General features: G+C 41.4%; 4 protein-coding genes and 2 long non-coding RNA genes across 8 annotated transcripts; 3 read left to right on the top strand and 3 right to left on the bottom strand.

The window, feature by feature from the left end:
- Window positions 1–17913: 17913 nt before the first annotated feature.
- Window positions 17914–39379, bottom strand: LOC123376706. The gene is made up of 3 exons (XR_006581904.1): window positions 39249–39379; window positions 36063–36151; window positions 17914–18072 (listed from the first exon to the last, which is right to left on the bottom strand). It is a non-coding gene; the product is annotated as an uncharacterized LOC123376706 (long non-coding RNA).
- Window positions 22314–34785, top strand: LOC123376705. Its single transcript, XR_006581903.1, has 3 exons — window positions 22314–22449; window positions 32083–32155; window positions 34403–34785. It is a non-coding gene; the product is annotated as an uncharacterized LOC123376705 (long non-coding RNA).
- Window positions 39380–39689: 310 nt separating the features above from the next.
- On the top strand, window positions 39690–71887 carry PDC (phosducin). Of its 2 annotated transcripts, XM_045028328.1 has the most exons (5): window positions 39690–39707; window positions 41166–41261; window positions 67639–67716; window positions 69292–69452; window positions 70737–71887. In XM_045028328.1, exons 3-5 carry the CDS (start codon window positions 67656–67658, stop codon window positions 71262–71264), a joined length of 750 nt encoding a protein of 249 aa, XP_044884263.1. In that variant the 5' UTR covers window positions 39690–39707; window positions 41166–41261; window positions 67639–67655; the 3' UTR covers window positions 71265–71887. The 2 variants fall into 2 exon arrangements, with proteins under 2 accessions (XP_044884263.1, XP_044884264.1); XM_045028329.1 differs by lacking the exon at window positions 39690–39707 and having other exon boundaries at window positions 41166–41240.
- Window positions 71888–78567: 6680 nt separating this feature from the next.
- On the bottom strand, window positions 78568–118767 carry ODR4 (odr-4 GPCR localization factor homolog). 2 transcript variants are annotated; one of them, XM_045028143.1, is made up of 14 exons: window positions 118341–118767; window positions 117163–117287; window positions 105453–105587; window positions 104903–104998; window positions 103037–103143; window positions 101579–101615; window positions 99882–100022; window positions 99035–99130; window positions 98031–98099; window positions 94095–94223; window positions 91536–91626; window positions 89513–89698; window positions 83154–83246; window positions 78568–80862 (listed from the first exon to the last, which is right to left on the bottom strand). In XM_045028143.1, the coding sequence occupies exons 2-14, from the start codon at window positions 117259–117261 to the stop codon at window positions 80795–80797; spliced, it is 1347 nt and encodes a 448-aa protein (XP_044884078.1). In that variant the 5' UTR covers window positions 117262–117287; window positions 118341–118767; the 3' UTR covers window positions 78568–80794. The 2 variants fall into 2 exon arrangements, with proteins under 2 accessions (XP_044884078.1, XP_044884079.1); XM_045028144.1 differs by lacking the exon at window positions 105453–105587.
- Window positions 118768–118978: 211 nt separating this feature from the next.
- TPR (translocated promoter region, nuclear basket protein) lies at window positions 118979–199772 on the top strand. Its single transcript, XM_045028014.1, has 51 exons — window positions 118979–119167; window positions 124087–124191; window positions 125104–125177; window positions 126690–126786; window positions 127157–127260; window positions 129472–129636; window positions 135211–135303; window positions 137251–137331; window positions 139123–139210; window positions 139718–139858; window positions 140579–140670; window positions 143149–143346; window positions 148869–148976; window positions 149609–149835; window positions 154655–154818; window positions 155075–155214; window positions 155309–155457; window positions 156243–156405; window positions 156883–157017; window positions 157933–158073; window positions 158245–158413; window positions 160240–160406; window positions 161511–161663; window positions 162356–162472; window positions 165141–165344; window positions 165458–165642; window positions 166096–166243; window positions 167048–167185; window positions 167930–168061; window positions 168530–168660; window positions 169057–169267; window positions 169667–169813; window positions 170081–170279; window positions 170940–171145; window positions 171980–172041; window positions 176413–176621; window positions 176917–177189; window positions 181138–181286; window positions 182236–182319; window positions 183550–183750; window positions 185336–185467; window positions 185975–186065; window positions 186756–186940; window positions 189223–189291; window positions 189762–189856; window positions 190615–190721; window positions 194600–194695; window positions 194905–195061; window positions 196737–196855; window positions 198499–198597; window positions 199567–199772. Exons 1-51 carry the CDS (start codon window positions 119017–119019, stop codon window positions 199620–199622), a joined length of 7107 nt encoding a protein of 2368 aa, XP_044883949.1. The 5' UTR covers window positions 118979–119016; the 3' UTR covers window positions 199623–199772.
- Window positions 199773–199808: 36 nt separating this feature from the next.
- PRG4 (proteoglycan 4) lies at window positions 199809–243320 on the bottom strand. The gene is made up of 15 exons (XM_045027148.1): window positions 243280–243320; window positions 242393–242490; window positions 238301–238423; window positions 234702–234821; window positions 225744–225872; window positions 220953–221117; window positions 217838–218271; window positions 216054–217372; window positions 214624–215792; window positions 212929–213012; window positions 210026–210165; window positions 202635–202791; window positions 201611–201805; window positions 201265–201390; window positions 199809–199918 (listed from the first exon to the last, which is right to left on the bottom strand). The coding sequence occupies exons 1-15, from the start codon at window positions 243318–243320 to the stop codon at window positions 199809–199811; spliced, it is 4410 nt and encodes a 1469-aa protein (XP_044883083.1).
- Window positions 243321–243793: the final 473 nt, after the last annotated feature.

The raw sequence follows: 243793 nt of genomic DNA on the forward strand, positions 1-243793 counted from the left end.
TTAATATCACTGCTTTGGGGATTGCTCAACTGGGCAGCAGATCACAGGAAGTCAAGAAGCAGCAAACCCAAATAGTCTCTGCACCCATTCTGAGACAATATAAAAATCCCAGTTTGACTCTGTTTTGCGACACCATGATGTTGCAAGAATGGCTGATTAGAAAACATCATTTCCATTTTGTGAAAGATTTTGAGGTTTCCAAATTTGTTTTCATTTCGACATGGCACAAAATCATAACCTTTCGAAATTTACCACAAACACACACAAAAATTTGACAGACACCTACTCCAGTATAGCCAGTCGCCTGGTGGTTCAGGCACTCACCTGAGATGTGGGAGAACCAAGTTAATTCCTGCTCTACCCAATTGGCTATTCTGGATTGGGTGTCTGTCTCTGTCTTGTGTTTTGACAAGAAATTCCATCCTGGACCTGAGCAACCTTCCAAATGAAAAAAAGTTTCAGCTAAACTGATACACTTATTCAAAAAGTTTTGGTTTCAATGAACATGTATTTTCCAATAAAACGTTTTGCTGAAATACTCTTGACCAGCTCTACTTGCAACTTTCCACCGATACATGAAGAAAAGAATAGTTACTTTATATATAGACAGCTTAATGGTACCATTATTTTGTTGCTTTCCATCTCAAAGTTTGAGACCCACTGTTCAAGAATAAAACACCTGAAGCCAACCATCTTCTCTGCAATTGCATTTTTCCCTCTTCATCCCTGAAATGATAATTTTTGAACTTTTTGCTGGAAAATTGTGTGAAGTTTTGGGGAGCCTGAGATTCATAGATTTTAAGGCAAAAAGATTCACTGTTTTGATCATCTAGTGTGGTCTCCTGCAGGCCAAAGAACCTCACACAGTAATTCTGCCTGAAGCTCATGACTGCTGTATGACCTGTAACAGGCCTTTTAGAAAGATATCCAACCTTGATTTAAAGACTTCAAGCAATGGAGGATCCACCACATCCCCAGGTAAACTGTTCCAGTGGATAATTAACCTCACTGACCAAAAATATTTCTAGTCTAAATTTGTCTAGCCTCAGCTTCCAGCCACTGAATCTCTTTGTTTTCTTCTGCTAAGAGTCATCTATCAGATAACTCTTTCCCTTACAGATGTGTAGAGCATGTTCAGCAAGGTCAGTCTCCTCTGACCTTCTCATGGATAAACTACAGAGACTGAGATTAAGTGTTTCATTGTAAAGGCATGTTTTTCCAGACCTTGAATAATTCCTGTACTTCTTTTCTGAATGCTTTCCAATTTGTTAACACCCTTTTAGAACAATGAACACCAGAACTGGACAGTATTACAGTAACTGCTTCACTAATGCTGTATACAGAGTTAATACCACTTCCCTAACTTCTGTTTGATATTCCGCTGCTAATACATCTAAGGATCACATTCACCCTCTTAGCTACAGCATCTCTCTAGGAGCTCATGTTCTTTTATTCTGTCAAAATGAACTACATTTTAGGAAACTGTTCTAACTTCACAATCAACTGGACTAAACCTGGCAGTTTAGCAAAGGTTTACTTCAAACTCAATGGCATTTGAAGAAACAGCCTTTTGGGATAAGTGAGTCAGCATGTCCATTGCTGCCTTTGCTTTGCAGCTTCAGCAATAAGAGAAAGACTTCCCATATAATTTACCTATTAAAGAAATGTATATGATGAATTGAAATGACTAGGGGAGAAAGACTGGGTGACTCAAGTTGTGGGCTACTGAAGCATGAATCTTTTATTTTAGAACTGTTCAAAAATTGATTTTCATTATTTAAGAAAAAGGGACAATATTTTCTCCAAAACCTCCATTTTTTTCCAACCTTTTCTCTTCTAAATACTTTTCCTCTGACTTAACTTTTGGTTACTTCCAACTTGGGCTATCTACCGTTCATTTGGTGACCTACATTGAATGAACTGGTGATCTCAGACTAGTATATGCACATTACCAAAAATGCCATCACAATCAGCATGCTTATTAACACTCTCAGTAGAAAGGTCAAGGATTGACTGGCCTTGGGAGATGAATCTACTCCAAATCAGGGGTAAAGCATATTGGCAAGCGCAAGTTGGGAAACTTACAGAGCTACTCTCCATGTTTCATCTGTTCTTCATATAAACGGAGGACTGAATTCCATGCTTGCCAGTCTTGTACTCCTCCAACTATATAATTTAAACAAACAGAAGGAGTAGGTCTCCCCTCTAACTCAAACACTATCAGAAAGTTCTAGTAGTTGAATTGATTGAAGTGAAACAACAGAAATAACTGTACAGTAGTCCCCCAGCAAAATTGTACTCATCTTCATACAGTACACATAGTTCTTGTAACGGAAATGCTCTTTTCCCCCACTTAGATAAAATTATTACCGTAACACTGAACACTAGACTATCTGAATTTGCATTCAGGACTCCAATTAAAATCGATGGGGCTTGTATATGCATGCATCCAAGGAGAGAATTTGGAAGGATTGGTTGATATGGTGAAAAATAGTTCTAAGCATTTTAGTGACCTATCTTTACTATAGTGTATATGGATGATCACTTTTGCACACAAGCTGATTGAGACAAAGCAACTATCAGAAAAGAAGCCAACATGCTGAAGCTTCACATAAAATGAAGTTCAGAATTTGGTTTTTAATGACTGCCCAATCCAAGATTAGAGATTGCTGCATGCCTGGTATGAATTATTACACACTTGCTTGTGGGGAATGAGTGAGAAGAGGCTGTACTGAAGTGGGAGCCCCGCTCAGGAATTTCGGCTGACTCAGCTAGAATCCTCTCTGGAGCTCTATGGGAGGGCATACTACCAGAGCAGTTGCACTCCCATCCTTACCTAGCCAACATTGCTGGCTGAAGCAGAATGAGAGGAAGGTACCATAGGCCCACCTACCTCCTTTCCTAGGGCATAGTGCCATCACTTAAAGGAGCCAGCAACATTGTGCAGAGGCTCCAAGTTGTGGAGAAAAGAGAAAATTCTTGCATCTTCTTCCACCCTGGCATAACTTATCCCTACTTGATAAGCCACATATGAATTTTTGTTTTTACTAGAACTGATACATGCCAAAGCACAAGTAATGTAACAAAGCAATTCAGATTGTACATAGTACAATAAAATGTTGCCTGAATCACAGTACTTTAAGCCACGACCTGGAAGAACAGCAGCATGCCTTCTCCATTCTTGGCTCCCAGATCTATTTACTCTGGATTCTAGACTAGACTCCACAGTAGGATCCAGATTCTCATATTTAATCACTACATAGAAAAAGGAATCAATATTATGAGACTGTCTTCTGTTTGTGGGATCCATTAGCACTGAATAAACTATCAATAATTTCTCCGGCATTTTGTCCTAGTTTCTACCATCGGTAATTATTTAATGGCCTCATGGAATAGAATATAAAGGATATTCCACATATTTTGCATAGAAGTCTGGGTAGATACATCCAGCATTTGACTGAGTAAAATGCAGTGGGCAGTCAGCACCATCTGTTGGTGTAAGAGAGGAATAATCATTACATTTAAGAACTCTGAGGGTATATCTACACTGCAATTAAACAGGGTCCCAGAGCGTGGGCTCCAGTTTGAGCCAAAACATCTATACCGCAATTTTATAGCCCCGTAGCCTGAGCCCAAGTCAGCTGACATGAACCAGATGTGGGTGTTTACTTGCATACAACATACTAATAGGTGTTATGAAAGAAGTCACTAAAGTGTGAGAGAATTCACATGAAAGGAAACAGTATGGTACCTCAGTAGTATTGGTATATATATTGCCGACTTATAAAGGTGTTATATGTATAAAAATAGAAAATGACATTCCCTGCCCTCAAGAAACTTACAAACACTGTACAAGGCAAGACAAGTGGGCTGGGGTGATGTGGGGTAACAAAAACATGTATAGTTCTTAGACAATCAGTGTTAATAAGATAACATTAATTAGAAGCTCCATTATCTGAAAATGTCTAAAGTTGGATCCTTAACTAAATTTTATCTTAAAAATACAGAAGCAAATTCTGCCTAAACTTACATTCCTTGAAATGTCATTAACTTCAAACGTATCTGCATAGGATACAAGTCAAGGCATAATTTGGTCATTAAAACACAATTAAGGATTTTTGTGTGTGGCGGGAGGAGAATGAAGTTTCACCCACAATAATTTGCTGTTCTTTTCATATTTTTGTAGTGTTTTGCATTGCCAGGAAATCTTTGCAAATATTTTATGATGTAATACCACACAAATAGCCTCACTTTTGCCTGAAATGTTCATGCAGACCCTTTTCTACTGAGGAGAGAAGATGGCAACACACTGTAAAGTGTGTCACATTGCTCTCTAGTGATTAACGGGGGAAGAGAAGGATATGGGCTGAGGAGAAGGCACAATATGGAGAAAGAGGTGAGGACTAGTTGAGAAGGGGGAGACTGAGGAGAAAGAATTAGCTGGGGGAAAGAAGGGGCTCATTTGAGAACCCATGGTTCCCATTCCCAAGAGGGCAAGTTGGGATCACATATAGCCAGAGTTCTGCCTCCTCTCCCTGGTCCATCTCCCTTTGGCCCCTACTCTCAGGGCTGCAGCATTGAGACCCCTGTTCTTCCCATGGAGAAGAATCTGCCAGGGAGCACGCTTCTTCCTGCTGGCCCCATCTAGGGAGCGTTCAGGATGATCCACCCAACAATGCTCAGCGCCCTTGCTGTTGCATCTCCCTTGCCTCTGTCTAACTGGCTGGTCCACTAGAGGTACCCGGTAATGGAGCCACTCCTTTAGCTCATGAATTAGATGTCTGGACTGCAGTACTGAAGATACCACATTTGAACCACATGAGGATGTTATTACAAAGACAGGATAGGAGCATGAGAAAAAAAACAAACATACATACGAGTCCTGATCCTGTAATTTACAATATGTGGGTGGACTCTAGCATCTGTGCAGAGTCCTAATCAAGTCAGTGGTACAAAATGCAAGATAGGGATCATCGTATACAGACAGAGAGTCACTCACAAATATCTATGTGTATGTCTATTTACAAAATATCTATATCTATCTATTAATTAGTATTTTGTCTGGTGAAAAAAATTCCCTGGAACCTAATCTCCTCCTCCCATTTACATTAATTAATTCTCCTGGGGAAATTGGATTCACTTAACATCATTTCGCTTAAAGTAGCATTTTTCCAAGAACATAACTACAATGTTAAGTGAGGAGTTACTGTACTGAAAATTAAGGCTGGGATCTTCAGAGAGGCAAAGGAGTTAGACACCCAACTCCTACTGACTTTCACATCAATTTGTCACCCCTTGTTAATCCCACCCCAAAGTTTTGTTTATCCTATGAGCTTCTACAAAGTGAGAATAGTTCAAACAACCCACACACTGACCTAAGCAGACCACTCCTTTTCAGCTCATTCTCCATGTCCATTCAATCCTTGGTCCTCCGTGACCAGCAAGCAGCATCTTTTGGTGGTAGATTTCGTACTGTGGACCTTTATCCTTCAGTAAATGGACTGTGAATTTATTTCACATAGGCCAGAAAAATGCCAACAGAGGGTAATGATTTTTCATCACTATACATGTGAGCTACATTTGAACTGGCTAATTAAAATAATTATACCATAATTCACTATCAACACTCTGAGCTACCTATTGTTTTTACATGCTGATTGATGTTGAGAATGAGATTGATTTATTCCTCTGCTGATCAGTTCTAAGTCTATGCCATGACCAGAACATTATAAAAAAATAGGCTATTTTGTGTTTTTAAAATACAAATTAATACTGATGAAACCTTTACTTCATCAGGAAAATCCAATGAGAATAACCTTTCATTTTGCAAAGTGATCTGCCCAAGATATTTTATGTCTATTTCAATTATTTGGATTTAATGAGAAAAAACACACATAATATTGCTATATTTGATGTTAGCCCAAACCACACATTGTTAAGTAGGAGATAAGAAGGGAACACTTTCTTTAAAGCAGTGTGAATCTTCTGCTATATCACTACTGAAATGTTCACCTGAGCTTGATTAAACCAACATCTAAAAACAGCAACATGAAACACTTGTGTGCTTTGGGGCAGGTATTGCATTTACACTATAAGCAGCTTAAGATATTTCTTCAGCACACAAGATTTCTTTTCTACCAAACCTCTTCTTTTGTGGTGTAGCAAAGCGATGACTCACCAGTGCAGCGCCTCCTGCTGCGTCCTGGGAATTAGCTCTCCACCTCCAGATCGCCCTCTGCTGACCGATGTCCTGCTTGCCGCTGGCCCCCATGTGCCTCCCTGAACCAATTGCCCCTTTACCTTGGGTGCTTCCCCCTGGCAGTACTCTCACTCTCTGGGTCTCCCCACCCTGGGGAACCTCCAACCCTCTATCCCCACCTCACCTCAGTGGCTACTGCCAGTCACCATCTAGCCCCCACTCACTGGGGCAGACTGCAGTCTGTAAAAGCCACTCATTATTGGTGTCATAAACAGATAGTTAAGGGTTAAAGTCTCTTTTACCTGTAAAGGGTTAACAAGCTCAGTGAACCTGAGGAACACCTGACCAGAGGACCAATCAAGGGACAGGATAATTTCAAATCTCTGTGGAGGGAAGGCTTTTTCTGTGTTCCTTGTTTGCTCTGTGTGCTCTCTTTGGATCTAAGAGAGGCCAGACATGTCTCCAAGTTCTCCTGGAGTATTTCCTACTATCCAGTATAGTGAGTATTAGTTAAAAAGGCGGATTAGTCTTTTGAGTTGCTTTCTATATTTGCAATTGTGTGTTTGCTGGAAGAATTCTTTATTTCTGTTGCTGTTACTGATTATTCTGAGGAGGAGGGAGGGGAAGTCCCTGTGATATCACAGACCCTGTGATATTTTCCATCCTGGTATTACGGAGATAGTGTACTTTCTTTCTTTCTTTAATAAAATCTTTTCTTTTTAGAACTTGATTGATTTCTTCCCTTGTTTGGATTTTCAGGGGAAGGGGAGGGGGAAAAGTGAATCCCTCTTTGTTTGATTCAAGGAGTTTGAATCAAGGTATCTCTCCCAAGGACAAGGGGAGGGGGAAGAAGGTGGGGGAAATGGATTATTTCCCTTTGTGCTGAGATTCAAGGTGTTTGGATCTGTGTTCCCAAGGGAAAGTTTTGGGGGAACAGGGAGTGTGTCAGACACTTAAAACTGACTGGTGGCAGCGAAAACCAGATCTAAACTAGGATTTTAGTTTAGAGGAGTCCATGCAGGTCCCCATCTTGTGAACGCTAAAGTTCAAAGTGGGGAATAAACCTATGACAATTGGCAAGGGGGGTTTGGACCTGCTGCCTTTGCCTAAGCCCAGGCTGCACCTCCGCAACCCCCTGTACCAGTTTTGGCCTTGCACAAGGCCTGCAGCCTGGGGAGTTGCCAGGCTGAAGCTCCCCAGCTCTGCTTCATTCCCTGTACCCTGAGCTCTCAGACAGCCTGGTCCTTCTCCCTCCAATGCTGGAGAGAGAGTCTAAGCTACTGCCTCACAGTGCTTTTATAGGGCCAGCTGTGGCCTGATTGGGGCGTGGCCCCAGGTGTGGCTGTTTCCCCAATCAGCCTACCTTTCTCAGCTGCAGCCCTCTCCAGGGCTGTTTTTAACCCTTCTTAGCCAGGGAGCTGGGCAACTGCTCTGCTACAGTGATCAAGGAACCAGAAGTCAGCAGATTCATAATTAAAGTCCTTGTAATTCATGTAGTTTAGTTATTCATCAACATTATCATTTCTTTAGTTCTGTGAACCCCAGGAAACCAACTTTAAAGCATTCTTACTCAGCATCTCTCATAATTACTGTTCTGGCACATAACTCTTCCTGCCATATTCCCATATTATCAGTCAGATGAGAATTGTGGCACCTTAGAGACTAACAAATTTATTAGAGCATAATCTTTCGTGGGCTACAGCCCACTTCATCGGATGCATGTAGTGAAAAATACAGTAGGAAGATATAGATATATATACACACATATATATATACACGTACACACACACACACACACACACACACACACAAAGAACATGAAACAATGTACAGCACTTTTTGAGTACCAAATGTATTTCCTGCAAATGTAAAGAAAATCCATGAATTACTTTGAGTTAAATTAATTTAAAATATTGGTTATTTAAGAAATCTAGCACTCTATGTTAGACTATTTTTTTGCTCATTACAAATTACAAAATAACACTTCAAATTTTCTTTTGAGTTAAAATTCATAGCTATCTTTGGCATTGGCTACACATGAAAACATTTTTTTTTTTTGCTTAATGATCCTTTTAACTATTATGCTTAATAACTGGAAGTGTAACATCTGCTGAAGAAGGAGGACTAATGTTATTTCACAGACAGTTCAATGAAGAGATTTTCCTTTGTCACAATAGTCATCATCTCCTATTGTTTCTAATGGGCATGAAGCCAAGTTGGCAAAACAACCTTAACTCTGCCCTGCAATAATACCACAAAGGGAAAAATGTGGAAAATATAATTGTCTTTATAAATTAATTTAATCTAATCTGGATCTAAAACACACACTTTTATGCTTCAATCATGATTGAATGGTTATTTTAGGGCAGAATTAAAGTTGTTTGGGTGCCTAAACTGTGTGTTTCTATACCTTAAAATGTTAGGATTCTTTTAAAGTTAATCTTAACTCTGAGTTTATAATGTTTGTTTTGGAGATAATATATCTGTAATGTATTTTATCCCATAATACTGCTACGTACTCTTAACCTTAACATATGGAATATAATTTTAATCTTCTTTACTCTCTGTACAGAGCTAGAGCTCCTGTTGTGAGTTCATATGTAGTTATCACTGTCAGAGAGAGTGATATTGCTTTGTGACTATTACATAGTTTTATTTTAAAATTTGAAATTTCTTTTGTAAAAATTCAGAAAAAATAAACAAAGATGTCTCTATAGGAGATTGGCATATTTTTAAAGTTTTCTCTACACAACTGTAAAAGATGCATTAAAATAAAATGAGACCAAATCATGTAATTTTTTTTTATGTGGAGTCCTTATTATGAAACCATTTAGACGCAAAATAATCTGAAAGAAATTATGAAATCTTCCCAAGAATTTTTTTTGTATGGGCTCCATTTTCATATGTGAATAAAAACAATTCTCATCTTTCAGAGTAGCAGCTGTGTTAGTCTGTATCCGCAGAAAGAACAGGAGTACTTGTGACACCTTAGAGACTAACAAATTTATTAGAGCATAAGCTTTCGTGGGCTACCAGCCCACTTTATCGGATGCATGTAGTGGAAAATACAGTAGGAAGATAGATATATAGATGCACACACACACACACACACACACACACACAACATGAAACAATGGGTGTTACCATACACACTATAAGGAGAGTGATCAGTTAAGGTGAGCTATTATCAACAGAAGAGAAAAAGAACTGTTTGTAGTGGTAAGGAACTGGGGGAGGGGGAAGGGAGAAATAAGCATGGGGAAATAGTTTTACTTTGTGTAATGGCCCATCCACTCCCAGTCTTTATTCAAGCCTAGTTTGATGGTGTAAAATTTGCAAATTAATTCCAATTCAGCAGTCTCTCGTTGGAGTCTGTTTTTGAAGTTTTTTTGTTATAATATTGTGACTTTTAGGTCTGTAATTGAAGTGTTCTCCCACTGGTTTGTGAATGTTATCATTCTTGATGTCTGATTTGTGTCCGGTTTGGCCAATATACATGGCAGAGGGGCATTGCTGGCACATGATGGCATATGTCACATTGGTAGATGTGCAGGTGAACGAGCCCCTGATGGCATGGCTGATGTGATTAGGTCCTATGAATAGATATGTGGACAGAGTTGGCAATGAGCTTTGTTGCAAGGATAGGTTCCTGGGTTAGTGTTTTTGTTGTGTGGTTGCTGGGGAGTATTTGCTTCAGGTTTGGGGATTGTCTGTAAGCAAGGACTAGCCTGTCTCCCAAGATCTGTGAAAGTGATGGATCGTCCTTTAGGATAGGTTGTAGATCATGATTAATCACACTGTTAAGCAATAATAGAAAACTATTTACAAATTTTGGATGTTTTCTACATTTTCAAATATTTTGGTTTCAGTTACAATTACTATTATAGCCGGTGTTGCAAGATATTTACATGCCAGATATGCTAAAGATTCATATGTCCCTTCATGCTTCAACTGCCATTCCAGAGAACATGCGTCCATGCTGATGATGGGTTCTGCTAGATAATGATCCAAAGTAGTGCAGATCAACGCAGGTTCATTTTCACCATCATAGTCAGATGCCACCAGCAAAGGGTGGTTCAGATGGTTCAGATTCTGTAGTTTCCGCATCAAAGTGTTGTGCTTTTAAGACTTCTGAAAGCATGCTCCGCACTTCATCCCTCTCAAATTTTGGAAGGCACTTCAGATTCTTAAACCTTGGGTTGAGTGCTATAGCTATCTTTAGAAATTTCACATTGGTACCTTCTTTGCATTTTGTCAAATCTGCAGTGAAAGTGTTCTTAAAATGAACAACATGTGCTGGGTCATCATCTGAGATGGCTATAACATGAAATATATGGCAGAATGTAAGGTGAGATTTTCCAAAGTGCTCAACTCTGCTTCCAAAGTCAATGGAAAACTTCCATTTACTACAAATCTGCAAGTGGAAAGGGTTTTAAAATAAACACATCTGATAACTTCACTTAGGGTGACCACATGTCCCGATTTTATAGGGACAGTCCCAATTTTGGGGTCTTTTTCTTATATAGGTTCCTATTAAACCCCCCACCCCATCCCAATTTTTCACATTTGCTGTCTGGTCACCCTAACTTCACTTAACCTGTCAGCAACAAAGCTATAAAATTTAGTTTTCCACTGATATATTATAGCTCTGACAGAAATGTTACAAAAAAATTGAGCTGGTCAAAAAAAAAAAAACAGTAAAAAAAATTTCACAGTTTGAAAAAAATTAACTGTTTTTAACATCTTTTCTAGATCAACAATTTTTTTTCTAGATCAAAGTATCTCCAGTGTGTTGTAATGAAACCGTTTTTTCATTTCAAAGTTTTTGTTTGCTTTGTTTATTATTTTTTCTGTGGGAATGTTCATCAAAATAGCTATATTTTCTAAAACATTTTGGTTTCACCAGAAGTGGCGTTTTTCATCAGAAAACACCACTTTTCTATAAACTGGGCTGTATTATATTCATATTCACTCAAAGAAGTGCATCCTTCATGTATTGGCAACTGTTCATTCATATGCAGAGTTACTTATATAGCTCATTTAGCAAAGAGGGGTCAAAAAACTGACGAGTGTGTAATTTCCCTGGGCCCGTGTCTATTCAATAACTACTTAAAACAAATAATCAGGGTGTGCGTTATTTTCAGGCCTGGGGATCTTTAGCAACTGTGGGGCAGGCAGGGCGAGAGACAGCAAGAATGGCTTTATGTTCATAGACACATGTGAAATCCCTGTACTTGCTTTTGGTGGTTCACCTTGCTGATAAACTATGACTTTAACAGCAATGTAGCCTTGTCCTGAAGATCTGGCATATGTTTCAGTAACAGGAAAGACATTTTAGCTGTTAACCTTGCTATTGCCCCTTTAAATTCCATACATTCTGTTCTAGTCGGAGAAATGGTATTCCTGTAATTTGTCTAATCCTTTTGTCAGCTACTTTCACTTCTGGCCAATTCTAGCTGATACAAGACCTTCTCTATGCCTTTGCTGGTTCTGGGGAACTGAAACAGGTCAGAATAAAAGGGTTTGAAAAAAATGTAGATTTTTGCAATAATTATTAAGAAATTGTCTGAATTCCCATTTAAAAAACAGATTGACCTGAAGGCATTTATGTCAAAACCCTTTGTGAAGTTATTGAGAATTTCTAGTTAACCTCCCTGTTCTTGAGAAGGGGTTTCTAAACTTGTTCCTATATAATATCTGCAGCTTTGCTTTTCATCAGAAATTCATACTGCACAAAGATGGATAAACATTATCCCTATTTTACAAATGGGGAAATGAGGTACAGGGATGGGAAGAGATTTGCCTGAGGTCACACAGAAAGTCTATAGCAGATTCAGGAACAGAAACTAGGTCTCCTAAATTCCAGTAGACTAGGTTTGTGTACTAGATACTCTGCATAATTAAAAAACTGCAGTCATCACTTTGTATGTCATAGAATTACAGCTTTTCCTTTGCCTTTTGGGGGGGGGGGGAGGGTAAATAAATATACATAACTTCCTACTTGATGTAAACAGTAGCCGTAGCAGAATTCATGAATATATTAGAAGAGAACTGTCACTGATAAGATTGCTATAATGTAACATTCTCATAAACCTAATGAGAGGAACAATTTTAAATCCAGAGTTCAACACTAGCACAAAATCAGAGATCCTGCAGTCCTTACTCAATGAAAAATGTCACTGTGTTAAGTAAGATGTCTACATGAATGGGGAAGTTCGTGCGAATACAGACTGCAGGAGTGGAATCAGAATGTATATGCTTATATTTTGTTCAGGTAACTTAGAAGTTACTGAATATTTTAATTCAGAAGATTTCCCCCCCCCCATTTTTAATTCAAGTACAAATAACTGTAATTGTGACACTTTCATCAAAAGAATCTAAGTGTTGTTTGACATGACACGTTCTATACTTTAAACAAACATTCAAAATGAGAAAAGTGTTATTCAGAGAGTCTGAGTTGACTCCACCCATGCAATTAAAGTTCATGTGATCTTGAATTTTTTTCTTTATTACTATTCAACTGAAGTTTTCTTGTTCTGACTAGTCCATTTCCTCCTTCACAGGTATTATTCATAACTGCTTTGCTGCAGTCTCCTGGAGAAACTCCCATATCCCTATTTGCCAAGGATTTTGAACCAAAACCCCAAACTAAAGCACTCTTGAATTTGGATCAAGAGCCAAGCTTTGCAGTTAGGTCTAAAAGGAGATTGTAGACTGAAGTTAAGGAAAACGGTAAGTTTGAGGAGGAATTATTTCAGACTGGGACAGAAAAAAGGGAAATGCCTCTGGCAGACACTCAAGGAAGGACAAATCAAAGGCCTCTGAGGGCATTTAAAACATGCACACTGAGAAACAAAGACTAATGGGAGCCAATTTCCTCCTTAGACAGACTGAGTAGCAGTTTACACATTTCATGCCAGTGGCCACTCAGAGTTTAACATGCTGCACAATCAACCCAGGCACTACAAGGCGTGCTAAGAAAAATTAAAAGGCATAAAATGATCTAAAAAGTTCACTTTCTGGATATAGGCCTTCTCTATCTGTAGTACCTATGACCAGTACCAGTGCAGTTTCCCCAATTTCAAACTGGAAGGAAAAGCAATGCACCAAGTCAGTTTAGACCAGTGTACAGCTACATCACGGGTAGCTACATGAGTGGCTAACAAAAACAAAAACAGTGTAGACAAGTTTTTAGATGGGCTAACAAAGCAATGGTAAATAGACTTGCTTCTCTTGAAAACTCTCATTCTAAAAATTAAAACTTGATCATTTATTGGGGTGCTTAGGCACACAGAAGATCCAAGAGCTGTTGGGAAAGACCTAACCCAATAGACCCCTATGACAAGCCATTTCCAGCAGCAGAATGCCTAGTAGGAAGATACTGTTTCCCCAAACCCTAGTATTGTTCATTGAGTGACAATGAGGAACAAAATTCTGAATTTAATGAAACACAGACTGGCGAGTTCCAGGAACAGCCCTGGTAATTTTGCCAGCCATGCTGGAAAACATTTTCAGCCCCAATGCCATCTGGAAGTTAGTGTCCTGCTCGCCTGCCCCCAGGACCAGCCTGAGTGTACCCAGGCTAGCACTCTCAGGCAGAGGATGAAATGTAAAAATTGCACTGAGTCAAAAACCAAGTTTCACAAATGTGGCATTGCCTTGATTGTCCTTTACTCTACACAAGTAAGGGTATGTCTGCACTTTGAGCTGGAGGCATAATTTCCAGCTCAGGTGGACATACCTACACTAATTTTGATCAAGCTAGTGCACTGGAATTAGAAGCGTAGGCTGTACCAGCACAAGCAGCAGGATGAGCTAGACCCCAGGTATAATCCTGCCTGGGACCCTAGGCATATTCTCAGAGCAGCTAGCCCATTTGACCAGAGCTACACTTCTATTTTTAGCGCACTAGCTCAATCAAAGCTAGCGCATGTGTCTAGTCAAGTTGGAAATTACACCTCCAGCTCAAAGCATAGACATACCTTTTGAGGACTGGACATGTCAACCCATACTAGTTGTGTGGCTCTCTCCCCTTCTAGTAGCTAAATCACACAGAGGTTTAGGAGTCTGATACAGTTTCTAAGCAACTAAAACTGATTCTCTAGCTCAAGTAGCAAAGACTCATGCCTTCACTGACAACCCTACCAAGGGCATCATCTACACTGTATAGAATGCTACGCAAGTCAGAAACTTACAAGCTGACAATGATGCTCAATTATCATTGAATTGTGTTTTGCAGGGGTTATCCTTAAGTAATCGGTGATAACGTGGAGATGGTGTGCAGTCTGACCAGTATTTTGTGTTTGGATACATCTGACAATCTTGATATGACTCATTTCAGGAAGCCATACCCCAAACTTGGAATGCATAAAATAAATTTACGCAAAGATTAAAAAATGCAAAGGAGTGTCTTGTCAGGGGGAGAGTGGTTGTCAGGGCAAGCGAAAACTCCTTGTTGTTACCTAGTTATGAGATAAACAGAAAAATGTTTGGTCAAAGGAAACAGGTGGTTGTATTTGATAAATGTGTGGGTGGGACGGGGGTTGAATGAGTTAATAAACTAAAAGTGCCTTCAATGCAATTATTGAAATGGAAGTACTGAATTGCTAATAAAAAAGTAGTTTAAGAACACGATGTTTAATTATGGATTTTGTAATAATGAAGTCTGAGGAAGATATGGGAATTTCCATCTTCCACCCCCTACATGCATTAATTGGCTGTTTTACTATCAATTAAGGCTTATAATTAATAGTCCTGTGCCAAGAGTCAAACACCCATTAGGCTGCATAAAAGGAATGACTAAAGAGACAGCTATTTTCTATATTGGTGGTTCCCAACCTTTCTGACTAACAGTTTAGCCAGCAAGGACTAGATATTGGATGACGATTTAAACTACTGAAGTCTTAATTAAGGCTGTTCAAAGAGTAGAAGTAAAAATCTAAGGGTGGCCATTGAGGTAAATTGAATCACTTCAAACAACTTGTTAAAACAACTTTTAAAATTGGGGTTTGTGCCCAGAAAGACCCTGCCACCTTATCAACTTTCCTCTTGCTTTAAAAGAGATCCTTTGAAAGGTGTCCTATAATCTTAAAGAGGAGTGAATGATTTACAGAAGCCAGGTCAGCATTTTATTGATTTTCTGAGGCAATCCCCCAACAAAAACCAAATGCTCTTTTGTACCACAAAGTGAGGAGAGGAGCAAAGGAATACAAATTAGAGAGAATGGTCTGCATGTAAACGTCCACCGTTGCATGAACTCTTAACTACAGCTGTGTGAAGAATGAATTTTTCAGTTCACTGTCAATCCCAGAAAATGGGAAGAAAATTGCTTTGGGACAAATCACAAACCAATTTTTTTTAATTTTGGCAAATCAAAGTACAAAAAATTCATTTTGGATTGAAGCAAAAGTTCCATTCAAGCCTCCTCTAAATGTTTTGTTTTCAAACATTTTTTTAACATTTTTGAAATTTTAAATAAAAACGGATGGAAATTTCTAAACAAAAAATTGTTTTGAACCAAAAATAAATAAATAAATCAGAACACTGTTTCAAAAATGTTGAAAGAAAACATTTCAATTTTTTTTCTGATTTTGTTGTGGGGGCAAGAGGTGGTTTTGGGGGTTAGCGGAAACAATTTTCCAAAAGCAATACAAATTCACAAAATATTTCAGTGTCACCAAATCTGCATTTTGTACTGAAAAATGTTTTGGTCAAACAGTTTCACTCAGCTCTAGTCTTATTTTATGTTATTAGTTACCACCAAGTGAAGATCCATTCACTTAGTATGGGGTCTCCAGACTCTGGCCACACTATTACCCTGAAGTAACAAAGTTCAAGGCTCTTCTGTTCCACACCTTTTCATAAGGATGTGACCACCCTCCGGTTTGCTTATATCAAACCATTGTCAATATTACTTTATCACATCAGACCACCAGTACAGTAATTTGAAATAAAACCTCCTTTACACAATCCATGGAAACAAGTCGTCTTAACATTAAACCCACTATAATTGTTTCCAGTCAAAATATTTTAGAAAGGAAATCACGTCAGCCAAGATAGTCAAACACGAAGTTCTCGGTATGGAAGTTTTTACACCTTGAATTTCAACAGGAAACGTATCCTGGAAGAATTAATCAGTTTTATGGAAAATGACCAATAAGTCTGAAAATATACTACAATAGGTTGTGATTCACAGCTTACGTTACTAAGTGGCACTGTTTATTTAAAGCCATTATAAAGTGCACACTATGATGAAGAGTATTGCCCAGTCAGAATAAGAGACTCATAAAATTCATCATTTGGTATGTTTTAGCTCACTAAAATGAGCTGTGAAGGTTTATGTTAGTTTTATGTCAAAAACATTTGTTACAATGGGAGACTGTGACACATCCATCGAGGCTCTGAGTTCCATTATTCCACAGAGGTGCTCAGACACCAGGGCAATGAGTGTGGTAGGAAAACTTGAAGAAGAAAAGGATAATGTAATAGAAATAGTTGCTGGAGAAGTCACCTCTTGGCCACAAATCTTTTTTCTAGAAATTCAGACACCTAGTCTTCTCCCTTCAGGATCACATTAACCATTAAACCCAGGTATTGGGCATAGAGATTTTGTGGGGTGCCATTTGGAACAGCCAAGTAAATGGACAGCTTAGCCTAAAAGGGGAGCTGCAGCTATGCACTGACTTGTCATGGGACATAAAGAGATGCGCCGGATGGAGGAATTGCATAGCCACCTGAGGAGACCCATCCCTGAAATGAAAGGGCTGCTCTTCCAGGCTACACTAGCACTCATGCCATGGCTACCTCTGGTGTGGAGCTGTCCCCGGGGTAGCGAATAGATAGGGAACATAAAGAAAAGTGCTGTACAAAAAATCATTTATACCAGCAGCAACAACAAATCCCTGCTAACATGCAATGGCTTCACCATTTCTGAGTTTACCAAGCACCCAAGTTTGCCATCATCAAGGTAAATTCAGTGTCTGCTTGTACATCTGTGGAATCTGGATGAATATTTTTATGATGAAAGGACAGTAATGGTGGACAAGGATTCCACCATTACCGTATTAGGAACAAAGTAGTCATGGTCTGCTGTGAATTCTTGCAAAAATGGCTGAGCTACCCACACTACTCATCATTCAATGTGTGTTCAGTAAATATCTTCAGGGTTGCTGGTGGGGGTATTTTTATGACCCGAAGGACCCATTTTAAGTATTGGGCTGTAGCAGGGAAAGCCTTCATTTGAGTGTCTGGGCCCAAGTCAGTTGTGATGTAAATAGGGACAACTCCACTGAACTCACCAAAATTACACTTGCTTACAGTAGGTCTGAATTTGACCTGTACCTCAGAACATAGTCTAGCATTATAACTATCTAGACAAGCTTTTCATGCTATAAGCCTAGGCTAGCTGTGAATTTTTTAGCTTTCCTCAACAGATGCACCCTTAAAAAGTGAATTGAGTCTATAATATTTGCTCCACAGATATTCCAGGGCTCTTGAAAGCAAGATGCAACATTACTGTATCTTAGCTAGGAAAAACATGTAATTGTAACTGTTAACCAAAACAAGAGGTCAGGAGTTTCAGTCTCTGGTTCGCCTCCCTTCCCATATCTATCACCGGGGGTTTGTGCTCCCAGATATGACTCAGAAAGGATAAAGGTACAACAACATTTATTAATGGGGTGGCAAGGACTCCCCAGGTAACAAGGTGAGACAGATACTAAAACAAGGCAGGCTATATCAATAGGGATCTATATATGGGGATCAAAACAACAATGATACTACCATCCCTGGCAGTTTGATTTGATGGTGTCTTCTCCTCTTCAAGATAGATGCAGTACGATAGGATGGCCGGATCCCTCAGATGGAGACAGGACCTCAAGACAGAACCAGATGAGCACCTTCATAGGTAACATGAGAGTATTCAGGTAATTAAGTCCCTCCCCCTCCCTTTACCTGCGTCATCGTGCGTGGGACAAGCGATCACTATAAGAGATGGATTAGGTGCATGTAGGTAAGTATATTCCCTCTTTAAGATGTCCCTTGTGGGGTGAATGGCCTACCCTATTAACCCTCAGCCACTTGCTCTGCCTCAGACAGCAACAAGACTCTGCCATTCTGGCGGGAGTGCTGATCTAAGCTGAGCACCACCCTTATATAGGCACAGGGTTACTGGGCAGATTAGCTGATGACTGTAACCATCTTTTCCCGCCTAAACATAAAAAGGCGCCAAATTCAGAATGAGGAGGGGACTTGTCCTTTAAAGGATCCAGGATGGCCTTAGGATTTTTACTTCTACATAACAACAACAAAATGTCATGCAGTCCAACGTACCTATATACTCTGGAGTTCTTCAGGTGTTAATTGAAAAGTGTAGGATGTTGCCTTTTTCAGTTGCTTATACCCTTAAATGAACTGTGTCTATCAGTAAACTCTAGTAGAACACATAGATCCAATCAACTTTAAGATTAAAAAAACCCTAAATCATATATTACAAGTAGCAGAAGCTAATCTTTGCATTCAGAAAACTGTAAATTTATGACGAACTTCCAAATTTATTTCAATTTTCATCACTAAAAGTGTACAAATGTAAGATATTTTATACCTTTTTTTTTAAGTAATCAAACTATCTATATAACCACAATATAACCATGACCACTGGGTATACAAAAGGTTGCATTTAAAATGAAAGTTAATTAAGCCTCACACAAAGTATGAGGGAAGTAAGTATTATCCCCATTTTACTGATAGTTAAAACAGAAGTGCAGCAAGGATGAGTGACACCATAAGGCAATGACAGAGCCAGAAACATAATCTGTGTACCTGGAAATCCATTCCCCTGTTCTAACCACTAGACAAACAATGATCCACATTCAGAGAGGTAGCTGTGTTAGTCTGGATCTGTAAAAAGCGACAAAGAGTCTTGTGGCACCTTATAGACTAACAGAAGTATTGGAGCATAAGCTTTCATGGGCGAATACCCATTTAGTCAGATGCATGGTCCACATTGAAATTTGAGCACTAGGACTGTTTTTTTCCATTAAAAAAAAAAGTCAGGATTTATAATTGTGCTAAAAAAAAATCAGCTTGGCTGTTAAAGTTATCAAAAACTAAACTAAATGCAAATTTAACATCTCCCCCACTGTTATAATCCCCCAAAATGGCTTTGTATGATAAAAGTAGATTTTTTAAAGATACATATTGCCAATAAGCCCATTAATATTTTACATAGGTGTCTGATGATACAATCTCTCAAACTCAAGGCCCGGGTATAATAATTGGGATAGGACAAGATGAAATGTCCATAGTGAAATGCACCCTAAAAGATCGAATCTGACCAGATGTCACTTCAATTAACCAGATTGTGCTGAACGGACTAAGATGAAATGACATTCATATCCTGACATGTTGTTCTGTTCTCTTTCAATTGCCAGATCATGAAGCACATATGAACAGCAGAACAGTTGATTCTTCTGTGTAACCAATGGATGGTTTCAATTGTTAACTTGCTGTGGAGATCTAGGGTCCAATCCAGCACTGCCTGGAGGGGGAAAGTAGCAGGTACACAGCTATGAAATCAGCACATGGGACATGCTGCCAGAAGGAGTTTTCCCTGCTTCTGCAGTTTCTGGCTACGTGTTGCATATGTTAACATGCACACTAACAGTTTAGAGGGCCAGATGCTCCATTTAAACCATACATCAGAACCTTTGAAGACTTAGGGTATGGCTACACTTGCAAATTTGCAGCGCTGCAGCAGGGTGTGAAAAAACACCCTCTCCAGCGCTGCAAATTGCGGCGCTACAAAGCGCCAGTGTAGTCAAAGCCCCAGCGCTGGGAGCGCGGCTCCCAGCGCTGTACGTTATTCCCCACAGGGAGGTGGAGTACGGACAGCGCTGGGAGAGCTCTCTCCCAGCGCTGGCGCTTTGACTACACTTAGCGCTTCAAAGCGCTGCCGCGGGAGCATTGCCGCGGCAGCGCTTTGAAGTGCTAATGTAGCCATAGCCATAGTGTACATGGCTGGCACACTATAATGAAATTCTACCCTGCAGGATCCCTAAGCCCTATGTCTACCCCTAAGCCTCTCTTTGCCTGCTCTTACCATTGCTTGTGTAACGGCACAACAAAGAAGGCGGAAGCCCTTAATCCCAAACAATCAAATGCTTCTTTGCCAAAAACAATTAAACAAGCCATAGGCAATAAACCAGACAATTAAAAAAAAAAGTCAACACAGAATGATGCTGCACAGTTCACATATCGAACAAGCAAGTCCTGGAGCAAATTAAAACAGGGGTCAAGGATCAGCACACATTTTTCCTCCAAAAACAATTGCAACTCTCTGATTTTAATATACAAGAACTCAAGATGTCCGATTATAAGAGGGAAAAGTTGTCTTCTTAAACTAAGTGCTCAAATGTTCATAGTATTTATTCAGGAAATCATTTAGCTATTCAGGGCTAGATTATCAGTTGGGATAAATTGTCATAGCTGTCTTGACTTCATTGAAGCTATGTTAATTTACAAATCTGAGAATCTGACTCCCAGTCTAAAAAGCTAACTAAAGAATAGAGCTAGAAGAGTACTCATGCTAGGCAAAAAGAAAAAGGTGTAACCGTTAGGTTTTCAAAGCATTTAAATGTTTCTCTTATTTCACAGACCAAAGTCATAGTAGGTTAGCAAGTACAGACAAACGTAGAAATAGACATTGTTATTTTCCATATATTGAATTTCAAAGCTAATATAATGACTCCACTTTTCTTAACTAGCAGAGAGAAGAGTGTCTTTATTGGAGGTGACCCCATTTACAACTAGAGAGCCACATCAAAGAATTTTACTCAATATATTACATGGTGCTTCTTTGTATTGTTCACAGGGGCGGCTCCAGGCCTCAGCACGCCAAGCGCGTGCTTGGGGCTGCATGCCGCGGAGGGCGCTCTGCCGGTCGCCGGGAGGGCAGCAGGCAGCCAGCCTTCGGCGGCATGCCTGCGGAGGGTCCGCTGGTCCCGTGGCTCCAGCGAAGCCACGGGACCAGAGGATCCTCCGCAGGCACGCCTGCGGGAGGTCCACCGGAGCCGCAGGACCGGCAAGCGGCAGAGCGTCCCCCGCGACATGACGCCATGCTTGGGGCAGTGAAATATCTAGAGCTGCCCCTGGTTGTTCAACATTCATACATAAGCATTATGGAAAAATTAGAAGGGGCTTCTCTCTAAAACTGGAAGTCTTACTGTCTGCACAGGGTTTGCAATAGTTCAAACAAGTTAAAATCCCTGCTAGACACAAAAGCTGCAAGGAGGAATATTGTGCCAACGTGGCCTGCTCTTTTGTTAGTCCACACATCTTCAATTAGTAACTGCAGAATGATACATCATTTGGAGACAGACAAGCCACGTAGACATGACTGTACAATGAGATGCTCTCTGCACTCACTCTTTAAAATAAAGGTCAGTGCATGCGGTACAAGAAAATCCCAAAGAAAAGTATGTCCAACATTTGACATTTTGGAGAGCAGGGAGGGGAGAGAGTGGTTTAGAAGATTTCTGCCGAGCCATGCAGCAATCTAACAAAGACAGAACAGCAGACATGGCACTAGTCCATTTGATTATTTTGCCTAGCAATTATCTTTTGATAGCATGCTGTACTCCAACGCTTCACAGCTGGGAGCTTTCATTACACAGAAGTTCCGCGAGTTGTGAAGTGGCTTCTTTGAAAATAGCCATACAATCAGTTTGGGAAGTTTTTCTTATCCTTTAAATATTTATATTGAAATAACCTGCTGAAATGTAAGTGTATATACTAAAAACCTTGCAACTGGAGATGATAACCAATTCCACTTCTTTAATCTCTCCCTACCACAGCAAGAAAACAAGTAGAAACCAAAACACACTGCTGGAGAGGGTTCACAATTAAAACATTGGAACACGGTAATGGTTCATTTATTCCAATACCAGATGGCGGTTTATCATAGTTTTTGTTTTGGAAGAAGTCCTGAAATATCTTCAGTGGGGTTAGATGACTCAGAGAATGCTTGCTAAGAACCGGACACCCTTATGCCATTTTATTATAAGCAAGGTTACGTTTATGTCACAGAGGTCATGGAACTCACGGAATCCGTGACTTCAAGAGACCTCAGTGACATTCTCTGCTTCAGCCTCAGGGGCCGAGGAACTGGGGCTGGCAGCCAGCAGGGTCCCATCATGGTTCCAGCGACAGGCAACAGCCTCCTCATGGAGCCCCCTGCAAGGTTCCAGCAACAGGTGACAGCCTCCTCAGGGGGCCTCCTCAGGGTTCAGGAAGGATGGGGACAGGGGCACCTTGGGCGATCATCTGTGGGTGTCCTGTTCTCTCTTTGGGAAATGCAGTGAGCCTGCAGTTCCCAGACATCATGGATGGAGAGCACCCCCCCCCCCCGCCGCCAGCTTCCAGCTGCCACGGGCAGAGTGGGAACCCCACAGCTCCCAGCCACCATGGTGGTGGGGGAAACCATGGAGCCACAGCAGCAAAAGTCACAGACAGGTCACGGATTCCATGAATTTTTGCTTATTGCCTGTGACCTGTCCATGACTTTACTACAAATAACCATGACAAAATCTTAGCCTTAGTTATAAGTAACGATACAGGACAAACTGAAAAGTGTAAAAATAAGATGTGATCCACATTAGAAAAGAGCACAAGCACTTTTGCTCTAAGAAAGAAATTGATTTATACTGCAATGACTAAAATGAAAGGTCTTTCTCAAGAGAGAAAATTCGTTTTATAGGCTGGAGATGCTGCTGCAGTAGCAGAGGGTTGTGCTAGGTTCACCACCCCATTTTCCTGGGCCTCAATTGCACAGCAGAGAATGTTTCCAGGGCCCCAAATCCAGATAGACAGGAACCACCGCAGCCCAGCCATCACCCTCAGCCTCAGCCTTAGAAGAATGCAAGAGGCCTCTGCTGGAGACACAGCAATACTAGAGAGGAAGTAGGTTAGCCTGAGGACTATCTTCCACCTCTCCTCCTCCCCACACACCCCCACATGCCAGTCCCTGGACTAATGACTAACTAGTACTGTGAGGAGTGCAGGGAGAGTTGTATGTAGCCCCACCATCCCAAGTCCCAGCCCAGGCACCATAACTCCAGAGGTAAAGCCTGAGCCATGGTTAAGCAGAGACACTCAGGTCTGCTGCCAGAGATGCGCTATCATGCCTTCATGCTTTCATGTCACTCTACCATGAGCTGCACAGATGTAGACTTGGGAAGGAAAATAAGAACCCTAGAATATTGTCTGGCTGCCACCATAGGTGGAGGGGAAAAGTGAGTTGGAGGGAAAACAGAAGAAGAAATTTAGGGCCTTTAACTACAAAGAAAATCATTTGCTGAAACAATGTTTTCAAAAAAATGAAATATTAAAATGTAACAAAATTGTATAAACATATAAAAATAGGAGGTGGTCAGTGGCTGGGGAAGGATGGGAATTTAGATACAAATGAGCTTGTGGGAGGAGAAAAAAGGAATATAAAGAAATGAGAGAATTATGTAAAGCTTGTGTTTATACTGTGAACGTCGAGATGACATTCACCTGACAAACCTAGAGTAACCGTACTATCTTTTATTGTTCACTGGTCCTTCCTTTCTCCTATTTCCACCCCTCCCTATTGTTTGCTAACATCACCTGTTGAGCCATGTCTAGTTTTTAGGTCCCCAGTCCTGCAGTAGAATCTAGTAGCACTGGCCCCCTGCATCTGCATAAAGACTCATTTGATACAATGGGCTTCATTCTAGGTTCAGGGGTGTCTATGCTAGTAGATTGACTGCAGAATCAAAGTCTAAATATAGAATGTTCTTCCTCTGGGAAAAAGTCTTATTTTAATACCACCCTATAATTATGACCAAGGGATTAGTATTGGCATTGATAATATTACTCAGTAATTTAACTAATTGCTAAGATTAAAATGATTGACTCATGTAATCCTAGTGATAATTTAGAACATTGTATGGCTGTTAGGATCCTATTATACAATACAACACTGCTATTTCATAAGCAATGTTCTTGATTCAAAGTCAGAAGACTTGAAATTCAGTTGTGAACTGAATTGATGAGAAATTCAATCTAATGCCGCAGCGAAAGCTTTTATCCCTTTCTCATGTGGCTTCAGGTTTAATCATTTATATAGAAAGATTCCTGTTCTGCTATGCTTAGTGTTTTCACAACAAAATTCTTTCTCCTCATATTAAAACCATCCTAAAAACAACACGGGAAAGAGTTTACACAGTCTTAGAGACTGAGTTCTCATACTGAAGGAGTCACAAGCAAAGTCACTTTTTAGATGGCTGCCACCAGAATAGGGCTCAGAAATAACTTTTCAGTGAAAAACATTAGGCCACTATACAAAACTCACCATCTTAGAGCACCCCCATCAGGGTATACTGTGGCATTGCAGCCATTCTACCTCAGCTTCCCCACCAAGCTCTTTGACCTACTCCAACCATACATATGACTCAGCTTTCTGGCCAACCCACTTTAAAGAGTTCAGCCTCTTCCATGGCAACAGAGTCCGTGGATAACCAAAAAATACAAAACAAATTAATCTTCATCCCAGCCTTAGTCCTCAGACAGCTCCTGGCCCTCAACCAGGTAGGAGCATTCTGTCCACTGTCCTCCTCAGTCAACCTTTAACTGCTGGGCTTATCTCTTCTCAAGTCCACTACCACTACTTAGCACGGGTGTAGCAGAACAGGGCTGATTGGCCCCCAAGCCACCTGGCCTTTAAAAGGGGCTGGCCATGTCATTACAGCCACATTCTCAGCTGGTCTAAGTTGGCGAGCTACACCAATTTACACTAGCTGGGAGTCTTGTCCTTTATTTTCATATTTATTTTGTCGATACCATAAAGTACTTCTTGCCCTATTTTTTTTAATCTGCTTTGCTGACAAAAATGGACTGTATCCTTTGCAAGACACATACAACATGAAGAAAGGAACCCACTTCTATGACAGGTTTATCTCAGCTATTGCACCTTTTTGGCTCAGACAAGCAGCATGCTTGTCTGTGGATCCTGACTGTCCCTCTTGAGTCTTGTACAGGACACAAACATTTTGCATTTATACAACAACTTCCATCCAAAGACCCCATGGCTCATCTTAAACAATGAATTTTAGCTTCAACACCAGTAAGATAGGTAAATACTATACTGTCATCCCCATTGTACAGATGGGGAAAGAGAGGGCTTCTGTACACAGTGCATTAGTGCGCACCAAGTAGGGTGTAAATTCTAGTGTACAAGCATGTCATGCACTAAGTGGTCACATGGCCCCCACTGGCACACACTAAATTTTGTTAGTGAACATTGACATCAAAGGACCCTAGGGAACTTTTAGTGTGTACAGCAGAGTCCCCACAGCCAGTTAGTGCGTGACATGCTGGTGTGCACTAGAATTTACACCCCACCTCGTGCATATTGATGCAAAGCATAGGCAAGCCCTGAACACAGATTGTGATGTGCCCAAGACTTTGTTGAAAAGAAACAGAAATCCCCAAACTGAAAAAGTTTGAGAAAAAACTAAAAGAAGTCCTTGAATTTTCTTTTAAAAAGCAGCTATATTTTAAAGTTAGGTATGAAGAAATTGTCCCAGCTCCAAAGAGTTTGCTGCTTCCCCTGTGTGCTACTTCTCCTGTGTTTTCAGGGTGGGAGAACCTCATGGTATTTTGTGTTTTGAAAAGCAGCGACTTAAGGATATGAAAACATTCCATGATACAAGGGGATAGACTTGTTGACCCATTAGGATTTCCTTCCTCTGGAAATGAGTCTGTGATTATATATTTAAAGATAGCTGTGTGTATTGCCAGTTTTTTCCCATTTGCGTTCAAAATCCTCCTAGCAGACTTGGATCTGAATCACATTATGACATACACCACTAAATCATTAGCTATGCATAACTATCCCTTTAATGTCTGTATCTAAACCTCAGTCATTTATACTTTTTTTCCTCAGCCACTTTTTTTCCACTGTCTATAATGCCCAATCATTAAAAATCAATCTGTAAAGAGCATCATTCATGCAAAATCCAAGAATCAGCATGAATGAGCTGATTAGAAAATACAGCAGATAAGAAAATCTCAAAGATGTCTGGTAACTGAAGACAATACTTAAAATTGGACAATTATTACAACAGACATGACTCTCTCTGAATCAATCTGTAAGATCCATTTCTGTTGTGACACCTTAGAGACATCAGCCAACCCAGTGATAGCTATGTGGTGCAGCAATCACAGGTAGTTAATTTTATTCATTATTTGCAAAAGAAAAAAAGTTCTCAAATGATCTGAAACCAAGCTGTGCACACAACCAACCTGTGCAACCACATAATCATATTATTCTCATCATCCCTTCCTACCTATTATTTGCTACACTCACTGCTGTCTTGTTTCCAGTTACTTGTCATAGAGTTTAAGGCCAAAAGGGACTCCCAGATCATCTAGTCTGATCTCCTGCATATCACAGGCTGCCAATATCATCCAACTCTCACACACTAAACCCAACAACTGAAACTAGACCAAAACATTACAGCTCACAGGAGACTAGATAGTATGGACCACAGAAGGACTGAAGTGCACTAGTGCCTGAGTCCCATCCCCCTTCTCCCCATCCCCCCTCACCCCAGTGGCAGGGAAATGATTAAGCAAGATATACCTAGATAATCCTGGCAAATGACCTGCTGCAGATGAAGGCAAAAATCCTCCAAAGCCGCTGCCAATCTGACCTGAGGCATAGTTCCTTCCCGACCCCACATAGTGCGGTCAGTTAAACCCTGAGCATGTGAGCAAGAACCAACACCTGAGAAAGAGAATGCTCGGAGTCACCTCAGAGCCCTGGCCCTTCCCATCCGATATCCCATCTCTAGCCAGGGCCATCCCTGATGCTTCAGAGGAAGGAGGGAAAAAAAACCAAAATGAACAAACAGAATATATTGGGGAGGAAACATCCTGTCCTGACCCCTGCAGGTGGTCGGCTGAAACCCTGAAGCACGAGCTTTTAGGAACATAAAACATAAACCAGAAGTGAGCCCAGGGCTGTTGAGCCCTGCCCTTTGCCATCACAAGCAGCCCCATCATACAACTGCACTCATACATTTTTCCAGATCTCTCTTAAAACTAATTAAGTTGTTTGCCTCAACGACTCTTATTGGGAAGCTGTTCCAGAACCTCAGCCCTCTGATGGATAGAAACCTTCTTTTAATTTCTAACCTGAATTTGTTCGTGTCCAGTGTACGTAATATTTGTTATTGTGCCAACATTATCCTTTAATTTAAATAGCTCATCTCCCTCCCTGGTGTTTATTCCCCCCAAAAATGTATTTAAAGCAACCATATCCCCTCTCCACCTTTTTGTTAGACTAAACAAGCCAAGTTCTTCCTATCTCCTCTCATAAGATGAGCCCACTATTCCCCTGATCATCCTAGTGGCTCTTCTCTGCACCTGTTCAAGTTAGAATTCATCTTTTTTAACATTGGTGACCAGAATTGTACATAATAATCCCAGTGCCATGTACAATGGTGTTAATATTTCTCTATATCTACTGGAAATGCCTCTCCTCATATATCCTCTGGTCACATTTGCCTTTTTAACCACCACATGGCTTTGGTGGCTCAGTCATCCTGTGACCAACCCACGCCCTCAGGTCTCTCCCCTCCTCTGTCACTTCCAACTGATGAGCCTCCAGATTGTAGCAGAAATGTGTATAACTAGACCCTAAGTGCAAGACCTTGCACTGTGTGCTATTGAATTTCATCTCATTTCTGTCACCCCAATCTTCAAGATGGTCCAGATCTTTCTGTATAATGTTCTGATCCTTCTCTGAATTGACGATGCCTCCCAACTTTGCATTATCAGCAAATTTCATTAGCACACATTCCTACTTTTTGGGCCCAGGTCATTAATAAAAACACTGAATAAGATTGGTCCCAAGACCGATCTTTGAGTAACTCCACTGGTAACCTCCCTTCAGACTGATAATTCACCTTTCAGCACAACCCTTTGCCTTCTCTCCTTTAGCTAGTTTCTTATCCACCTTACAATTCTTGTACTGATCCTCATCTTCCTTAACTGAACTATGGCATGGTGTCAAATGCTTTACTGAAGTCCAAGTATATTAGATCTAATGCACAGGTTAGACTGGCAGGAACTACCTTTGGTAAACCCACATTGCATTACATCCCCTTTACAAGTTACCACTTTTGATTTAATTGTTCTTTCCTTAATATAATTATTCTTTCTTTGTGAGATCTTTGGGCTGGGGACCATATCATCCTGTGCTCATTCATCCATTCAGCACCTACAATTATAACAATCAATGTAATAAATCTATGTGTACATCATGATTTTAAAGTCTACTGAAAACTCCCTGCATTGTTTGAGTTCTGCTGAGAAGGTTCAGAAAGAACTGGTTCGGATTTGCTTCTGAACTCTTCACCCAGCCCTGCTTGAAATCCCACCTAGTCTCTGTATACATGATGAAAAAAGGTGTAAATAGTTACCAGCAGGCTTCTGAATCATGATACAGTGAAGCTAGTTACTCAGCTAACTCAGTTTCAAAAAGAACCTTTTTCCCCTAAAAGGAAGTATTTTTTTCTCACTCACAATTGCGCAGCTGGCTTTGGTAATTCATGTTTAAATCTAGCTTATGGTGTATATACTGTAAATGCTAGGCTGATAGCACTTGGGAGATTAATGAAAATTGTATCAATCTAGCTGCATTGCCAGCATCTTTGGTCCAACAATAAAACTGTCCCCTGTACTTTATTCAAGGATCTCAAAGCATTTTACAGATATTAAGCCTCATAATACACCTATCTAACCTGTTTATGATGCATCCATCACCATAATATCTAAGTGCCTGCTATCTGAGGATGAATAAAGTTAGGGACAGAGATGATGACTGCTTTGGCCAAGTGGATACAGTAAATCACTAGCAGAGGTCAGAGTAGATTTAGGAATCTAATTCCTAGTTCTCTGATCTAACTGCTAGACAACACTTCCTCATTGTTCATGTGAAGGGCAGTGATTTTTAATTCTTGGAAACTGTAGAGACTATGATTGTGTCATAAAGGTTACTGGGCTTCACTCTTGCCCACTGTCAGGAAATAACCTGATGCCAGTTTATGTGAGGACCAAAGTGAACCATAGACTTGCTACCAGTTACAGAGGTCAGTAGAAGACTATGTAACAAATTAAGAAAAAAAAGCAATATATCTTAATAAGAGTGCCCCCTTACAACTAATAAAGCTGAGTGAAAAAAAAATTGAAATGAATGATGTGCCATATGTCCAGACATCAAAACTTATCTAAATCTCCCCTGTGCACATATTATTGCAAAAGATTTACAAGGGTCAACTATTCACAGGAAAAAATGTTTTTACTATTTTTTCTGTTTGTGAAAATGTTTAGTAGACTTTGTTTTTCATTGATTTATTTATTATTTTAAATCATTTGACTATTTTATGTGAACATATTTCATCCTATGGATGGTTTGCGATCTTTCATGTCCACTATTTCTTTGCCTATTAACTATTCATTTAGTGCTCTGTGACTGGTCACTTAAATCACATTTCATTCCTGTTATCTGATTGGAATGCTCAAACATCTATAAATAAAGGAGGGAAATAAAAGATATAGAGATGGCTGCACAAGCACTTCTGGTGTGAACTTTCCCACTAATACTTCTCCAAAAGCATTTAGTGCACTCTGCTTTCTGCAAACATTCTTATGGAACAATAGTCATTCATAGAATGACCAGAGGAAATTAATGAAAATATCATCAAAGCAAGTTCACAGCTTTTATTTTAAAATTTTCATGAATATTTTTGGGCGGGATTCAGCCAACTCCCAATGCCCATTCAGATATTACTGGAAAAGTTTTCATTTTATCAACAGACCTTGGGCCAATAACTTCAGAGTTGTCCCAGGGCAGAAGCCAACCGTTATGGAGTATGTCTACACTGCAATTAAACACCCGCAATTGGCCCATGTCAGCTGACTCAGGCTTTCAGAGCTTGGGCTACGGGGCCATAAAATTGCAATGTAGACATTCACGCTTGGGCTGGAGCCCAGGGTCCCAGAGCTTAGGCTCCAATCTGAGCCCAGGCTCCAATCTGAGCTCAATTGTCTACAGTGTAGATTCTACACCAAATTTTACAGCCCCACAGCCTGAGCCCTATGACACCATTTCAGTGGGCCTGGGCCAGCTTCGTATGTTTAATTGCAGTATGGACATACCCTATTTTCAGGGGTTTAACCCTTCAGCATGACATCTCACACTACACTGTAACCAGCTATGCTGCATAGAATGATGCCAAACACCATGTTTGAGTGAGCTATTGCCGTTGTGTTAACCAGATGGCTTCAGTTTCCAGAACTGATAATGTAGCCAGAGGTCAAAGTAAGCCAGTCCGGTCCATTCTGGCGTACCGGCAAGAGCCAGTACGCCGTGCTGAACTGCACCGGCTTCCGCAGTGGGGACTGAAAGGGCTCTGGGCTGCCCGCAGCTGCAGGCAGCCTAGAGCCCTTTGAATCTCAGTCGCGGCTCCGGCGGCCGAACTGGGGCTGGGATTTAAAGGGCTCAGAGCTCCCGCCACTGTGGGCAACCCAGAGCCCTTTAAATCCCGGCCGTGGCTCTGGTGGCTGGGCAGGGGCCGGGATTTAATGGGCTCAAAGCTCCCCGCGGCTGCGGGCAGCCCAGAGCCCTTTGAATCCCGGCGGCAGCTGGGATTTAAAGGGCTCAAAGCTCCCCGCGGCTGCCGGCAGCCCAGAGCCCTTTGAATCCCAGCCGTGGCTCTGGCGGCCGGGCTGGGGCCAGGATTTAAAGGGCTCAAGGCTCCCCTCAGCGGCAGGAGCTCTGGGCCCTTTAAATCTCTGCCCCAGCCCCGCAAAGCTCGGGGTTCCCCCCGGCGGCTGGAGCCCCAGGCCCTTTATTTGCCCCTGAGCCATGGGGGGCTCCCAGCCACCTCTTCAGCTGGAAGCCTCTGGTTGATTTAAAGGTCTTGGGTCTCCCAGCCACAGCTGGTGCCCCAGAGCCTTTAAAACTTGAGAGGCCACGCCTCTTCCAGATGAGACCATGCCCCCTCCGGATGAGGCCAGGCCCTCTCAGGACTCCAGCAGTACCGGTAAGTCCTGTAAGTTACTTTCACCCCTGAATGTAGCGCTTCATCCGAGTGCTACATGCACTTCAAATTTCAGTTTAAAATCATTTTAGACGATTAGCTGAACTGCTACAGACATCAGTGACTGATGATTTAAAAACCCATTTGGGTGAGGTTTGAAGGACGGGAATCCACAAGGTTCTGATGTCACTTACTGCAGAAGAATAACTGGAAATAACCTTAATAAAAAAAACATATTTCTTAGTACTAAAACTGTGTTCAGGTCAGGCCAGCCATCATTTATTTCATACATCATTTAAAACACACTTGAGAGGGACTCTTAGAATATATATAGTTTATATTCTCTTTTCTTGACAGCCTTGAGTGATTGCTCATACCACTTCTGGGACAATCAAATCAAGCACATTGTCAAAACAAATGCCAAGTGTATAAGAATTTTATTTTCTTAAAGCATCTTCAAAAATCACTGACAAGTATTTACGCTACTTATAGTAGTGAGCTCTTGTAGAGCACTTTCATCAGTAGATATCAAAGAACTTTACAACGGAAGCAAGTATCATTCCCTCCCAGTTTTACAAATGGAGAAACTGAGGCACAGTGATATGACCAGCAATCCAGGGGCAGAGCTGGGACTAGAATACAGGTTTCCCCCTGAGTCCCAATCCAATGCTGTATCCACTATAGTATTATAAGCACTTATGCTATAGGTATTTATACTACTTATACAACATAATACTTTGCATTCCTCTTTAGAAAAGTATGGTGATCAAGAAGAATTCCATGCACTGCATTCCAATTTTAGAGTCTTCTTTTCCAAAATTAAAAGGTAGGTTTGGTATTTTAAAGATCATAAAAATCAGAACCAAATCATTTGTCAACAACAAAGTCCCACATTTTTCGTGTAGTCACTTTTGTAGAACTTTGAAAATTTGATCAACATAATTTAAATAAGAAAATTGTGATTCAGAAGTCAGCAAAAGGGGATATGAAAACAAATAGAATATTCTGAAATGTACATTACACTCCTTGGGAGTCACATGACTACATAACTACGTCTGTTAGTCTATAAGGTGCCACAGGATTCTTTGCTGCTTTTACAGAACCAGACTAACACGGCTACCCCTCTGATACTTGACATGACTACAGTGTTTCTGAATTGTCCATTTTTAAGACAAACACTGACCTCTGTAGACAATAGGTTTATATGTGTAAAATTACAGCATATAATGGCTAATACACATCCTAGGAGACAAAAATATACTTTGTATAATCATCTGTTCAAATCTGAAGACAAGAGCCATCAAAATCAAACATGCTCAGCAGCATTTTGGAAACTTTAGCAGCAGCAGCAGCGTATCTCACTGCAATGGGTTTGATTACAATCAGTGGTATTTCAGTCTGAAAAGAACTGGCAGTACTCAGAGGCAGTGATGTTAAAAAAAAAAACTAGTGCATTTGATTTGCGTGTGCCAGTAAATTGCACCCCTCTTTACCACAGGAGCTACTGAACTCCTCAGAAGGACAGGTGATGTTTACAGTACCACCATCACCACTGTGGGAAGTCTATCAACTTGAGTGAAATTGCTTCAGAGGCCCACCAAAACTTCTAAAGCTAGTTGTCCATCTGAGGCAGCACTGTGCTGTGGTGGAATAAGACATGTAGGCAACTTTGTTCTGTTTGTTCCTCATTTTTATCCAAATGACAAAGACCAGAACAGACTGAACTTTCCTGGTTGGCTCAATGTCAGCTTCTCTGACAAGCTTCAATCCACCCTTATTGAAACAAAGGACTATCTGGGCTAAAGATAGACAGCTACAGTTTTCAAAGTGTTCTTACAAGTAGTGAGTATCTCATCATGAGAAGGAAAACATCCATTAAAAAGCACAGCCCGAGATCAGTTCTTGTAATAAGCATTTCTCTGTGAAATGTGAGTGTGCCAAGCATACTCCACATTGCTAGCCATACACATTAATAGACTGATTGATATTAAGACTGTCCTTTATCAGAAATATTGCAGTCTCCTTAGTAATAAGAAAGGTCAAACTAGATAAAACACTGCAGGAATTAAGAGTACTTACCAGCTAGCAAAGAGGTAGTGAGCTGTAGCCTACAAAATAGCCTCTTTAGGGCTACAGCTGCTTCATTATGCCAAATTTAAAGGACCAGCCACAGAAAAGCATGCAGGGGAAAAAAGTTCTTATAAGATGCCAATCCTTCCCTAAGGAGAGTTAGTATGAAGTAAGTAATTACTAAAGAAGGTGCTCCTGTTGTGTATGGCTTCTGTGTTAAAAGGGTCTTAGCCCAGTTTCTCATTTTGTGGCTGCAGTTTTCAGTCAATTACCAGCACTAATTATTACACCACAAAGTAAAAGTAACTAGCTTATTTCCCTTGCCCAAGATAAGTAAAAATCAAAAAATAAATTAACAGTATAAATGAAAACAAGTACATTTTATATTAAAAATGTGTCCAGCTTCAAGTGTTTTAGTAATACTAGTGAAGACAATTGCTTTTTAAAAAGTATGGTTTTAAATTGGGAAGTATCTGTTTAAAAGCTCCATGGACCACTGTTCTATAAAACTCAGAAGGGCTGCAACTACCTTCCCCCAAACTTCTGCTTGACAAAACCAGCCTGAAGTTTTATTTTGTTGTTTTCTGATGTTGTACACAAATCCCTTTTGGTTTTGACCAAAATAATTAACCACAGGTTGAGCTAATCTTGTTTTTATTGCCATTGAAAACCTAGTTAGGCCTTGATCCTCAAACTGGGTGGGCAGATCCCTACACCAGAGGTGCAACAAAGGGGCATGGGGGATGTTCTCAGAGGGTCCAGCCCCACCCCACTTAGCCATAGACTGATGTTACTACAAATTCACAGTCCAAGTCCCTCTAGTGGGAGTAGAGGGGAGTGGGGGCAGAGGTCCTAGTCATTCTTTGGGGAGAGGAAAGGTCCTGACCAGTCCTGATCCCTCTAATGGGAAAGAAGAGGGCAAGGTTCTGGACCAGCTTCTCGCTTCCCAAAATCCCAGGCTGCCCTCTCTTTACGCTGTCTTCTCCACCTCTTTCATTTCCAGGTCTGCTCTAGAAGGTGAGATGCAGCAGCATGAGCTGTACAAACAGGCCCAGAACGGAAGGTAATTGCTAGGACAGCTACACCATGCTGAAGCCTGTGTTGTCACAACATCACTCTGCTAGTACCTGAGCTAGCTCAGATATGTCTAGCTGCAATTGCACTCTGTGATTGCAGTGAAGATGTGCTTAGCCTTGAAAGTTAAAAACAACCCAGATAAATAAAAAATCAACTCATATCTACTGTGTGCCACCTTGAAACTACATTTCTACTCTGTTAAAGTTTTCCTTTCAATTTCCTTTTGTAGGCAGAAATGTATTTGGATAAGTGTAATGGTGCTTTGGGATTCAATTGGTAATGAATTCCTGGAGAGGATTAAAATTAATAGCAAACAACATATGGTTTTACCAACCTGATTTCATTTTTTGATGAGGTTACTGATTTGGTTGATAAAGGTAACAGTGTAGATGTCGTATAGTTAAGTTTGTGTAAGGCACTTGACTTAATGCCACACAACTTTTTGATTAGTGCTGGAAATTTTTGTTTGTCTGTTTGGCCAGCAAAACAGAAAATCAGGAAAAATATTTGGTTCAGTTCGGAAAATGTTTATAATTTGTCAACAAATGGGAAAAATCAATTTCAGGTCCGCTTCAGAAAACCACAGGGTGGCATCTCTGTGAGTCAGCAAAAGGATTGTAAGGGCCTTAATTGTCAGGCTATAGAGTCATTCTTGTGCTTGGATGCTTTCTTCGGCCTAGTGAATAACTAAGTACTGATACAAAGTGCAGCAACTTCAAGAGCAGACCATAAGAACAGAATAGCTTATAACCTCCTGGCCAAGAGGCTTGTCTGCATGTGGCAGGAGACCTGAGTTCAAGTTCATGCTCCAATGACTATTTAAGAATTTATACAATGTGAAACAGTTTCAACAGCCATGACTGAAAATAACTTGTAGCTTGAGGGTTAAGGCCGTCCCCTTGTAGTGGGGAAGTGCTGAGTTCCAGTTCCTCCTCCACAATGGGGATTCCACCCTCGGTCCCTCAAGCAAAGGCCCTATACTAAAGGGAGAGATGCACGCCATTTTCTAAATCTGGACCTGAAAATTTTCCCTGGCTGAAACTAATCAGATAAAATTTGCAAATCATTTCAGAATGACTGAAATTGCATTTTTTGGCAAATAAACTATTTATCTGAAAAAAATTGCCCAGCTCTAATTTTGATTGAAAAAATAGCATGCTGTCTCATATTAATAAAGCACATATTAAATGGATTAAGACCTGACTGCTTGACAGAGCTCAAAAAAAGTTGCAACATTAAGGTTATTAAGCAGCCCAGAAATTGCCTGGCTTTCTATTCAGTAATAATTTTGGAACAACAACAGAATGAATATATGGGTGATTTTTTTTATGTTATGGAATAAGGGAGAAGTCATATTCTTCAGTAATATTAAGTGTTTGTCCTCCAAATTAAGTGTCTATATGTATGTTGCATTGAACAGAGGCTGAAAGTAGTTCATCAGGTAGAAGAACTGCCTCTTTATTTACTGTGTTGTTTGTCTTGCTTTTGCCTTTGGAACTGGTCTAGTAATGTTTCTGTTCCTCTGCTTCCTAATATGATCTTCCATTTAAGTTCAATAACTGTCCCACAGAAGTAAAATCTCTCACCAAAAAAGTAGAATAAATGAAGCATCTGGAGTCTTTCTGGGCATCTGGGAGGGAACAACAGGACATGGTTGCAGGACTTCTGAATTTTCCTGAAAACAGATAGAATTACAAAGAAACCAGAGCAGGTGATATTTTCCACACTACAACCCATACAAACAAAATAATGCAATGCTACAGCCCACACAAAGAAAGTAATGCAATGCTAAAATAATTACAATGATATCTCTTTGGGGAATAAGTACATTAAGACTGAGCCTAACCACTACTAGCTAACAAAGCATGCAATTCCTTGTAACCCCAGACACATTAACATCCTCTAAGGGATTATTTTACCACCACGTGGGCAGAGGGCTTAAATTGTTTAAACCAGTTTGTCCCACTAACTCAACGTTGGTACTCTGGGGTTAGCCTGTGGAACAATTGTACAGGACTTCCCCAATTTTAACTGATTCCTGTCCATCATTATCACACAGGACCAACTTCAAGATATAGAGCACAGACTGTGGGATGATTCTTGGGGGGGGCCCTCAAACTTAGTGTGGAGTGGCATGTTGGGGTCACCAGAAGCCACTGCTGCAAGAGATGAGGAAACCAGTTGTTTGTGCTGGGGCCTACACATAGTTGTTAGTGCCACAGAGTGATGTTTTATGACTCTGTGCCTTTAAAGAAAAAGAGGACAGACTGGGAATAGAGAGAGAGGAAGGAGAAAGAAGAGCAGTGAGGGAAAGCACAGGAGTGACTGGGGCTGAAATTGCAAATGTCAGAGAAGGATTCTGACATTGCAAAGTAGTAGTTTGGGTGTGCTACGCCTAAAGATTTAACCTGGAACAATAGAATTAAACTGATCTTACTGTAAAACTAATTCAGTTTGCATTAATTATTTGGGTCACTTTAATCTGGGCAGACATTAGTAAAATTACATAGTGATTAACACCCCTCTATGTCAGGGTAAGAACATAAGAACAGCCATACTAGGTCAGAGCATGGTCCATCTTGCCCAGTATCCTGTCTTCTGACAGTGGCCCATATCAGAGTTTCAGGGGGAGTGTACAGAACAAAGCAATTATGAAGCAATCCAGATCTGTCTTCCACTCCTGGCTTCTGGTAATCAGAAGTTTGGGGTTGTCCTAAGCATAGGGTTGCATCCCTGAGCAGATTGGCTAGTAGTCATTGATGGACTAGTCCTCCATAAATTTATCCAGATCTTTTTTTGAACCCAGTTCTATTTTTGGCCATCACGACATCTCAGAGCAATGAATTCCATACATTAGTTGTGCGTTCCTATTTGTGGTAAATCCGCTGCCTATCGATTTCCTCAGGTGACCCCTAGTGTTTGTATCATGTGAAGTGGTAAATAACTCTTCTCCATTCACTTATTCCATGCCATTCATGATTTTATAGACCTCTAGCATATTCCCTCTGAGTTGTCTCTTTTCTAAGATGAACCAGAACTGGACACAGTATTCAAGGTTTGGGCACACCATGAATTTATATAGTGGCATTATGATGTTTTCTTTCTTATTTTCTATTCCTTTCCTAATAGTTCCTCACGTACTGTTAGCCTTTTTGACCTCTGCTGCACATTTCAGAGAACTATCCATGGTGACTCCAAGATCTCTATCTTGGGTGATAACAACTAATTTAGAACCCTTCGTTGTATATTATAGTTGGGATTATTTTTTCTGCATTACTTTGCACTTAGCAATGCTGAATTTCATCCACCATTTTGTTGCCCAGTTTTGTGAAGTACATGTAGAGAGAACAGAAGAGAAAAAAGGGAGCCACCAACATTTACAAAGCACTCCATAAGCATTCTCCAAATAAGACACCAACCAGATTTTCCAAAAAGCTCAGCACCGAACAGCTCCCACTGTTCTCAATGGATATGGACATCAGCAAACCATGGTAAACTGTGTTGGACCATCTTTATGCCCTGCACGTGACATTCAGAAGTACCATACAGCCAAACAGGCAGAGTTTTAGGTCCTGCCCTAGTCATATGCGCACCTTAGGCAATCCCATACAAACAAACAGCTGTTAAGCCTTTTACAGTAATGCTTCAAAATGCTGCATCTTACAATAGTGTTTCTAAAAGGCATGGTATTGCAGTCCTTACCCAGGTACCAGTCCCATTAAAATCTAGTCCCAGTGTTTTGGACTTTTAAAGCAGGATACCACAATATGTTTTGTAAAAGAGACAGCCCATGAATTAATTTCACACACGCAGGGCCAGCTCTAGGTTTTTTGCTGCCTCAAGCAAAATAAAATTTGGCTGCCCCCAGCCCAGCCCTGGGCTCTCCCTCCCCACACCTGCACCCCCAGCTCTGGGCCTCCCCCTTCCCACACACCCCTGCCGCCCCTGCCCTGGGCTATCCCCCCCCCAACCTGCACCCCCTGACACCCCAGGCCTGGGCTCACACACACCCCGTGCTGCACCAGCTCTGGACACCCCTGTTCCCCCCACCCCCTGCCGCCCCAGCCCTGGGCTCTTCCTCCCCCTCCCCCACCTGCACCCTCCTTCTGCTCCAGCCCTAGGTCACTGGTGACTTGCACCCAGGGCCGGTCATTCAGCAGGAATTTTGGATGTGCACAGAACACAGACAGGATTGGTTCCCATATGGTTAAAGAACTGAGTAAAGTGGAACAATTTTCAGCTTGTGTGATTGGAGGATATCTGTATGCATATTATAAGACTGTCCTCCATAAATGAGGAAAAGTCAAGGTGCCTTTATTATTCTTTTGTTCCACTCTTTGTTTCTATTGGGAAATTGCCAGTGCAATATCACTGTCTTCCTTTTAAACAACTAAAAAAAAAAGGCAATGGCTGTTGAAAATAGCAATTCCAGTCCTAATAACCACTGGAAAGCATTTCTTGCTCAATTTTATCTACTTTTTCTAAAGCAAGTTACAGTGGATCAGTATATTTGATTGGGGAGAAATGAAGTAACAGCTGCCCAAATTGAGCTTGAGCACTCCTGAATTCTGAGGTGTTCAAATCTGGAAGGCAGGTGCTAGATTCCCTTTCTGAATATTAACTAAATCTGGAAAGGAAAAGTCAATTTCTGCTTCCATGGCTCAGAAGTAGAAATCCTCCTAAGTGCCTGGTACTATATCTAAAGCTGCCCAGGTCCAATAGAGCCTCCCCTCCCTTACTTTTCATTTTAAATTCTAGTGGGATCCACGTACCTCCCTTACTAGGTGTCAGATAGAGAGGGGCTCTGTCCATTTAGTCCACCCTATTCCTTCTTTGGGGGCTGCAAGGTGAGGTCACACCAGTATCCCTAAGCCAGTCTGGGGATGTCTTCTGAAGGGGACATCTGGGGCAAAGCCTCTACTCCTTGGGCACACTTGTTCCCCATTCACAGTGCCACCCCGCTCTAGCAGTGAGCTCTCCATTCACAGCAAGCTGCAGCATGAGGCTTCAGCTACCATACTCCCTTCCCCCTCCCTTTCCTGTTGATAGTGGCCAAGGGAATGCTGGGAAATGTAGTTCTTTCCCTACTCCAGGGCTAGCTCTATAGGTAGGGAGCTAACCAAGGAACTACAGCTCCCAGGCTCAATCCCTGCTAACTGCCGCCCTTGCAAATGGGCTGCCCCAAGTAGCTGCTTGCTTTGCTGGTGCCTAGAGCCGCCCCTGCACACATGGTAGTGACTTGCCCTCAAGAAACCACTTTTTCTGGCTAAATAGAAACCTATCTAGATTTCTCCAGAGTGTTTTTAAATATGCCATCTCCTGAACTACACAATAAAAAATGAGATGAGGGAATGGGTTTTCACAACAGATTTTTGGTGGCCTTCACAACTCTTGCTGGTGGCAGCTCTGACAAATCTGTCTCTCTCCCTGCTCCCCATGGCCCTTCAGTGAGAGCCTGCCCCAGGGAAAGTGGGTTGGGAACTCACTAGATGCATGCAGAGTCCCAGGCTCTCCGTGCCCTGGCCAGGTGGGAGCATGGGAGCTGCTTAGTGGAGTGCCCCAGAGACCAAACGCTGCAACCACCTCCACTGATAAGAATCGCCTGCAGCGCCATGCACACCAGCCCCACGTATCTCCAGAGGTGCTGCTCAGAGCTCCCGAGGAGGCTGCACGGTGCAGGGTGCCAATCCCTGCTAGCGGCACCAGTGCAAACACGGAGGCAGCACATCTTGCTGCCTTTGGTAACATTTATTCAGGCGCAACAGCTGGGTGCTTTAGGGAGAAGCCACTGCTTTCTCCCCACCCCAATATCCGCCCATGCTTTGGAGGCTGTCATGGCCACAAAAAACCCCATTAGTGGCCTATGTTGTTAAGGCACAGCCCTGCATTGGGGTCAGAACCACAAGGGAGCTTGTGGGAGGACTGAGCTCCCAGTGGCCTGTATGAAGCGGAGAATAAGCTATGGCCCTGCCTCCTCCCTTTAGGTTACACAGAGACAGCCCCTAAGCACAAAGTCTGCAATTGTGGCTGACCCTTACGTGGGTCACATGTGGGAAGAGGGTCTTTTTGGGATACCTCCTATCCACCCCCATGCACCATGTAAGGTCCCTGCTCTTTAATAAGTACCACAGTCTAGATTTTCAGTGAAAGTTATTCTTACACTTCACTTTTCATTTATACCACATAAGAGATGATACTTCATTTTGCATAATGTAAAATTTCTCTTTCAGACTTGGAGTTCTCAGTTTTTTAAAAATTAACATCTAGGTCTGTATTACTATAGCATGACTTCTGCAGATGGTTTTATCTTATTTATGAACAGGGTTCAGATAATAATTCAAACTTATTTGAAACCTAATCATTGTTGTGATAGAAGCTGTTGGTATTGTACCCCATACAGTGTCTATCATCAATATGTCTGCATTAGACATTTATAATACACCTATCATGGCAGTATCAAACTGCCATCTGTAGCTCTTCTTTAGCCTGGGTTGTTTTTTCCTTCCCAATTATATCTATATACTAAAACCTTTAAATCCATCTCAAGCCTGCAATTTCATTGGCCCAGTCTAATGAGCAGAATTTGCTAATTCCCTTATGGTAATCCTATTACCTGTCAAGAGCTATTTCTACAAGGGTCATCATTATCCAGAAGCCTAAATCTGACTCCAGATCTATCTATCCTCAAGTGCAATCCCACCAGTGAGTCATATTCTTCTTCGCTACAAGCTATCAAGGACACTGGTCACATTGGAAAAGTGAAGGTGAGCAGCTGATCTTATCAGGTGAAGTCTTTTACATATTGATATTTTTTAGAGATAATGTTAACAGGGGAGCAAAATATGATTTTACAATACTTTGCAGTAGCTGTAGTGGTGTATTAACATTATGCTAAACATTTTGCAAAAGATAATTGCTATAGAACTTGGTCACTCAGAAATAGTTTATTAGGTATCAGAGGAAGGTAAAGCTACTGATATCAAAAGTAATACTAGACTTTTACTTATTCAATTACCAGGTTTTTTTCATTCACTGAATGTACAGTATACAAGCTTGTTGTATAGTATAGACTATCACAAGTTGTGCAGTGAACAAGCATTGGCCTTGCTTACAGCATGGACTGTGACAAATTGTTCAGGATAAGTTCTAGATGGAACAATTTTAGCAAGGAATACATCTATTAGATGCCTGACTCTGTGAGGTGCCAGCTATGTCCTGGGAATAGCTGTTCATCTATCAGTGGGAGAAGGATTGACTCCTATGTCTCCCTGTTTTTTAATACCTTTTATATTCCCGGAGTGAAATCCTGGCCCTATTAAAGTCAATGGGAGTTTTGACACTGACTTCTGTATGACTAGGATTCCACCCGTTGTATTTGACTGACCTTTACTCCACACTACTTTAAAATGAGCTACAGAAGAGTGAATACATGTCATTCTTTTACCCGCATGTATATATAACCCCATGATCCTTTAGGGGCTCTTCTGTTTAGGGGGGAGCTCTTTGTTTTTGCCCCCAGAATGTTTTCAGACCAAAATTTTCAAACCTGGGTCTGAAAGTTAGGCTCCTAAATCCTTGTCTTAGGTCTGAGCACCTGCAGCTCACATGACTGCAAATTAGGTCACTTCTATTTAGGTGCCTAAATACAAATTTAGGCATTTAACTTTAGGCATCCAGGTTTGAAAGTGTGGGTCCTGTGCTCGCAATTTAGTAACATTAATTATTCTTGTTTTATTTTGCTGTAAACTCATGACAGACAAAACACATTGGGCTAAATTTTGTTCTCAAGCACACCCCCTGCTACGCCATTAACATTAATGGGGCTATGAGAGAGTAACTAAAGCATATAAGCCATTGTACATAATGATAAAGAACATGTCTCGGATTAAGTACATGCTCCTGCACATGTAAATGGGAGTTTTGCCATTGACTCCTATGAGAACAGGATCTGGCCCATATTTTGTATGGCTCCATTGCTGTACAATTCATCATTTTCTAATGTCTCTCTAGATGTATGTAAAGTACAAATCTGCCTTTTCTAATTGACATGTAACTAATTATTAACATTGTGTACTGTTGTTTCACAAAGATGTAATCTGATATAGCATTGTTGTTTTTCTCCTTAATGTGCAACTTTTGACAATGCAGTATCCACATAAAATATACAAACTTCACAAGTTTTTTAATGTATGTAGACCACTGTGGGAATTTCTACCCACAATCAAAATAACTTGGATATCAAGCAGTATCTATTGAGTCTGCATACAAAGGACATACACAGCCCCTTTAAATCAGTACAGTCAAATCCATCCTTGAGTCAGGTGTGGGGTGTGAACAGAGAGAAAAGGAATCTTCTCGCACAGAACTGACATGTAAAACCCAAAGCTCTTGTTCTAAGCAGAAGCACAATTGCAGGTCAATGGAACTTCTTTCCACAAGAGCTTTGGATAACACAATCCTTGCATTCAGCACACATTATGGAACTTACTACTTTGCCGTAGCATTCCCAAAGTACAATTTAAAATGTAATTCCTCTGCCTGCTGAAGCTTGGTGGGAAAAGAGTAAGAGAATTTGAATAAAGTTACAAGATCAGTGATGCATTCAAAGTTTTGTCTTGCCAATGGAAAGAAAATCTATATTTCTCGATACACAACTCATTAGTATTGATAAACTTGGTAAGGAAAGTGATGGTGATGGACATAAAGTAAAAACATAAACAGAAAATGTGCATAAAAATGTTAACCCCAAGTAAAAATATTAGTTACTATGTTAGAAAGTAATCAAAGAAAATTAGACTATATAAAGATTCCCTTGCAATAGAGTTTTCTACATAGTATAATTCCATGATACAATTCTCTCTAGCTGGAGTCCCTAGACTATGAATTCCATTCCATGAAAGAATAATCAGATTATTCCAAACACTCCTATGAGCCAGGAAATTTGGAGGTAAATGTACCTGTTAGAATATTTGCTTCGTTATGCTCAGTTTATTCTCTTTCATGCATCAGCAACAGCAATAGTAATCTTTCTTATCAAGAACCTTGCAATCAAGTGCTTTGAAATGTTTACTGCTCCTAAAAGTATTTGTGCAGAGTTTTCTAGTTTGGACAGGTTGAACAAGATCAGAACTTAAAATCACGTCAGTTACCATCTTGAATTTTTTGCACCCACTTCAATTGTCAACTATTAGCAGCTAATTGCTCACACCCTGCTAGAGTTATAGATGAATCCTTACTTCCATTTCAAAACTGGGATGTTACGCTGATTTCATATGTTATAAAGTATTAATTTCCACTTCTATAAATCCACTGCTAATATTCTGAAATAGAGTGCTGAATGAAAGAATGGAGTGGTAAATGAATGATGTGGTTTAAAGGTAAATTGCTATGACTAAAGATGATTGCTGTATAGCAGCATATGTCATTCCCTGGTTTCCAGTCATATACAGCATTCATCTCTACCTTCAATGGATCTTGAAATCATCACTGTTTCCTCTGCCTGACAATATTGTTTTTATCACTGGTACAGGACTGAATACATTTATTTTATATATATATATTTACAGAGTGCTGGCAGTGCTTCACATCTTAGAAATCCTGGTTTATTTTTATCTTCATTTGTGCCAGAAGGGTTTTCCTGTCCTGAAGGCTGAACTGCACTATTAAAAAAAATTGACATCCTGTTAAGAAAAAAAGTTAGTCGTTACCTGCATGGTCCATCTCTGTAGTAGGATAGTTTTCAATACCAGTTGTGCCAACAACTACACAGACAGGTCCATTTGCTTGTCCAGATAACTAACGTTATAGAAGATTGTGATTCATTTGTCCGAAGGACACTGCTGGATTTACTGTCAGATCTCAAGATGGTGTCCACTCAAGACCTGGAAGACAGAGGAATACTGCATGAAAAAAAATGGTTTTTCACTTTCCTCCCTGTCTTTTAGGTAAATGGTCCGCTCAGACTATTTACAGATGGTCAGTGGTATTGAGAAGGCATAAAAAAAATCCTCAAACAACCCTCAGATTTTTATAATAATCAAGTTAGCTTCTATGAACAGACAACTGTAACTATGTTTTTAGTGCAATCTGAGTAGCAACGTGAATTACTTGTCTACATCCCTTTTTCTCCTGCCTCTTTTTATTTTGTCCCACTTGAAAATTGGGTAGGACTTGAAATCATGATATTCTGTGGGTCCAGATTGTTTTGATGTTGGATGACAGCTGGTTTGGCATGTAGTGTGCTGGGGAGATGAGAGCTCAGCAAAGTTAGAAAATGTATATTTTGTTCCAGGAATGGAGGACAAACAAAGATCCGTCTCTTCACTTCATGATGCTAAATGCAAGATCTGTTCCTAATAAGTCTTGCACTAGGTTGGGTGGAGTTGTTCGGTGTGGTCAATAGCATGTTTAATACAGGTTCCCTACACTTGGTCACAGAATAGATTTAGTCTCCTTGTGAAGAATTTTAATTACTTTTCTTTTTATCTAGTCAACTTCCTGCCTCCGATGAGACATAGTATTTGTCCTTTCAAGATAGTACCAAGTCCTCACTGCTTGACTTTCAGAAAGTGTCATTCATTGAGGTCCTGGAAGCATGAGTGCTTCTAACCACAAGTTTTCAGTTGGATCCCTGTCCTTCCTGTCTGGTGAAGGTCAGTAGAGAAGACTAGGCCTACCAATAGTTGAGATTAGCTAATGTGTCCTTCACGGGGAAGGTTGTAGCAGTTTACGGAGTTCTCATATTTTCTTGACTTCAAATAAATCAGTTGTAGGTCACACACTTGATGTGGTGTTTGCTCTTTTACAAGCTATGCACAATGATAAAATGCCTGTGATAATATTTTAAATCTTTGAACACATTTTGATATAATTGATCACAGGGTTTTGTTGATATGTTCATGATTTTCAGCTGTAGTTGGTAGTAGTGGAGCATAATTTTGCAACAGAAAGGCAAAGGGTCATTGGTGGTGGGCTGGAGAGTGAGTCCACCCTACACTTACCCAGCATTAAAAGCTGGTGCACAGGATCATAGTGCCATACAACCCTGTATATTTTTTTCCAGGGCCTCAGGTCATAATTTCGAAGAGCCAGTGACTACAAACAGTTGTGTAGTCAGAAATGTCCATGAACTTCAGCCTTTGGACATAATCTGTATTAGACAGTAATAGGCTTTTCCTTGAAACTCATATATAAAAATCAAAATATAGGTCATTCTAAAAATAAAAATTAGGATAATGATTTAAAATAAATTAACTGACCATTAGTCACTAATAACTTTATTTTGTATTTCCTTTTAATAACAATATTCCTCATTAAATCATCTGATGTGGTACGAAAGCAGATGTCTATCATTTAAGAACAATCCTGCAATACAATGCTTAAGTGTGTGGTCAATTTAAAGTTACTAATCTGTAGATTAACCACATCCTTACCAGTTCCAAGTCTCATTCCCAGTGATTTGTGTATTATTTAAACTGTTACATGACGTCACACTTGATACCTTTTAAGGGTCTTATTTAAGCAAACACACAATTAAACTGTTACATATTAGCTCCATGTTTGATTGTCCAGAATGTTAACCTTCCCAATAGAGTAGTTCATATGACCAAGTAAAATTGAATGATTGAAGTGATAATGATTAAAAATGTCTGCAAAATATGAAAATATTGTGAATCAGATACACTTTTATTCTACAATATATGAAAATATGAATAAGTGGAAAATATAAAGTCTTTGGAAATTTATTGTTTTTGTTTTTACATTTGGGTTGATGCAGTTTGGTTGTCTTTTATAAACTGAGTGTTGTTGTAGCCATGTTGGCCCCAGGGTATTAGAGAGAAAAGGTGGGTGAGATAATATCTTTTATTGGACCAACTTCTGTTGGTGAGAAAGACGAACTTTTGAGTTTACACAGAGCTTAGCTCAAAAGCTGGTCTTTCTCACCAACAGAAGTTGGTCCAGTAAAAGATATTACCTCACCCACCTTGTCTATTTAAAATACATACACAATATATATATTACACACATACACATGTATAAATTCTAACCTGTACAATAAATGTCTGAATAGATGCTATTAACAAGGACTGACCTCTAGTGCTGGACAATCCTTCCAAGTGGATTTATTAAAGGATTCTTCTTCATAGATTAACCTGCCAGGGCTCAAATTTGTTCTCCTCATTGTTCCACTTAAATGGTCCATACAGAGAATTAATGACCAAGTACATGCTTGGTTTCCCATGGAGACCTCTTATAGTAGAGTCTGTTCTCACTGAACTTTATTCTAAGCAAAGAGGTAGCACCATTTTCACATTACGTATGCATTGAAATAATTTGTGACTTTCAATCTACTTCACCAGAAAACAGTATCACTCTAAATAGGTTCCACTGGATGTGCACATATTATAAAATTAATCTGAGATCTGAGCACTGAAAGATGTTGATCCTTTCTTCACTACCCAGTACTCCTCAGCTTTTTAGTCAAGAAATCCTAGTGAGGACCATAAAAGATGGTATATAAATATCAAATATGGTTAGTCCTAACTTTCAGTTTTCTTCCTATTGAACAAGTAAGTCTGATGCTTTTTTGTTGCTGATGATTAACCATGTATTGAATTTAACAGAGATTTAAACATGCAGTTGGTTACTCTGGATGTATGCCTACTGTATGTATGTAACTGAAATCAGAATCTGAACATATTTCAGAGTGCAGGTACACTGAAATTATACTCAAAAAGAACAGGAGTACTTGTGGCACCTTAGAGACAGACTAACATGGCTGCTACTCTGAAACCTGTAATTATACTGTAGTTGCATGTTTGGTGTTTCCATTTGACTCTGTGACAAAATATATATCCAAAAAGCCCTGTGTCCAGAAGTTTAGCTTGTGACTGAATAATTACTTGTGACTATCTGTTGATCTTAGCATTGCTATATGTATTATCTTTATAATTCAGGCATACTGAATACTAGAGCTGGTAAAAAAAATTCAATAAATCAGACATATTAAATAGTAGCGTTAGTTGGAATTTTTTTCCTACTCCACAAAATCTTCAACTTTTCATTAAAAAAAACAAAAGTTTCAGGTTCAAGTTTTTGGTTTTTTTCCAATTACAAATAAAAACCTTTCAAGAAACACAGAAACCTTTAAAATTATGTTTAATCAAAAACCCAATTTTCCATCAAACAAAAGTTTCTACAAAATTTTTTCAACTAGTTCTATTCATTACATTAGTCATGTACTTCTGTCACACAATGATGGGTAAAAATCACTCCTGGGCAGAGGGCCAGCACACGACTGTACACCACTTAGGTCGCATTTAAGTGGCACATAGACCTCATGCTGGCCCTCAGCACTGGAGTGAACTTTACCCTGATGTGAAGACTACCTACACTATTCTAATCCTGAGAGAAAGTCAGCACCCACAGTTACCATTAACTTAAGTGGGAGCTTCAAGGTGCTTCTCATGCTGCAGGATTGGGCCCTTTATCCCTGTTTCTATCAATAATGTTTTTCTTGATAAATACAACACGCTGATACATTCTATAATCAGGTCCCATGACTGCCACAATTCTACAGTTGCAAAACTTACTGCAATATCAATGGCTCAAACTCAGCTGCTGAAATCTCCCCTGAACTCTCACATGGCCAGGTGTAACAATGGACTATGGTGAGTGCTGGACCAACACAGTGCACTACTCTCTGCTGCATGGCTCAGTGATATTATCTGCCAACCCCTCTTATCGACTAGTGGAGGGCAGAAAAGTCACTGAAACCAGCTCTGCTGCCTCTGAAAACATCTCTGTTGCCTCTGGAACACATGGTTTGGGAGAGAGCAAAGGAGAGAAGGGAGGAAACAGACATGCCCCTGTAACCAGCAGAAAGTAGTGCTCCGCACTCCCCCCAGATCAGCCAATAAGAGGAGGAGACAAAACTGCCTTTTTCCAATCCTAGCACCCAAGAGAAGGGAGCCAAATTCTGGAGCAAGATCCTGTGATGTCTCTATTGCAGCAATACTACATTCTGATGGGAATTTAATTTTCTGAGGTAGCATAAGATGCCTGGGTAAATGTTCCAAATCAGAAGTTCCCAGTGGATGACATTTTATCCGGAACGTTTCATTCATTTAGTATGTTCACTAGAAACATGAGTGTGCCTCACTAAATCTTATAATGCCATGAAATTTTTTAGTTGATCTCAGAGGTCAGTGCCTCAGGAATCAAGTGGCCTTGGGATGTTGCTCAGGGTTGTTCCTGCAATGTAGTTATATTGTTTATCCTTACATTGTACTGATTACAGTAATAATCTACTTGAGGTTTGTTCAAAAATCAGTGACTAAAAGGAAATTCACATCTAAGTACTAGTGTCTATTGTACTGGTGTGCCACATCGGAGAGAATGAAATGACCCATCCCCACAGACACTCACAGTAAGAATGTAGAGACCTTCTCTTTCCCCACCCCACCCCTTTCCTGTGTTCCTTTCTTTTCCTCCTCACTTAGCTTAAGAAAGAATAGGGTAAACAGTCTTCACGTGCTAGCATCCCATAACAAGGTGTCAAGCCCCTTCTCTTGACCTCCCTCCTGTTCACAGGGTGGGGGGAGGATACTGATGGATTCCTGCTAATTCACTGCAGCAGGAGTGGCCCATTAAGAGGTATCTTATTTATTGACTCCCACCAGGATATAAGGGTGTTAGAAATGGTTCACCAGCTTGAAAGGCTCTAGACTGAACAGTCCTCTAGGAGGAGACCTAAAAAGAGACAATCCTGGGGAAAAGACTTGCCTGGAATTGGTGTTCTCTTGTGAATGGTTTCTTTGTAAATAAAGTCCAGTTGCAGGAATGGGGTGAGTTTTGTAGCACGGTGGGAAGGCACCTATTCACGCCACTGCCTTTTTCTCCTACTTAAAGGGAAGCAAACTCAAAATTAGTATTTATAGTTTTTTCCTTCCTTAAGAGCAGAGTTCATGACAACTTTTAACACTCACTAGAAAACTAACATTTTAGCTGCTCCTCTGTACTAGGAACTACATAGAGTCATTGAAAGTTTCAAAAGTGGGGTTTGCTGGATAAAGAAGGGAGAGAAGCACTAGTGTTTCTTTTCTGCCTTCTTCTCTTGCACCTGTGCTCTAGCACAGCTGTTCTTCAGCTCTCCAAAATAATTGAGCCTCTGGAGGGGGAGTCATGGGGAAGACCGGTCACTGGAGAGTGGTAGTTGGAGGGGCAAAAGCAGACAGACTTTACTGGGGATATGAAGGGCTGTCAGGGATAGATGGAACCCATTTAGGATGAGGCACTCAAGAACAGCTCTGAAATACAGCAGGAGAAACCAGGGAAAGCCACTGCTTTCTCTGTGCAATGAACTGCCTGTGGCTCATCAAGGAGAAATCCCACTGCTGAAAACAGGAGGTCCACAGAAGGAGACAGATGAGAATCGGTGATAACTGCATCTGCAGAGAGGGAGATCAGGGGCTATTTCCAGTTGACAACGTTTTGCATTAATTTTAATCAACAAAATTGAACAGACAGAAGTGGAGCTGAGGTGCAACTTTAATATTGAGGGTTTCTGGGTTTTTTGGGGGTGGAGCTTTAAATGGAGCAACATGCTTATGATAGAAACTCAGTTGCAACCTTAACAATGGAGCAGCTTCACAAACTCTATAATACAGAAGAATTGATTCAGAAGCACCTGAGGTTTCCCTCATAGTGAGTTCAGCATCCTCCCTAGGATGTGACTGTGGGATTTCAAGAGACTGAATTCTTTGTCATGACTATTATCTTTTGTTCATTAAGGGCCAGATCTGATCCAAAGCCCATTGAAGTCAATAGAAGGACACCCATTTGCTGCAATGGGCTTTTGGATGAGCAGCTATACTTTTGAAAATCTGGCCACTTATTTAGATGTTTGACTATGGATTTAGGAGCTTAATGTTTAGGCACCTATTTTTGAAAATCTTGACCACCCAAAAGGGGTAGAAAGCCTAGAATTATTACCTGTGAGATAGGCCAATGGTTCCAAACTCATGTTTTGTTGGTAGTCCATGTATCATTTGTTGGTGGTCTGCAGCGAGCTGGCCAATCACATGGTACTGACTCTTTTCTATGTTTCCAGCTTCAAAGTCACATTATAAGAAGCTAGAAATATATTAAATACCTTCCCAATGTTACATTTCCTTGTAAGCAGTTGTTGTGGTGGCCACAGGGATGTCAAGTGATCATAAATGGAAAAGAAGGTGATTTCTCCTATTGCATGTGGGAGGTCTACTCAGTTGTGGCCCACACCCTGAGACCCCTGATGAAGGAATGTTGTGAAGGTACGGTAACCCCCACTTGAAGTCTGTCAGCTCCTGGAACTCTGAACTGAGCCTCTAGCAGATCCTACCCTATGACTATAACAAGAATAGCTACCAGATACCTCTGACACCATTTCCCAGTATGCTTGGAATCAAGGGTGGAAAAGAATGGACTTGAAACTCCTGTGGAGGCCAATAGGGAGGCTTTTGCATGGGATGATCTGGACAAGTAGTTTGCTGGGCCAACGATGAGTCAGAATGAAGCTCAGGCTCTGAAGCCTGCACTCCTTCCTAAGCTTCAGAGCCCAAGTCACAACTTCAAAGCAACAAAGAGTCCTGTGGCACCTTAAAGACTAACAGATGTATTGGAGCATAAGCTTTCGTGGGTGAATGCCCACTTCATCAGACACATGCGTCTGACGAAGTGGGCATTCACCCACAAAAGCTCATGCTCCAATACATCTGTTAGTCTTTAAGGTGCCACAGGACTCTTTGTTGCTTTTTACAGATCCAGACTAACACGGCTACCCCTCTGATACTTAACTTCAAAACACTGTCTCTATAGCTATTTTTAAAGTGCTAGTGCATGTCTTGCTAGCCTATGTCCGTCGACATGTACTGAGAGGCTTGCTCCAAGATACTGTTTAGACATACCTTCAGTGGGAGGGCACAGCCTCACCCAGAAACAAAAACACTAGGTTCAGTTTTAAGCATTGAGTTTGGGAGTTGAGAGAGAACTGGAACAGGTCAGGGAGTCTTTGATTAACTCACTCTCCCCACAAAGGGAGTCTTTGAATTGCTGTGGGATCTAGTGCATGGATCAGGTAGTTCCAACCCTGAGGAAAGCAGCAACCAAAATGGCAAAGACTCCAGACCAGGGAGCCAGGAGAGGAACCTCCCCCAGTCAGGGTCAAAGACTTAGTAAGAGGACCCCTTTCTTTTGTTTAAGCCAGCTAACATTCACAGTGCTGGAGCATTCATCTCTAAACTCTTCCTAACTCCCAGCTCTCTGCCAGGCAAATGGTCTGATGAGGATGAGTTGTGAGTGTTGGGAGGTGGGAAGTTTGTTGATTTGTTAATATTTAATGCCTATTAGTTAAACCTAACCCTTTAATTCCCCAGATCTTATTTTCTTGCTCCCAATAAACCCCACCTTTGTCAAATTGTTATTTTGGGATGTGTAATTTTGTTGCTGCAGTTTGTGTTGATGTACTTTATTATTTCTTGTGTACTGAGTTTTATAATCCTTTTCAGCCTGGGTAGCATTATTCATTTTCCAAAGGGACAGCACCCCATGTGTCCCAGGCACAGTGAGGAGTTACCTTGCGTGGCAGCAGCAGGCATCACACAAAGGAACCCAAGCCAGGACCCAACCAATGCAAAGAGAGGGAAGAAGCCACTCCATGTAGCAGACACCAGGGAGGAAGCTTGAGGGGCTATTGTAGCATAGAATGTACCTTACATGTCTGTAATTTGATCATTTATTTCTGTGACATGTTGCTCTAATGCAGCAAAAAGTTACTAGAAATGTTTTGTTATAAGGACATGCACATGGCAGCTGTTGGCAGCTTGAAAGGTCAACAAAGGAGATTCCCCTTTTCCCCCTTGTTCTTGTTGTATATGCTGATTGATTCCAGGACTGCTTAAGCCTAGTTAGCAATGGCTAGCTGTGTCTCTTGACTCAAACACAAAATATACAACTGTTACACAAACAGTCCATTGCAGAAATCAGTCGTCTTCTTTAAAAACTATATATATATAGTTTTTAAAGATGATTGTTTTCTGCTAGATTGATCATTCCCAGCAAGTGCAGGGGGATATTCCTTTCCTGATGCCCTCTCCAACACTCTGCTGGACAACCTGAACAGAGGAAAGCAGACAGTGCTCTGGAGAGGATGAGTTAAGAGTTCTGAACATATTTTTCCAACTTGACTGCTTAAAGTTAAGCAAATAAACTCATATTTAGTCATCTACAGAAAAGTTTGGCCTGATTTTCAGAGCACTTCCCTGAAGTGGCAAGTGCCTCAACACATCTGAAAATCAAGCCAGGTATTTAGGTTAAATATGGATTTTGGTTCCTGTCTTTAAACACCTAAATTTGAAACTTTTGGGAATTCTCCTTTTGCAACAAATAGACATTTTCTGACCTCCAACCATATGTTCTCCCAGTACAGCCACAGCTTTTAAAAAAAATGCAAATAAAATCAGTTCAGAGTAAGGAGCTGATAAATAAAAACTAGATTTCCTGAAAGAATAATGGATCAGAATAAATTAATATATCACCACCATGGTAACAAACATTATATTGGAGCCCTGGTCTCCAAAATGTAACTCCTTTAATTTCAACAGACACCGTTTAATGCACAGCATGTGGTTTTATTAAATCAAGATTAAAAACATCCCTATTAACCAAAATGTTTCTCGGAGATAAAACAAGTATTTTTAAACATCTACATTCTGTTCTAGGTGCACAACCCAAGCAACAGCATTGTTCCAGGAAATGATCTCCAGAAAGTGAAACTGACTGATAAAATCTCCAGCTAGTTTAACTTTTCAAACTGAGCGAAATGCAGAAAGTACACATACATAAATAGTGAAGACCGAATTAGACTTTATACTGCACAGGCAAATGATCAAATATGTATATGCACATGACAATGCACACACAACTTTGTGTGCATAATTATAGGCCAAGTTTTGAAAGTTTGGTCCTAAAGGTGTAAGAGTACCACAGATAAAGATTATTTTTTTAATTATCTGATTTTTTACCTAGTAGAATCCCTGGAAGTCTAACATTGTCACTCAACAAAGTGCTTAAATTGACTTGACAAAGCTTTAAGGATCAGTGAAACTTTGAACTGCATCTATTTAAAATGTTTCCATCTCACCATATGAGGAATTACATAACTCTTCTAAACCGGATAGACTGAATAATCCACTAACCCTCTCATCACCCCAGTGATCTGTAGTGAAGATGACAGCTTTCTACGTCAGCCCATCCAGGTTTATTTATTTTCTTCCTGCGACATGACCATTTCTTTAATCTGGCAAAAACTCCTGCGCCACTGCATTTTGCAACATTTTTTAGATGTGGTGGTCTGCAGACTACATTCTGTATGAACATGATTATAGTTTGGGCTATTTGTGTGTACAAAAAAAGCACATGCAATTTCATGCCTCACATGAATGCATTTCACTTCTAGTTAATACAGAAATGAGTATTTAGGGCAATGTTTCCAAACCTGAGTTCCTGAAGTTAGGCTACTAAATGCATATTTAGGCTCCTAAATATAAATGGTCTGATTGTCACTGAAGTCGATGGAAGCTGCAGGTGGTCTGTACCTTGGAATATCACACATGTAGGTAGGAGTATATCATTAGTCACCCAGGTCCGAAATTGTTAACCTTACCTCCCTAAATACTATTTGCATATGTAATTATGATAATAATACATGCATGCACAATAGGAAATGCATGTGCAATTCAGTACTGACTTGGAGCGTCCCTATTTGAAAATTTGGCTCATGTGGTTTTGAGTCATATAATATGTATTTATTTATTTTGTCATTGGTCTCTTGCTAAAAAGCTTGAAGTTTTACTAGCCACTACAGCAAGTAAAATAATGAGTTAACAGCCCCCTGTAAGTTGTCATGGTAGTAACTACAGGATGGATCCTGTATGGGCTGAGCACTCTCTCCATGAGCCAGCAAAGCATTCAAGCACATCTCAGCTTTAAGCACGTAAGCTGTGCTCAGCACCTTGTAGATGAGTCTAATCCAAGCCCATAGAATTCAATGGAAAAGCTCCCGTGACATCAATAGGTTTTGGAGCAGGCCCACTGGAAGTTATGATACTAGAGGCAGCACTAAGAAGTGTATCCTCCCTCCTATTTTGTCATTGGGTGCAAAAGGTCTCAGACACAGAGTAATCTAGTGGTTCTGCTGTATTGGGAGGGGAGGAGAAAATCAGATTTTAGTTGTCCACACACTGGGTGCATGATACCCTGTGGAATTTAGGTCTATGCTAGGTCTATTCATTGGGACCCCTTGGGGGGCAAGATAGGCAGAGCCATCCCTTGGGTATGGCGAATCAGGGTGACCGCTCCAGGCCCTGCGCTTTGGGGTGCCCTGCAGGCCAGTGTGCTTGGCCAGCACGATCAGTCCCGGAAGTGACAGGTCAGTCCCGGAAGTGATGGATTCGTCACTTCTGCCCCAGGCCCCACATCCCCCTAGGGATGGCCCTGAAGATAGGGGATGGTTGACCACTGGTGACAGAAGCAATAGGCACTGTTCCATGCAGAGGAGAGGTGTAAGGGCCATTGCAGTAGATCCAACCTCAGTGCTGAAGCAGTGATCATGTACTGTTTCTGCTGCTGCTCCATGGCCTGTGGGGAGGATTTCTCCTCCCTGTCCCCACAGCATCCACCCACGCAGTTGTTTTTGGGTCATTTAGTACCCTGGATGAGGTATACCATACGTTGTGATAGGCATGTGTAGGACCTCTAGACCTTGAAAGGTGGACTGTGGGAGAGCTGATCATCATAGCAGTGGAGATATATCTGCAGGTTTTGCATCTGTTGTTCTGGCAGGGTCCTGTGTCACTTTGAGTTGATGTGTCCTGGACTGTGGGAAGTTTGCTTCTGATGATGAGCTTGGAGAGGTTTGGGGGGGTTGTTTGAAGGCCAGAAGAGGGGGTTCAGGAAAGATTTATTTCAGGATGTGGTCCCCTTTGAGTATGGGTTGTAATTGTATAATGATACCCAGTATGGATTCCAGTATGGGGTGGTATGTGACAACAAGGGGTGTGTAGTCAGAGGGAGTTTTATTTCTGTATTGAAGCAGATTCTTTCAGGTATTTGGGTGGCCCATTCCGTGGTGTGATCTACTTCTCTGGTGAAGTGTCCTTGTTTGGTGAAGGCTGTTCTAAGTGTGTTAAGGTGTATAACCATGGGCTTTCTCCTTGGAGCATATTCTTTGGTATCTACCTGGCTGTAGATATCAGATTTCTTGGTGAGTTTGGGGTGGTTACTGGATCTGTGAAGGTAGGTGTGGTGATCCGTGGGTTTCTTGTACATTCTTGCCTGTAGGGTTCCATTGCTGAAGTTGATTGTGGTGTCCAGGAAGTTGATGCTAGTGTGGGAGTGTTCTAGACAGAGTTTAGTGGATGAGTGGTAAGTTGTTGAAGTTGCAGTGGAAATCTGAAAGGGAGTTTAGGTCATCTGTCCAGACTACAAAAACATCATCAATGTATATCATTGATTTTCTGGTGTGTTTGTCAAGAAATTCTTTCTCAAGGCGGCCCAGGAAGAGATTGGCATATTGGGGAATCATCCTAGTAGCCATGGCTGTTCCAATGGTTTGGACAAAGTATTTGTTGTTGGATGTAAAATTGTTATGTGTGAGGATGAAATGCATGAGTTGAGTGATGAGTTTTGGGTGGATATCTGAGTGTTGTCCGTTGTCTTGTAGATAATTAAGACAGGCAATGCCATCATTGGAAAGAATGTTAATGTGTAGGGAGGTGACATCCATGGTGGCAAGAAGGTGTTCTAAAGGAGATTGTTAATGTTGTTGAGTTTCTGGAGGAAGTTGGCACATTGTGTGGTGAGTGATTTGAGATGTTTTCTATGAGTCCAGATACTCATGTGTGGTGGTCACGATGTCATGTGCGGTGGCCAGATATGATGGGTCTGCTTGGGTTCCTTTGTTTGTGTATCCTGGGAAGCATGTGGAAGGTCCCTGGGGTGAGTTCATGAGGGGATGAGGTTGTAGAGTTTCTCTTGAAGTTCTTGGGGAAGGATTTGCTCCTATTGTTAAATTCCTGGGTAATTTGTGGTGTGGGGTCTTCTCTGAGTTCTTTATAGTAAGTGGTGTCAGAGAATTGTCAGTTGACCTTGTTAACATAATCATCATGGTTGAAGCCTATGATGGCACTCCATTTGTCTGCTTGTTTGATCACTATCTGGTAGTTGCATGTCAGGGACAGTATAGCTGTCCTCCCGGCAGTGGAGAGATCGTGGTAGATGTGATGTTTGTTAAGGATTTCACAGTCAATCTTTTTCTGAAGCAATCAATATAATGATGAAGAGTGTGGTTTCGTCTGCTCTAGGGTGTCCAGACAGATGATTCTTTTTTCTTATGATTGTCAGTGAGGATGTGGTAATTGTGGGTGGTGTCACCATTGTTGTGAAAGAATTCTTTGTGGTTTTAGGTTCGGGCAGAAGTTCAATCCCTTGAGGAGTATAAATAATTCACCTCTGGTTAGGGTGGTCTTGATAAATTGATGATGTTGGGGTGTCATGTAAAGTCCACGTGATGGGTCGTGGTGCCATGGTTTCTCTCAGAGGTGGTGTTCTGTGCATTGTGGAACTGTTGTAGTGGTTCCACTTTTTGTTTTTGTGTTGGAGGGCTATCATCAGATATTTTTTGATAGTTGTTTTGGGTATCTTGCATGATTTCCAGATAAGTTGCCTGATCTTTCTCTTCCAGTGTGTGGGAACATGTGATGATTTCTTGTTTGAGCTGGTCTCTTCTTGAGTATGTGAGGTGCAGTAAGTGGGTTCCTCAGTTTTTCTAAAGTCCTTCTGCAAATCTGTTCATCACATTTGTAGTGGTCAGAACGTTATAGATAGTGAGACCTGTGAGGATGATATTTTGTTTCTTGCATTTGCTCAGGAAGTAGATGCTGCCATTAAATTTTGCTTCTTTTCATCCTCCTGTGGAGTTCCATTTCAGCTGGCAAAATTCATTACCTTCATTGTTGTATTCAGTGTTGTTGTAACCGGGTTAGTTTGTTTTATTTTTTTAACAAAACACCCAAAGTTTACAAAACCCAGAAATTTTCCATTTAGTTGAAATGCTTTTTGATATTGAAAATTTTCCTTTAAAATGTTTTTTTTGCAATCAGCTCTAATGATGAATGGTGGTACTAATTGGCACTTATTTGGGAGGCATTAGTGGTACTTGTTTGGAATTAACTGTGTAACTAATGGTTTTGACATTTAAATGAAAGGATCACCCTCATACCAATACAACCTTCCCACCAGCACTCGTCACCTGACATTCTATTATTTTACATGACTGTACCATCTCAGGGTACCTCAGACACAGCTGAAATAACAGTCCTCACTGTGGAGTCAAATTTGCCGTCATATAGGCCAAGAGCATAGCAGGATTCCAAAAACGAGTGGATACTTATAGGGATAACAGAAACATCCAGTTTTGGTGTAGCAAGGATTTTAAAAACAGGGATTTTGAAAGGGATATGAATGTTTATGCTTCGGGGTATAAGCCAATGTATCTACTGGGATTAGGAAGAAACTTTTCCTGGGGGCAAGTTAGTTTATAACTGTCTACAGGAAGTTTTCTCACACCTTCTGAAGCCACTCACAGTGGCCACTGTCAGACAGGATACTAGACTCCCTCCATTACTGCCCAGTTACAGCTTCCTCAGCAGCAGAGCTTGGGCTGAAGAAAAAGCTGGGGGGTGGGATCTGGGACTAGAGGCAGAGCTGGGCTGGGTCCAAAAGGGAATGAGGGAAGAGCTGGGCTGGGGGCAGAGTGGGGTTGTGGGTAGAACGGGACTAGGGCCGGATCTGACCTGGAGGCAGAGCAGGGTTTGGAAGCAGAGCGGAAATGGGCCCTGAATGTGGTGGGGGTAGAGCTGGTCTGAGGATAGAGCAGGACTGGAAGCCTGGTGCTCCCTCACCACCTCCCATGGGGGCCCGCCCAGCCCTGGAGGCAGAGCAGGACCAGGGGCTGAATTGGGTTTGGGGAACAGTGAGGCTGGGATGGAGCTGGGCTAGGGGCGGAGTGGGGCTGGAAGCATAGCACTCCCTCTCTGCCCTCCATGGGGACTGGCCCAGGTCCCACCATGCACCCTGCCCCAGATGTTCTGCTGTGCCCCCCTATGGGGGCCCACCCTACAGTTTGAGGACCACTGCATTAGGATGTTCATCCTAGGACTTATATTGCCATTGAATAAACAGACAGTGCTACTGTAAAAGCTTCAGTGTGTATGTTAATATAGGTCCCTTTTCCATGCTGAGTAGTAAATAAGCAGTTCCAGTGAAACTACTTGCATTGTAAAGTTGTTTGCAGTGGTGTTTTAGCTGTGCTGGTCCCAGACTATTAGAGCGACTAAGTGGGTGAAGTAATATCTTATATTGGCCCAGTGAAGAGCTCTGTGTAACTCAAAAGCTTGTCTCTTTAACCAACAGACGTTGGTCCAATAAAAGATATTACCTCACATCCCTTGTCTCTGCATGGTAAAGTACAAATCAATGAGTAAGGGTGACAAAATCAGGCCCTTGACTAATAAAAATAGGCTTTTCAATATTTACATTGCATCTCTTCAGTTATGTGTGCATACTGGCCTTGCAGTGTCTGAAAGCGTCTGTCTTAATTCCTGTATAAACTTTATTTACAAAGATGACTTGAAACGATCATTTCACTTGCCTGGAATTTAGTTCCTGCTGTCTATTTTAGGTGCTCCATTACCATAGTATCTGAGTACCTCACAGTCTTTAATGTATTTATCCTCACAACACCCCTGTGAGGTAGGAATATATTGTTATCCCTATTTTACAGAGGGAGAAATGAGGCCCAGAAGGGCTCAGTGACTTGCCCAACGTCACAGAGGAAGGATGCGATGGCAAAAGGAATTGAACCCAGATCTTCCAGGCTAGTGCCCTAACCCTTAGACCATCTTGTGTAGCAGGACACCTACCTACAATGGGCCACTCACATTCCATTACCACCATGTTCTAATCCTATCAAAGAGGTTTCTAACGTTACTAAACATAATATTACATTACATAACTAAAGCAAATCTGCTACATATTAAACACCCAGTTACTCTGCAGCATTGATGGGCCATAAGAATAGGTGAATTGCTGTAGAAATATATTCTGATACACAGCTGAAATATGAAGTTAACATTTCTTCTAAGATATGGTCCCCTGTATTTTAAAGGCAGAGAGATTATTAGATTTGCTGATGTCAAAAAAGGGACAAAGGAATATATATTAATCTAACAAGTACTTACAATACATGTTTAAATTTCTATTAAGCATCTTTGAACTAATTTACAAATAAGCATTCTTTCAAAGAATATATGGCAGGAATTGAATCATGCTTTATGTACAAGATTTAATATTATTAAAATATAAATCTATAACTATTATGAAAGTCCACCAAAGAGACCACCAGAGAGACAGGCAGGTCAGAAAAGAAATATCTTAGTTAAAATTTATTTAAAGATAAAATCAGGTATATAAAGAAAATAAACATCATTAAGTACTATTGATATTCAGGAAGCTGTGATGTATCTGGAATATTTGAATCTAGTTATCTACTTTCAGAAGATAATAATAAATATTATATTATTATTATTATTGTAGTCCCTCTTTGGCTGAGCAGCAGCTTAAATTCAAGAACTCACAGATCAGTCTCCAATTTGGAGCAGAAATCAGTGCACAAAGTCAGGTATTTTCTTAGTGAAATTTGTTTATTTACAAGATGTACACAAGTCCTATTTCCCCAAACAGTGATAGGAATAAACTGTACGCAGACAACACATTTTTAAGGAATCTAAGGCAAAAAACCATTGCTTTGTGTCAAGAACTGCTATCCTCTCTCCAGCGCTCTCAGGCTCAAAGCCGAACAAAAACTGATTCCTTCCAGGAACTAAAACAAAAACTCTATCTTCTGAATGCTTAAGACACAACTATGTTCCAGTCCTGGAGTCTGAAACCTGGGAACCCCTGTAACTCCACATTGTCTCTCCAGACTCCATGGTCTTACTGTGTATGTTTAGACTGCAGCTAGGAACGTCTCCCAGCCTGGGTAGACACACATGCACTTGTCAAGCTAGCATGCTAAAAAATGTGGTATGGACATTGTAGCATGGGTAAAGAATTAAGTGGCTCAAGAGTGAGTAATGTAAAACCAGGGACCAGAACCTCACCTCAAGCAGCTTCCTAAAATCATGCTTGTTTTATGAAGAGTTTGGCCAGGTGCTGGGCACTGCACTCAGCATTGAGCCAACCATGGTGCATGATGACCTGGTCAGTCAGGATAGTGCCCTGCTGGGCTCAGAATCCAGCATGGGGACTGACGGGAGCCAGCAGCAGGCACTGAGTGGGGACAATGGAGTCACTCTATTGCTGAAACCGCTTCCAGAACAGACACTGGAGCAGTAGCAGCAGCAGCACATCCTGCGTCCATACTCCCAGGAATTGATAGTACCCTGCCAAGAAACAGCCTGCTGTGAACCCTGCAACAGACACAGACAGGACAGACGCCACCCCTGAGCCTGGTAAGTTTCTGACTCCATTTTAAATATTTATTAATACAGTAATGGAAGGGATTTCCACTCTATGACTCAATGCAAAAGTTATGAGAAGCCTCAGCTAGCAGCGTGTATCCACTAATGGCAGATTGCATGCCAGTGGTGTGACTCCCCTTCCACTACCACATGGAGTTCTAAAAGGTGACCGGGAAATGCAAACAGTAAAAAACAACACCTTTAAAGTGTATTTTTACTGGAAAGGCACAGATTTTTGCTAGGACCATTCCTGTTCCTGAAAAATAAATTACGATTCCTGTAAGTATGCTGCTCTGTAACGATTCTATGGTGTATTGAGCCACCTAGAAACAGTGGGTGGCAATAGCTCCAAGCAGGAACTCCAGATAGGAGTTTTTTGCAGATGGGCCTATTTTCCAGGGCCACCTCCATAGCTGACCAGCCCACACCATTCATCAATGTGCTGTTCAGTCACTATACATTTGAATACTTCTGTTGCATAAACTGCAGGTTTGCCACCAGCTGCTTGGATATCATCTCCCTTTGCCAATAGGGGACCATAAGAACTGCTATGTCTTCCAAAATGTGGAAAGCCTGATATGACAGAAAAAGTTTTGGTAGCATGGCCACTGATGGAAGCCTCACCCCATCCCCTCAAAAACCCTAAGTTTTGCAAAAGTCAAAAAAGTAGTTTTGCATTTTTAACGTACCATTGTGCCTGCAATGCTTTTGCTGCAATTAACTAAGCTGTGTCCAGGGATCTCCTGTTGTTTGAAGCCTCCTTCTCGCAATATAGTGAAGTTCCATTTGTAAAAGTATCATTTTCTGTCCTTGAAATTCCACAAGGATTTTTTTTGTGCTACTGCAGTGAGCTATTTGAGACAATAGGCCTCTGTATCTTGTCCTGGTTCCAGACCACTCAATCGCTAGTGGCTCCAGGACCTCCACAGCTTGCCCACACTGCAGCAAAAGGTTGGGTCAACATACGTTCACGGACTGTTCCAAAAGGAAGCATTTCCATGACGAACTTATGATTGACATTCTGGAGAAGGCCAACAAGCAGGTCCAGTACCAAAGACAGAAGGATTTGGGGCTAGAGGAAAGGCATGCAGCAAGGCAAGAGGAAAGGCTCGGGCTGGCTGCACAGCTCAAGGACAGGGTTTCAGCACAGGAGCAGGCACTTCCTTTGTAGTTCTTGGAACAGGAATGGTGGCTAAGGGAGGAGGACAGAGCTCAGCAGAAAGAGCTGTTCGAGAGGCTCATATCACTAATGACTGCAAGAATAGCAGCTCCTGCTGCATCACCCACATCACGGACTGATTCCCCTGCACACTACCCTGTGCTGCAGTACACAAGCAGCTTGGACATCTCCATGGCTGGGTAGCATATGTGAATGGGCCCCATGAGTGGCTGGACAGGGCAACCTTGCCTCTGCAGCCCTATTGATCCCCTCCCCTGTGGATGCCTCCACCTTCACCCCACAGCAGCACGTGCCTGGCAAATGGGGGAAAGAAGGGAAAGGAGAACTGGTGGCCAGGGGCCATGCTGCGGTAGGAGGTTCTGTCTTGTATCTGGTTTCACTTGCTGCACTTTATTTTGTTGTGGGTTTTTTTTTCCTGTAAGGTTGTGTTGTCACTGGTGTGTTAGTATGGTAATGGCAGCTGGCCTGCCTGGCAATGGGTGAATGTTGTACTTTTCTAATACATATTTATAAACAAAGGGGGTTTTATTTCCTCTAGAAAGCTTATTTCTATCATTGCATCACATCATATGGTGTGTGTTCAAAATACACATGATCAGGGACCACTGGGAATTAATATTCATAGACTACTGCTCAATACCGTTATCTATTACAATCCATACTTCATCACTTCCTTACATCAATCCATACTGTGTATAACCCCTTTCCCCCTATTTCATAAATGATCATATCATTCAAAAAGTACACAGCATGGCACTAAAATTCTGCACCCCATCCCATTCCCCCCCCACACACAATCAATGACTCCCATACCACCCTCACCCCCCAAGCACATTGATATAGATATTATTCCCCCTCTTCCATTGGACCATGCAAGTCCCTAATGTGGGAGAACAAAGCATGCCTGACTTCTGTTGCCCGGGCACATCAAGCCCCAGTTGTGGTTGCTGCACTTTCTGGTTGAGTGCACAGATTCAGCAGCCCCTCACTGTCATGGGCCCATTCAAAGAGAAATGGCTCAACTCTGGCTTCACAAAGATTGTGAAGAGCACAGCAAGCCATAGTAATACAGAAAGCATCAATGACACCAGCATGCAAACCGGTCTGTAAACATCTCAAATGGGACTTTGAGCTGCCAAACGCACATTCAACAACCATTCTGCACTGGCTGAAAGTGTAATTAAACTGTCTTTTGCCAGGGTCTCTGAAATCAGGATATGGTTTCATAAGCCAAGGCACAAGGAGGTATGCAGGGTCCCCCAGAATAACAGTTTGGACAGTCTTTTGGTGGGAATAGTGCCCCAGCCTGTCCATGAATGTAGACTCCTGTTCGGTAGAAAACCCCAGCATCATGAACTTTTCCAGTGCAACCCTTGCTGATGTTTATAAATTGCCCTCTGGGTCCACAAGGGCCTGCATAGTGGAGTAGTATCCTTTGCAGTTATGTGCTCCTGGAGGAGAGCAAATTATGGGCACATGAGTCTCATCATTGCCCTAGCATAGTTTGGAAACACCATTCTCTCAAAGCCAGTAATTACTTCAGGAATATCTTTTATGCCCACCACCTTGGGGTAAACCACATGCCTGATCACCTCAGAAACCTCTGCCACCACTTTACCCACAGTTGACTTTCCAACACTAAACTGGTTTGCAATGGACCTGTAGCAGTCTTAGGTAGCCAGCTTCCAAACAGCTATGCCAACCTGCTTCTAGATTGGCTGGGGTGGCCACATGCATGTTTCTTTATGCTGCTCACAAAGCTCCAGAAATGTAGCTTTCTTCACGCTAAAGTTCTGGACCCACTGCTGGTCATCCCAGGTCTGCATGACAATGTGATCCCACCAGCCTATGGCATTGCTTCAGAAACACTGGTCTGCACAGAGGGCATCAGAGGCTGTATCAAGTGTACTGAGAAGCATCAGCCAGTTCAAGTCTGCCATGCTTCGGGGTACTCTTATTCCTCTGCTTCCTCCTCCTCCAGCTATGTCAGGTGTCTTTGGTGGTTCAGAAAATGCCATTGAAATGTCCATCAGCACCTCATGGAAGCTCTGCCCATTTCCTGACACAAGAGTGCAAGTGCAAGCCAGAGAAGTTCTTCAAGAGGTGCCTCCTCCACATCGCTGGCTCTGGTAGTTGGGAGTGCACTGACCAAAATGACTCCAGGCAGGCCATTCAAATTCCTGTAATGTACAGGGTGAACAGTCAAGTTTTCCCACAGTGCATCATGGTCAAAGGACTAGAGCAGCCATGTTTCAGGTTGCCACGACGGAGTCTGGGATATGGTTGGTTTGACTTGGGTCTGAGTGCTGCAGTGTGGATAGCAGAGCTTGAGATTTGAGCCCGGGTTAGAAAATTCTTAATGTAAGGTTAACAAGTAGTGTAGATGTTCAAGCCCTGGGTTCTCTAACCCAGTGTCAGCTGACTCGAGTCCCACTAACCCTGGGGTTACATTGCAGTGTAGACATACTCTAAAGTGGCCAGATTTTCAAGAGTGTCCACACCCAGCATTTCCCACACCCTCCTGCAGAGTCGTTCCTTTGGAGCTGTAGAGTGCTCAGTACCTTAGAAAATCTAACCACCTCACTTAGGTGCCTAAATGTGAAATCTGCCCTTAACTAATTCATTCTCACAATACCTGGCTAAGATCGGCAAGTAAAGTTTTCCCACAATGCACCAAGGTCCCAAGCTCTCAGAGTGAGTCAGTAGCAGAGCCAGGATTACATCTCAGGAGTTCTTGGCCCCCCATCCCAGGCTCAGCTCACTAGACTTCTGTGTTATGTTGTTCATTGTTTTACAACCAAATGATGTGAAAATACTTTTTGCAGTACTACAGTGATTCAGCTAATTTTCTGGGATTCATTATGTACAACAGACCAGTAAAATATACTTTCTAAAAGAACCCAGCACACTTTGATGCTGTTATGCACTTTGATGCTGTAAAGCACTCAAGCTGCTTTACTCTTGTTGTGATCAACTTTCTCAGATTCAAACCTGCAGCAGCCAGGAAATCCACTTAACTGTACTATTTGCTTACCATGTATATTTTTAAATGCATTTAGGGCCAAAACCAATAGAAAAGCAAAATCTATATGAAAGGGATCCACATTAAAAACCCTCATGTTTTTCTAATGGAGCCAAGGATGAAACCTTGGCTCCAGTAGTGTAGCTGCTGACATAGTCATTTGCAGTCTCTAATGCCAGTCCTGGGAGGGAGTTATAGATGCGTTTCACTACTACCCCTTTATGGCCCAGTGGATCTACACAGTAGTCATCTCTCTGATACATTCACTATTCTCTGTTCTACTGGAGGGCATAGGAGCTATTTGGTGAATAATTCAGCAACAGGATGTGGAATTCACTTTCATAGGGTCCTGTGAACAGCTGACACAGTATTTATGCTACTTTTGGACCTACGTAGTTCACCAGAATTTGGCAAATAAAGTGAGCAACTACAGTAGAAATACAGAAAAGGAATCAATTTCACAGTAGTTTGTATCTGCATAGCTATATCACATACTACACGTAGTATTTTAGTAACATCATATACCGGTACTTCATTATCCGCTCCCCTTCAACACAGAATCAGAATGTTGCCCAGGGACCAGTTTGGATTAATTATTTGCACCAAGAATTTTTGCTCTGAAGAATTTATCACCCCATTTGCTAATTACCTCCACTTGAAACTCACACATACAAGCAGCAGAGTATCCACCTTAGGAGGCATTGCACTATGGTATTTTATCATGAAAAGCACAGATTTGTTACAGAAACATTGAAGTTGGCAAAAATTAAGGTGCATTTCTTTACAAACACTATCTAAAATGAAAATAATTCAGTTCTTACTTACCATCAGCTTTTTAACTCTGGCATTAATTACCTGGTCAACATTTAAAAACATATTTACTTGGCAGTGACTTTGCAGAGCAGGCTTTGTAGCAAAAGCAGGATAAAAATATTCTCATAGGACACAAGTAGAGGGCAAAGTATCAAGTTATATCTGCAGAGAAAAAGTGGGAAATAAGACTAAATAGAATGGCATCTTCATTTCTCTGAGTTTCTGACATTGGTCTTTTCTGTGGAAAATGCTTGTAGTTTAAACTCCATTTACAGTTTTTGAACAGAAGGGTGCAATGTATGACGTTTCTACTAGAGGGAAGATGAAAAGGTTCACCTCAAGCACGTAGTAGTGATTAGGTTGAATAATATGTATTGTCAGCATTGGGTACATAAAACAGATGAATCAGTAATTGGTACCTTTGTCACTATTCCTATGTAAAAGTGCTAGTAGATTCTCAGTGCTCACAAAAGTCACAATATTCTGTTAAAAAAATGTATTGCCTTTCAGGAAAAAAAAGAATACTGCCCAAATCAGTTCATTTTGCAACCCCAATGCCCCCGTCTGATCCAGTTGCCTTGTACCACTGTGGCAGTGAAAATTAGCTGTAAAATCAGCCTGTCTGAGAATTCTCCAAGGAACGGAGACTCCTTGCATGGTATAGAGCCACCACAGTGCTTCTACACATACACACACACACACACACACACACACACACACACACACACACACACACACACACACACACACACACACACCCTCCCAAAAGCACATTCAGGGGACATCGCTAGGTTACCTCACTGATTCCCAGCTGACAATAGGGCCCCTGATGCTGCTTTAATTTACAGCAGGAACCAGCCAGGTCCCCTGACAGCTCCATGATTGAGGGAGCATAAAAGTGGCTTAAAGCCACCATTGCCTCATCTTTCCCAGCATGCATCAAGTGCAGCCCAGCCAGGTCAGAGGATCTAGCCCTGGATATTTAAGAGATATCAGTTCAGACACAAGGTACTGAGGTTTGGCTCAGTCACCTTTAATAAACTCAAGAGTGCAGGATGGAAAATGTATTGCATAGGAGCTATTTGGTGAATAATTCAGAGTAATAAATATGATTGTTGGAATCAGGATCTGTTACTGAATGGTTTTCAAACAAAAATGGGAGAAATTTGCAATGAGTATAATTCCAGCAAATTTTACTAGCTCTGTTCTTCACTAGATTACTCATATTTCCTGCTGACCTATAGGACACAATAAGATTTAGGAAAAGGAACACCCTCATATTTTAAATTAGCCTTGGTTCAGACACCTTTAATAATGCAGACTGATATGTTGTCCTAATTGCTTTTTATGAGATTAAGAGAACTATAATTAAATTAAGATTGCATAAGCTTTAATTACAGACTTGGAGCTGCACTGATATCTAAAAGCAGCAGGAAATTATACATTGTATTATAACCAGCTATAAAACGTACTGCTCATCTGTCATGTTACAGTATTCATTATTTTCTGTGTTGACTTTGTCGTTTTAGCCAATTGAGTAACAGTTATGGAAGAGCAAAAAAGTGCCAGTTTGGAACAAGATTTTGAAGGGCAGGCTACTCATACAGGTAAAGAAACAAAGTTAAGGGACATTTTAGCTCATTGTTAAAAATTAATCAGTGTGGAAGCCTGTAATTTTAATTTGCTGATAGGAATTCAGAATGCCTTGCACAGGTATATTCAGGATCCAATGAAAACATTTTGATGACTAATTCACACCCCTCTTGACTGGACAGGTTACGCAGGGTTGAATTCAGAGCCAGCCTTATTGGTGCTTGAGGCAAATGGCTGCACGAGACACCAAAGCAGCAGTGACATTGTTCAGTGCAAATTTGATGTAGGCTACTTTGCCTCAGTCATTAACAATCTCCTTTATTCCTTTGTACTGAAAACAGTTGTAACCCACTAACACTGGGCTATAAGTTTTCAGTCACAAAGGCTGAAATCTGGGAATTTTGCCTCCTATATGTCTTTGCCAGAAACATTAATGCCTAGTCTGACAAGCAAAAAATTCATCCACAAATGGTTTGGTCATAGCATAATATAGCCATTAAAAACTTTAAACCATCTTTGGTTGGATCCATTCTTCTTTTCTTTTTCCAGTGTCTACTGGCTATTGTTTATGTGAGTGCTGTCACTGTATTCAGTGATGTACAGAACAGACAGGCAGCATGCTCCCTACCCAGGGAGCATGGAAGCATATGTTCTAAACATCTCATTTTTCTCTGTGCGCCCCAGATGTTCTTGTGCCCTTTCCTTCAGCCCTACCCCATGCAACACCACTTCCTACAATTACTTCCCAAATCAGCACTGTTGACCTGGGCCAAGATTTCAAAAAAGGACCCTAAAGTTAGAAGCCTAATAGGGACATAGTAGCCTAAATAAGTAACCTGAATTTCAAATGTGCTGAGCACTCAAGATCATCCATTGATATATTAGGAGTTTCTGGGTGCTCAGCACTTTTGAAAATCAGGGCATTTATTTAGACTCCTAATTTTTGGTTCCTGTTTTTGGAAATGTTTAGCCTAGATCTTTTCCCCATCTCATTGGGTGGCACATTATCTCTTTTTATGTGTGGCTCTTTAATATGATAATATTTAGAGCCTTTGCCCTCAAAGATTATGAAGCTAGTTGTTTAATTCACAATTATAAAGCAGCACACTCACCGAATGCAAAAAGACCCCACCAACTAGCAGTTTAGTAGCTCTGAAGGGAGAATGCTTGACATTTTTGAATTTTTGGTGCAAGTTCAAATTTCACTGACCAACCACCCCATATCACCACCCTGAAAATTTGACAAGTTTTCCTACAATATTTTTTTCAACTAGCTATAGATGCAGTTTTTGGAACCATTTGACATTTTGAACCAGTAACATTTTCAAAATATTTTTGCAAAATGTTTTACTGTTTAATCAACCAGCTCTAGAGAGTAGGATTTGATTTTAGTTCTGTAATCAGAAACATTTCAGCATTGACTAAGACATACATTTCAATGGCAAAGATATGGGCTATAAAATCTCAGTGTTCTGACCTCTTGTTTTGCAGTGCGTATAAGGTCTTTAAATATGCCCTGTGTTCAAAGACACTGTCTTTCTGAAACTAACAAACAAAACCAAATAATTATGGGTCTTTATCTCTCCTAGGGCCCAAAGGCGTGATCAATGACTGGAGAAAGTTTAAATTAGAAAGTGAAGACAGAGATTCCCTCCCTTTGAGCAAGAAAGAGATCCTCAGACAAATGTCTTCGCCACACAGATCTCTCAGTAAAGATGATAAAGACACCAGAGAGAGATTCAGTCGTAAGGTAACAAGAGAAAACACAAGTGAATAAATGATTCTATATAAAACATGAAAACAAGAAAAATGGGGTATAAGCACAGGAGGAGAAGCCAGAAAGTACTGAATTTAATTGCCACCAATCATAGAATCTCAGGGTTGGAAGGGACCTCAGGAGGTCATCTAGTCCAACCCCCTGCTCAAAACAGGACCAAACCCAACTAAATCATCCCAGCCAGGTCTTTGTCAAGCCTGACCTTAAAAACCTCTAAGGAAGGAGATTCCACTACCTCCCTAGGTAACCCATTCCAGTTCTTCACCACCCTACTAGTGAAAAAGTTTTTCCTAATGTCCAGCCTAAACCTCCCCCTCTGCAACTTGAGACCATTACTTGAGACAATTCCCACTTCCGTTCTGTCCTTATACAAATCATTAACATCTCCATCTCAGTTTTCCTCAGCTGCAAACTGGGACAATACTGAACTACCTCAAAGTGACAATGTGAAGTCAATGTTTATAAAGTAAGTTGAATGTGAGAAGGGCAGTGAGTGATACATGTTAGTATTAGTTGCTGAAACTTAGCTTGAGGCCTATTGAAAGCTACAAGGCCCTTGGATTATTATAAATAAAATACAGAGAGATCATGAAGGGGCAGATTGTGCTATTCTTGCTCACACTGAGTAGTATTTTGCTTTGCAAGAAGTCCTGCTGAAGAAAATGAGACTACTCACAGAATAAAGACCTACTTAGTAGAAAGATGGAAGCATCTGACCCAAAACGCACATGAAATAGAACACACCATTGATCATCACAATCTGGCCAACTGTTGACCAGTGCTGAATCTTCTACCCTCAATAAAAGTTAATGAGAAGACTGTGGTGAGATAATTATCACAGTATCTAGCTGCCTCAGATCTCCTTCAATCTTGTCAATCTGGATAAATTATTGCCTCCCGAAAACAGATGAAGACCAGGGGAGAAATTCTGACCCTATTGAAGTCACTGGCAAAACTCCAACTGACTTTAGTGGGGCCAGGATTTCACCCAATGTGTCCTTGCTGATATTGTTAGATATATCAGTTGCCTTCAATACCATTTACCTGTACCCAAGTATAGAGAGATGGGGTTTCCATTTAATGTCTTATTTCCTCTCTCTCCAAGATTCCCCACAGGGCAATTTTGCACAATTATTCTTCTGCCCAAGGGTTTTATGTGGGGTTCCACAGACATCATCTTGTTCCTCTCCTTGTTCAGTGAATATACACATACACACACACACATTCAGTAATATAATGCTCTCTTAATATTCACAGATGAGTATGCAGGAGTATGAGCTCATCCATGAGGAGCAAGAGGATGAAAGTTGCCTACGAAAATACCGCAAACGCTGCATGCAGGATATGCATCAGAGGCTGAGCTTTGGGCCCAGATATGGCTATCTGTATGAGCTGCAGAATGGAGAACAGTTCCTGGAAGTCATTGAGAAAGAGCGAAAAACCGTCATGGTCATTGTTCACATTTATGAAGATGGCATCAAGGGCTGCGAGGCACTAAACAATAGCTTAACTTGCCTTGCTGCAGAATACTCCACAATGAGATTTTGTAAGATAAAGGCATCTAACACAGGTGCTGGAGACCGCTTTTCAACTGATGTGCTCCCAACCCTGCTTGTCTACAAGGGTGGGGAGCTTTTGAGCAATTTTATTAGTGTTACTGAACACTTCAGTGAGGAATTTTTTGCTGTGGATGTGGAATCTTTCCTACATGAGTATGGGCTGCTACCCGAAAAAGAGATTCCAGCACTTGGAAATGGCAATACAGATGATCAAGATATTGAATAATTGGAGAGGGATATAGCCCTTCGTTATCTCCTATTTCTCCATATATTGCAATTGGATCTCAGCAGAACCCATGATCATTTAGAGAAGCCTGTGTGTGCTCATTACTTTATATGTAAGAGATACATATATAAATATTTCTTAACCATCAGTATGTGAATTTTATTTAAAGCACATCTAACAGCCCTATACATATGTTTCCATGGAATCTACAGTAATAACATTAGGAGAAAATACAGGTGATGATCTTTATAAAATTAGTAATAGGTTTTAAATTAGATACAGGTCTTAAAAAGTAAGTTAGGCGCTAATCCTGTACCCATTAAAGCCAAAAGGTTAGCATCTAATTTCAGTCAGAACAGAATAAGACCCTTCTAAACTCCTTCCTCAGTGCATTCTGCACCAATGCGCATGTGCAGAATTTATGTTGCTGCAGATTTTTTTTGCTTCCCTACAGAAAAATGATTTTCTAATGGGGAAGTGACAAGTGCGGTCACGTAACCCTCCCCCATAGTATGTTTCGGGTGCTGACAGAGGTAAATCACGGTGGGGCGAGACTGGGGAAGACCCAGTTGGTGGCTCCTACCCTGTGCTGGGCTCAGCTGCTAGTCTCGGCTGGCATCCGGGTCTGGGTCAGACCCACCCCCAGATTTGTCCCCAGGCTGTAGGAAGCTCTGCAAATTCCATCCCCCACCCCCGCCAGTGCTTCCTGCACCCATCACTCCTCAGCTGCAGGGGGAGGGATCCTGTACAGGGAGCTGCTCCCCCATCTCCCCAACCCCTGTGCACCCAGATCCCCTCATACCCAGACCCTCTCGCACAGCCTCACCCCGCTCCTCTGGACCCAGAACCCTTCCTGACAAGCCTCACTTCCCCTGTACCTGGACTATCTCAATGAGCCACCTGCACCAGGATTCACACCCCTCTGAGCCCCAAGCAGCTGCAATTGTATCCCCACCCCACTCCCCCAGCATCTAGATTCCTCCACTGAGCCTCCTAGACCCACCTGCCAAGCTCTATCCTCCCCCCGCCAACACCCCCCCGCTAAGCCCCAACCACCTTCACTTGGACCCCCCTGCAGCATCCCATTACCATTGCACCCAGAACCCAACAAGCCCCTGTGCAGCCAGATGCCTGCACACGCAGATCCCCCAGTGAGCTGCCCACACCCAGATTGCCCCACACAGAACCCTCTCAACCCACACTAAGCCCTTGGACCCTGCAGGGCTGAGCCTGCCTGCATCTAGCACAGAGGGGCAGGCCCTGGGGTGTTTCTAGGGCAGGCCTGGTCCTTATGCTGTATGAGAGTTGGATGCAGCCTCACCACTGAGTCCATGTTCAGGAGGAGCTGCAGAGTGAGCTGTGCTTCCCAATGCCATGCTGGAACTTCCACATTTGTTTAACAAATAACATTTGCAGAATTTTTAATTTTTTGGCACAGAATGCTCTCAGGAGTAGTATGTGTGTGCGTGGGCGGGGGTGGGGGGGAGGAGACACACCCTATACATCTACAGCAAAGAAGGGACTATATGCAAGATCACCACCTGACTGAAGTCACTTGCAAAACTCCCATTGATTTCAGTGGGGCCAGAATTTCTCCCAATGTTAAAGATAAATCAGTATTTGGGCTGTGAATGTTCACAGGTTACATACGTAAGAAATATAGGTCACACAGTTAAATATTTTGTTTTGTATTTAACTGTTGATAATTGTGAAAATATGGATTAGTTCATTGCTGAAACAAGAGCTCCTCTTGAGAAAATAATATCACAGCTACTGTAACCTCTTTGTTAATGCAAACTTTATCAGCTGCTTTCCAGTATGGTGTTGTACCATGGTCTGACCATTGAAGTTAATTATTTAAAACATTTGTGATTCCTGAGCAATTATATTTTGTGTTTATGTAATTAATATGAATAAAGCTTAACAAAGAACCAAAACTTCAATAGGAAATGTGAAAGTCATTCTTAAAATGTACCTTAATGACCCTTATGAGGAAGTACCAAAAGGTTTCCAACTCATTAGAAAAGAGTTCACCAAACTCAAATTTTGAAACACGTTATTAAAAGGGACATGTGGGGAACAAAGAGGCTGTTTGGAGTAAAGGAATGAAAGGGCAATGCACTGAAAGATTTGTTCTCTCTTTCGCTGAGAAAACATCCTCCAGTTTTATAGTTAAAACCACTTAAGAACATCAATTATGGCACAAAATACAACTAAACACAAGTTGCTCATTTCTCACATTTTGATCTCACTCATTGGCATGGTTTGAAGCCAAGTGATTTGATTGTTACTGACAACTCCTCAGGTTATTAAGACTTACACATTTACCAACCTAGTTTACGTTTCATCATTGCTACTGTTTGCTAGCTTTTTTAATTTTATTCACCATGGACAACAAAACTAGACTAGTAAGTTTCCCTTTATGTTCAAGGTCAGATCAAATGCTCCATGTGCAGAATTCCAATTGATTTTGATGGGAGCTGAGCATATAGAGGTCCATTAATCCTCCTAATCTTAGTGTCCCAGCCACATGCAGAACATTCATTGGCACAACTCCATCAACTCCTTGATTTTTTACTGTTCTAATATATTTTTTCTCACTTGCAGTCATCCAGAAAAATATTACATATGAATTCAAAGTCACTTGAATTCATTGCCCTATAGAGCTATACAATATGGAGGTTTGCAAAACATATCCTTTTTAATATATTTTGAACTTCAAACTTAAAATATGTTCCTTTTTTAAATAAAGTCATTCAAATGGAGCTTATGCCTGGTTTAGGTAATGTTGAAAACCTACCTTGCTTTTTACCTGCTGAACTAAAATGATTACCAGAAAGCATGTCTAATGGCAGATTTCATTTCAAAAGGAGGGAGGAAGCTAAATAGTGAAAGCAGCATGTAAGTGCATTACACATATTGATAGTGACAGATAAATCTCATCTGGTGTGCTAAGTGTTTTATGAACTATATAAATAAGTGATGGTTCCCCAACTTTCAAACACAAATCCATTTGCACTCCCATCTCAATCCAAACTACTATTTAGACTATTTCACACTGTAAAATGATTGACAATTTTCTTTTCAACCTAGAACTTAAATGACACAATGCTGAGACATAAATTCTCTAAGAATTGTCAAGTATAGATGGTATTTTACATTCATCAAATCCTCCACTATGATGCTTGGTGGAATAATGCAGGCAGCACTTTGCTCTTTCAGAGCAGCCCCTTTCTGTTCTCTGCCCCCTTACATTTCCATCCCCTAAAAGTAATTGCAGCTGATCTTATGTAACATTTCTATTCTGGTCAGTAGGGGCTTGGTGTGGTTTTTTGGAACAGTTGCCACCTGAATAGGCAAACAATTACCACCAGATATTTGGATCTTTCCTCTTTAGCCATAGCATGAGGTGAATCATTATTATCCCATGCAGAGTGGGGGTGAGAGGGAAATGAACAAAATACTGATCTGTGGCATGGAGGAGAGAGAACGTAAGAATGAAGGGAAAGAAATGATCATTTCTGATGAAGCAGCATGCTGCTTTCCCCTCCCATCCATCACAAATATAAAATAAATCAGAAGCTGTATCTATAGCTGGCTATAGGAAATAAACCACCACATTCCAACTTAATAGGCAGATCATGAGAGCTTCAGCAGGACTTCCCTGAGGATTCCTTTAACTCAAACCATCACAATGAAACATCCATGTGGAGCCAATGCAGCAACAACACTGCACAGAAGGTGATCACGATTTATCAAACTTAAAAGCAAAGCTTTGATCACAGCACTAATCAACATTTCTCCAGAAAAGACTCACTGAGAGGCAGGATTTGAGACACATATTGTAAATCATTACATACAAGATTCTTGAATGACAAAGAGTAAAAGATTTAATGAACCCATGGAAAAAAAAGTTCCTGCTGTCTATAGCCCCAATCTGAAATCCACTGAACTCAATGGGAATCCATCCATTTGCTTCAATAGGCTTTGGATCAGGGGAAATAAAACTAGCATCTTTGGCTGTGTGTGTACACTGACAAAAATGGGACCTTTAATTCACATCTGGTGTCACTGCACTGGAGTGAGCAATAGTAGAAGCTATAGTGTAGACAGGCATTATGACTGTTGTATCACCCAGCCCTGCCATAAGCAGTACATCTGTACTAGTGGAGAATTCTGGATTCCAGCATACACAAGTCCTCTGAGGCCTAAGTTCTTCTCTAGGTTTCACCAGTTTAACTTTGTTATTTCAGTTGTTACCCATGTAGTTTAGCACAAAATTCAGCCAACAGCTATAAAATATACAATAATTTGAAGCCCCTATATTTAAAGCAAAACTGCCAAACCAACGAAGATTAGTATGTAACAAGCAAGGAAAATAAATACAAGATTTATATAGGAGTGCGGACCAAGGTTTTCAAATCTGCAGTACAATAATTGGCCAAGTTTTTGTAAGTGTGAAACACCCAGCAGTTCCAACTGAGGTCTTAATACTTTCCAGATATGTCAGTGGAGACAAGCAAATGAATATATAGGTCTCATCTGAAAATCTTCCTTATAATTCAAGTGAGGGGGGGACATCAGATTTCAGCTGGATCCTTCAGAAATGCTATATGCTTCATTGTGAAAGGTTAGATCAGGGGTAGGCAACCTACGGCACGGGTGCCGAAGGCGGCACACGAGCTGATTTTCAGCAGCACTCACACTGCCCGGGTCCTGGCGGCTCTGCATTTTAATTTAATTTTAAATGAAGCTTCTTAAACATTTTAAAAACCTTATTTACTTTACATACAATAGTTTAGTTATTACAGATTTATAGAAAGAGACCTTCTAAAAACGTTCAAATGTATTACTGGCACGTGAAACTTTAAATCAGAGTGAATAAATGAAGACTCGGCCCACCACTGCTGAAAGGTTGCCGACCTCTGAGTTAGATCTTGCAAGGGTGTAGACTGAGAAAGAGATAAGGAACCACTGATAAATAGTCCCTATTGTTTTTGTTTTATTCTCAGTCCTGACTTCTTCCCCTTTTTAAAAATGCTCGTTTCCCTATTTTCTTAGGCTACTACAGTTAGTGAGGCAAGTGTAGTGTTAATGCTAAAAAGCTAAGCAATCTCCCTTCCCTTGTCCCCACAGTTCTCACATCACATTCCACCTTTCTATAGTGAGGGTTGCAGGTAGCCCACATACATAGGCAGGCAAGGTCCTGTTTCTTACTTCACCTACTGTTTCCTAACGGCAGGAGGTTTGCTGGCCTCAGTTCTTGTGGAGATGTTAACTGAATTTGCAATGTTCTTTGGACAAGTTTTTGTTAAATTTACTTCCATTCACTTGTCAAGGAGCAAAGTATTAGGTCTTCCCTGCCCATCGCTCATAAAGAAAAAAACCTTCAAGATTAGCCTTGCGTTATTCCTGGTGTTTCACCTTAGACTATTTCAATTCCTCCGTGTCCACTCCCAAATCTTAAACATATTAGTTAGGCTTTGCTAAATCCACTATGCACACTTTTATTAAAATAATTCACCTGACAACACCAAGCAAATTGTCAGCATTTTCTGCATGAAATAAAACAGATCTAGATGATTTATTAAATAAGAAATAAACATGGGGCTAAAACATGGTCCACTTCCAAGCATCCATGGAATAACAAATATGGCTAAACTCCGATTTACGTTACAAGTGGTGGCTGGCAGTCAGATTGCAGAGCCACTATCGGAATGTTGTATAATAAAGTGAGTTCTTGGCTCAATAAAATACTCTTCTGCTGAATGACATTGTGGTATCCTCAAATGTCATATTCTAAGGTTTTCTACTTCCCCACCTCACTTTTAATGGCTGGATTCTGAAAATAAATGAGCAGAGAATAATTATCTCTTAGACTTTTCCCCACTAAAGATAAACATTAGTATGTCTGGGTGCATGTATGAAGGCACATTAATAATTTTGAACTTAATAACAAATTCACTTTTGTAAAGAGAGAGGAGGTGCTTCATTTTTTTCAGAAACAATCCTTTGACCTCATACTTCACCAGTTTCAGATATGGATTTTTTTCTTCAAAATGGAGCACTCCTTTTATTATTTCTTATTTGAAATATTACTTTCAAAAGGCAATAACAATGCAGAATATGCTGCATTGGCCATGTTAATTTGAGGCAGACCTGGAGTACAAGGAATCCCAAAGAACAAAAAACTTAGATACAGAAATAGTCACCTATCCCTGCCACTGCATGATTATTCCCTAGAGTAGATCATCTATTGCTTCATTATTTTCAGAACTATCCTTCAATAAATGCATTTTCACTAGACAACTTCCATAAAATCCTAAATCACAATACTGATCTTTATCTCTCAACCTACGGTACCAAGGAGAAGGTTATTGATTCAGGAACCTCTTCATATGACTGAATTAATTGAATTCTTCACCATATTCTTTAATCCTTCACAATTCCATATAAATACTAAGAGAGGATTTACACACAAATCTGTGTGGGATAAAGGTAACAATTTGAGGGGGAAGTGATAGAGAGTTGCAATTTAGTTTTTTTAGGCGCAGGAGAGGCGTGAACTTCAAAGTCTATAAAGAATTATTTAAATGCTCTGACTAGATTTTGCTAGGTCAGTCAGGGACATGAAGAGATGTGATCGCAGACTGGCTGGCACTGCTATGGCAGATGCAGTTATATCAGCAAAACTGCACTTTTACTGGTGTAGTTTGTTTTGCTCATGGGTGTGTGCGTGTGGGGGGGAGGAATGGGGGAGAGGGAGTGCCCCAGACTCAAAGAAACACTTTGCCTGTACACTATACTAGCTTTCTTATACTGGTAAAGTGCTCCTAGTGTAGACGTGCCCTAATAAAAAAGCATGGTGACATTAGATAGAGTTAAGGAGAGAGGGGTGATCTGAGTAGACAAACAGGAGCCATGAACTCACAAATTCTAATCCCAACTCCAATATTGACTCCTTATGGGGTGTCAGGCTCAATTTCTCCACATGTAAAAATGGGGGTAGAGTTACTTGTATACTTCAGACAGATGTTTGAGAGGAGCATTTATTAAGTCACTCACTAAAGCTTTGTTTGGCATTCTACATGAAATAACAGTTTACCAGTCTCAGAGTTCACTATCTATGTAGGCAAAATACTAACAAACATGGATGAGAACAACATACAAAGCATGCAAATGAGCAGTTATGACAGGTATGGAGCAGACTTGTTTATACATACACACAGTAAGAACAACAGTAATACAATATTAAAACTAGGCAATGTGAGAATAAGTATTCAGAAAAGTTCTGATCTCTCTGTATTTAAAATGCTTTATTTTGACCAAGTCATCACAATACCAGCCAGTCAACAATTAACATATTTCACAGATTACTATTTTAAAAGAATTAACCTTTGCAATATGACTTATCCCAAAAATACACACATCCAGCTCTTTATTAACAAACTTGGGCTCTGGCCAACCAAGAGATTTATTTTTGGTAAGTGAGAAATCAAATGCCAAAGTCAAGGAGCCCCTACAGGAGAATGCCCTGGCAGCCACTCTTTCCCTTTCTTGAGTGCCTCCACCATGTTCTCTTTTCTCCCCTGTGTCTCTCAATTGAGATGGACTTCGGTACCAAAGTCCAAGGTCCACCTTCTTTTAGCAGCCAGAAGTGGGGAAGGAATAAAGTGCCTACTCATAACTAGGACAACAGACTGACTTCTTCCTACCATTCTCTCAGGAGACAGAAGCAGACTCTGTCTGTGTGAGGAGCAGTTTTTAAAATTTAAAAAAGGCTTGAGATGGGTTGGGGAAATTCATCTCCACCTCTGATATTGCTGAACCATTCCTGCTATTATTGATTTGTCCCTGGCTCATTAAGAAAATACTTTGTCATCGTTCTATTTTGCCTGTGGAATCAATCAGATTTATGTCAAAGAGCACATATTTCCAAAATAAATTTGCTGCAGGAGGGCATCCCTGCACTCTGCTATAAGGGGCCTTCTTTCCTTCTTTGCCCTTCAAGTTGCTCCATGCAAACAATGCAGTGAGAAGGAAAGAGAGGACATCAGAGATGCCACCATTGCCTAATACAGGCCTCAACCATGCTCCAAGTCTGAAATTTAGCCTTTGGCCAACAATTAAAAAGAATTCCTATAATGTTCAAATTTGGTGTGTTACTAATGCTTAATGAAGACAATGCTTTTTATAGCTTCAATTTGCTCTAAGAGTCAATCTAAGCTTTTCTTGATCCTTAGCAAGTCAGCAGTAATTGTACAAATCTGTACATCAAATTTTTCTTTTACTGGGTTTACTGTTTCCAGAACATAAAAATCAGATGAAGAGGCTATGAATTTTAACATTATTTCATCTGCAAGTTACCTTTTATTCAAAGTTTTCTAATATTTTATGCTTGATTATGCTGTAGGCTCAAAGCTTTCTGATTTTTTCTGCAATTCCAGTACCTTTGCATCAAAACTCATTAAGCTGCAGTTTAAGGTTAAATACTGTTCAATCTGGTACATATCTGTTTTATATAGTAACTCGGAACTATATGAATGCCAACAACTTTGGTATAAAAGTGACATTTGTTAACCTTGTTTCAAACATTTTTCCTGGGGGAAAGCAAATTTAAGACTGGCATAGACTTACTTCTCTCATTCATATCCCAAAAATTTTAATTATCAGCCTCTAAAAATTTATAAAATTATTCATATCTGTCTGCATATTTGGGATTTGAATATCTGGGGAATTATCTGATATATCTTTCTTCAGGGAAAGATGGGAATTGAGTCAATCAGGATTGGATGGATAAGTCAGATGATGATGAAAAAGAAAGCATATATAAATTTGCCATACATCTTAGAGGTTTAATTATTTCATTAATTTCTGTTTATGATACTTGAGCTAAGATATTTATATAGTGTGTGTTGGCCTAAAATGGGATTTGGGGGCTGCTACAAACTATTTGCATATTTACTACATCCATTAACCAACCCGACACACATACTTTAACAAAAAGAATATATGGGGTGAAATTCTGGTGCCACTGAAATCAGGATTTCAATCCTCGTCTCTCTCTCTCTTTTAAATACTTAACAGCATTTTAGCCCATATCAGTGTTAAAGGATTCCCTAAGGCAAGACCTGTCATAGTGGGTAACTTAAAAAGGGCAAATGTTAAGATCCAACAACCTTGAAAATGTCTCTTGAAAAATATAGTTGTTAAGTTTTTAACAATAAAATTGTAATGAAGTAGCAGGGAAAAGGGATTTTTTTAAAACAATTCTTCCTGGAAAATAATGCTATTTTATTTTTCCATCAAAGATATATACCTTTAGTTTTCTGGAAATCTGATCCACCTACAGCATTTGCATGTTGAAACAAGAAGAATATATCACTACAATTTAGAACACACCTAACTGGTGTATTTTAAGCAACATGTTTAGTTGCTAATATATGAAATCTTCGAAGCGTCCACCTTTTATTAATGTGAATATTGGTCAATGTTCCCATGATGATTAGGCTGCTTCTTTTGCTTGGAGTCTAGTCACTGAAGTAATTAAAGGAGAAAGCTACTGCAAAGATTGCAACTGCAGCTGCTATTACCACACCTAAAACGACAAAGGAAATATAACTTCCATGAGTGAAGAGGAGAGTACAATCACTGCAAGTCAGGGTGTGAAGAAAAGGAAAAGTGGGAACAATGAGAGTCATTTTTAACATTGTTGAGTAGCACTACAATGCCTAAAGATCAGCTTATATTGTTAATCATATAAATTCATTTTACAAGATAATCTACATAAATTATTTTTCAAAGTGCAAAGTTCTTCAGAGATTCAATTAATTATAAACTCTACTCTTATAGGCCCGGTCACCAAAAGTCTAACGCATCAACTCTACCTTATGGCTTGATGATAGCAAACTGACTGTCAGATTAAAGGTTTCAGATAAAAGGGACACAAACAAGTTTAAACTTAAACAATTCCAATACATGAATTAAATGTTGTTTCAGATACTGCATTTGCCCCAAGTTCCATCGTCAGTTTTTGCAGTTTTACAATCACATTTTGCTATTGTTTTAAAATGTTTCTCCCCAGTGTTGTTATGCAGAAGATACACAAACACAAGCAGGGCAAACTAGCTGAATGTTGAGAGGAAAGGACTGGCATATGCACAAACAAGCAAACAAGCAAAAATTTTAACCTCCAAGGTACAGAAATGTAGATGTTACTTGTAAAAATATTAAATAAAACAAATGTAATGTATACATAGGCTTTAAGTTGGTGGTGTAGTTGTTCCACTGACTAATCAAATACCAAGTATAAATTCAAGATAGACACAGTCTATCTAGCCACATTTTAAAAAGGAAAGATTTTCATAAAGGTCTACTACAATTTCTTTGCTCACCAGCATGATGTCTGCACCAGGGACTATCATACAATGTTGATTGAGGAAAAACTTCTATGATGGCTGGAATTCATTACCAAGGTAGCACAGCTCATCCTTGCAAGCAGCATAGTGATAGCCACACGAGCACTGATACAAGTTAATTCATATTTTCATTCAATGCACCTTGGAAGAAGCCACTTGCCTGCTCTCTCTCTCTCTCAATTGTCAAAAGAGAGGATATTAAAATGGTGGCTTCCCAGAAAGCAATAGGGCTACCTTAGCCATTTGTTTTAAGGGCAGGTTTCTTTATTATCTGTTTTGTGGAACTTAGATCTGAATCTGATTCTGAGATATGCTGATCACCTACAACTCCCATCTGTGGAAATATTTTTAAAAGACTACTGATGTTATATTTAAAATCACCGCTACTATATTGTTTTTCTCATCAGGATTAAAGTTTCTTTTTAAATATCACAAACCCCCCATGCTGCCCCATCAATATTTCATTATTTGCTTTGGACTTTATCCTACAAAATGCTGAACACTTTGGTCCTGATGTAGCAAAGCACATAAGTATGTGTTTAACTTTAAGCATGAGAGTCAGATGCCAACGGGACTACTCACATCCTTAAAATATGATCTTAAGTGCATGGCAAGATCAGGGCCAGAGTGCCGTCAATCCAGTCACACAAGTTCATCTATGCAGATAACATCTGCTGCAAGCTACAGGCTCTGACCTTCTCTGCACTGGAAAAGATCCTGAGTAACAATGCTGCAAAGCTGGCCGACTACTGCAAGACATGGCGTGCCTTCAGTCTAGCATCAGCAAGACAGTCTCTAACATATTCTACCTTCACATGCCAACATTAAGAGGGAATTGAACATCATAATGAATGGCCAGAGGCTGAAGCATATCTAGTTTACTTAGGCGTGACCCTTGACTGAACATTGACATACAAAAGCCACCTGAGCAAGAAAGCAGTGAAGGTCAAGACACGCAACAACCTTCTCAGCAAACTGGCAGGTTCTTCATAGGGAGTAGATGCTCCAACCCTAAGGACTTCAGCCCTTGCCATCTCGTACTCAATAGCAGAGTACTGTGCACCAGTATGGAGACGGTTGACATGCACCAAACTTGTTGATGTGAAACTCCTCTCAATCATGTGCATCATCACAGGAAGTTTCTGACTGACTCATGCTTGGCTCGGCAAATATGCAAACACTAAATAAATAAATGTTCAGTAAATTGCAAAACTGAGCCTTTGAAGAGTGAACCAAATAATCTTTGAACTTTTAGCAAGCACATAACTATTTGGTTTAAGCCCATTGAAGAACAAGTCACTTTTTCCCCCCCCATTTACTAACCCTATGCTTTAAACTCTAAACTAAATTATGCCGTTTACTATGTCCTCACATCCTGAAATTACTATCAATATTGTGGGAGCAAATGACAGTGAAAGACTATACATATCAGTTCTACAGTGCCTTAATGGGCTTATTGGAGGTAACATACCCATGTTTTGTTGAAATTTCAACAGCAGTGTTGCTTTTGTCAATTGCATCTGTTGCGTGTCATCTGTGTTGTCAACAGGTGGATTTATATCAACTGCACGAAATTGAGAGATAAGTTTAGCAAAACCAAGTATTCATTCAAAGTTTATAAAAACACACCTATATTTTGCAATCACAATAATTAAAAAAGGACATTAAGTTTATAATTCCTGATCTGCTCTACCAGTGGATATATTTACCATTTTGTATTATCATCAGTAGTAATAAAGTATCTGTACTGGAACTTGACCTGTTCAACCTATTCATGATCTGGAAAAAGGGGTGAACAGTGAAGTGGCAAAGTTTGCAGACAATACAAAATTATTCAAGATAGTTAACTCCAAAGCAGACTGCAAGGAATTACAAAGGGATCTAACAAAACTGGCAACACAATGGTAGATGAAATTCAACCTAGATATGTGCAAGGTAATGCATATTGGAGAAAAACACACAAATATACAATGATGGGTTCTAAAATAGCTGTTATCACCCATGAAAGATCTTGGAGACACTGGATAGTTCTCTGAAAACTTCTGCTCGAAGTGCAGCAGTAGTCAAAACAGACATACTATTGTATGTCAAGAATTATTATGGGAGAGATAGAAAATAAGATAGAAAATATCATGCCACTATATAAATGCATGGTGCTCCTGCACCGTGAATACTGTGTCCAATTCTGGTCACCCAATCTCAAGGAGGATACACAGGAACAGGAAAAGGTCCAGAGAAGGGCAACAAAGATGATCAAGAGTATAGAATGGCTTCTATAGGAGGAGAGTCTAAAAGATGAGGGCTGTTCAGCTTTGAAAAGAGACAACTGGGGAAATATGGGGAGACAGAAGTCTTTAAAATCATGAATGGTGTGTGTGGGGGGGAGTGTTATTTACCCTGTCTCTCACACAAAAAACCAGGAGTCACCCAATGAAATAGGCACCAGGTTTAATACAAACAAGAGGAAGTACTTTTTCCACATAATGCACAACCAACCTGTGGAACTCATTGCTATGATGTTGTGATGGCCAAAAGTGTAACTGGGTTCAAAAAGGACCTTGATAAGTTCACCGAGGATAGGTCCATCAATGGCTATTAGTCAAGATCATTAAGCACTCAACTCCATGCTCAAGGCAATCCTATACCTCTGATGACCACGAGCTGGGAGTGAAAAACAAGTATGGGTAACTCCATAACTGCCATTCTGTACACTCTCCCTGAAGCTCTGGTACAGGCCACTGTTGGAGACAAGATACTGGGAAAAATGGACCAGGTCTAGTATGGCAGCTCTTATGTTCGTATTGGTAATAATAGTAGCAGCAGCATAGCACCATCAGAATGCTAAGTGCTTTACAAACCAGTTAAAGAGACAAAAAGGTAAAACTGTAAAAAAGCACTTAAGTGACTTACATTCCTAAGGCCCATTTTCAACAGTGACTTTGACACTTAGAGCTGAAGTCATTTTTCACAATTTCCCCCACAACCTCCACTCCAAGAAGTTTAAAAGTTCAGGGCTAGAAGCTTAGATTTAAGCACATAAATGGAACCTCTTAAGCGATTAATGTTAAGTCAATGGGAAAACTGACATGAGTAGTTATGCAGGTACATAATCGTCCATAGGATTGGGTTCTAAACTGGGGATTTACAAGAAGAAACTAAATTAATTTCTTCTTAGAATGAAAAACAAACTTTCAGGTTTGTTTGTTTTACTGCATTTTGTCTCCTTGTGCTGCAGTAGCTGAAATGCCAGGCTGCATAGAGTACTTTTTTCCCAAAATCATGACTAAAACTAGTTATAAAGGAGACCACAGAAACCACCATTTAGATGTGAAAATATTTCATCTATTATTGTTACAGGTAATACCTAAGATTACGTAATAAAGAGATTGGATGGGGAGGGGAGGGAATATGTTTATTTTGTGCGTTTGACAGAACCTCATGTGTAGTTAGTTTCACCCATCCCCAGCTGGATCTCTCTTATCCCTGTATAGAAAAACTCCAAACTATAGGAGAGAAAAATTTTAAATTGGGAAATCTGATTGTAAAACTTCAATTAAAGATGGGACTGGGAGGTGGTGCTCAGGGGCAATGTAATGACAAAGTACTTTTCACTTCTTTTTTAAATACTGGGTGGGTTTCAAATTGACAGTGCCACTCAATGCACTGCCCTCCTGTAAATACATTGAGACTATATATATTCAACAAGTAATATTAGTTAGACACACACATTGAATAAAGCATCCATTAACCAATGCAAAAATATGGCACATAGGGTTCCCAAACACTGAAGTCCTTTAATTTTTCCATAGAACAAGTACAGCCCAGACAGTATACTTCTTTGTCTGTGTACTTCAATTCTGGCCAATTTTTGAGACTGGAAGAATAAATTTAGAATCCAGTCCTGTGTCTGTACTAAAAGTGCCAATGGTTTGGCGGACACTCATCCAGTTATAACTAGATTGAGCTCACTAACTGATTTCATACACAGAGGAAAACACATTGGCCACTGTTGACTTAGACTAGAAATAAACCACTGATCTAAAGTTGAAGGGCTCTGTATCCCAGCCAATTAATGGCACTTTCAGAATATGTGAATTTTCCCCCTCAAGTATAAAACAGTTTTATGATTTACTTTAAGCATACACATAAAAATTCACCCAGACTGCTTCAGGTGTGCAATAAACAAGTGACTACATGGGATGAATCTATTAATACTAATCTGCCAATGGTGCAAGCAGGGTCTTCTATTGGTATTTTCTGTAAAAGTGAAGTTCCACTGGATTTAATCTGGGAAAAGTTAAGCCTAAGCGTTCCCCATCCCCCACTCCCAAGTATGTTTCAATGTGTTCTTGCACCAGAATCCTTAAAGGCTGGCCTTGTTCTAGTTAGAAAAAGATTTTCTACCTAGCAACTAATAATAATAATTTGAAAAATCACTTATATTAAGGAGGAGCTTTGAGCACCATGTGATTTCACATTTCTAAGTAATATACTCTTTAACTTAGACCCAGTAACTTCATCTTTTAGTGAAAGAAGAACAACAACAAAAAAGAAAGTACAGCCAATTATCAGCAAATGTAAGGAAATGGAGACTGGAATCTAAAAATCATAATACAACCTGTCAGCTGCTGGGTAAATATCTGAAATGTATTGACCATTAAAGTGGGTATAGCATTCAAGTTAGTAGCATGAGGAAGATGAAAATGTATTGTTGAGTTGCAGCAATAAAATAATACCAGCAGGATCCTAGCCTGTATCAAAATAATGTATTATGAACATGACAAGGGAAATTATACAGTGAAATCTGTCTTAAGCAACCACTCAAGGGACCAAAGTCAATACTCACTGGAGGTAGCAATTCAACACAGGTAGAGCAGAATTGGACTTTGTATGTTTGGAGATACTCTGGGGTTGTCTTTTAAGACATGCTTTGCCTAAAGGAGTGGTTTTTCATACAGGTTTCACTGCACCATCGTATCATAGCAGGGTATGGAGGCACCACTTGCAGTATTATGTTATATTGTATTATGTCTTGGCTGTTATAAGTTACTTTTTGGATTAAGTCCATACATTTTGCAGAAGTAGAATCTAGATAAGGGAAGTTTTACTTTGTCTAAATATAAATAGAACACCTCATAAGCGAGGCTGCCAGACCCATTCATTAATCTAGAGGAATCACCGTTGAGCAATACAAGGCAGTGCCCTCTGTCTCACGCACGCATTAGAGAAATTGCTACACTTCCAGAAGTACTTTCACCATTATATCACCAGCTATTGGAGTAAGTTTAAACTGGATCTTGGCTGATCAGATGGGTGGCCGGTGTATCATCTGAGATGACTGATGTATGGCTAGCTTATGAAATTCTAATGCCATATAAAACTTACACACAAATTATGTCATTTAAAAATCAACCAAGCTTCCTCCCTTTGTGAAAGCACGTTTCTACATGTTTTTACTCCAGAAACCAATAGCCTTGTACTGGACATATTTCAGCATAGCAACTAATGAATACAATTGCTTATCAACTTATTTAACAGGATGCAGAGGTTTCAAGTGCTAATCAAGAATAAAACTTCTATCATGTGTTCAATTACTACAGTTAACAGAAGATTTAAGTATCAAAAATACCATGTTTTTCCACAGAAAAAATACATATGCTCATCGGTTTACAGTGTGTGTGGAGATCTGCAGTTCAAATATTACAGTGCAAAAAATAATTTGATATTTAAGAACCTATTAGAAAGAAAAGCTAGAAACATTGTGCTCTTTCTAAATATATATTTTGATAATGGTCTCAATTTCATAATAAAGCTCAGAATTTTGCATTCGGAAAAAACAACCTTTTTCAGTCAGCATTTAAAAATCTTCATAACTCTGGTCAGGGTAATGTCGCTAGGGAGGGGGAAAACCCCATCAGGTTTATATGGCTCTGTGATGGCATTCCTACAAGCACAGTTATCACTTCGGGGGCTGTTACTCTTGAGAAGGACATTAATGCACATGGTTCACAGGATGGATTAGAAATAAATAAAATAAAATAAATACCTGTTCTTCGTAGTAACCCAAAGAAGATTAAAGCCTAGGACACACAATGCCCAAATCTAAAGCAGCACTGATATAATGCTGTGTACAATTACCTAGTGCAGATGCTTTCTAATGCCAATACTCTCTGTCCTTTAAGTTCCGGCGAAGGCAAACTAACTTACAAAGAACAAGTGATCAATAAGAGACTACAGCTACTAAAATTGTATTTGTGTTAACCTACTCAACGTATTTAATTTGTTGGTGCCAGGAGCTAGGATTTAGTGAAGCCAATTGCTAATGCAAAGCTTTCAGTTGCTCATGTCAAAGCCCTGAAGCACCTTGGAACTACAATCTGAGAGTTGCTTATACTTTTCAGATACTACTGGCTACTTCTTACTATTTTCCGTTTTAAAATGTTAAAGACTGAACCACTGCAGTGGGTCATTAGCAGGAGCCACATTAAAAATATATAGTAAAAACGCTTGTTACCAGAAGAACATGCGGATCTAGTATAAAAATAACTACGTCATTCTGAACAGAAATATGGAACTCATCACAATAAATGAGCAAAAGAAATCTCATTCCAACCTACAGTCAACTCTACAACAATATTTCACATTTTCCAAACGTTTTTGACTTAAGACATTACAGAACTATAGAATAAAACTCCTCTGGGGGGGAAGAGAATAGGGTAAGGAGAGAGAGAGAGAGAGAATGAACATGCCTCAGATATTAAGATATATTATGGGCTGTATTCTGCAACCACAACATTTGACTGTCTCACCTGGAAAGGGCTATTTTTTCCCTTATGAGTTAGTCAGCCAGAAACTGCGGTCAGGTGATATAGGAGTGAAACTCTATATAGTTAGCTATACCACAAAATACTTCTACTTTTAAAATAGAAAAGTATGAAAAAACCTCATCACTGGAATACAAAAGTTTATAGATAGAGTGTTAATTATGATGAAAAAAGGAGTTATTTAGCATGCAATCAAATTCCATGTTAATTATCTTAAATAGAGAGCACTCCCCCGCCCCCAAAAAAGTCTGGCACAATATATTTGACACAGGCAAATTCAAACTCGGACTAATCAGATACAAACCCCAAACAAAACTCCCAAGAAAAATGCTGGAAATACATTTTTACATTTACTGTGAAAATATTTGTTTTGATGAAAGCATTGTTCTGGTTAAAATACTGCGCTACTGAGCAAGTTTTTGACTAAAATATAAGAGGTCAGAACATTCATATGTGGAGCAATTTTTTGACTCTTAGGCTTTAAGAAAAATCTATTTATAAATGCCTCATGAAATAAGGTCACCTATAACTCATGGACACACTGAAATCATGGAGTTTTAAATTAAATTACATTACTTTCTTGATGAAAGCCATGTATATTTGTACATTGCTACAATAAAAGATTTAAGATTATTTTTGCATTTTTGTGGGTTGTGACTAATACCAACATTTTTGCCATCTTACCTTGAACAAAGCTCTAGATAGCTGAAGTGCTGATATATGACACAACCCATGAGAAAGCAAAAACATATCAAGTATATCTTTATCATATATAAAACATGGCAGTCTTAAGCATCTTATTCTGTAATATAAGTAAGTATATCTCAAAGGTGTAATTATACTAGTATACACAAGAGCTACAAGATATAAAGTTTGCATCAAAGCTTAATGCTGGCTTTCAGCGTAATGTAATGAACTTGAATAAAGCCTGTTTGTGCTGTTGGTTAATTTATCCATAATCCCTGTTGTAGTCTAATTTGGTTCTTTACTCAGATGCTATATTTACCTATGTTTATTTCCTCGGCTATATGTATAGCTTCCCCATGCACAACTTGATCCAACATCTCAAAAAAACGCTCTTGGATTTCGCCAGCCGTTTCATCTCCAAATTTATAATCACACAGCATCACATTTGATCCAGCAATAGAGGCAAACACTCTGTGAGGCAAGGCATGATATTCTCTCTCAGAATCTAGAAAGAAAGGGAAGGAAAATACTATACAAGAACTTGTGTAGCTATGGCAAAGACTTTTCAATAATCAGCACACATTATACAACTGTCCAAGGCATCATGTAAAAGTCTGTTTTCAAACATTTCCAACCTAATTATTACTGTTTCATGTACGTTCTAGACACTTATATTTGTAAATGGAAATTATATTCCTACTAAAACTTTTAATGTATTTTTCACATAACCCGTTCTTCAGTGGTCCTTAGAAATAGCCAAACGACCTTAAAAATGATTATGAATTGAGAATGTTGACCAGGCCCCTTATCACTTTAGAAATGATACAAAGAGCACTCACAGGAAGGTTGGAGATAAAGGAGTTGATGCATATGCCAAACAGTACGCAATTTCAGCATCATAAAGGATAGTAAACAATTAGTTATTGTTTTATGTAGTTAACAGCCATGGAGTACAAGTGCCACCTAAAGAGAGAATGGAAAACTGCATGCAAACGATAAAATCTACTACTGCCACATTCCCCATTTTGGATAATGTTAGCTAAAATAATACTTACAATGAGGTTATTTCTCAGTACACATAGCACCATAAATATAACTTAATGTCTTCCTAAAGTAGATGAAGACGACTATTTGGCAGCATTCAATTTTCCTTTTAGATAGTCAAACAGTTACTTTTTTATTTTTTTAAATACACCCCAAAACACCATAAGATATTTTCCTCCTCTCCAACTTAGCAGATCTTAGGTAGGAGAAATTAACATTTCACACAGGTGATGGCATAGCATTTGTCATTTTAAAACATTCCTTTAAAATTATTATACAGCATGTAGGATAATGAATGGAGTTTGAAGGATAATCTAAGCATGAACCAACTGGGATGGTATTGGTATACTAATTTGGTCTCACGGTTTGTAATTATATTAAGATAGCAAAAGTTTACTATTATGGAGAATAAATGTATGTAGTGAAAATAATTCTGGCCTTGGAATTAATACAAACCTAGACAGCCTTACAAGTCATTCAATATGCTGAGCTGACATGCAAGATATATAGCTTTTTATTTAAATGTAAAGTGAACTTTGTATTTTATATATATGAAACCTCAGAGGTGAAATACTGGAGACTTTAACACTACATGGGCGACATCTGTAAATCTGGATAGGAGCATAACAATTCCCATATTGGATCAGACCCGAGGTCAATCTAGTCCAGTATCCTGTCTCTAACAATGGTCAGCATAAGATGCTTTAGAGGAAGGTGTAAGACTCCTGCTGCAGGCAAATGTGGTATGGTCTGTCCCCCATGTTAGGTCTCCTCCAGATCCCTAATAGTTAGGATATGGATAATTCCTTTTTGAATCTTGCCAAGTTCGGTATATTGTTTATTTCACTGTTGGGTGGGGACATCACAAAAATAACTGGCTGATTCTGACTAAGTATCAAAGCCCTTCTGTATTAGAGATCTTGATGCTGTGTCCATGACTATGGGGTAAACTTTACTGTACTCAGGGTCAGCTATGCCAAGAAGGGAATAAAGTGGAAGTTTAATTTACACTCGGGGCAAGAAGGCATTTAATAAACATTATAGGGGGAAAATGCAGGTCTAAAGAACAATGCCTGAAGTTGAATGGAATCCTTCTGAACTGGACAGCTGAAAAAAAGAGGCAAAGGAGTGACAAGTAGAATTTGTGTTGCCTGCTACACTTTTGTTTCCCTCTAACTACACTCAGATTTCAGTACTTCAGATTAAATCCTGATGACTACAAAAGGCAGGAACTCCAGGAAAACAAAAAGCAAATTACATTAGAAAAAGATAATTTGCTTTCTTCTCTAGGCTCTTACTTTTTTTCTCGGGTGCCTCATTTATAAGCAGATCTTCAAACAATATTTCACAACGATCAGAGAGTGTGTTTATTATATCCCTCTTCAAAGCCTGCAAGGACAAAACAAAACACAATGAGCAACACGTCAGCCAGTTTGCAAGGTATTTGTGATTATCAAGGAACAACCATAGCGGTTTAAAAAAAAAAAAAAAGTCTCAGTTTGTCCGATGCATTTACGTATTTAGGCCAACTTAACAGTGATATGTATTAACAAAATCAAAATATAAAATATAAAAAGAAGCCTGACAAAGAGAACCTAGGATCAAAAAACCAAAACTTTCCCTTTCAGTTTTCCTACCATAATAATAACAAATCATCAAGAAGTGTGGTTTTGTTATTATCTGTTTGTTTTAAATAAGCTTAAATATTGAAATTAAAGCATCTGATCAAACTCAGGAGACTGGGTTATATTCTTGGTTCTACCATACATTTCCTGTGTCTGCTTGGCCAAGTTACAGGCACTCTTTAAAACTTGCCTTTTCCCACAAAGATTTTGAAAAACTTCAGACATTAATGTCTTGGCACTCCACACATAGTGATAGAATAATTAGGCTATCGAGACAAATACTACCTTCACATACGCTCCTCCTCCATTAAAACCACTCCCTCCGTTGAAACCAATCAGAGTACAATATAGCCCGTTACTATAACTGGTCTGTTAAATAAAACTGTTTTAGGTGGTTAGGGGGGTTCCTTTTGTTAAATGAAATAGCAGTTGTGTGTTTATGGTGCTTTTTAGTTATTCAGAATGCTAGTTTGATTTTAAGAAGGTGTTGCTAGTCAAAAGTTAGTAATGTTAAATTTATAAAAACTGCTTCAAGTCACAATATTCTCTGTGTTGTGTTACTGATTTTTATGTATTTTTATTATGAACATTGTGGGTGCAATCTTGTCCCCATTAAAGTCTGTAAGAGTTTTGCTATAGTGTCCAATGGGGCTTGAATTTTATCCTTTGCCTTTAGTTTGGCTAGGTCTACACTAGCACTTCTGTCGGTATAACTTATGTCACTCATGGGTATGAAAAAACATCCCTCTGAGTGACGTAAGTTACAGCAACAGAAGCGCCAATGTGGACAGCACTATGTCACTGGGAGACACCCTCCCACTGACATAGCTAATGCCGCTTATTGGTGGAGGTTTAATTATGTCAGTGGGACAGCTTTCTCCCATCGGCATACAGCAGCTACACAGGAGATCTTACAACAGTGCAGCTGAGCCACTGTAAGGTCTCTAGTGTAGACATAGCCTAAATCACGAACAGAAGTAGGAGATTATATGTACTGTGATAGACCCAGGCCAGTTGGGAACAGCAGAGTATTAGAAGGGAGATATACTGACCACTGAATAAGCAGTTTTCTGTTCCTTGAGTGACCAGAGCAGGGGCTGCTACAGGCTAATGAGAACACGTGACTCCAATTAACCTGCTAAGAGTCAGGTGAGGCAGTTAAGCACCTGACTCTAAATAAGGCCCCTCTGGTGCTATAAAAGGGCTCACTACAGTCAGGCTGGGGGAAGCCAGAGGAGAGTAAGTGTGCGCGAGGAACTGGGAGCAAGAGGCATGCAAGAAGCTGAGCGTGAGTAGGCATACTGCTGGAGAACTGAGAAGTACAAGCTTTATCAGACATCAGGAGGAAGGTCTGGTTGTGAGGACAAAGGTGGTGTTGGGAGGAGGCCATGGGGGAAGTAGCCCAAGGAGTTGTAGCTGTCGCGCAACTGTACCAGGAGGCACTCTAGACAGCTGCAATCCACAGGCCCCTGGGCTGGAACCCGGAGTAGAGGATGAGCCTGGGTCCCCCCCCAATCTTCCCAACTCCTGATCAAACACAAGAGGAATTGACCTGGACTGTGGCTTCTACCAGAAGGGAAGGTCTCGGCTGTTTCCCGATCCACAGGGTGAATCTGTGAGGTGAGCAAATCTGCCAATAAGCACAAGACCCACCAAGATAGAGGAGGAACTTTGTCACAGTACGATTTCAAAACATGTGGTCTGTTACCAGGCAGAAGGTTGCAACATGAAAAAATACTGACTGTCATGTTCAGTACTTTTTTGGACAATATTAGAAGTGCAGCAGGACAACAGAAAAGATCACTTTGATTTAGAAGTACTACTTCAAGTACATTTTAAGAGAGTAACTGGAGTATCTAATCTGCCTACATTTTTCCTCTAGCAACATACAAAAGTAATTCCTTTAATTTTAAGAAAACTTTACACCAAACATTACCACCACTAGACTAGGAGTAAGTTAGGATTTCTTAGGAGGACAAAACACATTAGAAGAGACCTAAAATGAACTGCTTCTAAATAAAATTCAACTTTTGAAAAAATTATTTTCTTGCACAATAAAAAGGACTTCCAAAAATTCCAAACTATCATTCTAGCTGTCTGGAGTTCTGAGCTCCAAAACTTCTGTTTAGACCTCTATTATCCTACTAAAGGCAAAGGTAGAATAATAATTTTATGGTTCCAGTAAAATATTCGGGAAAAGCAATGAAGGAGAGTGATCACTACATTCAATACCTGAATAGCATCTTTAACTTTTGGCTTGTTATTATGGATGTAAGCTTTGCATTTCACAGCACCTTTAAGATTTATGGAACCACTGCAGACTTGCACAGTTGCTGTAGATCTATGGCCTGAACTCTGGGACTGAAAGATAAACACATTTCAATTACAATGTTAGCTATGCATCTGCAATATAGTCAGTCATGAAGCCACTACATATTTCAATTAACTTAAAATGTTAAGTATTGGTAAAATGTGTTATTTCCCCCTCACAGTTTATACTTTTTAGTAAGTAACTTAAATATGAAGATCTGTCTTAACCGTTTGTCTTTTTCCAGTTGGTAAATTCTTTAAAATTTGCTTTTCCAGGAACTTATCCTTTCTTGCAATTAATGTATTTTATGTTTACTTCTCATCAGCATGCAAATAGACATCAATGGTGATGCTAGCAATGGTGAAAATAGCTCCCTCTGCTTGTTTTTGAAGTTTGGTCACTACTGTTTCAACTACAAAAAAAATGTAAGCATTTTGCACATACTAGGGCTAGAGAATTAATTTTATTTTCAAACCCAGTAACCTCCCTTGTACACTACTTTTTGAAGCCTTTAAGTTACAGAAAGTTTGTCTACTTACTGTATTAGTAAGTATAATCTAGAATATCTACGTTGTGTTGTTTGAGTTTTTTTCTTAAAGCAGAGTCATCCACCAGTCCTAGAATTAATTAGGAAGAGATATTTTTATCTGGTCATATTTGGAACTAGATCAAAGCTAATATCCATGGAGTCCCTAACCTATTTTAGGACAAACTATAATGTTTCTGTGGCAAGAAGACGACCATTATGGAAAATCTCTTCAGTCCGATGCTCTCCCTTGACTACCCCAAAGATGTTCACAGAACAATTAGTTATTCTAGTATAAACAATATTGTTGGAGACTGATAGTTTGACTGTAAACATCTGCCCTTTGCATAGAGCAGAAATGGGCATGTCTCACAAGAAAAATAACTTGCATTGTTACTATTTTGATTAGATTTAAAGATGTCATGAATTTTGTGTAACCTTCAACAGGCCACTTGGGCCCTGATCACACAAGCTATTTAAAATAAGGCATTTTTTTACTTCCTTTTTTTTTTGGGGGGGGGGGGGGAGTGAGAGTAAATTAACCACTGAAACAACTTAACTAGGAACGGAATGGATTCTTCATCACCTGAAATCTTTAAAATCAGAATTGGATGTCTGTCTTCAAAAACAGTGGTTCTCAACCAGAGGTACGTGTACCCCAAGGGTACTCAGAGGTCTTCCGGGAGTACATCAGCTTATCTAGATATTTGCCCAGTTTTACAACAGGCTACATAAAAAGCACCAGCAAAGTCAGTATAAACTTCATATAATTACTTGTTTATATTGTTCTATATACAATACACGGATATGTAAATATAAAATAAATCAATAGGAATGTAAATATTGTAATTATATGGTAAAAAGAAAGCACAGTAACTCACTTAACCTTGTAGTTATGTTCCTGAAAAATGCGACTTTAAGCGAAATGATGTTAAGCGAATCCAATTTCCCCATAAGAATTAATGTAAATAGGGGGGATTAGGTTCCAAGAAGATTTTTTTTCCACTAGACAAAAAAACTACATATTATATAGATATACACACAGTATAAGAAGGGCAGGAGGGATAGCTCAGTGGTTTGAGCACTGGCCTGCTAAACCCAGAGTTGTGAGGTCAATCCTTGAGGGGGCCACTTAGGGATCTGGGGCAAAGTCAGTACTTGGTCCTTTGTGAAAGCAGGGGGCTGGACTCAATGACCTTTCAAGGTCCCTTCCAGATCTATGAGATAGGTATATCTCCATTTTTTTTTTAAACAAACAATTTAATACTGTTCACAGCTATGATGATCGTGAAGCTTGTTTGAGGTGGTGAAGTTAGAGGGTGGAAGGGGGTGGGATATTTCCCAGGGAATGCCTTACTGCTAAATGATGAACTAGCACTCAGCTGAGCCCTCAAGGGTTAACGCATTGTTGTTAATGTAGCCTCTCACACAAGGCAGCACGAACATGAGGGAAGGGAGACAGCATAGCAGAGAGACACACACACACTGGGAGAGAGAATGAGATGCACACTGTCCCTTTTAATTAAGCTGACCCACTCTTAAGTGCATCGTCTTTTTAAGTGGAACAGGAAGTTGAGCCAGCAGCTGCTGCCCCAGGCTCTCTCTCTCAGTCCGTGTCCCCTCCCTGCTCTATATGGAGATGGGGTAAGCAGGGTGCAGGAGCAGGGGGACACCCTGACATTAGCTCCCTCCTTCCCCCCCTGCACAGCAAGCAGGAGTCTCTGGGAGCAGCTCCAAAGCAGAGGGCAGGTGCAGCACATGGCAGTGGGGGGAGTGACAGCTGAACTGCCAGCAATTGCAGGTGCCAAATGACATTAGAAGGGAACTGTCATAAACAGATAGTTAAGGGTTAATGTCTCTTTTACCTGTAAAGGGTTAAGAAGTTCACCTAGCCTAGCTGACACCTGACCAGAGGAACCAATGTGGGGGGAGGGGACAAGATGTTTCAAGAGGAAGGAGGGAAGTTTTCCTTTGTCTCAGTGTTAGTTTCAGTTTTGTGCCAGAGAAAAGACCCAGGAATCAAACAGGGTAGTGAGTATTAAAGAAAGAATAAATTAGTTTATTTCCTTTTGTGACATTGTCTTTTTGCATTAGAGGGATAATCAAATTGGGTTTTCTTTTGTGTAACTAAGGTTTTTGCCCAGGGGAACATCCTCTGTGTTTTGAATTTGTTGTCTGTGAGAGTAGCTTACATGCTAATCTCAGAGGTATTCCTTTCACCCCTTTTCCTTAATTAAAAGTCTTCTTTTTTTAAGAACCTGATTAATTTTTTCCTTGTTTTAAGATCCAAGGGGTTTGGATCGGTGTTCACCAGGAAACTGGTGGAGAAGTCTCTCAAGGTTACCCAGGGAAGGGTTACAGTACTTGGGAGGGAGAGATTTTGGGGGGGAAGACAGAGTTTCCCAAATGACTCAAACAGCTGTTTTAAACGATTTGGGTGGTGGCAGCATACTGATCTAAGCTGGTAATTAAGCTTAGGGGTTCTCATGCAGGTCTCCACATCTGTACCCTAAAGTTCAGAGTGGGGGTGAAACCTATGACAGGAGCATTGCACAACTTTAAACGAGCATGTTCCCCAATCGATCAGCAACGTAACAATGAAACAACGTTAACTGGGACAACTTTAAGTGAGGAGTTACTGTAAGCAATTTGTCAGTAATAGTGTGCTGTGACACTTTTCTATTTTTATGTCTGATTTTGTAAGCAAGTAGTTTTTAAGTGAGGTGAAAAAGACAAAATCAGACTCCTCAAAGGGGTACAGTAGACTGAAAAGGTTGAGAGCCACTGTTCTAAAAGATATATGCTCTAGCTCAACCAGAAGGTATGGGCTTGAATCAGAAAGCACTTGATAAAAATGCTATGGTCTGTGTTATATAGGTGGTCAGACTAGATGAGCACAATGGTCCCTTCTGGCCTTAAAATCGATAAGCCTTTTTGGTGCACGTGAACCCATACAGCCACACAAAGCCCCACTGAAGTAAATGGAGGCGTGTAGGTGCAGGATTCTGTCCAAGATGAGCAGTTTACAGAATTTAACATCTCTAGGCCTCAGTTTCCCTCCCCTCAAATTATTATATGATCCTTAGATGTTAGGTGCTCTATCACGACCTGATACTCCCACTGAAGTCAATAACTTGGATAAGTCCCTACGTACCAGGATTATATTAATTTGAACAAGAATTACTCCCTATAGTAGGAAGTAGTTATTTAAAAAAAAAAAAACATTTTCGATTTTTACTTCACGCCCCTTTTTTAGATTAGGTATCTGAGAATAAAGCTTAATGAAATACTGCACTTAACCTTACTGGCATTTTCCACACACAATGCTTACCAATTGCATCAGAACCTTCACATCAAAGGGTTGAATACTGTGTTGAATATTTCCTCTTGAAGTCTTTTTCTGAGATAAAAGAAAGGAAAAAATGATATGAAATATATAGAGCATTTCTGTATCTACCATATCTAGGTGCTCCACTGACCTGCAGCACTGTAGTACCAGTTTGTAGATTTTAGAAAGAAAATTGAGATAGGGAAACAACCTTAAGGACACAGTTAACAAAATGTTAGGAATCTTTGGAAAAAAAATTATTAGTAGTGGTTTCAGTACCAAAACAACTGCACAGTTTTAAATGATCTCATTAGAATCTTCTTGAGTGGCTCACACTTTACCTCCAAAAACTGCAACAGTAATAAAGCTGTTGAAGTCACCCATAAAAGTAAATCTAATCTTCAGCATATGGGCAGAGTTCTTATACACCAGTCCTTCCTAATTTATCCTTCTTTTCACTACTGCTACAATGATCTCTTTTTTGCTTCAAGGATGGGTGGGGAATAGGAATCAGGTTTAAAACAAACAAAAGAAAGTATCTCTTCACACAATAAACAGTCAACCTGTGGAACTCTTCGCCAGAGGATGTTGTGAAGGCCAAGACAATAACAGGGTTCAAAAAAGAACTAGATAAGTTGATGGAGGATAGGTCCATCAATGGCTATTAGCCAGGATAGGCAGGGATGGTGTCCCTAGCCTCTGTTTGCCATAAGCCAGGAATGGGCAACAGGGGATGGATCAGATGATGATTACCTGTTCTGTTCATTCCCTCTGAAGCACCTGGCATTGGCCACTGTTGGAAGACAGGATACTGGGCTAGATGGACCTTTCGTTTGACCCAGTATGGCCATTTTTATGTAAGAGAAAAGCAATCCTTTATACTAATTACATGGCACATGCCAGTTGGATGTAAAATATTCTACAGAAGACCTTTCAGCCATTAATATTACCATACCAGACATTTTGAGTGACACATCGATATTAATTCCATGCTATACAACACACACCTGCCCTTCCAATAGCTCTGCGTCATCGTCTTTAGCTTGCCCGTTGATCAGAAAAACACCTTCCTCTATCTGTTTTGCCCACCGGGTTAATCCGTTCTTTAAAAAACAAAAACACAGAAAGACTGTAAGTGTATATTTTGGGAAGAAAGCGTCTCTAAAAATAAACTACACTTTTGGTTGAATATTGCCACAAAACCCACCAACACTCCAGAACTACTGTAATGCATATTTAAATCATTAGCCAAAGAAAGACAATAACAAATCCTAACCAAATTTCAGACCTCTCATCCATCTGCATCATACTGAAGGACAACATACTACTCACAAGACACCTATTAATCTACATTTCCTAAAGTAAATAGAAATATTAATTTTAATCTTTACTGGCCTAAAAATAAAGCTAATTTGCATAACCACCTATACTAAGGACATGGACACCTGGATTTTATTTTTCCATAAGATAGGGGTGGGGCCTATTAATAGTGAATGGGCAATGAGAGCACTCCATTTTCAAATCCTATCAAAACCAGACCCTGCATCGAATGAAGAGAAAAAGGAAAGCTGCTATCTTCTTTACACGCTCCTAATAATGTTTCTGAATAATTTAAATTAAACAAACGTAGGAAAATAAAAATCTTGAAAGATTTCTCTCCTTATGCTTAATGCAGCAAGTGAGTTGTACATAAGGAACTTATTACCTTATAGATTTAACTGCCAGTAACAAATCATTAATTCTATTCCCCTATCTACTGCATATTTTCATAAAACATTATTCATTTCTAAGCAGTACAGTAGTATGTACAATATTAATGGAGTAAGAAATATTGTATTGTTATTGTTTAGTTACCCTTGTATTTTTCTCTAGTTCATAGTTGACTGACGTAGCAGAAAGTGGGATGTGGATATTAACATTAATTGTGCACTCCAAAGATAGCCAGAAGGCAGACAGGCCACTTTGGTACTTCCAGTCTGCTGGCTTAGCTGAACTCTGGGAGGAAAAGACAGGGTTTTATTTTTTAAATGTAGCAAATATAATGGCTTAATACTGTAGCCTATAGGACTAACCTGCTTGCATAAATATAGATAGGATAGATAGATAGGATATCTTTTTATTTGATGTATTGTATTAGGTTTATAGATTTATATTAAAGTAAGTTTGGCTGTAATGCAAGAGACCTACAGGCCATATCCTGTATGTTAAGCTAAAGCAAAAGTTAGCATATCTCTATTAAGACCTTTTATTCAGAAAGCAAAGTTGACCTATATCTTGTTATCTAAATAGATGAGTACCCACGCCTATGTCTATGACCTTTTATTTAGACTGATAGACAGTGACGAATGGCATAGGGGGGTTTTCCCACACACTTAATAAGTACACCACAAAAGACTAATGTGCATACATACCTGTCATCAATACGCACATACATACTAGCCTATGGCGTAAGTGTACCCTAACATTTCTGTGGGTGAGAAATGAAATTTGGGCATAAGAGGAAGGAGGTCCGGCATTTGCCCTATAAAAGAGTTGGCCACCTCAATAGAGTATCTCCATTCTCTCTTCATCTCCATTATCTGCATTTTCTTACTAGCTTTAGATCTCCATTTCTCACTTAGAGTGGAAGAAGTATCTATCTACGATGACTGCTACTATTTGTAGGCTATACTTGTTCTTCTTAAACTTTAAGTTTCAAGGGAACTAGGCTAAGCTTGGTTTCCCTAAGTTTTATTCTTAGTTTGTTTATTAGCTTTTGATCTAAGTTTAAGATAGTCAAGTAAAACCTAGAAGCAGCAAAGAATCCTGTGGCACCTTATAGACTAACAGACTAACAGATGCATCCGAAGAAGTGGGTATTCACCCACGAAAGCTCATGCTGCAAAACGTCTGTTAGTCTATAAGGTGCCACAGGATTCTTTGCTGCTTCTACAGAACCAGACTAACACGGCTACCCCTCTGATAAGTAAAACCTAGTCAGCTTTAACAGCTCTTAGCATTTTCTAAGCACCACATCCCTCACTCAAGAATTGAGACACCTGAACTTCAAGGCTGGTCCTGTGTCTCTTACCACCAGGTTATCAAGAAAGGGTGCGAGTATATTAACCAAAGCTTTGTTGCATCTAATACTATATTATCATATGTATCTTTTGAATAGCAGTAATGCAATTGTAACTTTGTACCTCTTGAGTATTTTTATCATTTACTTGCTATTATTGATTTTAATAAAAAGTCTTTAAGGCTGTATCTGTCTCAGTGTAAGCGTCCCGTCATACCCCCGAGGGTCCTTTATAAATTCTGTGGAGACTGATTCAGGACAAGAACTTTTATCTTCTGATCAAACAGATTGGCGAGCCTAACCCATACTAATTATTAATATTAATTATTAATATTATTAAGATCAAATAAAATTACATTAATAAACTAAATTCCCATATTATCCAAATTAATATCAGTACACCCTAAATAAGGCTACAAATACAATGTTACAAATCTGAAATAAAATCCATTTCTTCTGAACTTTAAGTCTTGAATACAGTAGTCAATCTTACCTTTGGATCTTGCATATCATAGGTTCGACAGAGTATTCTTTACTAATTAAGGAAAAAATTCAATGAAATATGCTTAAAAGGAACAAATAAAAACTAAGGAGCAAAATAAAAAAAATGAATATTTTAAATAAACTTGTAATTTATCATCTAAGTTTACTATCTTCCTATTTTTCAGAGCCAAGTTTTTAATATTGTAGAGAATGTTCTCACATTGATGGGAATTAAAAAAAAGTTTCACTTGTAAACTACAAGTACTACAGGAATGATGTAACTGCCTTTCAAATATGTATCAACATTGATAGCTATTCACATGGATAGCTACCAATAGTGATATGTATTTTCACCTGCAAGCCCTGATGTCTCCCATAATTCTCTACAATTGTGCTTTCTCTCCTGGCCTCCTCCAGAGCAACACTTCTCCCCCTATAAATCTCTCGAGCCTCAGTTCTTCCCCATGATCCTCATGTGCACAGCTATTTCACTGACCCACAGCATTCTTCCAACCATGACTGTTACTTCCCCACCATAATAAAAAATAGTTTAAAGGTTGATTATTACAATTGCAGGTTACAATGCCATACAGAAAGACATCAGATGTTATTTTGGGTGCCTTTGATATTTAAAACAAGATCACTTTTACAAATTGAATGTGGGAGTGAAGTAGTGGGGCATGGTGAGAAGTAGCAATATGCATAGAGAGTGCAAGGGAAAACCTTAAGATGTTGCTGGGAAGAGGCTCTCCTTTCTGATGAGCCATAAGTGGTTCATTAAAGGAGATTTCCACTCCCTTGTGCTTCCCCATCCAGGCTCCTTCCTACTGACCACCCTCTTTTTCCTCAACTTCCTTCCACCAACAGAAACCCCTATATCTTTATCCTCGTTCTGAACAACCAGTTTATAGCCTTCAACTCCGACAATAAATATAACACAGAATGGAAATCTGTGTGCACTAGTGTAACTTCTACATGAAAATTACTACCAAATAGAGATTACCCTTCATATAAAACTTAACAGAAAAACACCCTGCATTTACTATTTGCAATCGGACACCATACCCACCTATTTACATGCATCATACAAAAATTAATATAATGTAATTTACTGAGGCCACACCAACCCTAAAATCAATCAAAACGCATGACCATATAACCAGTAAACATGCTCAAAGTTATGGCTGCACATCGGTTGAGCAGAGTGAGGGTGGAGAATGTGGGCTGTGAATGGTGGAAGGCCAGGAGCAGGGGAACTGATAAGTTGAGTGCAGAGCAGATACCTTGCTTTTTATGATTTGTGTTAATGGAATATCCATCCTAGCAACCCTTGACACAAAGATGATAAAGTTTTTGGGTGGCAATAAGTATACAATTAGACCAGACAGATTAGATAGATCCTGCCCTATATTATATTTCAATACACTGTATCAAAAGACTATATTATATTTTTGCTATAGAAGGATACTTCTTTGTAGCAGAACAAAGGTGAAGAGCCACTCTGTCAGAGACCTCCTCCTCCGTAAAATTCCAGAGCCTCTTTTTACCAATAGACTTTTCTACTGAAAAAACTAGCTGAAGAAGAAGGAAAAAAATGTTACGGGATTTTTCTTCATAGCACAAACAAAAATTAAAGCAAGTAGTTATAATTACTGAAAACAGCCCTGTAATTCAGTTTTAAAGCAAAACAGCATGTCATTTTCACTATGGGTCAGTTTCTCAGTTGTATAAAACTTTGTAACAGAAACAAAACTTGAATATTTGCAAATGCACAGGCTGCAAATATACAAACTAAAACTGATGGAAAGATCTGTGCAAACCCTTGGGAATGGTCACTGCCACTCCGATGCCAGCATCCATTTTCCAAGGACTTTATGACTTTTAATTATAATCTAACATGAAATCTGACAGTCTGAAGACGAGCCAGTTTTCAGATGGTTCAGGAACTAAAAATACGTTGTTTTAGTTAGATTGGTGCAGCCGTTAAATGTCTGAAACATCACATATGAAAGACTCAAGCGCTGGAGATGATGTAATGAAAATATCTGATGTGCAGACTTTACACCGAACAGCAGCTTTCTGTACATACTACAGTACAAGGCAGCACAACCACTATCACACAAATCTTCAAAACAATCCACTGACTCAATTCATTTGCACTTTTAAAAAACCCTTCATGGACTTGCTCATGCCCCGCTCATAGACCTGGTTTCTTTCTTCACCTTCCTCTTCTCTCAGTTCAATATAATCTGACTGCCTTCCCTGCAGCTCCTGATATTTGCAACAGCTTTCACATCTCTCTCCATCTCATCAACGCTCTCTTCACAGGGGCAGCTCTAGCCATTTCGCCGCCCCAAGCATGGCGGCACGCCTCGGGGGGCGCTCTGCCGGTCACCGGTCCCGCGGCTCCAGTGGACCTCCCGCAGAGGTGCCTGCGGAGGGTCCGCTGGTCCTGCGGCGGGTCCGCTGGTCCTGCGGCTCCGGTGGACCTCCCGCAGGCATGCCTGCGGATGCTCCACCGAAGCCGCGGGACCAGTGGACCCGCTGCAGGGACACCTGCGGGAGGTCCACCGGAGCCGCCTGCTCCCCTCCCGGCGATCGGCAGAGCGCCCCCCCGCGGCATGCCGCCCCAAGCACGCGTGCTGGGGCCTGGAGCCGCCCCTGTCTCTTCAGACCACTCCTAAAAACTTAAAGTCTCATTTGCCTCCACATTTCCAGTTCCCACTTCAACCATTTAACTCTGTCAGACAATTTGGAAGACAGTTGGTATGAAAAAGACAATAAATCAAATAAAGTTATATAAACAAACAACAACAGAGATGAAAAAAAATCACTTAAATTTTGTCCTTTGCCACATCTTGGGTAAGTTATCTACAGAAGTATCTGTCCCGATATTGAGTAACATTCATAATGCTTCCACTGATATATAGGTTACTATAGGTGAGACTGGTAGCAGTGCCAAATATAAAAGCTGCCCCACGCCTCCCATTATAAGAACTTCTTTTCAGTTGCTTATAGCTTTGTCAAACTTTAATCACTGGGACTGAAATTTTATATGCCAGGTGTCAGCCTCAGGCTGATTTTTTTTTTTTTTTGAAAATTTTAGCCAAAATGGTTACAGCTGTTTCCAAGAATAATGTTGTAGAAATATATATTGTTTTGCCCAGGTTGAAAAATTCAGGCAACCTTTTACTGCACCATTTATCTGGGATATTTTTGGTTTCTGTTTCAGTGAATCCAATTAATAAATATAGCTAAGACCGCAGTGAAGTTACTCTGCTGCACAAATTAAAAAAATCCAGCTCCTTCCTGTGGACATTATCTACGCACTTACCTTGCGCAAAGCATTTTGGATGTCTTTAGCCAGCTCTGGAGCTGCAACAATAAATACACCAAGAACTAGCAGTCCTCCTGGAAGCATTCTAGACAACTTACAAAATAAACAGAAAAGCACATTATTAATTACTATTATGATTATAAAGTTCTATAAACTATATCACTTGGTTTACTATGGACTTTTTTTTTTTTTTTTAAAGGTATCAGAACCCTGAGGTAGAATAAACTGCAAGACTAAAATTAGCAAGGCTATTTCTGACCTTCACATTCCCTTAATTTAAAAATACTCTATTCTTCCATTTTATCATCATATATTTCATGCAAGTTTTGTGCCCAAAAACTACAGGGCCACCTGCTTTGCAGAAAAGACGTAAATATACTACTTTTAATATTGGCTGTAGTAGTGTAAGTTTTGATCAATTAACAAAATCAGTGCCATCAAAGGACTCTTGAGAAGACTCTTTTATGCATGAAATTAGGGTCTGATGTTAAGAAGAATTTCAAACTTAGTTCTTACATTAACTATACATCTTCTGAAAGTGGTTTACCTGACTAGCATGTCCTGTTACCCATTCTTCATCAATGTCAGCCAATTTTGGATGATAATTTTTGTTGCTTTCATTCTGCTCTTCTCTTGGAGGTGTTCGAATAGCCAGAATCACATAATCTCTTTGTGGGGAACACTTAGGGGGGAACAAACAAACAAAAAAAACCCACAAAAGACTATGAGGTTGGTATCGATTTTTAAAGATAAATCACAGTGTAATATATAGCACCTTTTGAGTTGCTGTGTAGTTCAGCTCTATAATATTCCAGATTTTGAGGGTTTTTTTAAAGTCACACATGGAAATATTTTTTCTCCCTTGTCCTTAACTCTTAAATGGACTCAAAGAGGTAAAATTTAGCCCCAAACAACATTATTTAGAAAAAGTAAGTCTAATAGATGTTTGGCTTTTTTAAAAAAAATATTCTTGTTGAAATAGATTTGGTTTTGGGGGTTTCTCTCTCCCCAAACAAAAACAGGCCCTTGCAGTACTTACAAGGCAAGCACTGCAGTACTGTGCTAGTGCAGGAGAACCTGTAAGTGAAATTTACTAGATTGAAAATAGACTAAGTTTCACTTTCATTATCATTTAAAAAAAAAAAAAGTCAATAGCGTAAGTAGTGCTATGTGTTTTTTTTAAACTCTTCATTTTTAATAACCTAACGAGTAACTGGTGATAGTAAAAAGTTGTAGAAATAAGTAATATTACTTGAGAAGCAACATGTCATGTAATTAAAGACTATTATGCTCAGTGCATCATTTTAAAAGTCTCAAAGCTCTCGTTTCCTCATCTTTCGACACCTCGACCAATTTACCTGCAAGGCTATTCACAAAAAAAATTGTATAATGGGAAGTGAATACCCTTGGCTCACCCAGATACTCTCCTTGTGCTCTGTGGGTACATCTACACTGCAATCATGGGGTGTGACTGCAACTCGTGTGGACATACCCGAGCTTTAATCTAGCTAGCTCGGGTACCTGAGCAGTGAAGCCAGAGTAGTATGGGTAATTACTAGGGTGGTTAGCCTGCACTAAAGCCTGTGTTGTCACAGTTTCACTGCTCTGGTACCTGAGTTAGCTAGATTAAAACTCGGGTATGTCCACACGAGTTGCAATCAAAGCCCATGATATGGATATAGACATATCCTAAAACTACTATACCATTTCCCCACAAACTTCAAGAGACAAAATAAGGTCATCTTTGGCCAGAAATCAAGCATTGTAAATTTCAGAGAGATCGGAGCAAGTGAGAATAGAGGCTTAGGCCTGGTCTTCACTATGAGGTTAGGTCGAATTTAGCCACGTTAGATCGATTTTATAAGCAATGCGGCTACACAACCAACCCTGTTCTGCCGACCTAAAGGGCTCTTAAAATGGACTGCTGTACTCCTCCCCAACGAGGGGAGTAGCGCTAAAAATCAACCTTCCTGGGTCAAATTTGGGATAGTGCAGACGCAGTGCTGTGCAATTCGATGGTATTGGCTTTCAAGAGCAATCCCAGAGAGCTCCAATGTGACCATTCTGGACAGCATTTTCAACTCCAATGCACTAGCCAGGTACACAGGAAAAGCCCCGGGGAACTTTTGAATTTCATTTCCTGTTTGGTCAGCGTGGTGAGCTCAGCAGCACAGGTGACCATGCAGTCCCAGAATCGCAAACGAGCTCCAGCATGGAGCAAATGGGAGACACTGGATCTGATTGCTGTATGGGGAGAAGACTCTGTGCAGGCAGAACTCTGAGCAAAAAGAAGAAATGCTAATATATATGCCAAAATCACATAGGGAATGGTGGAGAGAGGCTACACCAGGGACACACAGCAGTGCCGTGTGAAAGGTAAGCAGATCAGGCAAGCCTACTACAAGACAAAAGGAGGCAAACGGTTGCTCCGGGTCAGAGCCCCATACATACTGTTTCTATGACCAGCTGCATACCATTCGGGGGGGGAGGGGGGAGGGAGGAGGCTACCAGTACCCCACCACTGCCCGTGGACACCTGAAAGGGGGGGAGTCTCACGCAACATGGAGGAGGATTTTGTGGATGAGGAGGAGGAGAATGCCCAACAGGCAAGTGTAGAATTCATTCTCTCCAGCAGCCAGGACCTTTTCATCACTCTGGAGCCAATAACCTCCCAGGGCGAATTGTTCCCAGACCCTGAAGGCAGAGAAGGCACCTCTGGTGACTGCATATTTGTAACTACACTGCAGGGGTTAAAAGCAATTGTGTTTTAATGTCTGATTTGACCTGAAGAATTGGGATGCATTCGCGGCCAGTACAGCTACTGGAAAAGTCTGTTAACATGTCTGGGGATGGAGCTGGAATCCTCCAGGGACATTTCCATGAAGCTCTCCTGGAGGTACTCTGAAAGCCTTTGCAGAAGGTTTCTGGGGAGGGCTGCCTTATTTTGTCCTCCATGGTAGGACACTTTACCAAGCCAGTAGCAAGTAGTCTGGAAGCATTGCAGCACAAAGCATGGCAGTGAATGGTCCTTGGTTTTGGTCGCTTTCACACAACATTCAGTTGTTATCTTTCTGTATCACCTTCAGGAGAGTGATCTCATTCATGGTCACTTGGTTGAAATAGAGGAATTTTTGTAAGGGAACAGTAAAAGGACCCCGTTCATGCTGGGCTGTTTGCGCTTGGCTAAAAGGGATCATCCTGGAGAATAGCCACGCAGTGGGGGGAGGGGGGAGCTGCACATACACCCCAAAACTGCAGACCCTCCTTTAAAACAGCAAACCCAACCGGCATTGCTTGCTATGGGAAAGGAGGGTGCTGCAGTTTGAAACCATTCCCACGTGTTATGAAGGCAGAAGAAGCCAACCCTGCATACCCTTTGGCTTACCATGGCTGCCTGGAAACCGAATTCTGTTGCCCAGCCGTGTGTGATGTGTCACCATACAGGCAGGCACTCAATATAAAAGGCAAAATGCGACCTTGTACCTAAAACACATGTGCTGTCTGCTATGAATTGCTTGATTCACTGTGAAAGTGTCTCCCTTTTGTTCTCAAAAATTATCTTCTTAAATTTTACTCTCCCTTTTTATCCCCCCCGCAAGTGCAAATGTTTCTGTGCTCCCTGCATCAACTCTGTCCCTGAGGTTATCGCAGATTGGAAGGCGGAAAAAATTTACTCGTGGTGACATATTTTAGAGCTCATGCAGTCCTCCCACACTGATAGGGCACAGATGAATGCATGGAAGCATTCAGTGGCAGAGGCCAGGAAAGCACTCAGTGAGCTGATCAGAACACGCAGGAGGAGATGCTGAAGTTAATGGGGGAGCAAATGAACATGATCAGGTGTCTGGTGGAGCTGCAGGAAAGGCAACCAGAGCACAGATCCCTGCTGCATCCATTGTATAACCGCCTGCCCTCCTATCCAAGTTCCATATCCTCCTCACCCAGACAGCCAAGAATGGGGGTGGGAAAGGCGCTGGACACCCAGTCACTCTACTCCAGAGGATGGCCCAAGCAACAGAAGGCTGTCATTCAAACAGCTTTGATTTGTAGCATGGCTACAATAAGCAATGTGGCCTTGTCCTTCCCTGCTCCCCCACCCCATCCAGGCTACCTTGTCAGCGATACTCCCCCCTCCCCTCTTTTTTTTAAATAAATAAAGAATGCATGGATTCAAAACAATAGGGACTTTATTTCCTTTGCCAGTTGTGGTCGAAGGGGAGAGGGGGGCTGGCTTACAGGGAAGTACATTCAACAAAGGGGGGGGGGGTTGCATCAAGGACAAACACGCACAACTGTCACACAGTAGTCTGGTCAGTCATGAAACTGTTTTTCAAAGCCTCTCTGATGTGCAGCGCACCTAGCTGTGTATCTTCTAATCGCCTGGTGTCTGGCTGTTCAAAACTGGCCGCCAGGAGATTTGCCTCAACCTCCCACCCCACCATAAACATCTCCCCTTTACTCTTACAGATATTATGGAACACACAGCAAGCAGCAATAACAATAGGAATATTGGTTGCGCTGAGGTCTAACCTACTCAGCAAACTGCACCAGTGGGCTTTTAAACGTCCAAAGGCACATTTTACCACCATTCTGCACTTGCTCAGCCTGTAGTTGAACTGCTCCTTACTACTGTCCAGGATGCCTGTGTATGGCTTCATGAGCCCTGGGAGCAAGGGGTAGGCTGGGTCCCCAAGGATAACTACTGGCATTTCAACATCCCCGGTGGTAATTTTCTGGTCTGGGAAGAAAGTCCCTTCTTGCAGCTTTTCGAACAGCCTGGAGTTCCTAAAGATGCGAGCGTCATGCACCTTTCCCAGCCATCCCACGTTGATGTCGGTGAAACGTCCCTTCTGATCCACCAGTGCTTGCAGAACCATTGAGAAGTACCCCTTGTGGTTTATGTACTGTTTGGCAAGGCGGCCCAGTGCCAAGATAGACAGAACGCATATCCCTATCGCCCCACCACACTTAGGGAACCCCGTGGCAGCAAAGCCATCTACTATGACTTGCACATTTCACAGAGTCACTAACCTTGTTAGCAGGTTACTGATTGCCTTGGCTACTTGGATCACAGCAGCCCCCACAGTAGATTTGCCCACTCCAAATTGATTCCCAACTGACCGGTAGCAGTCGGGCGTTGCAAGCTTCCACAGGGCTATCGCCACTTGCTTTTCAACTGTCAGGGCAGGTCTCATCTTAGTATTCCTGCACTTCAGGGCGGGGGAAAGCAACTCACACCGTTCCATGAAAGTGGCCTTACGCATGCAAAAGTTTTGCAGCCACTGGGACTCATCCCTACCTGCAACGCTATGCGGTCCCACCAGTCTGCTGGTTTGCCAGGTACAGAATCGGTGTTCCACTGTATCAACCTGCCTCACTGCTGCCATGATATCCCAACTGCCACATCCTGTGCTTTCAGGAACATCTGTGTTCATGACCTCCTCACAATTGTCCCTGTGCTGGCAGCTCCTATCCCACGCTCTGCACATACTGCAGGATAATGCGTGATGTGTTTATAACGCTCACAACAGCAGAGCTGAGCAGGCTCCATGCTTGCTGTGCTATGGCATCTGCACGGGTAACCCAGGAAAAATGGCATGAAATGATTGTTTGCCATTGCTTTCAAAGAGGGAGAAAGGAAGAGAGGGGAGACTGACGACATGTACCCAAAACCACCCGCGACAATGTTTTTGCCCCATCCGGCACTGGGAGCTTAACCCAGAACGCCAATGGCCAGCGGAGACTGTGGGATAGCTACTCACAGTGCAAAACTCCGTGAACTGATGCTAGCAACGGTATTGAGGATGCACTCTGCCGACCTACTGCGCTTAGTGGGGATATACACGATCAACTGTATAAAATCGCTTTCTAAAGATCGACTTCTATAAAAATCGACCTAATTTTGCGGTGCAGACATACTCTCAGATTATACCTGATTATTCAAATTTAACAATGGCAGTTGCTGCCTCTCCCAGCATAATATACACAATGACCTGCAAGTTTGATGCAACCTATCCTTCACATAAGTCTGTAATGAAGATTTATGTATAATATCTTCGATAGTTATCAGTTTTATTGCTGAATCCTCTGCAGTATATGAACTTCAAGTGGAACAGAAATGGATACAGATTGGAACACTTTTCCAAAAGGTGAGCGGACATGCTGGGTCCTTAAAAGCATTAGTGTAAAAATTGTAAAGCATTAGGACATTAGAACAACCAGAAGCTAGCAAAGAATACAACTTTGAGGGCTGCAATTTTTTTCCCCAAGATGATTCTTATTTGTTCCATGAAGAAAATGACCACCACCACTGACCCGAGATCCAGAAAGAAGAAATAATCTACAGCATATAACTCAAACAGCAGCTAATAATTGCATTGCAATGGCAGCTAGAGCAGTGGTTTTCAAACTGCGGTTCATGACCCAGTAAAGGGTTGTGGAATGTAAGGCACTGGGTCACGGCGGCTCTGCTCAGCACCACCGACCTGGCAGTTAAAGGTCCCATTGGCGGTGCTGCCTGGATAAGGCAGGCTGGTCTCTACCTGTTCTGACCCAGAGCTCCTTCCTCACCCCAAACTCCTCATCCCTGGCCCCAGCCCAGAGCCCTCACCCCCGCCCACACGCCAACCCTCAGCACCCCCCCAAACCTGAAGCCCCCTCCATCCCCAAAGCACCCCCCAAACCCCTCATCCCCAGCCCAGAGCCCTGACACCCTCCCGTGCCCCAACCCTGAGTCCCCCCCAAACCTGGAGCCCCCTTCTACACCAAACCCCTCATCCCCAGCCCAGAGCCTGTCCCCCAGCACACAGCCCTGACCCCCTCCTGCACCCCAACCCTCTGCACAAGCCCAGAGTGTCCTCCTACACCCTGAACCCCTCATTCCCGGCCCCACCCCGCAGCCCCAGTCCTGAGCCCCTCCCAGAGCCCAAACCTCTCACCACAGTTCTGTTGGGTCATGGGCATCAACAGTTTTCTTCAACTGGGTCACCAGAAAAAAAGTTTGAAAACCACTGAGCTAGAGGATACAGTCACCCAGAGACAAACGCTCCATTGTGCTAGACCAGAGGTCAGCAACCTTTCAGACGTGGTGTGCTGAGTCTTCATTTATTCACTTTAATTTAAGGTTTCATGTGCCAGTAATACATTTTAACTTTTTTAGAAGGAATCTCTCTATAAGTCTTTATATTATGTAACTAAACTACTGTCGTATGTCAAGTAAAAAAGGTTTTTAAAATGTTTAAGAAGCATCATTTAAAATTAAATTAAAATGCTGATCTTATGCTGCCGGCCTGCTTGGCCGGCAGCAGGCTGAGAGGGGCCTGAGGCCGGGATCCTGGCTGGCAAGGGGCTGGCAGACAGAACCCCAGAACAGCAGCGGGCTGAGCGGGACTGGTGGCCAGGACCCAGACCGGCAGTGGGTTGAGTGGCTCAGCCTGCTGCCGCTCAGCCCATTGCCAGTCTGGGGTTCCATCCGCCGACTCCTGCCAGCCAGGGTCCCGGCTGCCAGCTTCGTTCGGCCCGCTGCCGGTCTGGGGTCCCAGCTCACACAGAGTGGGTACCTACCTTCTCTCTGGTTTTAGCCCATTCTCTTCCTCTCTCTCTGCACTAAGCTGAAGATGGGAGTGCACTGAGCAAAGGGCTGGGGGTGAAGGAGCAGGCTGGGGCTTGAGGTGTAGGGTCTGGCCAGGAGCTAGAATGGGGGAGAGGGCTCAGGGGTGCGGCAGTAGGTTTGAGTGTGGAGTGCTTACCCGGGCAGCTCCCATTTGGTGTGAGGAGTGCAGGTGGGAATGAGGGTGTGTGTGTGCAGGAGCCTCCGTTTGGTGCTGAGGGTGGGGGTGGGGATGTGGGGGGGTGCAAGAGTCAGGGCATGGGGTGTGGGGGGGCTGGGTATATGTGGGGGGTGCAGGAATCAGGGCAGATGGCTGGGGTGTGTGAGGGGGCTGCAGGAGTCAGGGCATGGAGTGTGGGGGAGCTGGGTATGTGTGAGGGTGCCAGAGTCAGGGCTGGGGTCATGGGGGTGCAGGGGTCAGGGCAGAGGCCTGGGAGGTGTGGGGGGTGCAGGGCTCAGGGCAGAGGGCTGTGTGTTTGGGAGGGATTCAGGAGTCATGCCCTGAGCGGCTCATGGCAGGGACTGGAGGGGATATGCCCTGATTCCACCCTCCTTCCCCAAGGCCCCGTCCCCACCTCTTCTCCAGAGCAGCGAGCACGCTGCGGCTTTGGTTCTGGCTCTGCTTCTTCCCCTCCTGGGCCATCAGCTGTTCGGCTGCAGGAACCCAGCATGCTGGAGGAAGAGGCAGGGGCAGAGAAGAGCAGGCTGGGCTGGGCAGAATTTTTAATGGCACGCTGCTGCCTGACGAGGTCCTGGCCGCCAGCCCCACCCAGCCTGGGTTCAGCAGTGGGCTGAGCAGGGCTGGCGGCCAGGACCTTGGCAGACAGCAGCATGCCATTAAAAATCGGCTCCCATGCCATCTTGGGCAAACATACCATAGGTTGCCGACCCCTGTGCTAGACTATACATACAATTATTATTACTTTTTTAAGAAGGGGCCGCCCCAACCCAAAGAATTTGCATTTGAAACATATGATGAGACAACGGGAAGAGAAAAGCAAAATAAATAGGAGGACAAGGTAACTGTCATAAACAGATAGTTAAGGGTTAATGCCTCTTTTACCTGTAAAGGGTTAAGAAGTTCACCTAGCCTAGCTGACACCTGACCGGAGGAACCAATGGAGGGATAAGATGTTTCAAAAGGAGGGAAGTTTCCTTTGTTTTAGAGTACGTCTACACTACGGGATTATTCCGATTTTACATAAACCGGTTTAGTAAAACAGTTTGTATAAAGTCGAGTGCACGCGGCCACACTAAGCACATTAATTCAGTGGTGTGCGTCCACGGTCCAAGGCTAGCATCGATTTCTGGAGCGTTGCACTGTGGGTAGCTATTCCGTAGCTATCCCGTAGTTCCCGCAGTCTCCCCCGCCCCTTGGAATTCTGGGTTGAGATCCCAGTGCCTGATGGGGCAAAAATAATTGTTGCGGGTGGTTCTGGGTAAATGTCATCAGTCACTCCTTCCACTGGGAAACCAACGGCAGACAATCATTTCGCGCCCTTTTTCCCTGGATTGCCCTGGCAGACGCCATAGCATAGCAACCATGGAGCCTGTTTTGCCTCTTGTCACTGTCACCGTATGTGTACTAGATGCCGCTGACAGAGGCGATTCAGCAGCGCTACACAGCAGCATTCCTTTGCTTTTGCATGATAGCAGAGATGGTTATCAGCCGTTCTGTACCTTCTGCTGCCATTGTAAATTGGCAATGAGATGACGGTTACCAGTCCTTCTGTACTGTACTGTCTGCTGCTGTCATGGGTGCCCCTGGCTGAGGTCGGCCGGGGGCGCAAAAGACAAAAATGGGAATGACTCCCCGAGTCAATCCCTCCTTTATGGTATCTAAAAATAGAATCAGTCCTGCCTAGAGTATGGGGCAAGTGTACTAGAGAACCAGTGTATCAGAGAACCAGAGAGCACAGCCGCTCCGCGTCAGATCCCGCAGAAATGATGAGCTGCATGCCATTCACAGGGGGTGCCCCTGCAACAACCTGTTGCTTCCCTCCTCCCCCAGCCTTCCAGGGCTACCGTTGCAGTGTCCCCCCATTTGTGTGATGAAGTAATAAAGAATGCAGGAATAAGAAACAGTGACTTGTTAGTGAGATAAAATGAAGGGAAGGCAGCCTCCAGCTGCTATGATAGTCCAGACAGAACAGAATCTTTTCTTTACACATGAAGGACGGGGGCTGATGGAGCTCAGCCCCCTGTTGCGATGATGAAGATGTTACCAGCCGTTCTGTACCCTCTACTGGGAAACAGTAGCACTCATGGGCTGATGATGAGGACGGATACCAGTCCTTCTGCACTGTACCACCTGCCACAAGGCTGATGATGACAATGGATATCAGTCATATTGTACCATCAGCCACCAAGGAGGGGGGGCGAGGATGCTGCAGTTCACTGGCGCAGCATCGCGTCTACCAGCAGCATTCAGTACACATAGGGTGACATTTAAAAGAGTCAAGAGACAATTTTTTTCCCTTTTCCTTCTGGGGGTGGAGGGTGGGGGTACATTGACGAGCTATGCCCTGAACCAGCCCGGACAATGTGTTTGACCCTACAGGCATTGGGAGCTCAGCCAAGAATGCAAATGCTTTTCGGAGACTGCAGGAACTGTGGGATAGCTTGAGTCCTCAGTCCCCGCTCCCTCCCTCCATGAGCATCCATTTGATTCTTTGGCTTTCCGTTACACTTGTCATGCAGCAGTGTGCTGAGTCCCTGCTGTGGCCTCTGTCTGGAGATTTTTAAAAAATGCTTTGGAATTTTGTCTTCTGTAACGGAGCTCTGATAGAACAGATTTGTCTGCCCATACAGCGATCACATCCGTACGGTCCATGCTGGAGCTCTTTTTGGATTTGGGACTGCATCGCCACCCGTGCTGATCGGAGCTTCACGCTGGGCAAACAGGAAATTATATTCAAAAGTTCGCGTGGCTTTTCCTGTCTACCTGGCCACTGCATCCGAGTTCAGATTGCTGTCCAGAGCGATCACAGTGGTGCACTGTGGGATACCGCCCGGAGGCCAATACCGTCAATTTGTGGCCACACTAACCCTAATCCGATATGGTAATACCGATATTAGCGCTACTCCTCTTGTTGGGGAGGAGTACAGAAACCGGTTTAAAGAGCCCTTTATATCGATATAAAGGGCCTCTTAGTGTGGACGGGTGCGGCGTTAAATCGGTTTAGCGCTCCTAAAATCGGTTTAAACGCGTAGTGTAGACCAGGCCTGAGTTTCAATTTTGACCAGAGTGGGAAAGCCTCCAGAAATCAGCCTCTTATCTAGTAGTGAGTATTAGTAAAGGGAATAAATAGGTTTATGTTTATTTTCTTTGTAACTTGTCTTGGGCATTAGAGAATAATCAAATTGGGTAATTTTTGTGTAACTATGTTTTTGCCCAGGGGAACATCCTCTGTGTTTTGAATCTGTTGTCTGTGAGATCATCTTGTATGTTATCTCCCAGAGGGTTTTCTTTTACCTTTCTTTTCTTTAATTAAAAGCCTTTTGTAACAACCTGATTGATTTTTCCTTGTTTTTAGATCCAAGGGGATTGGATCTGGACTCACCAGGAATTGGTGGAGGAGTCTCTCAAGGCTACCCAGGGAGGGAAAGGTTTTGGGGGAGAAGACAGAGTTTCCCAAATGACTCAAACTATTTGGGTGGTGGCAGACAGACCGGATCTAAGCTGGTAATTCAGTTTAAGGGTTCACATGCAGGTCCCCACATCTGTACTCTAAAGTCCAGAGTGGGGAGCGAAACCTATGACAGTAACAATGAAAAAATAACATATTAGTAGTTTTGGGCAGGGCAAATGTGGCAGAAATTAAAATGGTAACATGTATTGCTATGTTAATTATTCACAAATATGTATATAAGCAGACACTTTTTAAAACAATCACTTTAAAAAGTCATTGTCAAATAACTCCAGTGTGTTCTAGGTCCCTCACAATATTAATGACAGGACACATTTTCAGTGGCAGTTGGAAGACTGGTAATATTTGCTCTCTGTCATTCTATTACAACTGGTTTCACATTAACAGCAAAACATGAATGAAAATAAAGGAACAGAAATGTGAGATAAAAAGACAAAATGTTGCTGCTATCACCTTCAGTCTCATTTCCACTTTATGGTTTAATACTGAAGATATAGTCTCACTTCAACACAAGCATGCAACTCCTACCAATATCCCAGAGTACTTGGAAACACAAGTTCGAAACACAGCAGAGTTAGCTGAGCCCTTCATATTTTTGGAGGTGCATAAATGTAGTTCCATGCCATTTACTGTATCTTTCAGACAGGATTTCAAAAAACAAGTCTCTAAGTGTTCCGCGGGTACCATGGCAGCTTTTATAAGAGTACGGTTTTGTCCTGATGTCCTTTGTCAAAATATCCCCTTCCTGTCTCATACAAGTTCAACATTAAGGTTACGGGTTTGATTCTACACCATTAAAGTCAATGAGAGCAGGATCAAGTCCATAGCTTGATATTGATGTGGGATGAAAAATTGCTCAAGTCACTAACACAGGTTCTTTACCCTAGCGGCTACATAAAGAAGTGTTATTACAAACCCTATATGAACATAATGTTAATCTGAGTTACACATCCACAACATAGAAGCCTATTCACTTTCATATAGATTTAAACACTTACCTGCCCTATCAACAGGCCAGTGACACAAGCCTTTGGTTTGGTACTGAAGTCTGAAAGATACTGTCTAACAGCTTCTTCCACAAAATAGCTTCTGCCCATTACTGCGAGCTTAGTCTAATTTCCATCTATAAAAAAAGAATATATTATTCTACCGCTTCAGGTACTTAATCTGAGGACATAAGGCATAGTATGGTAAGTGTACAGAAATAAAAAGTGTCGGAAAAACACCCTGAATGTGTTAGTATGACAGTGACCGTTAACAAAGTTACAATGAGCTTTATACCTGTAATTGCTTCACTGAAGATCTAAAAGTCTCTCTATGGCACAGGAAAGTGTATTCTTTTATTCTTAACATACTTGTATGAAAAAGAGGTATTTTAAATATGGTAACATATATGAAATTGACATATCAAATCAAATATCTTAATTTAAAATCTAGGAAAAAATCATTTACAAGTGATCTATGAAACAACCTCCAACTCTTACTGTTTTAGGAGTAGTTCACTTCCACTTGCTCACTCACACATTCACAATTCTCACATAGTCAGACCACTATTGCTAACTTATAATCAAAATAGCAGCAAACACCTGCAGCCTAGAAAAATGAAAGAACAGTCCTGCTCAGTTACATTCTACAATATTATTTCCCTTCTTCAGACATGACTTATTTTTTAAGTCACTGTGAAGTCTGTCAAACGAGCCAGTTTTACACCTTCCATTTGCAGCTTAAAAAAAAAATCCTCAAAGGCAAAATGTAGGATTTGGACATAGGGGAAGAACTCAGGGGATTCCCTCGCTTTCCCCGTCCCGCCATGCTCACGTACCTCAATCAATTTGACTCGCTCCTTCCAAAAGGCACTAACTAAAAAGTTCAGATCTACACTACAGAGCTGAGGGGCGACGTTCCAGCTCCCAAGGACTTCGAGTACCAGGTGCAAGCAGATGGGGGGGGGGGGGGACAACAGGCTCCACCTCTCTTGACTGAGCCACAGCGAGAGCCGCCAGCTAGTGCCACAGAGGGGAGACATTTCCCGCAATTCGCCCTCCCCCTCCCTCAGCTGGGTCAGACACCCACCGCCCTTCAGACACATTTTCCTCTGCCCCAGCCAGGTCAGATTCCTATGTCCAGGGGCCGGGCCAGCCTCCCCCTCCTCTCCCCACCGCCACAGCCGCCTCACCTGCTTACTGGGCAGCGGCACCAGCTTCTCCCACAGCTCCCCCCACGCCCAGCACAGATGGGTCCCACGCGTCACATCACCAGGCTGCGCCTCTGCTCCCGTCTCAACGCGGGAACTCTCGAAGCGTAGGTTGATGACGTGGCCGAATCACTGGGCCCACCCGGAGACAAACCCAATCGCGGGAGAATGGGCGCCGGGTATTACTGCCAAGCGGGGTCCGCCATCTTGTGTGTGGCGGACGTAGCAGCGCCACTTCCTTGCTGATCCAGCTGAGACTCCTCTTTGTGACGTCTGGCGAAGTGGGTATTCGCCCAGGAAAGCTCATGCGCCAATACAGCTGTTGGTCTGTAAGGTGCCACAGGCCCCTTTGTCGCTTTTTACAGCTCCAGGCTAACAGGCTGCCCCTCTGATCCTCTTTGTGAGTTCACCCGGTGTAATGAGACAGGCTGGGACGCAGTGCCTCACTCAACATGGCGGACAGGACGCTACCGCCGGAAGCTTTCGCACAGGAGTTCCGCTTCCGGTGGAGCTTGAACACTACGTTTCCCATGGCGCCCGCAGGAGGGCGGCTAATGCGCATGCTCTGTGCGAGCCGGGAGGTGAGGGCGCCGCGCGGTTTCCCTTCCCCGCGGGGCCGGAGGGCGGCAGAGAGAGGTTGGAGAGGCTCCCTCCCAAGATGGCTGCGGTGCTGCAGCAGGTCCTGGAGCGGGCCGAGCTGGCCAAGCTGCCCAAGCCGGTGCAGGGGAAGCTGGAGCGCTTCCTGGCCGATCAGCAGAGCGAGATCGATGGGCTCCGCGCCAGGCACGAGCGCTTTAAGGTGGACAGCGGTGAGTGGCGGGCGGGGGAGCAGGGCATGGGAGTGAGGGGGGGGGGCGTGGGAGTGAGGGGTGATCGCTATACGGTGCTGTCCCTGCTGGGCTGCTCCTGCTGCAGGGTCCGGACCTGAGTCTGCTGCCAGGCGGGTGGGCCGGGGCCCTCGTCGGTGTCACGGGCCGGGGCTAGGGCAGGCGGCCTTCCCGCGGCGCTGGGCGCATGATGCTGCCCCGCACCGAGGTTCACCACCACTGAGTACCGGAGGGACCGAGTCTCCAGTTGTGCCTGTTTGGCGGGAGGTGGGCTACAGTGGACACTGGATAATCGTCGTCACTGAGCCCGAGCCAGGAAGCCAAGGGACAGTGCCGGAGGCAATGCTGTGTGGCGGTCTCATGTTGCTGATATGGGCTTATAAAATATCCCCCACGGCCTTTACATCTGTATAACTGCAATGGCAGACTATTATGCATTTGTTCTGTGAGGCGGATTCCTTGAATTTTTACATTCTTGTTTTCCACTTAAGCTCTGGGTCGCAGTGTTTGTAAACCACAATAGGAGTCTGTTCTTAGTGTGACATTACAAGTTATTACTTTACATTAAAACTCTTAAAAATAATTTAAAGCCAAGGGGGAGTGTATGTCATACTGAGTGAGATTCTTTACCCGCTCCCCGAGTTAGCCAGATGCTTGAGGAAGAGCATCAGAGGTTTGTTTGATCTACACAGCAAAAAAGCACCTGCTGCAGTGTAGATCAATGTGGGAAAAATAGCCATGCAGATATTCCCATTTGGAGTCTGAGCCCTAGGGGGGAGAGGGTTTCAGAGCCTGAGCTCTAGTGGGGACATATACATAGCTATTTTTAATGCTGTAGTACAAACCTGGGTCTGTAGACCCAGGCTCTGAGACGCACTGCTGTGTTTTGTTTTCCTAGTTGTTTTTTGCAGTCTAGACATACTCTGAGTGGGCCCAATCTAGCAACACTTCCAATAAACTCAATGTTTGAGGCTTGAACCTTTCCAGATAATCTGCCAATGCTTGAAGCAAGGCTTTTAAAGGATGGATTGGAGATGATTCTCGTAACACTTTCGTTTCCTGAGGGCTGTAATACTAATCCAGGTTTGGGGCTATCTGGTGGTCCCATCTGGCATTAAAACTCTTAATATTTTAAGATTATATCATCATAGTCTCTATGTTCCCCAAGGGTCAGTCCTAGGACCAATCCTATTCAATTTATTCATAAATGATCTGGAGAAAGGGGTAAACAGTGAGGTGGCAAAGTTTGCAGATGATACTAAACTACTCAAGATAGTTAAGACCAAAGCAGATTGTGAAGAACTTCAAAAAGATCTCACAAAACTAAGTGATTGGGCAACAAAATGGCAAATGAAATTTAATGTGGATAAATGTAAAGTAATGCACATTGGAAAAAATAACCCCAACTATACATACAACATGATGGGGGCTAATTTAGCTACAACGAGTCAGGAAAAAGATCTTGGAGTTATCGTGGATAGTTCTCTGAAGATGTCCACGCAGTGTGCAGAGGCGGTCAAAAAAGCAAACAGGATGTTAGGAATCATTAAAAAGGGGATCGAGAATAAGACTGAGAATATATTATTGCCATTATATAAATCCATGGTACACCCACATCTCGAATACTGTGTACAGATGTGGTCTCCTCACCTCAAAAAAGATATTCTAGCACTAGAAAAGGTTCAGAAAAGAGCAACTAAAATGATTAGGGGTTTAGAGAGGGTCCCATATGAAGAAAGATTAAAGAGGCTAGGACTCTTCAGTTTGGAAAAGAGAAGACTAAGGGGGGACATGATAGAGGTATATAAAATCATGAGTGATGTTGAGAAAGTGGATAAGGAAAAGTTATTTACTTATTCCCATAATACAAGAACTAGGGGTCACCAAATGAAATTAATAGGCAGCAGGTTTAAAACAAATAAAAGGAAGTTCTTCTTCACGCAGCGCACAATCAACTTGTGGAACTCCTTACCTGAGGAGGTTGTGAAGGCTAGGACTATAACAATGTTTAAAAGGGGACTGGATAAATTCATGGTGGCTAAGTCCATAAATGGCTATTAGCCAGGATGGGTAAGAATGGTGTCCCTAGCCTCTGATTGTCAGAGGATGGAGATGGATGGCAGGAGAGAGATCACTTGATCATTGCCTGTTAGGTTCACTCCCTCAGGGGCACCTGGCATTGGCCACTGTCGGTAGACAGATACTGGGCTAGATGGACCTTTGGTCTGACCCGGTACGGCCTTTCTTATGTTCTTATGTTCTATCTTATTGCCCTGGGCCCACTCAGGAAGGCATCATATCTTAGTGGCTAGAACAGAGGACTGGGACCTGGATTTAATATCTGGTTCTGTGACTGGGTAACTTTGGGCAAGATACTTCCCTTCCCTGTGACTCAGTTTCCTTGTTTGTAAAATGACATTAATGATTCCGATCTTTGTAGAACAATTAGAAATCTGACAATGAAAAGTGCTGTCTAAGAGCCAAGTATTATTAGGGTATTGAAGTGGGGGGCAGGAGCATTGTTTAATAATTGAGCATAGGTGAAACAGTGGGTAGAATCAGGAGTTCATTTCTCAGCTCGGCCACAGATTTCCTCTGTAAACTTGCCCGTAAGCTCTCTATCCCTCAGTTTTGCAATCTTATAATAGGGATAATATTCCTGCCCTATAGTGGTATTTTTGAATATAAATCATTACTGGTTGAAAATGTTTTGTGATACTTTATTGGAAGACTATAGAAGTATTTATTATCATTTTTATAAACCATTTTACTCAAGTAAAACTTTTAATCTTCCAAGTGTTTATAGTGGAATTTATCAGTTTAAGTAGGCTAGTGGTTGTCTATAAACTTTGAGATTCTCATATACATGCTTGTGCTACATCATTATTTGAAACTGATGTAGTTTAGACTGAGAGAGGTTTATAGTACATATTAAGAAAAGAGCACTTATCTAAAAGTCCGCTAATCTTTCTTGCTGTTATTCCAAGAAAATAGTAGATCACCAGAAATATTATCTCAGTTATTTACAAAGCGTTCTGGAACACTACAGGTCTGTCTCATCTTACGCGGGGGTTCCGTTCCGCGGTTAACGCGTAAAGCGAAAACCACGTATAGTCAATATTACATTGAGTTGAATGGCAGGCAGAATCACCCGCACTACAGAAACAGTATTTAAATTGTTATTTTTCTCTTTTTTTTTTTTTGCCAACCGTGTAAGGCTGAAATCGCGCATGTTAAATGCGCGTAAGATGCGACAGACCTGTATAGAAAATCTGAAGTGTGACTTTTATTTCAGTTATAAAGCAATAACCTTTACATATCAGTGTTACTTCTGGTTGTGATATTTTCAAAGTCCATAGTGATGTACCCATACAAAAAGGTTCTTGACCAGAAATCATTGTTGTTAACAGTTTCCCAAGTTAAGATTGTAAGGGTGAATTTACACCCAGTTTTACCCTGATTTAATTATATTGGTTTAGAAATAAGCTATATTGGCATAAGCACTTCTATACCAGTATAACTGACCACACTAGGGAATTTCACTAATTTAGCTATATGTTGCTAAACTAATATAGTGAAATCAATCCAAAAACTGGAGTAGACCAGATTTTAGGGCAGTGGTCACCAACCTGTCCATCGATTGCGATCTCCAGACCACTAACAGTCCGGTGGTGCAGCAGGGCTCAGGCAGGCTGCCTGCCTGCCTGCCTGCCCTGGCCCCATGTCGCTCTTGGAAGCAGCTGGCTGCTAGCACGTCTCTATGGCCCCTGAGGGGAAGGGGATGGGGTGAGAAGGTGGCTCCGCATGCTACCCCGGCACCGTCCCCGCTGCTCCCATTGGCCGGGAAGCAGGAGCAGCACTTGTGGGCGTGGGCAGCGCACAGGGACCCTTCCCTTCCCCCCCCGCACCAGGGGCCACAGAGACGTACCAGCAGCCAGCCACTTCCAGGATCAGTGTGGTGAGCCTGTAGTAAGTGCCTCCTGGCCGGAGCCTGCACCCCCTCCTGCACCCCACCAGACTCCCTCTGAGAGCCTGAACCCCTCACCCTCTCCTGCACCTCAACATGTTGGTCCAACCTGGAGCCACTTCCTGCATCCAAACTCCCTCCCAGAGTTTGCAGCCCTTTCCCCTTCCTGCACCCTAGTCCCCTGCACCAGCGCGGAGCCCCCTCTTGCACCAAACTCTTCCAGAGCTTGCACCCCTCACTCCTGCACCCAAACTCCCTGCCCCCGGCTCAGCCAATGCACACCCCACTGATTTGTGACAATCCCTGAAAGATTTTTGAGCTATAAACCACAAATGACACTAATAAAAAGTAAAACCCATTAAATGTCCAGTGGATTCTATGAGATTAGGTGCAGTGTGACCATATGACCCCTGCACCCAAACTCCCTCCCAGAGGTTTCACCCCTCACTCCTGCATCCCAGTACCTTGCCCCTGGCTCGGCCCGGAGCCCCCTCCCACACTCTGAACCCCTTGGCCCCAGCTCAGAGTCTGCACTGCCTCCCGCACCCCAGCCTCATGAAAGTGAGTGAGGGTGGGGTAGAGCAAGTAACGGAGGGGGTGGGGATTGGAGTGAGTAGGGCAGGGCCTTGGGGAGGGATCGGGGTAGATCCTGTGTTGATCTTAAATTCAAAAAGTAATCTTGTGCATAAGAAGGTTGGAGACCACTGCTTTAGGGCAATGCACTTGGAGAAATGTAAAACAGATCTGACCATAGTAACAAAATTATTTAAACAGTGCTTAACAGTAGGTAGCAATATAGCACTTGGCTTAAAAAAATATTTTTTCTTTAGGATCTACTGAAAGAGCATTGTTTATAGTTGCATTTTCTGCTAGACATGGTTCTCTAATAAAAGCTGATTATGAAGTAGTGTTAATATAATGTGGTGTTCTGCAGAACAACAGTATTTTGAAGTGGAAAAGCGTCTGGCTCAAAGTCAAGAGAGACTTGTAAACGAGACACAGGAATGTCAGACTCTCCGTCAGGAGCTAAACAAACTTAGTAAGTATAACTACACATTAATTAGTAGATTGGAAAGTTGTTTTTGCTTATAATAATTAAATCTTTTGAACTTATTTTGAAAAGCTTAAAAATCTAAATAAGAAAGAAAAATCTGTCAACCAAACTTCTTTCATTTCATAGAGCAGGGGTAGGCAACCTATGGCACGCATGCCAAAGGCGGCACGCGAACTGATTTTCAGTGGCACTCACACTGCCCGGGTCCTGGCCACCGGTCTAGGGGGGCTCTGTATTTTAACTTAATTTTAAATGAAGCTTCTTAAACTTTTTAAAAACCTTATTAACTAAACTATTGTCGTATGTAAAGTAATATATTATAGATTTATAGAAAGAGACCTCCTAAAAGTGTTAAAATGTATTATTGGCACGCGAAACCTTAAATTAGAGTGAATAAATGAAGACTCGGCACAACACTTCTGAAAGGTTGCCGACCCCTGTCAAAGAAAGTAATTGATATTTTTGGTTCAAGTCCCTGCTTTCTACAGGCTTTCAGTCTGTTTTACTGGAGGAAACATCTTATTTATATTCTATTCAAGGAACTAAAGGTTACATTCTACAAACCGATTTGTGCACTGCACACATATGCCCATAAGGATCAGGCCTGAGACACTGATTTGTCAGTGGCTTCTCGGATACTCCTTCCTCTGAGTATTGTTTTCAGAAAGCAGATGAGTAGGGATAAAACTACTTTTGTTTTTAATCACAAGAGTACCAATTTGGTCAATGATTTGTATATTGGATTTTTAATTTGGGGGAAATTTTTCTCTTCTCAGTTTTGTATTATTCTAAAGCAGGAACATGAATTTTACCAAAACTGGATATAACTAATGCATGTGTTCTGTTAATACCAAAACGTTTCCTTAATTTTCCCTTCTTGTCCCTCTCCTCCCACAGATGAGCAGTTGAAATCATTGAATGAGAAAAACAAAGAACTTGAAGCGGCTCATGATCGCAATGCAGCCATACAGGTATAGGAATCACTGAGTATGCAAATGTAGCAACAGATAATTGAAACCCTTTAGAATTTAGGGTGCATGTTTTGTTTGGAGTCTTGACAATCAAAAGCTAGATATGATCCATTCTTCAGGTGGATAGCTTGGTGCAGATAATGCGTTGTGTATTCAGGAAAGTTGTGCTCTTCAAGTCCCAGTGCAAGCTCCAGGGCGGACACTCTTATTTCTGATTAAGAGTTACTTATTTTAGCATAGCTTAAATGTGTTCCCAAACAAATTAAATTAAACCTCAGAAGTCTTACTTTAACTGAAACAAAAGTTTCTGCACAGGGGTTTACAGCAGTTTAACAAAATAGGTTTCAAATTGATATTCTTGGGGCTGGTCCACACTAAGAAGCGGGGTCGAACTAGGGTACGCAAATTCAGCTACGTGAATAGCGTAGCTGAATTCGAAGTACCCTAGTTCGAACTACTCACCCGTCCAGACGCCGCGGAATCGAAGTCCGCGGCGCCAAGGTCGACTCCGCCACCGCAGTTTGCAGTGGTGGAGTGCCGGAGTCGACCGCGGCGCTTCCGGAGTTCGAACTATCGCGTCCAGATTAGACGCGATAGTTCGAACTCCGAGAAGTCGAACTCACCGCGTTGACACGGCTGGTAAGTGTAGACTAGCCCTTGGTTCAATCAGTGCAACTGTCTTGTGTAGACCAGCCCATGGTATTGATGGCTTTCTTTGCAATTTCTTTTTCCCCCCTCTGGTCCTTTGATTAGTCTGTGGCTAATAGCATGTAGTCTAATTTGTTCACCAAATAAAACCAATTCAGAGAACTAATGTTGTGACTGGAGAACCTTTTGTTGATACCGCAGTTCTGTTTCTAGGCTTTATCCTTAGGCACATTCAGAACAAGTTTTATTTGAGAGTTTGGAAACCCATTAGGACTCCAGCTGTCTCTATGCTTACTGGAGTCCAGAGGAAATCTATCTATCCTCCATCTGTGAGGAAATCTCTATAGCAGTTGAGTAGCAAAAGTAGGAGTAAAAAAACATCACTGTTCAATAAACAGTTCTCCTAGAGTGGCTGATACCTCTGTTCTTTTTTTTTTTTCTTGAACATGTACCCTTTTAGCGTACTCTCAAATTACATTTAAAGGTAAAGAAGGTGATATCCTGTACCATCTCAGACTGAGATTACATTTCATAAACTAATCCAGGGCATAGGATGAAACCTCCAAGAAAATTTAAGGGTGTTGCAAGAAGTTATGTTGATTCTTCCCTCTGTGTCAGAACTGAACAGATGCCCAGCACAGTAGTGGAAATCAAAGGCGGATACAAGATTCCAGTTTGTTTGTTTCAGTAACTGACTTGCTTGAGCAGTTCCTGTGTACTAATAGTAGGATTGCTTTCACACATACATTAAAAATGGTTAGGATGATAACCTCTGCTTACTATCATACATGGAAAATGCCGTAGTAAGTTTAAGAATGACCATGACTCTTAACATAAAACTGATTTATTTTTTTTTAATTGAAGAGTCAGCTTACTAGAGCAAAAGAAGAATTGGAAGGTGAAAAGAGAGATTTGGTTCGAACGAGTGAGAGACGCTCTCAAGAAATTGAACACTTAAATGGTATGACCAGTAAATACGCTAAAACCGTAACTGAGTTTACACCTGCTTTGTGAGTCAGACTTAAACCTAAACTCAATAATGGTTAATTATCCAAATTTGTGTGAGTAACTCCCATTAATAGATCAGTAAGGAACAGGAGTCAGATTGGTAGACGAAAGTGGTGGGGAAAAAGTGCAAGTCAGGGGAAAAGCCCAGCAGCATGCTAGGTGATATTTAATTGTGCGGAGACACATACTGGCAATTGCTAACAGCCTTCTCATAAACTGGTAGCCTTCATTTCTAAGGTACTAAATGTGATTTATTTACATTAATAACTGATACTGTTTTGAATGTTTGGCATCTTTACATGTTTGGCATCTGATTTTCCTAGAGGATGTTAAACGTCTAAATGAGAAACTTACGGAAGCAAACTCAGCAAAAGTGGAGCTACAATTAAAACTGGATGATCTTCAAACATCAGATGTCTCTGTGAAGGTAAGCAGAGTTTTACATGGGTTACCCTTGTCACTAGTGAGCATTCCAGTTACTTACATTGTAAAGACATCAATTATGTAGGTATCAGTAAGAAGATAACTACATGTGGTATAAAAATGGGTCTTCTTTCAAAGGACGCAGGCAAATATCTTTGTCATAACAAGAAAATGTCATTTATAACCTTCCAATAAGATTAAACTGTTGAATTGTTTTCTGTAATTCATGCAGACTGGTCTTACTCTAGGCTGCCAATATCCATGAAATCAACTTTCTAGACTTCATTCCTGGTTGTAGTGATAACGCTGTAGTGCAGGGGTCTCAAACACGTGGCCCGTGGAGTTATTAGCCACGGCCTGCCAAGGCCCCCCCACCCCCACCCCCGAGTTGTGGCCACCAAGCTCGCGTCCCCCCTCCTCTGCCTACCTCCAGGCACTTGCCACTGCCAAACAGCTGTTTGGCGGCACTTAGCGCTTTACAGGAGGGAGGGGGGAGGAGTAGGGAGCTGCACACTCAGAGTAGGAGGTGGCTAAAAGGGGGGGCTGGGGCGGGGATTTGGGGAAGGGGTTCGAATAGGGGCAGGGAGGGGGCGGAGTTGGGGTGGGGACTTTGGGGGCGGGGCCTCATGGGGTGGAGTGAGGGCAGGGACAGCGGGGAGGGAGTGTCATTGATGCGGCCTTTGGACCAATGTACTAGTCCTCATGTGGCCCTCCTGGTTATTTGAGTTTGAAATCCCTGCTCTAGTAGCTGATCCAACCTGTATTCATTTTCTCAAGGAAACAACAGTCCTACAGAATTCTAAATTAACTTCCAAAGGCAGTGCTAGGGAGTTTGACCTTGGTCATTTATCTTGCTAATATATATTCCTTGCTCATCCCATCGATAACTTTCTGAGCTTACTGTTAGAAGGTCCCTTATCTTTTATTTGTACCAGACTAGAGTCCTCATAACATACATCCAGTTTTTTTATTTCATGTGAAACTGGAACACTCAGTTAAATAGTGAGCCATGTCAAAATATTATCTGTTGGCATTTCACATTGCTTCTCTTTAGTAGTTCAAAGTCATGTTAATTTACACTTGTGCAGCACTACATTGGCATCTGTATCAGTTCCTTTCCAGGAGATTTGTAGGGCAGCCATATGGAGTTTCCTAGATATTTCTGGAAATTGTTATTCTTTGTATATCCCTAGCTAACACACTATAGCTTTTTGTTCCATTCTAGTTGTTGGAACACTTACAGAGGTTTGAATATGCTACTACTTGCAAGTAAATGGGCTTGGTCTTTTAGCTCAGACAGTAGTGCTTCTAAGTCAAGAGGTCCCTGGTTCAGTCCCCAGGGACCTGTTACACATGGATTCAGCCAAATGGCATGCATCTGTATTTGGCTTACTGAAGTTATGAAACCTGAGTGTATTCCTCACTCTTCCTCAGGATCATTTTGTCCTTGAGTGTTTCTGTTTGAGGCAAGTAGCCTTCATATAGTCAAACAAGTAAGCAAACTATTGTTTTGTTACAATTATAGTATTGGCACACCGACCCTTTTGATACTTGGAGGCTTATATGTGGTGTTTAACCTAGTCTCGCCTTAGACATATTCATCAAGCTTTTAAGTCTACCGAAGTGGGGATCTGTGTTAGCACTCTATTTTAATTTTCTTTTTCCACGTCTGTAATTCCTGTTTTTTAAAGGCTGGGTCATATTTTTCTATGTTTGTGTCAAGCATAGCACAATGGGGCTTCAAAGCTAATTATGGCCTTTGGCTCCTATTGAAATTTAAATGGTAAATAATATCCTTACATGATGTTGGACACATTTTTTTGCTTTTAATGTGCTTTCTACCTTGTACCTGACACTAATACCTCAGCAGGGGAAGGTTTATGCTACCTATTGAAGAGACAGGTTAACAGTCTTAGAATTCCAATGCTAGAGTCGTTATTCTCATTTGTAAAATGATAGCAAGGATCCAGGAGTAGGCATATGTCACAGCTGAATTGTTTCCTGGAGCTTGAAGACAGGAAAAAGACATTCTAACTTGGTGAGGCTTATGGATGCATGGCTATGCATGGGTGGGTGCATCATTAACTCCAAACCTGAGCTAGCCACTAACACACACACATGCTATTTGTGAAGAAGTTTTGCATAGAAAGTAGTTTTGTTACAAGTGCTACTTTATTTAGTTTTATCATGCTGTCTTTCATAATTTTATTTTTAGTATCGTGAGAAAAGGTTGGAGCAAGAAAAGGAGTTATTACAGAATCAGAACACGTGGCTGCACACTGAGTTGAAAGCCAAAACAGATGAACTCTTGCTTATTTCCAGGGAAAAGGGAAATGAAATCCTTGAGCTTAAATGTAGTCTGGAGAACAAGAAAGAAGAGGTAAAGTAGTAAATAATACAAATATTTTTTCTAAGTAATTTTTAAAAAGAAAACAAAATTTAGTCAAGATACGGTAACAATTATCTAGAGTCTATACCCCTTGACTACTTGAGTGAGGAATTTTTATAGCACTGACACTCTTCACTATGGATTGAATTGCATGTAAAGGGGCAAATTTTAATGTATGTTCTTGAAGTTTTGGGTGATATGTTTTAAGGTAGGGAATTGTGCTTTTTCCATTATGCGCTTTGATCACTTATAGTTTGCAGGGAATGAATGTATTGATATGGACATCTAAAGTAAGGTAGAGCAATTGAAGATTATTTTTGTAAGATTAGTGATGATAAATTAGAAGTAGCTGAAAGTACAAGGTGTAATACAACAGTGCTAGTGAAAAAGTAACAGGGAGTTTTGCAAGGGAGTTCTCCAGGTGAAGGAGGATCAAATACAGCACGCTTGGGGTAAGTGGATGTCTGTAGTGTGTGTTTGTGTTTGGGGGTTACTTGCTGTGTGCTGAGCTTGTGTTTGTCTGTCTGTTTGGTTGGTTGTTTGAAGGACCGTGTGCTGTGGCTGGCAGTTGGAAGCTGTGAACTTCAAAGTAAGGTTTGAAAGCTAGAAGCCTCTGTTAATTGTCTGAGCCTTAGTCAGTGGGCAGGGCTATCAAGAAGGCCAGGGCTTTATAAAGCAGTGCGCAAGCGACCAGGGAGCTTTGCGACCAGGGGCTGCTAACGGAGTTTCGCAAGGGAGTTTGGAAGGGGAGTGGGAAGGGGGCAAGGTTCACTTGCTGTTCTTTAAAACCTATAAACTAAACTACATTCAAAACGTGATTTAAACAAAACCCTTTCATTAACTAGATAGCTGCAGGAGACAATGCAGGCAGAAGCCCAGTAGCACAGTGGGGGCTATCCAGTTTATTGCGCTGAGTGTTGCATGTATGATTACCTGCCCTGTGGGTGGGTGGCATATGTGTGCATTCCGTGCAAGGAGCTCCTGGCCCTCAGAGACCACATACGGGCTTTGGAGGCCAGGATGGCAGAACTGGAGGAGCTAAGGGAGACAGAGAGGTATGTTGATGAGACTTTCAGGGACACTAGAATTGTCCCTCCTCCAGTCAGACGGCCCCTGCGCTGTTGAGGAGGATGAAAGGCCCAGGGAAGAAGAGCAGTCAAAGGGAGCAGAGGGAAACCTTCCCATAGTTGGGACCCTCCTTCCAGATGGTGTTAGGGTATCCTCTCGCACTGAGGTTACCTCTCTGAGGGAGAGAACTCCAGTCACTAGGAAAAGGCAGGTGTTAGTAATGGGAGATTCGATCATCAGAAACATAGCTGGGTTTGTGATGACCAGGAGAACCGTATGGTGACTTGCCTGCCTGGTGCGAAGGTTGTGGATCTCTCGAGGAATCTGGATAGATTTATGTGTAGTGCTGGGGAGGAGCTGGTGGTCATGGTACATGTAGGTACCAGTGACATAGGGAAGGGTAGGAGAGATCTCCTGGAGGCCAAATTTAGGCTGCTAGGGAAGAGACTGAAATCCAGGACCTCTATGGTGGCATTCTCAGAAATGCTCCCAGTTCCACGTGCAGGGCCAGGTAGGCAGGCAGAGCTTCAGAGTTTCAGTGCATGGATGAGACGATGGTGTAGAGAGGAGGGGTTTAGATTCATTAGGGACTGGGGAAACTTTTGGGATGGGGGAAGCCTATACAGGAGAGATGGGCTCCACCTAAACCGAAGTGGAACCAGACTGCTGGCGCTTAACATTAAAAAGGTTGTAGAGCAGTTTTTAAACTAGGAGATGGGGGAAAGCTGACTGCTGCAGAGGAGCACGTGGATCGGACAGAGACTTCTCTTAGAGGAGAGTCTATTGATAGAGATTCTCTAGGTTATAGTCAGGAGCAGAGGATGGAAGAGGATAATGTAAGGGCCAGATCAGACGAGAAACATTCCCATAAAGAATCGGACACATCAGAAAAGGGCAGACAAATAAATAGTGACAAGTTTTTAAAGTGCTTGTACACAAATGCTAGAAGTCTAAATAATAGGTTGGGTGAACTACAGTGCCTCGTGATAAAGGAGGATATTGATATAATGGGCATCACAGAAACCTGGTGGACTGAGGACAATCAGTGGGACACAATCATTCTGGGGTACAAAATATATCGTAAGGACAGCACAGGTCGTGCCGGGGGGGAGGGGAGGGAGTGGCACTATATGTGAAAGAAAATGTAGACTCGAATGAAGTAAAAATCTTAAGTGAATCCACATGTTCCATAGAATCTCTGTGGATAATAATTTCATGCTCTAATAAGAATATGACATTAGGGATCTATTATCGACCACTTGACCAGGAGAGTGATAGTGACGATGAAATGCTAAGGGAAATTAGAGAGGCTACCAAAATGAAGAACTCAATAATAGTGGGGGATTGCAGTTATCCCCATATTGACTGGGAACGTGTCATCTCAGGACGAAATGCAGAGAAAAAAATTTCTATACTTTAAATGACTGCTTCTTGGAGCAGCTGGTAACGGAACCCACAAGGGGAGAGGCAACTCTCGATTCAGTCCTGAGTGGAGCGCAGGAGCTGGTCTAAGAGGTAACTATAACAGGACTGCTTGGAAATAGTGACCATAATATAACAACATTTAACATCCCTGTGGTGGGAAGAACATCTCAACAGCCCAATACTGTGGCATTTAATTTCAAAAAGGGGAACTATGCAAAAATGAGGGGGTTAGTTAAACAGAAATTAAAAGGTACAGTGACTACCGTGAAATCCCTGCAAGCTGCATGGACGCTTTTTAAAGACACCATAATAGAGGCCCAACTTAAATGTATACCCCAAATTAAGAAACACAGTAAAAACAAGAGTCACTGTGACTTAACAACCATGTAAAATAATAAATAGGTATATCTCCAATTATTATTTATCTATCTCCTAGAACTGGAAGGGACCTCGAAAGGTCATCGAGTCCAGCCCCCTGCCTTCACTAGCATGACCAAGTACTGATTTTTGCCCCGGATCCCTAAGTGGCCCCCTCAAGGATTGAACTCACAACCCTAGGTTTACAGGCCAGTGCTCAAACCACTGAGCTATCCGGCCTCTTTTAAAAAGTGGAAGTCAGATCCTAGTGAGGTAAATAGAAAGGAGCATAAACACTGCCAAATTAAGTGTAAAAATTAATAAGAAAAGCGAAAGAGTTTGAAGAATGGCTAGCCAAAAACTCAAAAGGTAATAACAAAATGGTTTTTAAGTACATCAGAAGCAGGAAATGTGCTAAACAACCAGTGAGGCCCCTGGATGATTGAGATACAAAAGGAGTGCTTAAAGACGATGAAGTCATTGCGGAGAAACTAAAAAGATTCTTTGCTTCAGTCTTCATGGCTCAGGATGTTAGGGAGATTCTCAAACCTGAGCTGGCTTTTGTAGGTGACAAATCTGAGGAACTGTCACAGATTGAAGTGTCACTAGAGGAGGTTTTGGACTTAATTGATAAACTCAACATTAACAAGTCACTGGGACCAGATGGCATTCACCCAAGAGTTCTGAACCCAATGACTGGAAAATAGCTAATGTAACGCCAATATTTAAAAAGGGCTCTAGAGGTGATTCTGGCAATTACAAACCGGTAAGTCTAACTTCAGTACTGGGCAAATTAGTTGAAACAATAGTAAAAAATAAAATTGTCAGACACATAGAAGAACATAAATTGTTGGTCAAAAGTCAACATGGTTTCTGTAAAGGGAAATCGTGTCCTTCTAATCTATTATGGTTCTTTGAAGGGGTCAACAAACGTGTGGACAAGGGGGATCTGGTGGACATAGTATACTTAGATTTCCAGAAATCCTTTGACAAGGTCCCTCACCAAAGGCTCTTACGTAAATTAAGTTGTCATGGGATAAAAGGGAAGGTCCTTTCATGGATTGAGAATTGGTTAAAAGACAGGGAACAAAGGGTAGGAATAAATGGTAAATTCTCAGAATGGGGAGGGGTAACTAGTGGTGTTCCCCAAGGGTCAGTCCTAGGACCAATCCTATTCAACTTATTCATAAATGATCTGGAGAAAGGGGTAAAAAGTGATGTGGCAAAGTTTGCAGATGATACTAAGCAGACTGTGAAGAACTTCAAAAAGATCTCACAAAGCTAAGTGATTGGGCAACAAAATGGCAAATGAAATTTAATGTTGATAAATATAAAGTAATGCATAATGGGAAAAAATAACCCCAACTATACATACAATATGATGGGGGCTAATTTAGCTACAACGAATCAGGAAAAAGATCTTGGAGTCATTGTGGATAGTTCTTTGAAGACGTCCACGCAGTGTGCAGAGACAGTCAAAAAAGCAAACAGGATGTTAGGAAACATTAAAAAGGGGATAGAGAATAAGACGGAAAATATATTATTGCCCTTATATAAGTCAATGGTACGCCCACTTCTTGAATACCGTGTACAGATATGGTCTCCTCATCTCAAAAAAGATATACTGGCACTAGAAAAGGTTCAGAGAAGGGCAACTAAAATGATTAGGAGTTTGGAACGGGTCCCATATGAGGAGAGATTAAAGAGGCTGGGACTTTTCAACTTGGAAAAGAGGAGACTAAGGAGGAATATGATAGAGTTATATAAAATCATGAGTGATGTGGAGAAAGTAGATAAAGAAAAGTTATTTACTTATTCCCATAATACAAGAACTAGGGGCCACCAAATGAAATTAATGGGCAGCAGGTTTAAAACAAATAAAAGGAAGTTCTTCTTCACACAGCGCACAGTCAACTTATGACACTCCTTGCCTGAGGAGATTGTGAAGGCTAGGACTATAACAGCGTTTAAAAGAGAACTGGATAAATTCATGGAGGTTAAGTCCATTAATGGCTATTAGCCAGGATGGGTAAGGAAGGGTGTCCCTAGCCTCTGTTTGTCAGGGTGGAGATGGATGGCAGGAGAGTGATCACTTGATCATTACCTGTTAAGTTCACTCCCTCTGGGGCACCTGGCATTGGCCGCTGTCGGTAGACAGGATACTGGGCTAGATGGACCTCTGGTCTGACCCAGTACAGCTGTTCTTATGTTAAAATATACAGAAATACAATTTCTTGCTAAAAAGAATTTTTGGGTTTTTTTAAATATGTACAAAAAATATTGTACTGGTAATACAGCATCATTTTAGCATGTGTTTTTTGGATTGGGGAAAAACTTTGGGCTTTATTTTCAAAATAGCTCATCACTAATCAGCTCCTGTTTAGACATGTACTTAAGTGATCAGCTCCTGTTAGGCAAGAAGTGAGGCAGCCAGATTTTCTGTGTTCTCAGTTGTCATAAGCGCCTGGATGCAAAGCACCTTTGAAAATCTGGCTGCTTTTAGATACCTGCACAGAGGCAAAATTCTTTAGAAAAACCAGCCTTTATTCTATCGCTTGTGAAATTTAAGGCTATACTGTAATTAGAAACTTTGAAATGTATATTATGGTCGATAATAATCAGATACTGCATTTCTGTTTAAGTACCATTTGAAAAATATATGTAGTTGTAAATGAAATATAAACATCTTATGTTTCATATCTGTTATTCACACAGGTTTCCAGAATGGAGGAGCAGGTAAACAGCTTAAAATTGTCAAATGAAAATTTACAGAAACACGTGGAAGATCTTTTGACTAAATTGAAGGAGGTAAGAAAACCTTTTCTAAACTGTAATCTAGTATGGCAACATTTAAGATAATTTTTCTAGTTAAAATACTGAAGTTATCTCCCGTATCTAATAGAATTAAGTACAATACTACCCTAATCTGCACCATTGTACCAAGGTATTGTTGGGATTGCCAATCTATAGAGGGGAGGGAGTTTACATTGCAGGCTGCAGTGTCCAGGCAAAGCAGGAAGGACTCCGATAGGGGGAGAGTATTAGTTTTAACTTACTACTCTCTTTCTTATTAAGCAACTTTGGGCAAAGGTGGGTGGGAGGAGGGTAGGAGTTAAAGAAAGCTTTTACTTAGGGCCAACAGCTTCCAACTTTTACAAAAGTTCCAGACCTTTTTTTTTTTTTGGGGTGGGGGGAGAGGACGACAAATATCCTCCTGTAATATTTGCCACGCAAATGTTGCAGCTTTTTGGAAGTGTATGAAAGCCTAAAAATAAAATTGACTGGCATATTTTCATTATCCATTCTGAGAAAAGTGCAAAGAGTAAAAATTGGAAAAGAAACGTAGAACAAACTAGATCTCTCGATTTTGTTGTAATAAGCCAATGGTACATATGATTGAAACATTGATAAATAAATGTAAAAGTGTTTTTAATGGTTTGTGCCACAACCTGATGTTTGCTTTTTCATATGTCTGTATCATTTATGCGATGAATCATATTTTCTCAAATGTAAATTAAAATGGCTGGGTTTGGAAAAAAGTCAAACTTCTGATGGGGGGGGGGGAATCTCATTCAATAACTTTCCCTTTTCCACGTTGTTCGGTCTGTAGTACTGTATATCTGAGGAAACATTTTTGTTTTTGAACTTCTATGTATTCTAACAGCCACAGTATAATTCTTAAACTTATAAAAACCTCACTTTGAACATAAGAACTGCCATGCTGAGTCAGACAAATGGTCCATCTATCCTGGTATCCTGTCTTCTGGCAGTGGCCAGTGCCAATTCTTCAGAGGAAATGAACAGAACCAAGCAATTGAGTGATCCATCTCCTGTTGTCCAGTCCTTGTTTCTGGCACTCAGAGGTTTAGGGAAACCCAGAATGTGGGGTTGCACTGCTGACCATCTTGGCCAAGAGTCATTGATCCTCCATCAACCTATCTAATTTTTTTTTTTAACCCAGTTATACTTTTAGCCTTCACAACATCCCCTGGCAACAAGTTCTACAGGGTGACTGTGCATTGTGTGAAGACCTACTTCCTTATGTTTGTTTTAAACTTGCTGCTTATTAATTTCATTGGGTAACCCTTTGTTCCTATGTTATGTCCTTATTTACTTTATCCACACCATTCATGATTTTATAGACTTCTATCATATCCCTCCTTCGTTGTTGCTTCTCTAAGATGTACAGTCTATCTTTTTAACCTCTCCTCATGTGGAAGTTGTTCCATCCCTTTAATCGTTTTTGTTGCCCTTCTCTGTACCTTTTCCTATTCTAATATACCTTTCTTGAAATGGGACGACCAGAACTGCGCACACAAAGTATTCAAGTTGTAGGCATACCGTGAATTTATATAGTGGCCTTATATTTTCTGCTTTTATTTTGTCCCTTTCCTAAATGTTCCTTTAGCTTTTTTGACTGCTGCTGCAGATTGAGAAGATGTTGTCAGAGAACTAGCCACGATGACTCTAAGATCTTTCTTGAGTGGCAATAACTAATTTAGAATCCATCATTTTGTATGTATAATTGGGATTATGTTTTCCAATGTGCATTACTTTGCACTTACCAACACTGAATTTTGTTTGCCATTTTGTTCTCCCATCACCTAGTTTTGTGAGATCCCTTTGTAACTCTTTGCCGTCAACTTTAGACTTAACTATCTTGAGTAATTTAATATTGTCTGCAAACTTTACCACCTCACTGGCTTGCAACTGAAACAGAACAAGTGCTATGAATTCATGTTTTTTATTCATCAGGCAAAAGAACAGCAAGCCGGTATGGAAGAAAGATTCCATAATGAACTAAATGCCCACATAAAGTTATCCAACTTGTACAAGGTAAGTTTGGGAATGTTGGATAGATTCATATTAGAATTATATGGAAGTAGGTCCAGGGTTTGGAGTGTGGTACAGGTCTGACTATTTTCCCAGAGCTATATTTCTGCCTATATAAAGTGTTAATGTGAGATGTGGGGATGGTTCTTTTCCTTAATCCTCCAAAGTCCTGTTTAGTTTCTTCTGGCCAATAAGACTTTTATCACATGCATTTTCATTAAAAGGAACAGATCTCTCAAAAACTTCATAGACAGCATAGGACACTATGCATAGATGTGCTCTGACATGTTGAAAGAAGGATATGGGAAAATAAGCTTGAGTTGGGCAGTTGATGTGGCCCAATGCTTGAAATGACCATAACTTTGTAGGCTGTGGTAATGATGGTGTTCTATTTCACACCGCATTTAAAATTTTACATTGCTCAACTCAGACCTGCTATTTTACTTCATTCTACAGACTAAGCAAAACTGCCTTTAAAATAATAGAGGAAGTATCTTACCTACTGTATGGAATTTCCTTGTATTGTAAATGTGTTAATCATGATAAAGTCCATGCTCACTAATCAGTGGTCTTAATCAATGCTCGTGCCACTTATTTTGTAGTCTTGCAATATTCTTGTGCATGGCTCCTAAATTGTTCTCCTTAACCTCTGAGGATAGGACAAGAAGCAATGGACTTAAACTGCCCTTGCAGCAATTTAGGTTGGACATTAGGAAAAGCTTCCTAACTGTCAGGATGGTTAAGCACTGGACTAAATTGCCCAGGGAGGTTGTGGAATCTCAGTCATTGGAGATTTTTAAGAGCAAGTTAGACCTGTCAGGAATGATCTAAATAATAAGTCCTGCCATGAGTGTAGGGGGACTGGACTAGATGACCTCAAGGTCCCTTCCAGGCCTATGATTCTCTGAAGTATATGTATGTGTATGTATACTTGTATTTAATAATATATAAATAGAAGTTTGCTGCTCTTTTAAGTATATAAAAATAAATATTTGCTTAACAAGGTTCATTCATAAAAACTTCATGTATAAACAAATTTTGTTTGTAAGAAAAATCTACAAAAAATGTAATTGGCCTCTAATTTTAGCGCCACAGTTTTTGAGTGTCCATCTTATATAGGGCCGATTTGCAGAGTTGCTGAGCATCCGCAGTGTCTGTAGACTTCAACAGGAATTGTGGTTTCTCGTCACTGAAAATCAGATCCTTGCTGTCTAAATCTGGGTACCCAAAATTAGAGGCAAGTTCTAGAGAGGTGTGGGCCTTGAGTTCTTTCTGCTTCAGTTTCTCTCCCTTTAAAATGGAGGATAATGTTTTTTCACAGTAGTGTTACAAAGCAGTAATTCTATTGTTTGTACAGCAAATCACATTGAGATTCTCAAAAGAAGGAGCTGTTCAAGTGAAAAGTATAGTGTAAGTGCTAGCTTGCCAAAAGCATTTATATCTAAGAACGAAAACCTCATACTTTAGAAAAAGTTTATAAATTTGATTTTTTTATAGAAAGCTGGGCGCCTAAAAATACTGCTGAAATACAGCCATGCAAACATGTTAAATAACTTTGGTAATGTCAACAACTGACCATTTTTCTCTAAAATGGGGAGTTAGCACCTGAATTTCAAGACCTTTAATTACAGTATTGCCGGGACTTAAACTAAGGGACAACTGTTTCCAATTACAGTAATACCGTGGTGTGTGTTACATATTTATGCCAACATCTTGTTGATTCCTGACCTCTGAGGAGCTACCTTATTTGTAACTGTTCAATAACAAAAGATTAAATAATACACTTGTATTTAGAGTGCTGCAGATGATTCAGAAGCAAAGAGCAATGAGCTGACACGAGCAGTAGAGGAGCTGCACAAGCTTTTGCAAGAAGCAGGTGAAGGTGAGAAGCTACTTACAAGAATTGCATAATTTTTAATAGTTTTGTTTTTGGTTCCTGTTTAGTTAAACAGTTTGAGTAAATCCACCCCTAAAACAGTGGCAGTTGTGAAGGGAATTTTTTCTCTATTCATCTGTGGGAAATGTTATTTAAATGTTTTGTTGGATTGTCTTGTTATAGTTATAAAAAAATCTTCGTACATTCCCATGATGTCGGAGTGTACTTGTAGAATTTTCTTAACATTATTGTGATTTTGAGAAGATATAATTTCTGCAGAACGTCTTTAAAGAAATTTGACCTGTGTCTTCATGTCAGTCTCATTATTTTAGATTGGCTTGTCCTAATCTTGCTGTTTAATTTTTAGCCCTCTTCTGCGTTCAGCAGAATACCAGTTAATGCTTTCTTTCTAAGATGAATGTCCTTCTCAGAAGACATTTAAGAAATCTCTTTTAAGATACTTGTGTATACTTCACTCTTTTTAAAGAGAGAAAAAAATATATGTAATTTTAGCTAACAAAGCAACAGAGGATCATTTGGCTGAGATGGAGGAGTCTAAAACTGCAATGGAAAAAGAACTTAGAGAGAAGATTAGCAAGTTAGAGAAAGAACTGGAGAATGCTAATGATTTACTTTCTGCTACAAAACGTAAAGGTAGGATAACACTTGAACTTTTTGTAAGTGCCAGATTTTATATACTAAGTAATTTTCAAAAAGGGGTTTTGCATTGCAGTTTCTAAAGCAAATAAGTGCACTAAATCTTCATCTTAAAACATATGATAGTATCTGGGTACAATATTATGTAGTAGAGATCAATCTGAATATATCTGCTAGAGTCCAAATATCAGAGAAAATCAATTACTGTTGTGTTTTGTTTTAATTTTATAAAATGTTGAAGGTAGCACTTTTTTTTTCTTTCACCCTACTAGAGTGTCACTTGTAGTTTGACACAGTTGAGTTCTGCCAGCCATTGTATTTCGGGGCATCCCTGCTATTTAAATTGTTTGTTTACATTTTGTGATTGAAGACTCGAGAATCTGACAATGAGATTGTTTGAACACTTAAAACTAGACTGGACAAAGAACTATAGAATATATTATAAAGAACAATTTTACAGTAGAATTAGGTGTATCTTATTTCTAATGTCTAAGATTTTAGAACCAAATGGGATTTTTTCCTAGTTGTTATTTTTGAGGAGAAGGTTGATAAGACCTTATTTGTAGTGATTGTTGTCTATGTACAGTATATGTGTTTGTCGTTGAGCATATGTGCATAGTATTTGTGTACTAAATATAGAATGTAAGCATCTGTGGAATACTTTCTCTCTATTTTATGTATGATTTGATATATGTTTTGGGATGTTAACCTACCCAGGAGCCATACTGTCTGAGGAAGAGCTGACAGCCATGTCTCCTACTGCTGCAGCGGTAGCTAAAGTGGTGAAACCTGGAATGAAGTTAACTGAGGTAGGTGGAATTAGTTTATTATAAATTGATGACTCAAAATCCATTTATTTGGGTCTTTGACTAAAATCTTTCTTACCACATTAACAACATGGATGCAAAGTATTTACTCAAGTGTCCATGGCCCTAATCCAGCAAAGCACTTGTTCACTGCTACATTTTGGAGGTTCACTCAGAACAGTATGGATTGTGTCACTGCCTTCCCTGTAACCCTAGGTGCTTCTGTGCTCTGCGGCTTTGGCTCAGAGTGCTGACACCATCAGCTTGCTTACAGCATAGTGACCTTACCCTGACTTCCACCAGACTGGTTACTCCTTGCAGGATGACACCAAGGCTCTTCCAGTCCTGAGTCTCCATGGAACAGTCTCCTTTGTACTACTCAGCTCCTCTCACTGTAGCACTCAAACCATATCAAGTTTACTGCTCCTTTAAAGAGACAGTACACAGCACCAGCCTATTAGTTTGGCTAAGGCTATTACTCTTCAGTTTGAAATGCCACATTCATATGGTTGTGTAATAATACAAGATTAAGTTTATTAACAAAGAACAGATATTTAAGTGGTACCAAGTAGGAGGAATTAAGATAGAAATGGTTACAAATGAACAAAAGTAAAAATATGATTCTAAGACTAAAATCTAACTTAACAAACTAGAATCTTTTTTCTTCAAAGTAGTTTTTTCACCACAGTCATTCTTCCAGCATGGATGGCCAGTCTCAAGCCAGGATCCAACATAGAACCCAGAGTCTGCTTTCTTTGTCTCCTCAGGTGAAAGATGCGAAAATGGCTTTCCCTCTCTGCTCATATCCTTCTTATCTTTGTTTTTGAAGTCAGGAAGCCTTCCTTGCGGCTCAGCTTGCTGTGTCCACCAGGAAGCTGATGTCATGTTAATTTTTGCAGTCTCCTCCCCTACATCATGGTTTATCGACTCCAATTGCTATTTTGGTTGCTTTGTTTACCTTTTATGTGAATATACTTCCATTGTGTCTCCTTGCTCAATTTACATTGGCGACACCATTCAAGCAGGTGGAACCACATTCCTTTGTGCCTTAAACCCTATGTGCCAAGCACATTTTAAGAACATGTTTCCATCACACATTTATAATTTTTCATATATCACCCCGCACAATATTGTTAATGATCGTCATGTTACTAGTTTGCATATGATACCTCACATGACACCATTTAGATACAGACTGTGATAACAGTGAGTTGGGGTACACTGACCTGGTCAGGCTTCCTGAGACTAACTGTTAGATACCAGGGACCCCCCTTGGCCCCTCAGATGCTCTAAGGCAGGGGTTCTCGGACCTTTGTACTGGTGACCCCTTTCACACAGCAAGCCTCTGAGTGCAACTCCCCTTATACATTAAAAACACTTTTTTATATATTTAACACCATGATAAATACTGGAGGTAAAGCGGGGCTTGGGGTGGAGGCTGACAGCTCATGACCCCCCATGTAATAACCTCACGACCCCCTGAGGGGTCCCGACCCCCAGTTTGAGAACCCCTGCTCTAAGGGTCACAATCACGTGATCTAAATCAATGGGTTTATTCACATGCATCCGACGAATTGGGTATTCACCCACGAAAGCTCATGCTCCAAAACTTCTGTTAGTCTATAAGGTGCCACAGAACTCTTTGCTGCTTTTACAGATCCAGACTAACACGGCTACTCCTCTGGTACTTCACATGCTTAAAGTTAAACATGTGCTAAAATGTTTTGCTGTGTAATGGTCTTAGTGGGTTAAAAAGCACTAATGTCAAGGTTTTTTATGAAACATAAAAAGAGAGAGTGTTTCTTCAGTCCTGAAAACATCATATCCAATCACATGTGAATCTGGTCATCATTTTATTTGTGCACACCAGTTTTTTTACAATGCTGAGAGCTTTTCCTTGTGTCACTGTCATAAGGGATGCTCCGAATGTGTCAAAATAAGCTGAACTTTAAGGTGTTCTCTATGATGGAACTAATTGTACTTTTGTAGAAAGAATGGATTTAGTTGTATAAGATTATTTTTTTTATCTTTCTTGTTCTCTCCTTTCTCCAACCACTAAAGATACTGATTCCAAAACGAAACTTTGGTTTACTGCTAAACTTGGTATTGCTAAGGTTTTTATTGTTTGATCTGCCATCTATGAATTTTGATCTGTCAGATATCTAGTTAGAACATATTTAAGATTTGCCCTATTATAGTTCGTGTTGAATTGCTGTAGTTACACAATAACTTGAAAAATGGCAAATATTTAGCGTTAGGGATGATAACATCACAGAATATTTGCATCATTAACTAATATAAATCTTAAACCAATTAGTTATTCAACTCAGAGAATGCAGTTGAAAAGGTTACCTTAATATAAAATCTGTTAGAGAATGTGATGTAAAACATGTATATCAAATGTGTGAATTAATAGTCATTAGATAAGTGTGTTTTGAGGTGATTGGTTACACTTTTCAAAAAAATGTTTTCTTGACACAGCTTTACAATGCGTATGTGGAAACACAGGATCAGCTACTTCTGGAGAAGCGGGAAAATAAGAGAATTAATAAGTATTTGGATGAAATAGTACAGGAAGTGGAAGCCAAAGCACCAGTTTTAAAACGGCAACGTGAAGAGTATGAACGGTCACAAAAAGCTGTAGCCAGTTTGTCTGCTAAGCTTGAACAAGCTATGAAGGTCAGTATGGATATTAAAAAAGAAAGGCAGGAAATGACTTGTATAGAGCATGCAGAAAATTTATTGTGCTAATCCCCTAAATTTGTAAACGTAGTGAATGGATTCTAGTAAATGATGTGTTGTGCAAAAGAAACTGTTTTGTGCTTTCCAGTTTTTGAGCGGTTATGGACAAGATTGTTCATGATCTCTGTTACAGTTCTAGAACAGTGTGTTTGCCTGTAGTCTTGTGACCTTCTGTGAGAAGAAAACAAATTTATAATTAAGGCCTTACATAGTTGATCTTAATTTGCAAGGGGGTACCAAAAATAGGGGATTGAGTAACTAAACAAAATGGGATTTAGATTTCCAATTCCAATTAATTATCATGGAAATTGGGTTTCCAAATCCTTTAGGCAGCTTTGAAGAATATAATCCTATCATTTTACTGTGTGGCGTTACGAAAAGTAATTAAAGTATAATCTGCAAAAGTAATTATTTGGTTTCTTTTACTTTTGATTGTGGAAAAAGACACTTTACAGACTCCAGCCTCAAAGGAGTAAACAAATACTTGGTTGCTTTGAGGCACAATAGCTGTATTTTTACTACAGTTATTCAGAAAAAAAGTCACCATATTTGGGGCCTTGTCTACACTACAAGACTATTTCGAATCTACTTAAGTCGAATTTGTGGATTCGACCTTATGAAGTCGAATTTGTGGATCCACAGTAAATACACTAATTCGAATTTCTGAGTCCACAGTAACGGGGCTGGCGTCGACTTTGGAAGCGGTGCACTGTGGGAAGCTATCCCACAGTTCCCGCAGTCCCGGCTGCCCATTGGAATGCTGGGTAGAGCCCCCAATGCCTGCTGGGGGGAAAAATGTGTCGAGGGTGGTTTTGGGAAACTGTCATCATAGAACTGTCAATCACGCCCTCCCTCCCTGAAAGCTCCGGCGGGAAATCTGTTCGCGCCCTTCTCTGGTCGGTTACAGCTCAGACGCCACAGCACTGCGAGCATGGAGCCCGCTGCGATCATCGCTGCACTTATGGCCGTTGTCAACTCCTCGCACCTTATCGTCCACCTCTTCCACAGTCAGCTGCTGAGAAATCGGGCGAGGAGGCTCCGGCAGCGCGGTGAGGACAGGAATTCATAGAGTGGCGCAGACCTCTCACAAAGCAGGGTACGCCGCGCCGTGGAGATCATGGTGGCAATGAGTCAAGTTCATGGTGTGGAACGGCGATTCTGGGCCCGGGAAACAAGCACGGACTGGTGGGACCGCATAGTGCTGCAGGTCTGGGATGAATCACAGTGGCTGCGAAACTTCAGGATGCGTAAGGGCACTTTCCTTGAACTCTGTGACTTGCTGTCCCCTGCCCTGAAGCGCCAGGACACCCGGATGCGAGCAGCCCTGAGTGTGCAGAAGCGAGTGGCCATAGCCCTCTGGAAACTTGCAATGCCAGACAGCTACCGGTCAGTGGCGAACCACTTTGGCGTGGGCAAATCTACCGTGGGGGTTGCTGTGATTGAAGTAGCCCACGCAATCGTTGAGCAACTGCTCTCAAAGGTAGTGACTCTCGGAAACGTCCAGGACATCATAGATGGCTTCGCCGCGATGGGATTCCCAAACTGCGGTGGGGCTATAGATGGGACTCACATCCCTATCCTGGCACCGGCCCACCAGGCCAGCGAGTACATTAACCGAAAGGGCTACTTTTCAATGGTGCTGCAAGCACTGGTGGACCATAGGGGACGTTTTACCAACATATTCGTTGGGTGGGCGGGCAAGGTTCATGACGCGCGTGTGTTCAGGAACTCTGGTCTGTTTAGACGCCTCCAGGCAGGAACTTTCTTCCCGGACCACAAAGTAACGGTTGGGGATGTGCAGATGCCTACAGTGATCCTCAGGGACCCAGCCTACCCGCTAATGCCCTGGCTCATGAAGCCCTATACAGGCGCCTTGGACAGAGAGAAGGAACTCTTCAACTACCGGCTGAGCAAGTGCAGAATGGTGGTGGAGTGTGCTTTCGGACGTCTCAAGGGGAGATGGTGGAGCTTACTGACTCGCTCGGACATCAGCGAAAAGAATATCCCCGTAGTTATTGCTGCTTGCTGTGTGCTCCACAATCTCTGTGAGAGCAAGGGCGAGACCTTTTTGTCCGGATGGGAGGTTGAGGCAAATCGCCTGGCTGCAGTTTACGCTCAGCCAGACACCCGTGCCGAGAGAATATCCTAGCGGGAAGCGCTGTGTATCCGGGAGGCTTTGAAAGCTAGTTTCCTCGGAGAGCAGGGTAACCTTTGACTCTCCACTTGCTTTCAATAGAAACTGACCCTGAGCCTTTGTCTGTATGTGTCGATTTCAATCTGCGGTTACATACCCCGTTCTCCAAGTTTCCCCCACTTCCAAAGCACGTTTTAAATAAAATTAATTGTTACACTCATTATTAATAAATCTTTGTTTTACTTTGCATTTCTGTTCAGTTGTTGAAACATGGACGCATACTGTGCTGGGCACGGTGTGCACTGATGTACAGACTGCTTGTTCCATAGAGGAATGACATCCTCCTGCTCCTACATAGGTCTCTGGGGTGGGGGACGGTTGCAAGTGGTTGTGCATCAAGGGGAGGGATTGCAGGACGGGGTGGGTTTGCAGAAAGGGGCGAGTGGTGCCTTCTTTGGATAGGGGTTTGGATGACGGCAGTGGGCTGCGGGTTTGGGCGTAGGGAGGGGTGTGGGGGAAGGGTGAGTATCTGTCCGTGGATGAGGGCTCTTGCTGGGGCTCAGGGCAGCGGAGAGGCTCGTTGCTACGGTGGAAGTGCATGGTAAGGGCAGCGTGCCTTAACATTAAGGGGGTGGCAGGTGCTAGGACCCTGGACAAGCATACACATCACAGAATGACCCGGGGCAGCATACACCACACAGAGTGACCCTGGTGCCTACTGACTGCAGTGTGTGTGTGCCCTGCAGTTGATCATGCCCCCAAGTCTGTACCCTGGTAATGTAGGCTATATCGTGCAATTATAAATCCCCCCCCCATACACAAAAAAATCCTCTGACACGAAAGACGTGACCAAAACAGTGAATAACAGCAAACAGCTTTTAATAATCTAATACACAGTGGGGGGATGAAACTTGGATTTGGGACTGGGTGAGCCTGTAAGGGAAGCACTTCTACAAATGTATAGCGTAATGTGTGGTACATTAGCGCTATGCAGTGGTGCAGTGACAGTTCTCACGGCCCCTACCGCCCCTCCGTCTTGTACTTTTGGGTGAGGGGGGGGCAGGACTTCTTGGCGGGGGAGGGCAGTTGCAGATACACTGCAGGGGGGCTCTGTCCTCCTGCCTGCGGTCCTGCAGAACATCAACAAGGCGCCGGAGCGTGTCCGTTTGCTCCCTCATTAGCCCAAGCAGCGTTTGAGTCGCCTGCTGGTCTTCCTGCCGCCACCTATCCTCCCGTTCGATGTGTGTGCGATGCTGTTGACATAGGGTCTCCCTCCACTGTGTCTGCTCTGCCGCCTCGGCTCTGGAGGAAGCCATCAGTTCCGCGAACATCTCGTCCCTAGTCTTTTTCTTTCGCCGCCTAATCTGCGCCAGCCTCTGCGAGGGGGATGCCGGGGCAGTCCGGGAAAGAGCCGAAGCTGTGTGATGGGAAAAGTAACTGATTTCCTTGAACAGATACATGTTTGCGAACAGTGAACACAGTCTAGTCAGTTTCTCTGAACAAGACCATACAGGGCAACAAGTCTCACGAGATCTCGGGACAAGTTCGAGATTTCGGAATACGCTCTCATTGGCTGCGGCATTGCACATGAGAGCGGACAAGTGGGGAGAGACAGCTGAATCCGTCTAGCAGACAGTCCTGGTAAGCCTTACAGTACATTCTGCTTATCAGTTAATGGATAGCTGTGCCCTCCCGCTAAAGGCAATCTGGAAATCATATACTCTGACCCTTTTCCAGCCACTCCCGCCAGTGCACGGGAAAGATCAATGTATGCTTTTCCTATGTGGCCTACAACACGTGGCTGTTAAGCGAGGGTCATTGTTATGCAAAGTAAAAGTCAACCATTCACAAAGGTAACAATACACTAATTGCCCTAATTAGATGCAGCATTTCATGAACGAGATCACCCTGATGCGGGTCCCTCGGAGTCACAAAGAGCGGATGCTAAGGGAAGCCCTGCAGAGACCAGGACCATATGCGGCCATGCTTGTAGAGGCGATGATTCCCATCTACATAAGGATGTCCTGGCGCGGAAGAGTGTGCTTCCACGGAGCACCCAACAAGGCACCTCTCCCCAGGAACCTCCTGGGGAGGCTTTTCAAGGACCTAAATGAGACCTTTCTTGAATTGTCCCTGGAGGATTATTGTTCAATCCCTATATGTGTGGACCTACTTTTCATATAGTTTTTCATTGAAAATTTTATATATAGTATTTCTATTTTTTATACCTGTTTTATAAAAAATAAATGTTTACATGTTTCTAGCACTTACCGCCTGATCCTTCCCCTGATTCAGAGTCCGGGTTAACGGCCGGGGAGGGTTGGTAGGGGATCTCTGTGAGGGTGATGAAGAGATCCTGGCTGTCAGGGAAAGCGGTTTTGTGTTTGCTGTCGCCTGCGCCGTCCTCCACAGACCCTTCCTCATCTTCCACATCGGCGAACATCGAGGAGGAACTGTCCAGGTTCACTATGCCATCCACTGAGTCCACGGTCACTGGTGGGGCAGTGGTGGCAGACCCACCTAGAATGGCATGCAGTGCCTCGTAGAAGCGGCATGTCTGGGGCTGGGCTCCGGAGTGTCCGTTTGCCGCTCTGACTTTTTGGTAGCCTTGTCTCAGGTCCTTGATTTTCACGCGGCACTGCATTGCATCCCGGCTGTATCCTTTCTCTATCATTGCTTTGGAGACCTTCTCGAAGGTCTTTGCATTCCGCTTGCTGGAGCGCAGCTCCGACAGCACAGACTCCTCGCCCCACACACCGATCAGATCCAGGACTTCCCGGTCTGTCCATGCTGGGGACCTCTTTCTATTCTTGGATTGGCCGGACTCCTCTGCTGGAGAGCTCTGCATCGTTGCAGGTGCTGCGGAGCTCGCCCCGATGTCCAGCCAGGACGTCAGATTCAAAGTGCCCAGACAGGAAAATGAATTCAAATTTTCCCAGGTCATTTCCTGTGTGGCTGGTCAGAGAATCCAAGCTCGGACTGCTGTCCAGAGCGTCAACAGAGTGGTGCACTGTGGGATAGCTCCCGGAGCTACTAAGTTCGATTTGCATCCACACCTAGCCTAATTCGAGCTAGCCATGTCGAATTTAGCGTTACTCCACCTGCCGGGGTGGAGTACCAAATTCGAACTAAAGAGCCCTCTAGTTCGAATTAAATGGCTTCCTGGTGTGGACGGTTGAGCGGTTAGTTCGAATTAACGCTGCTAAATTCGACTTAAAGTCCTAGTGTAGACCAGGCCTGGCATGATCACTGTAGCAGGAAGTGTTGATCAATTCTGAGTTTGTAGATGTTTTATATAAAAATGTATTTGTTTTTTTTTTTGTAGGAAATTCAGCGATTGCAAGAGGACACTGATAAAGCCAATAAGCATGCTTCTGTACTAGAAAGAGAGAACCAAAGACTGGAAATACAAGTGAAAGACCTTTCACAGCAGGTTAGAACAAATATTACTTATTTCTTTTTCCTAATACAGTAGTGGAATTCTCCCACTCTTGTTAACTCAGTGATCAGTTGCTGTATTGTACATTCTGAGAATGGCTCTGTGAAGTACACTTCTGATGTTGCTGATGTCCTTAAAAGCATTTCCCTGGGGCAGTGTACTATTTCCATTTCTGCTTATAAAATTAGATTAAGTTCAAATTATCAAAAGCTTAAGTCATCTTTGGGAGAACATGATGCATGTCTGACTTAGAAAATTGCAATATGAATTGGATTTTGTTTTTGTGGAAGTGGAAGGTCCACTGATCTGAGCACGGGATCGTGAGCCAGGAATACCTGAGTTCAAGTTCTGACTCTAACATGGATTCTGTGACCTTGGGCAAAGAACTGAACCTCTGTCTCACTGTAAAGGGATAACTCCTACTAACCTCAGAGGGTTTTAGTGAAATTTAATTCATATTTGTAAAGAAAACTGTGCCATTTAATTTTAATTCTAGACAGAATACTTTATAGAAAGTTAGAAAGTACAGAACTCAAGTGTTTTGCTTCTAAAGAGTTTGTCTGTAAAAATAAATTTTGAAAACCAAATGTAAATTATAGTTTTATAACCTGAATGTTTTTTTTCAGGTGAGAGTGCTTTTAATGGAACTTGAGGAAGCCAGAGGCAATCATGTAATTCGTGATGAAGAAGTGAGCTCTGCTGACATAAGTAGCTCTTCTGAAGTAATATCCCAGCATCTAGTCTCCTACAGAAATATTGAGGAACTTCAGCAGCAGAATCAGCGTCTCTTGGTGGCTCTTCGGGAGCTTGGGGAGGCTAGAGAAAAAGAGGAACAAGAAACGACTTCATCTAGGTAAACTTTCCTCCCTCAGCAAAGTTTTCATACTTGCCAGTAACAGGACATGAAAGTAAAGGGTTTAATCTGTAGCAAGGTAGACTTCGGTCAATTATTGGGAAAAACTTTCTAACTATGATGATAGTTAAACTCTGGAATAAGCTTCAAAGGGAGGTTGTGAAATTCCCATCGTTGGCAGATTTTTAAAATCAGGTTGGACAAATACCTGTCAGGGATTGTCCCTGGAAAACAGTGGGCTGAACTTGGTGACTTCTTGAGGTCCCTTCCAGCCCTTCATTTCTATGGTTGTATGTTAAGCAGAAGAATTTTCATGCTGAGGTTTATTTGCAAAAGCGATAATTATTTTCAAAATCATTAGTCAGCCAAAATTTAGGCTGCAGATTAAAATTATTGCTAGGCTTCATATTGCATCTCTTCTTTTTTCCACTATTTTCAATTCAACCCGCACAAACCTTGCCACCTTCTATATATTCTTCCAAAACATTGGCACTTTTATAACTTCTTGAAATGGTGCTTCACATTTTCCAAACATAAATATGTTGATGGATGAAAACATATGCCAAGCCCCCAGTCTTAATTTGTGCCTTACGTTTGTGTAATAGGAGTTGCACTGAATGCTAGGTTTTTAACTTTGCCTAAGGATTTCCTTATTTTCTAAAAGAATGTTAATCTATTTAGGCAAAGTGAGTTTAAGATTTTTGGGGTGATAGTGTTCCCTTAATAAGTACTTTACGTTTAATAGTTACTCTTCATAGCTGATGACTAATAGTTGATTTGTATTGTCACCAAATGATTGTTGAATAAAGACTGCACACAGTTATATTATGGCTCAGGTGAGTGGCTGCAACTTCATTTATTGGGCTAAATTTGAAATAGCAAAGCCCATTACTGGAATTAAAGCTGGTCCAATGTGCTTATATCCTCAAACTATGACCATAACAGACAAGTTTCCTAGCGGACTCCACCCTGTGCAATACATTTGCAACTAAATTCCCCCAACCTATCCCAATTTTTGTTTGAAGAAATGTGCATGAATAAGAGGCTGCCTCTAAATTGTTCTTGGTGGAAAAGACCCTTCCCCTCTTGCCATTCATAGAATCATAGAACAGGAAGGGACCTCAAGAGGTCATCTAGTACAGTCCCCTGCATTCATCTCATGACTGAGTATTATCTAAACCAGCATTTCTCAAATGTGGCCACTGGGGGCTTTTCTTGCAGTCACCGCCTTCTGGGTGGTTATTGATTCCCCCTCCCCCCCCCCCCCCAAAGCAGTGGGCCCCTCTCTGAAGACACGAAAGCTGGAGAAGCAGGCAGCCAGTGAGTTCCCCACCTTCCCGGGGCGGTGGGGTTGGGCTTCAGCCCTGGGGTGACAGGTGGCAGGCTCCTGCCATGGGGCTTTGGGTTCTGTTTCCCGAGCTCACCACCCTTCCTATTACCTCTGACCCCCGCTGCCTCCCCTAGTGCCCCATTTCCCCTGGCTCCCGCTGCCTCCATACCCACCTCCCCATCCAGGGCTCAATTTATCCCCGGATTGCCTGGGCTGAGTAAGTCTGCTGTGAAAAGTGATATTAACAAATATCACTTTTCGCAGCAGACTTAGTAACTAGCAAGTCTAAATAAAAAAGCAACCAAAAAAGCAAAGAAACAATAAGAAAAAATACAAGAACGTGCAAAGCACTTTATTTGTGTTTCTATTCTGTTTAGGTCCAGTAAAGAATAGAGACAACTATACATTATTTTTATTATTGAGTCTGCAACAAAAAAACAAATCCTACATACACGTCCGAATCATTGTAATTTATGTGCATATTCGTTTGTTTTTCCTAAAGTTAATTAAGTGTTTTAGGGAAAAATTTCACTCTGAGGCCACCAAAAAATTTGTTGTGAGAACCCCGATCCAGACCATCCCTGATAGGTGTTGGTTTAACCTGCTCTTAAAATCTCTAATGATGGCGATTCCACAGCCTCCCTGGGCAATTTATTCCAGTGCTTAATCACGCTGACAGTTAGGAAGTTTTTCCTAATGTCCAGCCTAAACCTCTCTTGCTGCAATTTAAGCCCATTGCTTCTTGTCCTATCCTCAGCGGTTAAGAAGAACAATTTTTCTCCCTCCTCCTTGTAACAACCTTTTATGTACTTGAAAACTGTTAACATGTACCCTCTGTCTCCTTTTTTCCAGATTAAACAAACCCAATTTTTTCACTCTTCCCTCATAGATCATGTTTTCTAGTCTTTAATCATTTTTGTTGTTGTTCTCTGGACTCTCTCCAATTTGTCCACATCTTTCCTGAAATGTGGTGCCCAGAACTGGATACAATACTCTGGTTGAGGCCTAATCAGCAGGGAGTTAGCAGAAGAATTACTTCTTGTGTCTTGCCTACACTCCTGTTAATATACTCCAAAATGATGTTCACTTTTTTTGCAACAGTATTACACTGTTGACTCATATTTAGCTTGTGGTTCACTATGACCCCCAGAGCCCTTTCTGCAGTACTCCTTCCTAGGCATCTATTTCCCAGTTTGTAAGTGTGGAACTGATTGTTCCTTGCTAAGTGGAGTACTTTGCATTTGTCCTTATTGAATTTCACCCTATTTACTTCAGACCATTTCTCCAGTTTGTCAAGATCATTTTGAATTATTATCCTATTCTCCAAAGCACTTGCAATCCCTCCCAGCTTGGTATCATCTGCAAACTATGCCATTATCTAAATCATTGATGAAGATATTGAACAGAACCAGACCCAGAACTGATCCCTGCAGGATCATTATGCCCTTCCAGCATGACTGTGAACCTCTGATAACTACTCTGGGAGCGGTTTTCCAACCAGTTATGCACCCACCTTATAGTAGCTCCATCTAGATTGCATTTCCCTAGTTTGTTTATGAGAAGGTCATGTGAGACCATATCAAAAGCTTTACAGAAGTCAAGATATGACATCTACTGCTTCCCCCCATCCACAAGGCTTGTTACCCTGTCAAAGAAAGCTGGTCGGTTGGTTTGACATGGTTTGTTCTTGAAACAAATCCATGCTGCCTGTTACTTATCACCTTATTATCTTCTAGATGTTTGCAAATTGATTGCTTAATTATTTGCTCCATTATCTTTCCGGGTACTGAAGTTAAGCTGACTGGTCTGTAATTCCCCGGGTTGTCCTTATTTTCCTTTTTATAGATGGGCACTATATTTGCCCTTTTCCAGTCTTCTGGAATCTCTCCTATTTTCTATGACTTTTCAGAGATAATTGCTGATGGCTCAGGTATCACCTCAGTCAGCTCCTTGAGTACTCTAGGATGCATTTAATCAGGCCCTGGTGACTTGAAGATATCTAAGGTGTCTAAGTAATTTTTAACTTGTTCTTTCCCTATTTTAGCCTCTGATCCTTCCTCATTTTCACTGGCATTCACTATGTTAGATGTCCAATCACTATCAATCTTCTTGGTGAAAACCAAAACAAAGAAGTCATTAAGCACCTCTGCCATTTCCACATTTTCTGTTATTGTTCCCCACCCCCACCCCCCCGCATTAAGTAATGGGCCTACCTTGTCCTTGGTCGTCTTCTTGCTTCTAATGTATTTGTAGAATGTTTCCTTGTTACCCTTTATGTCTCTAGCTAGTTTGATCTCGTTTTGTGGCTTGGCCTTTCTAGTTTTGCCCCTACATACTTGTGGTGTTTGTTTATATTCATCCTTTGTAATATGACCTAGTTTCCACTTTTTGTAGGACTCTTCTTTGATTTCCTGGTTAAGCCAGGATGCTCATGGAAGGTGAAAAAATCCCATCTCTTAGGCAGGTCTGTGATATGGGGACCAATGCCAATCAGCCATAGCCTACAGCAGTGGTGGGCAACCTGCGTCTCACAGGCCGCATGGGGCCCATCAGGGTAAGCTGATTGCGGGCTGCGAGACATTTTACGGACATTGACTGTCCATAGGCACGGCCCCCCGTGGCTCTCAGTGGCCGTGGTTCGCTGTTCCCAGCCAATAAGAGCTACGGGAAGCAGTGGCCTGCACATCCCTGCAGCCTACTGCTTCCCACAGCTCCCATTGGCCAGAACGGGAAACCACAGCCATTGGGAGCTGCAGGGGGCCATGCCTGCGGACGGTCAACGTCCACAAAATGTCTTGCAGCCTGCAATCCGCTTACCCTGATGGGCCCCATGCAGCCTGTGAGATGCAGGTTGCTCACCACTGGCCTAGAGCATGGCAGGAAATGTGACAGAGACTTGGCACCCTGGCCAACAAATAGTAGTCCAGCTGTGCTCCAATAAAATCAGAGCCTAAAAGATTGCCAGGGGATAGGAAGATCCTCTTGCAAGCAGAGTGCAGGAATATATTTCCTTGTAGTATCCAATTTATCCCATCAATATATGTGGGGAAGAGGTAGCCATCCCCCTGCTTAAGAGGAGGGAATCTCTATTTCCCCAGTCAGATTAATCAGTGGCATAGCGGAACATGTTTTGTGTTTGGTAAATGGACAGTTTAACAAGGTACTATAATTGTACCTAAAAGTTAAAATAACTGAGAGCTCAGATAAGATGAGCAATAGGATATCTGCAGATATGTGACTCTGAGTTATGTTTGCTTACTTTTTAAAAGAAAATTTGTTAAAGTCCAAGGGCCTTGTCCAGTCCCTGTATCTTTGCTCAGAACTCTCAGTGATACTAATTAAAGTTCCAAGGATGGAATAAACAGTTTTTAAGGCCTCTTGTGATTAAATAGTTTAAATACCTCTGTAAAAATGCCACCTTGGCTAATAATCATTGCTGTCTAAATACAGTTAAAAAGAAAACAAAATCCTGTCTTTTCTCTGTTTCAGAATTTCTGAGCTGCAGAGTCAACTTGAGGAAGCCATCCATGAGTTAGAGAAACTGCGTGAAGCACGTCATGTTCAACTGCAGCTTGTAGACTCTATAGTTCGTCAGCGAGATATGTACCGCGTACTGTTAGCTCAGACAACTGGAGTTGTCATTCCAGTGCAAGGTTAGGCTTGTGTTAGAAACTCATAAGTTTACCCAGTAGTTGATAGCTTTCTAAAAAGATTTATGGAGAGGATTGCAACCTTTCTTTAGTTTGTCTGTGGTGTTCAGTGTTTATCATTAGATGGCTTATGGAAAATATGAAATATATACGTTTTTTGCTCTAAGAACTCCTAGCCTGCCCAACACCAAGTGACTGAGATTCAATCTTCTGTTTGTATATTTGGTGGTTTTAAAATGTAGCTTTTATTTTTATAAAGCTTCAAGTATGTTGCCAGAGGAGATTTCTTTTACATCAACCCCAAAACGTTCAACTATGCCTCAGGCCATGTCAACTCCTGCTCCAGTATCAATGACTGAGTCAGCAGAGGCAGTAGAGGCTAAGGCTGCCCTTAAACAGGTACACTGAATTTTTTTAGTAAACATTTCAAATAATTTGTTTCTTTTTTCACCTTGTAATCTTCTTAATGATTGTTCCTTAATGCTTGCTGTAGCTGCGGGAAGTTTTTGAGAACTACAGAAAAGAAAAGGCAGAGAATGACAAACTGCTAAATGAACAAAATGAAAAACTTCAGGAGCAAGTCACAGACTTGCGGTCGCAGAATGCTAAGATGTCCACCCAACTTGAGTTTGCCTCCAAACGGTTGGTGATTATTACATTTCCAAGTAGAACTCCATTTTCTTGTCTTATATGTGAGAAAACAAGCTAATTGCTTGGTGTTAGACTATATAGTATGTTTGTTGATATGAACTGCCAATAAAATACCCATGTTTCCAATTGAGTGAGTATGCAGTTGCCACACACAGGCAAATGTAGGTGCATTTTTACATGGCAATTTTATAATTCCACAAAAAGCCCAAAACGGATAGCATGTTGCTACTCAAAAAAAAAAAAAAAGTACCAGTGTTACTTAATCCAAAGTGGGAGCTCATAATAAATTCTTTATTTAAAAACAAAAACCAAGAAATCCAACGACGGAACAACCCAAACATGAAACTTTGGATCCTTTATTTGAAATGCAACTTATTGGATGAAAGCCAAAGAGAGAGAGAAACCTTATATTTTTTTTAAGCCATAGGAGCTTCAGTAAATTGAAGAGAAGGGTCTGTTTATCCTGTGTTAATTGGTCGTTATTTGTTAAGAACTAGCCATACTTGAATATTTGAGTTAATATTATGCATCATATTCAGAAACTTGATATGAAATGGAGCAGTGCTTTAGAAGAACCTATTTAATTTGCATTCACTTTTCCAATTCGGCTAACCTTTTACAAGGCTAATATCTCTATAAAATCATGCTTCAAACTGGTACATGAAAACATAGCATGTTCATATGAGTGTATACACCCACCTTGTAATTCAGTGCAAGTCATTTAACTCAGGAATATAAACTACTTTTTCTTTCTTTTTTTTTTTCCCCATTTACAGTTATGAGATGCTGCAGGATAATGTTGAGGGATATCGTCGAGAAATAACATCCCTTCAGGAGAGAACGCAAAAGCTCACAGCAACAACTCAAAAACAGGAACAGATAATTAACACCATGACCCAGGACTTAAGAGGAGCTAATGAAAAGCTGGCTATTGCAGAGGTGATTGTACAACCTTTTCATGCAATCTGTATTCGTGTACACTTCGAATTTAGTATAGTGACAAAGTAAATTTCTATTCCATTGTCTTGAAAACTGTTAGAATTTGAACCAGTGCTTCACACCACCTGAAATTTTGGAATTCATATGTGAGAGATTTTATTTACCATCACAAATACTTAGAGACTCAGTAAACTCTTCTAAGGGCTGTTTTCTTCAACTGATGAATAGAGTGAAGCTTTTGCTTTTGGCTAATGTTAGTCAGCTAGCTAAAGTTTTGTAATTCCAGCCTTAGATTGTAACTTGGCTTAAATTTCAGAAATTTAACATTTAGAAGAGTACTTGACTGGCTTTGGTTTCTTATCTTAATTGTTTGTTTTTAAAGAAGTTATACAGTAGGTAAATTTTGCCCAAATTAACTAATCCACAGATTTGCTGTTAAGATGCTAAATTTTTCATTTGTAATCTGCTCTTTTAAAGGTGAGAGCAGAGAACTTGAAAAAAGAGAAGGATATCTTGAAGATGGCTGAAGTTCGTCTGACCCAGCAACGAGAATCTTTATTAGCTGAGCAAAGAGGACAAAATTTACTGCTTACTAATCTGCGAACTATTCAGGTATAATCAAATGCCATCCTTTTTCTTGGATGCAAAAACCATGTAAACTGGAGACAAAGTTTTTTCAACTGATAACACTAAATGTGTAACACTTACTTTGTCAGATCTTTCAAGAATTAGTATAATGACTTGGCATGTTGTATTCAAGGCTTTAAAAATACTGGTGAAAATAGCATGTTTCAAGATATAATCCAATGCCTGATGAAATCATTGATTTCGGTAAGCATTGGATCAGGCCATTAAGCAGCAATCATTGTTTCAAGTCAAATAAACATTCATTACTTGAATATGTTACTTAGCAATTTCATCAGTGAGCAATAATACTGTTATCAGTATGGGCATCGTTTTTATGCACTTTTCAAAAGACAAGAAATTATTCTCCTTCCATTGATAATATAACCATTAAAATGCAAGTGACTATAAATTGTGGATCAGATCAAAAAAGTGATTACTTGTTTCATTAACTCTGACAAACTTGATTCTGGTCACTGCCTGACCTACTAATTTTGTTTTCCTGTTACACTGTGATGTGTTTAATATTTCGTTCATAAATAATTCGTTCATAATAACATTCCTAGCAAATTCATCATTAATGATGACTGAACGTTTGTTTAATGACACATCTTTTTTAAAATACATGCTGTTTGATTTGTGTAGTTACAAGAAATTTTATTAGAGAAAAATTTGACAGGCAGTAAAAGCTCATTTTTCATGGTGGTAACAAGTTCTGCTGTATATGCCAATCAATTGGCTGTCTACCTCTTGATACAGCATACTGTGTGGTGCGTAATTTTTTTGGGGGGTGGGTGAGGGTAACAGGAATGGTGTGGAGTTAACTCATACTAAGTGATTAGGATTTCTTCACTTGTCTGAATTGTTCCACATGGTTGCAATTGCATTTCGTGCTTTTATCAGGTGATATTGGAGAGGTCCGAGACAGAGACTAAACAAAGACTCAACAACCAGGTAGAGAAACTAGAGCGTGAGATATCCCAACTAAAGAAGAAATTAGAGAATGAGGTAGAACAAAGGCACGTGCTTACCAAAAACCAAGATGTGAGTACTTGTAAGCAATTTTTTCTAATTGATGTTTAAGAGAAAAATAAATGAAATTGCTTACCAGCTTGCAAGATCTGCTTAATCATTATATTGTTGTCTTGTATTAATTATATTGGATTTTTATGCAATGTGTCAGGTATTGCAGACTCAAGAACACTGCCTTTACAGGTTCATCTGTTGGATGCTAAGAGACAACTTGAGACTGAAATGAACCGTCACCTTAACACAAAGGAACTGCTGAAGAATGCCCAGAAAGAGACTGCCACATTGAAACAGCAGCTGAATAATACTGAAGCTCAGTTAGCCTCCCAGACATCGCAGCAGGCTCCTGGGAAAGGTAAAGTGAAATGGTGACTTATTGAAACATTTACCAGTTTGAAAGCTGCCTGATGAAGGAGGAGACTAGAGTGATTTATGTCCAGTGTTGTGTGTAAATCTAGGAATACAGTCTCTGAAATCAGAAAACCTCATTCTGATTACTCCAACATGTTCAGATACTGTTTGACCAATATGACCTATAAAAGAATTCAGATGGACCAGACTTAAAAACAGGACAAAATCAATAGGTCTCCTACGTAGACTTGACAGCTTACCTTTATGTGAAATGCTATTTCTTAAATACATCTGGTCTTCTAATTCCTCATTCTCACCATCGTAAATTAATTGCTTGGGGTAATGGGTGGAAATTTATGAACTTGCATTTTATGTCATAATTGCAATGTAAGATTGTGGGTGAAATCCTGGTTCTGCAGAAGTTAATGGCAGAACTTCCATTGACTTCACTAGGGCCAGTGTTTTACCTTATATCTTTTAAAGCGGCAGATTTTTTGATGTGTTCTTTCAACAGATAGCGACTAACTTTTTTAAAAAGTTCTGTTTTCATGTATGCTTTAGTCCTGTGTTTAAGATACAGGATTTTATGATGTTTTGGTTACGAATTTATTTTAATTTATTCCACTGTGCAACATTTAGAACTACATATTGATATTTTTAGCAATAGTTACAGATGAGAAAGGACTTACCTCATGAGCTATTACTTTTTATTTAGTGCTTAGGATTTTCTAAAAGACAAATCCTTTTGGCTTGAAATTTCTCATGTTTGTTCTTAGCCTTAAAGGAAAACTTCTGATCATTGGAAAATAATTTGGTTTGACTGTTTTTAAGAAATTTATGAACCTTGAAACTTCTTACTTGTTAAAAAATACTTTTTTTATTCTTATAATACCCCAAAAATTCTGTGTTTAAAAAATACGTAAATTGAATGTGTACATTCTCCTCCAAATATGAAAGAGCACTTTATCTTTTAAAAAGAAATGTTTACAGAGATGGTAAGATTATAAGTAGAGACCCATGAGATTTGTTAAAACTTTTTATAGTTTTTCATTTAGTTTTGGGAAATTTTGTGTTACTTTGTTTTATTCATCCCAGTAGCAGAGGATCCTTCCATGGGAGGGTAGGAGGCTGAGGAGGTTCTCATGTCCCATGGGAGGCCTTGTGGGGTTTCAGGGTGAGCCCACCCAACATTTGCCATGCAGCAGTAGTGGTTCTTGCCCCATGAGGCTGAGTCCAGCTTCCTGTTCCAGGCATTGTGACCTGGTGGACAGGGTTACAACACCACTCAAGTTTTGTCTGGCCATCATGGCAATAGGAGGGCAATTGAGCCAAATTTGAGCAAATAGTACTGCAAATTTGGGTTGCAGCGCCACTCACTCAGATTTGGCCTGGAGACCCCATCACATCATGATAGACAGATGGCTGGGCCAAGCCTGAGCAGCACTGCGACCCCATGCAGGGAACTGGGCCCAGCGCTGTGGGGCAGGCGCACCCCTGCAGGGTGAGGTATTGGGGGCGGGGAGGGGAAGGGCACAGTTGCTTTATTCTGTTTTATATATGTTGTTCATATTTGCGAAAATCACAGGGCTCTAATGATAAGGCTAGTCTTACCAGATTACCCTCGTGTGTACAGTCTCATCTCACTACTCCCTTGCAGCACCACAAAAATTAATATGTACAGCCAGGGTAATGTCTGGTGAAATTAAGTTGCTTCCTGTGAAAATTACCAAGCAATGCCACTGCTCATCTTCAGAAGGTATAACTTGGACATAATTTACATCTTAAAGACTGAGTTCTAATTTATTAAATTTATGCATTGTTATATCTTAGGACAGTCTAGTGCAAATGAGGATGTGGATGATCTTGTTAGTCGACTAAGACAAGCTGAGGAACAAGTTAATGACCTGAAGGAAAGACTGAAGACTACTACTAGTAATGTGGAACAGTACAGAGCTATGGTTCTTAGTCTAGAAGAATCCCTTAATAAAGAAAAACAGGTAAGTGTCAATATGTATTTACTCATTAACATTACTTGCTAAATATAACAGTGTACATCTTGGTCATATTTTTCACTGTATTAGTACTCTTACTTATCAGGAGTTCTGCAGCCTGTGTTTCATGGGATGTCACAATCAGAAGCAAGTATTTTGCACTGCCTGTTAGAGTCTTGTGAAATTATACCGTTTCTTTTCAGTACTTACTGTAAATAGACTTTCAAGCAAACTGCACATTCAGTCTTCCTGCATACTTTAATGCCCATATGTTAATATAACTGAACTGTAAATTTGAGGAAAGGCTGACTCCTTGCCTGACTGTCTCCAAGTTCTCTACTAGAAAGTGGCCTCAGCCCTCACAAGACCTTTGGAAATGTTGGCATTGCATATGAATCAGATTTAATTTATGTCAGACATTCTATATAATCACTTTTTATCCTAATGGAGTAAACTTTTCAAATATGTGAAAGAATACTTTCTAGGCACACTTCAAGCATGAAGGCAAATATCCACATCCTATTTGTAAAAAACATCACTGCCTAAACTGCAAATGCAGCCCAATGTTATAAATTGTCAGTATGTCTTTTAGATTCTTGATCTGTCAAAGTAGAGAATATCCAAATAGAACTTTGATCACGAGACAAAATGTATCGTTTTTACTAAAATTGTGGCACCCAACAGATCAAGTACATGTAGCTTTGTGTTCAGCATCCAGTCCTCTTCCACTCCAGTAGTTATTGCAAACATTTCATTGAGGCATGAGTTTTATACATTTTACAAACTTTAATATGTAATAAGATATTTCAGCTGATGTATATCCAAACTAGTTATCTGAAATTGCTCTTCAAAAATGCCCCCAGTGGGATGTTGAAAATATCCCGAGTTATTGAAAAATACTATTAGCTATACTTTCCAATGTCCCCATGACATTTGGCTAACTGAGATTGAGAATCCATTTTTTGGCTTGTATTGCAAGAATGTGAAACATAAAATGTGAATCTTTATAAGGAAAGTATGGAACACAAACAGATCTCATGTACCCTGTAGTGTATGTGGATCTAAATTTTTACTGACAGCTTGACCTTTTGTCTTTTTTTTTTTGTAAAGGTGACAGAGGAAGTTCGGGCAACTGTTGAGGCCCGTTTGAAGGATTCTTCTGAGTATCAAGCCCAGCTAGAAAAGAAGCTGATGGAGGCAGAGAAGGAAAAGCAAGAACTTCAGGATGAGAAACGTAAAGCTATAGAGAACATGGAGCAACAGGTATAGAGTGCTGAATGTTCACCTTCCTTGTGTCTGCAAGAATATGTTTGCAGTTAGTCTTTAATTGTAGTTTTCATTTTAACTTCTATGCAGAAAAGGAAAACAATGCAGTCTCGAGTGCTAATTTTTTGTACCTTTCACAAAAGGTTTTACAGGAGAGTAACTCAGTTAGAAGGATGCTATATTAAAGTATATAAATACATATATAAAACTCTTATCCACTCAGTCCTTCACTGTTTCTCTTATCTTATACTTTGATCAGTGCTTGAAGGAAATAGCGTCGGCACACTAGCAAAACCAAGCTGCAGAGTTTGTGTATGTATGCCAGAATTAGGGCATCCAGACCCTTTAATTTTTCCATTTTATATTTGGAAAATGGCTGATTTTCTTCCTCTTGGAGTTGAAATTAACAAGACTGCTGTGCAACCAGCATCACTCATGTGAACTCAGCTGGGAAAGCATAGTTAACTGTTTCTGAAAAGGGAGCTCAGAACACCTGAATTCGCACAAAAATGGCTCTATTACATTAATAAGCCAAAATCTAAATCTCACCAGATTATAACCATTTAAAATTCCTCCTTTGGCTCTAAATTATTCATATCTTATACCTCTTCATGTTGCTTCTTTTAAACACTATGTTATAGTACTTGATAAATTACATTGTCATGTTCAATTTTATTTCCTTCCTATAGCTGTCTGAACTGAAGAAGAGTCTCTCTAATGTGCAATCTGAAGTCCAGGAAGCTCTTCAAAGAGCAAGCACAGCAATAAATAATGAACAGCAAGCCAGGCGTGACTGTCAGGAACAAGTAAGTTTAGGTTTTAGTTATAAATGGCCAGATGAAGATTGTTTGTTTGATAGTTTTGTCTCTGTCTGAAGCCAAGGACAAGTTTAACTTTCAGTGCAGTTGGTCAGAGAAATTAATGGAAAAAGAGTTACAGGAGCAGTTTGTCCATTCCTGTGACATGATTGTTTCCTAGACTGTATTTCCCGGTGCTTTATTGCCTTGATGTAATCTAAATTTTACATAACTAGAGTGTTAATTAAATAGACTTTGAATATAAAATCCTGCACTTGTGTATTGCCCCAGTGTGGACCTGCCGCGGCGGGAAGAGGCGTCCCTCCTTCGGCCCGGCCCAGCCCCGCTGGAGCTGCCGCGGCTGGGAAGAGGTGCCTGTTCCCCAGCCCCGAGCTTCTGCGGCAGGAGAGGTCTGGGAGAGTCCTCTCTTCCCACCGCAGCCCCGGGGCAGCCTGTACCCCAAACCTCTCGTCCCCACCCCAGAGCCCAGCCCTCTGCCCAGCCCTGAGCCCCCTTCTTACTAAACTCTCCAGAAGAAGGTGAAAACTGAAGTTCTCACCAGTATATACTAGGGGAAAATCTCTTTCCAAACCCAATTTTGACAATTATTTAGACTTCATGCTAGCAGCAATAACTGTAGCAAGACATTTTTGCCAGTACTCTGAGAAGATAAGTTTGGTGTCAAGTAACTTCTGGTTTTTACAGTGAATCCTAGTCACGCTTATTTTTCTACATCTGAGAATTCCAGTAACTCTTTCAGAAAACTCCATTGTGTAGTTAATATAGACTGCGTGTTTAATTGCCAGGGATTTCCATGTGTCAGATAATAAGACTGAATCAATCTTTTGCTGGTCCTTCCCCCCTTTTTCATAGAATCTCAGGGTTGGAAGGGACCTCAGGAGGTCATCTAGTCCAACCCCCTGCTCAAAGCAGGACCAAACCCAACTAAATCATCCCAGCCAGGGCTTTGTCAAGCCTGACCTTAAAAACCTCTAAGGAAGGAGATTCCACCACCTCCCTAGGTAACCCATTCCAGTTCTTCACCACCCTACTAGTGAAAAAGTTTTTCCTAATGTCCAACCTAAACCTCCCCCTCTGCAACTTGAGACCATTACTCCTTGTTCTGTCATCTTCTACCACTGAGAACAGTCTAGATCCATTCTCTTTGAACCCCCTTTCAGGTAGTTGAAAGCAGCTATCAAATCCCCCCTCATTCTTCTCTTCTGCAGACTAAACAATCCCAGTTCCCTCAGCCTCTCCTCATAAGTCATGTGCTCTAGCCCCCTAATCATTTTTGTTGCCATCCGCTGGACTCTCTCCAATTTGTCCACATCCTTCTTGTAGTGTGGGGCCCAAAACTGGACACAGTACTCCAAATGAGGCCTCACCAGTGCTGAGTAGAGGGGAATGATCACATCCCTTGATCTGCTGGAAATGCCCCTACTTATACAACCCAAAATGCCATTAGCCTTCTTGGCAACAAGGGCACACTGTTGACTCATATTCAGCTTTTCGTCCACCGTAACCCCTAGGTCCTTTTCTGCAGAACTGCTGCCCAGCCATTCGGTCCCTAGTCTGTAGCAGTGCATGGGATTCTTCCGTTCTAAGTGCAGGACTCTGCACTTGTCCTTGTTGAACCTCATCAGGTTTCTTTTGGCCCAATCCTCTAATTTGTCTAGGTCCCTCTGTATCCTATCCCTACCCTCCAGCGTATCAACCACTCCTCCCAGTTTAGTGTCATCTGCAAACTTGCTAAGGGTGCAGTCCACACCATCCTCCAGATCGTTAATGAAGATATTGAATAAAACCGGCCCCAGCACCGACCCTTGGGGCACTCCACTTGATACCGCCTGCCAACTAGACATGGAACCATTGATCACTACCCGTTGAGCCCGACCATCTAGCCAGTTTTCTATCCACCTTACCGTCCATTCATCCAGCCCAAATTTCTTTAACTTGCTGGCAAGAATACTGTGGGAGACTGTATCAAAAGCTTTGCTAAAGTCCAGAAATAACACATCCACTGCTTTCCCCTCATCCACAGAGCCGGTTATCTCATCATAGAAGGCAATTAGGTTAGTCAGGCATGACTTGCCCTTGGTGAATCCATGCTGACTGTTCCTGATCACTTTCCCCTCCTTTAAGTGTTCAGGATTGATTCCTTGAGGACCTGTTCCATGATTTTTCCAGGGACTGAGGTGAGACTGACTGGCCTGTAGTTCCCTGGATCTTCCTTCTTCCCTTTTTTAAAGATGGGCACTACATTTTTGTTTTTACCTCTCTCCATAGTTGCAATCAGCAGATGTACTTGAACAAGCTTCTATCCCTCTTGATGCAGAATTTAAAGGAAGATGGCTGGTGATAGGGCATGTAAAAAGGGGATTTCATCCAGCTGGCTGCCAGAGCGTTAATATTTAGGGATATATTCAAATCTGCATCTCTGTTTTCTCAGGCTTTTGAGAATCACATGGGTTAAGGGATAGGGACACTTTGAAGAGGTGGCATAGATTTTATTATTGGTGGCTTAATTTTTTTATCAGGATTGATCTACAAGAGAAGACAAGTCTAATATTGGGAAATTTCCCTTTTTTGTATTTATGTAACTTTTGAACAAGTATGTAAAGCTATGGAGGGTATGTGATATACTTGAAATAACAAAGTACACTGTTTCTCACAGGCAAAGATAGCTTCAGAAGCTCAGAATAAGTATGAGCGGGAATTAATGCTTCATGCAGCTGATGTTGAGGCCTTGCAGGCTGCTAAAAGTCAAGTTGCTAAGAATTCAGCAATAAGGCAGCAGTTAGAGGAAGCTACTCAGAAAGCTGAATCTGCACTTCTGGAGTGCAAAGCCTCCTGGGAAGAGCGGGAGAGAATGTTAAAGGTAGGATTTTTCTGGCTCCAGTGACTTTTCTGAAGTGTATAGATATCTGTAGTGTTCAGACCCATGCAAATTAAAATTCATCATGACCAAACAGAGAAATATTTCTGTTGTAGGATGAAGCTTCAAAGCTTGGGTCTCGCTGTGAAGACTTAGAAAAACAAAACCGATTATTACATGAGCAACTGGAACATCTAAGTGACAAGATGGTGACCTCTGTGAAGGAATCTATGCCAAGTGCATTGAATGTTTCGCTCAATGAAGAAGGCAAATCACAAGAACAAATCTTAGAAATTCTCAGGTAATTTCATTTGCTGAACTGGTTAGTTCACCTTCATTTTCTTTTTTGGAAAACACAGAAAATTTCAAAATTAAAGTGGATTAATTTTTAACTGATAGCTGTGGTGACAGCCTTTTGCCCTGCTTCAGTAGTAGCAGAGAGAGGTGGAATTGCAACTGCTGAATCGTCCCAAGTATCATAGGGAAAAGATGTAAGGCAGAGACTTGTCTGGAGGGCCTGGTACCTCCTGGTAAATGTTGGTGGCAAGAACGTTCTACAGAGTGACACCTTCCCAGAGTAGGCTCAAGTGTTCTTGTTTCCTTTATTTATTGGTAGATATTAGGATTTGCTTTTGGGTCTCTTCATCCAACTGCCATTTTTATTTTCTTTTAGCAGCAGGCGTGATTCTGACATGGGTGTCTAGATTTAAAATTCCTTCTTACTCTTGAGTTCAAATGACCCCCTTTCTTATAGATTTATACGCCGAGAGAAGGAGATTGCGGAAACAAGGTTTGAGGTGGCCCAGGTGGAGAGCTTGCGTTATCGTCAAAGGGTGGATCACCTGGAAAGGGAGCTCCAGGAGTTGCATGATAGTCTGAATGCAGAGAGAGAGAAAGTTCAGGTGTGTACATGAACTGTTGGTGACACTTTCAACAATATCTGAAATGTCTTCCTCCTTATTCAAGTCTTTTCCTACTTTAACTGCGTATGTCTATGCTGCAGCTGGGAGTGCGTTTCTGAGCTTGGATAGACTGAAGTACTAGCTTAGCTCAAGCTAGCTCGCTAAAAATAGCAGTGTAGCCAGTGATAGCAGAGGCAGCGGCTCAGGCTACCAGTCAGAGTCTGAAGCCAGCCAGACCCCTTAAGTATGTACGTAGGCAGCTAGCCTGAGCCACCCATCTGTGCTATCCTCAGCTATGCTTCTATTTATTGCAGTATTTTTAGAGCTCTGTTTGAGCTAGCATGTCTCTGTCTACCTGAGCTGGGAAGCATGCCTCTCATCTGCAGTGCAAACATAAGCTAAAAGCTAAGAAGTGTGCAAGAGTCCATTGTATTTGGATTGGGATTGATATTTGTCCAGTTGCACTAACTTTGCTCCTAGCCCGATGAACTTGCTCTCAAAAGCAGGATAGCAATTATGCATCAAGAACTTGTTTTAACATGAATAGTTGTGCAGAACAGATATTTAGGAAGCAGTCAAAAGAAATTTTTGGAGAAATGGTACAGAGAATCACATGGGGAAGCTTGCTATTTTCAGGGTTTTTAAACAATATATTAATGTCTTCATCTAACTCTTTAAAAAGTGTTTACATGAGTTTATGTACACTGTGGTATTTTTCTAAAATCGAATGCCAATGAACGTTGTTTGAATGTTTATGTCCAAAGAAAGCTAAACCAGTTTGGATGATTTTCTTTGACCTAACAGATAACAGCAAAAACAATTGCTCAGCATGAAGAACTAATGAAAAAGACGGAAACCATGAATGTGTTGATAGAAACCAACAAGATGCTGAGAGAAGAGAAAGAGAGGCTAGAACAAGAACTACAACAAATGCAGGCAAAGGTTAGTGATGAGACTTATGCACAGAGTTCTCAGACACTCAGTATTTGAAGGAGAACCGTGTTAGTCTGTATCTGCAAAAAGAACAGGAGTACTTGTGGCGCCTTAGAGACTAACAAATTTATTTGAGCATAAGCTTTCATGGGCTACAGCCCACTTCATCGGATGCATAGAATGGAACATATAGTAAGGAGATATATATAACTCCCACCTTTTCATGTTCTCTGTGTGTGTCTATACATCTCCTTATTATATGTTCTTTTTGTAGATACTCTTGGTTAACAATACGCTGTTGATCAGGACTCTCATTAAAATAAAAGACAGATAAAGGGATGGACTGAAGTGGTGGGCTGCAATTTTATTTCAATTTGTGCAGACTTCGGGCCTCCTCTTTTACAGGCACAAGGTCCACCAGTGAAATCTTAAGTGTAATTTACTTCTGGGAGTGTTGCACCTTTTAGCCTTTATCTGCACTAGCCAGTGGAGATACCCCCGAAAGCATGGAAAGAGGTTTAAATTGGCCTTTGTGGTCCACCATCAATCAGCTTTCCCACTTCTCCCCTAACTGGCCAGTGGGAGGCAGAGAACCTGAGGAGGAGGAGGAGGAGGGACCTAGCCATGGCCTTCTCAGGCATGCACTCTCCCATCTCTCCTTCTGGGCTTTACATCACTCTGCCAGTCTGACAAACATCCCCTCTGGTCCCCCAGTGAGATGGGGGTATATTTTAATACCTGATGATTTCCCAGGTGCGTAAGCTAGAGGCAGACATCCTACCTTTACAAGAGTCTAATGCTGAGCTAAGTGAAAAAAGTGGAATGCTGCAGGCAGAAAAGAAGCTGTTGGAAGAGGATGTCAAACGTTGGAAAGCCCGGACCCAGGTGAGTGCGTCTTTTCACAGAGGAAATCCAAATGAAAGAACTCAAATGTTGGTAGATCAACCCCATTTCCTGAAAAAGTGATGGAAGACTGAAGTGAATTTGATTTGTGAAACATCACCAATGAATATGTATTTATAAAGCTTGAATTTGTTAGGATATTATGAGTTTGCCTTGTCACTCTGCCTGGTATGGGACAATTTCAGGTCAGACATTTTTGTTACCGGTTTGGTGAAGTCTTAGGATAGAATACACCACCAGCCTGGGGTATATGCCTTGTATTCTGGCAGTCTGACCTGAAATTGGTCATCTTTTTTTATACAGTATCACATGCCTAACTTAGATTGCAGTTCTAAACCATCATTGACAGAGCACAAAAGCAACAATCACCAGCATGTATAGATTCTGTAGAATGAAATATGTTTTCTTTTTGCAAGAATCAAGACTATTCAGATTACAAATATTTTTCAGCACTTACTGAGCCAACAGAAAGACACTGATCTTGAAGAATATCGGAAGCTCCTTTCAGAGAAGGAGGCAAATACCAAACGCATACAACAGATGAGTGAAGAAACAGGCAGGCTTAAAGCAGAAATAGCAAGGTACAGTATAAGGAAATTTTGTGGAAAGTTCTGCATACTAAAAGTCTGTTTTACTACGTAATATTTAAAATAAGACAACATCAGGAAATGAAACTCATAAATATCCCTATATAAGTGTTAAGCCTTTGGTGTTTGTTCAGCAATTTAACTCCTTTTTATACTCCTAGTTATAAAAAATGAAGTGTTAATTTATTTGGAAACAGGACATTTAAAATAAGTAGCCCAATGACTCCAAATTAAACTTTTATAATTTGATTCAATATGGGTACTTTACTTTGAATATATATTCACTCATGATGACTGACAGTACAAAAATATAGCCATATCAAAATGTATTGACTTTGTTTATATCTTGGCAAGATCTCATGCATCTCTTCATCCAATTTTGGTGTTTAGATCTAATGCATCTCTGACTACAAGCCAGAATCTGGTCCAGACCCTCAGAGATGAGCTATCTAAAATAAGAACTGAAAAGGACACTCTTCAGAAGGAGCTAGAGAATAAAGTGGCTGACATACAAGAAAAAGTCAAAACTATAACACAGGTCAAGAAAATTGGACGACGATACAAGACTCAGTATGAAGAGCTGAAAGCACAATATGACAAGGTAGATGTAAATTCTGATTATTTAAGAAATTGAACAGTACATTTTCAGCAGAGTCTTCATATGTATTACTGTTTATAATATCTGAATTAATTTTAAAAACTAAAAACGTGCCTAAAATCACTTCTGATACAGAAACTTGCCTATGAAATTCTGGCTCTAACTTTGAAATGTCCAAAGAATAATATGCTGTATGTTGTTTGAATGTGTGATGTATGAAACACAGCTCTTAAGAAAGCATCATAATTCCTTTCTGTATCCCGCTTAGACCATTTCTGATGATCAGTATCCATCTGGTAGTGTTGTGTATAAAAGTGATAGCTTTCTACATCTGATGGTGCCTTTTTAAAAAACAAAACAAAAAACCCACAACTCGGACCTGACCAATTTGCAATGTTTCAGATGGTTGCTGAGACATCAACTCAGTCTTATGCAGAAGAACAAGAACAGCAAGCTTCTGTCCAGGAAATACAAGAACTGAAAGAGTCTCTCAGCCAGGCTGAGGTGAAGGCAAAAGCCCTGGAGAATCAGATTGAAAATTTGCAGAAGGTAAGAAGAGAGCAATATTGTTAGTTTCTACATATGTTTTGAAAGCACTTTACAAACAAATCTTCACTGTACCCTGTGAAGTATGTGTGTTCTCTAACTCTGTTGGAGGAGCTGGAATATTATACCACTGAGAACTTTTACTATCTTAGCTAAAGTGATTAGTTAGTACCTCAGCTCATTAGCTGTGTTTTGTGTGTCACGCACCCACCACCTAGTTACAAGGTATTATAGCTGGTAGCTAAATTACCTCTTTTGTTTTTTCTGCAGACTATAGCAGAGAAAGAAAGTGAAGCCAGAAGTCTTCAGGAACAGATATCTCAGCTACAGTCAGAACTTTCTCGTCTTCATCAAGATTTGCAAGAGAGAACAACACAGGAAGAACAGCTCAGGCAACAGATAACTGAGAAGGAGGAGAAGACTAGGAAGACCCTGCTGGCTGCCAAGCAGAAAATTGCACAGTTAGCTGGTAAGTTATCCTACTGTGCCTTAAGGGTTTTCCATTTTTTTCATTGGTTTTATGGAGAAACTTCCTGGGCTGAAACCCTAGAGAAAAACGTGGTCTTCTTGGGTAAACTTCAGCCAGAAATTAACTATGATGTAAACTGTAAGTTTCTAAAATTAAACTTTGAATGTAGCTGTTCCTTGGGCAGGTTTTTCAGCCACATACAGTTAGTTATGCAGTATTGGAATCTGTAAAAATGTTTGACTAGATATCAGTTAAGAGGCAAATAACTAATTTGAGAGTTATTTTAGATGAGTCAGAGGATATTGTCCTTGCTTAGCACCCAGGTATTTATCCCACACAACTTACCCGCACAGAGGATATTCCTTTCTTTCAGCAAGTTCAGTGTTAATCAGGAAGGAATGAAATTACTAGTGCCTGCTTTCTGATGGTTGGAGAAAACATACAGTCCTTCAATATTTCAAATTTACAATTGCTATCCATATTTTCAAAAAAAATCACACAAGCTATCACTAAGAATTTTATCACTTACAATGTGTTAGTACACATAGGTCTCTGCTTAAAGTACTTCATTAACTTATAAAAGCAAACAGACTTTCAGTGCACAGAGATTTGGAAGGCAGTTTTACAGTGAAAAGACGGAATGCTTTGTTACTTGATTAGGTACGAAAGAACAGCTGACAAAAGAAAATGACGAGTGGAAACAAAAGAGTAGTGCATTAGAAGAGCAAAAGACTGAGTTGGAGGTGCGGATGAGTGCACTCAAATCACAGTATGAAGGTCGAATTTGCCGCCTGGAGAGAGAGCTAAGAGAGCAACAAGAGAGGCACCATGAGCAGCGAGATGAGCCTCCAGAGTCTACTAATAAGGTAAGGTACAAGATATGTGAAGCTTTTGTTAGTTGTATTAGCATATGTAGTGAAACAGAATGGTTTGTGTCTAACAAGTGTGGGCTTTGAGTTCACAGTAATGGAGCAGTTGTGAATTAGAATAGTTCCTGTGTGGTGCCCCTTCCCTAATACCATATCTCTGATAGCAGGTGAAAATTTAACAGACACAACCTCTTCCCATGGTGCTTCCAACCTTTTTAATACCCAGAATAATGTGGCTGGAAACCCAAAAGAGTACATACCATCTCCAGTGTCCCAAAGCCAGTTGGTCTCGGAAGGAAGGGAAACAGCTCTTCAGAGCATTAGACGTTAATAACAAAAAATTCATTCTGGTGGGATTCAAACTTTCTATTGCTAACAAAAGCATATAATTGTTTTACCACCTAGGTTTCACCAGAGGAGCGTTCAAACAGTGCTCCTCTCATTGACTCTGTCTGCAGTCTTATTTGCACATACAATATCACAGGACTCTGGTGCTAACACTTTGAGCTTGCATTCTGGTCCAACAGTAAATATAGTTCTTTCCAATAGAATAGAATTAATCAGTACTCTTTTTGGCTGACTAAAAAACTGCATTATCACGGGTATCCCAGACAATACTTGACTTGCTTGAGCAAGCTCAGAATATTTGAGAGTAAGCATGGGACTTCACCTGGTATTCTGCCAAATCCGTAGTTGAAACAATTGTAATTAAAGAGATCTGTCTACTGAAGCAGTAATCAAAATAGCATTTTTGGATTATTTTATAGAGCCTACTGGCTTAATATTTGGCAATGGAATCATATAATTTACAGAAACACTTATGTCTAATAGGTTCCGGAACAGCAGAGGCAGATCACACTCAAATCTACTCCAGCTTCAGGTGAAAGAGGAATGTAAGTTGCAGGTTCTTTTTTGTCCAGTTGCTGTGTCTATATTTTTTGTTTTAAACTGTAGGAATGAATTAAAATGAATTAAAGGCTTTTGCATTTAAGAATTTTTTAACAGCTTTTGGAAGTTACTGACTGCTTAATGCTAATACTGAGCTATGGACTAACTGAACTGTCTGCCTCCTGAGGCAAATCTAACCAGTTAAGTCATTTACTGCTAAACTGTCACATTTAGGTACACTGTGAACTTGAAATCTAGTCCATTTGAAAAATTACAAGCCATTTCAGATACTACGCCAGCCTGTAAAGATGTATAATCTTTATGACTTTATAATCTGACATTTCTGTTCTTGGAACAGTTTTGATCTTTAAAATCCTGGTATCTCTTTAAAATGAAGTTCTGATCTTGAGAAGTGACTGTAACTATCACTGGCATCATTCTTATTCAGATATTCTCTCTCTGTATTGAGCCGTATCAGTTGACTTCAGTGACAAATATAAGGCTGTGTCTACACTGCCACTTTCAGCACTAAAACTTTAGTTGTTCAGGGGTGTGAAAAAACATACCCCTGAGCGACAGAAGTTTTAGCACTGAAAAGCACCAGTATAGACAGCGCTTTATCACCTGGAGCCATGCAGATTTCCAGTTCATCACATCTATCAAGGCTATGGGGTTGTGCACTGGGCATAATTTGCCCTGCAGAATCTCTTCTAGTGGAGATATGGAAGAATGATAATTGTGAACAAAACTTTGAAGGTAGCTGTTGATTACGGAATCATAAGTATGTAGCGCTGGAAAGGACCTCGAGAGGTCATTAAGTCCAGCCCCCTGCACTAAGACAGGACCAGGTAAACCTAGACCATCTCTGACAGGTGTTTGTCCAACCTGATTTTGAGAACATCCAGTGATGGGGATTTACAACTTCACTTGGTAACCTCTTCTTAATTTAACTACCCTTGTAGTTTTTCCTAATAGCTAACCTAAATCTCTCTTTCTGCAAATTAAGCCACTATATCTTGTCTCACCTTCAGTGGACGTGGAGAACTAATCACCATCCTCTTTATAACAGCTGTTAAATGTATTTGAAGACTGTTTATCATGCCCCCCCCCCCCTCCAGTTGTCTTTTCTCTAGACTTAAACCTACCCAGTTTTTTTAAACCTTTCTAAACATTTTATCATTATTGCTAGAACATAAGAATGGCCATACTGGGTCAGACCAAAGGTCCATCTAGCCCAGTAACCTGTCTTCCGACAGTGGCCAATGCCAGGTTCCCCAGAGGGAATGAACAGAACAGGTAATTATCAAGTGATCCATCCCCTGTTACTTGTTCCCAGCTTCTGGCAAACAGAGGCTTGAGACACCATCCCTGCCCATCCTGGCTAATAGCCATTGATGGATTTATCGTCAATGAACTTACCGTATATTCCGGCGTATAAGACGACTTTCTATATTAAAAAACAACCCCCAAAAATCGGGAGTCGTCTTATACGCCGGGTATAAACAGCGGGCGGCTGGGATTTAAAAGGCTCTGGGCTCCCCGCCGCAGCAGGCAGCCCAGAGCCCTCTGATTCCCTGCCGCGGCTGGGATTTAAAAGGCTCTGGGCTCCCCGCCGAAGCGGGCAGCCCAGAGCCCTCTGATTCCCGGCCGCGGCTGGGATTTAAAAGGCTCTGGGCTCCCCGCCGCAGCGGGCAGCCCAGAGCCCTCTGATTCCCGGCTGCGGCTGGGATTTAAAAGGCTCTGGGCTCCCCCCCTCAGAAGGGGGGGTCGTCTTATAGGGCGAATATAGGCCAAAACCTATATTTTAACTGTAAAATTAGGGGGTCGTCTTATACGCCCCGTCACCTTATACGCCGGAAAATACGGTATCTAGTTCTTTTTTGAACCCTGTTATAGTCTTGGCCTTCACAGCATCCTCTGGCAAAGAATTCCACAGGTTGACTGTGTGTTGTGTGAAGGAATACTTACTTCCTGCTGCCTATTAATTTCATTTGGTGACCCCTAGTTCTTATGTTATGAGAGGGAGTAAATAACACTTCCTTATTGACTTTCTCCACACCAGTCATGATTTTATAGACCTCTGTCATATCCCCTCCCTTAGTCATCTCTTTTCCAAGCTGAAAAGTCCAAGTCTTATTAATCTCTCCTCAGACGGAAGCCATTCCATGCCCCTAATCAATTTTGTTGCACTTTTCTGAACCTTTTCCAATTCCAGTATATTTTTTGAGATGGGGTGACCACATCTGCATGCAGTATTCAAGATGTGGGCATACCATGGATTTATATAGAGGCAATATGATATTTTGTCATCTTATCTATCCCTTTCTTAATGATTACCAACATTCTCTTAGCTTTTTTGACTGCTGCTACATGTTGAGTGGATGTTTCCAGAGAACTATCTGCAGTGATGCCAAGATCTCTCTCTCAAGTGCTAACAGCTAGTTTAGACCCCATGATTTTATATGCATAGTTGGGATTATGTTTTCCAATGTGCATTACTTTCGTTTATCAACGTTGAATTTCATCTGCCATTTTGTTACCCCATCACCCAATTGTTGCTCTCCTCTGGCCTCTCTCCAATTATTCACATCTTTCCTAAAGTGTGGTGCCCAGAACAGGACACTACTCTATCTCAGGCCTAACCAATGCTGAGTAGAGCGGGACAGTTACTTACCATGTCTTACATACAGCACTCCTGTTAATACACTCCAGAATGATATAAGCCTTTTTTGCAACTGCAGCCATTGTAGATTTTCAATCTGTGATCCACTATAATTCCCAGATACTTTTCAGCAGAACTGCCACCTAGCTAGTTATTTCCCATTTTGTGTTCGTTATTTGATTTTTTTCCTCCCTAAGTGTGGTACTTTGCATTTATCTTTATTGAATTTCATCTAGTTGATTTCAGTCCAATTCTCTAATTTTTCAAGGTGGGTTTTGAATTCTAATCCTTCTAACATTTTGTCCTTCTAATATTGAATAAGCCTGCAGGACCCCTGAAGACGTGCCTTTCCAGCTTGAGTATAGTCTTTCAACCAATTATGCTCTCGCCCTAAAGCAATTTCATATAGACTATAATTCCTGAGTTTGCTTATGAGAATGTTGTGGTAACTGTGTCAAAAGCCTTATTAAAATCAAGACACATCACATCTGCTGGTTCCCCAATTCACTAGGCCAGTAATCCTGTGAAAGAAGGAAATTAGGTTGGTTTGTCATGATTTGTTCTTGACAGATTCATGCTGTCTGTTTTTATAACTCTCTTATCCCCTAAGTGCTTACAAATTGTTTAATAATTTGTCCCAGTATCTTTCCAGGTACTGAAGTTAGTCTGTCTGGTCTATAATGCCCCGTGTCCTCTTTGTTCCCTTTTTTCAAAGATAAATACTCTCCTTACCTTTCTCCAGTCCTTGAGTTCTCCTGATAATAATTGCTAACAGTTCCAAGATGGCTTCAGCTAGTTCATTAAGTATCCTAGGATGTATTTCTTTTGGCCCTGTTAAATTTAATACATCTAACTTATACACATATTCTTTAACCTGATCTTTCCCTATTTTGGCTTGCATTCTTCCCTTCTTGTTGATAATATTAATTGTATTGAGTATCTGGTTACTACTCTTCTTTTTTTAGTGAAGACTGAAGCAGAATAGACATTAAACACCTTAGCCTTCCAAATGTCATCTCTTACTTGGTCTCCTCCCAACTAAGTAGAAGCCTACACTTTGGTCTTTCTCTGGCTGTAAATGTATTTGAAGAGCTGCCTCTTATTACCTTTTATATCCCTTATTAGCTGTAACTTTTGTGCTTTAACCTTTCTGAATTTGTTCGTACTTGCTTGTTCTATTCTTTTGTACTCCTCAGCAATTTGTCCATGTGTTCACTTTTTGTAGGATTCCTTTTTGATTTTTCAGGTCATTAAAGAGCTCCTAATGGAGACACTTTGGTGTCTTACTATTCTTCCTATCTTCCTTTGCATCAGGATAGTTTGCCATTCTGTTGTGTCCTCTAGAAGTCCTCCAAAGTGTCTCCTGTATCCCTCAGATTTTCTTCCCATGGGACCTTGCCTTCCAGTTCTCTGTTAATCATCTTTTTGAAGTCCACAGTTCTTATTCTGCTGCTCTCACTCCTTCCTTTTCATAGAATCATGAAATCTATCATTTCATGATCACTTTCACCCATGTGGGCATCCCACCAAGTCTCCGTGATGCCAATTAAATAATAATTTAGCTTAGATACTAGCACTATGCCATGATCTGTTTTAAATGTTATGAAACTTTTTTAATCAACATTTGATATTTTGTTAGAAAACTGAATTTGATACACTTGTAAGTCTGACCCCAACTTTGTTAGCACAAATAAAACCAGTGTCCTATTTCCAGAGCTAGCACTTCAGATCCACCAACAGCAAACATTAAGCCAACGCCTGTTGTGTCAACTCCAAGTAAAGTGACTGCTACTGCCATACCCGGGAGTAAATCTACTCCAAGAGCAAGTATCCGTCCAATGGTTACTCCTGCTACAGTTACAAATCCAACCACTACTCCAACAGCCACAGTTATGCCTACAACACAGGTGGAAACCCAAGAAGGTAAGTGTTCTAAATAAAGGGCAACTATCTAAATTAAAATAACCTTAAAAAGGCACCTTTACCTTGAAATCTAGTCAATTTCAGAGTTAAATATAACTTCTGGTATTCTACCTGACCTTGACTCCCCTTGCTAATTTTTTTGTGCTTTTACAGTTTTTATACCTTTAAATCAGTTAACAGGCTATACATGAGAAACATTAAATCTCACTATCCAAAGCTTTCTCAAGTGAAAAGTAATGTGAACTCTACTAGATAATTATAAGCCAATTAAAATGTGCTACCATTTCCTTTCCAGCTATGCAGTCAGAAGGACCAGTAGAGCATGTTCCAGTCTTTGGAAGCACAAGTGGATCTGTACGCTCCACCAGTCCTAATGTCCAGACCTCTCTCTCTCAACCCATCTTAACTGTTCAGCAACAGACTCAAGCTACAGCTTTTGTGCAGCCCACTCAGCAAAGTCATCCTCAGATTGAGCCAGCGACTCAAGAGCCACCCCCCACCATTGTAGAGGTCGTACAGAGCTCACAGATAGAAAGGCCCTCCACTTCCACAGCAGTGTTTGGTACAGGTTGGTTTCATTCTCTAAATAAATATGTAGGGCCTAATCTCATGGTGTGTCCAAACCACTACAGATCCTCATTGAATCAGGCCATAATGCATATAATAGGATCTGACGGCTTCGTGCACTAATTGTGGGGTAGGCTCTCAAAAAGACTGAGGTCTGGCCTACCTTCTTGCACCTTCCAAAGTGTTACCTTTTAAAAAATGTGACCTAGCACACTTCTAAAAGGTATCCTAGATGAAACAAGAAGTGAATGTTCACATGTCTATTCACAGAATCATAGAATATCAGGGTTGGAAGGGACCTCAGGAGGTCATCTAGTCCAAGCCCCTGCTCAAAGCAGGACCAGTCCCCAACTAAATCATCCTAGGCAGGGCTTTGTCAAGCCTGACCTTAAAAACCTCTAAGGATGGAGATTCCACCACCTCGCTAGGTAACGCATTCCAGTGCTTCACCACCCTCTTAGTGAAAAAGTTTTTCCTAATATCCAACCTAAACCTCCCCCACTGCAACTTGAGACCATTACTCCTTGTTCTGTCATCTGGTACCACTGAGAACAGTCTAGATCCATCCTCTTTGAAACCCCCTTTCAGGTAGTTGAAAGCAGCTATCAAATCCCCCCCATTCTTCTCTTCTGCAGACTAAACCATCCCAGTTCCCTCAGCCTCTCCTCATAAGTCATGTGTTCCAGCTCCGTAATCATTTTTGTTGCCCTCCGCTGGACTCTTTCCAATTTTTCCACATCCTCCTTGTAGTGTGGGGCCCAAAACTGGACGCGGTACTCCAGATGAGGCCTCACCAATGTTGAATAGAGGGGAATGATCATGTCTCTCAATCTGCTGGCAATGCCCCTACTTATACAGCCCAAAATGCTGTTAGCCTTCTTGGCAACAAGGGCACACTGTCGACTCGTATCCAGCTTCTCGTCCTTTGTAACCCCTAGGTCCTTTTCTGCAGAACTACTTCCTAGCCATTCGGTCCCTAGTCTGTAGCAGTACATGGGATTCTTCCATCCTAAGTGCAGAACTCTGCATTTGTGCTGTTGAACCTCATCAGGTTTCTTTTGGCCCAATCCTCTTAATTTGTCTAGGTCCCTCTGTATCCTATCCCTACCCTCCAGCGTATCTACCACTCCTCCCAGTTTAGTGTTATCTCGAAACTTGCTGAGAGTGCAGTCCACGCCATCCTCCAGATCATTATGAAGATATTGAACAAAACTGGCCCCAGTACCAACCCTTGGGGCACTCCACTTGATACTGGCTGCCAACTAGACATGGAGCCATTGATCACTACCCGTTGAGCCCGATGATCTGGCCAGCTTTCTATCCACCTTATAGTCCATTCATCCAACCCATACTTCTTTAACTTGCCGGCAAGAATACTGTGGGAGACCGTATCAAAAGCTTTGCTAAAGTCAAGGAATAACACGTCCACTGCTTTCCCCTCATCCACAGAGCCAGTTATCTCCTCATAGAAGGCAATTAATTAGGTTCGGCATGATTTGCCCTTGGTGAATCCATGCTGACTGTTCCTGATCACTTTCCTCTCCTTTAAGTGCTTCAGAATTGATTCCTTGAGGACCTGCTCCATGATTTTTCCAGGGCCTGAGGTGAGGCTGACTGGCCTGTAGTTCCCCAGATCCTCCTCCTTCTCTCTTTAAAAGATGAGCACTGCATTAGCCTTTTCCCAGTCATCTGGGACCTCCCCCAATCACCATGAGTTTTCAAAGACAATGACCAATCGCTCTGCAATCACATCCGCCAACTTCTTTAGCACCCTCGGATGCAGTGCCTCCAGCCCTATGGATTTGTGCTCATCCAGCTTTTCTAAATAGTCCCAAACCACTTCTTTCTCCACAGAGGGCTGGTCGCCTCCTCCCCATGCTGTGCTGCTCAGTGCAGCAGTCTGCGAGCTGACCTTGTTCGTGAAGACAGAGGCAAAAAAGGCATTGAGTACATTAGCTTTTTCCACATCCTCTGTCACTAGGTTGCCTCCCTCATTCAGTAAGGGGCCTACGCTTTCCTTGACTTTCTTCTTGTTGCTAACATACCCGAAGAAACCCTTCATGTTGTTCTTAACATCTCTTGCTAGCTGCAACTCCAAGTTTGATTTGGCCTTCCTGATTTCACTCCTGCATGCCTGAGCAATATTTGTATACTCCTCCCTGGTCGTTTGTCCAGTCTTCCACTTCTTGTAAGCTTCTTTTTTGTGTTTAAGATCAGCAAGGATTTCACTGTTAAGCCAAGCTGGTCACCTGCCATATTTGCTATTCTTTCTACACATGAGGATGGTTTGTTCCTGCAACCTCAATAAAGATTCTTTAAAATACAGTCAGCTCTCCTGGACTCCTATGCCCCTCATGTTATTCTCCCTGGGGATCTTGCCCATCAGTTCCCTGAGGGAGTCAAAGTCTGCTTTTCTGAAGTTCAGGGTCCATATTCTGTTGCTCGCCTTCCTTCCTTGTGTCAGGATCCTGAATTCGACCATCTCATGGTCACTGCCTACCAGGTTCCCATCCACTTTTGCTTCCCCTACTAATTCTTTGTGAGCAGCAGGTCAAGAAGAGTTCTGCCCCTAGTTGGTTCCTCCAGCACTTGCACCAGGAAATTGTTCCCTACATTTTCCAAAAACTTCCTGGATTGTCTGTGCACCGCTGTATTGCTCTCCCAGCAGATATCAGGGTGATTGAAGTCTCCCATGAGAACCAGGGCCTGCGATCTAGCAACTTCTGTTAGTTGCCAGAAGAAAGCCTCGTCCACCTCATCCCCCTGGTCTGGTGGTCTATAGCAGACTCCCACCACGACATCACCCTTGTTGCTCACACTTCTAAACTTAATCCAGAGACTCTCAGGTTTTTCTGCAGTTTCATACCAGAGCTCTGAGCAGTCATACTGCTCTCTTACATACAGTGCAATTCCCCCACCTTTTCTGCCCTGCCTGTTCTTCCTGAACAGTTTATATCCATCCATGACAGTACACCAGTCATATGAGTTATCCTACCAAGTCTCTGTTGTTCCAGTCACATCATAGTTCCTTGACTGTGCCAGGACTTCCAGTTCTCCCTGTTTGTTTCCCAGGCTTCTTGCATTTGTGTATAGGCACTTAAGATAACTCGCTGATCATCCCATTTTCTCAGTATGAGACAGGAGTCGTCCCCTCTTGCACTCTCCAGCTCGTGCTTCCTCCTGGTATCCCATTTCCCCACTTACCTCAGGGCTTTGGTCTCCTTCCCCCGGTGAACCTAGTTTAAAGCCCTCCTCAAACTAGTGCTGGATGTTAAATCTTGTTTGCTACAGAAAAAAGCAGGATCTCCCCTGATTCGCCTCTCAATTTCCTCAATCTTGCTTTGGTATGAGGATTCAGAGTTTAATATACATGTTTGGCTCTAAACTTTATAAATAACTACTGTAGGAAAGCAAACTAAATCAACTGAACTGAACATATATTCTGTGATTGTACCTGTACTTTCTTCAAACCCATCTAGGCCTTAGATGGCAATTAAAAAAAAAATTAGATCTTACTGCTGCATTGAGCACCTGTCATTATAGATGCTTCTGTTATTTGCAAAATTTACCCCCAAAAGTACCCATTGTGACTATTTTTAATTGTCCTTGCTGCTGCCCACGGAAATGTTAGCAAATTCTGTCAGGAACAAGGCTACTGAAAAACGAACAAAGAGCTGAAGCAAATCTGGGTTCTGGTGGACTTTGAATAGGGGCCAGTTTCACAGAGGGGGGCCTGCAGCTCAGAAAGCTCTGCTGCCAGCCCTAGTGTGTTCAACCCCAGGAGCGAACAGCAGGACACTCCTATCCAGTCCCAAGTGCCATGGTTGAGTATATAGCAAGAGGCAGTCTCTCAGAAAAAAATCTGAAATCATCTGGTTTTCTGCCAGTTTTTTAAACCCTTTTTGTGTGCCGTAATGCTCTTGAAAATAACACCAAGGGCTCTTTCAAGTTTCAGCTACCCCAAGTTCTTCCTTGCCCAAGCGTCCACGAGAGGAGGAAGAGGATAGCACAGTAGAAAACTCGGAACAAATTTCAGAGGAAACAGTGGATATACCTCTTCCAAAGAAACTGAGAAGCGTACAGAGAGTTGGACCTGAGGTTTGTAAGAATGGAAAATACTTTCAGTGAATAATTTTGCCCTGCCCAGGATTTGAGATTGGAATAAGCTTTTGACAAGGATCCTGTTTCAAAAGCTTTTAAAAATCTGTTGCTGGCAAAGTCAGTCACCTTTTGTGAAAATGATAATTGACAAACACTTTTCCAGTGGTTCTCAACCAGGGAGCCGAGGGGACCGAGAGCAGGTTTCAGGGGGTCCGACAAGCAGGGCTGGCATTAGACTTGCTGGGGCCCAAGGCAAAAAGCCGAATCCCCACCACTTGGGGCTGAAGCTGAAGCCTGAGCAACAGCTTCATGGGGGCCCCAGGCAATTGCCCTGCTTGCTACTCCCTAAAGCTGCCCCTGGCTTTTATTTGCAGAAAACCAGTTTTTGTGGCACAGGTGGGCCGTGGAGTTTTTATAGCATGTGGGGAGGTAGAGGGGGGTTCAGAAAGAAAAAGGTTGCAAACCCCTGCTTTATACCATTAGAATAGCCTACACCTTGAACTTCCAAAGAAAACAAAAGTTATAGCATTTAATGGCAGGGGCTTTGTGTTAAAGAGTAGAATTTGAAATCCATGCAGTTGAGCTTAGCAGTATTTTGAATAGGCCTTGAAAGGAATGAGATGGGTGTCAGGAAGGTAGGAGATGCAGAAATTGAAAATGAAGAATAAGGTCATGGGCAAGAGTTTTAGCAGTGTGGCTAGAGAGAAGGCCAGGTCTTTGAGTTATGGAGAAAGAAGCAGCAATATTTGGACATGGTCTGAATATTCAGATGTAGAGAGAAAATGGAATCTCATATGACACGAGGAGATGTCAGAAAAGCAGAAATATGAGATTGGATGGAGAGAGGCTAGTCAGCAGTCACAAGGTAGGTATTGGGCATTGATGTAGAAATGGTAGTTGTCTGTCTGACTGGCTCTCTTACTATGAAAAATACATGCTTTTTTAGGAGGAAATCACAGCAGAAGAAAGCACTGATGGTGAGGTAGAAACTCAAATTTACAATCAAGATTCTCAAGACTCCATTGGAGAAGTAAGCAAAAAAACCCCCAAAATCTTAATTTTAATTGTAGCATGAACAGCCCTTCCCTGCAAATACCACTTTTGTATTTTAACAATTGCTGAAGTTAGCATTGTATATCAGTCTAGTCACTATTAGAAAAGTGTTTGTTGATGGTAACAACTTTGTGAAATGTCTGTCATAATTTAGAGATTTGTAATGGAAATCAGTTTGTATAGATTATAACAATTTTTAGGGCTAGAAGTTTCATTCAGTGTATATTTAATTTTGATTGTGATTTTTCACATACCTCCATAGATGGTGCTTGGCATGTATATATAACTTCACATTTTCAAAGAACTATATAAACATTAAGTACTGCCACCAAATTATGTAGTAATTTTACTTTAACTGGGACATCGGGATTAAAGGAGTCACATCAGAGCCAGAATTGGAGTTTGAGAGTTCTAAATTCTTAAATCTCTTGCTTTGTTCCCACAGACTACACTGCTTTTTTTTCATTTTTTGGCTTTATGTTGCAGAAAGTTTCTGTGACAAATAGTTGAGCATGTTTCAATCAGCAAGGAACTAGGGCGGGTCACAAAAGAGTATAGGCAGTGAAGGCAATGTCAGTAGTTCTGTTCAGCACCTTAGACTTTCCTTTGTATTTATTTAGAGCCAGATTCCTTGTCGTCTCACCACCAGTTTGGCATACTACTCTTTTGCATGTTGATGAGCTCCTCTAACAGAGCTGTTGTAATTGATTTGGCCGGTTCTCCTTTTTCCCAGCTGTATGCATATTAGGGTAAACCAGAGTACATTACACATATGCTGCCAGCGAGGCTCTATTTACATATCCTCTGGGCACTTCTTCTTATTCAGGCAGTGTGCCCGGATTGTCCCAGAACGCATCAATACAAACATAATTGTCATCTTTGATAGGTGTGAATTCATGTAGTTGCATGGTTTGTGGACCCAACAAAAAGCTACTGAGTGGACACAACAAGAATGTGGTTTTTGCAACCAGTTAAGATGAGTGTCACAAGCAGTGTCACAACACAGCTGTAGTGTAGAGTGAACCCAAATCTGATCTAAGTTCTGAACCACAAATGGTGACACAGCTGCTTTTAGCAGCACTCATGGAGGGCTTTAAAAGTTAAATGGAATTGCAAATTGACTTAATCTCTCCTGTGGCAAACATTTTTAAAAACACATATATGAAGTATCACTTTTATTTTAGTAACTTTCCTTTATCTTTTAAAGGGGGTCACCCAGGGAGAGTACGCTCCCATGGAAGACAGTGAAGAAACCTCTCAGTCCCTCCCAATAGATCTTGGAGCTCTTCAGTCCGATCAGCAGAATACCTCATCGTCCCAGGATGGTCAGTCCAAGAGAGATGATGTCATTGTGATTGACAGTGATGACGAAGAGGATGATGAGGAGGAAAATGAAGGCGAGCAAGAAGTATGTCTGGCTTATTTGTAGTTTGTGATCTTCAATATCTTTGTGCAAATAAACAGCTCATCCTACAGGTGGCTACCAAAAAGCAATTAAATTTTTTTTTGTAAAGACAAACTTACAATTTACAACCTTCTGCTGTTTAACAATAAACATAGAAAAGCATATGCACTCTTAGAAGTTCTGCGCATCCATTTACCTGGCCTGAGCAGAATTAAAACAATACATTTTCTCATTGATGCAGGAAAAACTAAGCACACGATTCCTGTTAATAGGAATTCTGCACTTATTTATACAGCTGGACATTTAAATTTATTTACTCAACTCAGCTTGATTTTTGAGTTGTTGTGAAGTTGACTGAAGCACTCATTTATATAATGAAATGTCTCTGCTAGACAGGTTGTGGAGAGGTTTTCAGCACAGAAATAAGTTTGAAGTAACTTTTAAAAAAAAATTCCTATTCTTAAGTGAAATCCTCAGTATTTCTTGCTTCATCAAAAAAAAAAAAAAATCAACCAACCCCCAGAATATAACACACGGACATTACCAAATGCCTTGAGTTTTTCTGTTATTAATGTAACTTACTTATACAGATTAAACCTCTCTAGTCCAGTATTCTCGGTACCTGACTGGTGCCGAACCAGAGAATTTGCTGAACCACGGGAGGTCAATGCAGAGTGCCAGTGGGTCTCCATAGATGTGGGAAGTGGGGGGGAGGGGGACAGGAAGGGGGAATGCTGCAGCACTCCCAGGCTTTGCACCCAACGTGGCACCCTGCCCGGGAGCCCCACTGCCTCCCGCGGTCCTGGCCACTTGCCCCCCCGCCTGGGAGCTCTGATGCCAGCCCCAGGTCGCAGCCATCAGCCCTTTACCTGGGGTCCCAGCTGCCGGCCCCAGTTCCTCCTCTTCCCTCCTGGAGCTTGAATGCCACAAATCAGCTGTTTGTGGCACGCCAGAAGCGCTGGGAGGGAGGAGGCGGAGTTGGTAAGCACGGGGCCGCCGGCGCACAAGAGGCACGGGGAGAGGGGGGAGCTTTGTGCCAGTGGATGTGCCACACCACTAATTTTTCTCCATGGGTGCTCCAGCCCCAGAGCACCCACGAAGTCGGCGCCTATGCCAAACCATGGACGTTGCCGGACCAGGTAGTGCCGGATTAGAGAGGTTCAGCCTGATCCTCTGAGACCCCAGTTAGGATCCCAGCCTCATTATGCCAGATCCGGTACAAACATATACAGTGACACAGTGTGTAACCCAAGAGAACTAGCTTGAAGCAGGCAAGTTTAAAAGTATAAACTTTTTCATGCATCTCTGTCACTGCACATTGCTCCAGGTGACAATCAGATTTTTCACTTGATCTACTACATTTGAAGTTTGCATATGCCTAAAAATGAATTTTGAACATCTCTAGAAAGAGACTTTTAGAGAAGTTCATAGCATACTGCAAAATTATGTAGCCATTCTCTAAAATGGTGATAATGATACTAACCTCCTTTGTAAAGGGCTTTGAGATCTATAGATGAAAAGTACTATATAAGAGCTAGATATTATCCTTTTGGGTTTTTCCTAAAGCTGTGTTATGCTACATTTGTAGGATTATGAAGATGAGGAAGAGGAGGATGAAGATGATGATGAAGATACAGGAATGGGGGATGAAGGTGATGATAGTAATGAAGGAACTGGGAGTGCTGATGGCAATGATGGATATGAAGCAGATGATGCTGAGGTAAGAGTAGCAACCTATTGTAGGCATATGAGATCTCCTGAGGTAATTGTGATGTTACAGCTTGTTCCTATTGTAATCCACATGTTGAGAAAGGAAAACCTTAATTTGAATTGATCCAAGTAAATTGGATTTTGTGGTTAGGTGATAAATATAGTTCATGTTGCAACTGGTTTTTTCTTGAGTAAAAAACTTTTCAACGTGTGGAAAGGTTGGATAATACAAAGTACAGGTCACAGCGTAAGCTTTATAATACTAGAATATGGTAGCTGTGAAGCTAGCCAAGTGTAACTCTTAACAAATGTTTATTAGTTGAAACATATTGAACAAATGATATTTTGATAGGTTTTAAAACTTGTGTAAATGTATACATGGTTGTTCTTTATAACTATGTACAGTATATAAAATTTCTTAAGTTTTCATCTTTCCTATATGAGCTTTTTCTGTTCTTTCAATTATTGGCCTGGGTGGGTTTTGCACTGAATCACTGTTTGTTTTATGTATTTTTAGGGTGCTGATGGTACAGATCCTTGTACAGAAACTGAAGAGAGCATGGGAGGTGGAGAAAGCAACCAGAGAGCAGCAGACTCTCAAAACAGTGGTACAATTAATCTGTGCTATATCTAAAGTGTCTGGTTATGAGGGGGGACGTGTGCAAACCTTTTGAGCTCTTTCTGTTAAAACATGTATTTTTGAATTTGAGGTGGAAAAGATAGATTTACTGGAGCACACTTTGGGGTGTGCTGCAGTAAAATTCTAAAGCTAATTAACTCTGGGTGTATTCAATATTTGTATGGAAAACATTACTTGCAGAAAGAGCTGTTGATGATTCAGTAGATGAGCCTCTTACCTCTGAGTCATTGGTGAACAGTTGCCTATCATAGTGGTAATTGTTTCTTTAACTTGGAGACATGCTGTCTTTCAAATAACTTTTTAAATCCCGGCACTGTTCAATTGTCACTGTTGGTCAATTACTGCTTTTTGCAAGCGTAGAAATGTCTGCTTTAGCATGTTAATCTGATTTTCAATTTTGGTGTATGTTCTGTAAGTTTTTATTGCAGTTTCATCTCAAACTACTCGTGCTTCAGGATTGATTCCATTTGGGTGGTGGGTGAAGTGACCCCATATTCTTTATAAAGTATTACAGTGTACATCAATTTTTTTAAGTTGTCATACTTCTGTCATTGCAACTAAGGACAGTAAATTAAAAGAAGTACTGCCTGAATTACTCTGGTCATAGATTTGTGGAATACAGTGTTTTTATTGTGTGATATATTTCCTTGCATTTTAGGCGAAGGAAGTACAAGTGCTGCAGAGTCAACTTTCTCCCATGAAAGTTCAAGAGAACAGCAGCCAACATCTGCCTCAGAGAGGCAGGCTCCTCGGCTACCTCAGTCACCACGCAGACCACCACATCCTCTACCCCCACGACTGACTATTCATGCTCCACCCCAGGAACTGGGACCACCAGTACAGGTAGGAAATCACTCAACACTTTAGAAAATTAAGGAAACTACTTAATTATGTAGCTTTTTGTAAATAAGGTGCTAGTCGTGTGTATTTGGTCCAACTGTATTACTTTTATATGGTGTCTTACAAAAAGGAAACATACAGATATTAATGGAAGCAGCTGAGCAAATTAACTTAAATTTCTCATCTCTTGAAATATGGCAGTGATTTTACTTACTAGCTGTACAAGTGAAATGACCATTAAAAGCAGTAAGGCAACAGTGATGAGTGTGTATCTTGAAATGATTATACTGGCACTGTTCTAGTCAATACTTGTCAGTATTTCCACTCTAAAAGCAGTTTTTGAGCAGGCTGTAGCAAGATCTGGCTCAGACTTTCATGAAATATTCTTTGCCCGAATGCAGGTGTGGCGTAAGGAAACTCCCACTGTCTTCTCAGCTAACCTTTTTGTGCCCAATGCCTTGCCTTTGAGCTGTACGTGACATCTTAAGATTCTACAGAATTTTAAGCTTTCACTTAAAAAAAACAAAAAGTCTTACCCTTGTGGTTGCAAAAAGAAGCCTCCTGACTGTGAGCTAATTTACAGTCCCCTTGTTCTGAGTGGTGTGCACTGTTCCAGTTTACTTCTATGGGGTGTTTATCTCTGAACCCTAATGACAGATTACATGTCAACATTAACTATTCCACTTTACCAGAAACTTCAGCTAACATGCTTATATTTCATGGTTGGACCTGGCAGCGGGTGAGGAAGGTTGGAAAGGGCTGTTTTTAAAAGCATAGTGCTACACAGATGAGTCCTGCAGTGTCACAGGATCTCTCAGTGATTTTCAGTGTATGAGCCCACCCCATGCATGAGGTGTGGAAAATATTGCAGCTAGTGAGGACAGAGACAATGATTTTCCCTGTACTTTCATCCTCTCTTGAAAATCAGGGTTCTTTTCCTCAGTGTAGCCTGATGGGGAGCTGAATTGGAAGCACAAATTGCGGAGTGGGAAGAGGCGCAAGGCCTGTGCTTAGCTAGGTACATGTAACACCTTCCAAATTTCAAATCATCTCTGCCCCAAGAAAGAACAGATAGAAGAGAAGAATAGAGGAAAAAATAAAGACCAAAAAAACAAAAAGTGCAGAGAGAAAAAAGGTAGCACACAAGGAAGGATGGGATAAAAGAGGTGGGATAGATAGGAGAATGGGGAAAGAATGGAGAAAGAAGACAGACCAGAAACCACATTGATCATGGTTGGAAGTTGAAGCTAGACAAATTCAGGCTGGAAATAAGGCATACATTTTTAATAAGAGTAATTCTTCATTGGAACCATTTACCAATAGTTGTGGTGGAGTCTCCATCACTGGCAATTTTTAAAACAAGATTTAATTTTTGTCAGAGAGATGCTTTAGGAATTATTTTGGGGAAATTCTGTGGCCTGACTCTGTATGGGACCTTGCATACTTTATTACACCAAGAAATGTTGAATGCAGCTGTCAGTAGGCTTCTACTCAGTCTGCCTTGACTAGGTCTCCTTGAGAGTTGGTCTGCAGTGCTGCTTAATTGGTTTGAGATTTAAGTGGTGAGTATGCTGAGCATGCTTCCTCCACAGTACAGTGAGCACCAAGAGAGAGTTGAAGAATGAATGCCAGAAGTTTTGACAGTTCTGTGCTCAGAACTTGAAATTTTTTAAGTTTTTTGGGAAAAAAAATTAAACTGACCTTAATAGTTCTAACTTAAACACAATTATAATTGTTCATACATTTTTCATTTGGTTTATTGTGCTCTTTCAAGCAATTATAATATGGTTTATAATATTTTGTTTATTTTCTAAAGGCCTTTCTGTGATGAAGTGCACAAAAAAACTGCTCTGAGCACTTTTTACACTAAATGCTAAACCACTGAACCATTTGTTTAGATTATACTAAAATTGTCTTGTGAAAATGATTTAAATGCCATTGATACACTCACTATTTCCTCTTTACTCAGAAAAAGTTCCTATATTAATTTCCCCTCTTTTGGGTGTAATATTGTCCCATTTTGTAAAATAGTTGCTTCCACCTGATTTGGGATTGTTTTAACTATAGGAATTAAGTGCATGATGAAATATATCTGGAATATGGCTTTCACCAATAAACAAAAATATGCCAGCTGGTTTTGTTACTCAAGTCATGCTTTTGGTAGACAGCCAAACGAATTTCTTTATTTACCTTTTATCACTAAACTTTATTCCTGAAGATATTTGCATGTTGCTAGAATCCCCGGAAAACATTTATACCACTTTATTCCTCCTTTTACCATAAAGAGAATCCAGATGACTCGGAGGCAGTCAGTGGGCCGTGGGCTTCAACTAACTCCTGGTATAGGGGGCATGGTAAGTAAATGGCAGTCTGCTCCTAAAAACCTTAATTGAGAGAGCACTCTGAACTTTGTAGTCTAAGACTACCAGAGCACTAAAGAATTCCTTGGGTGTTTGTGTAACCTTGCAGATAGGTTTAGTCAAGCTGTGGTTTTCATGTTAATGGGACTTCCATCCCTTAGCTTATTCCAAATGTGAATACCAGGCAAGGTGTATTAAGTATAAGATGAAGCTAAAAACCCTTGAGAATCTGGGTCGGTTTAGACACAGCCAATATTTATTACTATTCTTTAGGAATCAATCTTTTAAAATACTTTTTTATTTTGATATTGGTTCCCGCCAAACTGTTGAATAGACAAATAGTGGTTAAAGCTATTAGGTCTATTTTTTTGGGAGGGAACAACCTTTGTAGATGAGTTTTATTTAGAAGCAAACAGACAGAATAATGAATATATTTTAGCTTCTGATCTTAATATTTTTTTCAGCAGCAACACTTTTTTGATGATGAGGACAGGACCGTTCCAAGCACCCCAACTCTTGTGGTACCACATCGTACAGATGGATTTGCAGAAGCAATTCAGTACGTAGAAGTCATAATAATAAAAGCAAGTGCTCTTGTATATTTCCCTTTTACTAACAGTTGAATGGTTCTTTGCTTAAAGGTAAATGAAAATATAATGATTTAGCGATTGAATAGTAAGATACTAAATAGCATTCCATCTACTAGATGGTTAAGAGAAAGTCACAAATATTGAGTTGTTTGAACCGTACATCATAAAACGGGGTTCAGAAAAGTAAGTTTCTGATCACATTTTAATCTAATGTAACCTATTTGTTTAAAAAGTCATACAGTTAAATTATTAGGGCAACAGTGGGTTATCATGCTACTTCGAACCCCTCTTTTGCACATTCACATTAAAGCTAGAAGTGACAAAAGCATGTTTTCTCAATATTGACTATAAAGATCAGTTAAAATACACTAGCAAGCTGCTGTGAAGAATAGTTGCTTATCCCAATTTTGGATAGAGGAGCGTGGAGAACATGCTCAGCAGGCCGCTTACAAATTAATTGTGTAAAGCCAAAGGAGCTATTTAAATGTAACAGTATTCATTGAAAGCGATTTTACTATTTTCTTACTAGTGGAGTATTTTTTGACCCTATCATTTTGATGCAGCTATAATGGAGAAACTAATTACTTTGGATAATGCTGATAAAATGTTTGGCTACTAATCTTATTTGTATCATAGATAATTTGTTTTCCTTATTCAATTAAAATAATGTTATTATAGTTTTTTAGTTTATTAAACAGTGTTTACAGCACACCCTGCATCTTTGTAGTTCCCCCCAGGTTGCTGGTGTTCCCAGATTCAGGTTTGGGCCTCCAGAAGATATGCCACAGACTAGTTCCAGCCACTCCGATCTTGGCCAGCTTGCATCACAAGGAGGTAAATCTGTGTAATGCATTTGTTTTAAGATTGTTAGAAAAAATGTAAACATCTTGAGAAATTAATTGTCACCTCCATTCCAACTATGTCCTTGTCTGTACTTCTGTGTAGTTGTAGGAAGGGTAGAAGGACTAAGGAGGCAGAGAAGATGTTTTGCTTATCTAGTACTGTTAGCTTTGTTATTTGTAACTACTATTAATGTAAGGATGATTGATGGTTTAGGTTTGGAAAGACTAGATTTTTATTAGTAAATGTAGGTAAACGTCAAATTTCACCATACATACACAAACCAATGAAAAAATATTGTAATTGATGATAACTGAAATTTAAAGATAAGTAGCATTTTTCTTACTTTGAGAACTTAGTTTGTTTTAAGGATGTTTCCTTTGTATATTTTGACATGTGATGTTGACAACTTTTTGTGATTTCATGTTTATAAAGCTTTAACTTTTCTGAATCTCAGCAGCTACTGTCGTTAAATAATTGTCTTACCCTCCACCTCCATAATTTCCAGCAACTGTGAAAATATGAATTGATACAAATAAAAAGTTGCTTAAATAAACATGGGTATTATCTGTTAAAATTATAAAATTAATTCTGCTAAGCCTATGTTTAGCCATTTAGAATAGCACGTACAAGTATTGGGAAAACCAACGCTAACGCAGTGAAGTAGGTAGCTTGTTGAACCATTGTGTTTTCAGGCAGAAACTGCCTACATCACCATATGTGACAAATTGAAATTTGATTTCACTCAAGCAAAATTAAAACACATAAAATATAACAGATGCTTTCAAATTGCACAGCATACAGTTCTCTAGCATGTCTTGATGTGTGTCTCTGTCGATCTTCTCACCATTGGTTCAGGTGTGTCAAGATCTATTGTACTCAGTAAATTAGCCTCAATGTCCCACAAGAAAGTTCTTGTTACTGTCACTCTCGTCTGTGTATTGCTGTATCTGGGCCTTCGATGCATAACATACCAAACATTAATCTGTTCCAAAGACCAAATCTCTACTCCCCGTCTCACTTTAAACTATTTCCCAATTGGATTAGTATTTGCTTCCGGGAGGGATACTGTTAAGCTGTGCTCTAGCTTCATTATTGCAAAGCTAATGTAAAGGAATAGGGCTGGCATTGTGTTCTTGAAGGTAGCTAGATAAAGACGAGCCTGAAGCTTAGACTGAATATAATAGCCCACTGAAAATGCTTTCAATTCCTATGAGCTTGAACCTGGCGACATCCAGCGTCAGTGTTCCTTATGATCAGAGCTGTTGTGGTACAGTACAGAAGAGAGCAAGGCTTTGAGATAGGCAGGCCCTTTTCCACTATGATGGTGCGCAGGCAATTGCTCATTCTTGTCCTTGCTGCTGTTGTGCAGCAAGCAGTCTCTCTTCAATGCCTTCCTGGCAGCACAGAAGCAACTGTAAGAGATTTGCTAAACCATTCATTGTAGGGGTGGCACTGAGCAAAGTAGTGGATTGAGAAGAGTCAGGAAAGCAAAACGGAGAGAAGATCAAGAACTGAGGGTAGTAATATTTTGTTGAGAAGTACAGCACTATCACTAAGATAAGCTTTGGAAAAAGAAAAATTGCTAGGGGATTGCATGTTTTATAGCTTGTGTAGGCAGATCTTATTGCACACACCAAGGGCTCCTTGCATTCCTCCAATCTTCCTATAAGCCTCCTGTGTGCCATAGTCTCATCCCTCGTATCCAGGGACTCCCTGCAGTTCCCTCAGTCTCCCCCAGACAAGTGTTCTGTGTGCCCTGCATTCCTCTTTCTCTCATACCAGACGCCTCCTTTCTCCTCTCTACCAGCTGCTCTATGTGCATGCCCATTCTCACTTCCCCCATGTCTCCCATTCCATGATAGAAGATCTATGTGCATTGCCACCCGTATCAGGATCCCCCAGCCTGCCACCTGCCAGGAGTTTTGTGTGTCAAATACCGTCCTTCCCTCCCATTCCAGGGTTTCCCTTTCTTCCCCTCCCCCATTGCATGGGCTCTGTATGTGCCCCTATGCCCTCTTTTCTCCTCCCACCATACCAGGGTCCCCAAACCTTCTCCCACTAAGAGTTCTGTGTGCCCCCTATTCCAGCATTCCCAGTTTCCCCCCACACCATTTCCATCATGGCAGGATCTGTGTGTACACCCCTACCCCACCACCATTATTATTATTTTTTTCTGACTGGAAGATCAGTCATTTACTGTGTCAACATGTTAAACTGAACTGAGAGAATAGACAGATGAGATAGGAGTATTGTTGTGCTGGAAGGCATTAATGGGTGGTGTCAACTAGTTTGGTCTTCAGACAACTGCAGAGGTGTTCGAGGTCTCTGGTTTGTGCTAAAGAGTTGGCAGTGGCTTCATATATCCACAGTTTTCACCCTTTGAGTTTTTCAGTTTTATCCAAAATCATCAGCATGGCCATTGATGCCTAGAACATTCCCTGGAATTTTGGAATTGATTGGATTCAGAGTTCAAAAGTTACAGCATTACGTACATACGTAAATGCCATCAAGTTGAGTGTAAGGCCTTCACAAGCTTGCCAAATGAGACATTTTCATAATTGCATGATTACCCAGTGCCTGTCTCTTTTCATAGGTTTCAATAAATTTAGGGGAAATTATCTCATGTTAACGAACCTGGGTAGTTAGCACAATATTACTTTCTGGCCTTTTTGGCAAGACTTGGCTCTAAAATAAATTGATCCTGTTTGAGATTCTCTTGCAGTAATAAAAGTCTGACAGATTTCAAGTAAACAGTAAATATCATGGGATCTTCCAATATTCATCTGAAAAGGATATGATAGTTTAATTGAGTGGGAGTGATCCAAAGCTTAAAGGATGGGCTGTTCAGGGGCAGCTCTAGAAATTACGCTGCCCCAAGCAGGGCGGCGCGCTCGCTGCCCTTCCCCAGTCCCGCGGCCGGGGCAGAAGTGTCTGCGGCGGGTGCGCTGGTCCCGCGTCTCCGGTGGAGCATCCGCGGGCACGCCTGCGGGAGCTCCGTCCGAGCCACGGGACCAGCACACCTGCCGCAGTCATGCCTGCGGGAGCTCAAGCGTAGCCGCGGGAAGAGGGGACCCTCCGCAGTCACGCCTGTGGCAGGTCCGCTCGTCCCGGGGCTCCGCTGGACCTCCCGCAGGCATGACTGCGGAAGGTCCGCCGGAGCAAATGCCGCCCTGCCCCGACAATGCCGCCCCACGCGCCTGCTTGGCGTGCTGGGGTCTGGAGCCGGCCCTGGGGCTGTTATAAAAAAAAATAGAGTAAAAAATACTCAGATTGCTTGAAGGCCCAGACTACTTCTGTTCAACCTTAAATTCTGTAAAATAAATTTCCCATTACTGAGTGACACATTTATTTTGGAAATAACTTATCTTTGTTTTAAGTAGCTTAAACTAAATTGCATATGTACAATTAATAGGATTTTCACTCATAGAATTGAAAAAAAATTCTAAGTTGGTCAAAGGAAGCATTGTCTTATGGTTAAAGCTCAGGTCAGTCATCAGAAGATACAGGTTTGGTTCTTAGCTCTCACTGATTCTCTGTATAACCTTAGACAAGTCACTTAAGTCATCTGCATCTATTTCCCTGTCTTTAAAATAGAGATATTTTATTTAAAGTGGGAGTGTAGTTTAGTTTATTTCATTAATACTGAAGAACTTTGGGCTGAAGGTTCTACATAAGTGCAAACTAGGTTTACTCTTGAGTAATCTCAGTTACTCAGTCTCAGTATTTAAATACAAACCAATAGATTACATCGGGGTTGTACTAGGACTAGTACTGTACTATAACTAGTTTGCCTTCAGATAATGATATAATTTTCTGCTGTCTAACAGGCTTTCACTACATCCATTAATACCAAGAGTTGTTTGTTGTAGGTTTAGGAATGTACGAAACACCACTCTTCCTTGCCCACGAAGAAGAATCTGGTGGCCGCAGTGTCCCAACAACTCCGCTGCAAGTCGCAGCACCAGGTGAGAATCAGTATTGCAAAGTGTAGTGATAATATTACATGCTTTGACTTCCTAACAAAATGCATAATATTACTGTTATGTTGTTTATTGCTATGGTGAAAATATTGCTGCAGACGGCATTCTTGTAGTACCCAATATTTTAATAAATTTGGGTAGAAGTACAAAATAACCTTTCTCTTAACTGCTTTTCCTGATTTTGTTTTTTAAAGTGACTGTTTTTACTGAAAGTACCACAGCTGATCCTTCAGAGCATGCTTCTCAGTCTGTTCCAATGGTTACAACGTCCACTGGCAGTTTATCCACTACCACTGAATCTGGAGTGGGTGATGATGGGGATGAGGTTTTTGTGGAAGCAGAATCTGAAGGGTAAGATACACTACTCAGTGGATTCAGACTTAATTCTGTATTTGAGATTTAGTTTTACATGCTTTCATTGCATTGCATTGTTTGAGTGTGTCTGTTGTCTGTTAAATCTTAGCTCTATTTGATCCATGGCGGGGCGGGATCACCAGCACTGAGTGGTTTCCTAAATTAGTTGTAAAATTATTCTGGTGACCTTTTACCTCCTTCAGTACCAGCTTCTTCTTTTGGTCTCCCTGTATTGAACTATATTAATCTTGAAAACAGGATTAGTGCGGCTTCCACTTTATGGTGGAAGTTGTTCACAAGCTAATCCGCTTGCAGTGGAAAACAAAAATTAAACTCTGAATCAGAGGCTTATTCAACCTCTGGCGCTGGTAGTGGGACCTAGAATTTCTAGACATCTCAAAACGGTTACAGCTCAGTGTCAGATTTCCTTTTTTCCGAACAACTTAATTTACTATTTTGCAGAAATAACAGAAACAAAATGTAAATCTTTTAAAAGAATATAAACCCTTTCTGGACACCCAGAGCGTGAGTGAGTTGGGCATGCATTTCCTTGATAAATGGATTGATGCAGTGGCTCTCAAAACTGGTCTGCTGAGCACTTCAACTAACTTGTGGGGTATCCGTCAGGCTTTATTCAGTGATAGCTGGAGCCCAATCCAGGACTGTCTGGCTTTCCAGAAGCTTTTTTTGTACCTAATTTTTTTTTAAAAGCATCTCTCTGCTCATCTGCTAAATGCTTTTTTCTTTTGTGTGTGTTGTTTGAAGTTCGGGTGTGAGCAAAATTTGGAACACCACCAGAATTAGACGCATACAGGACAAAAACAAACTAAGAGTGACCTGGAGAGCTGTGGGGCTTCTGATAAAAGGGTAGAATTTGATATTAACAAATGTAAAGTCCTGTACCCAGGCAGGGGAAATAAAACAGCACAAATGGGGAGTTAAGTGGAGAAAATACAACCAAGCAGCCCCATAGATTGTTTAAAGTGATTTTATTTTCATTTTATTTTTCCCTCAGATTTCCATGTAATCAACTGATCTAGTTGTCCTTCCATTGGGAAGCTTCCATTGGACTCTGTAGAGTGCTCTTTAAGATTGCTTTGTTGTTGTCTTTCATTGTCTTGGTACTGGCTTTTTGAAAAATCATGAATCCAAGCCTTTTAGGTATTGCACCGAAAAGGACATTTTGGGCAAAACCCTCAGAACCATTGCTTTCCCCCAGCCTTTAAATTTCATATACTGGATCATACTGCATAGTCTTATTGGTTTCCATTTAAATTAAATATTTACTCCCTCCTTACCCACTGATCTCTTTAATATGGGGAGCAGATTGGTGTATAAATTCTTCCATGCCACATGGTTTTACTCAAGTGCACCCAAGTAAACTTTATTTTTTTCTTCCTCATTTTTCTGATCAGGCAGTCACCCTGGTGGTGTGCAGTGGATGGGTAGATGAGTGCCAAAGAGGATTTGTCTGCCTTTATTTTTAAAATACTAATCTCTCTAATTTCTGGTAACAAGGTAGAAAAAAAGTGAAGTCTGTGTATGAAAATATGCAAGGTAAAACAAAAATCAATTTCCTGTTAAATAACAAAATTATCTGTGCTCTCAGCGAATTATCAATTTCTCTTGAGTTTTATCACCTTTGTTCAACACCTGAATTTTTATGTTCCAGAATTACATCAGAAGCTGGTCTAGAAATTGATAGCCAGCAAGAAGAAGAATCTGTTCAAGCACCTGATGAGTCAGACCTCCCTTCCACCAGTCAGGATCCTCCTTCCAGCTCATCAGCAGGTATTGGCTTCCTTCCTAATGCAGATTGCTTCCTACTCTTTTGTAGGATGCTTGTACCTCAGGCCTTTTTCCAGTGCAGTATACATTGTTGGCAGTGGAGACCAGACTAAGACCAACTATTCTGAACATTTTATGTCCCTTCTGAAGCATAACTTCAATACTTATTGTTGTCTCCGTAGTGGGTCAAAAGGAAATTTAGGTTAGTGGTGTGGCCATTGTTAAGAATACACTCAACTTTCTCTTCCCTTCTCAAGCAGTGTGTTGACAGGTTGAATTATGAGTGAATTCTAATAATTATGGCAGCATTGTATAAGAGAGGGTGGTGATTTGTAGGCAGATGAGTGGCAATTATCCTGAATCTGGAACTTCTTCCACCATAAGTATTTAAATTTGTATTGATTTTTGTTCTGTATCAGTTGATAACATGGATAAACCTCTAAGACATTTGGATTGCTTATAAATAATCACAGGTTTGCTAAAACAGTGGTTCTCAACCAAGGATACTCATACCTCTGGGATTACTCATTGGTCTTCCAGTGGGTACATCAACTCATCTAGATATTTGCCTAATTTTACAACAGGCTACATAAAAAGTACTAGCCAGCGAAGTCAGTACAAACTAAAATTTCATACAATGACTAGTTTATACAGTTCTGTATACTATACACTGAAATGTAAGTACAATGTATTCCAGTTAATTTATTTTATAATTATATGGTAAAAATGAGAAAGTGGGGAATTTTTTTAGTAATAGTGACACACTTTTATGTTTGTCTGATTTTGTAAGCAAATAGTTAAGTGAGGTGAAACGTGGGGGTAGGCACAACAAATCAGACTCCTGAAAGGGGTACAGTAGTCTGGAAAGGTTGGGAGCCACTGTGCTAAAATATCCCTTTACTAAGTGAAAAATTACACGTAACATGATGGGCATATGAGTATTCACAGATGCAAAGCTTTATTCTTTTGTTAATCCATTGGTCTACCAACCGTTAGTCTGTCACTCCATTTCGAAATAAAATGGACCTGAATCTTTGGAGAGTTTGAAATTTTTTCATCTATTTAATTTCCATTTCCATTCGGTGAGGGCAACAGACTGTGAGTACTGGACCGTATTTTTGTCATCAGTAACTAATGGAGATAAAAAAGGAAACAAAACAAAATATCTTCTAAGAGAGAACTTTTTAAAATACCTTGAAGGATACTCACGTCAAAAGAAAATTTTAGGGTCAGATTGGGAATCCCTTCCTGGAGTTATGATTGTGTACTTCAGTGGGACTACTCTTGTGAGTATGGGATTCAAAATTTAGTCCCAGTGGAATTTTTTAAAGGGATATGGTGTAAGCAATGCAAAAGTAAAAGGGCAGGATTGTAATTAGATGCATTTGGTCTTAGCTGCAAATAATTTAACTCAGCTAGTGAGTTTAAAAAAAAAATCAAAGGAAAACAAACATACTTGTTCAATCTGACGCTTTATTATTATTATTTGAGAAGATGTTCATGAAATACGTTGCACCCTCAAATTTTTAAAATACGAAAGACAAGTACAGTTGTATGTTAATTAAGCAATGGACTCACTAACAGTTACAAATTATACTGCAGTAACAATCTTGTATATTCTTTCTGAAACTCTTCCTTCTCTACAGACACAAGCAGTAATCAGCCAAAGCCTTTCCGGCGTGTCAGACTTCAGCCACCAACATTAAGAACTGGTGTCCGTGGTCGTCAGTTTAACAGGCAGAGGGGTAAGTGGCTGTCAATGCTATAATTATTGTGACTATGTATGTACTCTTTCAAATGACCTCTTAATTTTCTTAACCCTTTTCAAACTGGATATCTATAATGCCACCATAAGTATACATAATGAGACATTGAATAATGCAGGGTCCCTGCCCCACAGAGCATTCAATATATATTACCCAAAGCATTCATTTGGCTGACAGGCAAAAAGACTACAGAAAACTTCCTCCTTCTGACTCTGATTTTAGAGGGTGTATAAATTGCAGTAGATTTTAAACTTACTTTTTTTTGGCGATTTATTGCTAGGACATAAGCTCAATATGATACAATTCTGATCTTTAAGATTACTCCTAACACAATTTTCCTATTTCAAATTTAAGATTTTCGTTGAGATGATGTCTGGAATCACTATGCTGCTTTTTAAAGAAAATTAAATGATTGAAATTACAGAAGCTTATTATGTTAGTATTCTTCAGATTTTACTTTGATTGCTACTAATGATTTTTAACTATAACAACCCCCACATTAAAAAAAAACCCTACCTAGATTAAATTTATTAATCAACATAAATATTAAATATTCTGCATACATTGGTGCTAGCGCAGATACGTCTGTTAACATTCAGATGCTGTGGATCTAACCCCATAAAAAATGCACTTACAGAACTAGAAGGGATTTCCATTGCAATTCCATCTATTGTCACACTTAACCAAAAGGCTGGCTGTTGACAAAGGAGGGTAACCCTCTCCGCCCATAATTGAGCATGCTGTGGTTGTGACTCTTCTGGCCCATGGAATGAAAGTCCACAGTAGTACCTCCTTGTGCTAGGCCATCACAGAGAGAGAGAGAGATTGCTAACAGAGTATTTCATGGCACACTCATCTCATCATCAAACAAAGTAGCAAACTGATAATGTTTGATTACTGGAGTGGGGAAAAGTACTTGCATTAATACTCTTCTCTTTCCCTAAACAGGTGTAACTCATGCAATGGGAGGCAGAGGAGGCCTAAACAGAGGCAATATTAGTTAAAAGTTCTGTAAAGTAATTGATGCTGTGTATACAGACTGTCAGATTGACTACTGTTGCTTAAGTGTAATGATTGCAGCGCTAAAAGCAGCATTTTGTACGTAGATTGATGTGCGCATATTTCAATGTCTTTATTAATAAAATTAGACAAACTCAAATTAAAATGGCTTCTTTCTTTAAAATCCTGTCTTACAATTCATCTTTAGGACACTTATACCAGTCCTTGGATACCGTCTGCCCAGTCTGAGAGGTAACTGATCTTGCTATTCTGCTGGCCACATCCACGTTGTAGTATTGATCTGCAATGAGAGAAGTGCAGTTTGAGTGGAAATTAAAATTCCAGATCTAGGAAATCTTTAGTACATAAAAAGGTCTCGGATTAATGTGCTGAGTTAACATCAGAGTTAACATCTTTCCCTTTTTATTGTCACTTTGGCAGAACTGGTACATTATATCACACTTGATGCACGTGTAGTTGAGAGAGAGGCTTTAATAGCAGTTTCCAGACAAAGCATTTCATTTGGACATTTACTCTTTTTAGTCACCCAAATTTGAGTATTGGCAATTATCTAATCTTACCCTATTAAAGTTATAGCCAGCTAGCACCTGGAAAACTGCCACTTAGTCGAGTCACAGCACCCCACCTTTATAAAAGCAGTTCCCTTTTTAAAAAGATACTGGCAGCTTGTCAAGTCTCTTGACACATACTACTTTGAAGCTTTCACACTGTTCAGAGTTATACTGTGAGAGATGATTTTTTTTTGAAACCCAAACACAGCTGATTCAAATACACTCAAAAATCCCAGAGGACATTCTTCATAGTTGTAAAATTGGGTGCGCTTGAACAGACAGTGTTTTAAACAACTGAACATCCCTCAGCTAAAGGCTTGAGAGTTAAGAGGAGAATGTTCTTTGTCTCTGCTGTCTCATGCTCAGTTGAATTCTGTGCCAGCTATTCTCTGAAGGATCTAAAGAGTTTAAGCCTTTTCTTAAAACTGTAAAAGTGGAACCTTCTTATTCCACAGGTGTGCATTGTCTCACTTATTTCATAGGCATGATAGGAATTGTCATAGTGGATCAGACCAGTGGTGGCCCTAGTCCAGCATCCAGTGCTTTAGAGGAAGGTGTAACAACAAAATCCTTCACTGTGTCGTTATGGGATGCTGCCCAAAGGCAAAGTTTCTCCTTAACCCCATTAGAAGTTGATTTATGCCCTGAAGCACAGGGATTTAAATCCTGAAGTGTTTGAGTGAAATCCTAATTTAACTGAAGTCAGTGGCACAACTCCTACCATTTCAGTGGTGTGAGAATTTCATTCTTGAATAGTTGGTCATTACAATGACCACTCCAGATAGTCTTGTTATCCCTATAAATGTCCAATCCTTTTTTAATCCTATCTGCCTGAGTTCTTGTGGCACAGGCTAGCTATTTCTCTGCTGATCATTTTAAGTAAAAACATCCATTTATTCAGGACTTATGGGTGAAGCTTGAGTTATTGCCATTTTTTTTTTTAAGCCTGAATCCTAGTACTCATTAAACTTCATCATGGCAGTTCTCTTCCAGTGGAAAGGGTAGGTAACTTCACATTTCAGAAAGCTACACTTGCCTTTGAGATTTGAGCTAACGTGTTTTAGCTTTAACTTACCTTTAGAGAAAACATAATAATCATAACCATCTGGCCTTTGGTAGTTAGGTATTGATATAGCTGAGTGAACTACTTTTGGAAATCCTCTCCAGTAAGAATTTATTTTAACCTCATGATGTAATATTCCTGCAGACAAGAAAATTGCTTTAAGTTAGGAAAATATATTAAAACATGGGCTGGGCAAAGCTATAACTTGGGAGGAGAAGCTGAGAGAGAGAACAGCTGCTAGGATGAAGAGATTTAAAAGCATACATTAAAGAAGTTGAACAGATGAAAAATGCTGTCCTTCAGAGACTATTAATTTTAAAATGAAGATAAAAACCATTTAACATTAAATATAACTGACCAGATGGATTATGGTTGATTCTGAGAGTTTGGTACATGACTGGTGTGCGGTACATGATTGCTGATCTTATTGCACGTTCAAAGCGTCTCCTCTTGATCACAGCTCTGGGTGTATAAGCTGGGGACCTAACATGTACTTTCTTTTTGCACTTTTTGGCTGGTTCTTGATTGTAGATATAATGTTGAACGCTGCCACCTGAAGCAGAAGTTTGTTCCAGTTGTGAAAACAGTTGAATCAGAAATGTCATCAGTACCCTAATATTAACTTGCTAGCCTGGGAAGATAAGAGTCCAAAGGCTATTGAGGAAACTCTCAGCTTGAAATGCCTCAAAATTACATATATAACTTGGAAGTATGATACTAACAGGACCTGGTCCTAACATTTGTTTACTTCTGTGAGTAGTTCTGTTAAAGTCAATGAGACTATCCATGGTAGTAAGCACTATTTGAGTGAATGGGATCAATCCCCTTGAGAAGAAAAGGTGAAATTGTAGGGCACTAGCCTGATGCTGCAAGCTTTCTGCTTGCATAATTCCCATTTCTCAAGGGAGTGGAAGAAAGGGAAAGGATTGCAGGATTGGGTTTATTTTACTTGCCTAGTTGTTTTAATCTGAATAGCTCCTTCAAATGTTCCTGTGTAGATGCTATACCATTCAAATAAGATAAACCCAGTGCTTTACAAGGAAAGAAACCATGACTGAGAAACAGTTCCATACAGAGATATGTGGTGATTGGTCTATTTCAGGTCTTACCATGCCTCATTAACTTGTGACTGGAATAGCGGTCAAATGATGGTAAAACTCTTCCTCCTAACCCTGTCCTGAAAAGTAAACTTCCATGATCACTTTGGCATTCAAACGCTGTCTCTGAAGCCTCAGGTTAGCTCAGGACCTTCTGGTATGCTATGTACTGTTGTCATCACTTATCTGTTGCCAGACATGCAGTCTTACTTGAAAATGGAGAGGAGTTTTATTCCCAAAAGAAATAAGCTGAATACTTCTAACATTTGTAGACGTGAAACATACCTCTCTTGAAAAAATACACAGATTCTGGCCTTTTGTTGTGTTGTGCTACTGAAAGAACTGCTACTATTTTCCCACTTAGTCCTGCAAATCCTTTTGCAATTTGTTTGGGATATCCCACATCCTTCGCATCATTAGTGAAACGCCAGTATTGGGAACCCTGAGGATTTAAACAGAAACTTTTACTTAATGAGAAAAAAATGTCCATTGCTGATAGGCTTGAGTGTAGACTACACAGGTGACTATGAAATCCACATCTAATTACTGTACATTGTAAAGCTGGCCAAAATAATTACTGGTATATCCATCAAAAATAAAAATTAATGTTGCTTATGTTCGAGAGATTACACTGCAGGCTCCTTAAACCTCCATTAGCGCACAAACCTTTTCATTTACCAGCAGTCGCTTTACTTTTGTGATAGAGAGAGTTCCCTCACCTCAGCTAAAGCTAAGTACTGGGCTTTCTAGAGAGTTCATGTTTCACAGCTGCTATTTGATGCTCAAAATCACTCCCACCTAAACTACCAGACTAATCTGTTTGAAAAAATGCCTGTTTAAAAAAGGCATTGTAGGGATCCATCTTTGAAATTTTATATTTGTATTTAATCTCCAGCTCAAATTTGCTCATTTGACACGTAATGTTTTTCTTAACTGCCAGTCCTCTAACCTCATTCTAGGCTATAAAAGTCAAGTTGGGTTTGTGTGTTTTCCTGCTTGTTCATCACCAGTAAAAAAACTTTGGTTCAAATTACACTCTGGTATACACCTGAGCAACCATAGTGCTTTCAAATTATGCCCTGTTAACACCTGTGCAACTGTATCAGTCAAGTTACTGAGGCTTCACTGAAGGCTGCAGTTTGATCATATTTAACAGTTCTGTTGATTCACAAGCCGACTCCCTCCCTTAGCTTCATTGGCTCTGCAGTATCAGCAAGATTAAAAAGTAGAAAGGCTTTGTCTACACTGGCAATTGAACGACAAAACTTTTGTCTGTCAGAGGTGTTAACCACCACCCCCAAAGACACAAGTTTTGCCAACGACAAGCGCTGGTGTTGAACAGCACTTTGTCGGCAGGAGCACTCTCCTGCCAACAGAACTAACCCTGCTTGTTGAGGGTGCAAGATTTTTATCGGCAGGAAAGCCGATAAACAGAGGCTACACTGCGTGACTTTTAGCAATACAGTTGTGTTGCTAAAAGCCGTGTAGTGTAGACATAGCCGTAGCTTTGTTACTGCAGTAAACAGAAGATTCTGAATACAAATGAGCCAATTTGTTGAGTAAGAAGCTTCTGTTCATAGTACAGTCAGCTTACTCTTGTTTTGTAGGAATTTCTTACCCTCCAGTGGGAATTGCATCAAACAATACTTACGAGTACTTTGATACTCCTTTCCTGTTAGGCGCAGTTTAAAAGTACCAAGACTGCACTTTACATAGCTGTGCTTGTTACACTGCAGATGGCTTAAAGAGCAGGCATGCCCCACGCATATCCATTGTTTGTTCACCTATAACCAGTACTTAAAGTAGTCTGAAATCACACCCACCCCCCCATCAATTAATTCTGCCCCCAACCCTCCCATCAATCCCAAGGTTCTTCACCACCAGCCCTCCCCAACTCCCAGGCCCAGGCCTGTAGCAGGATCCCTTCTTTCGCCTTCCCAGGCTTAGGGCCTGGTCTACACTAGGACTTTAATTCGAATTTAGCAGCGTTAATTCGAACTAACCGCTCAACCGTCCACACCAGGAAGCCATTTAATTCGAACTAGAGGGCTCTTTAGTTCGAATTTGGTACTCCACCCCGACAGGTGGAGTAACGCTAAATTCGACATGGCTAGCTCGAATTAGGCTAGGTGTGGATGCAAATCGAACTTAGTAGCTCCGGGAGCTATCCCACAGTGCACCACTCTGTTGACGCTCTGGACAGCAGTCCGAGCTTGGATTCTCTGACCAGCCACACAGGAAATGACCCGGGAAAATTTGAATTCATTTTCCTGTCTGGGCACTTTGAATCTGACGTCCTGGCTGGACATCGGGGCGAGCTCCGCAGCACCTGCAACGATGCAGAGCTCTCCAGCAGAGGAGTTCATGTTATCTGTGAATAGAAAGAGGGACCCAGCATAGACTGACTGGGAACTCTTCGATCTGATCGGTGTGTGGGGTGAGGAGTCTGTGCTTTCGGAGCTGCGCTCCAAAACAGGGAATGCGAAGACCTACGAGAAGGTCTCCAAAGCCATGAGAGACAGAGGATACAGGAGGGATGCAACGCAGCACCGCGTGAAAATCAAGGACCCCAGACAAGGCTACCAAAAAATCAAAGCGGCAAACGGACGCTACGGAGCCTGCCACCACTGCCCCACCAGTGACCGTGGACTCTGACGATGGGACAGTGTCGACGGCCAGTTCCTCGGTGATGTTCGCGGACGGGGAAGATGAGGAAGGGTTTGTGGAGGACGAGGCAGGCGAGAGCGCTTACAACGCTGGTTGCCCCGACAGCCAGGATCTATTCATCACCGTCACGGAGATCCCCCAACAACCCTTCCCAGCCATTAACCCGGACCCTGAATCAGGGGAAGGAGCAGTCGGTAAGTGCTTTAACCATGTTAACTTTTATTCTTAATATAACAGGAATCTTAACTGTGTGAAAAGGAGGTCTCTCTAGATATGGGGATAGAACAGAAATCATCCTTGGAGATCTCCACGAAGCTCTCCTTGCGTTAATCGAAAAGCATCAGCAGGAGGTTCCTGGGGAGAGCTGCCTTATTGGGTGCTCCGTGGTAGCACAGTTTTCCGCGCAAGGCTTTCATGAGGTACTCAGGGAGCACTGCCTCCCCGAGCACGGCTGCAGCAGGCCCTGGTTCGTGCTAGCTTTCACGCAGCATGCGCTCTCTATCTCCTTCAGTGACCCTCCTCAGGGTGATCTCGCTCGGAGACTCCTGCATCTAATTAGGGTAATTACTGTAATTTTACGCCTGGTCCAAAGTATTTTTAAAAAATCTACGGACAGACGGCATAGCACAGACTCAGCACGCAGCTGCGTGACGAGCGTAACGGAAAGCCAAAGAATATAATGGACGCTCATGGAGGGAGGGGGGAATGAGGACGCAAGGTATCCCACAGTTCCTGCTGTCTCCGAAAAGTATTTGCATTCTTGGATGAGCTCCAAATGCTTCTAGGGTCAAACACAGTGTCTGCGGTGGGTCAGGGCATAGTTCGGCAATTTGCGCACACACCCCACCCACCACCAGAAGTGAAAACAATCCTCTGTTGACTCTTTTACATGTCACCCTATCTTTACTGAATGCTGCAGATAGACGCGATGGTGCAGCACTCAACACCAACGTCCTTGCTCCCCCCACGCTATGGATGGCTGATGGTACAAAAAGATGGAAATCCGTCCTCATCATCAGCCTATTGGCACATGGGGCAGTGCAAAAGGGCTGGTAACCATGCCGACTAGCATCAGTAAGGTCGATCAAGGGCGCCTGTCCCTAATTTTTGATGGCAGATGGTGCAATATGGCTGGTAACTGTCCTCATCATTGCAACAGGGGGCTGAGCTCCATCAGCCCCCACCCTTCATTGTAAATAAAAGATTCAATTGCCCCTGGACTAGCAGAGGGATGATGGGCTCCTTCATCCACACTCCTTAATGTCCTGCCTGGACTATCATTGCAGCTGGAGGCTTCCGTCCACTCATTTCTCACAAACAAGTCACTGTGTCTTATTCCTGCATTCTTTATTACTTCATCACACAAGTGGGGGGACAATGGTATGGTAGCCCAGGAAGGCTGGGGTAAGAACGGAATGAACAGGTGGTGTTGTTGCAGGAGCACCCCCTGTGAATAGCATACAGCTCATAATTTATGCAGGATCGGACACAGAGCAGCTGTGCTCTCTGGTTCTATGATACAGTGGTTCTCTAGTACACTTGCCCATAATCTAGGCAGGACTGATTCTATTTTTAGATACCAAAAAGGAGGGATTGACTCAGGGAGTCATTCCCAATTTTTGCTTTTGCGCCTCTGGCTGCTCGGCCAGGGGCACTTATGACAGCACCAAATGGGGCAGTGCAAAAGGACAGGTAACCATGCCCATCTTATTACCATCTTATTACCAATTTATGGTATGGTAGATGGTACAATATGGCTGGTAACCATCTCTGCTGTCATGCAAAAGCAAAAGCATGCTGCTGTGTAGCGCTGCTGGCCCGCCTCTGTCAGCGGTATCTAGTACACATACGGTGACATACACAAAAGGCAAAACAGTGTCCATGGTTGCCACGCTATGGCGTATGCCAGGGCAATTCTGGGAAAACGGGCTTGAAATGATTGTCTGCCGTTGCTTTCCCGGAGGAAGGAATGACTGGCGACATTTACCCAGAATCCACCGCGAAAATGATTTCTGCCCCAGCAGGCACAGGGGTCTCAACCCAGAATTCACAGAGACAGCCTAGACTCAGTTAATTGTTCGCAAAAATGTATCTTTGCAAGGAATTCACTCCCTGTTTCCCATCTCACAGCATCCCCCTCGCAGAGGCTGGCAAAGATTAGGCGGCGAAAGAAAAAGACAAGGGACAAGATGTTCGAGGAACGTATGGGCTGCTACCTAGCAGAGGCGGACCAGCAGAGCCAGTGGAGGGAGACCGTCTCTCTGTGCCAGCGCTCACACAGCGAACGGGAGGAGAGGTGGCGTGAGGAAGACAAGCAGGCGACTGAAACAATGCTTGGACTAGTGAGGGAGCAAACGGACACGCTCAGGCGCCTTGTGGATGTTCTGCAGGACCGCAGGAGGACAGAGACACCCTGCAGTGTATCTGCAACCGCACTCCCCCGCCACAAAGTCCCATACCCCCCTCACCGAAAATAATCAGGAGGAGGGGTGGCCGGGGACGTGAATACTGTCACTGCACCACAGCACAGTGCTCAAGTACCCAAAAGCTCTCATACCCTACATTTGCCGAAGTCCTTCACTTCCAGACTCACAGTAGTCCCAATCCCAGTCCCATCCCCTAACTGTCTACTTAATTAATAAAAATGCTTTGCTGTTAATTACTGTTTCCGTTATGTTTTTTCAAAGAAGACTGTGTTTGAATGGGGGGCGTGGGGAAGGGGGTGGTTAATTGCATAGGACAGTCACCTTTCCCAGGGTACAGACACGGGGGCAGGATCAGCAGCGGGTCACACACGGTGCAGTCAGTAGGCACCCTGGTCGGTTTTTGGAGGTGGTTTCCAGGATCTGTGTGGGCGGGGGAGATGTGACTTTGCAGCGGGGGAGGGCGGTTACAGATCTTATACAGCGGTCCTTGTCCTGGACCGCTGAGTCACGCAGCTGAGGAATCTGTATCCGTCCTCCTCCACCACAAGGTCACATATCCGCCCGCACACAGAATTCCATAAAGAGGGATGGCAGGCTCCGTTGAAAGAAGCATTCCGGCACTGCGGACCGCTCTAGGAGCAGGAGCCTGTCATTCCTTGAGTTTAGAGGCGGTCTTTACATCACCGCACACCCTACCCAGCACAGCCTGCGTCCCAGTTTCAACCCTTTCACCAAAAGTCATGAATAAAGAAACCTTTGTTAAGTAATAATGGGACATGTATTTTATTTTTACACGTGTGCTGGAAGTGGGGGTAACGGGGTGAACGGGGTATGTAACCGAAGAGGAGAGTCAACAGTAACTGGGTAAAGAAACAGGGGCAGGTTCAGCTTCTCTGTAAAGAAACTGAACAGTCACAGGTCTCGCTGCTCGCTGGTATTTGAAGAGTTCCTTGTCGCTGTCCCAGGCGCCTGTATAGGGCTTCATGAGCAAGTGCATTAGCAGGCAGGCTGGGTCCCCGAGGATGACTATAGGCATCTGCACATCCGCAACAGTTATTTCGTGGTCCGGGAAGAAACTACCTTCCTGCAGGCGTCTGAGCAGCCCACAGTTCCTGAAAACACACGCATCATGAACCTTGCCCGGCCACCCGACGTTGATGTTTGTAAAACGTCCCCTATGGTCCCCCAGTGCTTGCAGCACCATTGAAAAGTAGCCCAATTTCTCATCAGCTGACTGTGGAAGAGGTGGACGATAAAGTGCGAGGAGGAGAAAACGGCGATGATCGCAGCGGGCTCCGTGCTTGCAGTGCTGTGGCGTCCGCGCTGTCACTGACCAGAAAAGTGCACGAACAGATTGCCCGCAGGCGCTTTCAAGGAGGGAGGGAGGGAGGTTGTGATTGACGGTTCAATGACGACACTTACCCAAAACCACCCTCGACACATTTCTCCCCCCAGCAGGCATTGGGGGCTCTACCCAGCATTCCAATGGGCAGCGGGGACTGCGGGAACTGTGGGATAGCTTCCCACAGTGCACCGCTTCCAAAGTCGACGCTGGCCCCGTGAATGTGGACTCAGAAATTCGAATTAGTGTATTTAGTATGGATACACAAATTCGACTTCATAAGGTCGAATCCACAAATTCGAACTAAGTTGATTCGAAATAGTCTTGTAGTGTAGACAAGGCCTGTGTTGCTGACGAGACATCTTTCCTTTGCTCACAGGAAGGGAGGAGGTGCCCTGAGCTGCTGGGCTCTTTCTGGTTGCCTTCCTCTCCTATGACAGTTGGTGTGAGGGGATGGAGAGCTCTACCAGGCTGCTGTACTTCAGGAGGCAGGCAAGTGGAGAAAGCAGCCATTCAGAAAGGGTTTTTCCTCAGGTGGTACTAAAAATGTGCACACCTTAGCAGCCTTCTTAGAAATTCTCTTTCCTGGCCCAGTGCACTTTAAGACTATACTGTGTAACCTACAAATCATAGAGCACTGCATTCTCTGCTGCAAAGAGGATTTTGTCTTGTTATAGTATTTGGGTTCATTCTGCCTGTTGCAGGTTCTTACCTCAGACATACAATGTAGCAATAGGAAAGGAAACCATGTTAAGGCACCAGTGTGAGCTTGAGTGTCACAGCTCCCACACAGCTGCAGCTTGTTAATTCTAGTCCATTGTTGCCATGGTTTTGGTAGTCAGTTTTATATCTATCTAATGAGTTTTTGAGCACAGGAAAGGATCCAGCTTGACAACTCTGAGGACTGATATTTTCTGGCTATAGAAGGCATACAATACAGGCCTCAGCAGCGAAAGCTACCCTTTGTGGGCTCACCAGCATCCTCTCTAACTGCCTTAGAAGGGTTAATTCAGTCTGCATGTCCCTTCAGTCCTTGACCTTTTTCATGAGAATGCCAACAGGAATACTCATTAAAGCAAACTGGGCAATTAGACAGGTGTGTTGTCAGCTGAGCTCATGAACCTATTTATTTACTATTACTCTTTGCTATACTGCCCTTCGTTGTTTTTTTTTCATTTTAAGAGGCATCTGTGAAATTAAATCTTTTAAAACACTCAAACTAAGCAAGATAACTTCCCTACCTTAAAGAAGAAGGTTTTGCCATCACAGTTGCATCTGGAAAAGACAGTGTCGATGGGGGATGGAATACCCCAACCCTCAGTGATTTTACGAGGGGACACTGTTGGCTGCCTAGCTGAATCCAGCAGCCAGTAGTAATGACCTGTAAAATAAAAAATAGTTCTAGCCCTGAAAAATCTCACTGATGTGCACCATTTTGCCCCTACTTAAACTTTTATTTTTTTAAATAATAGTACAGACAATACCACGTACAGAATTCTAAATAGTAGAAGCAAGGACCACAGAGCCATCCTCTTTGAAATGGCATAACATCCTCTCTAAGTGCTCAGTCCTGCAAGGCTGAGTGCCCAAGGTAACACAGGTGGCTCAGCACCTAGCAGGATCAGACCTTCCATGTAATTGCAGTGCCTGGAGCCCAGAAGCATCTGCTGGAAAAGTAACATTCAGCAAGCTTGCGGGAGGAGGACGACACGGGAAGTCTGCCTAACCTAAGTGGCCGAGGGCAGCAAAGTCTGTGCAATGCTGCTGGGAAGAAAAGAGGAGGAGGACTTTGACTGACTTGACAGAACAGCCAACCACCCCAGAATATCCTTTCTGTGGCTGGGATCACCTAGCCCCATGCATGAAGCCTGCACAAACACACTTTGGGAAAAGGGCATATATGGTGCAAAGCCCCTTTGTTCCCAGAAAGAGAAACCATGCCATCCTGCAGCACCCAGCTTCACAGGGAGGCTTCATCCCAAGCTAGCTGTCCCCAAACAGCTGAAGTACAGAAGGCTTTGAGTGGGGAGAAGAGCCAGCCCTTTCCTTCACCCCTCACACTCATCAAGCTACGCATTACGATCAACAAGGAACTCTCAGATTCCACTATTCAGCAGGAGAGGCCTAATTCCCCACCTCCCCTGTTAGGCCTCATCAAGGCACCTGGCTTTGAGCAACCTAGGTCCTGGTTCACTCCAGAAGGCGAACTATCTGCACTGAAATGAGATGATACCACAACACTGAGTACTGGCTATGCTACATGTAGTGTTACATACAAAAGGGATCAGGGTGAGTGAAGGCCTAGTCTGGAGCCAGTCAGGCTCATGTGAGGTCAATAGTTTGGGTTGGTGACACCAAGCACCCACGTAGTAGTACACAGAGGTTCACTCCAAGGGCTATGGGTAAACTCCTGGGCTGCTCTCACTTTTTATTATTGTGTTCTGTTTGTGGGACGCTAGTCACATTTAATTATTATAGGAGATATGATTATTTTGAGGGATAGAGTGTCTGATTATTGCTGTAGAGCAGGGGTCGGCAACCTCTGGCATGTGGCTTGCCAGGGTAAGCACCCTGGCAGGCAGGCCAGTTTGTTTACCTGCCGCATCGGCAGGTTCGGCGGATCGTGGCTCCCACTGGCCGTGGTTTGCCGTCCCAGGCCAATGGGGGTGGTGGGAAGCGGCACGAGCGAGGGATATACTAGCTGCGGCTTCCCACAGCCCCCATTGGCCTGGGACGGGGAACCGCGGCCAGTGGGAGCCGTGATCCGCCGAACCTGCCGACACGGCAGGTAAACAAACTGGCCCGGACCGCCAGGGTGTTTATGCTGGCGAGCCGCGTGCCGGAGGTTGCTGACCCCTGCTGTAGAGTTATTTATTTGGATATTAATTGCCTTTGATTTCTAGGCCTTTTCTATCTCTGGCTCCTATCTATACCACTTATTTTAACTCTACCTTTTTCTCTGTTAGTTTCTTAAAGTCATCTGGTCCTTGCTTCCTATAAAGTTTTAATAATTGTTAATGGGGCTCTATGTTCATGTATTCATCAAACACTAGGAGCAGGCAGAATTAAAAAATTAGAGAAGGGAGCAGCAGTAGGAGTGGGGAAGTTATTAGTGGAGGATGGAAACTTGGATGGGTAAAGGTATGAATTGTTGTTCTGGGGTTCCTGCAAAGAGAAATTTCCATTGCTTTTCTGTAGCCCATATCCTACTTAGCACAATAAAACTAACTTATGTGTAGTTGTCCCCAAAGTTATGCATTGTTATCCCAGCTCCCATTCAGTACAGTAATGCCTATGTGTGTTTATTTTGTTAAGCAGTTTATTTTTTACACTGATCCCAGAGCTGGTATTTCAGGTAGTCTTCAGACTCAAGCAGACATTCCTGTATCAGGCCTTGTCTTACACTACAGAGGAAATTCGATCTAAGCTACACAATTTGAGTTACATGAATAGCATAACTCAAATCGACGTAGCTTAGATCTACTTATGCGATGTCAACGATAGATGCTCTGCCATCGACTCCCCCTACTCTTCTCGATCTGGTGGAGTATAGGAGTCGACGGGAGAGTGATCTGCGGTCGATCGCTGCTTGTTGATCCCTCAGTAAGTGTAGACAAGCCCTCAGTTACATTTGGAAGGTTTACTTCATTACTATAAGGGCTAGATAATTTTTTGAATGAAATCTTAGATTCTGGAGCATAAACATTGCAATAATTTAACAACAATGTGCCATATGCACCAAAATAAGTGTCTGGTAATTACATTATACTCTATACTCTGTAACACATACTCTAAAATTAATCTCTGGAAGTTGAACTTTTTGAGATTCAATCAATTGCTTGTAACACACACAAAATGCATCACATGGCATTTTCATTATATTTTTACATTACACTCCTGGTAGTGATTTGGACAGAGCACCACTCGCAAAAGCAAATACTTTGCCATGTCCTCTGCCACACTAATTGTGAGGCCCTGGAAGTACTATTGAGCTGTTGCCTCCTTTTGGCATCAGGAAGTGAGACTTAAGTGGACAATAGCCCAAATATATATTACCTGATCATTAGAAAAGGCCAAAAAGTAAGTACTTAATTCAAAAATAAGTGAAGGCATGAAAATGATAAAAATCCAGTCGACCACTCACCTCGGAATACAGCTAATGTTCCATTTGGTAAAGCAACTATTCCATCTGCTGGTTTTCCGTTACACAAATTCTTATCTTGTTCATCTGGTACAAAATAATTAGTGTATAGTTTTTTATTTAAATGAAGTTGAAGCTCAAAGAATAGCTTAAAATGCTGTAGGATTGTCAGGTAAGATAAACCTCTTGTTAATGGAACAGACTCTTGGTTTCATTATTTATTGGAGTGTGCATAGGGAAATCTATACTGTGTATTCATCAACTTATTACACTATAAAAAAAGCATAAAAGTAAAACTTTGAATAAGAATGCTGCAGACAAGCACCATTCCTTCCTAGTGTTTGAGACTATTCAGGAGCCAGGATTCTGATTCCTATATTTGTTACAAATAATAGCTATTGTTCATCTGAGATATGTTCTCCAAAGTTTTAACCTTGATATTTGTTACCAAAGAATATAAACTCTGATACGTTTATAGCAATCTATAGTTTTCTTTTGTTAATATTTTGAGTACCTGCATTTCAGAAAAAAAATTGGGTAGAATTCTAAGTATACCATAATAAATAACCAAATTAATTAGCTCTCACATAAACCTCATATTTAATTTTTATCCATTTCCTGCCTATTTAGTGGATTGCTCTTCTTTGTTTAAATACTATCTTTAAAAACAATGCTTATTTGAAAAAGTCTAAAAGGGCTAAAATATTGTGCATTGGGTAAATGGATTTAGGATAAAAACTGACTCAAATTGTTGTCCAGAAATCTCTTATAGAAATTTGAAAAAAGAATTTACCTCTTCTGTTTTGTTTTAATCAGCTTTTCACAGTTCTCTGTACTCTGGGTTTTAGCTGGGAAACAAAAAAACTGCAGGAAATTTTCAATACTTCATAGTATATCTGAGCCATCTCAAACTAAGAGGTCCTGAAAATATTTTTCTTGTCTCCTCTTTCATTCACATAGATAGAGCAGATATAGATTTAGGCTCAGATCCTCGAATGCATTTAGGCATCTAGCTCCCATTGATTTCAACTTTCCATTGGCTTGCATCTCATGCTGTCATTCACACCAATGAAAAGTGGATGCAAAACCAGATCAGAATTTTCCACTCACAAGTGTGAATGAAACAGACACCATGTAATGTTTCCTGTAGCTCTTTTTTTCCTTAAGAATGAGTATATGTGTAGTTTAAGTTATGTAATCATAAAGGATGGGTGAAAACTCTACTCTAGTATTTAAACAATATTAGGTCTAGTGGTGCCTACTTGTAGCAAAATATTCAGGAATATGTGAATTTGGAAAACTGTCAAAGGAAAATAATGGGGCTAAGATTTAATTAAAATATAATGGATAGTGAGGGCAAGAACAATATTGCAGCTGGAAGGAGGCCTGAGCGGTGGGATGTCTTGTTTTTTATTGTGGGTATCTGTGCAAAATGGCTGCCAAATTAGGTAACATGACTAATAGTTGAACTCTAGCCAATGACTTGCTGGAATACTTTCATGAGACTTGGAAATCTCCCTCTGGCCTTACTCCTTGACCCTGTTTTGATTCATATGTTCCCTGGTACTTACAGTCAATGTTCCAAGTAATCTCTTCAGAAACATATGGTTCCTGAAATGGAGACATGCTCTGGCTATCTGAGAAATATAGTTTGTTCATCCCTATAAATATAAATGTTACAGTTGTAAAGAAATATACCTTTGTAAGTTGTGTTGATCTTGTCCTGTAGTTTGGAGTCTGTGTGTATAGCGGGGCTTCTTTCAGGAGCTTTAGTTGACGAGTATGTTTTAGTGGGGAAATGTGTGACTTCTCTTCTTTCTTCAGTCCTTGTGGTTATGAATCCGCTTGGCAAGGTGGAGGTATGATGCATATCTTTCTCAGCTGTAAAGGTTGAAGACACTATTGTATGTTTTACTGATGTATTTGTGTTCATAGCTATTGGACTTTCCTTGGTAATTTCTTTATCTGAAACAAGATCAATGCTGGTATTAGTTGTAATGCCATGGGACGTTGTTTCTTGTTTTTGAGGGATAGCTGAATTAGATTTTGTTGTTGTCCATGTTATTTTCGTAATGGTTTCCAACCTGTTGTTTTCATCATTGCCGTTAGGATTAGGTGTAGCTCTCAGTGGAACAACAGAAGTTGTGAATGAGATTGCTGGGTAGTCTATAGAGTTAACTTGTTTGGAAGAGGTAGGATTTTGATTGGGTCCCTCATAAGGAGCGGGAGTTTCTTTGGGGTTTTCTGTGTTTCTGCGGGGGAAATTACTGTCTGGAAGAGTCATTGGATTAATTGCAGTGGAGCTTGAATTATCTATATGTTTCTCCTGCTCAGGAGTGACTGGGTGGGTAGCTGGTTTCTGAGCCAAAGAAGGACTGATGATGATCTTGGAAGTTTGTAATTTTTCAGTGGGAAACTGTGTTGTGTTTTTCTGGGTGGTAGTATCTGTAGTGTATGTATTTTCAGAGATGTCTTTGGTTTCAGTAGTCTCCTTGGAAATGGAAGTTGCTGTAGATCTTTTAGTAACAGTAGATGTTTCTTTTGTGGTTTCAAAATGGACTTTTGTTTCAGGGACGTCTTTAGGTTGAGAGGTAGAAAGGTTTATGGGTGGAGTAGCAGTAATTTGTATCACAGACTTAGTGTTTTTTTCAGGTTCAATGGTGGGTTTGGCAGTGGCTTTTACTGGTGGGATTTGAGTGACAGTGATTCCAGGTTTATCTTCTGTTAGTGACACAGGTCTTTCCTGGGAGCCTTTAGCTGTAGTGGACACCTCTTCAGAGACAGTCAGTGTTTCTTTAGTGACAGTACTGGCAGTTGTGTCTATTTTACCTGTTGTAGTTGCCTGTTTATCATCAGAAGCTTTTTCTTTTTTATCCACTGTAGCTGTCTCTTTGGTAGCAGTTGTTACCTCTTTTTTATTGGCAGTAGAGGTGTCTCTAGTGACAGCATCTGTTTCTTTTTTATTTGCCATAGTTGTCTCTCTGGTAACAGTGGTTACCTCTCTTTTATCAGCTATATTTATCTCTTCATCAGCAGCAGTTACTTCTGTTGTACCACTTGGAGTTGTCTCTTTTTTTTCATTCATAGTTTTTTCTTTGGCTGCAGTAGTCATGTCCTTTGAGTCCTCTGTAGTTCTCTCTTTGATAACAGTGGTTAACTCTTTTTTCTCTTCCGTTGTTGTTTCTTCGGTAGCTGTAGTTTTCTGTCTGTTATCTACAGTCTCTTCTTTATCTGCAGTTGTCAGTTCTATAGCCATGGTTGTTACTTCAGCAGCAGTAGGTGTCTGTTTAGTGGTAGTTTGTGTCTTTCTAGCTGGTGCTGTTGTGTCCAGTTTAGCTGTTGTCATTACAGATTTTTTAGCTGCAGTAGCTCTGGATGCAGTAGTTGTGGTTTTATCTATTGTGTCTTTTTCATCTGTTGTTGTTATATTGACTGCAGCTATAGTAGTTATGGCTGTTTTGTCTTTTTCATTTATTGTCATTACAGTCTCTTTGTCCACGGTAGTTGTATCTTTTTTACCTATGGTGGCTAGAGTTTCTGTAGTTGTGTCTGTTTGGGGTGCTCTTGTTACGGTCTCCCTAGCTGCTGCAGTTGTGGCTGTTGTAGCCGATGTTACAATCTCTCTATATGCAGTAGTTGTGTCTTTTTTAGTTGTTAAGTCTTTTTCATCTGGACTCAATATCATCTCTTCACCTACTGTAGTTGTGTCTTTTTTAGCTGCTGATGTTACAGTGTCTTTAGCTGCAGCAGTTGTGGCTGTTTTAGCTGTTGTTGTTACAGTCTCTCTCTCTGCAGTAATTGTGTCTTTTTTATCTGTTGTGTCTCTTTCTGCTGTAGTCATCACAATCTCTGTGTCCATTGTCGTTGTGTCTTTTTTACCTATGGTTGTTTTGTCTCTTTCATCTGTTGGCACGTTTTCATTGCCCACAGTAGTTGTATCTTTTTTGCCTGCTGTCGTTACAGTGTCTTGAATTTCTGCAGTTGTGTCTGTTCTAGGTGCTCTTGTTACAGTCTTCCTCGCTGCAATAGTTGTGTCTTTTTTAGTTATTAAGTCTTTTTCATCTGGAGTCAGTATAATCTCGTCATTTGCTGTGGTTGTGTCTTTTTCAGCTGTTAACACATTTTCTTTGTCCACAGTAGTTGTATCTTTTTTGCCTGCTGTTGTTACAGTGTCTTGAATTTCTGCAGGTGTGTCTGTTCTAGGTGCTCTTGTTACAGTCTTCCTCGCTGCAATAGTTGTGTCTTTTTTAGTTAAGTCTTTTTCATCTGGAGTCAATATATTCTTGTCATTTGCTGTGGTTGTGTCTTTTTTATCTGTTGCTTTTACAGCGTCTTTAGCTGCAGCTGTGACTGTTTTAGCTGTTACAGTCTCTCTCTCAGCAATAGTTGTGACTTTTTTATCTATTGTGGTTATTGTTTCTCTAGCGGTTGTAGTTGTTGTGTCTTTCTTTTCTGTTGTTGTTACAGTCTCTTTGCCCAGAGTAGTTAGGTCTCTTTCATTTGTTGTCATTACAGTATCTTTAGCTAGAGTAGTTGTGTCTTTTCTGCGTATTGTTTTATCTGTCATCGTGCCTTGCTTTTCTGTTGTTGTTATAGTCTCTTTAGCTGCAGTAGTCATATCATTTTTATCTGTTGTTGTCTTCTCTATGACTGTTGTGGGTGTGATTCTTTTACTTGTTGTCTTCTCTGTGACTGCTGTGGGTGTGACTCTTTTACTTGTTGTCATTGCCATTTTAACAGCACTAGTTCTGTCACTTTTAGCTGTTGTTGCTTTCCTACCTGCTGTAGTCATGTCTGTTTTAGCTGTTGTTGTTATCTTCATAGCTACAGTAGTTGTGTCACTTTTAGCTGTTAGCTCTTCAGCTGTTTTTGTAGTGTATTTCTTAGATGTTGTTGTTGTCTCTATCACTACAGTAGTTTTATCTCTCTTAGCTGTGGTCATCCCTTTAGCTGTAGTAGCTGTGGCATTTTTCATAGATGTAGTACTTGTGTCTTTAGCTTTAGTGACATGAGCTGCACCAGTTAATGCTGAGATCTTAGCCATACTTGTAGTAGTAGGTTGCATGTTGGTCTTCAGACTTAATGTCTTTGTAGTATTCATTTTGAAGGGCACAGTAACTTTATCTGGCTGGGAGGCAGGGGTCTGGCTAAAACTTTCTTCTGACAATGGAGCTGCTGTTGTACCTTTATTTCCTTGACTTGAAATTTTTCTGTCAGGGCCCTTTGCAGTAGGAGCAGGCCTAGTACCCACATTGTCCAATCCACTGCCAGTCTCCTCAGAAATCTCTCTTATTTCATCAGATGTAGAAGTCCTGGATGAAGTTCTTCTGTTTTTTGAGTCGTGCTCTACAAGAAGTGCATATCAAGTTAAAGTACCACTTTTTATTTTCTCATATTTATGCAACATTACAGCATTTGTTCTTTTGGATTTGACACAGTAACCACTCATGGTGTTTTTGTAAACACAGTTGGAAATAGTTGCAACTTTTGTGACTTGTACCAATACCTTTTTAATTTTTTTCCCTGTAAAGTTGCACTGTTTTAACTTAAATCAGTTTAGAACCCTATGTGGTTGGTGCAAAACTCTGTGGACATCTTAATTCAATTTAAACCTAGCTTAATTCATCAAGAGATAAGGAATCGAGTTAAGCTAAATTGATAAAAGCCAGGTTTAAACTGTGTTAAGACTGTCTATGCAAGATTTTACATTGGTCTAACTAAATTGGTTTAAAATCACACCTTTAGTTAAGTAAGTGCACCTTTGAAAATAGAAAGGCCTAACTTATTTTAATTATCTCAGACTTATGCCATCTACATTTTTATGTCCTTATGAAACTATCCTAATATTGTGGCATGCGGTGATACACTATGTTGTGGCTCTTCCAATATCTGTTGGTTCTCTAACTGTAATAACAAACCATGTGAGGAAATGGGAAGTCTCTCTAGGGTTGCCAACTTTCTAACTGCGCAAAACCGAACATCCCTGTCCTGCCCCTTCTCTGAGGCCTTGCCACGCTCACTCCATACCCCCTCCCTCCATCACTGGCTCTCCCTCACCTTCACTCACTCACTCCTTTTCACTGGGCAGGGGAAGATCCCTTTTCAACCAGGCGTTCTGGTGGAGACAGGTTAAATTTTTTTTTACCTTTTCTAGTTGTTAAATACATAAATAGTAAATGTAGATGGTGCTGGGCTGGAAAAAGGATGTGTTCTAGAAAACCCAAGCTTCTGGCCTCACAGGGTTAATGACATATTATACTTGTAATATAACAGTTAATAGAGTCCAAAGGAGCCTTACGCATTACATGGCCAACCTTAGCGCTGGGCTGTATATGCTCTCACACAGGGCCCAGCAATTTTGAGAGCAACACTGTGTTGGCAATTCTATCCTGTGTCTGCAATTCTATCCTGTGTGTATCTGCAGTCAACCCCAGCATGAGAGCCTGCTGTGACCCTTCCAGGGGCATGACCTTCCTCAGTCAGAGTAGCAAACACTCCAAACCAGGGCCGGCTCTAACTTTTTTGCCGCCCAAGTAAAAAAAAGAGCACCGCCCCGCCGTAACAACCCCCCCGTGAGTGCCGCGCCACCCAAAGCCCCTGCCCCCCTGAGCGCCGCACCGCCCGAAGCCCCGCCCCCCCAGCGCTGCGCCGCCCAAGCCCCCCCCCCAGCGCTGTGCCACCCGAAGCCCCTGCCCCTCCGAGCACCGTGCCGCCCAAGCCCCCGCCCCCCCTCTGAGCGCCACCCAGTGGAAACAAAAACAAACAAACCAAAGAAATCCAAGCACTGTGCCGCCCCAAGCATGTGTTTGGTCGGCTGGTGCCTGGAGCTGGTCCTGCTCCAAACCACTCCCTCTTAACAAACCCACTCACATCCTTCTTCAGAAAAGAGATTTCAGTGTGCCACACTGTCTAATCTCCCTCCTACCAAAGTTCAACATGGGTTACATAAGCCTGCCTGGTGACTTACTTACTATGTAAGTTTTTTACAAAATTTTGGGTTGACTCTGGTTATATGTAGTTCTGGTGGGCTTTTTTGGCTTCAGCTACTTTATTATATATGAAGGAGATTGTTTTTCATTTTTAAAAAAGGGGATAGGGCTATTGGTTCACAGTGAAGATCTGAAAAGGAAGAGCTATTGCATTAGCTAAAGGCAGACTTCTGCACACTGCTTAGGATATTCCGATTCTTCTGTGGAAATATATTTATTTATTTTGGTCTTTCTGTGTAAACCTTAAATAGTGGCTCTGCTCTGAAAAGTGACCCTGTAGAAATGGCAACATGGGGTTCTATGTTTATTGTCCCTTAATGATTTCTGTATCAAATGTTCTCAGCTTACAAGTAAAATTAGGTATGTTGTCTGCTTTCCAGACCTGAAAACTAAGCCTAGGCGCTGACATTCAAGCTAGGTACATTGCCAGTAATAAAGGTTCAATCTGAACATGCATTGTTTTGTACTGTATTGCACAGTATATAAAAGCCATTCCCATAACTGACCTGCTGTCCCTTACGCCAACAGCAAATCTGCTCAGAAGGTGCTTCACCATATGCTACTGTTCATGTGTAATGGGCCAGATTTTCAAAACTTATTCACCAAAACTGTATGTGTATCAGTTGAACCTGATGCACACACAAATATGGGACTTTACAGATATGGTTCATTGATGAATTCATTAATGTGCTTCCAATACATTAACCTTTGAAAATCTTTGCCCCACATGTCCTCTCTAAGGTCCTGATCTGGCAACCTGTTCCAAATACCTGTACAGAACCCCATGGACCTCAATGGAGCTCCATGTGGGTTTAATGGTCTGCCCATGCGGAAAATCTTGGAGGATCAATACTTAAAGAATTTAATCATATGCTAAATTTAAAAAATTAGCAAAGAGAAAAGTTTGTGGTAAACCCTTAAGAATTTCTTCAACACAGAAAGACAAGCATGCACTGCTAAACATCAGCTTCTATTATACCACTGTATATACAGTTTAAATTTCATTTCTGCATTAGGCTATTTGATCACAATCCATACCTTTCATGGTATCCTTCACTTTTCTATTGTTTTTGTTTTTAATTTTATTTGTTTGGTTTTTTTCACTGGGATTTCTTGCTGAAGCCTTTGTTTTCCGAATTGTTGTGGATGACAACGAGGAAGACGATGAGGAAGAAGATTTCTGTTTCTCAGATTCTGAATGTTCTGCAGCCAAGTAAAATAATTGGTGAAAACAGAAAGTCATGCAAAATAAGATGTGTAAGAAGCGAATGCACAGTTTAAAACAAAATTGCTCTCAAAAGATAAAGATTTGGAGTAAATAAGATGAAGATGTGAGGTATAATTTGAAATTTTTTGCCTCCTTAACTAGCAATGAATGGAAGCAACACTCAGTAGGAGGTAACAGTGCTGCCAAATCTTGTGATCATATTGCATGAAAATATGACCCCATGGCAGCCTCCTTTAATAATGGAAGACTGTGATTTTAGAGCAGAAAGTTCTGAGATTTATTCCCCATTTCATGTGTGTGTGGCTGAGCTGGTGGCTATTGTCTATGTAAAGGCAGTGACAGATCAGCTGTAAAGGGGTTTAAAATCAGAAGCAGCTCAGGATTCTAATCAAGAGTGTACAGGACCTGCAGAATAGGCTAAAAAGGGGAAGTCCTAAGAATTCAAATTCAGACTTTCTGCATTTGGAGGGAAAAAAACGGGGACATGGGAAAGATATAGGGCCTGATCCTTTTCTAAGTCATGCCAGTGGAGTTACTTCAGATTTATTCTGAGAGCGGAGAATCAGGCCCATAATATTTGTCAACCAATAACTTATTTCAGACTATATATTAAAAGGGGGTCATTTGAAAAGCTTGACCCTTATTTTTTTAATCATATTTAAACATACATTTATCCCTATCTGCTGATTTGTTTGTAATATACACCTCTGAGATATAAGTGATACATAACCAGAAACCCTGTGGGGCTAAAGGCATTTCAAAGGAGTCTCCCGTACCTGAGAAAAATTGGCTTAGAAGGTTTTTTTGTAAGCTTTACTGGAGATATTTAAAACTAATAAACAGGAAAACACTCTAGTACAGGGCTTTTCAATCTTTCTCATATAGTGGACCACTTCATAAAATTTATGATCCCTGGGAGAAAAACCTGAGAGTCTCTGGATTAAATTTAGAAGTATGAACAACAAGGGTAATGTCGTGGTGGGAGTCTGCTACAGACCACCAGACCAGGGGGATGAGGTGGACGAAGCTTTCTTCCAGCAACTAACAGAAGTTGCTAGATCACAGGCCCTGGTTCTCATGGGTGACTTTAATCACCCCGATATCTGCTGGGAGAGCAATACAGCAGTGCACAGACAATCCAGGAAGTTTCTGAAAAGTGTAGGGGACAATTTCCTGGTGCAAGTGCTGGAGGAACCAACTAGGGGAAAAGCTCTTCTTGACCTGCTGCTCACAAACAGAGAAGAAATAGTAGAGGAAACAATAGTGGATGGGAACCTGGGAGGCAGTGACCATGAGATGGTCGAGTTCAGGATCCTGACACAAGGAAGAAAGAAGAGCAGTAGAACAGAGACCCTGGACTTCAGAAAAGCAGACTTCGACTCCCTCAGGGAACTGATGGGCAAGGTCCCCTGGGAGAATAACATGACGGGGAAAGGAGTCGAGAAAAGCTGGCTGTATTTTAAAGAATCCTTATTGAGGTTGCAGGAACAAACCATCCCGATGTGTAGGAAGAAAAGTAAATATGGCAGGCGACCAGCTTGGTTTAACAGTGAAATCCTTGCTCGTCTTAAACACAAAAAAACAGCTTACAAGAAGTGGAAGATTGGACAAATAACCAGGGAGGAGTATAAAAGTATTGTTCAGGCATGCAAGAGTGAAATTAGGAAGGCCAAATCACACTTGGAGTTGCAGCTAGCCGGAGATGTTAGGAGTAACAGGAAGGGTTTTTTCAGGTATGTTAGCAACAAGAAGAAAGTCAAGGAAAGTGTGTGCCCCTTGCTGAATGACGGAGGGAACCTAGTGACAGAGGATGTGGAGAAAGCTAGTGTACTCAATGCTTTTTTTGCCTCTGTCTTCACAGACAAGGTCAGCTCCCAGACAGCTGCACTCTGCAGCACAGTATGGGGAGGAGGTGACCAGCTCTCTGTGGAGAAAGAAGTAGTTCGGGACTATTTAGAAAAGCTGGACGAGCACAAGTCCATGGGGCCGGATGCACTGCAGTTGCTAAAGGAGTTGGCCGATAAGATTGCAGAGCCATTGGCCATTATCTTTGAAAAATCATGGCGATCGGGGGAGGTCCCGGATGACTGGAAAAAAGCTAATGTAGTGCCCATCTTTAAAAAAGGGAAGAAAGAAGATCCAGGGAACTACAGGCCAGTCAGTCTCACCTCAGTCCCTGGAAAAATCATGGAACAGGTCCTCAAGGAATCAATTCTGAACCACTTAAAGGAGGGGAAAGTGATCAGGAACAGTCAGCATGGATTCACCAAGGGCAAGTCATGCCTGACTAATCTAATTGCCTTCTATGAGGAGATAACTGGCTCTGTGGATGAGGGGAAAGCAGTGGACATGTTATTCCTTGACTTTAGCAAAGCTTTTGATATGGTCTCCCACAGTATTCTTGCCAGCAAGTTAAAGAAGTATGGGCTTGATGAATGGTCTATAAGGTGGATAGAAAGCTGGATAGATCATCTTGCTCAATGGGTAGTGATCAATGGCTCCATGTCTAGTTGGCAGCCGGTATCAAGCGGAGTGCCCCAAGGGTCGGTCCTGGGGCCTGTTTTGTTCAATATCTTCATTAATGATCTGGAGGATGGCGTGGACTGCACCCTCAGCAAGTTTGCAGATGACACTAAACTGGAAGGAGTGGTAGATGTGCTGGAGGGTAGGGATAGGATACAGAGGGACCTAGACAAATTAGAGGATTGGGCCAAAAGAAATCTGATGAGGTTCAACAAGGACAAGTGCAGAGTCCTGCACTTAGGACGAAAGAATCCCATTCACTGTTACAGACTAGGGACCGAGTGGCTAGGCAGCAGTTCTGCAGAAAAGGACCCAGGCGTTACGGTGGACGAAAAGCTGAATATGAGTCAACAGTGTGCCCTTGTTGCCAAGAAGGCTAATGGCATTTTGGGTTGTATAAGTAGGGGCATTTCCAGCAGATCGAGGGATGTGATCATTCCCCTCTATTCAGCACTGGTGAGGACTCATTTGGAGTACTGTGTCCAGTTTTGGGCCCCACACTACAAGAAGGATGTGGATAAATTGGAGAGAGTCCAGCGGAGGGCAATAAAAATGATTAGGGGGCTGGAGCACATGACTTATGAGGAGAGGCTGAGGGAACTGGGATTGTTTAGCCTGCAGAAGAGAAGAATGAGGGGGTATTTGATAGCTGCTTTCAACTACCTGAAAGGGGGTTCCAAAGAGGATGGATCTAGACTGTTCTCAGTGGTAGAAGATGACAGAACAAGGAATAATGGTCTCAAGTTGCAGAGGGGGAGGTTTAGGTTGGACATTAGGAAAAACTTTTTCACTAGTAGGGTGGTAAAGAACTGGAATGGGTTACCTAGGGAGGTGGTGGAATCTCCTTCCTTAGAGGTTTTTAAGGTCAGGCTTGACAAAGCCCTGGATGGAATGATTTAGTTGGGTTTGGTCCTGCTTTGAGCAGGGGGTTGGACTAGATGACCTCCTGAGGTCCCTTCCAACCCTGAGATTCTATGATTCTATGGGAGGATCTGCTTCCCTCTAAATCTCCTAATCCCGACTGCACACCTTCCCTGTCATTATGATAATGCTTGGTTACCTGACAAGTATTAATAGGAGAATAGTAAGGAGACAAAAGGAAAATTAGCTCACTTTACCGCAACTGCATGGTGACATCTTGGTTACAAGTCCTCCCATTTTGTATCCTGTGCTTTATTTCCTCTCCATGAACTTGGATCAAAACCTGCTCACCTTACTCTTTGTTAGTAGTCTGATTGACTTTAGTCAGATTATACTTGCATATCTAAATTGATCAGGAATTGGCCTTAAGTGTATAAATGCCTAATCTTTCATTGTATCGTATCTCCAAAATATTTTACAGTTTTACACACCTATTTTCCCAAAAACCTGACAGACATGCAACGTCTGCATGTGGTTCAGAGCAATGCTCATTTAACTTCTCAAAAAAGCCACTGGAAATCTTTAGATCTGGGCTATTGCTAACAGCAAGCATTGCTGCTTAACAAGTGTTAGACAATAGTGTGACAGATTTGTCCTAGTCAATATAAGTATATGAATCTGTCCCAGTGAATATAAGCATATGAACTTCAAGGTCATCCTATAATCTAACGAGTTATTATATAATATAACAACACTAGGGAAAAAAGGTGTTTTGCACTTTCCACAAAGTTATGGGTATTTTCTGAAATTTTATGCAGCCTGGCTTAACTGAAGCATCAGACCCTTGCTGTGTAAGTTTCCCCTCTCAGCTTTGTCAACACACTGCTGTCCTGAACTACTGTACTTCTGTTTTTACAGTCCTGGACTCTTCCTGAAATTGCCAATTGTTCATATGATCTTTATTGAGATGTGGATGAAAATCCACTAGGGACCGAAGAGAGATCACCACACTTTTCTAACATTTATATTAGCAAGCCTAGATCTCAAAAGCGAATAATCTCTTCTCTGAGAAGTAGATGATGTAATAAGCTTTATAAATAAGTCTGGTAGCTGTCTGGTAATATTTCATATTAGCTTTCTACATCCAGAACAGTGTAATGACCTTTAATATTCATTCAGGTAATGCCCAGTTCCATTGCATTTGTATTCTTTCCTACCTTCCATAACTTCATGAGATTGTACTACTTTCTTTGGCTTCTTCTTCTTTGAATTTTTAGATGACCGTTTGGCTGTTGTTTTGGTGACCACAGGAGCTGTTCTGGATGATGATGATTTCATAGTAAGTGCTGAAGCCAAGAAAAATACTGTGGGTTAATGGGAGTTCCATTCTCATTCAGCATCAAACATATAATCATTAGCAAATTATATGGAACAGTTGCGATACATTTCCATTATAAGCCTAATTTTGCTCCAATCCCTTTATTCCCCCAAACTTTTGCATCACACACACACACACACACACACACACACACACGTACGTGTTCATTTCAGCCCAAAGCTTCTCATGCTTAATCTAAGGCCAGAGAAGGCCTTTTTTTCTGAAAGATTGAGCTCAGTTGAACACTTTTCACTAATGGGATTTTGGGGTGGGGAGGGTGTTCGCTTTTTTAAATTTTGTTTAACTTTTATGTCCACTTACTCTAGCTAAAAAATGTCTTGGGCTACAAACTTTGAACATGTTTTTGATATTGGTGCTCCATTAGAACTAACTCATAGTCAGAGTGTTATCTGTTGAGAGGCCCTAAACGTGTTCTAGTTATTTAGTTCACTCTCCATACCTATGACAATTTCCAGGAGAGGCGGCCTTCAAGAATTAAGTATCAGAGGGGTAGCCGTGTTAGTCTGGATCTGTAAAAGCAACAAAGAATCCTGTGGCACCTTATAGACTAACAGACGTTTTGCAGCATGAGCTTTCGTGGGTGAATACCCACTTCTTCAGATGCAAGTTCTTCTTGCATCTGAAGAAGTGGGTATTCACCCACGAAAGCTCATGCTGCAAAACGTCTGTTAGTCTATAAGGTGCCACAGGATTCTTTGTTGCTTCAAGAATTAATAATTCCTAGAGAGAGAGTAGACATGGAGCAAGGGGGCAAAGTCAGATCCAGATATTAGATTAGTCTCCTAAGGTTCAATTTTGAGACTAAATCAGGGTTTGGGTTCAGATATATTGTCACTGAAATCTCATGAGATTTCAGCTATGTTCAAACCAGGAAATAATTTGGGATCCAGCAGTGAATCTAAACGGCAGGTGTGAGTTTGGATCAGGTAGTGAGACAAATAGCAAAGGTTCAGGTAGCAGCCAATTGTCCAGCCATGCCAGAAGAAAAACAGAAAGTAATGGAGGTAGTTTCACTAGGCTGCAACTTTATTCACTTAAAGTATTGGGCAACAAATTGTACAGTGCAGGTCATTATCCTTTTCTTAATAATTTCCACATAATCCCCAACCATGTCCCAGCTATCCTGCTGCTAGGATTCTACCACCCTCTCTTCATAAGAGGTGAAAAGGGACTATAAAAGCAGAGGAGTTGGCTCACCGTTGCTCCAGATGTAGGAGCATCAATCCTCCCTTACTTGACTCTCTTAAGGGTTGCTTTCCTTCAAATCCTTTCCCAATCCACTTTATTCAATAACTGTATCCCTTCCATACCAAGTACCTGCACTGGACGTCTACCACAAGTTTTACATACTAAGTTGCAACATTATAATTAGAGCTTCGTGTTTGTCATGGAGGTCACAAAAGTCATGGATTCCATGACTGTCCCTGACCTCTTTGACTTCTGCAGTGGCCAGAGCAGATGGCCCGGGAGCCGCCTGAGCAGCTTGGGCAGTCCCGGGCTAGTCACTCCAGCTGCTGCTGGGGCACTCTCGCCCTCCTCCTCCTCCCCTTCCCCCTGCCCCCCAGCAGCAGTAGTTTGGCTGTGGGGGGGCTGTGGGTTGGGGTACAGGACAGTGCTTACCTAGGGGGAAAGGCAACAGGAACTCCCCTCCCTCAGCTCCTAGATCCACATGCTTCCTCTGCCTGCAGGCACTGCCCCCGCAGCTCCCATTGGCTTTGGGTCCCAGCCAGTGGGAGCTGCAGAACTGGGGCTTGGGGCAGAGTGGAGGCAGCACATGGAGCTAGGAGCTGGAGGTCGCCGCTTCCCAGGAGCCAGGTAGGGAGCCTGCTCCAGCCCCACCAACCGCTCCTCCCCAGCACCCGCAGTACTCTCCTGGGCCGCACTCTCCCAAGCATCTGTGGCGCACCCATGGCATCCCCCGGGCCACGACCCCCACAACAGCCATGCCTCCTCCCCAAGTCTTAATCGGGTATATAGTAAAAGTCATGGACAGGTCACGGGCCGTGAACTTTTGTTTATTGCCCATTACTTGTCCTTGACTTTTACAAAAAATACCCGTGACTAAAATGTAGCCTTAATTATAACCTACTCCACCCCAGTGGGCCCCAGACCTCCTGTGGGGAAGGTGGAAAAAACCACCCTGCCTTGGCCAATCTGGCAAAGAGAGAAAAATTCCTTCCCAGCTCCCCAAGGAAATGGTCAACTAGTGTAATTCCCACAGTCTGTCAAGAGGGAGTCGGTCCTTTTGCCAGGTTCATAGGTGGGAGGGTGGGTAAAAGATGGCTTCACTGCGTCTGCATAGGGTATAAATGTGCACACTTGTGCACCATTCTTCTGGTCAGCAGGAAGGGCAGTGCAGTGACCTTCTCTTGACATCAACCCAACTGCCTCCTGTCCATCCCTGTAACCTTTCTCCCACCTCTCCTTACCCATTGAAGGGGAACCCTTATAAAAGCCCATGTAAATTGCATGAAAGAAATAGCTAGAGCTCAGATGATTTTTTTTTGTTGCAATCAAAGATGCTTATAAATATCATAAGAGAAATAAATGTGGTTTATGCATTTTTAACTATTAGTACTTTCATGTGATCATCCTTACACTCATTGAGTAGTCCCTTTCTTCTGAAGTAGTCCAAGGGAAACCAATGGGGCTAGTGACACATTAAGCTAGTTTTCAAGGTGAATAAGAGTGGCAGAATAGAGCCCATAATTTATGTTGAGGAATGTATGCAGTTATTGAATGAAAATGCTTTAGGGCCTGGGTCAGCTCCTAGTGAAATCAGCAAGAGTTGGATCAGGTCCAGGAGGGTGACTTTTCATGAAAACAAAGAGGAGGATGTAGGACAAAAAATTACTTTTAGAAGTTGTACATTTTTTAAAATCTTTTTTTACATGGGAGTGCTATATTAACAATGATTTGTGTGAAGTGTGAACAGTATAAGACTGTTTATTGAGCACCACCCCAGCAATGCATCAGAGCGTAGTAGCGGTTGAAGTGATTGGCATCAACATTGCAGAGAGGAGACAGGATCAACCTACATGGCAGCTTGAATTTCAGCAGCCACAACAAGGTCAGGATAGGCCAACTCTGCAAGGTGTCCCCTCAAATCTTTTTTAAAAGTAAACAAATAAATGTTAACTGGACTAACTGCCAGTTAGCTTCAGTCATTCAAAAATGATTTATTGCTACAGCTTTAGGGAATGAAATGAAATACAACAAAATAAAAATGTGAATTTCATTTTTCTTCCTACAGATGAAGATGATTGTGCTCTTAAAAAAAAAAAAGTCAGGTCTGATTTTTATTAACACTAAGACCCTTTTACCCACCATGCTGGAAGGGTACAGTACAGGAGGGCCTTAAAGTGGCTCTAAATTGGTCATTGATTTTGGTCTTTTTGCAAATAACCCTGACCACTTGTCAAACTCTTAGGGGACTTGCAGCCCAAGATAACAATTTGACTGAATTTCATTTTAGACAATTCTGTACGTTTTCTGTCATTTTCTCCATTGCTGCTACAAAATGAGACTTGGCAATATGTGTTATGACATTTTTAACATGGTATTATATATTTAACATGATATTAATTAGAAACTTTTGTAAGACATTAAAAAATCCACCTTTGTTAGGTCAACTATTCTTAAGTAACCTTGCTTGCTTGCTATTTAGAGAGTGTCCACAGACTGAGCAATGAGAGCAAAAGAGGTGTCTACCATTCATATGGATTTCCTCCAGTATAAACATTGAATAGCAGATACACACCTATGCTTTGCAGCAGAATGTGGTCGCCTCCCTATTTTTCTCCTTTGCTATGCAATGCTAATGTTACTTGCAGATGATGCAATTGCTTTCTCTGGGAAATTAGGGGAGATGGAGTGAAAGTATTCACTATAAACAAAACTTTGCTTAGATAGTTTAGAAATGAGCAAATAATTTAAATATTTTTGTAGGCAATAATTCTGCAGAAGAACACGGTATTTTTAATCTAGTTCTTTCTGCTCTTGCATTAGTAAGAGAAGGTCTTATTTTAAGTGCTAACTGAAAAGAGTCAGTGTTGAAGCAGAGGTCTGAGAAAGCAGGAAGCAAAAAGGGTAGGGAATCCAAATCAGTGATGAAAATCAGACAGTGTCGCCTGGTGCATAGAATCTTCCTAGCAGTTCAAATGGACAGAGGCATAGGCGGCAGGTTTGTATAATTTTTGGTGGGGCCCAAAATGGTGGTGCCCCCCCGCTCCCGCCCTGTAAGCCGATATAAAATGAAGCTACAACGCGTCAGCGCCACAAGATTACAAGGGTCAATTAAAAGTGGAAAGTCAGAAGCAGCACTTGCCTACTTCAATATACGGTATTATATTTTGTTGCATCTGTTGTGATGAAGTGGGAATGTTCTTAATATTTTCTCTGAATACTGTGTGGGTGCCTCAGTTTCCCCTGCAAGATGCCAACTGAAGGTGTTGGGGACAAAGAGATCAGGTGGCCTCCTTGTCCAGAAGAGACACAGAGGCCAGAGGAGGGAGTGTCAGTTTGGAGCTGGCTGGGGAAATTGGGAGAGACCCAGAACTTGGTTCTGGGCTCCCCACCCCCCAAGATGGACCTGACAGAGGGGTTCTGTTTTCTGTACCAACAAGCTCTGTTTAAACTGTGTTCCCGTCATCTAATAAACCTTCTGTTTTACTGTCTGGCTGAGAGTCACATCTGACTGCAGAGTTGGGGTGCAGCGACCTCTGGTTGCCCCAGGACCAGCCTGGGCAGACTCACTTTGGAAAGTGCATGACGTGGAAGGGCATGCTGAATGCTCCGAGGTCAGACCCAGGAAGGTGTAAGCTTCTTGCCCTGGAGACAGTATGCTCCGAGAGAGGAGGCTCCCCCAGAGTCCTGACTGGCTTTGTATGGAGATGTTCCAAAGCATCACAGCATCCCCTTCCACACCGTGCACTTCCCAGAAGTCTGCACAGGCACTGACACTCCCTCCTCCTCCTCCTTTGTCTCTTTTCCAGGCATTAGGAGGCCACCTGATCTCTCTGTTCTCCAACACCTTCAGTTGGCACCTTGCAGGGGAAACTGATTTGGGAGAAATGAAGTAAAAGCTGCCCAAACCGAGCTTGAGCACTCCTGAATTTTGAGGTGTTCAAATCTGGAAGGCAGGTGCTGGGGGTGGGAGAGGGCTGTGGGCTCCATGGGGGAGCATGGCAGCAACTGTCTGGAGCTGCATGGAGCCAGATACGCTGGTCTGAGTGGCACAGTAAGCGGTTTGGGGGTTGGAGAAGAGGTAGGGAGTTCCGGGGGGCAGTCAAGGGACAAGGAGCAGGGGGAGTTGGATGGGGCAGAGGTTCGAAGGGGCAGTCAGGGGACAGGCAGCAATTGGATAGGCATGGGAGTCTAAGAGGTTTATCAGGGGACAGGTAGGGGGTGCGGTCCTGCGGGGGGGAAGTTGGGTGGGGTCTCAGGAGGGGGCAGTTGGGGACAAGGAGAAGGGAGGCTTAGATAGGGGCTGAGGTCCCAAGGGGCAGTTAGGGGCAGGGGTCTCGGGAGGGGGTAATTGGGGAACAAGGACCAGTGGGGCTTAGATAGGGGGTGGAGGTTCTGGGGGGCAGTTGGGGCAGGGGTCTGGGGAGGGGGCAATCAGCGGACAGAGGCTGGGATTCAAAGGGCTCTGGGCTGCTGGCAGCCGCGGGGATCCCAGAGCCCTTTGAATCCCAGCCCCGGCTGGGAGTCAGAGGACTCTGGGCTGCCTGCAACCGCAGGGAGCCCAGAGCCTTTTAAATCCCAGCCGGGGCGGGAATCAGAGGGCTCTGGGCTGCCCGCTGCGGCGGGGAGCCCAGAACCCTTTAAATCTCAGCCGCTGCTGGGATTTAAAGGGCTCTGGGCTGCCTGCAACCGCGGGGAGCCCGCAGCCCTTAAAAACTCAGCCGCGGCAGGGATTTAAAGGGCTCTGGGCTGCCTGCAACCGGGGGGAGCTGAGACCCTTTTAAATCCCAGCCGCAGCCGGGAATCAGAGGGCTCTGCGCTGCCCGCTGCGGCGGGGAGCCCAGAGCCCTTTAAATCTCAGCCGCGGCTGGGATTTAAAGGGCTCTGGGCTGCCTGCACCCGCGGGGAGCACAGAGCTTTTAAAATCCCAGCCGCGGCCGGGAATCAGAGGGCTCTGGGCTCCCCGCCGCAGCAGGCAGCCCAGAGCCCTCTGATTCCCGGCCGCGGCTGGGATTTAAAAGGCTCTGGGCTGCCCGCCGCAGCAGACAGCCCAGAGCCCTCTGATTCCCGGCCGCGGCTGGGATATAAAGGGCTCTGGGCTCCCCGCCGCAGCGGGGAGCGCAGAGCCCTTTAAATCCCAGCCGCGGCTGGGATTTAAAAGGCTCTGCGCTCCCCGCGTTTGCAGGCCGCCCAGAGCCATTTAAATCACACCCGCGGCCGGGAATCAGAGGGCTCTGGGCTGTCTGCTGCGGCGGGCAGCCCACAGCCTTTTAAAAACCACCCGCCGCCGGGAATCAGAGGGCTCTGGGCTGCCTGCAACCGCGGGGAGCCCAGAGCCTTTTAAATCTCAGCCGCTGCTGGGATTTAAAGGGCTCTGGGCTGCCTGCAACCGCGGGGAGCCCAGAGCCTTTTAAATCCCAGCCGCAGCCGGGAATCAGAGGGCTCTGGGCTTCCCGCTGCAGCAGGCAGCCCAGAGCCCTCTGATTCCCAGCCGCGGCTGGGATTTAAAGGGCTCTGGGCAGCCCTGGCGGCGGCGGCAGCGGCGGGGGGGCGCTCCAAGCAGGGGAGAAAAAACATTGGTGGGGCAGAGCCCCTGCTTGGGATTTATTCATGGGGCTAAAGCCCCAGAGCCCCATATAAGTCGGCGCCTATGGACAGAGGGAAACATTCAAAGGCAGCAGTCTGGTAGGTTAGGCCTTAAATTCATGTGATGTTCATGAGTTAGCACAATATTCCCAAGACTTTAATTAGATGTTTTCACTTTTTCACACAAAGTAAAACAAAAGATCTGGTAGTGGTTGGTTATAAATGTTCTGTGAACAGAATAACATTTGGGATGGTAATTAAATTTGTTTTCACAATGTTCATGTTGGTTGTTGAACTGCTGACTTTAAAATTGGCTACAATAATGCCCTGGAGATCCTGTGATGCCCTGGAGATCCCTGTGATCCCAGTGCCAGCTGCATATATCAGTTTCATGCAGATAAAGGTATTAAGGCACAGATTCAGCTAAGCACTTAAGCAGATGCTTAAAGTATATGCTTAAGTGCTTTGCAGAATAGGATGGGATTGCCTACATGATTAAAGTTAAGAATGTGCTTCCATGCTTTGAAACCATGTCTCAGTGCTACTGAAAGCTTTAGAATAGAGCTCCCTGGAGAATGAAGTTCTGCCTTCATCCATAGTACAGGTGCAGCTTGGAAAGCAGCAAGACATGGTTTCTCACGCTACCCTGCTATATACATATACATATCAACCCTAACCTACAGGGAACCCCTGCATGGGGAGTGGGGGGTGTAAATTTTCCTTGTCTAACCTCTCTGTACCCTAAGTGCATAGAGTCAGATTCTCTGCAGGTAGAGTAAATTTCAGACTATATCCCATTACCAGTACTCTGAGCCATCCACTTCCCCACACTTAAACCTTCAAATTCTACGTTTGCATGTAATGACATTGAAGTCAGTGGAGTTATACCTGCATAGAATCTAGGCTTGAAAGTACTATTATAAATGATGGGCCTAGAATTGTGGGGGTATGGATGTTCCATATAAAGACTAAAAAAAAATTTTTTTAAAATCATTCCCTACAAATTCTTTGCTTTGTGGTGATTTCAGCAATTCCCGTTTATAATAAAGCTCTTACTTCTAAGAAAATCTAGAAAGTCTGTTTTGTTAAAGAATTTTTATCACTAGTTAAGGGCTGCATGAAAGCACTAACAGTTAGAAGACAAGGTAGCTCAGAGCAGTTAATTCAGAGAAGAATGCCAGTAGGTACTTCAGAGCATCTATGTTCAGATAAAGGAATGTAACCAGACCATTCATTTAATCACCTCCTCATAGTTCCTGTTTTCCATATGTGAGGGGTCTGTTAATGAAAGGGAATGATCGAGCCTATTTCCATTGAAGTTAATGGGAAAATTCCTTTAATGTGAGCAATATTAAGTACAAAATATGTTAATCTGCTACATGGGTGCCAGGTTTGTATAATTTTTGGTGGTGCCCAGAATGGGTCCAAGCAAAGTCGTCCCATCCATAGTACAGACGGGGGCAATTGCCCGAAGCCCCATGCTTTGGGTGGCCCCTGCGCTTCAGGGGGATGCAGGGTCCAGGACAGTCTGGGGGATTAGTGGGGAGCCTGGCACCAGCAGCAGCAAGCGACCTGGCCCCAGCCTGCCCCTTCCACTCTGCCCCGCCAGCTCTGGGTGTCGTTCAGGGGAGGGGACGGAAGCTGGAATGAGGTGGGGAGGTATGGGGGAAGGGGTGGAGTGGGGGCAGAGCAGGGGTGGGTGGAGAGGGGTGGGCTGGGGCCGAGTCACTTGCTGCTGCCAGTGCTAGGCCCCCCACTAACCCTCCAGGCTGCCCTGGACCCTGTGTCCCCCCAAAGCGTGGGGCCCAGGTTGGTTGCCCTGGTCCATCCTATGGATAGGACGGCTCTGAAAATATAAGCACAAACATTGGTGGAGCTGGGTTTGTGTTCCTGAATATTGGTGGAGCACGGGCACCATGGGCCCATATAACTCACCGCCTAGGGCTACAACACTTAGGCAGCTATATTAAATACAGAAAGCCATTTATAAGGAACGTACACTCACCTTCTTCACAATGTTTCTGATAGTCTGGACAGCATTTCCCATATTTTTCGCAGTCTGCGTCACAGTCACATTCTCTCCCTCTTACAAAAGATTCAGAGCAGCGTCCTTTACAGGAGAGTTCTACGCAAGTCAAAGCAAGAGGTTCAGCATTATAGCCTGCTTTTGTTGTTGTTGTTGTACAGTGGAACCCTTTTATAGTGAAGTCATTCATTTTTGTTGATATAAATGCTTTCAGTGGGTTGGGAATCATGCTCTGGAACTGGAACTGCAGTTTGCACATTGTGGTGTACTGAAACAATTTAGAATTTACATTCTGCTTCACTAGAAGCTGTTTCATTATCTCAGAGTTCACTATAAGAAGGTTCCTTTGAACAGGATTTCCTTCCTCCTAGTCAGATGTGATGTCTGTGTAATATTGGATCAGATGTAAAATGTCTCAAATAGGGACTGAATTTAGATTTAACAAAAAAATTATACTGGGCCAGATTTTCAATCTGTACACCATTTTCCATGAGCAATTATTTGTGTCGCCAACATTAAAAATAGTGCACATGAAAAAAAGGATTTGCTTGAACATGTCATAGGTTAGACTATCTGACATACACATGCTATTTTTGGAACGTGCAAATGGCTATGCATAGAAAATTACACAGTCCTTTTCTGCAAATTTGTCCCCAACGTTAATTAAATACAAAATTATTTTTGTACCTTTTCATAACATATCAGTTCTAATATTTAGATGTATAATTATATAGTATTAATTCATTTTGAATTGTTATCTATTCTTAATAATCCATTGGGGCTTAACTTTTAATAACCACTAGGTTTCTTGCACTGCATAATAAACAGTAATGGTCAATTTATCTGCTTGCAAGATTGTGTGCAGCTCCCATTGACATCAGTATTTTATATAAATTACACATTTAAGGACAACATTTGGCCTTAAATGTTTACAATATCGTAACATATTTGTTGATGTTGTATAGGATGTGTGTTACTCAGTACCTCCCAGAATCGGGATCAAAACAAGCAATCAGTTGGTAGTTACACTGTTTAGCATACAGGCAATGAACGCAATCCTGTAGCCTCGCTGTGCCTGAACTTCCTATTGAAGTTCAGCTCTGATTATGTGCAGGGCTCAAAATCCTATTTTAGGTTAAATATTAACTAAGTGCTGGTAGGATAACTTACAGCCAGATTCTGACCTCACTTACACCAGTAGAAATCCAGAGTAGTTCCACTGATGTCAGTGGTTTATCTCCCGATATGTACCACTGTAAATGAGATCAGAAGCTGGCCCTTAAATTACAGTGATAAGAAAAGTTGAATTCATAAACATCTCTCTGACATCCTGCTAATGCCAAAATCAGTCAGTCAGTCATTATGCTCCATGGGATTACTCACATATTTAAAGTTAAGCACATGTTTAAATGCTTTGCTTGATCAGGGCCAGTGTGCTCAGCAAACAGAACATATGGCAACATTTTTAAAATCACGGAGAGCATGATTTTTAAAGTGATTTAGGTACACTGCCTGTCTACCTCTGGACCTTTAAAAATCTGGCTTGTAGTAACTAAACAGGCTATTGTATAATAAAGAAAATCTGCAACATTTAATTTCAGACCAACGTATCATTCAAGAGAATTGAAGGAATATTGAAATCGCTGAGCAGGTTAACGTTTTGTCTTATTCAAATCAGGTTTATGTGAGCCATCAATACACTCAGTTTAATATTTATGACTGGGTTAACCACAATGCAGGTCCCTTCCATAGGGCTATTTGTGCAGTAATGTACCACTTAGAATGAGTAAGAGTAATAGAGTGCGGCTTATGATTCTGTAATGATAGAACTAAAAAATTCTACCCTAGAATGTTTCAGTGCACGGTAACATGTTGCACACTAACTGGCCCATGTGGACCCTGCTGGCACACACACACAAAGTTCCCCAGTGCACGGTAACATAGTATTGTTTTAAACAGGACTATATTAATGTAACAAACTTTTAATGCACACCAGCAGAGTCCACACAGGCTAGTTAGTGTGTGACACACTTGTGCACCCTAGAATTCACATCCCTCTGGTGCAGATTAATGCACTCTGTAGACAAACGCTTAGTCATAAACATGAATTTAATGCATTGCTGCCTCACAATTAACCTAATTTGCCAAAATCCTTGTAAAAACAGATTGAAACACGCATATTTGCATTGTTCAGTGGCATGTTGATTATAGGAGAAATATATCTAAGTCCAGTATTCATTCTGTCTTCTTCTCCATCAGTCTCCCACACAACATTTTCAACTACATGGACTCAGCAAATGGAAACAGAAGTGAGTTTTTAAGGTGGCAAATTTCAACTACCGTATATACTTGTTCATAAGCCGAATTTTTTTTAGTAAAAAAGGGAAGCACCAGAGAAGGGGGCGGCTTATGATCGGGTATAGAGATGGAGAGGTGGGATGCAGCTCCCCAACAGAGGGAGCAAGGAGAGGCAGCAGAGCCAGAAGGGAAGAGGCGGGGATGGAGTCCCTCCACTTCTGGCCATGCTGCTCTCCCCCCCAGCCTCCGAAGCAGCTGCAGCCATGCCGCTCGGCCCTGTCCCCCAGAGCAGGCTGTGGCCGCGCCGCCCAGTCTGGCCCGCCCAGAAGCAACTCCAGCCAGGTCAGAGACATCCTCCGAGGCCCTCCCCAGATAAGGTGGGCAGGGATGGGATAGGATGAGTGTGGGGGTCCCGGGCTAGGGGTGGGGTCATGTGGGGGGTGGTCACAGGGGTTACTCCCCTGACTCCCAGCTTCTCCACCCCCAAATTTTCCCCACCAGTTGCTGTCCCGGCCCGTCAGGGTGAGCAGCTGGCGCGCTGGGACACTTTGTTTACTTAGGTTTACCTCCGTGCCTGCAGACACTCGAGGTAAACAAACCATCTCATCCCACCAGTGGCTTATCCTGATGGCCCAGGAGCCAAAGTTTGCTGACCCCTGAATTATAGGGTCGGCTTATGAACGAGTTATAAACATTTTACTTATCCATCTTGTGGGGGTCGGCTCATAAACTAACCGGCTTATGATCAAGTATATATGGTACTTTTTCTTTAGAATGCATAGGTCCATATTAAGCCATCAGTTTTTTAAACAGGAATACCTTATTCAGTAGTGATTTTTGGCTTAAAAATTGATAGCACAATCTGATGCAAAGTCCATTGAAAGACTCCTATTGACTTCACTGGGCTTTGAATCATGGCCTTTGGCCCCCCGCGGTTTTTAAAATGTTGCTTTAAAAAGTTTTTTTAAAAAGCACTGAACAGGATTGGACCCAAATTGCAGGTAAAATATTAACCCCTTCTGTGCTGCTCTGCCAGTCTTAAAAGCAGGGCACTTTTCTTAGTGATGGCCCAATTATTGTAAATGTGAATACTGGACTTTTTGAAGTGATTATCTGTGAAAACCTTTTATTCAGACATGATACAACATTTATGAGAAGGAAACGAGAGACGCAGTAAAGCGAAAGACGTATAAACATTGAGAAAAGAACAAGGTACAAGTGCAAAAGGAAATAGGAGCAGAGCTCATCATCATAGAAACTGACTGGGTTTAACCACTTACCCTCTGTGCAGACTCTCTTGTAATCGTGGCAGCACTCCATGTAGTGTAGACAGCTATAATCACAATGGCAGGGAGCCTCTCTAGAATACCCTTCCCCACATCTCCCTGCACAGCTTGATAAATCTAAAATCATACAATACTAGTTTTAAGCATTGCCAGACTAGAATGGTTTGTAAGGAAACAGCGAATGGCAAAGTAGTAAAATGGTTTTGCTTATAATGAGTAAGCAAATGAAATCCTTAAGGGAAAAAAAAAAGCAATGGGCCCAGTCCATCTCCCACTGAAATTTATAGGAGTCTTTCCATTGTCTACAGTGGGCCTAGGATTGGGCCCTAAATTAGGGAGTATAATAGTTGCATTATCCAGAGTTCAAAAGAAAAGGTTTCTGCTATGGGATATTTTCAAAGTTTGGATGCACTAATTTAAGTCAAACCCTGATGTGGCTTGTAGGAGGCAGGTTTCTTCTTTCCAGTTAAACCAAAATATATCGCCTGCATGTGAAAAAAATGTAGAGTTGTTTAGCTCCCACTGAAATCAGTGGCAAAACTCATTAACTGGGAGTTGGAGTGGGCCCAAAACATGTTAATTTGTGTGTATTCTTTGAGCTATATTGAATACTAAGATCTAGAGTGCTGAGCTATGGTTAGGGTGACCAGATAGCAACTATGAAAAAACGGGATGGGGGTAGGGGAGGTAATAGGCTCCTATATAAGACAAAGTCCCCCAAAACAGGACTGTCCCTTTAAAAATGGGACATCTGGTCACCCTAGCTATGGTCATACTATCACAATGCATAAAATCATACTCTAGTTTAAAATTAGAAATGAGCCTGAGCTTACAGATGCAAAGACATTCAGGGGTTTTGAGGTTTGAAGTTTTGGTTTGGTGTATTATGGAAATAGATAGAGGACAACTGTAGGGTGACCAGATGTCCCAATTTTATAGGGACAGTCTTGATTTGTGGGTCTTTTTCTTATATAGGCTCCTATTACCCATCACCCCCGTACCGATTTTTCACACTTGCTGGTCACCCTAGACAACTATGTGGTTCAGGTCTGCATCCAGTACTGTGTTTGCCGACTCAGTTGTCCTAGTTTTGAGAGTATGTTGAATTGGGGATTGGTGCATGGCTGTCTGTCATACTGAATGAGTCAGTTGAATTGTGAGCTATCAGCATTTGTATTTTACTGGTCATAGCTTAGAAGAAGCAAGATTTTTTTTATGTTGGTGAAGTGACTGGTAAGATGACACTTGTTTTCCATCTCACCTTTAATTTTGCATCCCACTGATGATGACAATGTTTAACATGAATAGAAAGTTTTACTTCTTCAAAACATTTTGCAAAAAATTAAGTAATGCATTCCAGATGGAACACTGAGACAGTGCAGTTCTGCTCTGAAAAGAACTGTAAAAATGGCTCTGTGTGGCTTTCAATGTTTATTTTGTTTGGTGACTTCCAGAACAAATTTGCTCCAATTACAAATAAAAGATTATTTTTTTCCAACTGCCAGCACTGCAAGCTCAACCTGGGATCTGAAAAGCAAGCTAAATTTTTGCATGCTTATCATCAGTGAACAGAAATTCTGAAGGCCATACTCGGCTTTCAATGACACTTGTGCTATCTCAGTGAAGGCTCTGTGCGGTTACAGAGATATAACCAAGAGTCTGTCTTCACAGAAAAAGCTATCAAGCTAGCACAGGCACCAACAGTGAAGATAGCTCAGCATGGGCTTCAGATCAGGCTAGGGACCCATGTGTGTGCTGGACTCCTACTACCTATGCTGCACTGTCTTCACTGCTTTTGTTCCAATAGTCCAGAAGACATACCTTAAATGCAGAATCAGAAGGCACTGGAGATGCATAGGTGCCCCTGACAGCATAATTAGGGCTGTATAATCTTTATTACTGGTGATGATGTGTAGGAGCAGAAGACAACCCTGGTTGACTTTCAGATCTCAGGTTGAGTTTGCAAGGCTGCTCATTTAAAAAAGTTGTTTTGCTTGTACGCTGATGGAATACAAAGGAATCCTGTGATGTTGTTCTTACAGTCACTTTTCAGAACAAGACTGCACTTTAAGGGACTGCCTGATGTCAGAAAGGGAGTCAGTTTCAGAACTAGGATTAGAATTTAGGAATCATTGGGTCCCTGCCCAGCACAACAGGATAAAATATATTCTTTTTGTTCATGTGGATTCTTTATTTTCAGGGGAGTAACATTCATCTTACAGAGTGGTTTCAATGCTGGGAGATCACGGATAATCAAAGATAGTGGGGGAACTCCCTAGCTGTGCATTTAGAGATGAAACCCTAAGTGACAGATACGACTGTTTTCACAATGAAACCACCACAACTTCTAATTGCAGTCCATTATCTTGTTCTTCTAGATCATACAATCATCTTGGAACAATACCCCCAGTATATGAAAACACACTAGCGTACTAACAGCCTCCCCTTCTGGAATTGAAATATGCAGGTGAAGCATCCTTAAATCTGAACCAGGAGACTGTACATTTAGTAAACAAGCTGAAAAAAAGACTCAAGACAGTGAATTGAAATGTTGAGAAGCAATAAGAAACAACACATAACACAGCACTAGAGACAAGAAAAATTTTCAACAACAAACACTGTACATGTGTGTGTGTATCAAGAGGAGGGGAGGAGTTGGGATAAAAATAATAATTAAACTCTGCATTTACATAGCACTTTTTATTACAAAGGCAAGCAACTATGTTCACTTCCAGTATTCCAAAGAGTAGCTGCAGTTCTAAGGTGAAGTAATTTGTCAAAGGGAACACTATGAGTAGGTGAAAGAGTCAGAACCCATGTCTCATCACTACCAGCCTTATGCATAGCTTGTTACACCACAGTTGCCTCTCCATGTAAGAGAGATGGGTGAGGAGAGAACATAGGTGAAATCTGGATTCAAGATTAAAAGACAATTTTATGAACTGTAGGATGAGAAGTTATTTCTTAAAAAAAAAACCCAACAAAACCACAATTGGTTTTAGTGTATTCTTTCCTGGCAGTGAGTGTCTGATCCCTGTTGAAATCAATGCAAAAATTCCCACTCACTTGAAAGGGAGTTCCATCAGGCCCAGAGTCCCCTGTAGATAAAATTTGTAAGGAGTGAGAGCTGTTGAGAACTTTTTTGTGTTACTGCTATACAACTATGTAATATCGGCTACTGTAGAAACTTAAGTATTTAAATTGCTTAAGAATTATAGCAGCAAGCTTAATATTTGCTATACTGTAGTTCCTTCCATTTTTCGAAAAAGACACTATCTTGGTTAGTAGATGCCGAGTTTTAAGAGAGAAATTAAAAGAATCTATAATATTAGACAGGTTTCAGAGTAGCAGCCGTGTTAGTCTGTATCCGCAAAAAGAACAGGAATACTTGTGGTACCTTAGAGACTAACACATTTATTTGAGCAAAAGCTTTTGTGGGCTACAGCTCACTTCATCGGATGCAACACTGATGAAGTGGGCTGTAGCCCACGAAAGCTTTTGCTCAAATAAATTTGTTAGTCTCTAAGGTGCCACAAGTACTCCTGTTCTTTTTATAATTAGAGAAATTAATGCTACTAGAAGATTGCATGGTAGCATCAAAAGTGTGTTCAGATAATATGTTACTGAGAAGGAAAATATTTAGTTAGCATGTTATGTACATGCCTTGTTATGATTCTGATCAGTATCTAACCACTCCTGGCCAAATGAATCAGTGGTATAATTGCAAGTACTTCACTGGATTATATCAGCAATGGATTTGACTAACTATATCATTTAGAGGGCAATAGGATATGCAGCCTATATCTACAGAAAGAGAGTTATAGATACACACACAGCATGTACATATACATTTTACAACATTGAGATTTACAAATTATTCCACTTAAAAGATCAATTTATATTACATATGTTTTAAAAGATTCTCAGATTTTGGCAAACTGAATCATGATACCCATGTTGGTAAATTAGTTGTAAAATGTAGTAGTTTCTTAAGACATGTTTGCAATGAAGGAATTGTTTATCTTTATTAATTTATTTTTCCAAATATTCCAAACAGCCTTGCTTCGGCTTTGTATTTTACAATACCTTGAGAAGAAGCTTGCTGAATCAAGGATACTGAAAACAACACCAGAGATATGTAATATATATTCCACACCATGGTTAATTTAGGTACTGAATCCTGCCTGAAAAGAAACACTATATTTAAAATACTCTCAGACCACTATATGAAACATTAGTTTATACTAAAAAATAAAATGCAAATGAATGCTTTAGTACCTAATAAAAGTCACATAACAACTTGAACATCAGTTTGAAAATATAGAGAACTTGATAACACAGAATTACGCCATGGAATTCCTAATAAGTTGATTATGCATTAACTTTGTAGAAAAAATAAACGTAAATATCATTACTTAAAGTCTGTTTCTGTAAATTATAGCAATTAATGGAGTTAGTTTTCTAGGAGTCCCTAAATGTGAGGAACATAGTAAATTAGATACATTTATTAAAGCTTCTTTTCTTTACAATAATTTCAAGATAACAATTGCTAATGATATATTACTGGTAAAAAAATTATATTTTTAAAAATTGCTGTCAAAACAGAGGTTGTCAGACAAATTAATCAATAGAGTAGGTAAAAATGTAATCCAACAAACTGTTACCCAGACATCTCATTATTTTTTAGAACAGTGGTTTTAAACTTTTTTCATTTGTGCACCCTTTAAAATATGCAAATGATGGTGTGGACCCCTTTGGAAATCTTACACCTAGTCTAGAGACCCCAGGTTGAAAACCACTGGTTTAGAAATATAAAGATGTTCGGTGAGGATGCGGGATAAAAGTGGTTCATTTTGCAAAAGCAAAATACAAATGGTTATCTCCATTCTAGGTCCTTCAGGAAAGAATATCACCTTTTTGGAAAAGAGCACTTTGAACAAAATATTGTGAATAGAGATAGTTATTGCACTTACCTTATAAAGGTTATGTCTGCTTTCAGGGATATTTCAGACATCTTATATATTGCTGTAAATATACTGGGATGAACTAATTACCCAACGTGTTAGACAAAACCAACAGTGACAACCTATGACAGCAAAGTTTCCACATTATTTGGAAAAGGTTCCAGATGGCTAGACTTAAGCAACATCTGGAAAACACTCTGATTAAGAAAAATGACTACAAAAATATATTAATGAATTAAATGTAGACTTATTAGTCAAAACACAATTTTAATTTTTTAGTGAAATGAACAAATTATCTTTTGACAGTAAATTATCTGGTAGGGATTAGACGTATTGCACAGCAGTAGCAAACCTTTGCAGGCAAACTTTGAATATATTTTCTTTCCTATCAAATCAAACAGTAGTTTAAAATGATGCACTATTATGTGCTATTAATACCAGTATTTCTTCTCAAATACTTCTAAGGAACAATTGTAATACTATTAATACTTAATTCATATGGTACCAAAAAATGGACCAAATC

The sequence above is a fragment of the Mauremys mutica genome, chromosome 8 (genome assembly GCF_020497125.1).
Source record: "Mauremys mutica isolate MM-2020 ecotype Southern chromosome 8, ASM2049712v1, whole genome shotgun sequence".
Taxonomy (NCBI): domain Eukaryota; kingdom Metazoa; phylum Chordata; order Testudines; family Geoemydidae; genus Mauremys; species Mauremys mutica.

Coding starts and splice junctions, on each gene's coding strand:
- PDC (XM_045028328.1), top strand. CDS start 67,656: ATGGAAGAGCAAAAAAGTGCCAGTTTGGAACAAGATTTTGAAGGGCAG. Junction 67,717..69,291: donor AGGGCAGGCTACTCATACAG/GTAAAGAAACAA, acceptor TATCTCTCCTAG/GGCCCAAAGGCGTGATCAAT. Junction 69,453..70,736: donor GAGAGAGATTCAGTCGTAAG/GTAACAAGAGAA, acceptor TAATATTCACAG/ATGAGTATGCAGGAGTATGA.
- ODR4 (XM_045028143.1), bottom strand. CDS start 117,261: ATGGGCAGAAGCTATTTTGTGGAAGAAGCTGTTAGACAGTATCTTTCA. Junction 101,616..103,036: donor CTTTGTTCTGCTACAAAGAA/GTATCCTTCTAT, acceptor TAATTAGTAAAG/AATACTCTGTCGAACCTATG. Junction 94,224..98,030: donor TGAAGGTTCTGATGCAATTG/GTAAGCATTGTG, acceptor TTTATCTTTCAG/TCCCAGAGTTCAGGCCATAG.
- TPR (XM_045028014.1), top strand. CDS start 119,017: ATGGCTGCGGTGCTGCAGCAGGTCCTGGAGCGGGCCGAGCTGGCCAAG. Junction 168,062..168,529: donor GTTGGAAAGCCCGGACCCAG/GTGAGTGCGTCT, acceptor AATATTTTTCAG/CACTTACTGAGCCAACAGAA. Junction 172,042..176,412: donor GCTTCAGGTGAAAGAGGAAT/GTAAGTTGCAGG, acceptor TCCTATTTCCAG/AGCTAGCACTTCAGATCCAC.
- PRG4 (XM_045027148.1), bottom strand. CDS start 243,320: ATGTCTGAAATATCCCTGAAAGCAGACATAACCTTTATAAG. Junction 217,373..217,837: donor CTAAGAGAGATAAAACTACT/GTAGTGATAGAG, acceptor ACAACAGAAAAG/AAAGACACAACAACTACAAC. Junction 213,013..214,623: donor GATCAACACAACTTACAAAG/GTATATTTCTTT, acceptor ATTTTGTACCAG/ATGAACAAGATAAGAATTTG.